At 42.8% G+C, this 233,881-nt stretch overlaps 18 protein-coding genes and 1 long non-coding RNA gene across 35 annotated transcripts; 9 read left to right on the top strand and 10 right to left on the bottom strand.

Annotated features, from left to right (window-relative positions):
- Window positions 1–36,218: 36,218 nt before the first annotated feature.
- LOC108116273 lies at window positions 36,219–55,539 on the bottom strand. The gene is made up of 3 exons (XR_001772827.2): window positions 55,432–55,539; window positions 44,626–44,649; window positions 36,219–36,422 (listed from the first exon to the last, which is right to left on the bottom strand). It is a non-coding gene; the product is annotated as an uncharacterized LOC108116273 (long non-coding RNA).
- Window positions 55,540–80,255: 24,716 nt separating this feature from the next.
- Window positions 80,256–135,412, top strand: LOC108116323 (homeobox protein prospero). Of its 7 annotated transcripts, none has more exons than XM_017228137.2 (8): window positions 80,264–82,014; window positions 92,079–92,127; window positions 122,465–122,509; window positions 123,511–128,025; window positions 128,515–129,410; window positions 130,171–130,325; window positions 134,417–134,561; window positions 134,798–135,412. In XM_017228137.2, exons 4-8 carry the CDS (start codon window positions 124,413–124,415, stop codon window positions 134,975–134,977), a joined length of 4,989 nt encoding a protein of 1,662 aa, XP_017083626.2. In that variant the 5' UTR covers window positions 80,264–82,014; window positions 92,079–92,127; window positions 122,465–122,509; window positions 123,511–124,412; the 3' UTR covers window positions 134,978–135,412. The 7 variants fall into 7 exon arrangements, with proteins under 7 accessions (XP_017083623.2, XP_017083626.2, XP_017083625.2 ...); XM_017228136.2 differs by having other exon boundaries at window positions 128,515–129,469; window positions 130,143–130,325; XM_017228134.2 differs by having other exon boundaries at window positions 80,256–82,014; window positions 123,511–129,410.
- On the bottom strand, window positions 98,782–100,859 carry LOC108116326 (serine/threonine-protein kinase MARK2-like). Of its 2 annotated transcripts, none has more exons than XM_041818725.1 (2): window positions 98,931–100,859; window positions 98,782–98,872 (listed from the first exon to the last, which is right to left on the bottom strand). In XM_041818725.1, exon 1 carries the CDS (start codon window positions 100,857–100,859, stop codon window positions 99,027–99,029), a length of 1,833 nt encoding a protein of 610 aa, XP_041674659.1. In that variant the 3' UTR covers window positions 98,782–98,872; window positions 98,931–99,026. The 2 variants fall into 2 exon arrangements, with proteins under 2 accessions (XP_041674659.1, XP_041674660.1); XM_041818726.1 differs by lacking the exon at window positions 98,782–98,872 and having other exon boundaries at window positions 99,774–99,915; window positions 99,968–100,859.
- LOC108116325 (MAP/microtubule affinity-regulating kinase 4-like) lies at window positions 100,992–105,661 on the bottom strand. Its single transcript, XM_041818724.1, has 2 exons — window positions 105,453–105,661; window positions 100,992–103,636 (listed from the first exon to the last, which is right to left on the bottom strand). The coding sequence occupies exon 2, from the start codon at window positions 103,125–103,127 to the stop codon at window positions 100,992–100,994; it is 2,136 nt and encodes a 711-aa protein (XP_041674658.1). The 5' UTR covers window positions 103,128–103,636; window positions 105,453–105,661.
- Window positions 135,413–151,101: 15,689 nt separating the features above from the next.
- On the top strand, window positions 151,102–151,989 carry LOC108116514 (39S ribosomal protein L40, mitochondrial). The gene is made up of 3 exons (XM_017228450.2): window positions 151,102–151,211; window positions 151,265–151,510; window positions 151,568–151,989. The coding sequence occupies exons 1-3, from the start codon at window positions 151,186–151,188 to the stop codon at window positions 151,884–151,886; spliced, it is 591 nt and encodes a 196-aa protein (XP_017083939.2). The 5' UTR covers window positions 151,102–151,185; the 3' UTR covers window positions 151,887–151,989.
- A 111-nt stretch (window positions 151,990–152,100) lies between these two features.
- Window positions 152,101–153,099, bottom strand: LOC108116515 (prefoldin subunit 3). Its single transcript, XM_017228451.2, has 3 exons — window positions 152,909–153,099; window positions 152,437–152,831; window positions 152,101–152,375 (listed from the first exon to the last, which is right to left on the bottom strand). The coding sequence occupies exons 1-3, from the start codon at window positions 152,993–152,995 to the stop codon at window positions 152,270–152,272; spliced, it is 588 nt and encodes a 195-aa protein (XP_017083940.1). The 5' UTR covers window positions 152,996–153,099; the 3' UTR covers window positions 152,101–152,269.
- A 208-nt stretch (window positions 153,100–153,307) lies between these two features.
- LOC108116430 (ATP-dependent DNA helicase 2 subunit 1) lies at window positions 153,308–155,705 on the top strand. Its single transcript, XM_017228324.2, has 2 exons — window positions 153,308–154,056; window positions 154,308–155,705. Exons 1-2 carry the CDS (start codon window positions 153,384–153,386, stop codon window positions 155,540–155,542), a joined length of 1,908 nt encoding a protein of 635 aa, XP_017083813.2. The 5' UTR covers window positions 153,308–153,383; the 3' UTR covers window positions 155,543–155,705.
- Window positions 155,706–155,860: 155 nt separating this feature from the next.
- LOC108116429 (importin-9) lies at window positions 155,861–159,496 on the top strand. The gene is made up of 6 exons (XM_017228323.2): window positions 155,861–156,139; window positions 156,222–156,866; window positions 156,925–157,343; window positions 157,396–157,947; window positions 158,009–158,797; window positions 158,869–159,496. Exons 1-6 carry the CDS (start codon window positions 156,001–156,003, stop codon window positions 159,379–159,381), a joined length of 3,057 nt encoding a protein of 1,018 aa, XP_017083812.2. The 5' UTR covers window positions 155,861–156,000; the 3' UTR covers window positions 159,382–159,496.
- A 109-nt stretch (window positions 159,497–159,605) lies between these two features.
- On the bottom strand, window positions 159,606–162,546 carry LOC108116431 (sodium-coupled monocarboxylate transporter 1). Its single transcript, XM_041818666.1, has 8 exons — window positions 161,686–162,546; window positions 161,561–161,626; window positions 161,107–161,381; window positions 160,737–160,986; window positions 160,303–160,683; window positions 160,062–160,246; window positions 159,821–160,004; window positions 159,606–159,761 (listed from the first exon to the last, which is right to left on the bottom strand). The coding sequence occupies exons 1-8, from the start codon at window positions 162,043–162,045 to the stop codon at window positions 159,699–159,701; spliced, it is 1,764 nt and encodes a 587-aa protein (XP_041674600.1). The 5' UTR covers window positions 162,046–162,546; the 3' UTR covers window positions 159,606–159,698.
- A 398-nt stretch (window positions 162,547–162,944) lies between these two features.
- Window positions 162,945–165,256, bottom strand: LOC108116277 (neither inactivation nor afterpotential protein G). The gene is made up of 6 exons (XM_017228064.2): window positions 165,228–165,256; window positions 165,041–165,175; window positions 163,674–164,950; window positions 163,403–163,614; window positions 163,299–163,339; window positions 162,945–163,159 (listed from the first exon to the last, which is right to left on the bottom strand). The coding sequence occupies exons 1-6, from the start codon at window positions 165,244–165,246 to the stop codon at window positions 163,050–163,052; spliced, it is 1,794 nt and encodes a 597-aa protein (XP_017083553.1). The 5' UTR covers window positions 165,247–165,256; the 3' UTR covers window positions 162,945–163,049.
- A 436-nt stretch (window positions 165,257–165,692) lies between these two features.
- Window positions 165,693–173,801, top strand: LOC108116441 (zinc finger FYVE domain-containing protein 26 homolog). Of its 2 annotated transcripts, none has more exons than XM_017228350.2 (8): window positions 165,693–166,085; window positions 166,156–167,946; window positions 168,194–169,472; window positions 169,531–171,230; window positions 171,293–171,551; window positions 171,605–172,674; window positions 172,734–172,861; window positions 172,978–173,801. In XM_017228350.2, the coding sequence occupies exons 1-8, from the start codon at window positions 166,020–166,022 to the stop codon at window positions 173,405–173,407; spliced, it is 6,723 nt and encodes a 2,240-aa protein (XP_017083839.2). In that variant the 5' UTR covers window positions 165,693–166,019; the 3' UTR covers window positions 173,408–173,801. The 2 variants fall into 2 exon arrangements, with proteins under 2 accessions (XP_017083839.2, XP_017083838.2); XM_017228349.2 differs by having other exon boundaries at window positions 165,693–166,094; window positions 172,978–173,800.
- A 74-nt stretch (window positions 173,802–173,875) lies between these two features.
- Window positions 173,876–174,596, top strand: LOC108116443 (D-aminoacyl-tRNA deacylase). The gene is made up of 4 exons (XM_017228353.2): window positions 173,876–173,962; window positions 174,019–174,109; window positions 174,173–174,405; window positions 174,460–174,596. Exons 1-4 carry the CDS (start codon window positions 173,920–173,922, stop codon window positions 174,567–174,569), a joined length of 477 nt encoding a protein of 158 aa, XP_017083842.1. The 5' UTR covers window positions 173,876–173,919; the 3' UTR covers window positions 174,570–174,596.
- Window positions 174,595–175,408, bottom strand: LOC108116442 (probable ribosome biogenesis protein RLP24). Its single transcript, XM_017228351.2, has 2 exons — window positions 175,234–175,408; window positions 174,595–175,163 (listed from the first exon to the last, which is right to left on the bottom strand). Exons 1-2 carry the CDS (start codon window positions 175,312–175,314, stop codon window positions 174,669–174,671), a joined length of 576 nt encoding a protein of 191 aa, XP_017083840.1. The 5' UTR covers window positions 175,315–175,408; the 3' UTR covers window positions 174,595–174,668.
- Window positions 175,409–175,794: 386 nt separating this feature from the next.
- LOC108116486 (soluble calcium-activated nucleotidase 1) lies at window positions 175,795–177,439 on the top strand. Its single transcript, XM_017228418.2, has 2 exons — window positions 175,795–176,840; window positions 176,895–177,439. The coding sequence occupies exons 1-2, from the start codon at window positions 175,885–175,887 to the stop codon at window positions 177,190–177,192; spliced, it is 1,254 nt and encodes a 417-aa protein (XP_017083907.1). The 5' UTR covers window positions 175,795–175,884; the 3' UTR covers window positions 177,193–177,439.
- LOC108116484 (exonuclease 3'-5' domain-containing protein 2) lies at window positions 177,373–179,581 on the bottom strand. The gene is made up of 3 exons (XM_017228417.2): window positions 179,328–179,581; window positions 178,149–179,276; window positions 177,373–177,861 (listed from the first exon to the last, which is right to left on the bottom strand). Exons 1-3 carry the CDS (start codon window positions 179,540–179,542, stop codon window positions 177,453–177,455), a joined length of 1,752 nt encoding a protein of 583 aa, XP_017083906.2. The 5' UTR covers window positions 179,543–179,581; the 3' UTR covers window positions 177,373–177,452.
- Window positions 179,582–179,835: 254 nt separating this feature from the next.
- On the top strand, window positions 179,836–181,490 carry LOC108116271 (solute carrier family 35 member G1). Its single transcript, XM_017228060.2, has 2 exons — window positions 179,836–180,049; window positions 180,105–181,490. The coding sequence occupies exon 2, from the start codon at window positions 180,155–180,157 to the stop codon at window positions 181,196–181,198; it is 1,044 nt and encodes a 347-aa protein (XP_017083549.1). The 5' UTR covers window positions 179,836–180,049; window positions 180,105–180,154; the 3' UTR covers window positions 181,199–181,490.
- Window positions 181,491–181,798: 308 nt separating this feature from the next.
- Window positions 181,799–196,396, bottom strand: LOC108116362 (FK506-binding protein 5). Of its 7 annotated transcripts, none has more exons than XM_041818781.1 (9): window positions 195,752–195,822; window positions 191,639–192,911; window positions 185,375–185,498; window positions 185,163–185,252; window positions 184,144–184,894; window positions 182,813–182,920; window positions 182,470–182,732; window positions 182,180–182,402; window positions 181,799–182,111 (listed from the first exon to the last, which is right to left on the bottom strand). In XM_041818781.1, the coding sequence occupies exons 2-9, from the start codon at window positions 192,714–192,716 to the stop codon at window positions 181,911–181,913; spliced, it is 2,838 nt and encodes a 945-aa protein (XP_041674715.1). In that variant the 5' UTR covers window positions 192,717–192,911; window positions 195,752–195,822; the 3' UTR covers window positions 181,799–181,910. The 7 variants fall into 7 exon arrangements, with proteins under 7 accessions (XP_041674715.1, XP_017083675.1, XP_017083677.1 ...); XM_017228186.2 differs by having other exon boundaries at window positions 191,639–193,151; window positions 195,754–195,822; XM_017228188.2 differs by having other exon boundaries at window positions 191,639–192,914; window positions 195,756–195,816.
- Window positions 182,048–211,141, top strand: LOC108116364 (trichoplein keratin filament-binding protein). 2 transcript variants are annotated; one of them, XM_017228194.2, is made up of 2 exons: window positions 182,048–182,138; window positions 209,335–211,141. In XM_017228194.2, exon 2 carries the CDS (start codon window positions 209,363–209,365, stop codon window positions 210,863–210,865), a length of 1,503 nt encoding a protein of 500 aa, XP_017083683.1. In that variant the 5' UTR covers window positions 182,048–182,138; window positions 209,335–209,362; the 3' UTR covers window positions 210,866–211,141. The 2 variants fall into 2 exon arrangements, with proteins under 2 accessions (XP_017083683.1, XP_017083682.1); XM_017228193.2 differs by lacking the exon at window positions 182,048–182,138 and adding an exon at window positions 208,960–209,078.
- On the bottom strand, window positions 197,508–202,795 carry LOC108116365 (peptidoglycan-recognition protein LB). Of its 2 annotated transcripts, none has more exons than XM_017228195.1 (3): window positions 202,286–202,795; window positions 198,019–198,384; window positions 197,508–197,948 (listed from the first exon to the last, which is right to left on the bottom strand). In XM_017228195.1, exons 1-3 carry the CDS (start codon window positions 202,320–202,322, stop codon window positions 197,665–197,667), a joined length of 687 nt encoding a protein of 228 aa, XP_017083684.1. In that variant the 5' UTR covers window positions 202,323–202,795; the 3' UTR covers window positions 197,508–197,664. The 2 variants fall into 2 exon arrangements, with proteins under 2 accessions (XP_017083684.1, XP_017083685.1); XM_017228196.1 differs by lacking the exon at window positions 202,286–202,795 and adding an exon at window positions 198,809–198,911.
- Window positions 211,142–233,881: the final 22,740 nt, after the last annotated feature.

Here is a 233,881-nt window from a genome sequence, read left to right as displayed (position 1 = left end):
AAACTCACACACAGACACACATGTACACGTACACGTACACCCATACATCGACGAGTGGACTTCTATATATGCAAATTTGTGTGTTGTAAAGTTTTCATATAAAATACAAGTAAAAACCGAAAGAGAGAAAATGGATTTGGGGATGCGGCCAAGGATGGGCCAAGGGCCTGTTAAGGACAAACGGGCACAAGAAGGACAACAACACAATCGCACACACACACACACACATACAGAGAGGGCCTACACAAAGGAGGCCCTTGCCAAGAAGGATTGTGCGTGCCAGTTTATCCTGTGAAAGTGTCCTGACCGTGTGTATCCAGGCCGAGTGTCTGAGTGCTTGAAAAGTCAGCAAAAGATACACACAAACACATACAGATCTGGGGAAAAATAAATTCAACAAAAGGCTTTTCCAGAGAAAATGCTGGCCTTTAAGAAGAAGGGGGTTTCGAAAATGGGGGCGAGTCGAGTCGGCTGGCATTGTTTGGATCAAAAAGGCGCCTAAAAATACTCCCACAAGTTCCTATCTCTGGCCAGCTACGACGACCCTCAATTTTGGTTGGCCAACAAAATTTTTTTTTTGTTATGTGTTCATCCTTATCCTTTTCCATGTTGCTGGTCCGCCTACCGCCCACATTTATGTTACCATAATTTGACTTCAAGAAAAAAATCGAGAATGAAGCAAGTTAAACTGCGGACAAGGAAAGATGGGATACTCTTTTTGGTAAAAGAAGGAGTCGGATTGGGAAGGAGTTGAGTTGGGTAGAGGACTACTGATGTTAAATTATGAAAAATTAAAAAATTAAAAATGAAAATGATGTACGTAACGAAATATATTTTAGCATTAGAGGAAACATTATTGTATTTATTCAATTCCTGCCAGGGAACCTGCCTGAGAACCTTAAACGTCTGTATTTTTATAGAAATCTTGTTAGTTTTACAACGATAATAAACTTTTTTAAACTTAATCCATCTGATTTTTGCTTTGAGTAATATTTTACTGAATTTTTTCTGCTCATTCACTTTATTCTGATTCTAATTACCATTTCGAATAACATAAAATATACCATAAAAGTCTTGAAACTTCTAAAATAGGTAAATGTGAATATAATATAGAAAACCTCTAACAGAATTTTGTAAACTATATCTTATAGATACAGCAAATACCTATTAAAATACATAGAATAACGTTGATCGTTGTAGTATATTCTATGAGAAGGGTATGAGAACAAGGACACTCATTAAACCCACACATACAGGACACCCGAGCTGGAAGCAGGGAGCCAACACTTGCTAACCGAATTTCCGGCTGTAGTTTTTCGGCCATGATGGGTTCATTTTTCAGCACCCACACACGCACACCCACACACACACACACATGGCAGGGACATGTGAGGCAACCACTTATGAAGCGAAAGTTGGCATGCGCACATACACATGCATAGACTCTTAAGGGGGGCCATTTATGTGGGTGTGTGCGTGTGGCGTTCTTTTGCGGATTTTGCAGTCAACTTGAAAGCCAACAGGCAAAACTATATGGCTAATGTGTCCATGTGAGTGCGAGGGTGTGCATAATGTGTGATTGTGTGGAAATTTTTGGGCAGTTTCATTTCGTTCATATTTATTAGTTGGCCCAGACACACTCACACACACACACAGCCACAAGGAGACAGGGAAAGAGATAGATATAGAGGAAGAGAGAGTCATCAAAACAGGACAACAAGAAACGGAAACATTTTTTTACTTTGTATTTCGCATTTTGTATTCACCCTCATCAGTGCAAGTTTAAATGATGTTGCCTGTTCTAAGGGAACTATCTCCCAATAACTGTACAGATAAAGAAAATACTGAATTGGTGGAAGATTTATTAAGGAATTTATTACCAAATTACTTTAAAGTTGATTGTTTATAATGAGAAACTAAATTCCTAATTGAAATGGTCGATTTATCTGAGAGGAAACACACTTTTCTTAGCTGCAAATATTTATAAATCTTAAACATTAATGATGTTAATCAATATTGTAAAGTAACAAAAGATTTTGGTATTATTATATTATATTATATTATTTATTACTAAATCGTGATAAGTTAAGTGTTACGTTTTCGTATTTATACTCAGAAACACACAAAAGTTTCTACAATTTAAACGCTTTTCTCTCAGTGCTTGTGAGTGAGACCCATTTCCATCCACAGATACACAAATACTTGGCCATGCTTGGGCCTCAAGGATATTTCCATCCCCCCCTTAATAGTTGGTGTTAGTGCAAGAAAATTGAGGGAGCAAGGCTTGGGCTACAGTAGCCGGGAATGGGTTAAGCCAGAGCTTCTTCTAGCCCATTTCCTGGACAGCCAACAGCAGTTTTGGATCTCAACTATAACTACTGGGCTTCTGGTTTGCTGTCCCCAGCAAATGTAATCAATTTTTATGCCATTATTGATGCTTCGCAAGGCAATTTCATTTGGTGAAAGAGGGCCGAGGAGTTGGTCAGTTTCTATTTACGCCTGAAAATTGATGTGCAAATTAATTGGGAGTTTTTGGCTGATTTACCATGGTGAAGGAAATGGCTTCCGGTTGTGTCTGGCCATGGAGATCGAGTCAGGATTTAAATGGAGGCGTGCCTGGATTGTGGTTGGGTGTTCTGGATCCTATCGTTGGAAGGGAAGAACTTAAAACTAAGTTTAAGCATGAAAATCTGTAAGGAAAGTAGGTTTAAAGTTCTATATAATTTTCAAAATATGAAATCCTAAGAAATAAAAATAAGGAAATATGAAAAAGTTTTAGGATTGGTTAATATCCTTATCTTTGGTTTGCTTTTCCCTTAAAATTCATCCTTCTCACTTGGTTTCTATTTGTACCTTGCGTATGTCTGTGTTCGTGTCCTTTCTCGTCCTCTGGCCAAGCTAAATGTAGAATGTGTTTGTATGGCTGCCACATTTGGCATTAAACATGTGTGTTACCCATTTTTGTATTTTTATCATTAACGATTTTGTATGCCAAAGAAGAATCCTTTTGTTTCCACTTGAACCCTTCAGATATGTGTCTCTGCTTCTGCTTCTGCTTTCTGTTTTCTGTTACTGTATCTGTATCTGTGGGTCCTGCGAGAGTCCCTTGGCAAGTGTATGTGTGTTTTTTTTTCTGGCGAGTGTGTGTCCGTGTGTGACACATTTGTTTCCTTTTATAATTATGTCAGCTGCAAGTATTCCTCCTACAAAAGAGTTTATCAGCGCCATAAAGACACAAGTGCCTAATGGCTCTGTCCCCTCTCGCCGCTGTGAGTGGGGTTTGTGTTTTGCTTCGAGAGCTGAATTTTGCCCTTTTCATCTAATAAAAATATTAATGAAGGAAGGGAAGGATGTGGAAAAGACTTATAAGCTTTAAAAGGAGGTTTGTGAAGACTTTTTCTTTAAAATATTTGAGTAAAAAGTTAAGCAATATAGCTATATATATATAGTTGTTATACTAGTTTCTTTGATATGAAAGTAAGTCATTTTTAACATAACATAACATTTCACTAATAAATTGAAGAGTTTTTAATAAACTTAAATTATATGAAACCTATTGGGGGTTTGAGGTTTGGGGACTTGGGAAGGCATATTTCCCTGCCAAGTTAATTTTCTCTTTGAAGTTCTCTTTTGGATAATTGATTTAATTATTTTCTTGATTGTAGTCCTCTACTGCTCCATATTCCTAATGAATCTTTTAATACGCGCCATAAAAAGTCCGTTATTTTGCCGCCATCTGCAACAATCAACGCATACACACAGTGGAACGAGTATATTAAGGATTCACAGTATTTTCTTATCAGAGGCCTTAATCCCTGCGGGCCTGACATATACACACAAACACACTGACACAACACACACATTCATACTCGCATAAGGATGAATTCCATTAGCATAAAAATGTCATAAATAAGAAGCACGCTTACTCGGTCCGTACTTAAGTTACGGGTTTTTGGGCATTCTCCTCCTACAGAACCGGGGGTTGTTCTCAATTCTCAAATTGCCAAATTCAAAATGGCGCCGCTTTCTTATTAGAATCGAGAAGGGGCGTTGGATTCTGATAGAGCAGCATCTTCTTTGCATTTCGGGGGTGAGTTTTTGCAAAAGGACGATATCCTAAAACCAGTTCTTCACAACCTCATCCCTCGGCCATGCCACGCCTTTTCTTGTGTTCATTTTTAATGGGTATATTGGTGTATGAGTGTGTGTGTGTGGCTGACTGTACCCGTCATTGTTGCTGTTGTTGGCCAAACGTTTCGGAGGCCGCCCAAGATGACGTGCTCTAATTGATGTCGCCACGAAGGGTACAGCAAGCATTTGGCATCCAGGCATTTGAATATTGATTTTTCACCCACCCACCCATTTTCGGGGCCGTGAGGCGGCTGTTCATTAATTAAGCTGACTTTGACGAGGGGAAAGTTTTCCGGACAAGGCTAGAGAGGAGAGCCTGTTGGAATAGTTGCTCCGTCCAAGGCAGATTCGTAATGCGTGCGGTCGAACATCAAAAGTGGAACATGAAAAGCACTCGGCCGTGGAGTATGTGCGCCCAAAACCACCCACCAGTCCCCCATAAGCAGCATGCAAATTGCGTGTGTCCCACCTAATCGTTCCAGTAAGACACTAAGAGAAATGAATACTAAAATATAAGGTTGTATAAGTCATGGATGTATTTAGTGTCAATGTGTCAGCTCAAAAAAAATGAAGAAATATTCATATTTTTATAGCGATTTTAAAACGCAAATCTTCTATGGCGCCCTATATAAGATCAAAGGAAGCTATCGGAGGAGTGTTAAACTCTCACCTCCCCTTCGCTATAAGAAAATCACTATAAAAAGCAACTTTAATAAGATAGTTTGACTATTGCTAGCTAGAATTCCATGATCTGGACTCCTCTATCAAAACTAGAACTAATCATTTCTTAATTTCATAATTTCTTATATTACAAAAGAAGTCCATCTCCTGCTACTTTTTTCACAGAATAAACATAAATTTAATCTCAGTGTCCGCCCATTTTAGCCTGCCACTTAGGCGAAATTGAAGCTGGGGGCAGCTTCTTGATGGTTGCGATAAATCATAAGCAAAGAGTCACAAAAAAGCAGCCGACAAAATGTTATGTACATGAATGTATTTAGAAGCCATGCTAGATGCGACTCCCCATCCTTGGCCACTTCCTGGCCCATTTCTCCCGTATCTCCCACTTCAGCTACCGAAGCTTGGATAAAACTTCTTGGAATTTGCTGCTGCAAATAGTTGGAGTCTCGTCCTGCTGCCTGCCCCGCCCACTCTAACTTCTCCGACTCCGGAATATTTATAAATGAAAATTCCAACAAGAACATTTTCTATTAAATTTTGCCTCTCCCCCTCTGGACGAGAAAGTTTTCTTGCCAAGGCCCTCCGTTTGAGTTTTTGGTTTTGGGATGGGGTTGGAAGCCGAGGCCAAAACTGTTTTCGTTTTATTGCATTACATTATATACGATTCGTATGTATAAAGGAACCTATATATACATATATATTTAGATATATATCTATGTACGAGTATATATAGGTTCTTTTTGCTGAGCAAACTTTTTGCTTTGGCAAAAGTTTCTTGCGAATAGAGCGAGACGGAAAGGACCTATTCAGGATCTCCCATTACTTTTCAGCTGCAAAGTAAAAGTTCTTAGCAGCACCGCCAGCCACTGCTAGCAGTACCCCGTTTTCCCACCCATCCCCATGGCCATTTACCAAATGTGCCAACTACTTTTTCTCAAGTACCACTGCGGGACATTAAATCCTGCTACGTGCCTCGTCCTGGCCACTGCCGGATTGTTGGATTGTTCAACTGTTCGAGGTATTATGCCATGACCGAAAGTTTGAATAGTTCTTGTGCAACACAAAGTGTGGGTGGTGGACTGACTCTATACCTCCTTTTTGCCCAATCCATTTTGGGCTCCAACTATTAGATAAGGTTTGACCCTGCCATTACTCACAGCTTGTCTTGAATCGCTCCACTGCAATGGCTCTGCTCGAAGATGCTCTTTCCCAGACGAAGGTGATTCCACAACTGGACAGCATCCGTTCCCACAGCCGAAAGGAGGCTGTTGAAAAAGAATCGTGAAAACCAGCCTGTCCGGTTGCCGGCGAAAAGAGTTGAAAAGCTGCCCAAAACTGTGTGAGAAAATCTTGGCCAGATTGACCTCTGACCAGCTAGCAGAAGAGGATCGTCAAAGGGGTTGAAAGACAATTTTCGAGATGCTGGATAACCCAAAATATCAAAAAATATGTTTCTGGAATTTGCTTGATTTCAAATGTGGTAATAAGGCGATGGAAGAAAATTGTGTGGAATATTAAAATCCTTTTATTTATGTTTCTTAAAATAAAATTTAACTGAAAACTAAAAACAAAATAAAATAAATTTATTATCTAAGAAATAAAAAGGAGAAAGTTATATAATTAATATAAAATGTTTTTCCTAATGGATTATATCTGTTGCCTTTTCTTTAAATTATTTTAAGTTGTTTTACAAACTCTTAAATCAGATTTCCCAACCCTTAAGTCGACTTGTCGTCTCCCAAGATATCTGATACTCTCCTTCCTCAATTCCAGAATAAGTTATGATATTTGGTTACCATATGCAATATTCAAGGCGCAACCACAATGCCCAGCTTCAAGAGCTTTTTGTTTCGAAAATTTATCAAATTGGGGGTTGGATTCTACGCAAGTTTCAGTTGGGAGTGGGAGTATAAAAGGCTTAAAGGGTGGGTAGGCTGGCAGGCGATAAGTTTTTATGTCTTGAGCTGATGGTGTTGAAAAGTTTTTGTAAAACTAAACACAGAATCTCTAACACATCCTCCTCCTTCCTGGAAAAGGATATGTACATATACATATAGTTTTTGGGGGTTGTTGGTTAGGAATATGGCCGCAGCAACTTTTGTGCGGGCGTGTGTGCAAGTGCGTGTTTTAATGAAAGTGTGTATACACACATACATACACAACATACAAAAACCCATGGAACGTTTTCTTGAAGGAGCCCAGGCTGGCTGTAAAAAGGGTTGGAAGTGTAGATCCTTGCCGGACATTGTCAGGAGGATATGCTGTTGTTGTGCATAAAAGATAATGATGTTGCCTTAAACTTTTGGGAATAAATAATAGTTGTAGTTGCTGGCGTTCTCTTTCCGCTCTCTCCTTTCTAACTCACCCCGCAGGCATAGTGTCCTTGTTTCAGTCTGGCTGTAAGCTAAGGTTATTATCTTTCAAGTTTTCAAGCCCCATGTGGAAGTGCCACAACAGGAGCAACAACCATCGAGCCGTAAAGGGACGGGGACCCAAGGCCTTAAGCTTATAATTAATTGCATGTTTGGTCGAGACGAAATAATCCTTTGTACAGAAATACACCCGACCCTCGAAAACCTCGCCCTCTCACATCTTATGTTTGCCCATGCGTGTTTTTTGACCCAAACCTCCCTCTTTGAGTATAGTTTGAGCAGCGCCCCAAAGTTTGTTACATGCCTTTTGGGAAATTTACAGGCAAATGAATGTTATCATAACTCCCACTGCTAGACCCAAAAAAAAAAAAAAGCCGCCCCATCTCCTACAAGGCCTATCCACCTACCAGTAACCAGTGGCCAGCTTGTTCAACTGTAAAGAACTATGCTATGTACTGGGTCTCAAAAATGCCATCTTTTTTTCGGCTCTCCATATTTCCATTGCCCTGTTGCGGTCGTTTGCCGCCACACGTTGGAAATTTGAAATTTTATTAAAATTGATGAATGAGCCGCTAATTAACGAGAAACGGCCACCCGTCAAACGACGGGGCTAATGCAGCTTTTGTCCCTCTGATTTAACGTGATCCATCTGGGGAGAAGTCGTCCTGGAGTTTATGGATATTAATGATGTGCTTTTGTGCGTGGGATTCGCTGACTAATCAGCCGAGTTAGGCAGATCCTGTCAGTTAGATTGCACGGAAAAAAGTGGTTTTACACTTTGAAAATTAGATTATTTTACTTTATTGTTGAGTTTTAGATGCTCCTTATCAAAACCTAGTTTAAAATTTTGTTGAAATATGATTTGTCGGGCAACAATCGATATACAAACTTTGGTCACTCTTAAGCTACCCTTTTATTGCTTTATGCGATATTTTCTTATGTATTCTTTCTTCTTGTATCTGCTTTTGAAGACGTCACCACATATTGTCGCGCAGCCTTATTAAACATATAAACTTATAAGTTACTCATGTTAAACATACAGCTTCTTATCCGAGTTCCACAATAAATAAAATATCATATAACCAACAGGTTATGGGCCCAGGGCTCGTGTGGATAAAAAACTGTGACATTAATTTAAATTACTGTGTGTGATTGCGAAAAAAAATTAATGAACATGAGTGGACACGGGTTATGTTCCATCGAAAAGTTGGATGAGGAAAATTACGCGGTATGGTCGGTACAGATGAAAAGCATTCTGGTGCAAAGTGATCTGTGGCCAATTGTGTGCGGGAGAACTGTGAAAAATGAAGGGGATAGCCAAGAACAAAACGCATTGTTTGATACACGGGACGAAAAGGCATTAGCAAGCATATTGCTGGGTGTAAAGTCGTCGCAAATTAACTTCATAAAGAATTGCACGTCGTCAAAAGAGGCATGGGAGAAATTAATGAGTGTGTACCAGCCGCGCGGACCAGCTAGAAAAATAGCATTGTTTAAAAGATTGCTGCGAATGAGCTTGCTAGAAAGTACAAGTGTGCAAAGCTATATAAGTGAATTCTCGGACATAGTGGAAAAGTTAAACGAAATAGGAATGAACATAAGTGAAGACATGCTTACAATTTTGTTGCTAACCGGCTTAGGCAAATCATTTGAAAATTTCGTTGTGGCAATCGAGACGCGAGAAATGTTGCCGTCCTTATCTGACTTGAAAATAAAAATTATTGAAGAAGGACAGAGACAACAAGTGAAAAGTGAAGTTGCGGACAGCAGTGTGCAGCAAGCATTTATGTCGCGCGCGAAGAATGTATACCAAAAGGGTAATACAAAAAAGAAAAAGAAGTGCTATAGGTGCGGACGCGAAGGTCATTTTATAGCTCAGTGCAAAGAAGAATTAAAAAATGACAAAGACACAAGCACTGAGAAGAAGAGAGCCCTTGCTATTCTGGCGAATGTGAAGAAAACTGACAATTTGAGCAAATCAATGTGGTGTCTGGACAGTGGCGCGACTGTACACATGTGTTGTGATAAGTCGTGGTTCGTAGAAATGAGAGAGCACAAAGAAAAAATATTTCTTGCTGGCGCCAATTTTGTGTTGGCCGATGGCATTGGCACTGTGTGTGTTAGTGTAAAAAGTTTCACAATAGAACTGAAAAATGTGTTGTATGCAAAAGAGTTACAGACAAACTTTATATCGGTGGCTAAAGCAGTTGAAAATGGATATAAAGTCATTTTTGATAACCACAAAGCAGTGATTAGGGATAAACAAAATGTGGACATATTGAAAGCGTGCAGATATGGTGACTTGTTTATGATTGACATAAAAATGAAGCAGTGTATGTATTCTAATACAAACAGCAGTGCAATGTGGAAATGGCATTATCGTTTTGGCCATATAAATTTGTCAAGCTTAACTAAAATGGCGAGTGGTGGAATGGTGAATGGTTTAAAAACAGTTAATACAAAAATTGACTCAAACAGCAATGCGTGTGAGACTTGCGCCAAAAGTAAAATTAGTGTGAAACCATTTCCAAAGAAATCTGAAAGTCGTTCAGAAGAAGTGTTGAATTTGATTCATTCGGACATATGTGGACCAATGAACAAACCGTCTGTCGGGGTGCGCGTTATTTTGCAACGTTCATTGACGATCACTCGCGTTATACAGCTGTTTATTTTTTAAAATCTCGTGATGAAATACTAAGCGCATTCAAAGACTATGTTGTGTTTGCAGAAAAACAACGCGGAAAGAAAGTAAAAGCAATTCGAAGCGATAACGGGCGCGAGTACGTGAGCCACGCATTTGGACAATTTCTTACTGAAAACGGTATAGTAAGACAGCTGACAGTACCCTATACTCCACAGCAAAATGGAGTTGCCGAAAGAGCAAATCGCACTCTGGTAGAAATGGCCAGGAGTATGTTGATTCATTCAAGCGCAGATGAGAGCCTGTGGGCTGAGGCAGTACAGACTGCAGCATATCTGCGCAATAGGTCAGAAACAAAAGCGTTGTGCAACATGACACCATATGAGGCGTGGGTTGGCAAGAAACCGTATGTGTCGCACCTCAAGGTTTTTGGCTCAAAGGCAATCGTATTGAATAAAGCCCATAAAAAGAAGTTTAGCCAAAAAGGTAATGAATACGTTATGATTGGCTATTCAGCAACGGCAAAAGCATATCGTTTGTTTTGTCCTAAATCAAGGAAAGTTATTGAAAGCAGAGATGTTATTTTCATGGAAAATAATGTAGGTGGATCTCCAAGCGATAAAATGGAAATGGCATTGTTTGATGATTTTGTAGCAGATAATCAGCAGGCACAAGACAACAATGATGAGCAGCTTCAGGCAGAGGATGATTTGGACGTCGGAGAGGATGACTTGGACACAGGAGATGATCAGAACAGTGATGAATACGAGTGTGCTATCAGCGATGAGGCAGAGCAGCCTGCTGTATCTGAAACCCGTGGACCAGGGCGTCCAAGACTCGTTAAAACTGGCAAGCCGGGGCGACCACGTAAGCAATACAACTGTCTGAATATGCTGAAGGCAGAGGATATACACATTCCAGCAAATTTGGGTGAGGTTAATCAGTCAGGAATGAAGCAGGAATGGTCAGCATCGATTCAGAAGGAGATGGATGCGCTAGAGGCCAATAACACGTGGGATCTAGTGGATCTGCCACAAGATAAAAGGGCTATAGGCTGCAAGTGGGTATTTGGCGTAAAGGTTGACAAGGAAGGCTATGTAGAGCGCTTTAAGTCAAGACTAGTTGCCAAAGGATGTGCTCAGCGCTATGGTGTTGACTTCTGGGAAACATTCTCACCTGTGGTCAGATACCCGTCCGTTAGAATGATCATGGCATTGGCGGTTGAGAAGAAGCTGCATTTGCATCAGATGGACGTATCTACTGCTTACTTGAACAGCGAGCTATCGGAGGACGTGTACATGCGGCAACCAGATGGGTTCGTAAGCGAAGAGTTTCCCGAGAAGGTCCTAAAGCTAAAGAAGTCTCTGTACGGGCTTAAACAAAGCGGCAGAGAATGGAATACTAAGCTCGACGCAGTATTGAAAAAACTTGGTTTTACACCGTGTGTCAGCGAGCCGTGCGTATATGTACGCAATGGACAAGGTAGTATAAATATAATAGCAGTTTATGTTGACGATCTTTTACTTGCCAGCTCAAATAAAGATGAACTTTTGGGCATCAAAGCATCAATCGCTAATAAGTTTGATGTTGTGGATGGCGGCCAGCTCAATCACTTTTTGGGCATCGAAGTTGAGCGCGATGGCGAAACTGGCAGCATAGCTATCGGCCATAAGCAGTATGTCGAGCAGATGCTTCATGCCTGGGGCATGTCAACATGCAAACCTGTAGCTACACCACTGGAGGCGGGTCATCAAGTCAAATGTGATGACGCCAAATGCAAGGCCATTGACGAGAAAGGCTATCAATCGTTAATAGGCACCCTGATGTATTTGGCTATAACAACTAGGCCAGACATACTACACTCGGTAGTGAAACTGGCGCAGCGCAACGCCAATCCTCACAAGGAGCATGAAGTTTCGGCAAAGCGCGTGCTGAGATATCTTAAAGGCACGGCTAACATGAAGCTTCACTATCAGGCTACTGGAAAGGAGATACATGGATACGTGGACGCTGACTGGGCTAACGATACTACAGATCGCAAATCGTATAGCGGGTACGTCTTCATTGCTGCTGGCGGGGCAATTTCGTGGGAATCAAAAGCAAAGTTCGGTGGCACTTAGCAGCACCGAAGCCGAGTACATTGCCTTATCCACGGCAGCTAGAGAGGCGATATATCTGAAGAAACTATTGTATGAAATGGGTTTCTTAGAAACCAAGTCCGTTTTGTTGTATTGCGATAATCAAAGCGCACAATGTTTAGCTAAGAATCCGATTTTGCATAAACGTAGTAAACATATTGATATTAAGTTTCATCATGTACGAGAGTTATATACTAAAAATGAAATAGATGTTAAGTATATAAGTACTAATGATATGGTCTCAGATGTGTTAACTAAAAACTTGCAAAAGAACAAACATGTAAAATGTATTAATGAAATGAATTGTTATTAATATGTATAAAGTATATGATTGTTGAGAAGGAGTGTTGAAATATGATTTGTCGGGCAACAATCGATATACAAACTTTGGTCACTCTTAAGCTACCCTTTTATTGCTTTATGCGATATTTTCTTATGTATTCTTTCTTCTTGTATCTGCTTTTGAAGACGTCACCACATATTGTCGCGCAGCCTTATTAAACATATAAACTTATAAGTTACTCATGTTAAACATACAGCTTCTTATCCGAGTTCCACAATAAATAAAATATCATATAACCAACAGTTTTAAACTTATTCTTGATTGTCCACGCCGGCTGAGAGATATCGTATACGTATAGATGGTCAGTCCTCTGGTTGAGCTCACGCCCCTCTTGGCAATTTTTCGGCTCTATCCTATGACAACAAGAAGCTGGAAAGATTGAGAAGGGCAGGCAACCAAATGACAACAATGGCCAAATTTTAATTGAAAACTTTAATTTGGCAACACAACGAAGTTTGCTGGGAAAAGTCGGGGTTACTGAGGGAAAAGAGGGAGGAATTGGAGTCTGGATCTCTGCATCTTGGTTGAGGTTTAGGTTTATTTTGTCGCTGCTGCTTGTCGTTGTCGTTGTCATTGCCCTTGGCTACGTCTTGTGCAAAGGAGTAAAGGAGTAAAGGAGCTAAGCAGCAAAAAGGATCTGAAGCTGGGCAGGAATTTGCCAACAATAAAATGCCAAAATAAAACAAGAAATTCAGCTCGGTGTGCGAGAGTGTATTTACTTATGGCCAGACAGCATCACTCCTCCTGGCTGTGTGTGTGTGTATGTCTGCTGTATGTTGTCCTTCGCACGCCTCGCTCCTTTTGCATCCTTATTCCTTGCTCTTGCTCTTGCTCTTGATTTCTTGTTTCTTCCTTTCATGGCTGCCTCTGCTGCTCTGGCTGCATTGTCCAAATATATGCACATGTCCTTCTGCCTGTCAGCCAGATCCTTTTGCATTTATTTCCTTCGCTATTATTTATTTATAAAGCCAAGGCTTGGAGCTGGTCTGGATCTAACTGCTTCTTGTTGGGCTGCCATGTAGCTGCCATGTTCGGTTCAATTGTTTGCCATTCTTGGCCATTGTCTGGACATCTCCAGTTCCATTTCGGAACCCCATCTCCAGCTCCATCTTATCCTTGTACTCTTTTGTCTGTTCAATTTTGTGTATTCATCTTTTGTCTGGGGAGCACCATTTGAAATTGATTTTTGAATTATTCACAAATTTGTGCCAGCCCTCTCAGAATCGCCTCAATTGGCAGCCTCGCATTAGCCAATAACTTTTCCCTGCTCCTTGTCCACATACTGGCATGTCCTGGCCATAAGTCATCGGATGCTTGCCTCCTTCTTTTCGTTGGCAGCAGCTTGCTGTTGATTGCTCCATCGCCTCCATAGACCGAGCCACAGCCTCATCCTCATCGCCCTTCCTCAGCCACTCTCCTGCCAGTTCATCAACTCAAATTTTATGCATTTTAGATGAGTTTTCCTCACAGTTTGTTTGCAACAACAAGAAAAAACAGCAAGATGGAAAATTTTGTTTTTCGTTGTTATTTTTATGCAACTTGATGAAAATTTTCAACATCAACATCAAGTTTGGGCAAAATGTCAATGGGGTGCCTTGCCTTGGCCAGCTTCTCTACAGTTTCAAACTCAAACCAATCCACCCAAGCCTGGCAGCATTTTGTGGCCAGTTTAGATCAGGAGCGTATCCTTAAAATATTTTGCTTATATTGAAATTATAAAATAAAATAAAGTGTAGTTTCTGTATTCATGAAAAGCAAATGAGGATTTATTTATTAGTTTAAATAGTCATGTAAAATGATGTAAAAAATAGTCTAATTAATACTGATTTTTAATCCCTTTTTTGTAGGCTTCAAAGTCCTATTTTGTCGCCCTAACAATCCGCTCCTTGTCCCCCAGAAAATTCATCAACTTTTCTGCATTTTTACTAATTTCAACAGTTAACTTCCTTTGGTTTTCATAGTTAACTTTTACCAGCATGGAAAAATGTTGTGCCTTGGCCAAAATTTGAGTAGAGAGCCATGGAGATGGAGACCGAAGACGGATGGAAGGGAGATTTGGGAGGACTTGCAGGAGCGTAGCTCAAATTTTCAACTCACAAGTTCAATAAAAGTTTCGACGCTCTCTCGTCCTTGTTGCAATTTTATTTGGCTAGCTAGCTGGATGGTTTGGCGAAAATGCAATTTCCAGGACATGGCTTTTCCGTTTTCAGCCTCCTTGGTGGTACCAAAGCACCTAAGGCAAGAATTTTTTGCCCCCCCAGCAAATTGCATAAAAGTGGAGCATGCCGCTTCGCCTCGAGCGGGCAAAAGCAAAACATAGTCCTGGCCAAAACTCTGTTGCAAAACTTTGCTTTTCTTAATTTATTTTGCTCACGAGTTGGGCGAATTATAATTACCAGGCAACCCACCAAGCAACAACAGCCAAAGGGGTGTTTGGAAAATTGTTAACTGAGAGAAAAAATAAAAACAAAATATTAAAAATTTATTTTTGATGTGTATAAATATAATATTTATTTATTTTATGAAATATTTATTTCAAGAATAATTTTGAAAAAAAAAAAAAATTTCCCAACTTTATTTCCTTATTTTTCTTCTTTTTTTAACTACAAAATCTTTTTCAGTGTGAGGTTAGTCCAGGTTGGAGGGCCGTTTCGGGTTTTGCCAGCTCGATTTATTGGCTTGGTTGGCGCCGAGTTCGATATTAGTGGTCAGGGCTCTCAACAAATTTCGCAGTTAGGCAAACGCCTTCCTGCGGAAGAACGAAAAGGATGAGGCGGTCGCGGAGGGGGAAAAGAAGGGTAACCATAAATATTAAATATGATACTTTATGCACTGGACCTGCTGCTCAGCGGCGGCTGCTGCTACTGCTACTGCTATTGCTGCAACTTATCAAATATTCCTGGCTGGCAATTGGCCATCATCTCCAGTGCTGCCTTGGCCACATCCTTGCAGGATATCCAAAGCGTGGCTGAATGAGCTTCATTTGCTTGCCCAGATACGCGCCGTATTTTGCATAACAAACTTTGACTGGGTCTGCGATGCGGATGGGGATGTGGCGATCCGGAGCGGTGCCCCAAAACTAATTAGTCGCGTCGTCCTAGTGGCATTTCATGTTGTCCTGTAATGACCAAAGGATAGAGGTCCTCGAGCGAAGACACGTGAGTGTTGATACTGTTTTAGGACTTGCTGAAGTCCTTCTACTTCTTTTAATATTAATGGCTAATTGCGAGCAACTTGTCTTTGGCTGCTGCAGAAATTGGATATTTCGAACTTTTTTAAATTATTTCCAAAAAGTAACCTTTAAGTTTTGTAAACAGCCATTCCCTTATTTGTTAATTATTTTCCAACACTTTTTGTAAACCCAAATATTTGTAATATTCCGTTTCAGTCTGTATAGGAAATCCTTGAATTTTCATTTGATTTTCCAGCGGAAGCTGTCTCAGTCCTGGCAGGAAGCTCAGCCATGTCTCTGCTCGTTCCACAGATTTATTCGGGAAAACGGAACTTTGTAGCTCATTAGAATATTTTCTACAAAACTGGCCAGCCCGGCCGAAAAACTTTTCGCAGCTAGAGAAATGGCATCGAAAAGGACAAAAGAGATGGAAAGCAATTGAATGGGTCTAAAGAGGAGGCAATGCATGCATTTATTTATTGCGCAAAATTAAAATGAGAATAAAAAACATTCTTTGTTGGAATTCCATTTAATTGGTCTACGAGTTGTTCCTGTCGAGACTTCGGTACCCAGCATCCATCCCGGTCCTCATTCGGGAAGTTTCCCAGGCTCAGCATCTTGCAACTGGCTAGGGAAACAGGTCCTGCCACTGCCGAATCGAGCTGGACTGGTCCTGATGGTCAGTAACCTTTGGCCCAAGTGCAAGTTCAGTGTCTAACCAACAAAAAAAAAAAGGGTAAAAACCTCCAAAGATGCTGGGCAGATTTCTAAGATTTTCTCATGATTTTCTTCGCCTCAAACTGGTCAGCTGCTGGAGTCGAATGGGTCAAAGGATTGTCGGTGGCGGGTATCTAAGGGTGGTTTTCAACGGGTGGTTTTCCGTAGGTATCATCGCATAAGTGTCTTGTTATCTAAAATCTTGTTATACGAGTATATACAAATATTTTACTTTATAAAATTATTGGACTTAAAATATTTCTTACTTTCTTATTGAACATTTTTAATCTGAAATAAATAAATAAACTTATGCTTGTAATATTTTTTACAATTAAATTGTATTCGTTAAAAATGATGTGACTGGTAGAAGGAAACGTTTAGCCTTACATGGGCAGTGACTTTTTCGCCAAATAAATAATATTTCTAAGTTTCCGTTAACACGGGTAGATGGCTGCATAAATATTACTTATTTGTAAATGAAAGTTGACTTTTTTTGCTGCCAGTATATTTCTTTTAAAAATAGCATAGTAAAAAAACACAATATAGACGCGGTCAGGGGCCGTTTCGAAAGCCTTTCAGGTTTTGATTTCAAATAATTTTAATCAGCATTGATATAGGTAAAAGCGTGGGAGGAGAAATCACACAAAGATCTTTGTAAAGTTTATCTATCTACTGTTTGCGCTGGGAAATCTCTATCCCTATCTCTATCCAATTGCCGTGCTTATATTATTTTTGCGTTTAAAAAATTGTTAAAAATAAATACAAATCTGAAGGTCGCAAAGTGGGTTAATATTGCTAAGGACTATTTCAAAATTGCTTCTTGAGAAAATTTGATTTGAAATATTAAGTACTTTCACAGTAACGTCCTCTATTGTTCAGTTTTCGAAGCTCATTCAAGTTTGGCTTTCAACCGGCATGTGGCGCTCTCTTCGGATAAAAAGTTTTAAAGCGAATTCAAGCTACGAGAATGAATTCAAATGAAAGAGAGCGAATTCAGACGACGAGTGGCATTAATAAAATATCGAAAACTTACCTTTTTGAAAGGTTTAACCTGAAAAATCCGTTAATAATCAATTAAAGGCAATTAGAATAAATTTTATTGTTTGAAAAAATATATTTATTGTTTTTTTATATTTTTAAAAATAAGGTACATTATTTATTTTTAAACAATCTTAGGAATATTTATATTTACTAAGGTTAAATCGATTTAAGCAATAGATTTAATAGATAATTTAACAATTTAAGAAGTAAACAGAATAAATTATATAAATACAAAGTCATCAATTTTTAAGCAAATTCTGAAAAGAATTTTATTAGTATTTCATTATAAAATAAAATAAATAAAATTTAATAAATAAAATCATTAAAGTGATTTATGTTTTAAGGAACCACTTTGTGTTTAATAAAAATGCTAAGCAACAAATAATTAAAACGTCGCAGTGGCTGTTTGACCTGTCCATTTCCTCTCAAATAACCCGACCATTCCACGATTTTCTTCTTTTTTTTGCCTTTACCTAACGAAAATCTTATTGGTGAAGGCGAATCAAGGCGACCTCAAGCCAAATCCTTCGTTTCCACCTCCTTTTTTCGATGGCATTCGTTTAGAGCTTCGCATTCGCCGTCGCGTAGGAGAAGGAGGCAGCGATATAAAATAAATTAAAAGAAAGAGTCAGCAGCAGGACGTAGCACGGAAGAAGAAGAGGAAGAAAGGTCCTGGAGAATCAGGAGGAAGGCCAAAGCAAAGCAAAGCCAAGCAAATGCTTTGCATTTTTAAAATAGAAAAGGGGCGGAGCACATTTAAATGCGGCTTGGATTTTTTTTCTTATTTCTTTATTTTATCCTTCTCTTCTTTGTCCTAGTCGTCCTTTTCACTTGGTTGCTGCTGCTGCTGCTGCCACTTACTCGGCAGTCCAATAAGACGAGGTGAAGTAGCAAGGAGCAAGGAGGCGAGCGGCAGAGACGAAGATACAAAACTAACTGGGAAAATCGCTGGTTGCTGGAGGTGGGCAAGGGAGTCCTGGAAATGGCAGGACGTGCACTTAAAAGTATAAAAGGCAGCAAAAGAAAATTATCAAACGAAAACAAATATTAATGCCGGCCAAGGAGTGGAAGGGATGTGGCAGGGAGACGGCAAATGCAAATGACAGCTGGTGGAATGAGTGAGCGGAGTGAAGAGGTGGAAGGAGTAGAAAAGGACCCAGTGACAAAATGGCACTTTGAGGGCACGTAACGATGGTTGAAAAGGATATGAAAGAATTTTCGCAAACGTAGTTAGTTCGGTTGGGTGGCTTGGGTTGTTCGGGTAGCATGGGCTTGGTTCAACAGCCGCTTGTCTGATTCTCCAAAGGACCAAGCCCCCTGAGGACCTAGGACCAAGGACCAAGGACCAAAGCGCCCGGCACCGGACTGCATTCATTTGTAAATATTGTAGCCTGCAGGATACGTATGCAAATAACATTAAGAGCATCGCATAGAAAAATGTAATTTCACTTGATTTGCTCAAAAATGCAAACAGAGACGAGGAAGCACACTCACACACTCACACACATACAGACACATAGATACGAAGGACACGTACACGTACACACGGGCAGACAGATAACGGGCCATAACATGGTAGAAAGTTAAACGAAGATAAGAGCCAGAAGAAAGGAAGGAAGGAAGGATGCAGCGGCAACAGGAAAAAGTCAGCTCCTGACAGGATATGAAGCGAAGGGCCGAAGGACGAGGGGGCGAAGGCAGTTGTGTTGTGGGCCGCTGGAAGGCATTCGAGGACATCGAGGAAGTAGGCAGTTACTTCGATACGACTGGGGAGGGATGTAAGCCACTCAAAGGTAAAGAAGATATCTGAAATGGTTAAGGTGATTCGAATGATAACAAATTTATGTATTTTCCACTTTTATATATATATTAAATAATATACATTGATTGACATTTATAAAAGTTAATTATGTTTTAATTTAAGGTAGGAAAGGAAGCTAAGGAAAGTAGCTACGGTTCTTAGTTTTCTCAATAGCAGATATTCTTATTGGAATTACTAGAAGAGGGTTTCTTGTTTGCTTGTTCATGAGACACCCTTGTTCAAAACAGCCTACTTTCGAGTTGCCTGAGCCAGTGTCCTTTTGCCTCCTCCCCATTCCCCTTAAAGTCTGGTCTGGTGTCTGGCGAGCCCAGCAACTCAATCGTGGCTGCTGCTATACGGGTATCCTTCTCATCCTCTAGGTCGTCCTCCTTCTGGTTCTCCTGCTCCTTCGCTGCCTGCGTGTCTATGGAAATATCTTATAGCTGACAGCTACGAACACCGTTGGACAACAATCACTTGGTCACTGAAAGAAATCAAGAAATTAGGTTTAATTTGGAAATTTAAAATAGATTTTAAAATGATTTTATTAAAGATCGGAGGGTATATACAAATGATTCTGATTTTGTAAATGATTGATCATAAATCTATCTATCAAGGGAGATCTAAATAGAATTAAAAAAGAAACATAAATTTGACGAAATTCTTTGTTATATCAGTTTTTTTCGGTGTATATACACACACTTACACTTGGGCGAACACACCGACACAGATGCAGACAGACGGTCGGCCTTTGGCTTACATTTTAAGTGTCTGAGGCCTCAATTGCTTTACTGGCTTTTCGACTGCCCAGAGATACGATGGCGGTGATGATGATGATGATGGCGATGATGATGACGACGTCGACGATGATGGTCAAAAGTGTGCGCGGAAGAAGGAGTAAAGGATGGCAGCTATGGGTTATGCAACGAAGGCGTTGAGTCAATGGACTCCAACTCGTTCACGTTACTTGCCTTGGACCGTTGGTTCGGCATCCTTTTGGTCCTTTTGTTGCACATTTTATCTGCGCTTTAACGTTCAATTCAATATAATGACTCCCCTATGCATAAAATGCCCGATGCATGAGGATTTCGGGTTGCAGGCGAACGGAGGTCCTGGCAAAGTGGAACGTCTGTGTGAACGAGCACATACTTTTTATGGCGCCATCGAGTGCAGACAAGAAAGACTAGGGTAAGAGTAAAGGGGGGTTATCCTGGAGCAGTCGACTTAAGGGGAAGATTTTAATTTGCATTCGTTTGCTTTCGTTTGCAGGATGTTGTTGCTGCAGCTCCAGCCTTGCCAGGCCAGCCTGCCTGGCCTGCCTATATTTAATCGTTTTTGCAATTTCTCGTGATTTTCCCCCTTGCAGATTTGTTTGTGGGGTTTGAGGCCATCGTCCTCTCCGAACTTTTGCTTGGGCCCGGGCAAATTGTTAAGTCGCCCATAAATTTGACTTGTTCTTGCAGTTTGGGGCTTTATGGGGCACCCACTGAGGCTATTTGCATAATGGTTTATAGAAAAGACAAAGCCCCGGGCTTGGGGATCTCGGTTCGGGCTCAGGTTCGGGTTCAGCCAAAGGACAAAGGACACGGTGGACAGTGCCATTCCCAGTTTGGGTTGATTTTTCTCGGTTTTGTTGTGGTCTGTATATCGCCCATACTCTCTAGTTTCGTTCTAAAACCGGAAAACGAGTGGCTTTAAGGGCTCTGCTTCTTTTGTCCAGCATCCTTGGCTCGAAGTTAAAACCATCAACCACTTAAAATAAATTAAGGCGACGCCATTTTCCTTTCGCCCCGAGAGCATTCAGCAAACAACCCCAAGCTGAGGACCAACGAGCAAGGACCAGGACTTGCAGGATATACACAGACCTACACTCACACAAAAGCCAGATACAAATGCGGACACATACCCTGCTCTACCCCCAAGATGATGGTCTCCATGCGCCGTGTTGGCCATTACTTTTTCCAGCTTTTTCATTTATTTTTATATTTCTCAGAGTATATGTATGTATAGAAACCCAAGGGATCCTTTTTGCTATTAGTTTAGCAAGAGCTACAGGGTTGCTCGGGTGTGTGTATAAGTGTGTGGGTCCTGTCAAGTACAGTTTCGTATTCTTCTGCTTAAGCATAACGAATGTCCTGGCCAGGGACCATTGCCACTGCTACTCCCACTTCCATTTCCACTTCCATTCCTGCTGCCACTTTTGGCCAACATAGTTGGTCGGACAATTCCCTGGGAGAGAAACGTCCTGGGCAAAAGTAATTTTTTACTGTTAGTTAAATAAATGCGAATGCGAAGCAGCTGCAGCAGCTGGCACCGCAGGACCCAGGACTCCGAGTCCAGGGCCCAGGACGAGGGCGTTAAAAGTTTCCACCATTTACTTGTGCCGCATCCTGTTCCTGGTCCTGCCAGCCTTTCTGTTCTTTTTGCTTTTTTTTTGTTATTTCTCTGCATTTCTTTGGGGACCAGAAACCAGGAGGTAGAGCGTTGCCTTGTCTCGCTGGCTGAAAGACGTGCCAGGACACCATGGCCAGAACCTCGTTGCTCTCTCTCACTCTCTTTCCCACCCATTGGCTCCTGCCAGACTGCCTGGCTGGCAAGATAAAAAATTAGTTTGGCGAACAAGATGAATGCCTTTTGCTGATTAAAATTGCGCAGCAAGCCAACCGAAGGGCGGAGCAGGCAAAAGGAAAACAAGGACAGCCCTTAATGAAATAATATGCGAAGGAAGTTGAAATTATATGCAAGCAAATGCTGGTGTTTATTTAAGATTAAAGTCTTATTTGGGTTTTTTTTAATAATTATGATAGCTAAGCATGGAGAAATATATGTTTTCAAAAGGCTAGAACTTAAAGTAAGACTTGAAGATAGTTATGGCAAAGTTTATTTTAAATTTACTTTAAAGCACACATACTACAAGCAAATTAAGAATTTTGATTATTAACTAATTATATTTATATAAAAAACATTAAGACTGGTTAAAACTTCAACCAAAGAGTAGTCTTAACCTTTGCGCTTCCTCCAGTACATTAGTTCCAGAATGTAATGAATTATGTAGAAGTTCTTGAATTTCCCACACTCTAATATATTATATATCAAATACAAATCCCCAGATAAATCCGATTTACATCAATAACCTGAAAGGAAATAGAAACCGAAAACACATTAGACAGATGCCAACAGCAAATATTTTCCAAACGACAATGAAGCAACAATTAGTGTAATATTCAAATCGTAAATCATAAATGAAGGAAGGGAAGGGCTGGAGAGTGAGCCAAAGGGCTGACCCTGTCTGGTCAATTATTTGGTCAATTGCGAACAATAATTTTCACGCAGGACACCTGATGGCAGCCGCAGTGGGTCACCAGCAGAATATTTGGGTGATGTAGATTGTGGTGGTGGTGGTGCGAATTAGTCGCGTGGCGAGGGCAACAGTTGAACGGTCAATTTTGATTTGCCATAAATAAAGCTTAATTGAATTATTGAACGGAAAGCACAACTGTTGCTTCTGGCCCCCTCGAAACTTCACTGGCCATTTCGGCCGAGTCCGGTCCATTTAAATATGAATTAAACCAATTTCGAGTCGATTAATGTCGACGGCTCTTCGCATACGATTTCGCCTTTCTCTCTCACACTCTCTCTCTTTCTCTCTCTCTCGTGGCGACTGCATTTCTTTTTTCGGCCTGCAATTATATTTATTTTTCGGGTTCCCCAACCTTTCCCTCATTTCAGCTTGTTTCCTCTTTGTATTTTTTTTGTTTTTCAGTTTTTTATTTTTATTTGGTTTTTTATTTTTTGGCTGCCCCGGCACTTTCGATTTCGATGCCGCATCGGCACCCGGCGCCCAGATTCAGTTTCGGATGCGTGTGTGTGCCGGGATCCGGGGATCCGGGACAGTCCGGCTTATTAATGCGTGCATTGATGGAATACGCACACCCATCCAGCTGACCCACACACACGGACACATGCGTAATGCAGGCGGTTCCATTTTTTTTTGTATTTTTTCGTCCTGTTTCCGTTTTTTGTGTGTTTTTTGTTTTTTTTTTTTTTTTGGGGGAAACCCAAATAAAAATTGCATATTATGTAAAGAGCGGCGGATGGCGTTGCTCATGTTGTGGCATTGCTCTTGCTGTTGCTGTTGTTGTTGTTATTATTGCTGCCGGTGGGGCAGCAAAAAAAAGTGTGCAAAAATAATTCTGGGTGAAGGACGAGGACACTGGCCAGAAGCCGGCGGGTGCATCCACCTCCTCCACCGCTGGTTGTATACGGGCCGTATATGGGATGCTCGCTCATTTTTCTCGCTTTTCCTCATTCCCATTGTATATGTTAAGCGATGGTTGGGTGGGTCACTTTCGATGGGTGGTGCACCCGGGGTAATCGGAGTCTGGCATTTCTGCATGCATCATCACAGCTGGCAGACGAGCGGCAGACACCATGCCACCATCCACCTCCTCCTCCTCCTCTTCCCTTGGTGACCAACACCTCCCACTCATTAAGTGCAATAAACTGTGCGAGGAAAAACAGAAATTAACTCCCACGCCCAAAGGACCCAATTGGCATTGCAATTGTTTGGCGAAAATCGCTTAATACAAATTTGGAGGTATCGAGGTATCTGGGATTTGGTTTGGTATTACAGATGTATATTTATAGCAAGTGGAATAATTTAATTAGTTATGCTTTCTTGTGTGTATGCTATCAATGAATCAGTTCATTTAACTTATTATGAACTTAACTTATTATGAAAATATCTTCCAGTAAAACGTCCACCACTCTCATAGCAGAAAATGAGTTTAAACCTCATTTTGAAACAAAATCCAAATGCCAAATTAATTAATTATTTATTTTTAACAAAATTTAAAAATTAAACTAAAGGCATTTGTATTCAATAAACAGGAAACTTAAGTGGAAAATGGAGCAAGGACTATCCATATCCGATTCCTTACTGCCTTCATTTCTCTCTTCGCATTTCCGTTGCATACTTTTCGGCTGGCGGCGAATTTTTTGTTCATTTTTTTGGCCAATTCGCCGGGGCGAAAGTCTGTATCCGTGTGAGTGAACTGCAGCAGTATGCGTTTCAGTGTGTGTCTGTGTGTTAATGCGGCTCATACACGTAATTGGCATTAAATTAAACGCCCAGACCCCACAAACCGCCCACCCATTTTCCGTCTGGTGTGAAAAAAATGAATGACCAGCCGCAGACTGGCATTCGTCTCTCCTCTCCAGGATATTTTTAGTTTATTCTTTTTTCGGCTGGCACACACAGAAACGTACATATATATATATATATATATAGATATGATATATATGTGGAGATATATATGTATGGGAGGCTGTTGCATCTGCTGCTTATGATAATTGCCGGTTGCACTGCGTTTTCTGGCTCTCCGGCACGTGTCTCTTTTGGAAAGGCCACCCATCCCGCCCTCTGGGTTTTCTCTTTTTTCGGCTGTTTGTTTTTCACATATGTGCTGGATTTTTCCTCCTCTGTTTTCAATTTTTTTTTGTTGGTTTTTTTGGCCGTTCATTGACATTGTCAATGTCATTGTTGCCATTTGAGTTGTCGTCGTCGTCGTTGTTTTTCCTCATTTTCTCGTTTCCCCATTTTTTTTCGTTTGTTTTTTAATTTTATTTCTGCTCTCTTTTGCAGCGCATTTATATTTTTTCATTTTTATTTTATTTAATTGCAATTTGTTTTTTGTTGGCGCGTGCCACTTTTACAGCATCGAAATTTAAGTTCTTTTTTTACACTTTTTTTTTTTGACACTTTTATGATGTTTACATTATGACGTCACGGGCGGGACATGCATGTGTGTGTATGTATGTATGGAGTGCCCCAATGTTTTCGTTTTGGCCTTTTTGTTTCGCTACTGATGGCAGGCCGAAAATCAGCTGTTTGTCTGCAGTTTAATTGACGTTTAATCGATGATTACTGCATACTTTTCAGCAGTTGCGTTTTTGGGGGAGTGTTAACTGCTTTTGGAGTGATTTTTTTGGATTGGTTATACAAGAGAGGATGAGTAAGATAAGCAGACTTGAATTTAGTTAAAAGCTTATATTTTTTTATGGTAAATTTGATATTTGCTTTCTTTCATTAGAATGTTTTGGTAATAATGATGTCATTTATCTTGAAACTGGGAGGATAAGAAAAGGAGTAAATAGAAAAGGTTGTTGTTGCTAAAAGTCATATATATGAGGTTAAGTAAAAGAAATCGGCAGATTATAATTAACAACAATTGTCTAACTAACCCTTTCTAAGTTTATAAATAGTTAAAGTATTTTAAGTAAAATTTTGTGAAAATCGAGTTCCCAGAATGTAAAACCACTTTCCAGAAGCTTTACTTTTCATAATAAAATGAAAATTTCTGCAAAACAGAAAATGGCGGTATTGGATTCGGAAATTTTAAACTAAAATGTCAGGTGCATTCACATATTTGACGTTTGAGTGAAAATGGTATAAATTTAAACCGCTGTAGGGATAATGTTCGCAGGCCAAAGGATGCCCCCATCGAACAAAAACAACAAAATTTTCCATCACACTTCAAAAAATGTTGAATTTCATTTTTCATTTTAATGAATTTGTGTTGTTGCCGCACTGATGTTGTTGACGTTGTTGGCGATTGTTGTTGCTGTTTCAGGTTGCCGCTGGGCGGCCACATACGCAAATTACCTTATTTAGTGCACACATCGCCGCATATAATATAATTTACTGTACATAGACCTTTTTTCCACATATATATATATATATAAACTGGCATATCGGCATGTCTGTATATGTGTGTGTGTGTGGCGGGCTTACATTACCGCTTTTCCTGTTGTTGTTGTTGCTGTTGCCGTACATAATTTACTCAACTGGTTTTTGGGTTGGCGCTTTTTTCTCCACTCCGGCTATCTGTCCCAGTCCCAAAGCCATTCCCAGGATCAGGATAGGGACCAGGCCCACTCCCCCAGCTTCCATCTAACCTTTATGGTCCTGGCTATTTGCCAGTTTGTGCCTGTGTGTGTGTATGTGTGTGAATGCGTGCTTTGTGCGTTTGGAGCCATTTTTCAGGATATCTATTGGGAACGAGTGTACCCTACATTTAGAAGATTATGTCATTAAGTTAGGAAGTATTTCCCTAGAATATTTTTAAAATTAAATACTTATAAAAAGCCCTAAGAAGGGCCTAAATAAAAATTAAGCTAGCGATATAAGCGGGTCGTAGTTATATAAGGAATATAGACTGATTTAGCCATTAAAAAGATCTTAATCTTAACTGGAGCAACCCCAATTTCTTAAAATTTTAAGCCTCGGAAACGAACTGCATGCTTATTCGATTAAGCTTTCGCATTTTGTAGGACTTTCTCGATTCGTTTTGGCTGTCAGTTTGAAGTTTTCCCCCAACTTTTTCCCTGTCGGCTTAAACTAAAAATGGTGAAATTTTAAATTAACGAGGCACGCACACAGCTGCAGATGGAGAGAGACCGACACTGACACGACTCGGAGATCTGATGGGTGTATGTGTGTGTAAAATTGTGTAAGGGGTTTTGCGGGCATTTTATGTAATGTCGTCTGTAATTTGACGTTGGCGTACGCAGGCTGCATTTAAAATGAAAATATATATATTGCCACGCACTCTGATAAATGTGCAAAGAGATGGGTAATCCGTGCGTATGCCAAAGCTCCAACTTTTGTGTTTAAGTATCTGATGGATTGGTAAGGGAAGCCTCCACACGAAAATACTATTAATCAAAGGTTTCGAAAAATTGGAATTTTTTGGATGATACTGTTTAGGCTAAAATCCTCAACCAATAAACGGCAGCTGCTTTCGAGGATCTGCGGTTTCTATTATTCAAGGAACAGAAAATAATTGCAGCACGCAGCTGCTTTTTCCTCAAATATAAACCCAACCCTAATGAAAGGGGTGGAATGGGCTGGCGAAGGCCAAAAACGAACCCTTAAGCTAACCAAAAAAAGAGGGTAAGTTGTATGGTCGGCCATTTTGGATTCCCATCGCACGGCATAAAGTTGCAAAAAGTTGAAACCTCAGTTTTTACTTTAAATTCAATTCAATTTCATTTCGCAAAAAAACGCGTTTCAGTCTCTGTTTGCAGATGCAACCGATTAAATTGGCAGAAAAAATGAAAAACATTTGCCGCGCTTTCGGCAGCTGCAAAATATTCGTTAGATACAGATTCAAATGTAGCTAAAGGTGCGCCATCTTTAAGTTATATTTTAGGCAAAGGAATTTGCTTTAAATTTAACATAATTTCATAATGAAAAAATGATAGGCAAATAATATTGATAACAAATTGAAAAGTCTATAGTATCTTTTCGTAGTCTCTCTTAATGGATTTTCCATTTCTCGATTCACTCTCTATTATCTCTTAAGGTGGAGCCGATTACCTGATGAAGCAGCCGCGATAATGATGACAATGTGAGCCGGCACAAACAAGGAAAACTTATTAATGTAATTAATTAAAACAAACAGCTTCAATTGAAACGCGACAGTCCGGATGACGGTACGGGGGCGTGGCTCTGGTAGTGGGCGTCGGAACGGTGGGCGTTGGGCGGTCGGCAATTAAAGGAGTATCTGGCTGCCCTTGTCCTACGTCTGCAGGCGACACACATCAAAAGCAGCGACAAAACACACACACACAAGCATTGATATTCTTACGCTGAAGGGATGTGGGCAGTGTTGACAGGTTTTTTGAAATAAAAAAGGATGGTCTTATCATAAAAAAAAAGAACCCTAATCAAAAAGTACTTTAATGGGTATGATCTACTTATTTTTGTTGTACATTTTTGTTTAGTAGAAAAGATTAATAATAATGGTTTATTATCTTAAAATTAAGGACATATTTTCCCCAATTTGTTCGTATGATAAAGATTACTGCATGTCTTTGTATTTTGCCATTTATGGAAAGTATTTCCAAAAAAAATATTTCTAAAATCTACTCAAGCGAAAAGCAGATAGTAGGCTGTGAATATTTTTTCCATCATTAAAAGACGTATAAAAAAAAGCTGATTTTGACGTGAAAAGTGCTGAAGTGGCAGCACGAGATGTGGGTGAGTGGCTGGCTTGGATGCTTGGTCTTCACACCACGCGTTGGAAATTTAAATCATAAATCATGAGCTTTTCCTCCACGGCATTTTTCATGCTTTTGTTTTCCGACCGCCTGCCCTCCACCGTCGTCCCCCTACTTCGACCACGCTTGATTTTCTCTCAGTGTCCTTTTTTTTGCCTGTTGCTTTCTCGCTCTTTCGTTTGCTGCATTTTGTTTTTCGCATTTTTCTTTCGCCAACGGACTCTGGGGCGCTTTTTAGTACGCATAAAAGAGAAAAAAAGAGCCGCCATTTTGTTTTTTCCACTTATTTTCTCATTTTCACCCGTTTCCAACGTATATAGAAAATAAAATGCCGCAACATACAAAGGCAGTGGCAACAACAAAAGCAAAAACAACAAAAATCGAAATTGCTGCATACAGAAAATGCGATGCTTCCCTTGGCTCATTTATTTTTCAGCCCCCACTTATGGCAAGCCATCCACCCACTGACATCACCCCTTCTGTCCGACCTTAAGCTCTATTTGGGCATTAAGGGTTTTCGCTTGGGTCCTTTGCAAAAGGGTTTTAGCCTCCTGCCAGCTACTTCTTTATCTGTATTTGTGATTTCTCTTTTTTTGGGGGAAAAACGCTCAAAGACCCTAAATTATTCACGCTCCCCAGCCTCCAAATTTTCCCTTTTTCCCGTTTTGGTTGGGGGTTCTGTTCTCTCCTTTTTTTGTTCAAAGGACCCTTCTGACATCGAAAATTTTGTAATTCAAAATTAACATTTAAGGATGACTTGGAGTTGGCCGCCATTCTCCTGGCCATTTCCCTTGATGCTTTCGCTGTCGTACGGCGAAAAGGATGCGAAATGTGTACACAAAATCAACGAAAAAAGAGAAAAAGCAACGTGCAAAATACAAAAAAAGGATACAACGGTACAGTTGCGACAAAAGGCGTTTTTACTTTGCGTTCGCTGCCAATTTACGCATTTTAAGGTTGTTTGCTGAGGCATTTAACATTTTCCCTTGTACTTTGGTTTGAGAAAATGCTAATCCTTGAAAGTCCTTGGTTTATATAGGGAAAGCTAGAAATCGTGTCAAGGAGCTTGCCAAGGTTAAATTGTTGGTCTACTTGAGCTCATTTTAAGCTGGTTACTGAACCCTTTTTTATATCCTTGGGTCATATAAAATGAAACGTGGAAATAATATGACGTTTTTTGGGGCCATTTAATTAAAATGTCCTTATGAGCTTTTTTGAGGTGTAAAAAGGCAGGAAGTAGAGCTAAGAGTATATTTATTAAGAAACAGATAAAAGGGATACCTTTTTAAGATTTCTTCACTCCTCTCCTTTATTTAAATAAAATCCTTTTAGAGTTCATTTCATAGGCACTCATTGAAGTTTAGTAAATTAGACAACACCCAAAACCCCTGACAAATTTAATTTAATCATCACATATTTTGTGAATAAAATGTTAATAGTAAACCCTTGAAATATTTTGTACATATTTTTCCAACCATAATCAAAATTTAGCCGCGAGCAAAAGGGCTTCGCTAATATGGCTTTCAGCTCAATGTTAGCTCTTAGTTTTAACTAAGTGTTAGAATTAAATAAATAAATAAAATAAATAAATAGTAAAATAAAATCAAATATTTTCCCAAATATAGTTGCCAAACGTACTTAATTCCGTAAAATATTTTAGAGTGTGAAAATTGCTTTTCCTTAAAGCATAAAAATAAAGTAAAACATTTAAGTCAAAGTTCTTTTTAACCTCAATTTAAACATATTTTTATTTCAGATTCGATCGTTACCCTTATAATGACTAAAGTGCCAGAAATTCTAACATTTTTAATTTATTTCTTTTTATTTTCGATTAAATATTTTTAAATAAACAATATTCTGTTTTAATTTATTCAATCCTTTTCTTTATTTTCAACTTTCTTTGCCTGTTTCTCTTCATACATTTTCCTTCGTTTTTTCATTTTTCTTCTCTTTTGTTTTTGAGTTGCTTGTGCATCTTTGTCTTCCTTGTGGCCAGGATGCAAACAATTTACGCAATCTGCCATTGCACTTTCTTCACCCCACCACCCACTAAAACGATAACCGAGCGAAAGAGAGACAGAGAGAGCCAGAGAGCAAACCCTGGCCGAAGGATTTCTCTCTCACGGACTGAAGGAGCAAAAGAGTTTGAATAAAATAAAATCAAATAATATGCATGAAGCAAGAAAAGCAAGGCTGCCTTGCCCCCCAAAACCACCCACTGTGCAACACAACCTCCTTCCAACCACCTCTCCCTCCCCCCGGAAGTTTCTTTTCCACACAAACACATGCATACTACACTCACACAAAAAGAAACGGCTTCGTATAGAAAAACGTGGCAAAAAGTCCAAGCCACCCACCTGACGCCCCCAATTTTTGCTTTTTTCGCTGGGGAAATTTTTTGTCTTTTTTTAAGCTCCACCTACTTGCTGCTCTGCCATTGGCTGCTGCTGTGGCAAGCAGAAAAAGCAGTAAAAGCCAGGCAGCAGCCGCAGTTGCAGCAGCACCAGCATCAGCAGAAGCAGCAGCAGCAGCAGCAGCGGCAGCAGAAACAAAAACTGGCTAAAAGGGGGAAAAAAGGCTAACTCGGCACACACAAAAACCCCAAGCACACACACATACACACATACACCTACCTACACATACTCGCACATCCTTTGATTCTGTGTTGTTTGCTTTTTCACATTTTATTTTTAACATTTATATTTTGCGTGCGTGTTTTATGAACAGGCTTCAAAGGAGAACATCGAAGGGGGTGTGGCAGGACACACACATACACATACATAGAGAGATATATACTATAGTTAACAGCATTATGAAAAATGAAAACGTTTTCCCTTAGCAGCGCTTTTCCTTCACCCGACTAGACGCGTCTGTGGTGCGTCTCCTCTATTCTTCCCCAACCCCAAAATGCACCGAAGAAAAATATTAGCAATTAAGAGGTGATATAGAATGATATGTGGGAAATAAGTAATATTAAGTTTTCTTTTAATGATCTTGGAAAACTTTCTCTTTCCCTTAAATTCATGTCTTTTATTTTGTTTGACTAAAAAATCTTTCTAAAACAATATAAAAAATTGAGATTATTAATCTGTAAATTTTGTGAAAAAAACAATATAATTTCTTTAGGAAATCAAAACAACTTTTAAAAACAAAAAACTAGCTCTGTAAACTTGGGTTACAAAATGTTATTTTCCTTTTAAACATAGGAAACAACCTGAACCCTAATCTTATAACTTTAATATTAAAAATGTATTGAGCGAAGTTTAAGTAAGCTTTTCAAAAAATATACAACTTTAAAGGTTATGACCGTTTGATGATTTATTTAACTAAAAATAATCTAAACATATTTCCAGTAAGTTTTAAAAAGTGTGAAAAAACCATAAATCAAATTCAATCTAAATAAATTCCAGAAGTGATGTGCTATTTTTTATTATATAAACATTCATTAAGCTTAATCCTTTAAAACCTTATCAAAGCAATAAATATTTTGATTTCAAATTCGTATAAAAATATTTTTCAATTTTTTAACAAAAATTAATAATAGATTAATTAGTTTTTCTGTGTGTGCCTGGGGTCCTATTCCTTCTGCCATAGCCCAACTTTAGCCGCTTGGTCACGTTGCACTCGCATCCTGGCAGCAACAATGCGACCCTGGCTCCCAGCTCAACGGCAGTGGTTGAGTGTTTAGTAAGTGGTTTAGTAAACACATTTAGTTATTTGCCAAGCGGCGACCCGGCAAACAGAAAAAGGCCGTAAAAAGGAGAGGGGTTCAGATAGACTAACTAACTAACTAAAGCAAGGCCTCCTGCACGCATCGAAGGACATCGAGTGGAGCACTTAATGACACTTAGTGATACTCAATTATCACTGCGGCGGCTCCTTGCCCAATTACTTGACAAGGCCTCCTATCCTTTTGATTCTGGTCGAGAATCTTCCCCTTTCTTTACCCCCATTCTAAGCCAACCAACCACCCAACCATCCGTGTGTAAATGTAATCTGAAAGTTTGGCCAAAACTTCCGCACCGATTCTCTGGATGGTGCAGTTTTGGGCCAACTTTTATTAGCTTTCCCGCTAATTGCTTCTAATTTAATTAAATTTAAAAACTTTTGCGCGCTTTTAGTTGGAAAATATATAGTGTGCATGGGGGATATCTTTTTTATTTTTTGTTTTGAGCGGTGCACCTAGGGGTTGGGGGGTTGCTTTGCAAATGAGTTTGCCCATGTGTGTGTCGCATAATAGTTTAGCTATAAATTTTATGCGTCTGCTTGCATTTTGCAGTAAAATATTTTATAATTAAATATTTGTTTAATTAGTGCGAGTGGCCATCGTCGCAGAGCAGCTCGTTTTGGGGTTTTGCTTTAATTTTTTTTTTTTTCGTATTTTTGGTTTTTTAAGGGTCGGGGGATTATGGTTCTGCGGTTCCCGGAAAACTGTTCATTTAATAAGTGGCCAGCATTACATTATTTTGGCCCTGTCCAACAGGGTTAGTTAGATAAATTTGATTTTGGGAGAGAGCACTACTCCTGGAATGAATTTTAAATTGCATTTTCCCAATTTGACTGGCAGAACTCGAGGAGGAGCTTAGTTGGTTTAATTGAATAAAAGCTGGTTTTATGCTGTGACTTCATTTCTGGCAAGACAAATGCGCCTTGGGGTCATTTTTACTGTGAATCGAAAATCGTCTTAACAGATCAACTTAATTGAAGAGACAGTTGCAAATAAATTGATTGTTTGTTTTCCATTGAGTAATATTAAACTATGTGTCTAGAGACATTTGAAATATTTAACAATGCTTGGCTTTGCTCTTCTGTGGCAAGTTTATCAAAGATGAGACTGGACTTCTTTTATATCATCGCAGAAAGCCTTTTAATAATCTTTAATTAAATTTAAGCAACTCTTTTGTTAAAACATTTTTCATATATTTCATTCTTTGCTCTTTTTCAATATTAATTTATTCTGATTTATGTGAGAAGCTCATTGCCTTTGCTTACATTATTTTTGTCTATTTGTAACTGTCGATGATTTAACTGAAATCACCTTCTTAGCCGAGCTGCCAGGAGATGAGCCTGGTTCTGGGGTAATTAATAAGCGTGAATCCTCCCGACATCGCTTCAGCTTTCAGCCATTTGTCAGGCATTGTCTGACCCCGGTAATATATCAGCCGGAGATGTGAAAAATACGCTAGAAACCATTTTGAAGGCAAAACAAATTGGGGAAAAAACAAAATACCGTTGGAATAAGTAAAATTAATGAGCCAAAATGTAATTTTATAAATTGTAAAATGCTTCCGGCGTATCCTGTCTAAAATGGTAAATACCAAAAAAAAAAAGAAAAGAAAAAAGAACATTCGGCTGTCCAGTGAAAGTGAGGAATTATGAAGGAAGGCGATTTCGGTTGAAGGAGGAGCAAAATGGAGGAACAAGTGGGTAAAGCATTCGGGAAAGCAAGGGTGAAAGTGGATTTACTTTCGTCTACGTGACACGAGTCCTTGCCCCCTTTTGCGGTTGTTGCCAGTTGCCAGTTGCCGGTTGCCGGCGATGATGATGATGATGAGTCCCGTCCAGTCAGGACGACAGAACCGTCTCCCTGTATCCTTTCCATCCTTCTCCTCAAGCAGGAGACACGCATCGCGTGGAACGTCTGCGACCAGATTAACGTTCGAGTAGCGCAAGAGGGCGATGAGGGGAAAGGGTGATCACCCCCATCAGGATTCCCCTTGGGTCCTGGCCACGTCCTTGCTGTCAGTGGCAGCAGGAGTACAGCTCGAACATGGCGGCCATGATTTTCGAAATTAATTCAACTTGATTTTGCTTTCTTCCTTTTTGTTTTGCTCCCTCACTTCGTTGGTCCTTCTGTTTGCAAGGGGTTTTCCTTTTTTTTTTGGGGAGGTGGGGTTGGGTTGAATGGATGTGAGTGGCTGGGTGTTGCGGGCACCGCAGACAAGAAATTAAAATTCATTTCAAAGGCCAAAGGCGGGGAGAAAGGTTTTCACGAATATTCAAGGCGCAAGCCTAAAAGTATGCAAGGGCCATCATGGAGATAACCAACCCTCATAAGGCAAACAACCCTTCTTCAGGGCGGTTTGGTTTTTGTGTTTTTTTATACCTTTTTGTTTTCCACAATGGCATGGCTGCCATGTTTCCTTTTCCTTTTGTTGCAAGCCAAAAAGTTTTCTATTGTTTTTCAACTGTCATGATGAACTTTTGCCTTTGTTGTCGCATACTTTTGGCAACAAATTTCCGTAACCCCGTTAACCCTCTTCACCCCCAAAGAACTGCACACATATTTTATTCTGCTCGACTTAATGCGGGGCTAGGGCCATTGCTTTGTTCTTGTTTCGTGTCTGCCAGCTGTCGTCTTTATGGCACAGATCCATTAATATTCTTTCCCAAATGTGTGCCTCAGGTGCACACATCCTTTGTTCCCAACTTGTTTGTATATTTTTCCTTGTTTCTTGTTTTTTTTGTTAGCCATTGTTTTTGAGACGCTGCCATAGGAACTTGCTCTGACAGCTCTCGGCTACCTGCGAGAATTGAGCCGTAAGCTGTTCAATTGCAGAGTCTAGTCGAGAGAGGAAATCTGTAACAAATCATGGCCACCGCCTTGGCCTAAAGGCATGCCAAGCTCAGCGTCTCATACTCTGATTTTTACACAGAAAAAAAATATTTTCAAATTCTGTCTACTCAATGATCTTATTTAGTCACAGAAGAGGTTTTTATAAAAGCTTCATGTGTAAAGGTCTTTTAGCATATGTCAATTTACAGAGTCTAAACTAGAAACATTTATGAAGATTAAAAAGTGTTCTGTTTATAAAAAGTTTTTTGTATAAAATATTATTTAAATAGTTCCCCCTTTTGCCAATATGATTTCCACTAACAAATCGATTTGGAAAGATTAATGAATCTTCTTTCAGAATTCAAAACTTTTTTCAGTGTTGAATGTTTGTTGTATTCAAAAATTGTTGTGCCGTTTCATTTTATTTGCATGTCTCCCCATTTTATGTGCACAAGTTTTTAACCCTGGCGAGTCATAAAATTAAAACCAACGCCGACTCTTAGGGTGCGACTGGTGGACCTGACTGTTCCGTTCCTGATTCTGTGCCTGCCGGATTGCCTTTGAAAGCGGACCCACCTTACCCTGGCCTCAGGCCATCTTGTGCTTCACCTGTCCAGCCACCCAATCCCAACCACTGGGAGTACATACCACCATCCACCGCCTGGTCTGCAGTAGATTCTGAATGCAAGCCTAACGACCTGGCATTGTCGTTGATAAGGTCCAAAAATGCTTGTCTACCGACTTTTTTTTAAGCCAGGCTCTTTGGTGAGTTTGGTTTCGAAATGGTTAATGTTTATGCAAAGGAAGGCTAGAAAGTTGAGGGTGGGGAGGACATGTTCGCTTGGATTCACTCAGGCAAAAGTGCTTGGAATCCGGTTTAGTGAAGAAATTTTGGGTCTAACGAAGTTTTAAGTAAATATTCGGCTTAGCTTTAGGATAATTCTTATAATTAGTCTACCTTTTTTCGACTTTAAAATCGTTTATTAAATAGCCTAAAAAATTATTGTTTCTGTTCTGTTTTGAAATCTTTCTTCTATAAATTTAAAGAGAAAAACCTTCTGTTGAGAAGGTTTTTCAGCGAAATAGAAACTTGGAACGAGCTGGCCACCATCCTCAAAGGGCAGTCCTACCCTTGAGTCATATTCTAATTTGCATATTCAAGTTGAACGAGTGGCACGGGCTGAAAGCTCGGCACAAAGCTTTCTGATTTGAAATTTTAGAAAGCGTTCCACCTACAACCCTTTTTTTCATGGGAGTTACCAACACTCGACTATAGATGGCGCCTGCAGCGACTTGGAATGTTGAGGGTAAACTTATGATTATGATAATGATTATGTTTTAGGATTTCATTAAGCATTAGCATAAAATATGTATAGATCTTAGTCTTTCCTTCTTACGAATTAAAAGTATTTTTTACAGAAATTCTGGAATTAATATATAGAGTTCGAGTACAACCAACCTGCGTTCCACATTTCCATAAATCGATCCAGTTAGCTGCTTCTGCTGCTGCTCCTTCTCACGAAAGTTCAATTAGCTCAGATATTAAAAAGCGGAAATCAAAATTGGCGGTAAACTCAAAGCATTTTTATTTAATGTACGATTATATTAATAATAATAATAAGCACAAGCATTTCATAAATCAACTAAAAGCCAAACTACATACGACTAGAATTACTAAAGCGTTTTTCTTAAAAACTAGTTCGGTTAGTGGGCATCTAGTTAAGCTCAAGCTAAATGCAATTTGCTGGCCAGGTCCTTGGGGCAATCTGGAAAGATAAAGACAAAGAGAGAGAAAGAGAGTTAGATAGAGTTAGAGAGACAAGGAACAAGTTGTGCATTTTGTTTCTGGAGACACAAAAAAGCCACAGGAGACGACCCGGAATGGACATCTCCGCTTTCCTTTCAGTTCGCTTTACCCAAACGCAAGAGTTTACAACAAATTAAACTTGCTTGTGGGCACTAAAGCAAACGGCAACAACATTGGCAACATGGCAAAGTTTTCACTTCAGCGAAAAGTTTTAATAGAAAATTTTAGTTAATAGTTTTTAACTTTGCCGCTGCGGTGGATTTGATAAGGGACCTCCACCCAGTAGCACACAACACATGTAGAACTTTTTAGGAAACGACCGCAGCAACAAAGGAGGTGGCCCCATGCAATGGTGGTAATGGGTATGGTATGAGTTTTTTTGGGGGTTGGATAATGGGGTATATAGCCAAGCCTTCGCATACTCATTTACCTCCTTCCTCGTCTTCCTGCTGCTTGGATCTGCTGGCCAGCGTCTGTCTAATTAATTAAATTCGCTTTTGCGAGGACATCGCCTCGTCCAGCAAATTCTGTCTAAGCAGCAAGATAAGCAAAAAGTTTCAGTTTCCTTGGGGTAGATGAGTTTGTTGGATGTTAGGGATGTCTTTGTGATATTAGAAATCTTTAGGAGTTACAGCTAATCAATAAATAATGGCATAGATACCATAACTAATAAACTAGCTTCCTTAAAATTTATATTTCATTAATATAAAACTATATTTAATAGGTAATTCATAGTCGAACCCCTTTTGTTAGGTTGCCCGCTTGCTAATTTCCTGTTTGCTGATAAATAATGCGCCACACATATAAGGCAGGACATAGAAAGGAGTTAGAACAGCGCTGCTGTCCATCCCCGCGTTATGTAACTTTAGAGCACCTAAAATATTAAAACACCCCCCATGAAATCCCAATCCCCGGTGGATGTGGGGTTGGGGGTCTTTCCTGAGTGACTGGAGGAGCGGCGGTGCTGTAGATAAGGCGTAGCTGGAGCCCGTTGGCTTAGCCAGGATGCGCAGGACACGTTGGCAAAGAGCTTAAAATGTGGCCCTAAAATAACTTTGACTGACCTCCCACCCACACTCACACACAAACACACATATAGTCACAAACCCTCACGTCCTCTTGCCGCTAGGATTTAGTATGCCACGCCCACTCCACCTTGCCTCCATATAAGCCATTCCTCCCACATTTTAACTGCTTGGGGCATACATCAAAACTTTGGCTTACGCTTAGGATTTATTTATTTTCATATTTACTGAGGGCCAACACGGACGCACACGCGCCGCAAATGAGAGGGGCACGGTGGCCCAGGAGGGAAGTGGCGAGATGGGTTTTGGAGGGGCAGACAAGGATCTCAAGGATTTGCACCTTGTACGGGGCTTTTTACGGCAGTGGGCAGCACATTGAGAAAATATCTTCTGTTATTTAAGAATTTGTTCTCAAAATAACACCCACGGAATAGGTTTACTAAGCTAGTTTCATTTTTGCAATGAAGAGTTATTATTTTCTGTATTAAGATTGGTTTTCATGGACTACTTGGTTATGTTTATCATACAGCTTATGAATACATCCAAGCCTTAAGAAGGCTAATAGAATTTTCAGTATTTCCCAATGACACACGGAAAAGTCTAAAACATTTTGAATTTTACAAAATAAATAATTTTCTTCGGTGCACCAACATCTAATTCGGGTTTGGCTGCCTGGCGCCACTGGCCGTAAAAAGGAAGCTGTACCAAGGGGGCGTGGCAGCTGGACTTTTTGTGTGTTTTAATGGCTACGTGACCAGTTCCCAGGCGGCGTGTCCAGCGTTGCTTGGATCGGCTTACGTGGCGTATGCGCGTTATCAGCAGGAGGACATCTTTCCGTGGAAGACCTCTCTCAGATTTTAACGTATTTCAAAGCTATTAAGAAATGACATTAAAAAACGACCACTGCCCCCGGGTCCAGTCCTAAAACTCTTCACCATCCCACCCGATACCCCCCGCTCGTTGTGTATTTAAATGCGCCATTTGCATATTTATTAGAAGGACTCGTCGTGGGTTTTATTTTGGAATTTTTGGAGGGGTTTATTATTTTTTATTTGTAAGGGAAAACTCTTTTGGTCACTGCATGGCTGGAAATTATTAAAATAAGACAGCGCTACGTAATTATTTTGCACCCTCAACTCATGGCTAGCAATTTGGCATTTATGGAAGGCAAACAAAAGTTAATTTAGACGCTGCTTACATTTTACAAGCAATTTACCCGGGGATTCACTCCCCCAACCTTAGACAGCCATTGATGTCGCCTTTTGACTCAACTCATACCCAGTTTTTTTCGTTTTTTGGCTGGCTTTATACCGCCACCGACTACGAGTACTTTTCATCCTTTTCACAAACAAATTTGCACTTCCACGCATTCATTAATTTGCTTATTAAGAGCCGAAAGGCAGGAGAATGAGTATACCTACAATGTTTCTTCTCCACATGGATTTTACTCCAGTGCCAGAATTTCATATGCCCAATGTGTCCGTTAAGCTCTTGTCCAAATTTAAGCGAAGTGGAGCCAAGCCAACTGAAAACTGAGAACTTATGCCAAGAGCCATAATAAATGCATATGACAGCCTTTCCTTTTGCTGACAAGAAGAACTTTCCCTCGGTTCCCTTTCCAACTTTCCGGACAAGTCGCACTGTATATAATTTTATAGTCGGAACTGCTGTACTTGCGGTGGCTGCAGTTGTGCATGTCAAGTTGGATAAAAAAGATGGGGAAGTTCTCTAAAACAAATTCTCTAGAGAATCATGAAAAATCTCAAGGGGTAAATGGAATGGTATGTCAGCAATCTACCCATATTATAACTTACATGGGGATAAAAATCGTCAGTATTCGAAATATGATTTTAATAAGGCAAGCTTGGTCTTTTAGACTAAGTAACATAAATTGGATATTTTAATATTTTCTTATAGATTTCCTAACACAGAATGTACCATACTTATATGCATGTATCACTAAGTAAATGGAAGCCACCGTTGGGGCAGATAAAACTAAAGCGACGGAGAAACTTACGCAGAGTTAGAGGACTGCCAGAGGGAATGGGTTAGAACGTACTGTAAAAAGAAGAAAGAACGAGGAGGAGATGAAGCAGAGACAAGGCCAGTCGCAGGCATGCAGCAATTACAAAGCCAAGGGTTGTGTCCAGAAATGGGAATGGGGATTGGTCAACGATGGGCAATGGCAATTGGTGAGATGGTGGATGGGGTTGGACACGTAGAAACTTGCAAATATAAAATTGCACAATTTAAAACGCAGACAAAAGACGAAGTGGGCGAAGCGAGAAAGGGGCGTGGCGGGGTGAACGTTGGACGCCGTACGTACGTGCAAGGAACAAGCGGCAAAATGTCCTTGTGCGGCTGGGTGTAATGGTGTCCTGTGCGCCATTTACATTTCACATTTCTAGTTTTCAGTTCAGTTGAGTCATTATTTTATTGCCAAGATACGAGCGGGGACTCTGGCGTCGACTTCAGTCCACTCGAACCACCCAACATCCCCATTCCTTTCATCTGTCACAGCAGGACGAGAAGGACTAGAAGGACCAGAAGGACAGATGAGGCAGGAGCAACGTCTAGTACCAACAACACTTTTGCTTTTGCATTATTCCAAGGGTGAGGGTAAATGGGAGTTGCAACCACGGACGTTGTCTCCGTCTCTCCTGTGGGTGGCTCCTTTCGTTTTCGTCCTTTTTGGACATTGCTACTTGCTATGTGTGTGTGTGTGTGTGTGTGATATTAGATTGTTTCAGCTGAAATGTTATTAGAAAATTTTGAATTCAAATTCAAATGACTTCATACTTCCTGACCATTTCCATTGGCATTTCGTCCTTTCTGCGAAAAGGACGTGCACTTCCTTTGTGCACTTGCATTGGTCTGCGTGTGCGTGTCCCAGGGTGCAAGTGTAAGTGCGTATGTGTCTGTGGCTATGGCTCGGTCTCTTGCATAATAACATGGATGTGTGGACTGTGGATGCCTTCTCGTCCATTAAACGTAAAATGTTTGGAGTGCAATTTGCGCTCGTTACGGCACGTTGGCGCACTTTTTGAATGAGCTTAGGAGAAGGGTTCTGCCTTAAGGGAGGATTATCCATAAGGGTTGATTCTTAAACTATGTAAAGTTCTTGGTTTCCTTAAAGCTTGAAAGAAAATCAAGGGGTTGATGGGATGTATGGGAAGTTTAAGGTAAAGAAAATCAAATTTTATCGAAAAGTCAAGGTATGACTTGGAGATTTGTAATTTTCTTGTTTGTGCTTAGATTTATTTTTCTTTCCAGAAAGAAGTTGAAGTTGTTTTTTTTAAAGTGTTTATGCTTCTTTTCGTTAAACATATTTGTTTATTAAATAAATGCTGTTAACTTTTAGCCATCCTTTCGACCACAACCTCATGCACTTAAGTCCCGAAATTCTTACACGCCAATTAGATTTTCGTTTTCAATCTTAAAGCAATCAATTATTTAATTTCATCAGTTCACATACGAGTATATGAAACTCGGTATATAAGTATGTAAGTCTTCTATCCGACTCTGACCTCGATGCATTATGCCAGTTGGCAAAGAGAAACCCCACGATCTGCAGCCTTAAGTTTGAAAGGGTAAATGCAGGGGGATCTGGTGGAAATTTCAAATATTCCTTGCTACGTTTGCGGCAAAGAAAAGTTTCAATAAAATCCAAGCACACAGGCGGGCTTAGTCCGGATGGCCAACCCTCCAGTTCTAGCCATGGCCAATACACAACACCCACAGTAACCGCAGTCGTAACATGGTGAGGGTAGAGGATGGATAAAGAGTGTAGGGGGGTGGTTGGTCGACCTGCAGCGTTTGCAAACTATCTGAACTGAGTTTGGGTTCTCTGTTGAGGAACTGCGGTAAAGTTGCTAACGTAATCATACAAACCTTGCTCTGGTTAGATGACCATTGTGGCATATAGCCTCTTTCTCTGTCCTTTTGTCCTGCCCTGTCTCTTTCTAGCCAATAGACAAAAGACGACTTTGTCCAGTCGCCAGTCGACAGTCCAGTTCAGCATAAGATGGAGAACATGGTTGGTGGTGGAGGTGGTGATGGTCAGTGCAGCAGAAGGGGTTTTTGCTTTTATATTCAAATAAAATGAAATTACATTGTTTTCAGCTGGCAAACAATTTGAATAGAATTTTAACTTTTTACTATTATTTTATTTCAATGCACACAAAGAGGCACGAGACGGAGGCCAGTAAGGACCATCCAAGGACCACAAGATGTGGCTTGGCATGAGCAAATGCCAGCTGCCTCTCAACGTCCAGGATCACACTTTTTGGCAAATGGCTGCTGAGGCTGTTCGCTTGGGATATTTCTTAATTAGAAAGATTTTGCCAAAGGGTTGTTCAGCAGCAGTGCACCCTCTCATTCCCTCTCTCAGAGCTTTTTCTTTAAACGTCATTAATTTCACTTGGAAAATTTACGTTGCCCCTGGGCAACAGTCTGGCTCCTGACTGCTCTCCTCTTTCCAAAAAAAAAAAACCTTCCATAACTTCTAATTCGACGACCCTTTTTGACATTTTAAAGGGTTCCGGCTTGGGTTCCAGCTGGAAACGTGACATCACTGTCCTTTCAACGTAATTTATCGTTTGGGGATTTGCAAATTTTTAGTTTTATGAAATTGTTCCGGTCAATTAATTGTAGAAATTACGGATGGCTGTTTAAAGCTTTAAGTTGCGAGTTAGAAACAACCAGATACAGATACTTTGCCCCCCTTTGTAATCCATGCCAATCCATCTGCCAGGAAAATGGGCGGTCTGCTGGCTGGCCAACGGTCCCGAATGCATTTTCCCCAAACGAAATTTTCAGGCTTTGAAATTGCAAAATGCAGAAATTTTTGCCATCCTATTTTCAGATGGCGTTGGCTAAAAAATTTGCATTTTTGCCCCAGCGAGCTGGCCCAAATGAATGCACATGCACGCACATAGATGCACTCGGAAAAAATCCACACACACACACACACACACAGAGAGTGATGGAGTTGTGGAGTTTAAGGGGTGGGGAGAGGGCTAAAGAGGGGCACATGTGAATATGCACGCCCAGCTCTTTGCCTTTGTTGCATTTTTGCCTAGATTGCAATTTTTTGCAGCCCAATTGAAACTGCAAAAAGCCCGAAACCCCGATCCCAAAACCAGACGCAGCACTACAAATATTGTACATCAAACGTGCGAGTCCTGCATCCATGGTTGTGTTTTTAGAGTGGACCAATACAGATTTGTATTAGGAAAGTTATATTATAAGGTTTTTAGTTTTTACTTGAGAATAAATCGTTATGAGTTGTTAAGCACCAGCAGTGGGCTAAAACGAAATTCTTTTCTTAATAAGTAAAACAAGTTTTTGATTTAACTAGGAGGAAAAGACTATTACTTGATAGATCAAATATAAGATTAGACTATTACCTAAACCATAGAAATATAGTTCAGGTCCACTCCAACTTCCCAGTTTAAACTTTTTTTTGTTAGTCCCTGAGTCCTGGGCTCCATCAGCCGGACGAGCCAATGCATTTGTCGAGCCCGAGTCCGAGCAGACAGATCCGGAGTCACAGAGCCCGGAGTCGGAGCCGCAGCCACAGCTACAGCCGGAGCCTAAAATGCAGTTTTTGGCATGCAACCGGGTGAACCGGGCAGATGGGGCCAAACGATGGGAACTGCAGAAGGAGTTGTTGAAAAAATTTTGAAATTGCATTTCAGATGAATAGACGGGTGACAAGGTGGGCGGGTTCGGGGGAGGTGAAGGTTTTTTGGGGGTGTGTAGGTGCACTGAGGGGCTGTACCCTACCCACTACTAGTAGGTTCACTTTGGTTCAGGACTCCCGAAAAAGGAATATTGAACAACGGATGCTGTGACGATAGATGGCCCAACTACCCCTGGTTGTGTGAGTGACACGCATGGCTAGCGGAGCATTGCGGGGCAGTCAGTCCCTCCACGAGCTGGATCTCCTGCTTTTTGTCCAGGCAGCCATTTTGATGCAAATGCATCTCGGAGTCATGTTTGTTGCTTTTGCATCTGAACTGGGAAGGGAGCTGAAGGAGGAACACTCCCCCCCAAAAAAAAAAAGAAACAAAAACCTGGAATACATTGGTGATGGGGGAAGCACTGGAGACAAAATGCCATGCAAATGACTGGGCTCAGATTTCTACTAAAAGAATTGAAATTGTTAGTGGCTTGCTATGTGACATCAAATTGAGCAACGGTCTTAAGGATCAATCCACAAAAATATGCAGAAATCAGCAGTATCGTTTGAAAGTTTGGAAAAACAAAATCTGGTCTCAACAGAATCAATTTGCACTTTGAAATTGCAGGAAAATGTTTGTTTTGGCCACAATTAATCCCAATGATGCTGCTTTGGTTTTAGATTTTGGGATTTTAGTGCAGATTTCCTGACTCAAAGAGCTTTTCTTGTTAGGGTTCCAAGAATGTCTTTCTTTCGTTATGCATTTCATTTTAATCAATTAACATTAACATTAAAGACTTAGAATATTGATTGCAAAAAAAAAACCCATTGAAGTTGCTGAAATTTCGTATTGTTTTTTCTTTGTTTTATATTGTTTTATTTTGGTTGGTTGGTTTATTTCGATTGTTCAATTGTTTTGTCATTGCGGTGTTTCCCCATTTCCGCGATTCGTTCTCTGTTTTCCCTTTCTGTTTTCACTTCCTTTTCCCTGGCTGTTTGTTTTGAGTGGAAAAGAGTGGAAAGTAGCCCGGGGGGAGGACTAGGGTCCAATACCCGCACATCCATCCATCCATTTCTATTAGTTATTTGTTTTCCGAACGTTTTTGTAATTATTTGCCCGCCTGCCGCATGCTAAATTGCCTGAGTAAATATTTGACAATTTTGCATTTGGCCAAAGCGAATCGTCAGACCAAATGCAGTGCCTAATGACACTGAATTTGCAGTGGAAAGAGTTGATTTCGACATGTTTACCTTGGCGTTAGTTCGATTAACCACACCCAGGAACAGTTTCGGAGTTTGGTAAGCGTTTAAGGCAGGTCAATCAATGGATAAATCGATATGCGATCATGGAATTGGTGTTGGAGTTGGGAAGGGGGGCAACTTCATCCTTTCTAACCATTTCTCAGTCCTCAGAACTATTTCAATTTGCATTCCAATTAAAATTGAAAACTTACCCAGCGTCGAAGGCTCCGTAATATCTGCAAACAGAGGAGAGAGAAATATTCCATTAAAATAATTGAATAAGTTGCAGCTGCCACATGAGAAGAGTGATAAAATATGGCTTAAGTAAATCCCCACAGTGTGGGTGGGGGGCAGAAGCTAAAACTTTTGCCATGGCTAAAATCCTATTCATAACTTTTGTTTTGTTGCAGTTTTGATTGAGTGAGCATAATGGAAAATTTGCCATGCGAGTTCCTGGCAGTTTCCTCATCCCTTTCCTTTCCCCTTGATATACCCCATCCCAGCCAGCTGTCTCCGCGAAGAGTGCATTCAGTCAGATTAGGTAGCCAGCCTTCCCTTCCAGCCTTGCCCTTAAACAAAAAGATGTTCCAATGGTTCCGATGCCCCCCATCGAGCAATTGCCTCCATCAGAATCCATGGGGTTGCCAAAAAGCATGCGGCGGTTTTTTTTTCAAATTTCTTTTCTTCTTCTGCCCAGCCGTCGACTACATCAAAATGCATTTTGGCCAAAAACGGTTCCGCGACTAGACTTCCCTTTCCTTTTCCTTTTTTGGGACCAGAACCAATCCCAAAACAAAGCATCGAGCAGCACTCGGCAAAAATTGCAAATTTACAATGGGATTCGAGCAAGGGAAATGGCCCCGGTCCATGGTAGTCCATGGATTCGTACATTTCATCTGCTGCATCCCAATCCTCCGGCTCCATTCCTCCCTTTCCGCATAATTTGTATGCGCGAGCCGCATAACTGACTCCCATTCCAAGGATTCTGCTCCCTTGGAGCCTAACACAGAGAAAAAGTTTTAATTGCAAATCTTCTGATGGGAAAATCAGATAGAGAAAGTCTACGATGTAAGTTTGTTTGTTTTTGTGAAATCTAAAGAAATTTGTAGTTACCAGTAAAAACTTTCTTAATGTTTATAAAGTTATTTTTAACTTTTAATTAACTAGTTCTTAGACTTTGAGTTGATATGTGAAGATGAAAAGATGGAAAACCATTTTTGAGTATTAAAAATATAACATATTCTCAAAGGCAAAGCCTTTATAAAGTAGAATAAGGGTGCCTTTTATTAGGACTTTTCTCTAAGATATTCATTCATCCATGTTTTCTAGAACGTTCCACTAAACCAACCAGAATATCATTCCCACAATCTAATTATTAAAGCGATTTTTCCTCAGTGATATCCTAAAATATTCTCCCCCTTCTTGATTGCAACACTTTGGGAATCAGTGCAATGTCCAGGCTGTAGCAACTTTCCTGGCCAAAGTTCCGGCCAAATTACAATGAAGAAAGATTGCATTGCCTGGCGGAGGAGATAGAATCGAAAAAAAAAAAAAAAAAGAGAAGAGAGAAAGGGTCAAGTCTCAAATCCCTCAAGGCAGACGTCTGAGTGGGCACTTTTTGCATATTACGCACTAGACATCGTCACGTTAGCTGCCCCAGCGAAATGTTCATCAAATCAACGTTGCAGCAGCTGCGTCTCGCAGTCTCCACCTCTGATTCTTTACCAACCACCTTGCACCTGACTCCACGTTTCTGACGGGGGAGACATACTTTTGTTGCAACGTTTTATGCATTTTTTCAGCGTCTGCATTGGCAACGTCTGTTGTTTCAGCTCCAAGACAAATGCCACAGTATTAAGGCCTGTGCCATGCCCGCCCCACCCCTCCTTGACCGCCCACTTCCCCGCCAGACGTTAGCGAAAAAAAATGGCCAAGCTTAACAATCCGCGTTTCTGGATTTTCCATTTTTCCACATTTCTCCCAAACTGCCAACGTCGCGTACGTGCCGAAGTCGCCTTGTCCCAATGTCCTGGAACTAGCCCACAAGCCCGGCAAATGCAGCTTTCCTTTTTGCATACGGAACCCAATTCAACTCAGCCCAACTCAACTCAACCAGGAATCCTCAGACCCAATCCCCCAGTGCAATAAATACAAAATGCAGAAATGCCTGGCCGGGCACATCTTCAAGGCGCCCACTCACCCATTTACCCCCCACGCATTTTTTGCACTATATGAATTGCATTGCCAACCCTTGCAACTAGCAACAAGAATTACACTGAGGGGAATATTTGACTATGTTACTGATCGACTTATAACTATCAAAAACAGAGAATATAGAAATGATCAATATAGGTATTCAACATAAATTTATGTTTAGAAACCACTAATCTGTGAAAACTACATAATCTTGATTATGAGTTGGCCTTCGTCAAAGTTCCTTATCTAAGATTTCAATAATATTACAGTAAAAAGAATAATTTTCCCAAGAAAATAAATGCAATTTCTATGACATTTACTTTCTGTGCACCCCCAAATGGCAACGCACCAAAACCTCCACATCTGGGGCAGCTGAGGCGTCTCGACGACGAGTCCGTTGATTTGGCATGGCTGCAACAGCACCGTGGCCATATCCCGTGTCCAATCCAATTCCACTGGCTGGGCCTAACAATGTGCATCCGTTTGGTAGGGGGCTGGGTCCTTGGACTCGTCCTGCTACCACTGATTCGTCGTTGTCCTCCTCATTCGGTTTGCTTTGTTTTGGGTTTGGGCTTGGGGTTTGAGTTTTTTTCGGAGGGGGCGGGGGGGTTTCTGGGAGTGAGTCGCAGCGCGCGAGCGGTGCTTGTTTTGTGCCATTTTTACTGCAGCCTTTGGCTTGCATTTTTTCTTGCTGCCTTCACTTGAACTGAAGTAGAGTTACCCACCCATTGTCCCTTCATCCGGCAGTTGCTGCAGTTTTTGATTTCACTTTTTTTGGGGCCACACCAAACCCAAAACCCAGACCCAACTCCGCCCCTTCTTTTTCCCTTCTTGGAACTGAGCACTGCACTGAGCTTCGATTCAGATTCAGTTGGTACGAAAGGGGGCGTGGTACTTGTCCCGCCCCTTTGGCGTCATGCAACACTTTCGTGGACGTTGAATACTTTTTTCGATGCCGTTCTGCAGCAGTAGGCAAATAGCAACATTTTTTGCTCGCGTCTTTCTATTTTTCAGCTGCAGAGTTTTTCGCATTATTGTGAACCGTGGGGGGAATACACTGAGTGATAAAATTTGGGGGTTTATCTTGTGGGTATTTCATAAATTAATAAGAAATAGTTTAAAATTACAAAGTTGTGATATCAAAACATAAAGTTGTTGAAAATGATCCTTAAAAATTGAAAAATGTTTGTTTTTAACTTCTAAATTACTTAATGGATTTCTTCATGAAATTTATGACTTGAAGGCTTAATATGTTGAAAGTCATTTTTCCAATTTAAGGGTTTTTTATTGTCAGAATTAGTTGGAGTTTAATCGAAATTTAAATAAAGTTCAACTTCTTTTTGTTAGCTCTTTGGATGAACTTGTAAACTTATCTTCAGGTATTCCAAATATTCAAAAAAATCAAAAAAAATATTTAAATATGTTAAGATTTAAAGCTTTGATAGAAGATATTTATAGAGTACAAAATTTGAAATTTAAAAAACGATTAGTTTTATGTTTCCTTTTTTGCGTTTTCCCTATTTAAGAATTCCAATAATTTCCTTATGACCGTTTAATTAATTTCCTTAGTGCCTTTGAAACTCAATTTTCTTGCGATCTAGAGAAGTAAAAGTTATGAAAGTTCAACCGACTCATGGTGAGGGATCTCCATTGTGGAGGGCAGGATTCCTAGCCTGGTGCACTTCCAGGCTTAGTCCAGTCGAACAGGTCCTGATTTTAGCCCCAGTACGGGGCTCAGAGGCAGCAAAAGCAAAACACATTGCTGATTGCATTTGCTTTGTCTGCCCCATGCTGCTGCACTACCCTACTCCTGCAGATTTCCACCCTGGGGCTCTGTGTCCTTTTCCGTGTGTGTGTGTGCAAAACTTTGGTGCCCAACTGCAGTGCCAAAAAGCAAACTTGTTGTTTACGTTTTGTCCCATACCCAAACTCCACACATATTCCCCATCCCCATCCACAGCCTCGCCTGCGCTAGGCTCATGTGCAGTCTTATGATGCTGACAGTTGTCGCCATCGCTGCTGGTCCACAGGATCCTGCCCAGCTATCCTGCAGCCACGTTGCCATTTTGAAATGCAATGCAGGCGGGAGTGGGTGATCCAAAAAAGAAGGGGAGTGTGCCAGTGGGTGGCTTGGGACAGGACATTTCATTTCTGAAGAATTGCTTTGTCGGCCCGGCAACGTCGTCGTCGTCGTCGTCGTCGTAGTCGGTCTCATCCAAAACAACAGCAACAGCAGAAGAAGGATGAGCAGGAGGCAGAAGCCGGGAGCCAGGAGCCAGGAATCCGGAGTAGCAGCTGGAGTGGGTGGTCCAGGACCAATGCATTTGCCTCTGGCCAGGGCGGATCCATGGGAAAAAGGAGAGCCGCACGTTGCACAAATGAAATTTTGCATTTTCAATTTTTTGAAATAGGCTTTTCCTATGCCCCAGACAGAGAGAGCAGGACTTACCCATCACCCTCCCCCTCAACCTGCTGTACTGCGGCAAGGAAAAAACTCCCAATGATAAAGAGAGGTGGTGAAGGGGGGAAACTCCAGCAGCAAAAACCTTCGACTTGTCTCGTTTCGCTTTTGTTGGGCACGGAATTTTATTTCTCGGCATTTGATTTTGTCGCTTTTCGCTGGCCTGCACATCCTGCGCTCCTTTCCCATCCTCTAGAACTGCATTTTTTCCTTGCCAACTGCACTCGTCCAATGCATTTCTCTGTGGCTTTCTTTTCTTTATTTTCCAGAATGGGCTGCATCGTTGGTGCACGGGTTTGGGGCATCTACCCCTGCGCACTTGTTATTCAAAATGGTGGCCATGCATTTTGAGTTTTTTCTTTGCATTGCTTATGTTTCAGTTTTGTTGCCATGGCTGCCATCGGTGTTTGCTCTTTGGGTTTTGCTCTATTTTTGTCCTGTTTTGCTTTCAGCTGCCGGTGCAACGAAGGGTGGGCAAAGAATGCAGTCGTACATATACCAGGCGGGGGGTTTACTATGGTGGTTGGGGTGGTGCATCTGCATCTGCAGTTAGCTGTGTGAATTCTTTCCCTATTTTTGTTTTTGTTTTTTTTTGCGTGAGAGGGAGGATGGTTGCTCTAGGGAAGGCGCCTGCAATCGATAAATTGAAGAAGACTGCTCCCAGCTGAGTGCACCTACAACCAAAGCCCACCCCCACATCCATCAGAGGCACACCACCCCACCCACTACCACCCCCCCCAATGGCATTCGCCTTTATTAGTTTCTGGCTGGAGGACAAAAACTGCATCCGCGGCGAGCTTTGTGAAAAAATGTGAGCCTGCATGTGATCCCGATCCCGGTCGCAGTTCGTTAGCAGAACATCCCGTGGCCCGGATTTGTGCCTGCTCAAAGGACCCTTCTGCATTTCGTGTTCGATTCTGTCTTTTTGATTTCTGATTTGCTTGGAAAATCCATATTGACTTGCCTATAGAAGTCTCTTTCGGCAATTTTATTTTAAGAATTTTTCGTTGATAAATAAGATTTAATTTGAAATAATCTTATCAGTATTAGTTAAAGTTTTTCAATTAAAAATAAAAACAGGAATTAGTTTCTTTCAAGCTTGAATTGGTTTTTAAATAATTTATCAATTTTATTAAAGAGTGAATCTGATATTGTTGTGATGCTTCTGTTATGGACACCTCCTGTCCGGCACAATGGCAATCAATCAGCCGTCGGACAGCGCTTAGATAAATTACAAAACTGGACAGTCTGCAGCAGGACTCTGGCAATTACATGGCCAGCATTATGAGTGTGTTTTTGGGTGGGTGATTGGTCCGGAAAATGCATCAATTAAAATTAAAGCTGCCGCATCAGCAACGTGCCATTGGAAATGTGTAGAATGCAACCCGAACCTGCAGTATCGCCCCCCCAAACTTTGATTAGATAGGAGTGCATTGCTCTTAGTACATAGAGGATGGATGGATGGGAGAATGGCAGGAGGTTTCTATGTGCATGTGGGCCCGCATGCATGCATGCCGTACATGGAACCGGGCTTACGTGGCGTATGAAAATGCATTTTGGCAAAAACATGATTTCTGGCCCCGGCTGTGAGGGAGGACTTTACTATACGCCACTGTAAAACCAAAGGGCAAACATTGCAGCCTTTCCCATCGCCTGGTCGACAATGCAAATAGGAAAGCCGGAAAAACGCAATGCACACACTCACACTCACAGACATACATATGCACGAGCTCCAAAAATAACATTGCACTGGGTGGAGGCCTATAAATTGGCAGCAAAAAAGGATTTGGATGCGTGGGTGTGCTGTGTTTAGGTAGTGACTCCTTCTCGCATCCCACTGCTAGCCGCTCCATTCTCCTAAAACTGGGAGGACAATGGACGCAGACGCAGCGCTGATGACATGCATAAATTGCATATCAAAGGTGCATCAGGAGCAGCATCGAAATCAGCAGGAGCAGGAGCAGGAACAGGAGCATGAGTTGGCCGCCTCCTGAAATCCATAGATTTATGCAGCCTAGTCGAAGCCCCTGCCACACATATAGTTATGATGCATAACCCAGAGCTACTGCCATTGCAGCTGCAGCCTATGCTGGCCTCTGGCCATGGTTGAAATGGTTTTCGTTTGTTTGCCCATTTCGTCCCCAAAAGTTTTTGATGAAAAATGATGCACTTGCCCGACTGCCACTCTGCCACTCCACCATCATCTCTACTCTCCTACTCCAGCCAGCTGCTTTGTTTTTGTTTTGTTTTTGGGGAAAATTTTCAATTTGCCGGCGTCCAGCGGAGCCCAAATTGGAAAAATGCCATGGCCAGGACTAGAGCAGAGCGATAGAGGATACTGAGCCCCAGCAACAGCAAAATGCAACGGCAGTGGCCATGGCAGAGGCAGAGGCGGCTGCAGCCAGAATATTATTAATGAAAATCAATACATAAATTTTCGCCATATTTAGATTGTTTCGGTTATGTGTTTATTTTGTATTATAGTTACGTTTATTATGGTGCCGCGGTTGAGTTGCCAAGGCAAAAACAATGCCGGTCATTTTGACCAACGCTATATGGGTGTTTTGTGCGAGTACGGGCTTGCTTTTAATCTGGCCATGTGAATAGTCTTTAATTTATTTCAAATTAAATTGCACGCTCTTCTGAAATGCATTCAGCTTTGGACTATAGATCATGCTGAGATGAATGAGCTACAGAGAGATGCTGGTTAAAAGTTATTTAAAATGGGGAAAAAGTAGAGAGTGTTTCCAAGCTCAAACGTAAGGCTTGAAAACCAATGAATAAATCAAAAATATTAACTAGAAAATTAAGAGATTTCAGTAAAATATTTATGATATTAAAGAAATACTTCTAATAAAGAAATCTTTCTACTAATATTAGTTGTTATAAATTAATAAGCTTTTAGATCATCAGAAATGATCAATAAATCTCACTTTAGCAAAAATATCCTCATAATACCCAGATAATTCCGATAAACATGAATGCTATTTCCCCGCTTCCTTATTCTTATCGTGTCATACTCCCAACTCCATCACGCATACGCACCATTAACTTCTAAGGACGCCCAACATAAAACCAAGACCAAACACACGCATCCTGGCAAAGTGAAAAAGGAGAGAAGAGCCGTTTAAATTATATCCCTTCGTTTCTGTACTTGTATATGTGAATATGCTATAACAGACACACAACCCATACAGATGCAAATGGACGTGGAAAAATGCGAGGAAAAAGAAGAGCGTTTCTGGCATTTTTGTGTGTGCGGCTAATGTCGAGGACTCGAGTCCGATTCCGATTCCCAGCTTCGTGTTTTGTTTGGTTGGGTATATAGAAAAAAGGAAAACTTCAACTGAATAAGAAGAAGAAGACTCCCAGAAGCAAGGATAAAAGGAATCTTTAAGAAAAGTACATTTCTCAAGATGAAATCTTGCGATCTATTGAAAACTCATTTTTCGGATCAATTTGATGGTTACGAAGCCACCCACTTCCTCAAACAACTCAGCTGCCATCCACTTCGTCCTTCGTCCTGTTGCTGCCACGTTCTCTCTCTCCTTCTCCTTCTCTCTCCTCTGCTGACTTTCGCTCTCTCTCGCTGCGCAACGATGGCTGTTCGGCTCGCTCACCAATACCAATGCGCAGCGTTTTTCTAATGTCTGTTTCTCTTTCTCGCGCATTAGTTTTAGTGTTTTGCCTCTCGCTTTTTTGCTCCTTTTTGCACGATTCCACACATAGATACATAGTGCAAAGCTGCGCATGTAAAGGGCTCTTCAGCCCACCTCCTCTGCCGGCCCCTTTTTTGGTCCTGTACATAAAACATGGGCGTGTTTGTGCGGCTGACGTCGCTGTCGACTTCACTGCCGGCGCACCAAAATTTTGTGTACTTTTTTAGGATACCAAATAGGGATACACGTACCGACACAGACGCAGGTCCTTATATACCAGTGCAAAAAGGGAGTAAAAATGCATTCCGCCTGCACCAACTAAAAATGCGCAAGGCAACAAAAAAGAACAAAGGTGTGGGATGAGTGGGTGTGGGTGTGAATGTAGATGGGTGTAAAACTGCATCATGCTGCCATTTTAGGCAGCCATCATGGAGATGGAGCATGTTGCAGCTTGAAAACTCCTCGGCGCTCTAATGCACCTCTGCCAACGTCGGCGTCGCTGTTGATGCTGGTGCTGCTGCTGCTGTTTCTGCTATTTTTCCATTTTGCCACACCCAGAAAAAGTGCATTTTTCTACGACAGTTTTTGGCATTTTCGCACTGTTTTTATTTGGCTTTTATTTTTGCCGTCCCTGTTTCAGTTTTTGATTTCCCTTCGCTTCGGCTGCCCATGTACAACAAATATTCACTTGCCACTCTTTTTTCTCTATGTATATATATATACACCGGGCATGCATATGCATACATGCAGAAATACAGCTGTGTGTGTGTGTGTGGAACTGCATTCGGTTGGTGCTAAAAGTTGCACTCTATATGCACATTTTGTGTGCGTGGCCAAAGCCAATCGGGTGCCTGCTGCAGTTTTATGCTGCTTACTTTTTCTCAACCTACCTCCCACTCAACCCACCGTTTCCACCTTGGATCTGGACTCCAACTCAAACCCCTTACGTATCCTCAAGCTCAGGCAATAGACTCCCCCGCCCACTTAGACTTTGGCCATTCCTCAAACATCATTTTACTAGCTGAAATATTTGCCAGCTATAATTTTCAATCAACAAACGATGATGGGAATGCATTTTTGAGTAATTGAATGTGGTCGTTAAGACATTTTATCTTATGAAGTTTCTATGGAGGAATTATCTTGAAAGGGGGTTGCAATTAGAAGTTTTTCTGGGTAGTGTTTCGGTTTATATTTGTAAACTTTGTAAGTTTTGTATGATAAGTGTTAGCAACTTAGAGTAGGTTATTATTTAAGTTCTATCTAGACCTCTTTTCCATTAGTTTACTTGGATTTGTTTTCAGTCTTTTGCAAAAGTTTGTAACTGTTATCGATCAAGGGCTAGCTGAACAATTATCACTGACTAAGTCACATAACTATAAATAAGAACCCATTGATAAGTCACTACCAAAGGCATATCCATTCTCATTCATTTGAAAATTTTTATAGTGCTATTTTAAATCCATACAAAAAACACTTACAGCCTGGAAAGTTTAAGTTATTTGAATTTTTAGGCTTCTTTTGAGATGTTGAATATAAAAAATTAAGAAAATAAGTGAACATCTGTTACCACACTCTGTTGACTGTTAAGGCTCAAAGTCCATTGACCAACAGATTGATTCCTTACAACAAATCTTTCATTAAGATTGCATTTTAGAAAAACAAATATCATAAAAATGAAACATCTACAAACAACCGAGATGAAAATAAAACAAAAGTTACGGTTAATGGAAGTCCTCCTTCTTATATCAAACGAAAGTCTAATCCTTTCAGATCAATGGACTTTTAGCCAACCCAACCTTTCATTTTAGAGACCTTTCCGTACCCTTCGACTAGAATCCAAATACAATTGAGGGCAAATGGAGTCAACCGCATTGGAAATAAATCGGATCGACGTCAATTAATAACGAATTAAAACTCCTGCCGGTAATCGACCCCAGGATTCTAATCAAACAAATATAAAGCCACCCGTGCAAAGTCAGACCCACAATGAGGTCTAAAAAAATAAAATTACAAAAATAAAACAGAAAAAAAAAAGAACCGTGGCTGCGCCCACAGAGTAGTCAGCTCAGCTTATTCACATTTATAATATATATATTTTTTCTATATCCTCTCGTCCAAACTGAAACACACACATGTACACATGCAACACACATGTCCTGGTGGGTTTTGCTGATTTTTTCGCGCGACTTTTGTGCGGGGTCGGGATTTGTATTTTTTGCATGCTGCCATTTGTTTGTTTGGGTTGTTAGAAAATATATTTTTTGCGAAATTTACGACACGGCGATGCGGGGAAGAGTGGAGAAATGGGTATATGGGGAGAAAGTGGAGAAAGCGGGTGCCGAAAAGGAGAAGCGGCAAAAAATATGCGATATGTGGACGCGCCAGGAAGGAAAAGGAAAGCGGCAACAATTTTTTCTATGCTGCTGCGTTTCGTGTTTTGTTTTGCTATGTCCTGGTCTGGTTGGGTCTGGTCTGGTCTGGTCTAGCTTGGGTTTTTTTAGGCGAAGGCGAAGGACGTTTGAGTAACCTTGTAACCCTTTTCTCGCTCTCTCTCTCCATTCCCCAATCTCCGTTCGCCTTTCTCCTGCGGTCTCTCGAAAGTGTGTCCTTTAAGCGACTTCCGCTCGCAGTTTTCCCATTAAATTGGATAGTTTTTTCGATTTTGCAAGAGAATCCCCCAAAAATTTTCATTGCAGACTCACCTAAGTTGAGAGTCGACAAAGTCCGGCACTCAGTTCCGTTTCGATCACATCGCGTTCGCAGCTAAATTCCAACTGATCATCAAGAAGGTTGGTTAAAAAGCTTGGACCGAAAAAAATAGAAGATCCTCTTTTAGCAAAAACTCGTTTTGATCATCGGATTTTGGGTGAAAAATAATGCATTTTTCAGCCAGAGTTTTTCTTTTGTTCGACCAACAATTGATGACGGAAGAAGATCTTAGAGTTGTCTTGCAAACTGGTTCTCTGACCATTGAGCAGCGCCTCACCTTTTTCACCCGGTTCACCCTTTCAGCCTTTTCCCAAAACAATTTCGGTTAATAACCTTGACAAGGGTGCCTGCAAGGGGTTGGGGGATGCTTTTTCCCTGGGAACTAAAGAGCCTGTCAAACGGGTTCTTGTCGCCTATGAGAAGCAAAACTCCCCGGCACCAAGGACAACTAAAAATATTTATAGATCCTCAAAAACTACTCTAAACAAATAATATTTGATGATTACTTCGCAATCCTGGTAATTGGGGTGTCTTATTCCGATACGGGATATGGCCACAAAAGTCAGAAGTCAAGGGTTAATTGATCTCCACCCCAAAATAGGATGGGTTATCTGCGTACGGGACGGGCATCATCCCTTAAGTGTGGACAGCACGCGTGCGCCGATCTGGACATTCCAAAATGGGACTCGCACTTGGAGTGGGGTTGAAGACAATAGTGTTAAGGATAGATTTTTCATAAAAGCTTCCCTAATCCTTGTTTTTCAAAATGGTAACCTTCTAATAAAGAGCATAAGGAAGATTAAATGTATTAGATATTCCTCTTTTAGCAACTTTATTCCCTTATGAACAGAGCATTTGTAACTTCATCTTTTGTAGATGCTCCTCTGAGCATTTATTATTTTGTATTTAAGCATTTAGCTAACATAACAGAAGCTGCATTCCCTAATGAAATATTTCCTCGAAATTGCTTCGCCCCAGCTCCAAGGATAAACTTTATCCGCAGGATGGGTGGGTTCCTGAGCGGCTCAACTTACCGCAAGAGGAAAGTTTTAGTTTACGCTTCCAAAAATAATAATTATGAATATGATTCTGGGCTAATATGAGCAAGCAGCATTCCTACCCTGCCAACTTTTCTCTGGCAGAATCCCTACAGCACCGCAAAGATTGAGTTTTCCGACCGACTCCATTTTCATGTGCCCTCCAGCTTGCTGCTCATGTTATTAAAATTCTAAAAATATATATTTTGTGGTTTGGCTTCCACATCCTTTTCGAGTCTCTCTCTCTCTCTCTCGGTCTGCAGTTTTGCAAAAGGTAATTCACTAGAAAATTTGTTTGCAATTAGTGCAATTTAAAATTTTGTATGAACAGGGATTTTAGCTGCGGATGTGGCTGCACTCTCTCAGAGCCCTTGAGTTCTATTTTAAAATTTAAATAATTCGAGGAAATTTCCGTTGGACATCGATCCGGGCGTTGTCAAGGGGTTAATGTTAACACAAAAGCCAAGTTAAACAAAGAACATTAATAAGAAAGGCGTTTGGCCCGCGTCCTTTTTGTTTGGTTTAGCAATTTGATCCGGCAATGAAATGGCAGCCCAGCTCAACGGCGATGCCATTTCAGACCCCCAAGGACCCAACTTCTTAATGTCATTAATTTTTTAAGCTTACTTGGAATGCAAATGCCCTGACCCTGATGGCCGCATAAAAATGGCAGGCCATCAAGGAATCGCCAAACGAATGGTTGGGGAATGAGATGGACTAAAGGTTAGCCAAGTAAAACGGAACAGAAAGGGTTTAATTGTTTTGGGCACCAATGAGAAGGTTGGGCCACTGGGTGGGCAGATTTAGTTTCAAAACACACTTGAGCCTACGCACAGGACAGCGTATAATTAAAGGTCTCCATTCGAAGGGGTCAGAGGTCCTGATGATTTATTGTTTCGAGAGAGACAGAAGTTCCAAGAACCCAACTCCAAACTGTGTTTGCGTTTTAGTCAAATTAGAAAGGGTTCTTAGCTGTCTCCAGCAGCTGGGGAGTCTCCTTTTTTTTTACCAAAGTATGGTACCCGCACCAGCAGCTGCTTAGGTTTTAAATCCCCCTTCGAATCCTGGGCACTTCTACCTTCTCTCAGTCTGTTTGCTGTCACGCTGTCTAGCTATTTATTTATATTTAGTGTTGTGTTTAATTTAGTAATGGATTAGAGAGCCGGCGAAAGGAAGCTGTTCATTACGGCCAGTCACGTAGTGCGACTAAGGTCAGGGGTGTCCGGGATCTCTACAGGATCTGTCTCTTACTCTGGGGACAAAGATTTATGGAGATTGTTTCTTAAAATAATGTTATGCAAATGTGGTATTTATTCTACGGAAAGGGAATGCTGAGTAGTTCTTTGTTTTAACTAGCAATTTTTGATTATTTCCTTTAAGATTCTAACAAATCTTAGGAACTAGTTTAGTAACATATCCTGGCATGTTCTACAAAATTTTATTCAAATTCTCCCTACAATCCGCACTGGCATGCACTCACTCTACCCAAAATGCAATATGCACCCATCGGGTGGGTTTAAGGAAATGGTATCCTCTTTTTTTTTTGGCAGCGAAACCGCTCGAAATACAAACATAAGTTTAATGAAGCAGCACGGCACACAGACCATGGATTGGTTATTATCTTTTAGTTCAGTGCATAACTTTTTCACTCTGCATGTAAATTTTATGCCACAAACCAGAGTTTTGCCAACGTTGCCGCCCCCCTTCACATTCCCACAAATCCCTTTTGCCTGCTGCCCGATTTCACGTATTTCGGCGAAATTATTTTATAATGAATGTTCGTATTTAGCTAAAGTTTTATGAATGGCTTTCATTATGGACGTTGTAGGAGCCAGTTTGGGCCAGCTCTCACATGAAGTGAACCACAAAAATATGAAAACCACATTTATATTGTACATCGGGCAGCTGTTCCAAAAACTTTGTCTGTCTCCCTATGCTGGCTGTTCAGGTTGGTCTTGGTGTTAGTGTTGGCTCCACTCAGATAGTGGTAGTGGTTCGCTTGGTAGTTCGCGGTGGCTGTGGATTGCTGGGTTTTTTGGGTAGAGGGGCTGCTGGTTAGCTGATGGGTTGGTGCATGCACAGCCAGAGGGGCTTTTTGGGCCAAAAACACAGTTGCTACTAGCTACCAGAAGTGGGCGGGCGAAGTGCACTGATTTCGGTTGGCGAACTTTCACAGAGTGGTTTTTCGAAAATGAAATGAAATGGCATGGAATGCGCCACAAAGGATGTCCAAATTGATGAAGAAGAAATTAAAGTTTTCTAATGGAAGGAAATGCCAGCATTTAAAGTACTTATACCCATACTTCCTGCTTTCTTCTCTTACCATCTAAAAAAGTCCCAGTAGTAGAGCCAGTGAAGCAAAAGCGTAACGAAAATTTCAAGTTAAGTAAGGTTGAATGTAAGGGGTGGCAAGTGTGCTGACAACCCTTTCAGAATTCCGACTTGACAATTAAGTAAAATAAATGAGGAGTCTACGGACATCGGAAGCCCGGGCTACGTGACGCAGTCAGCAGAAGATGCCCACAACTTTGACACCCCCGCCACAAGGGCGAGGGAAAATGAGAAATTAGAGGGGAGGAGCGATATCCTGGGTGGTTGCCAGCTAGAATTTGTGGCAGATTGTACCCCAAGGTACAAGGCAAGTGCTGACCTCCTCCTCCCTTCATTCGTATTTTATTTTGCTGCTGCCGTTGGCAGCCATTATGGGTAAACTTATATTTGCACTAGGAGAGAGCACAACAAAGCACAGGACCCCAGTCCTCCATCTGACTATGAAGACCAGGTCTCCCATCCTCTGGCTGATTATCCTTCCGCTGCCGCATGTTTGTGCGCAGTTGCCGAGGTCACTAATGTCGTAAGATGAATCCTTTCGGCAAATGCCTTCAGGGTGCAAAAATAAAACATTCTAACCGTAAGCCCTACGCCCACTCTAAATACATTTTTGTTCACTGTAAAAGAGGTTGAAACATAATTTCTAGTAAAATAAAGGTTTTTTCCTGAGACATAAGTTGGGTTATTTATTCCAAAAATGTAAGACTGAAACTAAAGTAAAAAAGGAAAAAAGTGTTTAATAATCAACAACTTAAAAATGTTTATAACTTCCTAAAACGACAAATGCAAAGAAAGCTTTTTGTTTCACCGAAGTAAAGGTCTTCTAGTAGCACATTTTTTTTCTCTGTGCAAAAGCCAAACCCATTCCTTTCATCTAGCTGCCGCGTTTTAAATGTAGATTAGTTGTTGTTGTGGTGGGTGCTGGCCTCATGACATCCTTGCATCCTGGCAACCCCTCCAACTTGCCGAGGAATATAATGAAAACAGCAACTTTCATAATGAAGGTTGCTGTCCCTTGTCCTTCGTTCTGTGCTCGTCCACATCCACGTCCCGCTCCACACACATTGTCCATTCCCCCATAAGCGAACGGAGCTCAACTCAACCGTTTCTGTCCTGGTCGCTCGTCTCTTTTGAAATTATAATCTGCGCCACGGCGCCATCCAGGTCCATAGCTCCTCCGCCCTGCTCCTTTGCCACGTTGCGTTTATTTAAGGACATTCACTCGTTTTACACGCTTTGCTTAGAGGACTCCAATGCCACCTCTTGATGCCGCTAGTACTTTGTTTTCCCCGGGTTTTTGTAAATAGCTTTCAGTTTTTCGGCTTCTTTCGTTGCTAAAACTCCGCCCCTGCTTTAAATTTATTCAGCAAATGTCCTTAGTCGACTAATTTGCATGCAGAAATCAAATAAGCTGCATGTTCACATAATGAACATACACATATAGAAGTTAGAGTCAGAGTCTGGAGTTAGCAAATGGGCAAGTACTTGGACTACGGACGGCTTTTTCCTAATTACTTTGACGGACAAAAGCAGCTCGAAGTTTGAGCGATGCAAACAATGGCCGGACAAATCAACATAAGCGAGAAAATTGAAAAGTTGACTGCGAATTATTTGCCAAATGGCAAACTGAAACTATTCAATTTCCTGTGCCCGAAACGGGTATTCAATTTGCCCAAGGATCCGGGGAAGTAAGTTTTATTGCCACCCTCATTTTCTGAAAGCCCAGCCCACATTGGTCCTTTCTGGGATGCCTGCGCAAACGGAAGTCACAACTATCCCAAGTCGGCATGCGGGACCGCCTTCTCACATCCTTCCAGTCCCTTGCCCAATCCCAAACCCTTCTCATACCCTCAGAATGTTACGACTTTTTGGCCACACCAAAGACGCCATGTTAGATTGGAGTTAACATCAGAGCTGGAGGACAATGAACGGGCGGTTGGATTCAATTTGCATTTTACTGCTAGTTACAAATATTTGTCTGGATCTCATTGGGGGTTTGGGGAATGAGTTATTGAATTAGTCAAGGGTTTCGTGTGTCTTGGCCAAACCTGCTTGTCCTGAGAGTGAGTTATTAAATTCAATGGAGAGGGACATCCCGTCTGGCTATTTGGAAGGAAGAAGGGTCAAATAGCCTTTAAAGTAAAGTAGGGAGTAGTTTTAGTAAGTAATATTGTAGACAGGATTAGGAGTAGGGCTTCCTTGATCGTTATTTTAAAATAAAACTCTTTTAGTTTAGTTACCACTCCTCTGTGTGATGATCTTTTTCCAACTGAGACTTCCTTATTTCTGGGAAAACGCATCAACTTCATCTTTAACCCGTTCTGGTCTGCTTGGATTAACCCTTTTCTCGGGGTAATGTTTGCACCGCAAATATTGCCTTAGACGGTCGAATGAACTCAAGAAAGGAAAAGCGGAAGGGAAATCCTTTGCCCGCAAGGAGTGAAAGGAGAAAAGCCAGCCAAACCAGACAAACAGTGAGGCGATGGATCAAAAACAGGCTAGTCAACAAAAAAAATAGTGTAAAGGAGAAGCCAAGAAGATGAAGGGTTGCGTCTGGTTTTAGTCTAGTCCTTGGTCCTGTTGATTTTCTGTGCCTTTGCTTAGACATTTTCCAGTTTGCTTTTCCACTTTTTTGAGATTTTCATTTTCGTCGAGACACACTTCCAGCTCGGGACTCTATTAGGTCCCATTTAAGAACATTTGACGCGTGTCTGAATCTTGTTTTTTGTTCTCATTTGAGGTTCTTGAACTGTCTGTAAATATGCTGAAATGGTAATTAGTCCAAGCCAGGCAGTAAATCCATAAATAATCCATAAAAATGATTAATCACTGATCGATTCCGTCTGTGGGTGCAGCTTTTGTCTGCTGTCCATCGGGTGCATCCTGCTGCCCATTACCCAGAAATTTAGCAATTTATGATTATGGACGAGAAATTGCTCTGCCGTCGGCAGCTGCAGCTTTATTTGGCTGCCAGATTTCTATAGCCAGGACATGCGCAGTCCGCCCGAGTCTATCTATGTGTGTGTCTATGTATCTAACAAACTCTACGGCCATCCTGGGCCATGGTTTCCATTTAACCCGCGTCGGCCATGGCGTTCAGTCGCATCGCAGCTGCCCACGCCTACCCGAATGTTATATCATCCCACCCGATTTTAACTTTTTGGGTTGAGTTGGCAGCCCGCTTTTTAGATGGTGTTCTTCCCACCCCTTGGGCATAGCTCTTAAATCCAAATGCCAAACTAGCTTCTCTTCACTTATCCGCTTCCCATTTCTCTTCGCTTCAAGTTCTAGCTTCTAGCCACCCGGCAATAGGGGGCGTCCTTCTAAGGAATTTTAGGATATTCAAATTATCCTTAGATGATTTCTGTGTAATAAATAGGGTTGGTTTTTCAATTGGTCAGCAAAGGGGAAGTTAGTCGAGGTAGTTGTAGTTTCTTTTGGGAAATTATCTTCGGGGAAATTTATAAAATAAATGCCTTTGATGGGAATATTTCTAAAAATGTTTTTTAATTTGAATTTGAATTCAAACTGAATTTAATTAATAAACATTTTTATTGATATTTATAGATTTTGTTTAACTGTACGTTGCACTTTGTAGTATGAGAAAAATAATAAAATTATATTTACACCTCCCTTTATATTTTAAATACATTTTTATTATATTTAAAATTTAAAGATTCTTAAAGTAAATTCTGAGAGTAAATCTTTTGAAAGAGTAAAAAGTATTTGTAAATCTTTCAACGTACATCGATATAGCATAATTCCATTTTATTGATCAATGCATTCAAACCAGTTGCCCTTTCTCTTTGCCATTTCAATTGATTTTCATTGGCAAATTGTTTGCAGTTTTCTCTTTTATTTCCAGTTTTTTTTTTGCTCTGCTTTGCTATTTACCTTGTCATTGTGTTTGTGTTTGACTTTCGACATTTTTTCGATTAGACTCGATGCTCACCTCACCCCCTGGATATATGTTTGTTTTTTGTTATAATTCACATCCCGGTTGTCTGCCACATGTGGCATAATGTGGAGTCGGAGTTTTTGGACAATCGACTGGTTCACCTGGCGATGGATATGGATTTTTGTTTCCTTTTGGTTTTGCTAGTCAATTTGCTGTTGTTTTATGCGATTAATCCGCGACTATGGAAGCCACTTTGGCGCACATAATTGAGGTTACGTTCGGCTGCGCAAATTGCCAACATTAATTGATTCTGGCTGGGGGGTGGAAAGGTCAAAAAAAAGGCCAAAAAGAAATGTAATAATCGGATTTTTCATGTCTGCATTTTGGCACATTTAATGTTTGGAGTGGCCACATTTTTCTGCTCCTGACCTGCTCAACGAGTCCCAAGGATCGACTCCTGCCCCGGCAGCATATCAAAAAAAAAAAAAACCACCAAAAAAAAAAAGGAAAAGTTTGTGGCATGTGCTTGGCTCGTTTTTATTCCCCAACTCCTCGGACACTTACATATTTTTTTAACAACTCAGATTTATGGCTCATCCGCGTAGCCAGTTAATTGGCTCTTTTGATGGCCGATTTGCTCATCTTTCGATCTTACAAGCTGCAATCTTAAATCTCGCGATTTTCGACAACAGTTGACACTTACATAAATTCATGCCGAAGCAAAATGACAATTTTTCTACTGACCACTTTTTATTACCAAGATGATGGTAAATTGGCCAATTAAACTTTTTTCATATTTGTTTCACATTTTGTTTTCTTCCAAGTTTTTATTTAATGACTAATGTGTTTTTGTATTTTATTGTTCTGGCGTGACGATGGGCATTTGATTGTAGGCCAAGAATCAGTGGAAAATTGTCGCTGATCCGGCGACTTTGGTTTTATTTTTTGCCAGCTGCAAGGCGATAGGAAATGTAAGTTAATAGGTAGCTGTAAAAACTGGGAAGTAGGGGTATATGGGAAATTAAACCTAAGGGTGTAGAATTACGAATTATTCTTAAAATAAAACGGATAATGATTCCAATGTTTCATGCTAAAACGACAGAAAACTGAAACGAATAATACTCGTTATAATCGTTAATACTCTTTTATTAAATCTCATATGACAAGCCGTTAGCTTATTTTTCTATCTGCTGGATTGCAGTTATACTAAAATATAATTTCGAGCTGATGCCCAAAATCAGGATAAAGATTTTTAACTAAACCCCAACGATTTTGTATCTGCTTTAAGGCTATAAATTGGTCAAAACAAGACGTATAGCTAAAACAACTACAGTTTTGTGAAGCTAACGACCAGTTCTAAGAACCCTATAACTTAGGGGCTGATTGGGTAAAATCCATTTTTTGCCAATTTTCTCATTTTTGATAAGGGGTACCATCATCAAAATTTTCGAAAAATGGCCGAAAATTAAGTTTTCCAGATTTGAGTGCAAACCGATTGGGAATCATAGCAATCAAATTACAAGCCCAACGAGGTATTACATTCCTGATTTGGACCATTTTTGGCTGTGCTATGGCCAAAAAACTGATTTTTTGGGTCCCAAAGTCAAATATACGTCTTTTAGAGCCCAGATTCTTGCCGTTTCTTAGCTCTAACTTTGTCAAAACAAGACGTACGGCTAAAACATTGACTGTTTTACGCTGCTAACAACCAAAACATTAAACCCCTATACTTGCTTTTAGTGTTATTCTTCTGATTTGTGGCTGCGAGAGCCGATTTAATGGCTAAAAAAGCTGGAAACCCATTTTTAACAGAATTTTGCAATACTATCCTAGGCTCTTTAGCTCTAGCTCGGCCAAAACAAGACCCACAGCTGAAAGAACCACTGTTTTGTGCTGCTAACGACCAAAACTAAGCACCTCTATCACTCGATTTTCGAATTTGGGAAATTCAATTTTCAAAAAATGGTCGAAAATGAAGTTTTCCAGATTTTAATGAAACTCGATTGGGAATCAAAGCAATCAAATTGCAAGCCCTACGAGCTATTACAATCCATATTCTAACCATTTTTGGCTGTGCTATGGCTAAAAAACTGATTTTTTTGCGCCCAACGTCAAGTATACGTCGTTCGACAGCAGAGAGCCAGGTTTTGTTGCCGTTTGTTAGCTCTAATTTTGTCGCACGGCTAAAACAGTGACTTTTTTATGCAGCAAACAACCAAAACTTGAAGCCCTTATACTTGCTTCTATCATTACTGTTCTGATTTTTTGGTGCGAGCTCTGATTTAATGGCTGAAAAATCAGGAAGCCTATTTTTAACAGAAATTTGCAATAGTGTGTTCGGTTTTAAGCTCTAGCTCGGTCAAAACAAGTCGTACAGCAAAAGAACAACTGTTTTGTGCTGCTAACGACCACCACTTACCACCCCTATCATTCGTTTTTCGATTTTAGGAAATTCAATTTTCGGCTACATTGCTCTTGTCAAAATATTTACATAGTTAGGCGAAAAATCAGAATAAAGATTTTAAACCGAATCCTGACGATTTTTTTTTTCGGTTTTTAAGCTTTAAATTGGTCAAAACAAGACATACAGGTAAAAGTATGACTGTTTTGTGAAGCTAATGACCGGTACTAGGATCCACTGCAGATCCACTAGAATTTTGCATTTCATTTTTATTGAGATTTGAACGCAAATTTGTTGTACATCAGATAACAAGTTTAACGATTCGGTATTTTTTGTATTATTTTCCTTTTTTTATTCTGAAAGGCAAATTTTGGTTCAATGGAATCGAATTTGTTGTTTCTATAAGCTGGTCGGCTAATTACAAACAACTTGTTTATTGCCCACAAACAAAAATATCTATGACTCAAACGATAGTCCTAGAAAGGTTTTTGGGAGATGATTATGATATATGATTACTAACGTTAGTCAAAAAAAAAAATGTGTAAGTTGATCTTCTCGTCTAGCTTATCCAAAAAAAAAGAGACAGCTTGCCAACACTGGAGTTGGGTAATAATCCGTGCATCACTCATACGAGACGTTGTCGGTGACTAGGAACCGGTGCAACAACAACGAAACGCACAAATTGCAAGTTGATTTAGCTGCGTTTTTTTTTTATTTGCCTCAAGTGCAGTCGTCTAAAAAGTGCAGAGTCCGTGTGCCTGTCGCATTTGCAGTGGCACTGGCGGTGGCAGTGGCAACGCATCCTTTTCAAAAAAAAGAGTCGGATCCTGATGGCTGATGGTGTTGGTGTGAGCTCGTTTTCAATCAAAATCGCTCAGGCTCTTGACGGCAACAACAACTACAACAACAACGACAACAGCAGGAACAACAACAACAACTGGGGAGCAGGAAAACTTGAGGGGATTGCACTCGGCAGCATTTTGGCAAACTCGCCAAAACTCTCGCGGCGCACATGAGCGCACAAAACAAACAGTGTGCGGTTGTGTGAGTGCGTGTGGCACTTGGCTCTTTATCTTTTTGCCTATAAACGTCGCTGCCCCTGCTCCCCGTTTTTAACAAACTTCCCGCCTTGGGGTACTGAATGCATTTTTGGTCAGCTGCAGCTCGCGACTGGCATTTTTTCTCGCTGCACTTTAAGTGCAGTTTACCTCTTTGGCTGTTTGCTTTTTACCACCCCACAACTGCCCTGCCCCCATGCCACGCCCTTCGCCGCCCCGCCAGACTGTCCAGTGCTCAGTTCACCCACACCCACCGACCCCTTTCTAGCGACTTTGAGTGTATGGCGTTAGAAATTGGGAGAAAAAAGTTTCGCTGTGCAAATGAATTCTTACAAAGGACACGGCCCCAAACTCCCCACAAACACATGCATACTCACACTCGACTGCATTGCCATGGGCGGGGGAACAAATAGGGTGTAGGTGGTGTTAGGGGAGTAAGGATCAGGGGGGTAGGGGCGTCGGCTAACCATTGCCATTGCATTTTTGTGCGTCCCTTGGTTCGCTGACGACCAAGTGGCATGTGGGATTAAACCACTGCGCTTAAGTGCCACTGCATCCCAGCATTTCCCGACTTTCCCGCCTTTCCGGCCTTTCCTCGCCGCATTTCTTTTTCATTTAATTAAAATTATTTGCCTTTGGCCGCGATGGCCACTCGGAACTTAGCTCTTGGGCCGCGATTTTGGCAGAGAGAGAGTCTTTGGCGCGTTAAGTGCGTGCGGCGTCGGCCAATTGTCAATTAGCCAGGATGCAGACAGGATGCCAAATGCAGCGATGCATTCAGGCGGCACTAACCAAAGCCGAACCACGCACAAAAGTATCCGCTGCACAGGGAGAAATAGGAGTCCTCTATACGTTTTTGGAGAAAATTTGATAGTTAGGAAAGGTGTTATGAAACTTATTTGATAAGAAATTAATCTTAAGTTTCCTATCAAGTATTTTTCTTAGTTTATTAAGTGTTATATTATAAAACTCACTACTGGTTAGCTTTTTTCGTTTATATCTTTTATCCTCACCACTGCTTTTCTCGAGAGTCAGAAACCAAGTGTCTTTTCAATTCTTGTTCATCCTCATTCGCTTGTCCGTGAGCGAGATGGACATAAATACAAAACGATCTCTTAAAGCTAACTTACATGATAGAAGGAGATAACAGTATATATGGATAATATTTACAGTTAAGTTGTTTCTTAATTTCTCTTACAGTGGGTCTTATACCTATACCGTATGCTAAAAGTTGTACAATGGGTCTTAATAGTAATTGTCCTACCACATAATTAAAGTAAAATATTATTTGAATCTGAACATAAAAGTCGGTGCATTTGTGTATTTATGTTTTTAGGAAATGTTAGCTATTGATTTTGGTAACTCAAATAGTTTCTTCATTAAAAATATCAATATCTAAAACCGTATGATTTAGAAACAGAGTATTTCTCACTGTGCATGGCAATGTGTTTGAATGCAATTATTTTGCAGCTCACCACCGCTCAAAAAGAGAGGAGCACAAAAGATGCCAAATGGAAAAAATCAAAAGGCTCAAAACAGAAACAATTGCACGAAATGCTTTTTATGTTGCCAATTACAGACAACGCACAGAGTACCAAAATGAAAGCGAACACTCGTGAGCGGAATACCTTTGACCAGAAAAGAGGGCTGAACAAAAAAAACCAAACCGGACCTTCTTGTCGGCAATTACACACACATTGGACGAGTACCGCCTACCGTCTATGCTGAGCTGCCTGGCCTCCTATTAATAATTCCAAGATGCGTAATTATTGATTTTCCATTAACACTTCGAGGCAAGCAAAGCCCTATAGGAAAAAAACCAGAGAAAAAAAGAACAGGGAAAAAGGTTAAGAGTAACGAAGCGAGGCCCACGCATGTGGATGTCCCTCACTTTGAACTTAGGCCGCAGGACCTTTGGATACGGAACCTGTCTGCCGCCGTCTCGCAGCGTGAAAAACTCCATCTCGCCCGTCGTCACCTTTGTGACAATTAGTCGGCGTGTGTGAGGGTGTGTGTATTTATTAATAAATATTTTACACTTCGACGCGTGGGGTTAATTGCAGAGTTGATGCGTATATGTCCGTGTAGGAGGATTCAACGGAGTGAGAGATCCTTTAAGCTGCCCACCGAGATCTGTTTCTATTACATCCCAATATCCATAAGATTCCAACTCATTTTGTAATTAAAAAACTGGCCCTGTGCTTCGGGCTTTGTTATTAAACTTGGCTGCAAATTGAAAGTCAAACTGTTTAAGACAATGTACAAACACACTTTGAGCCGGAGATTGACAAGGGTAGGCTCATGCTGCGCCGGCTACGAATATAGCATCGCAACCCTTGCCCGTTGTCCATCCATCCATCTATCCAACGAATCAACCATCCATCCATCCATCCAGCTGGCCATCTAAACATCCACCGACGTGACGCTAATTTCTTTGATTACATGTGCACTGGAGACGAGTCGATGTGCCAGGAGCTTGAGACTACGGCATCCGGGCATCCTTTGTGCTCTGTCTTACGGCGGAAACGAATCGCCTGCAATGACCAACTGAACTTCAAAACTTTGACTTGACCAGCGGCCGCCAACCCTTCCAATTCCGCTTTCTTTCGCTTGATTATCGAGCCAACTCATCCCAATTTCCCGGATTTTATTCATCCACCTCGTCCGTCGAGGGACTTTAAAATGTGTTAATTTCAAATTATTGCTGGATTGTAAGAACGAGGAGAGTAGCAGACCAAGCCAAGTGGCTGCAAATGAAAATCTTAATTAGGGCTAGCTGACCGGCTGGCCAGCCCATTCAACCTTTGACCCTGGGGGCAGTACCAAGGATGTGTGCTGCATTGGTGATTGAATGTCCGAAAGGCAGATACACAGAAATCATTTATTTTATAACTTAAACGTATAGTAAGAATCTTAGAAGGTTAAATACAGAAATTATTCTTTAAAATATGTAAAAACACTTTAAGGCCATGATTATTAAATCATTTTCTGAATACCAATTAAGTTTGTGATTATCAGAAAATCTCAATATGATTCCTTATTGACCTTTTGCCATCATAATTTCCTTTTATTTTTCCTTTCAAAATCAATCTAACAAGTAGATCCTTTCGTTGAAATGAAGAGTCAATCGAATCTTGACAGCCTTGCACTCGTAGACGCTCTCTTCAAGCTCGTTCAAAAAGTTCTGGTGCATCCGAGTTGCAGGACGTTGCAAATGATTGATGGCTGCTGCTAAGCAGGATGCATTCATATTTTTATATCCACACATCCATTTCGCATTTTGCAAATGCGAAGTCAGTGTAAATAGCTAAGCCGAACAAAAAGACCTCTCGCCAGAAAGGAACTTTTGCCCGTATGCACTTGCGAACTCTGGCCGAGCATAATGCAGGATGAATGCCATGGGATATGGGATATGTGGTGGTGGGGTTGAGCATGGGAATGGTGTGTTTAACTGTAGGAGTGGAGGCCAAAAAGGGTGTCCGGTTCGGGTACAGAGTGGTTCCAGCTACTTTGCGCTCTTTGTGCGACTGCCTCTGGACCGCGCGCGTGGAAATGGGAATTCTTTGGTTTGATTTTTTGTTCGGCTGTTTGTGCCGGACGAGCCCGTCCGTCATCACTAAAAAGTTAATTGCACGAAAAATAAGTTAATACTCGACGCCTGCTCCGTGCCAGTCCACTTCGATGGCCGTTCCAGTCGCTGTTTAATTTAATTAGTCGGCCTCCTTCTGCCCCAAACCCCTTCCCAAAATCATCATGTGTGCCTTGTGCCAGTCCCAATTCGAGTTCCATTGCCCGCTCCTATCAACGACGTGGCTCCTTGTCGTCCTGCAAGAGACTGTGTGTGTGTGTGTGTACAAGTCCTTTCGACTGTTTGTCAATACGATTCCGTGGGCTGGGCGGCCTGCAAGTCAATTAGCAAGTGTTTTAATTGCCTTAAATTTGCATAATTTCTGTCAACAAGACAGCTATACTAAGCCCTTCGGGCCAAGAGTTCTTTAACCTTCTTGTTAATTTAAGTTTAAAGAAGATTAAATGGATGTTCGATAGTTGATTATCTGAGTAAAAGTGTCATTTTCAATATATCCTTTTTAAATATCTGTATAAGGAACAACATTTTAATGTTACTTTCATAATCCCTTTTCTCCGAAAATTAGTCATACTATTTGGTCAGCGACATTATGAGTTTAAGGAAGATTTTGCTTATTAGTTTCAATTAGTTGATTCTGACAATGGGTCGGTCAGTCAAGGGAGCATGACCACGCCTAGATTAATCCCTCATTGAGACCCTGCTACGGGCATTTCAATTAACCCGGGACGCACCTTAAGCGATGGCTAGCAGGACACAAGACACTTTCCATTCCATGAAACGTCCTTCCCATACGATCTGACCCCGTTTCGAGGAACAGAAGACGCACAACTAATTAGACACATGCCAGGACATTAGGCACACATGTGCGGTTGTTGGACTTTACTGGTATCTGTAACTGCTTTCATATCCTTTGTCCCATGTCCTGTATCTGTTACTGTGGCTGACTGAATCCAAACGTTTTGCTTGCTTGACCGTACGCAAATTACTTGTGTCATAAATTCAGCCCACAAGAGCGACAAGAAAAGTCGGGCGGCAACCCGAAATTAAAACCCGAGGCTTATGGCTCGCAAGTGGGTCGAAGAACTGGGGCTTGGCAAAAAGTCGGCAACTCGGAAACTCACGTATTCATACGCTGTTGTTGTCCTTTTACCGCCGCCACACTTTATGGTCACAAAGTTTCGATAACTCAAAGGGAAAAACCGGCGACCTTCATAAAGATCTCAATCTTAACGATGACAATGCGAAAGTTTTCGGGCACAAACTGGTCCCCTCAAGATCCCCCGGAAAACTATCGTTGCTATTCATAGTCTGGCATATCCTTCACTAACTCGCCATTGTCTTCGCGTTAAGTGAGACAAAAGTTGACTTAAAATCCCCCAAAAAACCGATGGGAATAGCAACATGCACACCTTTCCAAACCGGTTGCTTATCGAAGCCCTTTGAATGCCTTTCGGGGGGTTGTGAGATGCAGGACTTTCGATAAGCCTAATATGCGTTTTCCTCGGCTGCTCATTACGTTTACATAACCCAAAGGACACGCAACTACAGTAAGGCATCTATAGGTGGCAGTCAAGTGCATGAGTGTTTCTCTGAAGGGAGTGAAGTGAAGTCATTTTGACAGTATATTCTTGATTCAACTTATGGTTAGTTTACTGTAAGTATTACAATACTAAATTCATAAACACTTTCGGATAGTTTGGATAGTAGAAACCCTCCCTGAGTAGTTGTGTCCACGAAACAAAAGGACGAAGGCCATTCATCCTTCTCGGCCGTTTTCTTAATTTGCCGTACGTGATGGAAAATAGAAGGAAAAGGGTTTTCCCGCCATTGGGGGTCTATTGTTTCCGAGGCGCATTGTTTCTTCAAGATTAACATCACACCGATTTCTTGCTGAGTTATGGCCAAAGTTGCACCAGTTATTCTGCTCTTCGGCCAGTCAATGAACTGACCTTACAACGCTTTTTCGTTAATGGCGAAATCATGAATGAAATTGCGTAAAAGCGGTTGCCAAAAAAAAAAATAACGAACAGAGCACCCCATTGAAAGTGAAAACGTGTGGAAAAATAATAACAATAACGAAAAAAGTTGAAAAAAAGCGCTGCGGAAAAATGAATTATTTTCGCATATTGGGTAATCAATTAAAATTAACCGAAAACAAAATGAAATAAAATAAAATACGCAAACTACTCGTATGTAAAAATATATATATATATATGCGTGTGGGGAGAATGAGGCAGGACATTGTTGCAGAAGGGGAGGTTGAGGGTCAGTATGGGCGGTGGGAGTTCGTTGGCGGCAGACAACCTCTGCCCGTGACCCCATTCCAATGGGGTGCGTGTTCATTAACCGGCTTTCGTATATACTCACACAAACTGGTGTTTACGCATATAAGTATATCCTTCGGGCCAACCCACTCCCACGGCCCACTTAACCCCATACACCAATCCTACAGGTCATCGGACTGACTGCGACAAGGACCTGTACCGGCATTTTTATTTCGTTTTTACCCGATCTCCTCACACCATTACAATTTACCACTGCATGTCATAATAACAACAGCAAGCAGCAAATGGCAACAGCAACAAACAGCTGTAACCCACGGCCGCTCAAGGTCAAACCATAATCGTTGATAATGAAAATTATTTGTTTCGTATTTCGTTTTTTCCCGATTTCGGTTTCGCTCCTCTTTTTTTTTCGGTTTTTTACTCCGATTTTTTGTTTTTATTTGGGGAGTAACCGCGTCCTTGCATCGCATTCGTTTTTGTCACTCGTTTTCTTTAATTTCCATTTAATGCAATTCACCCACCCATTCCCCTTTGGCGAGGCGGGCGCCCATTCATTGTGTAAATTATTGCCGAAAAAAATAAAAAGCCAAAAACAAGGAGTGAAAAAATCTCGCGCGCCCGAAAGTATGCAACATAATTAAAAATCAATGGCATACAAACAGATAAAGGCCAGCGCCTGTTTTTCGGTGGCAGAGACGGGGCGATGGTGGGGGCGTGGCAAACAGCCTGATTTCCACATTAACAGACCACCCGCACTCCTACCACCGCCCCACCACAACGTAGCCTGGCTGCAATTCATTTTTGATCGTTTTTTAATTTATTTTTTATTCGCATAAAAAGCGCAACAAAAAAATTATGAAAAAGCGCGCGAACGTGCAGCACACAGCAGAAATCAACGAGGACGAAATGGGGTGTAAAAAAAAAGAACACTAAAGGCAGCCGAAAAAAGAGAGCACAACAAAAAAAAGCAGGCCAAACAGCGCCGGACAGCAGCAGGAGCAGGACGAGCCCACATGGATGTCCTGCCTGGCTCCCTGTGCACATTTTTGGCGGTGTGGCGGCCAATGAACAGTAAAACTGTTGCTGCGGTGTTGCAACGTCAGCAGAGACCAACGAAAAATAAAAAAAAAAAAGAGTGTTGAAAATATAAAAAGGAACGTAGGAAGGCAAATCGGAGTAGGAGTTTTCCAAATAGAAGGTGACTAGATCTAACACTAGAGCACTATAGAAATACCTTCAATTTTAAAACCTCAAAGTGCTGAAATTCAAGAGAAAAAGTACTAGTATATCCCATTCATATTCAACCCATTAGTTTTGGTATTCTTTTCTGGTCTCATATAATTCCCGTTGAGCTTCTGTTGTCCTTCTCACCTGGGTTCCCTGCCATGCGCTCAGGTGTACGGCGAATTTTCTCGGGAAATCAGCTTAAACACCTCATGGGGCTGAGAGAATCCAACCATGTGTTGCATCCAAGGATCGAAAGGACGCAGCCTTTATCTTTCCTCCTGCAAACTCCACATCTCTCATTCACTTGCATTCATTCTCATTCCGTTTTCGCTTTGTTTTTTGTGTTTTTTCGGCTCTAGTGTCCTGTATGAGCGAGAATTCTTTCACCTCCCATTTGCTTTACCCACAAATTTGTTGGGCCTTTTGTGCCGGCCTGTAAAAATCACGTGAAAATGTTAAAATTGCAAAATAATGCCGGTCAAACTCATTATACACAGATATATATATATTCGTGCCGGCTCTCGATGTATTTTTTTACCCTTTTCCCAATTTCGCGTAAACTCTTTTTTGGTGAATGAGAGTTGCTGCTGGATTTTGAGTGGGAATGCAGAATGCAACAGCTGCAGAGCCCAATACAATGACATTATGGGAAAGATGAAATTAACGCCTGGAAAACCTTCTCTTTACTCGAAATGATTTCAGCCAAAAAAAGCTACAAGTTGGTTTTCTTTGTATGAAAAATAATGTATTTTCTTTTTTTTGACTTAAGCAGATGCCCAGCTGAGAGTTAAAATTTTAAGTACTTGTCTTGATTTTGGCCTTAACTCCAGAAATGCAATCTGCTGCATGTGGCAAAAGCAAGTCGAACTGTTTATGGGGTAGTTAGCCCATCATCAGACTTACTACCCCACCTGTGAAATCAGGAAAATTACGAGCAAAGAATCACCCGGCATTGTTTGTTTGCCATCAATGGAAGTTTTTAATTTGCTGCACAACCCTTGCAACAAACGACTTCGCCTTTGCCTTCGATTTAGATACGTTTTGGACGACTCGAACTGCAGTTTCGGCCTGCATAATATGCACTTTGCAACGTTTTCGAGCCCAAGGGGTTGTTAGCCGACCTGCAAGTTGTCTATTATCCTGCCCTTTTGGACGCACGGTGCTCCGTTGAACGCAATTACCCAAACAAAACACCATCATCATACTGCAACGGTTTCTTCTGCCGACATGTGTGCAATTTCATTCAACTTTGTTTCGGGCTGCGTTATTTTGGCCAAAAGTTTTCCGTAAATTGCATTCCGAAATTGCCTTTAAGATTAAAGTAATGCGAAAGAGTTGGAAATTAGTTTTTCGCCTGGGCGGCGGGAAGGACTCTAGGTGGGCGATGACGCCACTTCTTGACCCCAAAAAGTAAGTCGTACTAGAAAAGGTGCGCCCGGATGACTTAGGAGTTACGAGCTGTGTATCTGTGTGCCCTGCACAGGCGACACTTGTAGCCAAATTGACACTAAAACCTGGACTAACCACCCACTTCGTCACCCAAAGGGCCGGTCCCAAAGGCTTCGAAGACGGCGACGACAACTTTGGCCGCACCTTTACTTACCCACACGTGGGCTGACGGTAAATAGTGATCTCTGTATGTGTGTGTGTGTGTCGGAGCCATGCAAAGTAAATATTTTCATTCGCAAGGATTTCATTATCCTTATCACATGACATGCGGAATTTTTCGCACCACACAAAAAGCGCAATAGCGGCAAAAGATGTTACGGCTTTGTTGGCGACCCGAAGGCGATGGATAAATATAAATGCATGCATGTAGGTTGGGACGCCAGGACGTCGCCTTGCTGGCGTGTAATGTCCTTTAAGTCCTGCTCAGTTCAACTTTAATTACACAACGCCGCCTTCGATGAGGGGTATTTTTTGGGGAGTGCTGAAATTGTGCTAAGTAGAAGTATTTCTAATAAAGTTAAGGTTGATATTGGATTATGATTATATCGTTTAAACATACTCATAAAAAAACTGCTGAAAAAATCTTATTAACTTTTTAAATATAATATATCTTTAAGCTTAAAATTTGTTTGTTAACTCTTAATTAAGTTTCTTGTTTACAGGATATTCCTTCTTCCAAACTTCTCTCTGAATACATTGTTGCTTTTGTTGCCTTGGTGGTTTCATTGTCTCCTGAGATATTCCTTTTATGCTTGTGTGCCTGTGTCTGTTAGTGTGTCTTGTGTGCTCGTGTAAGTGGCACTCCTGTGTGCTTATCCTTAACGGCGGTTGAGCAACTTAACTATTTGCATGTTTGTCCTTCGTTGCTGTCGTCGCTGTGGCCTGTGCCTAGTTTAGAGCCCTCGAAGATGACGTCGTCACGTTTGTCCTGGTTCAGCAAGGACCTAGTTGTTAATTACGCCAGGACAAAGGCGCCACGCGAGCTTAATTGAAATGAAGTTCTACTCCGCTAATGTCTTTATCAAGTCCCTTTGCCAAGAACGGTGAAAAGAAGTAGCCGTCTTTAAACCAGTTAAGTAGAGCAGAGTCAATGCCAATTATTTGTCAATCAGCAGTAAGGGGGAGGGATGTGTGGGGGAGGTGATTTCAACGGAAACGAAGTTCGCTAGCAAATTGCGGCTAAAAGCAACTGCCTCTGTCGCATAGACACTGGCAGCAACAACAAGATCAACAACAACAACAACAATGCCATGGGACAACAAATTGATATATATGGACAAGTCCGCGGATTGACAAAGCAGCTGCAGCGTAAAAACCCATCCATGTTGCCTCTCCCGTTAAAGTCCCCTGCCAGATCCCTCAACCCCTTCTCGTTCCCTTACGAAATGTAGCATTTGAGTCCGATGCTGTTGTCGCGAAAAGTGCATTTTGTTGAACGTTGAACGGGGCGTATGAGCAACGCATCGTAGGGAAAATAGAAGGGGCTTCGGCTAGAAGGGATTCATTTTAAAAGGGGTGTAGAAGGGTTGTGCGAGGGTAGAAAAAAGAGGGGGTCGTAAAGGAAACAGAGCCGCTTCGGCGACTGTCGCAGTTGCATTGAATTTTTGCCATTGCAACGATGGCTGACAGACGCCAGCCGTCAGCCAGTATCACCACCACCCTCTGCCTCCTTTCCACTGACATCTCCCTAAACCAAAAAGCTCCCCTTCTCTAGCCATACACACTGCCGCCCTTTTAGTAGGCGGGGCATTTTTGTATTTTTTGCCTTTTGTTTTTCAAACGCAAGCGCGCATTTTAAATGCAACAACAACGCACAAAGTGCATGCGAGAGAGGGAGAAGGCGAGCGCAAGGGCGAGTGAGAGAGACAGCGGTACAAAAAGGCGAGTGAATCAGTTTTATCCGGGCTTAGTATTTTGTTTTTGCTCCCCCTCGAACCCACAACCCCCTCGATGATGCATTTCTGCCAGTGGAATTGCAGTTAAAAATATTACACATCGAAAGTTCAAAGTTCGGTTGTAGGGCATCCGTTTGCATGTCCTTTGAGCTGGCCCTCGGATCCGCTTGATTAATTAAAAGCAAAATATGTTTATGGCCAGCAACAGTTCCTTGGGGGATAACCGGATGCTGGCCGGGCTTAAAAAAGTGTGTGTGCCAGTATGCGTGAGCGTGTGTGTGTGTGCGAGAGATGAATTATGCAGATCCTTGGGGGTAACTGGTCACCCGATTCTCGTGATTCACACTTCACGAATATATATGAGGCAACTGTACCGCTTGACACTTGGCAGGACCTTCGCCGGACAAAAGGACTAAACCCCAACCGTGTTCGCCTTCCTTTCGCCGACATCGCTGATTGCATTTGCTGCAACATTTTTCGTTTGTTTTTGTTTGCCGCGCTTTCCCGTGGGGGGAAATGGAAGGGGCGGGGAAAGAGCGGCTGGTGCTGCAACTGCTGCACTGCTGCAATATCCTGGCATTCGAATGGACTTTTGTTGTCGTCGTCCAAAATGCAGCTGTCGCGATGCATGACCTCCCTGTTTCCCCTGGTCTCCTTCTGCTCCTTCTCTTCCTCCAGCGGCTGCTTGTTTAGTTTTTCGCGCAATTTTCCGCGCTGCTTTTGTCATTTTCGGGGGTTTTTTCCATCCTGCCCGGACGGCTAGCCATACAGCCTGGTAGCCTGCCAGGCGATATTTTCGTTATATAAAGCCCTGAACACGGAGCCATGCTTTTAGGCAACATCCAGCGCATGCAAATGCAACTGCAACTGCAGCAGCGCTTTGGGGAATATGCAAATCAGCCATCAGCGGCAGCACAACTGCAGCTGCAGCAAACAAAAGGCTCAAACTAGAAATGCTTTATGTGGCCATCCGGTTGGGTGTGGAAGCCACCATTCCATCCCAACCCATCCCATTCCAAACCAAATTCCACATTTCGATAGAAGGCGAGCGCATAATTGATGCATTTCGGGCCGCGACCAGCTTTGCACGGCCATTAATTTGCTATCGAATTGCTCTCAACTAATTGAACAGCAGCATAATGCGAGTTTAATGAAGATCGCCATAGGTTCAGGGGGTAGAAGGGTTGTAACTGATTAGAAACCAGATAATAACCAATTTGTTATACCGATTGTTTGGCTGCCAAGTTTATGTAATCGTAAGCTGGGATGATGAGATGTAACTACATATTTTTCCGTTTTATTTTCCGCCATAAATTGATTTTCAGCTTTGAAATTGGGGATGTACGAGGATCGCGATAGAGATTCGTGTAATTGTTAAAGGAAATGGGTTCAAATTCCATAAACCTGCCCTGAGCAGGTTTCCATTTTATTTACATTCTTATTTGATCCTCTAAGTTTCATTAAATTTGATTTGGATCAACGTTATCATATTAGTATGCAACCAAAGACTTACTAATCAGTAATTAATTGTTACAAAAATTTAACTGCTTTCAAGTTAATGCCCGGAAGGAATGCGGATAATTTTATGCGGCCTGCATATGCAGAACAATATTTCCATACTCGGGTCTGCTCGAATTTTAATGCGATTTCCGAGTATAGTCATCTCATTGGATGCCTTCCCCTGCCTGTTGCGGGACGCGAGCTCATTAATTAATGATGACCGGTCGGGACAGGACACACAACAGGACCAAAGGGATGCGGGGGCCAGACCGCAGCAGGTGGAATTGTGCTCAGGCACCCCCTCACCATGCCACGACCTTTGCATTTTTGCATAACAACTTATGAATCCATAAGCTATCTGGCAATCTCTTTATGGACAGCATTCCCAATTCCTCTCACGGTATCGGACCAAGCCAAACCAAACGAAACCAAACCAAACCAAAACCATAGCGAGCCTGAAGCAAAAGCAGAACGGGCACAGCCCGGCAAAGTCAATAGCCAATGCCATCGATAAAGCCATAAACTGCATATACTGGGTGGGGATTGTGGGTGCCCGGGTGGCAGTGCCTATCCGGCCTAAACTGCGCCACCTCATCCTCGCGTTTCAGGCCATTTCCGGGAATACGCGGCGTATGAGTAACGAGCGCGATGCGTAGGATTAAATGCAGGCTCTGCCTAGTTCCGATCTGTCTCTCCCCGGCTATATATCCCAGATATATATATATATATACACACATATATCTTTGAGCGCATACATAGAGAAATGCAGTAGCTGTCGCTGCATTCGCCCACCAATTTTTCTCCGCTTTTTTGATGCGCTTTCCCCCCATCGACTATCCTCCTTTTTTTCCATTTTCAGGATGTGCATGAGTTAGTGGGAATTTATGTTGGCTCTAGTGTTCTTGTTGCTCTTGTTGTACGCGGATCTTTTTTGGCTAGGTTTGGGTTCGGATGACGCTCTATATTTTTTCCAGCTGCAATTTTCTTTGCTGGATATTTTAATGCCAACTCCGACGATATACCAATACCAATGCCAATAGCCCAACACCCATAAATGGCGGCGAAATAAAATTCTAGTAAAAAAAAAAGTGTTGCAACGCGCAGGGGCAACATAGAAAACTTTTACGTTTCGCTTAGGTTTTTGTTTTATTTGTTGCTTTCAGCTTTCTCTATTTCTTTTTTTTTGCAATTTTTATTTTGTTGCTTTGCCATTGCAAATGAAAACGAAAAAATTGCATTTTTCCCCGCATATGGATGTGTGTGAGAAGCACGAAATCAAAACAAAACATGGCCACATGGCGGGTCCTGTGGGTTTGGGTTTTACTGGAACTGGGGCTGCTTGGTTGGCTGTGGGTGGTGTGGGTGGTGGGCAGAGGCAGGCGCACCAACAATGCCAGGAGCCAGGAGCAACAGCTCCCACACAGCTGCCACACACTCCCTCGCTGTAGATGTATCTGTATCTGCGAAATGGTATGGTCAATCCGGTTGGTAAAGGGGGGTTAGGTTTTAGGTACACTTAGGCCCGAAAGCTGCAGTTTTTCGCCTCCCAGTCAGTACCCATTGCCCACCATGCAGTTACCCATTCCGAAAACCACCTCATCAGTCGCTTGGGGGTTTGGGTGTTGCATACTTTTTGGCGTTGTTTGATTTTTAGGCGCAGCAAAATGCGTTTTGCTCTTGATTGGAAATGTGGAGAGTATGGGTTGGAATACCAATGTGTGTGTGTGTGTGAGTACGAATGTGGTATGTGCATTGTCCATGTCCTTCTCTTGGTGTCTATGTGTTGGTGAGGACGCCGCTGCTGCTGTCGTCGCGCTTTGTTTTGATTTTTCGCGACTGAGCGCGCGTTGCTGTCTGTTTCTCTCTGTGTTTTTGGATTTGTCCAGCATTGCATATGTGCGCCCACTGTTCTAGTGTGTGTTTGTGTTGGAATGGTGCATGTGTGTATGTACATTAGCAGAAGCAGCGCTGACGTCGCAGTCGCAGCAATTTTTTGCGCCAAAGCCAAACCAAAAAGGACGAGGACAATTCGGTTGGCGCTGCTGCCGCTGCCTGCGACGTAGCCGCGGAATTTTTTTGCGCGCGTTTCGCGCCCGGCCAGCGGCCACTTTCATCCGTAGCCACGTATCCACGTATCCAACATCCGCATCATCCTACTCCATCAGGAGCATCAGAAACGGCGGCCGAGGGGCTGGCGTCCCTCATAATCAACGCGCTGCAGCGACGACGCCATCGCCATCGACAGCGGCTCTGTGACTCTGGGGCCCGTCATCGTTAGCAATTTTTGCCAGGACATTGCAACAGAAAACTGCTAAACGCGAAACAAGTTGCGGCGCTTTTTTCTGCTCCTCGGGTTCACGTCTCCCTGTCCTGGCCTGTCCTGAATCGAACTGAGCCCGTTCTGTGCTGCTACCAGGATCAGACAGCAGGCAGTAGGCAGCATTCAGCAGGCAAGGCAGTGCATCAGTAGGCAGTGCAAGGCAGGCAGGCAGGCAGTCGGCAGGCAGGTCGCCACTTCTCGCAGACTTCTTCGCATCTGCATAAATCAATGCCCAGAGGCAGTAGCAGAAGCCGAAGCAGAAGCAGTTTTCCAACCCCAAGAAAAACTCTACAAAAAAAACAGAAGAAAGAAAAAATTGAAAGAAGACAGACATAGAAAAACAGTGAAAGGATATGGGAAAAAAGTGCCAAGTGAATGTGAAAGTGAAAGTGTGTGCAAAATGACTTGAAGTGCAAGACTAGACACCAACCTAACACCACCACCTCCACCTAACCACCCTCCAGCCTGGCCCCCCACTACGTATACGCAATGCGGCCGAGGCACTCATACGCCCCGTTGGCCCTCCAGCCCTTCGTACTAAGACTCGGGCTGGGGCTCGAGCAGAAATCATTGGCCATGCCATCTTGAGTGCATACTAACCCGCCAAAATAAACAGCAAAATATAAAACAAAAAAACCAACCGGCTTGCGCCAAAGACAATGTAAACGCCGGCACTAGAATGTAGCGCAGTTTTTTCCTCATTTCCCAAAACTAACTAACAAAACCAGCCAGCCAACAACAAATAACAAAATAGACAAAGTTACATTTTTACCAATATCGATAATATTAATCACTTGATAATCAGCGCCATACAAACGCAGCATTTCGTTAGTAAAACAACAACAACAAGCAACAACAAACAACAACAACAACAACATCTAGCCACAAGTCAAAGCAAGTCAAAGCCAAATAATCAACCAAAATAAGCAGGCAATACCAGTAAAAGTCCGTAAAGTCAGCAGATAAAAATATATATACACCGGAAAAAAAAGAAGAAGTATAAAGATTGAGTAACTCCAGTTTCAGTTCCGCACCGATTCCGATTTGAGCCAAAATTCAAACGTCTGAATTTGATTTCGATATCGTCTGGCCCGTTCCGTCTTCAAGTCTCGGCCAAAGGTTCGTCATCGTCCCGACACACTCTCAGTTTCTACAAATTCAGACGTAGATCCTTAGTTAATTCACCTTTTGTATTGTGCATTTCGGCCACAACAATTTTGGAAAAGATCCAAGGGAAGTCAAAAAAAAAAGAGAAGAAAGTAAAGAAGGAGCAGAAGAGCAGAAGTCAACACTCGAAATCGAAAACTACGAAATTACCTGAAAAATTTTTAAACAACCAAAAAGTCTATGAATGCAACAAAAATTACACGCTAAATTTTACAAGTGCAAAATTTTCTTATAATAATTTATCAAAAAAAATATAAATAAATTACAAAAAAAATTATATAAAAGAAGAATGCAAAACAAAAAACGGAACTATAGTGACGAATAAAAAATTAATCAAAATTTAGAGAGAACATTAAATGCAAACGGAATATCAAAAATTGTTGTGATGTGATATTTTTTCGATGTACTTTTATTTGAGGGTAAGTAAAGAGTCTTAATTTTATTCAATTAAATCGTTAATTCTATTTAAACATTATTTCCTGGGTGTATTCATATTATTACTATGGTAATATATAGTGTCTCTGATTGATATATTAATTAAGGTTACTATTCTTTAAAGAATGCTTTGATAGGTTCTGTTCTAAAATAAGAAAGTCTTGAATGCTGTTTTCATTCATCTTAAGGAATATGTAAACATCACAGATCTGTACAGATCATAAATCTATCTGACATACAATTTGAGACAGTTGATTTGAGTGTTAGAAGAAAGTAACAAGTAGAGTGCATATTTTCCGAAGAATGTATTAGGACTTGACCAACGCTTAGAGATTGCAATTTCCCCTATAAATAAAGGTCTAGTTACTGATTTAAAGCCCATATCGAAAGTGCTTTTATGAATGATATTTGAAACTTCACATTTTGATAATAATTTTTACTTAAAATCCAAGAAAACTTAAATAAGAAGTTCTAAGTTACCTTTAGTAAGATTTTGAAATGCTTTGAAAGCGTCGTAGATTAAAGTCTCATTAAAATATGTAAAGATATATAAAATCGCAGTACTTTATAATAAATTTAAGAGTAACAAAATCAGTCCTAAAAAATATATCTTAAGCGAAAGAATGTTTCGCATAAAACATTGGCTCTCAATTTTCCTCATTGGAAAGAACTCAAAACTTCCCACATTAATTATTACAACTAATTACTTTCTACAAGAAATTGGTTCCTTAGTTCAGTGGGTCTGAAGATCGCACGGAAGGCATTCTCCCTGCTTGAGCTCGGCTCTAGTTTCGAAGGACTTCGTGTCCTGTCGTCGGATGACGGCGTTCAGCTGCAGCAGCAACATGCAACAGCAACAGCATCGTGTTGCTGGTGTGCGTGCAACTCTCCCCAGCAGCAGCAGCAGCAGGTTTAGTTGTAGTTGTAGACTTTTTGCTTTTCTACATCCTCACACACAAGCACACACACACTCACACTAGGGGCGAAGTTTTGGAGTCATGCACATAATGTAAACAAGGACATGCGCAATGCATTCCCGTTTCCCCAACAGGAGAAGTGCATTGCAGGCAATGCAATTGCCAACTAGAAGATAGCAGCAGCAGCTAAAGGGGCAGTGGGTGGTGTTTTGGGTGGTTGGGTGTCTAGGCGGTGATGGGTGGCTTGGGGGCCGCTTCATTTACCAGCGACTGCACTAGTAAATAGCAGATGGCAGCGAAGTCGGCGCAGGCATCGCTGTCGACGCCAACTTGCCACAGTTTAGATGGGAAAAAAGGAAAACTCCAAAGAGCCAAGAGAGAAAGACTGAGTGAGTGAGTGAGTGAGAGCGAGAGTGGGTAGGAAAGAAAGAGAGGGTGCGAGAGCAAGGGCTGCGCAACGAGAGCTGCGAGTGCAGCCGAAAGGATGCAACGCTGCAAGGCAATTGCACTCCAGGATTCTCACACACACGCACACACGTGAATACAAGCAGCTAGACTGAGGCGGTTGCTTCTTTTTTGGTTGTGTTGTCTCTTTTCGGCTTATTTTTAGAAGTCCTTTGCCTCTCTGCCCCCTCGTCCCCCTTGGCTGCATTTTATTTACTTGACCAGGCCTCGGAAAATTTACATGGCAGCCGAAGAGGGGGCGATTGCAGTAGTATCCACAGCAGTAGCAGCTGTTCCTGGAGCCCCAGCACGTGCAGCAAGCAACTGCCCTTCAGCCACCCTGCCGCCCATCCACCCACCTGACTGCGTGATTTGTGCGTTTGCCAGTAGGATGACGACGACAACGACGGCGACGATGATGATGATGATGATGATGGAAGTCGTAATGATCTGGGGGCCCAAAAAAAGCAGGAGCAGGAGGCGGTGGTGCAGCTGCATTTCTTTGCCAGCATCGCTGTGCGTGGTTGGTCGGCTCGAAAAAGGGTCGTTATGGTGGGATGGGATGGGATGGAATGGGTTGAGGTGGGTGGGTGGCTTAAGTGTGGGAGCGTAGACATTGCGTAGAGTTGGAGCCAAGTTTTTTCTATTTCTTGATGGGCAGCGTTGGCGAACCTACTCACCCTCCTCTCCCATCCCCCACCCTGCCCCCTTTCAGGCCGCGCTTCATTCGCACATCGAGTGGTCAAAGTACATAGAGATGCCATGGGCCCATCAGTGTGTGTGTGTGTGAGTGCTTTTTGCGCGCGCGAACTTTTGCCAAAGGAAAAAAACTTAAACAGTGATGCTTTTACATACGTAGGGTGGCAGGGGCTGGGGGGTTCGCTGCATTTTGCGCGTCTGTAGCTTTTTTTGGCGGTTGTCGATGGGGAAGGAAGGGTTGGTGCACCCTAGGTGGGGAGGCCATGTACGCGTCGTCGTTTTGCCAAAGTCCGTGTCCGTGTCGCGATGACGGAACGCCGAACGAACTGAACGCAACGCAACGCATCGCATCTATCGGCATCGGAAGGCATCGGCCGGGCACCGCAGTTGGCATACGGCTTTTGGACGTCTTTTGAGTAGAACATTGCTTTTTTATATTCTCGGCTCGACGCACCGCACCGAGCAAAAGAAGTAACGCCAACGCCACGTAACGATAGCTGCCGCTCCAGCGAGGAGCCGCAGAGTTGGTCCAAGTCGTCGACGGTTCGGTTCAGTTTCGGACTTGCTTATTTTCTAAAAAATCCAGCAACCAGCATTCAGCACACACACACGCCGGTGAAGTGGAGTGGAGTGAGGCCGCATTATTATATATATATAAAATATATATATTGCATATATATATATATATACGGTATAGAATATAGATATATATATATATATAAATGGGTGCAAAGTGCGCGCGCGTTTGCCGCCCCCAAAGTCAAACGCCCACGCCCCCCATACCGCTAAGGGGCTGAGGCTTCAGTTGCAGTTCGAGTGCCGTCAAATACTATTTATATACAATAAATGAAATAAAATATATACAAATATATATCTATCTAAAAAATATATGCATCCTCCTGCGGGTGTCCTTTCGTGTGCGTTCGTGTGTGTGTGTGTGCGTGCGTGTGTCTGCCTCAGCGGGTGTATATTACAATAACAGCTTCGATTGAAAGCAAACAACGAAATTCTAATGCAATCAACTGATTTTTTTGACATATCCCATTGATTTCTATAACACACCGCTGCTGCCCCCTCAAATAAAGACCAAAATTTAAAAACGCTCGATTAAACCAAAAACATATTGCTGACATCCTGAGCCCAAAGATCCGGAACTCGATCAAAACAGTCCAGTCAACGGCGTCCACTCGTCTGCGTCGTCGTCTGCTGTCATCTGTATCCTGTTATAAAATTCCCTTAAGATGCTTGTCTCCAGAAAACTATATCCTTCGAAAAGCAAGATGCTATCAAATCAATAATATTCAAACGGGAAATCCAAAATAAAAGTCCACTGACTGACCTCTCATGTTTGCACACACTCTGATCCTGGCGCAATCCAAAAGATACTGCGAGGCACTGCAACCGATTGAAAATCCGCCAGAGCTTCATCACGATCCTCTGGAGCGGCTGGGTCAGCTCATTCAGCTGGACCGCTCGCATCGATCCGCGTTTCCGGCGACGGCGACGCAGACAAAAATGCTAGAGTGGCCAACGAACTCCCGAACAAGACTCACCAGGATCCTTGGGATCACACAGGCTGTAGCCGTGGACACGAGAGAGAAACTGAACACCGCCATGGATAAATAACATCAGTAAATTGTCCTGTACGTGATCGAAAATATGCGTATGCCCCATGTTAAAATTCCCAGAAAATGCTCTTGTCCATCATGAAAACATTAGAAAATTCATTCTTTTTTTTTTTTTTTTTATTATAGAATTAGAAGCTGGGAGGTATAAATTGGGGAGTTTCAGGAGAATGAATATAATTATATGTCTTGAGGTATATCATTATTATATTATAAGATGCTGCATAGGTAGGAAAATGAAGATAAATCTGTGACTGCATTTTTTGTTTGCTTGAATAATTACTTTTTGTTATTAAAAATGATTTTTTGAGCAATACCCCTGTTGCCATTTTTCCATGAGTTTTAACCAACATAAAGAAAATTAAACTATTATTGACCTTTATTAAATTTTTGTTTGTTCTTATTCATTTTTAAATAGATTCAAATTAACATATATATGTTATTATTTAGTTTATCATGTCTAACAATTTTTCATCTGCTTTATTTTTAAACAATTAAGTTTTCTTTTGTTCTTCCTATAACTGAAACTACTTGTTAGCTTCATTTGAGTACTTACCAAAGTTAAGCACGTGTTTGCAGGCTAAAAAACAAAGACAAATCAGTGAGAAAATGGGGCAAATCTCCTAGGAACTCGGTTGATTTTAGAGACATAAGCTTAGAGTACTTTCCCCAACGAAAGTACCGACGGCAACTCTGAGTATTTTCTTGTCAGCAATCTCATAGAAGAGGCCATATTTTGGAGTATCTTGTGGAATGCATTTCGAACATTGGGGAATCTTGAGAAGAGGAGAATGTCCTCAGAAAGTCTTAAGCCCCGTTGAGGGATGCTCTTTTTTTGCTGCTCTCCCCCAACACTAACACTTGCCTAACCAGACTCATACACACATATTAATGTACACCTAGTCAGGCTGCCCATACTCCATTTTGTGCAACTTCTGCCCCAACCGGCAGCGACGTCGACGGCGGCAGCGCTGCCAGTTGCCCCTCCATCATATACGAGTATTTGAAATGCGCACTAGCTCTAGCTCAAAGAGCTTATGTGTCTGTGTAAGCTCCCCTCCAATGTTAGCAGAGTGTGGATGTGTGAGTGGGAGAGTATCCTGTTTTGGGTGGATGGGTGTTATAGGAAGTCCTGGCAGCGCTGTCGCTGATTTTATTTGCAAAGCCCCACGCTCTGTATGTGTGCGTGTTTTTGCTGTTGCCTTTGGCTTTGCAATACCTCCCTGCAAAAATATCCTCCTGCTACTGCCGCCACCCTCCAGGATATTCGCGTATTTTTTCGCGGCTGCGGCGGCCAAACATTTTTTGCTGCCAATACACATACCAGCGTACTCACACCCATATACACATACACACATGCTGGTTCGATGGGGCAGCTGGGGCAGAGAGTCGCGGCAACGACAACGACAACGCAACGACACCGTCAGCGGTCGTCCTCGGCCTATTCGCGGCGAAATAATTTTTCGCATTTTTAGTACAAAGCTTCACATCAACGTCGTCGTACAAACAAATTTTTATTTTCGGATTTTTCAATTACGTTTTCATTTATTTTTAAGTATTAAGTTTGCGTGCACTCAAAAACAAAACCAAAAAAAAAAAAATATATTTAAAAAAAAAACACACACTAAATCAGCAACTAAAACTCGAACAAAATCATAAGAAAATTCTTATCCAGAAAAACAGTTGATAGATCGTGTGTCCAAAACATCGAATCAAAAAAGGAACTCATTCAGACCAAACAAAAAATCAATGAATCGAATTATATTTACCGGCTTCTAAAGAACGATTCTCAAGTGTTTTTTCGCCGTCTCTCCAAAAGTCTCGACTAAACTCTCAACCGGCAGGAACTCTCGACGATTCTCAGTTTGTTATTTGTTTCAACTTGTTTGCCCTCCCACAACACAATATCATCAGTCCATTTTAGTTCTTAAAAAAATATCTAACAATAAATATATGTTTAAAAACAAAAAAACGAAAAGTAAAAACCAGAACATTATGAACAAATCGCGAAGAAATTGAAAATAAACAAAAATGAACACTAGATGAAGACAAAGACACAAGTTACAAAATTCAAATGTAAAATCAAAAGTACAAAGCAAAAAGATTGTTGGCAACATTTTTATAAGTATATATACGTATTATTATGATTTGTATATATTTTTTATACGAACTCGAAACTACAGAGTCCAAAACTCAATTTTGATACGCAGAATTGCTCATGTGATGCTCCGAATCCTCCGACGGGTAAGCAAATAGTGTGTGTTCTCTTGAGAAGAAGACGCTGGCAGAGAAGTCTCGAGCGAGAGAGAGAGAGAGCGAGAGGGGTGATAAAAAGAGAGACAGAGAGAGGCTTAGCTCCTTTGAAAAGTGTCTGAACCGGCAAATACGAAGACTGCCAGCCGCAGGCTTCGGGTCTTCGTACCCTTCGTTCCTGATTTTCGGCTACTTCGTGTCCTGCTGCTTTCTAATTGCGTCCTCTCTCTGCCGGCGTCTCTGAATGTGTGCATGTGTGCGTGTGAGTGCATTACATTATCCTGAGGCAGCGGCTACACCTACACCTACGCAGCAGCTTCGGCATCCGACTTCCGATTCCCGAATCCGCTACGATTGCCACTCGGCAAGGTCCTCAGCTTGCTGCGGCCGCTGCCTGCCTGCTTCTTCTCTTCTAGTCCTTCTTAAGCTACGCGCGCGTACGGTTGTACCGCCCGCCCGCCCGGCCGCTCAACGTCGCCTCATACCGCTCGTCCCGCTCGTGGTCGCTCGTTTCGGCAATCGGCTCCTCCTTGAAGCGCTTCTTCGTGCAGGTATGCGTGCGTTTGTGTTTGTGTGTGTGTGTGAGAGCAGGCGCACACTTACTTGCACTTACTGCGTGTAGGAAATTATCTGCTGCCTCTGTCGCTGCCGGCGTCGCCTAATACATATATAAATAATATATATTATTATATGGGATATACATATATTTAAAAGCGACGACGCTCGTTTGTATATAGAAAAGGCAGCTCGTTATCGCAGATGCCAGGATAAGGGATGCCAGGGTGTAGGAGTTGGTGTATAGGGAGGACCTTCTCGCCTGCTTGCAAGAAAGTGTAGCACACTTATGTGGGCAGGCGTTGACTGAGCAGCAGCAGCGGTAGCTGAGACGGAAACGGAAACGGAGACCGAATCCTCGACTTCGACTTCGACTGAGGCAGCGCCTTGGTCTTCTGGCACTTTACTTTCACAGGCTAGAATACAAAATTCAGTACGTTTCCAGTCACGCGCGCTGGCAGAAGTTTTGCTTGCGTATGTCTTCTATCGACGACGCCGACTAACGCCGCCTCGACTTGTGTAAAAAATTCAAATCACTCCAAATAAATTATTCCAAATAAAATAATAATAAAATATTAAAACAAAATATAAAAAAACAACTAAATTGTATAGCGTGCATTAGCTGTGTGTCTGAGTTGAAGCAGCAATTCAAATCAGTTTTAAATAAAATAAAAAAAAAATAATTTCTTTTAATAAAATTAATTAAAATAAATAATGAATATAAATATTAATAAATAAATTCAATCATCAAATAACTTAGAAATAACCATTTAAAGCCTAGTTCAGCCAGCTCAATCGTCTCGCCCATCGAACCCAGTCACAGATCCTCCTCAATTAGTTCAAGTGTCGCTGTCTTGTGGTACGTGCAACTTGCGGCGCCTTTATTCGCTGCCTTCTTTCGCGATTAGCCAACCAAAGGTCCACAAACACACACACACACACACACTCCAATAGAAAACCAACAAAAAAAAATTATAATACAAAAAAGTCATCGAACACTAACACACACGCAAGCTGGCGCCACTTTCTGCTGTTGCTGCGGCATTGGTGGCCACATTGCGCATACGACATGTTAGCCCGCAATTATCCTGCCTGCGCATTGGCAGGCGCCGCGTCTTGGCTTTGATGGGGAAAAATAAAACTTGGCAGGAAATTATCTAAAGCGCCCAAGGCAGCCAGAGCCTCAGATTCGCCGCAGCCCCGCTCAACTTTGTCAGCAACTTTTCACACAGACACAGAGACACAGACCAGCGGCAGCAGCAGGACATACTTATATAGTTGAGATACAGCGGGTCGTGTCTAATTTTATATAAATACTCTCACACACAGACCCCTGGCACACTCGGAGCCGAATATAAAAGCATTGGGGCTTCGTTTCTTGGGAGACATTTGATCGTCTTGGCTTGCAGCGAAAGCAGCGCCGCAGCAGCGGCCAGTTGAAACAGTTGGAGCAGTTGGTTCATCCTTAGTCAGTTGGTCACTCAGCTAGGGAACAACAACAGCGCAGTTACCAGAAATCAGTTATCAGTTACCAGTTAGTCCCATAAGTTCACACTTCCATGATGGTATGTGCCAGGTTAGGGGATGATGAGAGCATCTCAACAACAAAAATGTTTAATGCAATGTTAATTTTAATCAAATAAATTCTTAAAACTGTGACAAAGTGAGCCTTAACTACGACTGTGAAAAAACAACAAGAATTTATCAACTCAGAAAATAAATGTTCTGAATTAAAAAAAGTGCTACAAATAATAACATTAAATATGATAATAAAAATAAATCATCTAAAATGATTTTATAAACTTTTAAAAATTATTTGTTTTGTTATAAAATAAATAATTTGTATATATCTATATTAAGTTTATAAATAACTTATCATTTAATTTTTTATATGCCATAATTGTAAATGTTTTTATTTATTTTAAATGTAACAACTTAACTTTATTTAAAATATTATTAATATATTCTTTTTATTTATTATTATTTTTATTCTTTTTAATATTATCCAAAATTATTTTATATTATAAATCTTATGTTATTTAAGCTATAATAAATACTTTTTTCATCAATAGAAATTCCAAATCAAGCCCAAATAAAATTTAAATTATAAAACACAAAAAAGAGAAGTCTGACAACATAACAAATCGAAAATGTTCGAAATTCTAAATTAAACTTGGAAAACCAAAAGCGCTGCGGCAACAAACCTTTGGAAAACCTTTGCGTAACAAACCGTATAAAATAACTAAATATAATTAACTAAAACCAAATAACCGGAAATGAAACAGTGAAAAGTGTGGCATAATTTTCGGCGTGCCTTGCAATAAAGTGACAAGAATTGTAGAAAGCCGTGCGGCGGTGCCTTAAATAAAAAAAATGATTTCCTTAGCGGCAAAAGAAAAATTCAATTAAAAAAAAGAAAATGTGCCATTTGTGACCCCTGATGACCCCAAGTCCCAAAACTCCGTTGACCGCAGCGCTAGAGTGAATTGTGTTCGCCATCCCAAGTCCCTCTTTAAAAAATCAAAATCTGTGCACAACGACTCGGCCAAAATTCAAGAAAATGAGCTGCCCTCATCCGAATTCCAATTCGCATCACCAGCGACCTGAGCGGTCTGCGGACAATTCCCGCCCGCTTCTGGCAGCAGTACAGTCCAGCTCCTTGAGAGCGACTGTTGCTGCCGCCGCTCCTGCCGCCAGCTGCCAACGCTGAACACACGACCGCTATGAAGCGGAGCGATCCTCTGAAGCGGCTTGATTCGCACTCGCCACTGGCATTGTAACTTAAATTAAGGGTAAAATATCGCAAATGGTATTGGTGCAAAAAAACAAAAGCAACTCAAAGAAAACAAACCAAACAAAACTAGAACATTTACCCCCGAAATGAACATTTCAAAATATAATATTTTGTTTAGAAAATTGTAAAAGTGAAGAATAGATAGCTAAGAGCTGAGATGATATATAGAGAAGCTGCAAGCTTATTTCGTTTTCTAAATTACGTAAATTAAATAATTACTGAAAAATGATAATTTTAGTATTTTAGATTGAGTTGATAATAATTTTGTCAATATGGAAATGATATTAAAAAATTATAATTATATTTATATATTAATTAAGAAATATAGGCAATTACACATTTAAATGAAAAAGCTTGTCTAAAATATAGATTTTTTAATATCAGCAGCCATAGAAATTTTAATTTTATTAGTGACTATTTCGTTAAGTATCCACCAACCCAATAATTACTCTTATTTTACGAACTCCCAAAAACCAATTTTATTTTATTTCCCGCTTGCAGCTTGTGACTTGCAAATCCATCCAATTACTTATAAATATTAACCCTATAAACCCGCCAAATAGCTCGCAATGTACATAATAAAGTTTAGTTAGTTGTTTTGAAAGGCAGAATTTCAGATTTCCTTAAGAATTAGGGCTTGTGAACTCCCCCTTTTTGCAATTCTCCACAACTATTTCAGCTTACCATCTGAACCAAATGACCAAATTACTAATCTCACAATTACGTTGCGCCCTGTGCCATCGTTTGCTTTTTACTTGCAGGTTACACCATATCGAGAAGTTATCCAATGAGAAAGCCGCTTAAATTTTGGTAAGTCCACTTCACTTTATCCTTTAACTTTAAGTCTGCGTCCAGTCTTGGTCTAATGAAACGCCTTTGTGCTCGAGTGGACTTCATTTTTTAATTAGAAAGTCAACACACACACACTCATATATATATCTAGAGAGAGAGAGAAGATGAGATGCAGGGGCAAAGTATCCTTAATCGAAAAGTGCTGCCATATGGAGAGGCGCCTTTGTGAGCTGCAGGACTCATGAAATCCTCGCTTGTTTGCCTTTGTTTATTTGTGTGCTACTTAAGATGAAATGGCAAAGAAAACTGACAGAGAGAGATGGCCGTTGTGGGGCATCTGCATCTGCCCCGTGTCCGTTTCAATTTCTCCTACCAACCCAGCTCTTCACGCAGACATTTTCTTTGACTTTCCACCCGCAGCTGCAGACCTGCTGGGAGGAAATCAAAAAAAAAAAAGGAAAACAAACACAGGCGTCTGGGCTAGAAGAAGATGGTGTGTATAGTGGTAGGTGTAGGGAACAGTGCAGTGCAACAGCGGAAACGGAAATTGCTGAAGTTGCATGTGTGTGTCATACCTCTACCCTGTCTATATATGTGTGTGTGTGTGTAATGAGGCGCCGTGTTATCCTTTTGCTGACAGCAGACGCCGCTAGTTGCTGCGTTGTTGGATTTACAAGCAGGCTGCAATTATTTTCAGCTTAAGCGACAAAATAGAAGGAAGCAAGTCTTAAGCATTTCCCATTTTCCACCCAGACTTGTTATTTCATCCAGCTCGATGCCGTGTAAATGAGTTTTCCTGCTGTTTTTACTTGTTATTGCCAGTTTTGTTTTTTTTTTATCCACTTGGTGGAGGAACTTTAGCCCTACGGCTTGAGTTGCTCATGTGCAGCCACCGCGTAGCCTTCTTCTCCACTCACAGTTTTCTTTCCAGTGCATAAGTAAGTGCACCTAAGGCTACTTATGAAAAATGCTAAATTAAAGTTGACTTTTAGGCGCACAATGGCCATGCAGTCCTCGAGCTCATTCCTTCGCTCTTAAAACCTACCCAAGACCCAGGCAAGTTGCTTGTTTTGTTTAACATTTTGCTACCAAGAAAGTTTCAAATGCGACCCACACACCGAAATGTTTAGCACATTGTACGGAACTCTGGAACTTTGGCCAGCATCCAGGTGGAAATGTCATGTAGAAAGTTTTGGGCCTTCGTAACTTTAGACCTTTTCGCCATGCACGGCCAACTCCTCTGATGGTTGAGCGCCGGAAATCGTTTTAAGAACGGAAGTGAAAATTTCTACCATGCAGCTGAGCGCAACCATCTAAATATACATCTAAATACACATGAGCCCTCGAATAATCTCTTATTGAGTCCGAACAATATAGAAAAAAATTTTTGTATAACGACGACGGGTATACGAAGGGGGCTGGCTAGTATAGTGGCAGACCGAAACGCAAATTCATTCAATTGCGAAAAGAAAATTACCCTAAAACCCGGCACAGAAGCAGAAAGAGACAGAGTCACAGCAGCAACAAGTCGCGATGATTATCTGGAATTAAATAAAGCACACACTCGGGGCATATAGTATATAGAATATAGTATAGCCTGATTCCGAGCAAAATATCTGACTTGCGCGCCGGCCAATGGCAGCGTTCACTTGAGCGCCGGCCAAAGTTGCACGCCTCGCTGAGCAAATGTCGCGGCTCTCATCGAAATGACCCCCACAATCCTCTCGAGTACCCAAAACCCACCCACTGACCACCCATACCCCATACCCCTTCCACCATCCATTGGAAACTACAACAACATTCTGCTCGGTTCCGTTCTATTCCGTTTCAAGCGCTAGAAATTAAGTCAGCAAATGACTTGTAGAATATCAACACATGTCCAGGGTCGGTCTGTCCGCCTTTCTGTTGGTCTATGATACTCTGCTTAATTTAAAGGCCTATAGAATTTTACAAAAAGGTTGGATAAAAATCTAGAATGTTCTCAGCTCCTCGTAAATTTCACCACTAGTCCCCTTTTCGGAGAATATATAAGAGCAGACCATAAATAACAGCTCATATATTAATTGAACAGAACTAAACTATAGATAAGATAAGTTGATAAAAGCAATTAGTGTAGTCTTTATCGGTAGACTGATAGTTGAAAATCGACTAGAAATTATAGGAAATAATGTAGAGTTAGCAATAAGTATCATTGAAATTAATCCTTACTTATTTTGCATTTAAATTTGAACTTCAAAAGAAAATTTGTTCTTATGAATATCATTTTAAGCCTAAAAGTCGAGTAAAAGTATTTGCAGTAAGAGTATTCAACTATCGTTGGAATGGAAACTCTAGATCTTTCTTGTTTTTTGTTCGCCTATTTCGGACATGGACAAACTATTGCGACAGATCAGCGGTCGAGCAGCAGCCAGGCGAGCAACAAGATAATCAAGTGTAATTTATTTCGTATTTGGTGCGCGCCATGCATGAGTACGAGCACCAAGTACTAGCATCTGTGCGATGCCATCTAGTTCTAGTATCTAGTATTTAGTATCTAGAGAGAAGCACACAACACAAATACAAACACCGCACATAGACGAGGAGACACCCATTTGCCATAGACTTATATAAGCTAGCGCAGGCGAATCAAGCCTCAGCCCAACCCCCAAAACTAGACCGGATGCACGAGCACTTGGCGTGAGGCGATCTGAGTCGATTTGGGCTGGTGTCGCGTCTCATATGGCGAAATCATTCAAGCATCCCATCCCGCTGCACTGTTTTCTAGTCGGATCCAGCTTTATTCGGCGCTATCTCGATCGCTCGACTGCATTGCTCTGGTCATGCCAAGGCTCTAAGCTACACTCAGAATATTGGGTATCCTAATGACAAGTATCTATTGATAATAATAAATGCGTTTTAATTGCTTTGTCTAATTATTAAATATATACTTAAAGTGGGGTAAGAGAAATAGGAAACAGATTTTAAAGTAAAAAGCAATTTTACAAGAACTATAAACAAAAATGACTTCCTTTGTTCAAAATTAATAACAATATTGTCAAGTGTAAGCCCAGTCGGAAACTCAATGGTCCCATTCGCATCGACAACCGCTTTCCACTTTCCCACGTGCTCCGATCCACAACAAGTGGTCGAGACACACCCTCTGTCCTCTGTGCTCTGTTCTCCAACTCCATCCCCTGCCCATTTTACTGCCCATACCCATTACCATTTCCCCCTGCCATGCAGCACGCACCAAAGTGGCAGAAAGCAGGAAAGCAGGGTATAGGGAGGGGCAGCACAAATACGTATTAAAACGTTAATAATATGCGAGGGCCAGCAACTCATGACAGCCTCAGCAGCCTCAGCCCGCGAAAGTTGCCGGGTTCCGATGAAAAGCCGCAGACAGAGCAGCAGGCCAGGTAAAGGTGCCTGCCTGTCCAACGCAAATCTTTCAAGAGTAGTTCCGCTTTTTTGTTGTGCCCACAGTCACGGCGACACTTCCGCTGGCTGGGTTGGTATTTAAAAAAGTAGTGTGGGTGAAAGAGTGGAGGTGGAGTTGGCGTTGAAGGTGGGTCTGGGCATGTGTCACCAAGAACTGGGCACCTGAACTGCAGTTTCTACCCTGCCACGCACTGATTTCGGGTCTCTGATTATCTTCATATTGTTTACAATTAAAACAATGATGGCTTTACAAGAGAGGGGAGCCCAAAGGGCGGAGGCGTGAAATGTGCGGCACAGACCAAGTTGAAGCTCCCGACTACCGACTACCAACTACCGACTACCGACTTTTGGTAATTACTTTCGGGCCGGGCGGAAGTGCTCACCATTTTGTTTGTTGTTTCCTCGACTTTATTTCTTACTGCGTATTGGCCAGTAATAATAATGCCCAAAGTTTCTGTGGGCTGGGTCCAAAGTTTCGTTCTGCCAGTTGAGCAGACTGAATATAAGTTTGGATTGGTATGGTATGGATATTTAGTCAGTGGTTAGGGAAAGTGGGTGTATTTCTTTGCGCTTCCGTAAGCAGCGAATCGGTACTTTTTCTATATTCTAAAGCAAGAGTGAGACAGAGAATTGATTTCGCCGCGCTTCGCATTTGTTGACTTGAGTCAGACTACTTGATTTAGTAGGGGAAGAGGAGCCACCTCAATTATTTCTCATAAAAAACGATAGATAGCGTTTCATTGGTTGTCTTCGGGTAGAGACACAATGAAGAACCTCCTCCAGCTAAAGAAAAGTCAGAAAGTTGAGAGTGGGTTGTCTGCGACCACAGAAAGTTTGACCATGCCGAGTTCTAATCAATAAATCACTTCAAGGTTTTCTTAATTAAAAGTTTTCCCTTGCACCCGACCACAAAAAGACTTGTCCCAAAATACCCACTCCCTCCCCTTTTGGTAACGAACATACTTGTAGACTAAACTTTTTACACAATTCATGGGTAAAAAAAAAAGACAAAAATTGATTAACTACCGGGCGACCACAAAAAAAAACAAGGACGAACACAAGCAAAGTTCCTAACCCGTTCCAATAAGAAAAACTTTCGACTTGAGCAAGAAAAGTGCAAGCCAAAGAAGACACACCAATAAGGATCAAGGCAGGGATACAGAACTATGGCATATAAAAACTAGAAACTATTAAGCGCTTAAGTCAGGCGGAAAATGAGACAAAATAGTTGGCCAACTAAACTCAGGCTGAGGCTCAAAGTTGAGGAATAAGCTAGCCATTAATTAAGGGTTGCGGCATAAGAAACACAAAAAATTCTTGGCTAGGGTAGAAACAAAAAGGACATTCGAAAATGGCTAGGACTAATTGGCAAGCGCGAAGAGAACAATGCCAAAGAAAAAACCGAGCAAAAAAAAGATGAAAAGCCTGGGAAAATGTTTCTTAAGCGACCGCAAAAGGCAAACGAAAGGAAAAATTGTGAAAAATCAAAAGAAGCGACGGCCCCACTTGACATTTCAGCAGGTTAAGCCCCTTAGCACAGGACTCTGTTACAGTTTCTTGTGGCATTTCTTGGGCCGTAAAATATTTACCCAGGGTAAACAATACAAACCGCTATTGGGGGAAAGATGGTAAGGGGAAAACCTTTTGTCACTACCAAATCTCGACTGGCCCTGAAAACTTGGCTATTGACATAATTGTGGGTGGCAGTGGCTAAGGATTCAGAGTTCAGGACTCTGAGACCCGGACCCAAGTCACACTCAAGGCGTTGCCGGCAGACACTTGAAGGCGGTGCTGTGCCCCCCCAAAAGAAACGAAGACGAATCCACCCTCAATTAGATGTCAAGAGCCTTGGCTTACACTTGGCCAATTTGCCACCCAACCCACTGGATAAATGGGTTTAACTTGCAGTTACAGTTAAACTTTCATTTACATGCTCGTTACGAATTGTTGCCGCAAATTAGCCAGGTTCTTTGTTCTGCGAGACATTGCTGATTAGTCTTAGATGGCTTTCTTATTGGCACTTCCGGGTGAAACTTTTGCAGCATACTTTCAGGGTGTTTAAATGGGGTTTCAAGGAAGGATCATCGACATGGACTGTTTCTCTGTTTCTGTGGAGTGACTATCTTATCAGATTCAGTTCTTGATAAACCACGACTGTCAACTGTCGCCTGTCTATATCTAATCGATGGCGCGCGCTTTTAGTTAAATTATTGACTCGACCTGTTTGCATAGGCACTTTTATTTGCTTCAAGTACTATTTATCAGCACCATCATCTATATGCATATATCTCCATATCCATATCTATAAATGCGAGTGCGGTTTACCCTTAAAGCAAACAATCGAAGCTCTGCTCCGTTCTAGTCCCATGCAAATAGACCGCGAGTATTTTTGTTTGCATTTCGGTTTGGGCCCAATCTTATCAGTCGCCAGGAGTGAGTAAGAGCCTAATTACTAGGGTGGTCTGAATTTGTGGGAGAACAATTGCGAAGAGTGGGCATATGCACATTAATGCACTAGCTGGCCCGTCTAATTTATGTGCGACCTGTTACTTATTCCCAGTCACCTTCTTCCGTCAGTTAACGAATTAAACGCTCTGCTTCCGCTCCCAATGGGTCCAATCAGTCCTAAACCACCCTTTTATAGCCAGGTAACCCACCCCTTCGACATCCTTTTTCCAACTCGGTTCCCACCAAAAGCAACAAAAAAAAAAAAATAGATATAGTCGTCGGCCCTTCTGCGGAATTTCCCGTTTGTTATTGGTTTCTTTCCGGATATTGTTATGTTCGGCTGTGAACGCCTTTTCCTTCCGCCGCTCGACGCCTTCAAATTACCACCCCCAACCCCTTGAACTAACCTTTGTAGTTGTTGTTGTTCTTGTTGTTGCCTCGAAAAGTGCAAAATGATTGCGGTTTCGTGTTGCTCAGGGGGTATCTCCACCCCCTAAGTATTTTTAGTTTCAAACCCCCTCTCTCCTCCTAATCCCTCGCACCGCTCCATTTAATGTGAAAACGACACGCAAACTAAAATTGTTGCTGCTGCTGTTTTTTATGTTCACCCTTTTAGTGTTCCAGCCAATTGGTTAATGTTTCTTTCTTTCTGGGTGATCGTTTTCATTCATCACAGGTCCATAACATTTCATAATCATTAATTTCTATATAAAAGATATTGAGGAAAAACATATTTTTTACATTTATACTAAAAAAGATTTATTTGATTATTTAAACTAATTATAAAAAATTTATATATTAAAGAGATAAAGCGATCGATTAAATTTATTTAAATTTTTTTTTGACAGTCAAGTTTCAAGATCAGTTCAGAACGATCACCTCAGCTCGTAACACATATCTATTAAATTAACAGCTATTTCAAATACTAAATTTTAAGTCGTTTTCATTAAAAATACTCAAGGTCGATCGTCCGTTCGGGAAGGGTCTACTGTATCACTTGCGGTTGTAAGTTCAGGGTTGGGCTTTTCTTATTTTCTATCCTCGGCACCTGGCTATTTGCCAGTTTTTTTGACATGGCCGTTGATTTCCTTTAGGTCCTGCTGGATATTCCTTCGAGCTAAGCGGGCGGACAACTTGGAGAAGAAGCCAATTCGTGAGTTCATTTTTATGTCATTAGAGGGTATCGGGGAGGTTTTGAAGTGGCTCGCAGCCTTCTCTTGATGGTTCATAAGTCTTCTAGTAGATCCCGGATCTTGGTTTGATGCTTGCGAAACGGTATGCTGTTTCCGGGTTGGGGTGTTGTTGATCCTCTGGGTTAGGGCCAACTTTCGTTGGGCACTCAGTAGTGTTGGTTTCACATCCCCGAATGCACTGGCCCCTGTTTTAGGCAATGGAGTCAGCAGCTGACTTGAGGGCTCATAACGTCCCTGTCCGGTTAAAGGAGCGGTGGTCTTGTGAGTTGTGCGTTTTGTAAATTTGGGTGGTGGTTCCGAGATGGGCGTAAGGATGGCATTTGCCAAACGTGGAGCTATGGGACGACTGGTAGCAGCGGCAGAATGGATGGGAACATTATTGTCTAGATCAAAGGAGACTTGAGTCACAGTAACCTTGTTCGGAGTTGCAGGAACAGGAAGAACCGCAGAAGAAAATGGTGTATCCGGCAAGGAAGCCACAGATTTTGAGCCGGTATTTGATAATCCTAGGAGCATATAGGTGCAATAGATGTCATCGAACTTCTGCTCCTTTAGCGACTGCTCTATATCCCGCCGCTTATGGCCCATACTCTTCAATATATCCAATCGATGGAAATCGTGCAAATCCATGGACTTCTCTTGGAATGGAGTTAACCTATTGTTTTCGTCATGACCCATATTAATCCACCTATCCTCCATGGCTGCCGATAGGGTTAAACGCCTGTCAGGATTCAGAACCAGGAATTTCCTAATCAGGTTCTCGCAATATATTGAGGTGTAGTGGGGAACACGGTATTTACCTTGAAGAACTCGATCGCGCAACTCCTTGAGGGTGCCACCATCGAAAGGTAGATAACCACTAATCAAGGTAAAGAGCACGACTCCCAATGACCAAGAGTCCACCTCTGGCCCGGTGTATTTTTTGCCTCTGAAGAGTTCAGGGGCGGCGTATGGTGGACTTCCGCAGAACGTCTCTAGTTGGGCATCACGATCGAAGGTAGTGCTGAATCCAAAGTCCGCGATTTTAATGTTCATTTTCTGGTCCAGCAATAAGTTCTCCGCCTTGAGATCACGATGTACCACGGACTTTCCATGACAGTACTGAATCGCGGACACCAATTGCCGGAAGAGCACTCTGGCATCTTTCTCGCTCATCTTTCCGTTCTTCACCAGATGATCGAAGAGCTCTCCTCCACTCGCATACTCCATTACCAGGTAGAGTGTCCTTTCCGACTCGATGACTTGGAAGAGTTTTACAATATTTGGATGGTTCAATAGCTTCATGATCTTCACCTCTCGGTAAAGCTTCTCCCGGGCGCTTGTATTCAGTTTAGTCTTGTCGATTACTTTGATGGCTACTTCCTGATCGGTGGGCACATGAATCGCCAGCTTGACTTTGGCAAAGTTACCCTTTCCCACTGTCTTAATGATCTTGTAGACGCCATTCCCATTGCCATCAACGTACGACTGGAACATAAGCGGAGAATTGCCGCTGGCATCTTGGACGCCTGAGTTTGTGGGCGTGGCCGTAGTGGACTTCGCTGGCTGAGCCGTGGTTCTGGTGGCTCCAATGGCGACTGGTTCAGTATCAGAATCGGGATCGTTCTCCTTGTCGGACGTTTTGTCTGAGTTTGCTGCTGTCATTTCTGATGGGGTTATTTTTTGAAAATCCCGACAACACGTTCGCCGCATACTTGTAAGACAAACTGGTTTCTAGGATTTCTGATAGATCGATTGATTATTCGGGCAGGGCCTGTTGTATCACTTGCTGTATCACTAAGTCTTCCTCTCACTCCGTTAAGATCCATTTCGCAGGACAACTGACTATTTGGTGAGATTCTTACGCTGCTCGGTGGCATCCTTCTCGTTCAGGTGGATCACTCTACGACCGAAGCGTGCGGTCAACTTAGAGAAGAAGCCTACACGCGAGGCGGGTTTAGTGTCATCAGCAGATAAGGGTGGCGTTTGGTAGTTGTCCTCCTCCCCGCCAGTACCGCCCCCAGATCCACCACCTCGTTTTCCACTTCGTGCCTGGCCAAAATGAAAAGTGGCCCGCGCAACATTGTGACGCGTAAAGGGTTTGTCGGATGTCTTTTCCACTGCTCCAGCTCCTGGAATTCGTTCCATTAGTCGCCCACCGATGGCCGGCGACTTCGGCACCAGAAGGGGGGTGGCTGCCGGCTCTGCCTTCTCGTAAAGAGTCGTGGGCCTTCTATTGCATCCCTGAGCTTGATTTGGTGTTTGCGAACCGGGGTACTGAAAGCGTGGCGGTGTACTGGCCATCTTCTGGGTCTGAGCCAATTGTCGCTGGGCACTTAGTAGCGTTGGTTTGACATCCATATTGGCACTGCATCTCTTGGTTTGCGGAGTGTGTGGGAGACTGGAGGGCTCGGGGCGTCCTTGGCCGCTTGAATGGTTTGTGACCTTGCGGGCTGGTGTGCGGGCTGGAGTGCGTCGTGTGGGTTTGGCCGGTGGTCCCGAAGGTGGCGTCGAAGTAGGCGTATTCGGGGCATTTGCCAAACGAGGAGCTGCTTGCCGACTTGAAGGGGAGGCGGAGTGTATGGCCGGATTCTTGTCCAGCGCGAGAGTTACTTGGGCTATGGTAACAGTGGGCGTAGTGATAGTAGGAAGTGGGTTACTGACTGGTGGAGTAGTTAAATCTATTGTCGGGACAGCCTCAGTTTTGGCACTGCGGTTTGAGGAGCGCGGCTTGGCCACGCCCAGGAGCATATAGGTGCAATAGATGTCGTCGAACTGCTGTCCTTTTACCGACTGCTCCACATCCCGCCGTTTGTGGCCCATGCTCATTAATAAATCAAACCGAGCCATATCCTGTAGCTCCATAGGCTTCTCCCGAAAAGGTCGCAATCTTTCGCCTTCCTCGTGACCCAGATTTATCCACTTATCCGACATGACAGCCGAAAGCGAAGTGCGCTTGGCGGGATTCAGGACCAAGAATTTCCTCATTAGATTCTCACAGTCCATGGATATGTAGTAGGGCACACGATATTTGCCCCGAAGGACTCGTTCCCGCAACTCCTTTAGGGTGCCTCCATCAAAAGGAAGGGACCCACTGACAAGGGTATAAAGCACCACACCCAGGGACCAGGCGTCCACTTCCGGGCCAGCATACTTTCTGCCCATGAAGAGCTCAGGTGCAGCATAGGGAGGACTTCCACAAAAGGTTTCCAGTTGGGCATTGGGATCGAAGGTATTGCCAAAGCCAAAGTCAGCGATTTTAATGTTCATGTTCTGGTCCAGCAATAAGTTCTCTGCCTTGAGATCACGATGGACTACAAACTTGCTATGGCAGTACTGAATAGCTGATACCAATTGCCGAAAGATCACCCTGGCATCCCGTTCTCGCATCCGTCCGTTCTTGACAAGATGGTCAAAGAGCTCGCCGCGACTGGCGTATTCCATTACCAGGTAGAGCGTCCTTTCCGACTCGATGACTTGGAACAGACGGACGATATTCGGGTGATTCAGTAGCTTCATGATCTTCACCTCTCGGTACAGCTTTTGCCGGGCGCTTGTATTCAGTTGGGTCTTATCGATCACTTTAATGGCCACCTCTCTGCCAGTGGGGACATGAATCGCCAGCTTGACCTTGGCAAAGTTTCCCTTTCCCAGTGTCTTGATGATCTTGTAGACTCCATTCCCATTGCCATTGACATATGACTGAAACTTATGTTCCGAACTGGTACTAAGGCTGGCACCGTCGCCAACATCCTGGCTAGCCGATACAGTAGGTGTGGCTGGTAGGGCGGCAACGACTGAGGCAATAGGCGTAGCTGGTTGGGCGGTGGCGCCTGTGGTGACTATAGTTCCCGTCAAATGGGAATCTGGATCGTTTTCCTTGTCTGACGTTTTGTATACGCTGGCTGCTGTCATTGTGGTTTTTTCATTGTCCTTGGCCAAACTGAAGTCCAGAATTCCTAAGCTGTTGTCCACGGACATTATAATACTGGAAATTTGGTTTTGAATCTGAGTGCCTAGGCGAAAGTTGCTCGTGTTTCGAGGATCTACAAGTGTGCCTAACACGCGTCGTTTGATGAGAATTATCGCCTCCCCTCTGGATGAAATTGCTGGGTTTCGTTAGTCATCAGTCATCGGTGCCGTTGTTTGAACATCTGCTCTATTTCGTCACCCTCCCGACAGCTTGAGCTTTAAGATAAGAACGTGTGTTTGCAACCCTCAGCCACCCCAAATTCCATGCATGGCTGATAAGCGGCTCGTCCTGCTCCTTGTGGCAGGATCACTTTGTCTCGACGCACGACCGCATGAGTCGGTACTTCTTTCAGGAGGCGCTATCACCAACCAACCCCCTGGTTCATGTGGCACGAGCCTTTTGTGATCCTCCGTTGCGATCGTGTGGTGCCCCTGTTGTTCTTGTTTGCGACTAGCGAGGATATACCCCAGCTGGTGGTATTCGGTTTCCTTCGTCACAGAGGAGTAGCAGCTGCCTTCTGTTGGTTAGAGGGAATAATGATTCGATTAGAGGTTGTATTTTGAATAGAAAACTCGCTGTTGATTCTTAATAGAAGGTATACATGTTATTATTAAACCATATAAACAATTAATAGTACTAAAAACAATCGCTCCTGCTATTTACTGAAAACTTGTATCATAAACAAAAAATGGATGACTAAACAATATATCTAAGAATTTGTTATATTTTTTTCCCACATTGTGCTCTTAGAATTATGCATTACTATTTTAAAGAAAAATATAGAATTTTATATGCCTTATCAAGTTAACATTAAGATTACTCATAAGCAGAAAATTCTAAGATGCTTATGTCATATCAAAAACTTTTGTTGACATTCCCTATGTTCGAATATTATTTTATTGCCCTTGCACCACTGTGCACTAAGTAATTTCCTCTCACCCCTAACAACACATTTTCAATTGACCTGAAAAACTAATCTTTCCCTTTGTGATAAAGTATTTTCTTCGGTTCTCTGTTCTTTCTATTTTTAGTTTTTGCATGTCCTGGCGATCTCAATCGCTATATAAACTCACACACACTATTACCTATGAGGGAACTACCCTAATGGGTTTTACCTACCTATGGATGCATTGTGAAACATTAAGTGCTACAAAGGAACGGGTCCTTAATCTGCCTTTTCTTTTGGCCCTCTCGTTCGCTTGCATTTCTCTCTCTTTGGCTTTGGGTTCGTGTAACGAATTCAGGTTTTCTCTGCCTGCTTCTTTGTGTGTGTGTATTAGAGGCCTGTGCCTGTGTGTCCTTGATCCTGCTGACTTGTTTTGCTTGCAACCTTTTCTCGTCATCCCTGCTTTGCCTTTTGTCTGGTCTCCTTTTCCTACGGCTCTTCGCTTCCTTTTTCAGCTCCTTTGCTTGCCTGAGTCTGTGTCTGTGTGTTTCCCTCTCAGTTTTGATAATATGTGTGTGTGTGTATGAGTTTTTGTGAAATTTTGAAATTGCAGCTGCCACTTTTGGGTCTTTGTATTTATTATTTTTGCCTGACCTGATCTTCTTCTTTCTTCCCTCTTTCCTCATCTTTTTTTCGCAATAACAACATCACAGATCTGTGGAAATTCGCCATAAAAGCAATAGCAACAACAAGTTCTTCTCGGCTTGGCTTGATTTCAATTCTGGGAACTTGTGATCTGTGATCTCTTGGTGGGTTTTTAATCGCTCCCCTTGTGCCACCAAGTTCAATGTACCCCACCTAAGAGGTTACCCCCACTTTTCACACAACCCAAGCTCCCTACCTCCCTCTCCACTCTCATGATTTTCCCAAGATACCAACACATGTCAACATGTGCGGGTCGTCTCCCATCTCGTTTTCCCTTTCTCCCCTTTTTGTTTTTCTCTCTGCCCATGGGATCTTCAGCTTGTTTTTTTTTCGGAACGCCTCTCCTTCTGGTTCTTCTATTTTGATTCTGGTTCTCTCTGGCCGTTCTTCTTTTGTTTTTTCCTTCACCCGATTTTTATCCGCGCCTGCACTGAGTCATCGGCGACTTTGGGGAACTTCAACAGGCGCCTCATGTCTGCCGCTTGTTCTTTAATACACTTACTACTCACAAAAGAAGCGATGATGATATACATACAGATGATCCATTAGCTGACCTTAATAAAAACGCCTCTTTTTAATTGAGAACGAAAGAACGCCCCCCTTAAAGACACAACATGCAAGATAAGGCTGTAAGAGTTCCCCAAGGGATCTGATCTACGGCTTATCTACGGCTATGAATATGAAAAAACTTGGATAACTGAAATCCCAACCGCGTGCTTGGTTAATTACACACTTTACTTACGTTTCGGTCCATTGGCGATACCATTCGCCCCCCTTGGCGGCAATCAAAAACGAATTAGTGTTAATCCAGTCCACAAATGTATCTCGTATTCGTATCCGTAGAGCGAGAGCAAACTTTTCAGATACAAGGCGCGTCACGAATTTCCAGTAAAATAAAGAAGTTGTTTATAAGCGTAGTACTGAATTAGTACTGAAACGCATTGAGCGCGATATCTGAAGACAGGTCTTGAGACGGTCTGCTGAGAGAGAGGGAGAGCAACAGAGCCTAAGAGAGTGAGCATGGAAAGAGCGTCTTCTTGCGCTCTTTTCTTGTGATGCTCTTCCTTCTCTCAAACTGCTCTTCTTCCATTACCTGCTCTTCCTCATCGCTTGGTTTGCCCATTTCCCACTCATTCGCTGCGGGCTGCCTTGAAGGTCGTTTCCTTCAGCGGTTTTCTTGAGGTGTGACGTCACGGCTGCGAAGGGGAGGCATTTCGTCTTCGGCCTTTTGAACTTCGGGCTTCTTCGTTTTTGCGGCGAATTTGGTCGTTCTTTGTAGTGGTTTTCGTCTTCGGCTTTGTTGAACTTTCGTGCATTGGTATGGGTTTTCTTTTGATTGTGGTGGTAGTGATAGTAGCTGTTGTTTTTGTACTCTCGAGACATTCCCATTCGTCGTCGTCATCAGCTGAGTTTTCGTCTGTCGAGCGGTCGGTCGTCATCGGTGTGGGAGTAGCCGATGGCCATATCTGTCTGAGCTGTCCGAAATGGTATTGGTGCACCAATAAGAATCGGCCAGTGGTTCCACTTCTTGAACAACAACCCCATCCTCGCATCTCAGCCCGCTCAACCTCCTCCGTTCAACTGCTTTGTTTTGGTAGGGAATGATTAAAAAGTCACCACAACAAATAATAATAATAATAATAAAATGCATTTCTTTTGGCCCGCAAAAATTTCTTTCATTTGGCATCGCTTTGGCCAGCTGAAAGGAAAAATTATAATGACAAAGTAGGCGACAAGAAGGGGGGTTGTTGGGCGGTTGGGAGATGGTCCGCTTGCAGACGTAGACGATGATTATTATAATAACAGTTTTTCTCTGATTTCTCCTCGATTCCCGATTCGTGGTCCCCTCCTTAAAGGCAGGGCTTAATTAAAAAGCTTTTGGCCATCCACTTGGAAAAAATGTCATCCTAACTTCTAGAACTTGGCCATTCAAATTTGCCTTCTTTTAAGGGAAAAAAGATAATACAAAGTGTACTTTTATGTACATTGCACTTAATTTTAAACTACGTATTAAAAATAAACATATTCCTAAGATTTTTTCTCTCAGTGCTCTCTTAGCTTGGCAGTTGAAAATTAACATTATTCTTTTGACTTTGAGATTCGGAAATGAAAGTGTTGGGGAATTTGGGTAGTAAGCATTTGCATTTAGATGAACCAAAGAAGCCAAGACAAGTAGGCCAAAGTGACATGTTAATGAGGAAGCGGGTAATTCAGCATGCAGTCGATAAGACGACGTACTGCCTTTGGCAAAAGTATCTGCCACAAACACGTGGCACGCACAACAGCTGACGCCCCAAAAATAATAGATAGAACATAATGCGACCGACAAATCACAGTTGGCCACCAGCGGACACGCGCCACCTGATCAGGATGCTATATCCCCATCTATAAAGGGAAAGATCTTTCTTCGGCAATATTTGATCGTGCTGAATGCGGAAAAAACAGATTGCAACTGCAGCTGACTTCGATTATGGACAATAGGATCTTCGGCAAACAAAGCAGCCACAGGATATGCGATACAGGCACTTTTGCACATTGCCCCGATGAGTTATGGTCTCCAGATTCAGGGCCAGAAAAAGGCAGCATCTTGACAGACAAATGCGGGTGCATATCGATTACGACTTGGCTTGCCATTGGAACGATGACTCCTTGGGCCGTGATCTGCATTTTTGCGTCCTTCTTGCCGCATCGCGAAAGGTGCAAAATGAAGGCCGAACGTGCCGCAAAATGTGTGCGGCGACTTAGGTCTTTAATTGGGTTTACGTTTCACTGTCGATATTCAATAACAGCTGGCTCTTGGCTAAAATACACAAATTAACCCGTTCAAACAATGCCTTCTTGGAAAGTGTCATATTCAACCTCCGATCAAGGATGCAAACAATGGCCAGCCAAATGAGGGAATCTGGAATCCAAATATATCCCAGACAATAAAAGAAAAATCACAATTTCCAGCTGCCAAATGAGAGGGGGTAAAACCTACGATTTTCATCAAGAAAACGGCTGATTTTCTCACAGTTTTCCGGGGCATTTTCGTCAATCATTTGTCGGCCACTTCAGCCCTTTTGGTTGTTGCAAATCCTTTGCACTTACTTTGCATCGCAGGACTCACTATGCAGTTAGATCGTTCATTCATCCATTCATTCATCCCCGACCCTCAGTCGCTACCTGCCATTGTCAAAGAGTTTTTCCTTTCGATCTGGTCTAGCAGTTTCACTGCTTTCCTCGCTTTTTGTTATATTTTTGCATAGTTTTTCCGGCTTTGTTCCTTCCCGGGAAGACTGCTTAGGGATAAACAATATTAGCTGACTGAAGGATTTGCATTCCGCACGCCATTGTTCTGTCATCGGCCCGAAGAATTGTCAATAATATTTTGCCCATGTGGCAGTTTGCCTCCATCTCTCCTTCAAAATGCGACACTTCTGCCCACATACGGAATAGATAATGATGGAACTAATCCTTTGCCTCTCACCAGAATCTGCGATGGCTTGGCTTGGCTTGGATTGGCCTAATTGAAAAGCGGCGGCAACAACAGGGACAGGCCCAGAAAAGGAGGCTGCCACAGAATGCATTTCGGCGGCGCAATTCAGAAATCTAAAATCTGCATAATGCAAGTGCATCATCTCATCTGTGCTCTGTGTAGGTGCACACAGAGAAATATCTTGAAATTTGTTGAAAATGAGAAAGTTAAAAGGGAATTTAAATTGTTTTTTCTGCCAAGAGCTCTTAAATGTGGATATTATTTAATTTTTAAAATTAATTTCTATAAAAATTAACAGGTTTTCTTAGATTTTTTAAGCACCCAACTAGTCATTAGCATAGTTTTCCTCTCAGTGTAGATGTAGGCTATGTTGGAGGCGCCTGGGGGCAGCTTATTAGCAAAGATTGTCAGTCAGCCGCCAAACAACAACGGCAGCAACAACAGAAATTGATTACCAAATGTGCACGGCTTTCGAGTGGTTTTAGGTTGGCAAGAGGGGATGGGGTGGGGGCTGAAGGCCGGATAGGCAGGCTAATAAGCACAAAAATCCACATAGAGCAGCAATTCCTTTTAATTGAAAATCTCTCTCTCGCGAGCTTCCCATTTCCCAATTTTCCTACTTTTTTTGTTGTTTTCATTTTCGCAATTTCTTTGCGGCTGCAGTGCGTTTAGTTGATAGAGGGGTAGAGTTAGGGGCGTGGCTGCAGCTCCAAATGCATTCGATATTGCATTTTTTTCTCCAGCAACATGCAAGGATAATAAGGACTTTAGCCGGCTTGGGACTTTTCTGTTTCCCATTTGATTTTGTTCTTTTTTTGTTTTTGCTTTTTTTGGACTGATTGACTTGCGAAGCGTTCGCTTAACCATCGCTGCTCCTCCATATCTCAAACCAACATTTGCCGGATCCTGGTTACCCGTTATCCTGGCAAAGTTGATTGCAGCAAGGACTTGCGTCTACATTGCGGCCCGAAAAATTGCATTGGATGCATTTGCTGGGCAAACAAACTGCCGAAACAAGAGTCATGAAAAAAGTTTAAAGCCCCCAAACTCCTGATTCTCCAGCTCCGCGTAAGACTCGCTGCATGTGCAATGCATATTAGCCGAGTTGTGCCCTGAGTCCTGCGTCCTGCCTCCTGAGTCCTCAATCCTGTGCCATCCTCGGCCTGTGCATTGTCCTTTTGGTCGAGCGCCTTTGCCCCCATCCCACGGTGTTGTGTTTTTTTCTGCGGCTGCCTTTTGTTTGATTTGCGAAATTGCAATATGCTGGCTGTCTGGCTCAACTCGTCTCGTCCTGGTCCTGCTTCTGCTCCTGGTCCTTCTGAGACCCCATCCACCTTACCCTTTCCGTGCACGCAGGATAACTGCAGTTAGACTGCAGTGGAAGTGCACCCCGTTCCTGCCAGGACATTCCTATTTCGGGGTTAATTTCTATAAGCTTGGCAACCTCCCTTCTTTATCCTTATTAATTAATTTGAATTATGCCTAATATTTCGGTCAATTGTTTATAAATGCTCTTTAAACGTTTTATTTATCTTACTTTAGGGTTAAGGTATTATCTCTTTTGGTGATATAAAATTATTTTATTCTTATAATCCTTTTTTTTGCTTATTATTTTATTTTGATTTATTAAAAGGAAGTTTTTTCAGACATTTAAGACATTTAAATTCAGTTTAAGTTCAGACATTTAAGTTTTTCCTTTCCAATTTTGGCTGCTTTCTTGCTTGTGGAAAATTCACTTCTTCAAATGACAGATTATCCCCATAAATATTTTAATTTGATTCATTTGCAACCACTCGTAGTTCAACCCCCCAAAGCGCTGCAGCTCCTCCTCTGATCAGGTTGATGTCCGGTCCCCGTTTCAGGCAAAACCTTTTAATTCGAGTGCGTTTTTCATCATCAACAGCGGTGGTCCTGGCTCTCCACTCCACTCCAGTTCAGACCAGTCCCAGTTTTTTCCCCCATTCCCCCTTAGTCAGATTTCCGTTTAGGTCGTGGCGCACTGAAAGTCTTGAGGCTACGCCGGAGACCCTTCAACCGACTGCGCCAAAATGCACTGGACGTTGGTCACGACGCGGAGCAGAAATCAAACAATCAAACAAAATGAAATCGCCGGTCTGCCCCTTTTCGCTCCTCGTCTCTTGTATTTTTCTCCCTTTTTTTTCAGCTGCTGCTGCTCGCGAGTTTTTGTTGGCTTTGTTCTGCTGCTGCTTTTGTGCACACGCCCCCTCAAAGTCCAGTTTTGCAGTCATCAAGTTTTGGCCTCCTCCCGCCCCATTTTTGGGGGGGGTGTGGGTAGGTTGAGGAATATAAAAACCCCTCTGCTGGCGGGCTTCCGGCTGCCCATGCTTCTTTGGCATGTCTTCGCATCCGTTGCATCCGTCCATCTTGCCCGCCGTCGCCCTGCCCTGCCCTGCCCTGCCCTGCTCCACTTCGGTGCAGTGGCTGCCAGACGAAGGAGCCACCCTTCGAGGACTTTTCCAAAACCCACCTCCTTCGCCCCACAGCACCGAAAAACTCCAACTCCCCCCGTCTCTATATATTTTATTTTTAATTAATTAATGCGAATGCAAAGTACAATTTCTACAAGGAAAACTTGTTTTGCAACTCGCTGGCAACCCTTTTGGGTTGAAGGCACCACCACCCAACAGCCCTTAGCCACCCCTTTCATGCCATCATCCAACTCATGCCACCTGACTGTGGCGCCTCCAAATATGCGGCGAAACAGCCGTGTGGCAGGCTGTGAAGAAATGCAGTTAATTTACTCAGAAGTAGCAGGGAATTGCAGTGGGAAAAGCGGCTTCAAGTGGGCGGATGGGTTGAAGAAAATTGCTGCTGCAGAAAGTTGCTGCTGCAGTTTCTTTTGTTTTTGTGTGCACGCCGTAATGTATGCAACATAATTTTTGCGCTCTTAGCTGCCGCTGGATGAATTTTTGTTAGTACTCAAGGGGGAAAAATTCTGGGAAATGGAAGGAAAAGCGAGGAGTTGCCTGGCTGGATATGCAGTCACCTCCTTTCAGGCATAACTGCAATGTGTGTGCGCGTGTATCTGTGTGTATGCAAGTGTGTGTGGGTATTTCTGAGGTAGTTGGCGCAGTTGAAAAACTTTGCTCGGCAAGGTGAGTGGGGTTGGAAAACCCTTACAGCTCTCATTCTGTAGGCCTCCTCAGTTTTTCCAGGGTTCATTTTTTTTTTCATAAATTTTTTTCGGGGGCGCTGGAAAATGTTGCAAAAGTTATTTCTTCACGGGTTTGCCATGGCTCTTAATGAAATATCTGCATGGATGCGAGTGGGTGCAGTTGGCAGCAAAGTGGTCTCCATGGGTTACTTAATAGGCAACTGCCAGCTCACATGGCCAGGCAATAGACTGCATTCGTATATGCACAGCAAAAATATATTCATCTCAAGAGAATTTTAAAGATTTTGGGCAATTTATAAGAGCAATTAAGAAAGCGATTTATTTAACCAATAAGAGTCATCAACTTATTAGGCATAATAATCTAAAGTACTTATGTTAATCGACAATATCGCCTTGATCAATATCTTTCTTTCGGTGTGGGCTTTAAGGGCGAGTCAACTGGGGGAATCGGACTGAAAGAATCCGACAGTTTGGGCGACAGTTCACCGACACGCTGAAAAGCCTCAAAAGGAGTGCGGGCACGTCTTTCAATCTCTGACTTTTGCACCCTCCCACCACCCTATGCAAATAGACAGCCCTCCACCTTGAGCAAAGTAGGATAAAAAGAAAATGCAGCAAAAACGCAGCTGCAGGGCCAAAAAAAAAAAGGGGGGGAAATGGCAGAGTACCGTTGCCGCAGCAGACACATTTTAATGATGCATGCAACAGTAAACTGCAATCAGATATGCGCACATCGTTAGTCTTCAGCATCAGCCGCCGTTTGTTGATTATCTTAGAATGGAGAGCACTGCAAGAAAGATAACCCATACGCCCCGTTGGCCGCACAACCTGTGCACTTTCCGCATTGCATGGAAATTTATTTGCCGAGCAAATAAACTGCAGCCTCCTGTTTGCAAGAAGTCGTTTCACCGGATTCTTAGCCCCCACTTCATCCCTAAGGAAAGGATGTCGGGAGGGAGCAAGCGAGTGAGAAAGAGAAAGAGAGAGAGCTGCAGAGGAAACCCCTAACGGAGGCACTTTTTTATGCAACTTCTTCAGCTCGAGTGGTTTCCCAAGTTGACGTTTCAAATGTCAATTGTGTGCTTAACTGCATTCTTTTGACGTCTCCGTCGTCGTCGTTGGCTTTCCTTATTTGCCTCCGTGTGTGTGTGTGTGCTCCTCGGAGTAGGGCAACCCGTCTCGAATCCAGACCCTGTCCCATTCCCATTCCCCAGTCTTTGTCTAATTTTGGTTTCTTTTTGTTGCAAATTGCGGCCTAAGCGGCAACGGGTGGTTAAGGGAGGTAGCATGGAGGAAAGGTGAGTTAGTGGAGGGCAGGAGGCGGTTCCTGGAGATCGCTTTCGCTGCTAGTTGCCAGATGGCAGGCACTTATAGGGAAGACAAGAAGTCACATAATTAATCGACCATTTTGTACTCTGTTTTTGTTTGCGATGTTATAAATATCATATAAAAAATTATTTATGCAACTCCTAAAACCTAAATCTTAATTAGTTAATTAAGGTTATCCAAACTTGGAAAAGTCCTAAGGTGATCTTGGTCTAATATACCCAACTTGCCCGACCTGGCACGGGGCACACGTAATTTCTTTTCTTTGGCTTTCACTTTGTTTGAGCAATGTTGCAGCGACTTTTGCCAAGTCGCTGGGAAAATATGCCGCATTCACACACACAGGGGCACACGCACACACTCTCAGAGGAACAGTGGCCCAGAGTCAGCGAGTCAGACTGCAATCTTGCCTTCAATTAAGCTTTGACAAGTGCATTGCACACAGGAGCAAGGGGAGCCAGGAGACGAGGAATGGGGAAAGTACTGAAAGACAAGGAGAAGAAGTCACAGGAGCAGCAGCAGAAGCAGAAGCTGCCCTCCACAAAGCGCATAAATATGAATGAAGGCAGGACGTTGGACTCCTTGCCGTAAACTGGCCAAAAAAAGAAAAGAGAAGAAGAAAAACAGGAGGAAGAGCCGGACTGAAACCGGCCAAAGAGCACGGAGTGAAGAACTGGAGAAGGAAACGCAAATAAATGAATTGCACTTTTCCTTTGCTCGAATTTTCTTCTGGCGCCCCGTTTCAATGGGCCGCGACTCAATGGCCGTGGAAAAACTTTGCATATTGTGTTTATTCTATGCCCGCGGAGATAAAGAGCTCCAAGCCAGGTGGAAGTCGCAGTCGGAGGCAGCCTTTAATTAAGCGGGTCCAAGTCGCAGTCCGTTGGCATTATGCCTAGATAATGGCAAGGCCGAGCTGGCAAAAAAAAAATAGAAGGGGGCCACTGAGAGGAGGGGGAAGACAGATATGAAATGCAAATTATGCGGCGAATTGTGTGCTCATTAATTAAAATTGAACCAAACTGGAGGCAAGAACTGAGCCTCCGAGAAAGCTCAGCCATCAAAAGCGCCAGCAGCATCATTAGAGCCCGTCCAGCTTAACCAGCCGAATCCTCAATCCTGAATCCTTCTATCCTCCTGCCCAAAGTTCTCTCACTGTCCACGCCACTGCACTTTGAGGTGAACACTCAAAAGTTTTTTTGCGCCACGGCAAGAGGAGAGTTTGTTAGGAGGGGACTGGCAAAAATATTATACATATACGAGTATTACATCTGGTTTGGGGGTCTGAGTCAAAATGCAAATCTTGCAGATTTTTAATTTCTTTTCAACGAAAATTTTATTTTCTGTTTGCACTTCTTGTTGTTCGCCTAGGACGTTGGCAGGACCAACCCTTTTTTATTTGCCAGCCTGCCAAGGATGCTGATGGCTCGCCCCCTTCGAGATGCCTTGCTGCTTTTAAGCTTTATTATTATGTATTATAGATTCATATTATGCACTTTTTAATTTTTTTTGTCTGCCTTCTCGGGGCTTGAGACTCTCCAGACCGACAGCCCAAAATGAAATGCGTTTTGCCTTGCCGGAAAATGGAATGCTAAACTCTTGAGAAATACAAAATACTCTTTATTTTTATTTAAATATTATTGGAATTTTATCCGAAAAAGAAAGCCTTTAAAATATTCCCGAAAATTAAATTTGTTTCGAATCGTTTTTTTTTAGTTACAATTTAAAAGTTATGTTCATAGAAACATGCAGAGTATTTCCCAGTAGGTATTCAGCAGTTTAGAAGGGTATTCAATAAATGACTTTTGGACTGGGTAATGCTGCTGCAGTCAGGCCTCGAATGTCCTTGGCAGAGCCACCCTTCTGGGCTTAAATAGCGGCAGTGTGGGTTGTCTTCTGGTTGCATTGCCACAAGTTGCTGCTCGAGATGCCCACCCAGCAACAAACCACGGCTCCTTTCGATTCCGCCTCCTTGTTCTTGTGCAATGCCTTTCAAGACTTTTTGCCAGCCTTCCTTGGCAACATTTGGGGGCGGCTTTTGGGGTTGCATCTGTGAGATACATTCGCGTAATGAATTCGGCCCGAGGGTGGCGACAATGAACTTGCCTGCATTTCCAGCCTCTCCACCTTCCACCGAAATGTTAGGGCGTTGACATGTCAAGGAAAAGTATTCCGAAAATTACTTGCAAGGCGCGCCAGCCAAAAAGAAACCCTAAGTTGAAAAATAAAAACAGGACTTGGGCAAGGAAAACTTCACGGTTTGCTTGCCAGGAAGTCAGGCAAACCAGGACCTTGCCAGGGGGAGGAAAAGCGACTATTGTCGGCCAGCTGGGAACCAAACCTGCCGAATCATGTAAAGCTATGCCGGAAAGCGCCTTGAAGCAGAACCAATGCGACCAGAGGTAACAATTTCCATTTCCATTTGCATGCCGATCGCAGATCTCGGATCACGGGACCCGGAGAAAAAGGCGAGGGTGCGCTTTTCACACGGTTCCCAACCGAGTAGGAGGAAAAAGGGCCCAAGGATCGGTCATAATTTTTAATAATTTCCTTTGTTTAAATAGTTTTTCCTTTGGAAATAACAAATTCCCACCGACAATTGAAGTGTTAGATGCAAAGATCCAATTGCCAGCAAGTGGCTGTAGAACAGTACAGATACGCACAAGATAACTTGATTGCACTAATTTGACTGCAACAGAAACAGCAGCAGCAGCAGCAGCAGCAGTAGCAGCAGCACCCGAAGAGCATATTGTTCCCATGGCGGACTAGTTTCATAGTTCCGCATCGGACAATTGCCGGTTCCTTCTTCGAAATGCTGTCCAAGTTGAGACCTCAACTGGTCTGCTGGGGGTTGCTTCAATCAACTTCTGACAAGAAGTGTTAAATCTGCACTCGCTGCAATTGCAGCTGGAGGCCGCTTTATTAGAATATCCGGCAGCTTAGACCGCAGACAGGCTGTCTGCAGCAGCGCCATTATCTGCCCTGGTCCACATTGTCATAATTCATAAATCAACTAATTCTGGAGTCGTTGGGCCAGCACAACTGCACTAACAAATAGATCACCCACCCTCTTTCTCTCCACCAAAAAAAAAAATAAAAATAAACCAAATCTGTGACCAAGACACTAAGACTGAACTCAAAAAGTTCTCAGGCTTGTGCAAAGTCAGGAAGACGAAACAATTAAAGGGTTTCGAGTTGCCTTAATGAACCGCAGCCAAACAAAAGGTCAAAGACAAGACCATCATCAGCGAAAAACAAAGGCCTAGAAGGCCCAAAACCAAAGGCAAACAAAGGTGGGCCCCACACTAAAATGAAAGGGAGAAGACGTCACGGCGGTTGCCTGCACTTCCTGGCAAGGAACAGCAGGCAAATGAGTATATGAAGAAAAAGGAACAGACGAAGACGCAGTTGGGTTTCAATTACCAAGACCCAAGACCGAAGACCCAAGATTTCACCTCGCTCCAAGATGAGTGACCTCCCTTAATTGAGCGTGAAGCGCTGCAATACTTTGACACCTTTATGACATGGACATGGACTTCGACAGCGTCATCAACATTGCATTGACATCGAAATGGATATATGGACAGTAGATACGGACTGTGGACAGTGGCAACCCCCTAAGACAACGGACGGAACCACTGGCCAATGGACGACACTAATGAACATTAATGTTCGTATTGTGTAATGTCGCGACTTTAATGTAAAGTGCAATGAAGCAATGCAAGGCCAGGGGGTAGTGCATCCACCGGATGCACTCATTAAGTGCTGCAGCCTTTGACTTGCAGACCCGAAAGAACTGGACACAAATGCGAGCTGAGTTATGATGCCAGCTGACGAGCTGTCAGAAGAGTCATCCACCGAGGAGGTGGATTGGTTGGGCTGGGCTGCGATTGCCATGGGTTGCCATGGTATGGGGTTACTGACGACTGGCCGGCAAGTGGTTGTTAAGTCTGATTCACGGCTCAGTTCGAAAATCAGAGGGCAGCACGTGTTCCCCTTGCCAGCTCTTACCCTTTGATCTGACCACGGGGCCAAGCGGTTGGGTAGGGGATCCGGCTCCCTACCCTCTATCTTGATTTTCTTTCGCCCAGCGAAAACCATTTTCCACAAATTAAATTCCATTAATGTCGCAGCGGGAGAAGCGTCGTTAGCTCATCCTTTGGCTCTCCTTTCACTCGGTCGCGCTCCTCCAGCGACCCTTCAAAGGTTCTTCAAATGTCAAGCGGAGGCAGGCCAGGATTCTCTAGCAACTAAATTATCATAATGAATCTCGCAACTACTTGAGTTCTGTTTGCCCAACCGGCAACTCAACTCGGTCCGAGAAGGGGTTAAGCGATGGCTCTACTCCTAACGATTTTTTAATTGAAACTGTCACTTGTCGAGGAGCCAAGGATGGCCAGGATAAATCCCAGAGGGGTGGACATCCAACCAAGAACTCTGGCTCCTCTTCAGCTGAAGTAGTTTTTATTGCAATTACGAAGGAATTAAATGGTGCAAGGGAAAGATGAGCCAAAAACCACAAATCGTATCAAAAGTTTTCCAAGAATTTCATCTCCGATGCATAAATCAACAATTGTCTATACCATCCAGACATGCCCATTGTTTGATCAAGAAAATCTTTTCCATTTAATCCAAACACAACGAGCAGACGGAGCAATGGAGGTGAAGGAGGAGCCAACAGCCAGAACAATGGAAATTTAATTTTATGCTTTACAAGATTTTATTGCGACTTTTTGACTCGACGCCTCAGTTCGATTCCCCCAGCACTCCCTCAATCCTTCAGTTTCAGTTCGTTATGAAAACGAATCGCAGTCCGCCTTTATTAGCAGCAAATTTCATTATTCAAGTCAATTTGCCTCGGAGATGCCTCGAAAACTTGCTCGATAGTGACCCCCCACTTGGCTCTTGGGCTCTTTGCATGGGTTCAATTGAATTAAATACAATCAATTTGTTGATACGCAGATGAATTTAAATAAATTTAGCCCGAGTGTGTGTCGGCGAACGAGGCAAACTGGATGACTCAGCCGCTTTGGTGTCCGGAGCCGAGGGAACCGGGTACCGAGTCCCAGGTTAGTCACTACGGCGGGGCAAACGACACCCAAGTGCCGTCCAAGGCTCTGGACATGCAATCAGAGCCACCTTCGCAGCCCCCGCTCCTCGTCGAATCCTTTGGCAAAAAAAAAAAAAAAACTTAACAGGACCACAAGATAAACTAAAAGGTAGTCCCGTGTACAACCTCTAATTATCTCAAGCCATGACATGAAGTCATTTCTCCGGTCGCAGTATATGTACATGTATCCTATTAATGCCAGCGCTCACGCTGAAATTGAAACTTCAAATATTTGTATGCGGCTCAAGGACTCCGGCCCGCAGGACTCCGCCATGTGTGGGTAATTTCCTTAATAACCGCCAGCCTATCGCATTAACATATCTCGCATTTGTCATAAAAATAAGTCAACCACCGGTACCACCCACACCCCCCAAAAATACAGAAAATTCCCCAGCTGGTCTCCGAGGAGGAGGCGTTTTGTTAAGGAACTATCTCTCCCTCCACTTCGCCAGGTGGGTGGAATGCGAAGGAAGGAAGTGTTTATGCCTGCTCATGTGCGTCTCGTAATGACTACCGGCTAAATGGACACATTACGCGCTGGACACACGAAAAATTGAATTATTCAAGCAACTTTGGAGGCGTCGCATTTGGAGCCGAAACGACATTGCGTGTCAAAGTTATTCTCTTACTCCAACCTCTAAACTTCAACCTCTCACCCACTCCTACTTCAACATATTCTGAGGATGAGGGCCAAGAAATACGTTACGAAGCCCAAAAGGCAGCCGGCCCAAATAGGTGGAAAACCTTAAAGTTCCACTGAGTGACTTTTGAGACACCGTTTACGCTCTATGCCCATACAGCACACGCCAGACCCAGGACAACACAGCCCATAGCCCATAGCCCATACCCCCACTCCATGTAGACCCCGAACCCTTAAGGAAAAACTCTGAATGTAACGGCCGACGATCGACGACAGTTGGTTTCCCAGAGCGTCTTTAAGACGTTCGAGGGGATGACTTATTTGGAAAAAAGAACTCCCGACATCTGCCAGCTGCACGGGTCTACCTTTGATTGCAACGTTAATAATGCACCGAAAGGAGGGTTACTGCCACGCACCAAAGCGGATGTTAAGGGGGGGGAAAAATCACTGGGATCGGGACTGTTGAAACTTGAATTGAGGTAACTACGAGTACTAGAACTTTCATCGCTTGACGGGACTGTACACAAATTAGTTGGAAGCGAGTGCAAAAAGCACTTACGATTAAGAGCCCGGAGGAGGAGCATGGGGCAAGTATCATTTGGCTAACGCTTGAAATTGGCTTCGTGACGCTTATCGCGATCAATAAATAATATACGAGCAGCTCTAGACAGAGACGGGTAGCGACAGATAGATACACGAACGACATCGAGGCGGAAAACAAAAAGTATCTGCCAGATACATTTGAGTAATTTGCGTCGTTAGTGCCGGAAAGAGAGGCAAAATAATAATAATAAAAGAAAGTACGCTTGATTACAATGAAAATGTTTTTAATGCCCGAGCTCCTCTTTCCAAGCCCCCTTCCCCCACCCTTTCCTACCTTAAACACCCACACAGAGACAGAGAAAGATATCTGCATAGATAGGCGAAGCAAAAGGACACACGTTAGGCATGCATTTCCCCCTGTTCCTTTTCTTTTTTTTTTTTTTTTTTTTTTTTGATATCAAAAGCGCGATAAGCGCTAGACACGAATGTGGGGAAGTGGCCTGGAGTGGGCAGAGTGGGTGGCAGGTGCAGGTGCAGGCTTGCAGGTTGGACAAAAGCCCAGCGAAGGGCAGAAGGAGGTGGAAAAGCCTCAAAGTCGAACGAGCAACCAGCGACCACTGTCCAAACAAAAGTCAGAAAAATGAGCAGTGGGAGCCGACTTGGCCACATATGGCCATTTTCTGGCTGCCATTGCGTGCCTGGCCCGAATACGCTAGTACACTAGTATCTGTATCAGTATCTGTATCTCGACGCGCTCGTGTCTATATCCGTATATCCGTAGTATCCCAGGCTGTGAATGTACGAGTGTGTATGTGGTATCTAATCAAGCGCTGAAAGACAATAAAAGCCAACAACGCAGCCACGACAAACAGCGACCACAAAATGTGCTTATGTCTGAAAACATCCGCAGGACAAGAACTTTGAGTTCAGTGGAGACCATAAGGATACCCAGGAATTTTTGGGTTCCAATCTGCAGTTCCTTGTAAATCACATTTATAGAAAACTTATATCTTTTAAATTGTTGATTATAAATTAATACAATTTATTGAGCATATCTCAGTATTATTTTTAAATTCATAAATCATAAATCATAATTCTTAAAATTGTAACTTTTGAACATCCTATTTCAAGAACCATAGCATAGTTTAGTTTATAATCATTTCTTTTTGTCAAACCGTCAAAATCTTCAACCAAATCCTCCCTCAAATTGAAAATACCCCTTTCAAAAAAAAAATCAACGAGAAAATTCCAGGCAACCTACTTCTAGCCGACTAAGTGCAGTAGGAAAACCTTGCCGGGCTCCACTCGAAAGTATCGCATGGATGTCGTATCTATGGCCGACCATATGGCGACCAAACGCCGATATCTGTGAGAGTTTTTCCATGTACTAGTATCTGTATCTTATCTGGTAGTCGGGGCATTAGCCAAGGAGCGTGCACCCCATCCTCCAGGTCTGGGCACCGAAATCCAGCAATGGCCATAACAATAACTGAGACTGGGCTCTGACATCATAATAATTCGAGTTTACTGCATTGCAATCCCACCACAGAGAGAGACCTTTTGGCAAGTTCCGAGAAAAGTTTTCACATAAAATCCCTGTTTGAGACAGCGACTGGAGAAGGCAGAGAAGGACATTTTCTTTTAGCACAATTCACTTCACATAGTTGCTGCCAATTCTCGTGGAAACGACTGCCAGCAAACTTTGCGGCAACATAATTTTAATGTGTTTGTGGCAGGATTAGAGCTGGCATGCTGGCGAGCTGCAACTGCATTGGCAATGAATGCCAAAGCAAGTTGAAAGGTGTTTCTGAACTTTATTGATGTCGTCGACTTTGGACGACTTCCGCACCACCCGTTAGGCAAATAGCAATGTGGGATCAGGTAAAAATCGGTTCTTGTTTGGATGGATGTCAAATGCCACCACCAAGCACGCCCCTTGGTTTCGTCTGCCTGGCTTCCTTCTGCGTCTGCCACTACCCCTGCTCCTCTTCCTCGTCCTCCACCTCCAACTCCTTCCTCAAGCGATCGCCAGCTTGTGCGCACGCGCATTGAGGCATAGACAGGGAGTCCAGGTGTGCTCCGATCATCGTTTGCAGCTCGTGGCTGCCAAGTACGTGCCATAACCATCACCCTTAAACTTAAGAAAAAAACTAGGTGCTTTGAAATGTTACTTAAATTCAAAAAATAAATTTGTAGTTTTCTCAAACCTTTCTTACACTTTTACTTTAAATTGAAGAATTTTAAGTTATAGTTTAAACATCATCAAGATCAATTACTATTTTAAGACCTAAGGACCCTTCAAATGAATATATCCTAAATCGAAATATTAATTTGATCCTCAAATTATCCTCAGTGTATCGAATCTCCCCTTGCTTCCAAGCAATCGCTTGCGATCATCAGCTGTTGGCTGCGGCGATCGCTTCCTTCCGCATCCGTATTTGGCATAGGGGCTGCAGATTCGGACCCGGTTTCGCATTGCTCTCCGTGATTTCCCCCACCATTTACTCATTTTCCATTTCCAGCGAATCTCAGCTCGACAGATTGTTGTTTAGTTTGGCAAAATGGATCTTTGAAGGGGAATCATAATGCCTAATTGCCACTAGTTTCATTTTGGGACAATATTTTTTTGTTTTAACGGATTTTAGAGTCACTTGACCGTAACACAATGACACCCCAACCCCGTGGGCCCTTTTATGAGCCAAAGCATATTTTAATGATGACACCCGACCACGACAAGGAGAGGGATATGGAGAAGCTACGTATATATATGCAGAACACATGGCCGTGCCACACTTTGGTCGTTTGTGCGATGAGTACATTACCGTGTGCCGCGATCTGTGAAGGCACATTCCAAAGCACACTTTGAGATACACGTAAATGCCCCTCTACCAAAAAAAAAACCGGCGCCTCCCCTCATTTCCAGCGCATGCAAAGTATCCGAAGCCAGCGTTTTCCATCGGAACATGAACGGAAAATGTGTTAAGGTCGTAATTATCTGCGCTGCCGTTTGTAGGTGGAAGTTCGCCTCAGCTGGCAACTTTCTTTGCTCCTTGTTCTCCTTTCTTCTCCTGGGCCGGGGCCATATGTTGCCCTCTTTGCACTCCTTGCGGGGTTGAAGTTAGAAGGGCCTATTGATAATGGTCCTAGACTAAAACCAACCCAAACCCATATCTCGAGGTGCATTGAACTTGGAAATGCCAACTGTCTATTGCAGCAATCGAAAAGTATCTAAAGAAAGCGTTCCTCAAGAAAAGGTTGTAAACATAATGAGGCAATTAGGTAGTTTTCTTAGACTTAAGCATACGGGCACGTGTGCTAAATCTATCTATCAGGTTGTAAAATAAAGACTAAGGGACTAAGAATTACTATATGTTAGTATGTTGTAATAATTTAAGATATATTTTGTAAATATTTTAAATTGAAATATTTATTATAGTCGTTATCACTTCAGATTCATTCCTACTAACTTTAAAGTGTTTTTTCCGTTTAATTAATGTATCTTATATATTTTTCTATTTCAGGAGGATCTATGATGGACGACAGAGAAAAATAACGCTTTGTTTGTGGTAATTTTTGACAATTTCAATATCTCGATCTGCTGTGCATTGGAATTCCGTTGCCCTTCTCTAGACCAAGCCCAACTTAATAAGTCCTTCATAGGGGTGGCTGTTCCTGATCCTGCTTCTGTCCCCTTACCTCTTCACCCTCTTTACGTTCGTTCTTGTCCCTCCGGGTTGTCCTTGCAAGCTGCAGGCTCGAGAAAGTACAGTTGCCCAAAACAAAAGTAAATAAGGATCGAAGAACGGAGGGGTGGCTTCCATTGACATTGACTTGAGCCTACGGGCTGCATTCCATTGCACTCGCAATTGAAATCGAAGGGCCCGAAAGTCGAAAACCCTCGGCCTGCCAAAGGGGAGGATTCTGTTTGATAGTTCTTGGGAAATGCATATGGCCCCTAGACACTAACGACTCACATATGACCATTTAAGATACACATACTAAGTCTGATCGATAGTCGATGCTTTGACGCATTTGGTGAGTTCCAAAGTCCCCATATTGATTATTTCGAGTGCTTACGCAGTCGACCCATGGCCATATGCAAAGTATCTACGTGTCTGTATCTGTATCTGTGGCAGAGAAAAGTAAGTCAAACTTGTTTATCAGCAAAAACGAAGTGACTTATCTTTATTTTGTACAAAAACAGAAAGGGGCGGGTAAACACACTGACTCACACTCCCAATCAAATTTACACACACACAAGCCGTCGAACAGAGAATATAAGCTCAAGTGGAGAAATTAGATAAAAACCTGTCTCGGGTGGGAGGGTTGTTAGCTTGTGCTGAATTAAGGACACCACCCTGAAACACCCACCCACCCTCTACACAGCCTCATAGGATCTAACAGCCATCCCCTGGACAGCCCCAAACCGAGCACCAATCAAGTGGCCACCCAAACCAGAAGCTTTTGGCCAGCCACTTTTACTTTCCATTTAAACAGTCGCCCACTCTCAGTCGCATATATTTTCCACAGCAGATATTCCAACTTATGCCTCCCATTAATTTTACAGAAAGATTTTTTGAGCGCAAGCAAGGATTATTAAAACGAAAACCAAGCCAAAACACCTAAAAAAGAAACCTAAAACGACAAAAACGAAAAACGAAAGAAAAAATCTTAAAATTCATTCGCAAGTTTTCGGTCAAAGCATCGAAAACACACTTTTGAGAATAAAATCAAAGCGAAACCAACAAACCAAACTGGAAAGGAGCAGAACATACCTAGAGGACGTGAACGGGAGTTAAAAGAAGGGAAATACAAATCAAATCTAAATAAAATTAAATGCAAAGGACATTCGCATGTGTGTGGTGGTGGAAAGAAAATTCAAAACAAAATTCACAATTAGAAAACGCAGGAAAAAACGTAGAAAACGCAGACACAAAATCAAAAGTGCCAGCAGCAACAGCAGCAACCAACTGTCAACAGCGGGAAGAATTTTGAACTGGAACATTTCGACCAAAAAAATAAGTTGGGCGACAGCAAAATTTCAACGTTTGGCGCACTACAACACAGCAGCAAACAGCAGCAAGGACATCGCGGCCAGGCAGCCAGGATTGCAGGAGCGAGCGGTTTTGAAAGCGCAGCACACATCGATAACCCCTTCTTTTTCTCACACGGACTAGGACTCACATACGGACAAGGATACACTTAAGCTTAGAAAGCGGTCCAAAGAAAAGCCACAGCCAGGACTTAAACTTGAAATCACGCATACGCCGCGGCGAATTCTTGCTCTCTCTATCTCTCTCTCTTTGCCAGAAACGAAGGGGAAAATTTAGAGAAAATCCAGCCAATCCCAAGAAGCGGAGAGGGTGAAAGAGGGTTGCTGAGGGGAAGGCAGAGTAAGCGGCAGGGAAAGCATCTGAGAGCTGAGAAACGCGAGGCGAGAGAACTGCTGCTGCTGGTGGGCATCATCTTATGATGTCATCAGAGGAGTACGAGGCGGACTGTTTTGGTTTGTACAGCGATGAGAACAACGTGCTGCTGAAGGCAACCGAGCCGGAGACAATCGCCGTCAAGCAACAGCAACAGCAGCAACATCAGCAACACCAGCAACCACCGCCGAACAGCAACGGTCACACGTCACCAATACCCATACAAATCAACGGCGACGGCATCGCGGCGAATTGCGGCGAGAGTACCAAGACTAATACCATTACAAGCAGCAACAGCGGCAACACCAATACAGACGCAGACAAGGAGCAAGAGAGAGAGAAGGCAAAGGAGAAAGCCAACGAAGAGGAAGCCGAATCCAACGATTCCGACGACGACGTCGTGGTTGTGCTCGAAGGCTGCGAAGGCAACGCCAGCAGCAGCAGCAACAGCAATAGCAGCAACAACAGCAATAGCAGCGGCAGCAACAGCAACGCCAGCAGCAACAACCACAAGGCAACGGCCACGGCGACGACGACGACGACGACGGCGAACGCGAACCATTGTAATCGCAGTGGCGGCAGTCGCAGTCATCGCAGTGCCCGCAGTAGTCGGCAAATCAGTCATTCAACGGCCGTCGGCAAGACAACAACGTGCGCGGCTAAAAAACCAACCTCAACACAAGCGCCCACGCCAATAGCCAAGAACTCGAACTTAAGCTCGAACGTAAACTCGAACGTGAACGTGAATTCAAACGGTAGCGGAAACGGAAACGCGAATAGTAAAGTGAATCGTCGTTCGCGTCAAAGATCCTTGAGCAAAGACATTAACAGTCAGCAACAGAGCATTAATAGCAATAGCAATAGTAGCAACAATAGCTGCAACGGCGGAGCAACGGCAACCGCTGCTGGCTTCATGAGTAGCGCTGCCGCGGCTGCTGCGGGTGCCGCTGGTGGAGGAGCCCTGTTCCAACCACAATCGGTCAGCACGGCCAATAATAATAATTCAAATACACCGGCTGCTGCTGCCACCCACTCGCCCACCAGCAATTCACCAGTTTCGGGCGCCAGTTCGGCCTCGTCCTTGTTGACGGCCGCATTTGGCAACCTGTTTGGTGGCTCCTCGGCCAAGATGCTGAACGAGCTTTTTGGCCGTCAAATGAAGCAGGCCCAGGACGCAACGAGTGGCCTGCCCCAAAGTTTGGACAACGCCATGCTGGCCGCCGCCATGGAGACGGCAACCAGTGCCGAATTACTGATCGGCAGTCTCAATTCCACGTCCAAGTTGCTTCAGCAGCAGCACAATAACAACAGCATTGCTCCCGCGAACAATACACCGTTGAGTAATGGCACAAATGCCTCGATCTCGCCAGGATCGGCCCACAGTTCCAGTCACTCGCATCAGGGCGTCTCACCGAAAGGTAGTCGACGTGTTTCCGCCTGCAGTGATCGATCCTTGGAGGCGGCAGCTGCTGATGTTGCCGGTGGCTCACCACCACGAGCAGCATCGGTAAGTTCGCTGAATGGTGGAGCTAGCAGTGGAGAGCAGCACCAATCGCAACTGCAACACGATCTGGTGGCCCATCACATGCTGCGCAATATTCTGCAGGGCAAGAAGGAGCTGATGCAATTGGATCAAGAACTGCGCACTGCCATGCAGCAGCAGCAACAGCAACTGCAGGAGAAGGAACAGCTCCACTCCAAGCTCAACAATAATAATAACAACAATATTGCTGCCACCACCAACAATAATAACAACACCATGGAGAGCATCAATCTGATCGACGAATCGGAAATGACGGAAATCAAGATTAAGAGTGAGCCCCTGACGGCTCCGCCTCCACAGCAATCACCGCATGGAAGTAGCCATAGCAGCCGGAGTGGGAGTGGAACTGGAAGTCACAGCAGCCTGGCCAGCGATGGTAGTTTGCGACGCAAGTCCTCCGACTCTCTGGATAGCCACGGAGCCCAAGATGATGCGCAGGACGAGGAAGATACCACGGCCAATGGCCAGCGATCCGAGAGCCGTGCTCCGGAGGTACCACAGTTGCCCACCAAAAAAGAAACAGTGGACGACATGCTGGATGAGGTGGAACTATTAGGACTTCATTCCCGTGGATCTGATCTCGATAGCCTTGCCTCGCCAAGCCACTCCGACATGATGCTGCTCGACAACAGCAAGGACGATGTCTTGGATGATGATGACGACGATGATTGCGTGGAGCAGAAAAGAGATTCTAGCAGTGGCAGTCTCAAAAAACCCGGTATGGATTTGAAACGTGCTCGAGTAGAGAACATTGTCTCGGGAATGAGATGTAGTCCATCCTCCGGATTGGTGCAAGCAGGACAACTCCAGGTGAATGGCTGCAAGAAACGCAAGCTCTACCAACCTCAGCAACACGCCATGGAGCGATATGTGGCCGCCGCAGCTGGTCTGAACTTCGGCCTAAATCTGCAGAGCATGATGCTCGACCAGGATGACAGCGAATCCAATGAGCTGGAGTCCCCGCAAATCCAACAAAAGCGTGTTGAGAAAAATGCCCTCAAGTCGCAGCTCAGATCCATGCAGGAGCAGTTGGCAGAGATGCAACAGAAATACGTGCAGCTGTGCTCGCGAATGGAGCAAGAATCCGAGTGCCAAGAACTTGACCAGGAACAGGATGCGGAGCAGGAACAGGAACCCGATAATGGCAGCAGTGATCACATCGAGCTGTCGCCCTCGCCAACTTTAACCGGAGACGGTGATGTGAGCCCTGCCCACAAGGATGAACCAGGACAAGAACGACCTGGTTCCAGTTCCCCCTCACCATCTCCTCTGAAGCCCAAGACAACTCTGGGCGAAAACACTGACTCGGGAGCCAACATGCTGTCCCAAATGATGAGTAAGATGATGTCCGGCAAGTTGCACAATCCACTAGTGGGCGTAGGTCATCCAGCCCTTCCCCAAGGATTCCCACCCCTTCTACAGCATATGGGCGATATGTCGCATGCGGCCGCCATGTACCAACAGTTCTTCTTCGAGCAGGAGGCTCGTATGGCCAAGGAAGCGGCCGAGCAACAACAACAGCAACAGCAGCAGCAACAACAACAGCAGCAGCAGCAACAACAACAAGAACACAGCAGACGCTTCGAGCAGGAACAACAAGAACAACAGCGACGCAAGGAGGAGCAACAACAGCAGATCCAACGTCAACAGCAGCACTTGCAACAGTTGCAGCAACAGCAAATGGAGCAGCAACATGTGGCCACCGCGGCGCCAAGGCCGCAAATGCACCACCCAGCGCCCGCTCGTCTACCCACACGAATGGGCGGGGCAGCTGCCCACACCGCCCTCAAGTCCGAGCTGTCCGAAAAGTTCCAAATGCTGCGCGCGAACAACAATAGCTCAATGATGCGCATGTCGGGCACGGACTTGGAAGGACTAGCCGATGTGCTCAAGTCTGAAATCACCACCTCGCTGTCCGCTCTGGTGGACACCATTGTGACCCGTTTCGTCCACCAAAGGCGGCTGTTCAGCAAACAGGCGGACTCTGTGACTGCAGCGGCCGAACAACTAAACAAGGACCTGCTGCTGGCTTCGCAGATCCTCGACCGGAAGTCACCGCGCACCAAAGTAGCGGATAGGCCCCAGAACGGACCCACGCCCGCAACACAATCAGGTAATAATGGTTCACTACTCCTAGCTAATAGTCAAATGCCCTCCCAAACGCCCGCGAATGGGTCGAGTGCGCAGCAGCAACAGCAGCAGAATGCTCAGCAGCAACATCAGAGCTCGCAACAGCAGCAACAACAGCAGCAAGCGCAGCAACAGAATGTGGCGCAACAACAGCATATGCAGCACCAACAGCAGCAGCAATCGCATCCTTTGTTGCCTCCCAACTGTCAACAGCTGATCTCCGCCCCTCGCCTAAATGGCAGTCAGTTATCCTTCGCCTCGCCCGCCGCTGCTGCAGCCGCTGCAATGGGTCTGCAGATGCATCATGCGGCCGCCGCAGCAGCTATGTCCGCCCAGCAGCAGCAGCAGCAGCAGCAACAGTCGGGGGATCCCGGCGCAAATACTAACCAAAACAACGGGCCAGCCAACCCCACTAACAATAGCTTAAGTACCCTTAATATACCGCCTCCTCACATTCGTCCTTCGCCCACAGCGGCTGCCATGTTCCAGGCGCCCAAAACGCCTCAGGGCATGAATCCAGTGGCCGCCGCCGCGCTCTACAACTCGATGACCGGACCCTTCTGCCTGCCGCCCGATCAGCAGCAGCAACAGACCGCCCAACAGCAACAGTCCGCCCAGCAGCAGCAGCAGCAAAGTTCACAACAGACGCAGCAGCAGCTGGAGCAGAACGAGGCCCTCAGCCTGGTGGTGACTCCAAAGAAGAAGCGCCATAAGGTGACGGACACACGCATCACGCCGCGCACCGTCAGCCGTATCCTGGCCCAGGATGGCGTAGTGCCACCCACTGGAGGACCACCGACTACCCCTCAGCAGCAGCAACAACAGCAGCAGCAGCAACAGCAGCAACAGCAACAACAGCAGCAACAGGCGCCGAATGTCGGCAATAGCAATGCCACGCCCGCCCAGAGTCCAACGAGGAGCAGTGGAGGAGCTGCATACCATCCGCAACCGCCACCACCACCACCACCCATGATGCCCGTGTCCTTGCCCACCTCCGTGGCCATTCCTAATCCCTCGCTGCACGAGTCCAAGGTCTTCTCGCCATACTCGCCGTTCTTCAATCCGCATGCAGCCGCTGGTCAACCAACGGCCGCCCAACTGCATCAGCACCACCAACAGCACCACCCGCACCACCAACCCATGCAGTTGTCCTCGAGTCCGCCGGGCAGCTTGGGCGCTCTGATGGATTCCCGCGACTCACCGCCGCTGCCCCACCCGCCGTCGATGCTTCATCCCGCCCTGCTGGCCGCCGCTCATCACGGCGGATCGCCCGACTACAAGACCTGCCTGCGGGCTGTCATGGACGCCCAGGATCGCCAGTCCGAGTGCAACTCGGCCGACATGCAGTTCGATGGCATGGCTCCTACTATATCCTTTTACAAGCAAATGCAACTAAACACAGAACACCAGGAGTCGCTGATGGCCAAGTGAGTTTCCACCTAGTCCACCGTGTGCAACAGAGAAAGAGAAAGATTAAGAGAAAGATGGGGCTTGGGGGATATAGTATAGTAGTACAGTAGAAAGGAATGGGGCAAGGTACTTAACCCGACCCGGATCTCGCTTACAAAACGAAACCAATCAAGTGTCTTCTTCAGTTTATTTATTTCCCAACTAAATTCTTTTATAAAATGTAATCAAAACCTTATTTATTGCCCCGCCGCACACTTAAACCCCCAAAGACCCTCAAGTCATCATCATCATCGACTTGGCCTGGCTTGAGTTGCATTTCGCAACAGCCACAGAAATGGAAAAAATCAATGACGAGCAGCCAATCGAAAGAGCTGCACTCGTTGGCCTCTTACTATTCCCCCATTCCCATATCCATACCCTTTCCGATTCCGATTCCCATTCCGATTTCCAGCTCAGCTTTTTCAATCAGTGGGTTGAAGGAGGTAAAAGCTTGGGGGCCTGGGCGGTGGCACCCTTAGACATTCATTATTGGCACTCGAAAGTGCAGCCACGTTAGACATTGCCAATCCAATCGAATATCTCTCTCTCGCTCTGCGACACACGAACATGGAAATTTGGAAAGACAATCGACCATCCATCCATCCAACACATATCTCATACATATACCATATATATCTATAACACCACCAGACATTGCGAATCCTTGACTCCTTTGCACTCTTCTACATTGACACCGATGCACCTGCGCAAGGCCAAGCTGATGTTCTTCTGGGTGCGCTATCCCAGCTCCGCGGTGCTCAAGATGTACTTCCCGGACATCAAGTTCAACAAGAACAACACAGCACAATTGGTGAAATGGTTCTCGAACTTCCGGTAAGTTGTACAATTAACAATCATAGACTTAAGCCAATATATATATATATATATAACCATTCAGCAGCATTCATTTTTATGATTTCGTTACGTCGCCTGAGTTTTGAAGGTTTTAAGTTTTTATGAGGATTGGGATGGGGATTTTGGTAACAAATTGATTGGCCAAAAATGAGACTGCCACCTGTCGAAAACCGTCGACTTGCACTCAAGAAGTAGGCGCAGAGACATGCAACACCATACGGCTGTCATTCCGCGACTCCAACTGTCAGTCCGATGAAATTGCGCAAGAAGTTGCCAAAAAGAGCACAAAGACTACGTAAAAACGACAGCTGCCAGATACTCCGGGTATGAGTATGGGTTATTCCGGGGTAAGGAGTGTATCATTCTCAATGGTACAAAACTAAAGTGAAGTGAGGTAGGCCCGCATGCAGTCGCAGTGATTTGCGCGCCAAATCCGGGCCGCATCTGTCCGCCCCGAAAAGAAGAAAAAAAAACGAAAGGCAAAAGAAAACAGAGCGTGGCACAAGGTCTCACCTGGATTTACCTTCCAACCCTCTTTCATCACCGGCTTAGCAGCTGCCCGTCTCCGATTTGTCTAAGACATGCGCAACGTCTTAAGGAATTGTTCGCGAGACACCCTAAGAAATTCCCCTACCTGCGCACAAGCAACACAAAAGACAACAAATCAAGACCCGGCACGCTCGGGGTTTGTTCATCGTAAGTTAGTTTATCGGAATTTCTTGGGGTTGCAATCCCTTTTCGGCATAAACCCTAAACCTACTTTGCATGGGAAACGGGGAGTTGGCATCTTGTCTTTACCATCGACTTCGACTTCTTTGGTGAGAGGTTAAAATGGGTGGGAATATTTTTTGATTTCCTAACTGGTTCTCGATTGTTTGTTTCCGTTTCCTTAGATCTGAGGGGTAGCTTAAAGTAGGATGTAACGATTTCTTTTGCGTTATTTTCTCATGTTGAGTTCTTAAGTTAGATTTCGGTTTGCTTTTGTTCTCTGGGAAATTGCTTTCCCTCTTAAACGTTTTCCCCCTAAATTAACCTAGGAAATGAATATTTGTAACCGCTTTTTGCTCTCTCTTAGCCACTAGTTAATAATATGAGTTTCCCACACTCACAGACACACAGAAAAAAACACAGAACCATCACAGATACTACAGGGGCTGAGTGCTCTAATAACATGTTGCTTAAAGTGGCCACTTAAGAAAAATGCAAGGGGTTAGGCCCCCCATTTAGGACTCCGTTGAAGATAAGTTTCGAGAATCCGGAGGATGAGCGTCACGATGATGAGCTGCCACTTGAGCTGAAGAGTCAAGTGTGAGAATAGCGGAGAGCGAGGCCAAGAAACTTGTGGCGCTGGCATATTAAAAAGTGTTGCCTACTTAAGTGGGCCCCACCCCACAAACACATATACTCCCCTACTCCCCACTTGGAACACACATGTGTGTGTGTGTGTTGGCTAATTAACAAAAGTGCCTTTTGTTCGAGGTCCTCAAGCAGGCCACTTATATAATTGCATTAGCTGCAGTAACTTCTTTTTGTGCTCGCCAAAATGCAAATAATGAAAAGAAAGCGGGAAAGGACATGCATTCACATATACACCCGCACACACAGACACTCAGACTCCTGGCGGGCTAATTAGTTTGTTTGCCAGGATACATTCAGTGGGTTTCTTTGGCCGCTTTTCATGGCGGCAGCTACTTGAGAGTTTCGAGCACAATGGCCAGGGCCCTACTGGCAAAAGGCGCTCAAGGATACTCACACATACACACACCCACTCACTTACATACTCACACACATATGTATATACCGCTGTTCTTTTTCCGTGTTTTGTTTCTCATCGAGCCGCTTTCCTTTTTTTGAGGTTAAGTGTCCTTTTGGCGCTTAGAGCAGCTTCCCAGCTTTCCCTCATTCCATCTGCCCTCTCCTTCGTCGCGTGAAAAGATCTTGCTGACAACAAAAACAACAACATTTTATATAAAAATTCACACACACCCACCCACACATACCACATACAGACAGACACTCAGATACGTTACACTCTCCATTCTGTATATGTATATAGACGTATATGACTTGTACAGATGCTTATATATAGATACAATGCAAAAGTGTTGCCAATTACTTCATTAATGTATGAGGTAGAGATGTCTGCATATGTGTGGGTGAGTATGTGTGAGCTTATTAATAACATTCTACTCGTTCGTATTCGTATTCGTAACCGTAATCCGTGATACGTAATTTATTGCGGAGGAAGTGATGAAGAAGAAGAAGAAGGTGCAGCGAAGAAGGAGACATACGCACACACACACACACACACACAAACACTTACACAGACGAACAATAATGCACACAAAAGCACACTGGCACGCACACATTCAAGGGAAGAGAGAGGTAGAAGGAGAGAGAAATCGGTGTGGGTGAGAGACGATGAATGCACTTGACAAAGCAACGCCTGCCTGCCTTTCAACAAGTGTTTTAGTGGCTCTGACTCTCTCTCGTTCTCTTGGATTATCTCTCTTTACCTCTCTTTCCCTGTGCGTGTGTGTGGGTGAGGCCCAAATAAATAGGCTACGAAATATTATATGCAAACTAATTAGCACTTCCGTCAAGCCCCAACGCCATTTGCATCTGCACATCTGCAGTTCCACTTGCACAGCTTATTATCTAAATTAAGTGGCGCATTTGAAACCGCCAAGCCAAGCTTCCTTTTCCTGCCACATGTGGTTGGTTGCATAAGGATCGCCTCAAGCTCCTTTTCACGCCAGCCACAAAGCTAATTGCAATTCAAACCAAACCAAAACGAAACAAACGGAGCGGGGTTGAGATCCTGGCAATCCCTAATAACTATGGACACCCGGCACAATGAACTGTCACACAAAACTGTCACACAGCGATTCCTTTCTTTCGGCCAGGCCAAGCCATCAGCCTCATTATGAAGCCATCCGAAACCCATCCACCAACCCACCGCTCCCGCTGTTCAAGTGCCACCGCCTCCGGGGAGCCTGTAAAAAGGGGGGCGCGGAAATGGGCTGATGGGTAGAGAGTAGGCAGAAAAGGAAAAGATTTTCTATTTGCGCATTCTGCGCTTATTGTTTGGAAAATCAACACGAGCGCTGTGGCACAACATGAGAAATGCATTTGGCGCTGCTACTGGGAAATCTTGAAATTAGCGCGATTATCGGAGCGTTGTCGAGAAGGAGAGCGGGGGCAAAGGGAATCGAAGAGAAGAGGGGGCATACTCCAAAGGATTCCCAGCAAAAAGACAACAATTAGTGCGCGGCAGACAATGCAGGATCCGTGAGATGAGAAGAGATGAAGAGAGAGGAAGAGAGAGGAAGAGCAGAGGCAGTCAGGCCGGAAGACAAGCAATCACTTACAGTTGCCAAGTAAAGCATATATCCCCCAGTCCTATCCCCCTGCCACATCCTCGTCGTATCCCCCTGCGAATGGCAGCCCACACACAAATCACTTGACTAAACAAGGCGGCGCAGCAGTAGCAGCAGAAGCCCGCTGCACTTGCTAATTAAATCCCCAACCCCCAAGGCAGTCCAGGGATACAAAAAAAAAACCGCAGCTAGAAGATGCCGCCTCGACTTGCAATTGTTATTGCACCACCACGAGCTGCTGCTGCACATTTGAGATTTATTAAAAATTCTTTACACACTCGCACACACATACACACTGAGACACATACACACGTACACGACGCGCCTAAGAGTATGCAGCGAATTATTAATAATGTCATACTCAAACAGCTATCCAATATAATGCATTAAGGGACCCCCTAGGAAAAGTGTGAGAGAGATAGCCTGACTGAGTGAATGAGTGAGTGAGAGAGAGAGAGCGAACGAGCGAAGCATTAGCGATTTCCTTTGAATTTGGTTTACCACTTTACGACGTTCCTCCTTTGATTTCTTTCCCACCTCGTGCCCCGGTTCGAACCTTGATTATTGTTTTATTTGCGTTGCGATTTTGTAAATTTGAATGCTGAACAAAAAATATAAATAGAATAGATTAAAAAAAAAAACAACCAGAATACTGACCAAACCAAACATTCCTCATCTACGCATCTGCAGAGAATTCTACTACATACAAATGGAGAAATATGCACGACAAGCTGTCACCGAAGGCATCAAGACACCCGATGATCTGTTGATTGCTGGAGATAGTGAATTGTATCGCGTGCTCAATTTGCACTACAATCGCAATAACCACATTGAGGTATGCCAATAACCACGCCCACACACCCACTAACACTAACACTAGCCCACTAACACTAACCCGTCAATCGACTCTACATGCACACACACTCTCAGTTTCCAAATAAAGAAAAAATTATAAGAAATCAATAACAGTGTGTGTGGATGCGAGCGTTAGAACCGAAAAACCACTAACCAGATGACCAAGAGAAACCCCTTTGGGAGCCAGTCGCTAATCGAGAACAAATCGGTCCACAGGTACCCCAGAATTTCCGCTTCGTGGTCGAATCGACTCTGCGGGAGTTCTTCCGTGCAATACAGGGTGGCAAAGACACCGAGCAGTCATGGAAGAAGTCCATATACAAGATCATCTCGCGAATGGACGATCCGGTGCCAGAGTACTTCAAGTCGCCCAATTTTTTAGAGCAGCTGGAATAAGTGGAGGAGTTGGCGCTGCCGACGCTGCCGTTGCCGCACCCGCTGGGAATGCCACCGCCCATCAGTCCGGCATCAACTTCCACCAACTGCAGCAACACTACAGCCACCACCTCCAACTCCAGGGCCGGCAGCAGCCATTCGAAGGCGAGGCGCAGGCCAAAGCTAAAAGGCTAAACCTGCGCAGGAAACACGACTGGATATAACCAACTTCCCAGCCAAAAAAAAAAAAAAACAAGAAATACCAAACGAACAAACAATATCCACACACAGAAAAAGAACTTAGATATAGCTGAGAGATTTGCAGAAACACACGAGTCGAAAACGCGTTTAGAAAACACACTGAGCAAAATATTTTTTCAAAAATTTCCAAAACCACAAAACCTACACATATATACACACAGAAAACATTTTACGTGAACCTCAGCAAACAGAAGCGACCAGAATATGAAGAAAGTGGACCAGGGAGATCCTAATCTCCCGGTGCCAATTGATCAAAACCAAAAAAGAACTAAACATAGAGCAGCAAGTCTTAATCTAATAATGTGAAATAGTGCAAATTGAATGAAAACCTGAGCCACACACCTGAAAAACACCCACACACCGAGCGTAATTTACAGGCAGTGTAAACTGTACTCGCCGTTGGTTTGTTAGTTGAAATTTTTTTGAAAATATTTACAGCAGATTACGTATACGTATGAATATTTAAAGAAATAGTTGAACCGTCTAATGATCTACCGAAAGTTGACACACATTCCACACAAAAACCACACGCATTCCATGCACACACACACACACACACTCTCACATCGGTACAAAGTGTGTGTTCATTTGAGAGAGCGAAAGTCGCTTGGCCAAGCAGGAAGTGATTTTTCAAAATCTCTGTTTGGCTGACCGAGTTTCCGGTAAGCAGTTTTCCCCGCCCAGTTGCGCACTGCTTTACAAAAGCAGGTGCAGCTCTGACGGCCGGAAATCGGGAATTAATCTTATAAAAGTTTAAAAGTCACACGAAAGCTAAGGTTGCTATATCCCCTATATTCCTCCTTTAAGCGCTAAGCATATATTCGATGTCTATTAAGAAAAACTAAAAGCAAAAAATCATAAAAAAAAGTTAAGAAATTGCGAAAACTATTTAAATTTTTAATGAGAGAGAGTCAGAGTTATTTGTACGAACAGTGGGCGTTAGGGTAGTTAAATTTATGAATTTATCATTTACAATACGTTATGCGAACCTTCGACCAAAGTTAATTGTTAACATGAATCCCTTGAATACGGTTTATTTTTAATCAATTCTTTTACTTTAGTGCCCCACTTTTGAGCACGCATCTTAATTTTATAGAATAATCGACATATACACTAAAACACAACACCACAAATACACACACACACCCACACACACTAGTCTGTTATTTATGTAAATAATTTATACGTTTAGTTTAAGTTAAAGTTTAGTTTAATTAATTTACTTTACTTGGCCTTGAGTTGCAACAAAACAAAATATACACAAAACACCAAAAAATACCAATTAAAAATATATCGTTTGTTCTTATTCTTGATTTCATATATGTATATATATATATATATATTATTATAATCCTTGATCTCTGGCTGGCTGAGATCGATCATGCACTTCTCACTCATCAGCACAGCAGACAAAGCATGGAAAGTGGGCGGGTTTAGAGGGATATGTTTGCCTGCTCTCCGTCCGGCGAATTCTTTGGGCCAGGGGCGGGCAAACCCTGTTGTTCCTGCAGCTGCAATATCTCATCTCCAATTGCAACTGCAACGCGACAACAGCAACAACATCATCAACTGCATGCAAAACATTTGAATATTTGGCACAGACAAAATCCATATTCCTCGAACGAAACGAACGAAGCGAAATCGAATATTTCGGCCCAACAATTGCTCCGAGGAGCTCCATCAGCCAGCCAGCCAGTTAGTTAGTCAGTCAGTCAGTTACTAAGTTAGTCAGCCCCGCACCCTAGCGCCCTCTGGTGGAAGTTTAGATAAGATGAAATTGGATGGAAACACCGCTATAAGGAGAAGAAGAGATCGCACCCCAGCAAACCTTTCGGCCACACCAATGATCACAAAATTATTGAACAATAGTTGAATTTTAGCTAAAACTAAATTGAAACGAACTAAGCGAGTTTTTTTAGGCTTAACCATGGTTTCCCATGGGGGGAATCTGAGCAAAATTTGATTGCACTTTGGCGTAACTATGAGAAAAATTAGTCGCGTATAAGACGGTGAGTTTCCTAATCCAATAGCGAGAGAAATCGAGTGAAAGAAACTTGAGTTCTTCGAATCGAAATTCAAAGTGAAATTCAAGTTTGGATAATTGAAAATGAAAATAAAATGCATTTGCGAAATTAGTATTTAGGGAATCGTACAAAGCAGTGATGAGGCAGGCAGAGGCATTCGCTAATCGAACTGAAGTTTAAGTTTATCGCATTACCCAGTTGAGTTAACTTACCACTAAGTTTCACCCCCACCTTCACAGTAGACAGAAGTCGAAATTCAAGTCCGATATTAGGACCCCACGAGTGACGCGTTGATTGTTAATGCCTTTACAAAATTTACGAAGGAAGCGGCTTTTGGCAATGAAGTTGAAATTTAAAAATGAAATTTGAAAAGAAATTCGAAAATGAAATTCAAAATGAAAATTATCTAAATACAATTGTAACTGATTTTGTGATAGAAAAAAAAAAAAGTAACTAACAACAAACTAAAAATCGAACTAACTTCATTATTGTTTCGGATAAAACCAATATGGAGGCCTTTGCGTCCAAAGACCTCCATACGAAATTATTGATTGATGTAAAAATAGTTAATTGACAATTGCGAGACGAGCGAAATTGAGAGACGAAAACCATTTAGGCAATTTAAGGCGTATTAACAATAAACGTTTGGCTAACAAAACTTTTAGGCGAAATTTTATCTTTAAGCAAAATTCGAAAATAACGATGAGCAGCCGTATCTAGACCGTCGAAATTCAGGAAGTTAACAGCAATAATTAATGAAAAGAAATACGAAAAATTAAGCACTCAAAACCTTTCTGTTCTATTCAGTTTCAATCAGTTTTAATCAGCGCTTTCTTACTTTACCTCAAGGAAGGCGAATGAACCGATATACTTGCGTACCAACAAATGACACAGGAGCACACTTACACTTGCGTATATTTAATGCAACATACATATTTCATACATTTATACTAACATAAACATACATACTTAAACTTAAGTCAACAAGTCAAGAGGGCGGACCGCAAAGGGTCCGTTCCGAACGATAATTGGTTAATAAAAGCGAAATTAATTGAAAAAACAGAAAAACACTATTGACGGCGCTTGGATTTTTCTTTACCAAAATTTGAAACCCCCACCTTTTGGCCGCTTATAAACCACCCAATTTTTGGTTTGAATATCCCCCAAAAACCAACCAACCGACCTCCGTCAGAAGCATTTTTGGCATTTGTCACCGCAAAATTGGAACTGATTGGCAATCACAACACCACCACCACCATCACACACCACCTCACTCTAACCCCCCAACCATCACAGCCACGAAAACAACCTCAACTGATCGGTGGAGCGCGAGAAGGGTAAGCTAAATTCTCCATAATTCATCTTATTCGAGCTACGCAAACCAAGCGAATGCGACACCTGGCGGACGCGGCTAACAGTTGTGCCAGCCTTCAGCCACGCCCACCAAACTTCGGCCCGCCCTTTTCGAGAAGCCCACGGAAAGCGAGTTTAGTTTCTCCAAAGCAACCTTTCGGTATTGGAAAAATTCCAAAAGAAAAATGATTACAGATCAGCCATAGGCCAAAGAAAGTTCCTTTCTCGTTTTTTGGCCAAGCTGCTGAGGCCGCGGTTCGCCAGGTACAGTTTACACCCAGGAACCTAAGTTAGCCTAAGCATATAGATTAAGTACAGCAGCAGCTAAAGCAGAAGATAACCAGACAGGAATCTACAAAACGACAACGGAAATGGACATCCGGCCAAAAGCAACCAATCAGCGACCCGTGTTACGACCAGCGTTGGTCAGCAGCAAAAAAATATGAATTCACAGCACAGCAAAACGAAACTTAAACCATAAATGAACACTGCACGCAAACCGATAACGATAACGTATCGATCAAATGATCGAGGCAGACGATGGAAGCGAGAACGAGATGGAAGGCGAGATAAGTATATACCTACTACACGTAAACCAATTACCAAATATAAAAGCAGACGCAGCCATATGCAATTTTAACTAGATTTTAAAAGCATTAATACCGCAGAATACCAAGCAAACCAAAAAGAAAAAAAATACCCAAACTTACCGATTACTGATTACTGAACGAAAAAACCAAAACCGATAACAGAAATTGATCAGATTTGTACATAGCGACATTTAAATACAACTACATACACGTAATTAAAATATTACTACAGTCTAAGCATAAGCGACCCCGCCCAACAAAGAAAACCGCCCCCATTCAAAGCCCCTGTCCATTTGCCAGGCAAATATTCACTCACAGCCTTACTGCATTGAAAATGCGCGCATTACGATTTCCGTTTGAAGGAAGGAGGAGGGGATTGAGATAGGACATGTGCCAAACCCAAATCGGTATATATATCAAGCAGATCCCCTTTGGCAAGCCCACACACGCACAAAACACTGAAGCAAATCAGTCAAACTTACACGTAGGGTACATACTCCATGGTAAATCAAAGCAAATCTATTCGTAACTTCAACTTCAAAGTAATCATAAGTTAGTTAAACATCCTTGGTTTGGAAAACATCTGATCACAAGACAGAAACGACGAAGTAAAATATAAAAGAAACACAGAAATTTGCAGTTTTGGTATACATGAAAATGAAAATGAAACGAAAAATCTATTTAAACGATGAAATATTTCCAAAAAAAAAAATAAAACAAAACAATTGCGTTTTTTTAGTAGCAAGCGCGATTCTCAAAATTTCCAAAAACTTTTTGGCCCGAAATCGAAACACCAAGAAACAAAAATCAAACCATTTGGAAGTAAAATTTTTATCACTTATTTGGCGTAGGAAGAATCAGACAGAAGAGAGGAGAGATGAGGAGGTGTATGAAGTTTAAGCCGTGGTGCATACAACTGCATCACATCTTGATTTCAAACAAACTGCAATAGAGCAGCACACAGTGCGTATACTTTCGGCATGCACTGTGCGCCTGCACCAATGGACTTAGTTAAACAATCAAAATTCTTGCAATTTCTTGCAAACCAGCAACCAGTATTACTAATATTTCTCAGTTGATCAATCAGGAATCAATCTTACGCATCCTTATTTGTGAAGTTTATGAAGAAGAGGTTAAAACTTTTGGCTTATGACGTAAACCCAATATTTCGGCCGCAATGAATGTATTGCACCATGGAAATTCCAAATTCAAATTGATATATATACAACAACATCTAAAAAAGCACATGAGAAAGTATAAAAATATAAAGGAAAAGTTGCATAAACCCCCCAAAAAAACCGATAACCAAATAAAAACAACGATAACGATAAACAAATACCTAAGTAACCGATAACAGTGGAGGATGAGGAGCATTTGCAATTTAGTTTTAACAGCCAACAATAGCCAGGGAAACATACACAACTCGTATGTGATATTTTTGAGTTAATCTCTCACAGTTTTCCACAACCACAATAAATATTTTTACTCAAATATACAAAGCGACAAAAGCAAGAAAAAAAACCAAAAAATAAAATATGAACAACAACAAGCCCAATTAGAAGCGACAATACGAACCAACCAACAAAAAAAAAAAACAACAATGATCGGTAATAACAACAGCACAAAGCACTTCCAGCAGCAACTTTTTTTGGGTTGTCTACACATATCAAAGATAAATACGCTATATATACATAGGGATCGATAGGAGAGAGATATTTCTTTGTGTTGAGTCTTTAAGCCATCCTGAGTTCAAATTTTACACTGAATATAACTGAATATTTACCCATGATCGAATACAAATATAAATATATATACATATAAACCAATACCAAAATACTAATCCATAAGTGTTTATAGTTGAATTTTGAACGATGAAAGCGGGAGAATCAGATTTTATGCCACAGTTTCATTTGCAATAGACGAACGTGCCACGCACGAACCGGGATAATTTATAGTACAATACAATGCAACAAAGCAGACAAGCAACAAGTAACAAACAAATAAACAAATAAGCAACAGCAACCAATAACTTTTTATAAAACGATTTATATTTTTATACTCAAACGAAAATCAATCAACAACAACCGCAGCAATAGCCAATTAGCCAAATAAGCCAAAACTTTTAGTTCGTTCACCGAAGATTTTCAGTTAGCAATTAACGACAACAGCAACAATTATGTTTTCATTTACGAATCAGCAATCGAGCCGATCTGAGTGTCCCGGTCCGATCCGGTTCCAGTTGAGATATATCCATAAAACTGACAGAGCCAAGCATACCATATATTAAAATTGCCAATAGAACTACTGCAGTCAATAAACTGACAGTAGAATAAAAATATATAAAGAAGAAGCCCCGAAGAAGATGCCTGCCTGCTGAACCCGAGGGAACCGAGACTAAGAGGAGTAGCCACAATCAAAACTTTAAGCAAACCGTGCTTGGCCTGCTCAGGATTAGGATACACATATATCTCAGCTGGTATCGGGTCAATCAGCCAATCGGGACGAACCACACTCAGATCGACTCACATAGTCAACAAGAATAAGTGATAAAAACCCTTTGTTTCACAATTCTCTTACGAGCCACTCAATCAATCGAGAGCAGGCACTAAATGAGCCACAAATCTTTGCGTGCGTTTAACTGGTGCCATTCCTGGTAATCTACAGAATCGAAAATATCTCTATATATATAGTGATACCCATATATATCTGAGGGGCATGCAACGCGCTGCGAAACGAACTGCAAAACTCCTTTGGTTTACTCTAACACAATAAAGCAAACAGATACAGATACAGATGCACTTGCAGATGCAGCAGCAATAAACAGGTGAAAATTGACAAAATGCAAATCGAGAATGGGGGTCCGACAATAGCCCCCAGACAATAGCCCAGCAATATTATTATTATTTCCCAATCGGCGTCCTTTGTAATTCTTCGAGGATTAAAGGCTCGCCACCAACCGTCGTCAACTGAAGTACAACCAAAACAAAATCGCACCCATTGGCACCACCAAGAAGCAAGCAGCCGCTGCATTAGTTCCCAGAAATATATAAAAACGAAAAAAAATTATATTACCAGAAACGGGGCCAGACGTTTGTCAAAATTCTACACGAAATTTTATGTAAAACAACTGTAGGAGCAAACGAAAAACGCAATTCCAACGAGCCACGAAAATATAAAAGCTAAATAATCGATTTTCAGTTTCAAGTTTTTCCTTCTTGGCCATCGATCCAGGTTTCGATCGATCGCCTATCCTATGATTTAACCAAGATAAAGGCGTGCCACTGGACGTGGCATGTGTACAATATGTAAAGTAATTTAAACGTAAACCATGTAAACGAAGGCGATAAGCGAACAAATGAAACAACAATATTTATACAGAGACTGCAAACAAATGTGATCAGATATTTTATAATGTATAAGTTTACAGAGCAATCGACAGGCTATATCGACTAGCTATAGCCGATGCTACCGATCAAATCAAATCAAAAGCGAAACAACTGCGAGAGCTACAAAACACAGCAACAGCAACCACAGTAGGCGTTAAGGTAACCGTTAGCTAACCGTAACCCTAACCGTAACCGTAACGTAACGTAACGAGAGCCGTAAACGTAAGCAACCGATAAACAAAAGTATTTATAATGATATTTTTTACAATAGCATATACAACTAAATATAGCAAAACGACAAACAAACCGAGCGGGAGCCGCAGCTGAAATGAAAGTAACCTTAACCTATCCCATAACCTTTGACCCAGAATCCCAGTCAAATCCCCTGTATATCCTAGACGAAGCTGCGGCCTCCACGCGCAACAGTTGCCTTTCACAGAAACAATTTACCGTTTAAGTTATCAATAGTGAAATAGACAAGCCAGAACGACGACTACGTCCCCTCGATAAACCCAGAAAAAGGGGGCCGTGGCGTCGCAGTTTTTCCAGCCAGTTTTCAGTTGAGCATCTCTTCAGTTCGTTCGAGTACAACAACAACAAGGAAGAGGTTAGAGCAGAGTTCTTAAGTTCACGGTTCATACAAAGATTATACTTAGTTTTTGGGGAGGAGTAGAAGAGGAAAGATGGAGAAGGAGAGAGAAGGAAACGGAGAAAGTGAAACAGCATCGAAAAGAAAAGTCTTAAGATGGAGTAACCAGTATATATATACACATGCACACATGTATAAAGCAATCTTATATATGTGACAACTTTGATTTGGATTTAGTGAGTCGAGTTCTTAAGTTGATATCAACAAAGTTTGGCAACATTTTCAGCCTGAGTTCAAAGCATTCAAGCGTTATGGAAAAATTGAACAATTCTTGAGTTCAGAACAATAGTGCCGGTAACATTTATACGATAAGTGAAACTATATAAATAGACATATATATAAAATACATACTCTAGACGTCGTAATCCGTATTTCAGCATAGCTAACAAATGTTCTAAATGTACACTGAGTAAAGAAAAAACCCGGAACCCAAGCAACAAACAAAAAAAAGAAAGTAAAGAGGAATCGAGTGAGTAAGAGAGAGGGAAATCATTTGCGCAGCATTTTCCAAGCGGGAAATTGCAGATGGAATATAACCTGGTAATGGTCCAGTGACCTATCCCCCAAAAGACCCCCTGCCCCCCTAGCACACGAACCATACACTCAACCACATTACGATCCACAACCTTATAAATATATATAACTTATTACTTATATAAGGAAATAAACTCAAAGCAAGCAAAACAAAATAATAATAAAATACAAATACAAGATAATGGTAGTTGCTATTTTAAATATGTATTACAAAACCAACAAAAATACAAAAAAAAAAAAAAACAAAACAAAAAACAAAACAAACAAACAAAACTAAACAAACCGAAAATCAGTCGAAATAAAATGATCTTCAGCGCATGCAGCAAAAAAGTCTCTAATAAATGTTAAGCAGGAACCAAAAGCCAACCTAAGCAACAACAGCAGCAGCAGAAACCGATTCAGAAGCAAAAGCAAAAGCAAAAGCAAATCAGTCAGACACACACCTATATATGTATTACCTTAATATATATACGCAGTTTGTTCCAAGCCAAAAACAAATCAGTACGAGAAACTATATGATATTTGTATGCTTTTTTACTCACACCATATAAGCCAAGTGGAAATTGGGACAGATCGAACGGTTGGAGATTCTCCGCCGCCTTTAGGTTTAATTTACGCACTCAGACACGCAGACACAGATACACTCAAAGAAAAAACAAAAACGAAATATAAAACAAAACAGAGATACTATGAAATTGAATGTCAGCATAGGTATAATCGTAACGAGAATCAACTAAAAATTTATACTCATAGTTTAGCAGTCGCCGTAATTGATTTATATTTTGTCAGCCACACGAAGCAGAATCAAACGTACAGACAGACAGAGACGAACTCAACTAAGCTAGATACAAGATACAAAGAATATCCAAAAGATACATTAAATAGAACTCATCAGCAGCCACCTAAGAACATAACAACAACAACTACAGTAACTATAACAACTAAATGCCGTTCAACATCAACATCAACAACAACAACAACAACAATGATAACAACCGAAGAAGATCAGTTCACAGATGCATCAGCTTACTTATAGTTTTTCAGGATATTATGATAAAGATACATACACACCTCTAAGCATACTTATAGCCAAGCCAAGCCCAAACCAAAATATTAAAAAATAATAAACTCCAGACCATAATCAAAAGCAGTACAGGTTCAGATTTCAGAGCAGGATCAGAGGAGGAGCTAAGGAAACATTTCAATCAAGTGGTAGCCTTTCGAAGAACGTTTTAATATTTCGGCTTAGATATATATGTAGACAAAAAATAAATTACTACTTTCGGCTCAAAAGCAACGCGCTGCATTTTGCAAAAGAAAAAAGCAAAATAAGAAAAATCAAAGAAAACTTGCCAAAACTTGGCAAGGTCTAAAAAAGAAAAACTAAAAGAAGTAAACAAACTCTCGGCTAAGACTTTGGCGTGAATTTCGGAAAATAAGGAAAAAGAAAACTCAGACTTTGATAAAGACAAAGATTCAGATTGAGACATTAAAACTAAAAGAAAACCAAATGTGACCAAAGACGCGATGCAAGCGGCCCAGTAAGTAACCAGAAAGTTTCAAAGTTCACAGACCCCAAAAAAAAATCATGTTTAGGTGTAAGTGTAAAATTATATATAAACGTATTTCGGTAATGTTCCTAATAAACATATGACACACATTCGCTCACAGACAGACGACATGTGCGCATATATGCATATGGAAAATAGATATATATGTGCGGAGAAATTGCAGTTTCGGTCACACTCAGTAAAAATTCAGCATTTAGCAGTTTGGCAACTAAAATTAGTGGGGATAAACAAAAAAAATAGGAAACAAAAATTGGTCTGCGAATGCGATTCAAACTGGAGAATCTCGACACTGGGCTGCTTGCAAAACATTAAAATATATAATATATTAAATATGAAATTAGCTTAATAATTTTGCAGGCAGCATTCTTTCTTTCGATTCAATTAGATCATCTTATTTCCCTTTGAGAAGAAGACAACAACAACTGTACTTTTCAATGAGTCACAACGCGTTTAAAAGCCCAAAAAGGATACAAATATCAAGAACAAGAAATCAAGAAAGTACGCTAAAAAATCACGAAATGAACTAAATGAAATGAACAAAATTGAAAACCTCTCGGCCATGTTTGGATAATTCTCTCTCGGTGTAAACATTCAGGACAAATTTACAAAAAACCAAAAAAAAGAAAAACAAAAAAGAAAACTTTAGGATTAAAAAAAAAAAAAGGGAAAATACGAATTCAAAATCCAAAAATTATATGCAAAATTACTGAATTTTGGAACACAAAATTTCGTAACAAAAACTTAAATTGTAAGCGAAAGCAGCAAAAGAAAAGTTGCATTTCGGAAAAGCAGTAGACGAAGCAGGGAAGTAAGCAGTAGAGAATGCAGCCTAAAACCAGAACGGGGAAATGGAAAAACTTTGAAGGAAATTTTGAAAACGTGTTGGAAAAATATCAGAAAAAGTACAAGCTTATTTTAAGCACCTTCGCGCCTTATCTTTAAGAACGTAAATAAATCGATGCAAAATGAGAAAAAAACGTAAACAAAACAAAGCGATAACAAAACACAAACTTAAATTAAAATAAATTTAATACGAAAACATTGTACATTTAGAAAATACGGGCAAAATTGAGAAAAGTTTCGATACATCTCCAGGTAGTTAACCTTATCTAAGCTTAAGTTGGATTCGATCCGATCAAGTTCGGGATACTCGGATACTGCAGAAAGCACTCTTTAGTTTACCCTCAGTTCGGGTTTTGTGAAAAATCAGTCTTAAATTGTAGACACAAGCAAAGAAAGGATAATATGAAACAGCAGTAGAAGTAAAAGCTTAACAAATGAACATGACTAGTCGACAACTAAGGCAGTTCCGCGAAACTGATCCTTAAAATCAGTTCCGTGGTCCTTGCTGACAATTGAAACCGAATAAGCAACAGACAAAATTCAAAAACATTGCAGCAGCACATTTCAAAATTAAAAGAAAATCGAAAAAAAAAAAGTAAACAAAATTAACAAAATTCATAACTGCGGTTCGGAGCATATACAAAAAAGATTGTATGAAAGGTATGTTAAAAATAAAAATCCAAAAAGCTAAAACGAAGATTGAAAGAAAACGTAAACTTTATGTTTCCCAAAAACTCTGTAAATGTTTAGATGTATAAAAGAAAACCAGTCGAGGACTCTACTTAAGTTAGGTTTTGATGGGGCTAAGATCGACTTCAAATTAAGATGTGTATGTAAAAAACAAAAACAAAAAACTAAAATGACTACTATGAAGGTAACGCTATGAATCCTAACCCATTTGCCCAAGGTTTAGTTTTAAAATTTGATATGTATCTATACCTTCTCCACTGTCCACCAGCTAACATGGTAAACCCATTTTATTATTTTTGAGATTTGCTAACGATAGACCTTGAAATTGTCGTTGATTCCTTTAAAAATACCCATTGCGATTTGGTGGACCCGGCCAAGACGTTGGCAGTTCTCAAGCCTCGAAAATAAAACTAAACTGTCCGGTCCAGCGGCCTGGAAATCGGCCCTTTGGCTGGCCGGGCAACTCCAGGACATCCAGAACCGTTTCGCACCATAGACCTCAAGGCAATACAAACAACCAGCGGCGAGAGAGAAGCAAAAAGAAAGCAGAAGACAAGGCAAAGGACAAGTTTCGAACCAAGGATTTCGGTAACATTTCGAACGTAACTTTCGGCAGAGTTTCGAACAACTTTGGATTAGGCTTTTGTTGTTAATTTGTTTTTTTGCGACCACGTCTCCATAGTACTCGAGCAACATGCAATATGCAACAGCAACATGCAACACACAACACAAGCAGAAAGCAGCAAGCGGCAACGTGATACACGAGTTGAGCAAGTGAAAAGCAATTTTTGAAATGGGGCCACAACGTCCGATCTAAAGTGCCTTCAAGTAACAATGAAAACAAAAGAAAACAAAATGGAAAAAAATACCAAAAATAAAAACTGTTAATTTTTTATGTAACTAAAGCAAACGAGGATGAAGAAATTATAAATAAAAATTGTATAAAGAAATTAAACGTGTAAAAAGTATAAACAAATTTAAACAAAAACTAAGCGATAACGATGGTGAACGCGAAAAAGCGGAAACGTGAACGTAAACGAAGAGAAGGGCTCCAAATAGACCGGAAAGCAATCAAAAACCAAAACTGCTTCCAACTTTGGCCTGGTCCCGCTGTCCCTCCAAAGGAATCAACCGTTTTGGATTAACCAAGCAACGGAAAATCGATCGCAAATCTCAAAAGCAAAAGATAACCTATCCAAATCCCCAGTTTCGTATCCTTCCCTAGCAAAAAGTTGTAATTGACTACCTAAGTAAGCGAAAAAAAATATGTATGTATTTAGTTTTAGTATGTAAACGAATGGAAATTCATATAAAACTCAATTTAGACGAACATTATGTATGGGAAAATTATTGATTTAGACTAGCGAAGACAGCTGCAATGGTTTGGATATAGACACCACGAGTATACCCCTTATACCCCATACATACATACGCCTATAGCGCTGAGTTGCTCATCTATCAATGTACTTTAAAACACAAAAGACACAACCCAAACACACACACTGACACTTGCATAAACTATGCTACATTTAATTTAGATTTAGAAAGCGAATAACTAAGTATCCAACTCAAAGTTAAGCGGAAACGGATAAGAGATGAACTAGGAACGGCATACTGATGAGGTGGCAATTAGGTATAGAGCGAACTATATTTAAGGACTCGGAACTAGCGACACTAAAATGAAAGAAAAAAAAAAGGGCGAGTGCACAGCGACACAGGATCGCAGATCGCAGAATAAACTATAAGACTTTCCAGAAACGAATGGGGGAAACCTACCGTTTTCCACTTTTGTGCTTCTTCCTACCCCTAACACACTGCAAAAACATAAACACACACAAGAGATCTTAAGTTGGCAGCATCGTAATCGTTTCTTTAGTCGACGATGGGAAAGAACTAGCAAAAATTAGCAAAATTTAAAATTGATTATGTATCACACAAACACAGACACAGATCACACCTCTCACCAAAACACAGAGACACACCATGTATATAAGTATGTATATTCCTTTGAGCTGAACATTGTATAACCGAACGATTACGATTCCACACACACCCACACACACAAACTAAAACCGAAATGAAAAAAAAAAAACAAGAACACACCGAGGTGTGTAAAAGGGTTCTTTGCTTACAACTTTTCAAACGTATTAAACCATTTCGGCCAACCTTTAGGATTGACAAAAGATCGACTTGAGGAACACAGCCCCGCCCACTCGCCTCCGGAAATAAGTGAGCTGTGGGCGGGAGAATGCATCGTTTCGGTTGATAGATGCAAACGATCGAAATTTATTGGGCCTCAGGGCCAAGTGAAACCAAATCAAGCCATGAAATTGATTTATGTTCAATTAAGCAAACAAAAACAAAATGCAAAAATTGTGAAAAATATAGAAAAATGAATACTTTCAGTTACAATACAACAATAGACCGGAATGATTTCCAAGCAATAGTACAAACAACTTTAGAGATAACTTTTATAATGTAATTGTAAACTAAGTGGTAGAAGGAGAGCTCCGGGAAAAGCGAACAAAAAAGGAGGGGACAAATGCCAAAAATATAAACCAGTAATCCTCGAAAACCCGGAGCAAAAAAAGAATTTGAAGAGATAAAAAAACGCGAATGCATATACGATTTAACCTAATTTTTACTCAGTTAAAATGTTAACACATTTATTTGAAATTTGATTAGTGCGAAGTAAGCGAAATTGAAGGCCAACAGAAGCCGATGACATTTTCGAAATTCCAACTTGACATACAAGCATGTAATGCCGCAGGGGCTTCCCTTCCATTAGAAGCTGGAGGGCAAGATTGAATCAAGTCACTTCACACACAGTTTAAATTAATAAGAATATGTACTAACAATAGGAAACGTCACCCAATTTCCCAATTTTCCCGAATTCCCGAATTAACAACACCCCAAAATGTCCCAAATTTTTCCCAAAAACTCACACATTACTATTTACCACAATATGAAACGAAAGCAAAGAAAAGAAAAGAAAAACCAAAAGTAATGCAAAAGTAAAATCAAGCAAAACAAACAAATATGAATGTAATACGCGGTGGCAACATACAAAGTTGGGAAACGAGAAAATTTCACAATCTACTATGTCGCGTATACACTTACGATAGTACGATATACTAACTTTATATGATTAACTAACTCATTTCGAATGAACCATAGCGATATATGTATAAGCCACGTTTTGGTTTCGGTTTCGATTTCGGTTCCGTTTTATACTTTGGTTTGGTGTACACTTTTGGAAACTTCGGAAACGCATTTCAGGCCAATAAATTAGAAAAGAAAATCTTTTTGGACCAGTTTTGTTCCCGCAAAATCGGAAAAATCGCACAAAATTGTACATTTAGCGCAAACCAAAAAACAAATTTCAATTAAAAGCCCCCGAAAACGGAAAATCGAAATTTGGAACTACATTTAGAGAATGCATTTAGCGCAAAGCAAAAGCAAACGACACCACACCACACAACACCATCACACTACAAAATGAAATGAAAATATGTATGAGGTAAATTCAGTATTTGGGATATAAGCAAATATAATTACATAAAAATTTATATTTATGCAAGCGACAAAATCGAAAGACATCATACTAAAAATGTGTAATGGAAAGGAAATTGTAAAACAAGAGGAAAACACTAAACTACAATATGACATTTTTAATCGAAAAAAAAAAAAAACAAAACTTATTTTATTGAAAAATTATGTAAAATTTACTAAGGAAAAAATACAAAAACACAATAAAACTATATTGTTTATTTTCATCTTTAAAAATAAAGTTTTAAAATCGTATAAAAATAGTAATTGTCTTGCTGATGTTGTTTCTTCTCGGAAAAGCTAATGGTAAGAAACGAAACCGAATGTAAAGATTGACTAAAAGAAGAAAACATGGATTGATCAGATATTAAATCTAAAGAAGGTTTGCCAAATTTGTTCAACGGAACCCTGTTTATATTATCCTTTTCCTAGTAACTGGCTTACAGTTCGTATACGTACGATACGTATGCGTAATTTGTGCCGAAAATTCATGTATATCGGCTTCACCCACCAGATAGCCAGTTACAGCTCCATTTTAAGCGAATACACATTAAGGAAAAGGACCCACCTAGCCAGTTACCACTCCACTCTTACCGGATAACCCTTTATCGATACAAATCCACCAAATTTATCCAGTTACACCACTCTTAGCCGATACATACACCTACTCAATTATAATATTCGGTTATCGAAAAATTACCGTCACTAGTGCATCACCAGCAACAAAAACAGCTGGTCTTACATTACGCAAAGATTTTTTCCAGTTTTGTTTATTAAAAATGTCTTTATTAGGCGCTTTTGCCAGGTGAGTGGACAGCAATAAATCCCATAATTTTGGGCTGATACATTCTGTCACAGATTAGGACTTCAGAGAAGTGGCGGAATAGCCGGTGTCGCCGTTGCACGTTCCCTTCATACGACACACGTTCTCTGCGCCGAGCCTCTTAAAAAAAAGAAGAAATTGGATCCACAGGTCGTCAAACAACGAGAGGATCGCAAGAAAAAAAAGATCGAAAAGCAGATTCGTCGGCTGGAAAAAAATGCGAGGCAGCTGAAGCCTGTGGAGGAACTGGAAGTGCCACTGGAACTCATCGATGAGAAAGAGTAGGGCTTCCATGTGTTTTCCTTAAAAACAGGTTTAAATGCATCCCCATTTTTTAGCAAACGCCAAAGGAAACTTACCCCACTGGGCAGCGCGGAGTTGGAGGAGCGTGCTCTTCTCAAGAAACAGTGGGCGCATTACAAACACGACGAGCGTGTGGCCGACTTCCAAATCATTGACCGGCTGATTCAGTCACAAAACAAGGCACTGGAGGAGCTCCGGCGAGAATCTGAAGAGCTGTACCAGGCTGCCATCGAAATTGATCCCCAATTGCTTCCCGTTTCTGTCAAAGGACCCGTTGCCACTCCACCCATTAAGAACTATGCTAGTCCCGATGGAGATTACCTGCACCAATCAATGAAGTGGGAAGTTAAGTGAAGCGTCCCTAAGTCGAAAGATTTAAAATAAACAGAACCAGTAATCAAATGACTGTTCTTTGAAATATTTGAATACGGCTGACAATAAATTAACTATACATCGATATAGACCGTCAGAAAACTGTTGAGCTACACGTTAACATAGCTGATATTTTGAGTCTCTGAAATTGAAATTATACCCTCTAGAATAGAGCCCTATATTGGAATCGACTTGATGCGTTGTGTAGCGGTTTTATTGTTATCAGTGGAGAACGAGAATAAGGCAGGTGGTAACGCCTGCCGAGCCCTTTCAGTGAACTGTCGAAATAAATAATACGCGAGAGACGTAGCAGTGACTGCTTTTAATGTTGATCTTGGGTTATGATGGGGTTATGGAGCGGCTTCTTACGAGGGGGTGGTGGCGGCATTGGTCTTGGCAGCGGCCTGCCGCTTTTTAACTCCCCAGTTATGTACCCGCGCCATGTTCACCTCAGTGGTTGTGATTTGATCCCTGAAACACAGATTTCAATAAGAAAAATCAATTCATTTGAAAAGTTTTCGTTTCAACTTACCTCAGAAAATCCTGGTCGTGCTCCACGGACTTCAGATTACCCACCGCCGATGTGACGTTCTGCTTGAGCAGAGCCTCCGCCTCATCCAATGGATATTCTAGCATAACGCTGGCACCCAGCCACAGATAGACAGTTTTCGTGGGTGGAACCAAGGTCTTGATAAACACCTGGTCGCTGAGCAGGAACTGAGTCTCGCGTTCCTCGTCCTCCTTTCGCAGCACATTTACCATCTCCAGAGAGCGCTCCAGGTCGGGGATTTGGGACTTCAGCTTACGGCGCCTCGCCTCCAGGTTAAATGCCATAAATCGGTACTTTCCGTGCTGCTCGTCCAACCGCTGGAGCACCTTCTCACAGTTCTCGTTGTCCGGCTGTGCCATGAATGAATCAATCTCCTCCTACAATCGCCACAGGAAAGTAAATTAGCATCCAGTCTCCAGCTGCAGGTGCACGCTTGTAGGTTAGGACCACTCACCAAAAAGACTGCCTCCGGAATGCCGGCGAAGGTTTTCTGGTTTTCCGGTAATTTTGGCATTTCCACCGAGTCCATAATGCCAGTCATCCTGAAGCCTTTATTCCTACCTTCTACAATTGCAATTTAATTTCCAGGAGGTCAGCCTGCCGCTGTAAAAGTCGATGGGATGGAGATGAGTCAAAATTGCGATGGCACCATCGGTAGTGATGGGTAAAAATCTTTTAATATTTAGGGTACTCCCCAGGCTTTAGACTTATGTTAAAATAAATAACTAATAAAATATAATGCTTTATTATAAGTACTTTTGTGACTTTGGCCAAAATAACAATACCAACGGCAAAAAATATAATTATTTAAATAGCAACGTCGCTTCCGATATCCTTAGCGAATATCGATACCGATTTATCCGCTGCGTCGATTAATGCGCCCGCTTGTGAAATAAGCGGAAAACACGTAAAACTAGAATAACCAAATTATGGCTACATGGAATCCAGATAACGATGAGGACCTCTTGACAGGCTCCGAGGATGAGGAGGAAGTGGCTATGAAAAAGGACTATCATGGGCGCGAGGCCATTCTCTTTGTGGTGGATGCAAACCTGCAGACGGCCGGCGTAGAGCGACTGATGGACGCACTAAACATCATTCGGACAGCCTTTATATCCGGAATCCTTGTGAATGACAAAGATCTAATCGGACTTATCTTCGCCAACACTAAGCACAGCCCCTTGCCATTAGAATCCAGCGCCTTGGACAACATCGTGATCCCTGAGAACTGCGCCGTGTTCCTGCCCCTGCGACAGTTGACTAAAGCCATTGTAGAGCACTATCTGGATTTCATGAGCGGGGCGGAGTCTCAGTTCGAAAATGTGTATGGCCTGGCAGAGCCCAATGGCAGCGGGAGATTTGACCTTATGATACGGCTCTGCATCCAGCTATTGGAGAATTGCGGCAAGAAATTGAATAACGCCAAAATCGCCTACTTGACAGATGTTAGTACACCTCATCCAGCGTCTAGCAATTACTTTCAGGCTGCTTTGCAAAAGGCCAGAGATCTGGAGGGCAAGGAGTTTGAGTTTCATGTTATTCCCATGGTAGATGACTTTGACTACGAGCCTTTCTACAAGGAGTTCATCACGCTTTCAAGAGGTAATTGTTTAAATGTCACATATGCGAAGTCTGTTCCCCTCATTGGCATTAAATTTTTGTCTAGGAGGTTTTAAGACTTTGCAGATTAAACATAAGCAATCATTCACCCGCGACCAAGTGAAGTCTATTTGGTTCGTGGTTTTGGATTGGCTTACAAGGCAAAATTATTAAAACAAGAGTAAAGTACAAAATTTATATAAAATAAGTTATCCTTACTTTGATATATTAGTTTACTACATTTTTATTTACAGCCATCGAATTGGATGCCTTTCAAGAACCGGATCCTCAAATGCTGCGAGAAATCCTGGCCGACCGCAAGCTGAAGCAGGACTTCCTTCGGCGCTGCCTTGGACACTTTAGCTTCCAACTGGGCCCCAATCTCTCCATGTCCGTACAATACTATAACTATTTTCAGCGACGCTCGTATCCGCGCAAAGTACAAATCATGCGAAAGGACAGTAGCGTGGTGCGCAGCAAGAGGGTAATTACAGTACAAAAGCGAAAGGACGACGAATCTGAGGATATTGTTCACGAGTACCAGATCAAGTCCACAGACGGTTGGTACCAATGCGACGTGGGTGGGAAGAACCTACGTATCAGCACGGATTTGTTAAACCGGGTGCGCAGCTTGCACAAGCCTAAAATGATGCTGCTGGGCTTCAAGCACCGCTCCTCACTTCCAGAAGTGACCTACAGCAAGCCGTCGAACTTCATGTATCCTGATGATCAGAGCATCATCGGATCAAAACGGCTTTTTCGAGCTTTGTGGGAGCGCTGCCTGGCGCGGGAGAAAATAGTCATTTGTCTGTTTATGTGCAAACGGAAGTCCATGCCTCGTTATGTGGCACTGGTTCCTGTGGAGGCCTCGAATTCAAGGGAGGATAAGACTTACCGTTCTCTGCTCTGCGGTGATGGATTCAAAATCGTATACTTGCCGGAGGCAAAGCATATCAGAAACATAGATATGTATGAGTGGAACGATACTGGAAATTCGGCTAGCGAAGAGGGCGTTGATTTTTTTCAGAAAATCATAAAGAAACTGCGCGTCGACTACCAGCCCAATCTTATCAATGACCCAAATCTGGACGCCCTGCAAGCAAATCTTTTGTCTTTATCCCTGGATTTTACGACGGACAGCAAAGGCATCGATAATTTGCTGGACTGTACACAACAGGACATGCGCATCGAAAAATATCTGCCCGACTACGAAAAGATTTTCGATCCAGAAATGGAGCCGGCCAAGAAACGAGCAGCCAAGTCCACCTCAACGGGAGAAAGTGCCCCAAAAATGGCCAAGATTGATGAGGAGCAAATCAAGAGCTACGAGTTTGTAAAGGACCTAATCAAAGATAAGTGCCTTACCAGGTGCACAGCTGTTCAACTTCAGACTATATTAAAACATCATTTTGACGTCACTATGCCTAAGTCCTCATCCAAGGCAAAGTTGGTAGATCAAATCGAGCAATTGATTGGTTCAACGGCATAGGGTGATGTTATTGTTTTTAGAGTATAATATATAAAGTAGATGTGTTACACATCCTAACGATAAGATTGTTAAATTGTAAGATTTTTTCATTTTTTTATTCCCTCCTGCGACCCTGTAAATTCTGAATTCTTGAAAAGGCAAAAGTAAAAAATATCCAAAAGTAGAGTTAAATAAAATATGTTATTAAATAAAAGATGACTTGGTGGGCGTATCAGTAAATATCGACCTTTAGGTATTTGATTTATGTTTAAGCCCAGTAGGTTAAAAAGAATGTTCAAATTCAAAATAATTCTTTACAAACAAAGGACTATCGATAACAGCAAAATTACAATCGCTTAAAATAATTCAGCGAATTCAGTGTTGGAGAATGCCCAAGGGCTACATGTGATAACCGCGCCGGCTTTCTTTTTGCGAATTTTGACATTGCGAATTACTTTATTGTGAAGCGCTGCCGCAGAATGTCGCTGCAATTCCAAAACGACTGCGGAGATTCCGTCAAGCAAGCAATCATCGAGGAGCTGCAAAACCTTCTCAGCTCAGACACAAGTGTGCTGCAGGAGGCAGAAAAGCGGACAAGGCAGCTGGAGTACACGGAAGGTGATTTGGCGCGCTGCCGTCTTGGCGTAGCTTGGGAGGGGTCTACATGTAGCTCTATCTAACTCATTTCACCCACTCGCAGGATATGGCGTCTACCTTTCTGAAATCATAATGAACCAAGCGCACGAGCTGCCACTCCGCCAGATCGCAATTGTGATGCTCACTCGGTATGTTGAGAACCATTGGTCGGATGACCAGGACATCAGGGGCAAGTCAAACGGCTGCACGGCCAGTGAGCAGGCAAAACGCACAATCCGCAACATCCTGCCCAACGGACTGTACGATCCAAACTCTAAAATCCGTTCATCGGTCGCGCACACCATATCTACCATAGCAGCCACAGATGACCCCAATGGTTGGACGGAGCTGTTCGACATAATTGTTAAATGCTTGGGCGGCAATGAAGACTCTATTCATGGAGCCATGCAAGTCCTGCAGGACTTCACCTACGATGTTAAGCAGATCAAGGAACTTGGCCCGGTGGTCATACCCGAAGTCTATCGCATCTTCGACTCTGAGCAGAATTATTCTATCAAAACTCGAGTATCCGCCATCCGCATCTTGAAGCCATTGTTTGCTTCCATCGCCACACTAATCACCAACAAGGATGAGCAGAGCACCATGATGAGCTCCATCCTGACAAACTTTATGGACAAACTTATGCATTACCTAAGCATGAACAGCGGGGCCGGATCGAGTTTCCTTCTCCGCTCAGAAATCATCAAGGGTTGGTTTCAATTCATTTTTCCTTGTAAAGTCAACTAAACTTGTATTTTTTATTACAGTGTTTACTCATTTGGTCAACGAGATGCCGAAATACATCAACCCCTTCATGGATCGCGTTCTTCCAATTGTTTGGCAGCTGCTCACCCAGATAGCTGAAACGTACGTGAAGGTGTCGGTAAACCAGACTGAGTCAAATCCGCTGGCTAGTGGCGACAGCGAGGAGGATGACGAGCAGACCAATTTTCAAACACTGATCATTCAAATCTTAGAGTTTATTAACTGCATATTGACATGCAACAAATTGCGCGGTAGTATTAAGAATGTGCTGACCGACCTTATCTACATTACAATTGTATACATACAACTGAGTGAGGAGCAGCTAGAGGACTGGCAGGATGATCCAGAAAAGTTCGTGGACGATGAGGAAGACGGCGGCGTGGAGCTCACCGTGCGCATGTGCGGTCGCGACGTTCTTCTGGTAAGTAGGTAACACTTCCATAAAAAGTTATAGCTAATAATTTTGTTTTAAGGCAATAAACGACGAATTCGGGGCCAACGCTATCCAGCCACTGCAGGAGGCTTTGGGCAGGCACTTCAGCGTGGCCGAAGCAGAAAAGGCGGCCAACAATCCAAATTGGTGGAAGATCCAAGAGGCATGCATGGATGCTGTACATGCTTTCCGCGACATTATCCTTGAAGACGACTCTTCGTTTGACCTTCTGAACTATTTGACAATAGTTCGTAACTTGCTTGTTCACCAAGAATCACCACCTCTCGTTGGTCGCGCCCTTTGGACGCTTAGCACCTACTCGAAGTCGGACCTTTACAATCCACAGATGTTGGCCGAGATTCTTGATGTCACTCTGTGCAGCCTGTCGCCAGAAAAATCGCACATCCTCAGGATAAGTGCCGTCCGCACTTTAAACGGGTTCTTACAAGCAAACGAAACTATCGAGGGAGAGAAACGAAATTTGTTGGTGTCCAAGCTGCCCGGGTTTCTGGACGGAATCATGTCTTTGGTTCCGGGCTGCAAGGCCACAGTTTTAGCCCTGTTAATGGAGGCTTTGACCATAATGGTTAAAGTAAGTGATTGGAAAGCATTACTCGCCTTGTGTGTTATATAAATACTTTATTTATTTCAAGTTTGATGCTGAATTCGCATTCGCTAGCCAGGCAAAGATCACTCCCCTGGCCATTGCTGTATTCCTTAAATACACTGAAGATCCGTATGTGCTGGAAACTGTCCAGGATCTTATCAAAGCCCTGTGCCAACGCAAGGAGTGCCTAGGACCGCTGCAGGAAAAGTTTATTCCAACAATTGTGAGCATTCTGAGTCTGACAGGAGATGCATCCACGGAGAAGCAGGACATTGCCTTAGACGTTCTTAACACAATCGTCCGCTATACGGAGCCGCCGCTAAGTAATTCTCTGCTAGAGACAGCCTTTCCCGCCATAATCAACTGCGTACTGCGTACGGACGACCATGCTGTCATGGTATCCGGTGGCGAGTGCCTCCGCAGTTTTATTAATGTCTCCCCGGAACAGATTTGCAGCTATAAGAACGGTGAGGGGATCAACTGTATTATGCAGGTTGTTGCCACTGTCCTGCTGAATCCCATGAACAGCGAATTGACAGCGGCTGGCCAAATTGGACGTCTTGTCATCACTATTATTACCAAGATGGGCAGTATGCTCGGCCAGAATGTGGACATGCTACTGAAGGCTGTGATAAGCAAAATGCAGAACCTCGAGTGCCTGAAAGTGATCATGAACCTCGTTTTAATTTTTGCCCATTTGTTCCTTACACAAATGGACGCCGTGCTCAATTTTCTGTCCACCGTTCCTGGACCCAACGGAGAGCCAGCGATGCAATTTGTACTCACCAATTGGCTATCACGGCAGAACTCTTTTTTCGGAAACTATGAACGAAAGGTAAGTGAATTTAAATTTGGTTTCAAATCACATCTTTGAGATATTAATGCTATATAACCGATTTTCTATAGGTAACCACCATGGCTCTTTGCAAACTTTTTGAATATGGCGTAGCCACCCAGGACAACCGACTCACCACAATAACATTCAAGGAGTTGGTGGACGACCCCACAGATACGCGCAGACGAACTCGGTCTGTGGCAGCTACAACCCAGAAGTGGGTGACCATTCCGGCTCTAGTCAAAATCTTTAAGGTTTTGATTTCTGAGTACCAGCATTTCCAGGAAAGCAAAAACGATGAACCTCTTACGGACAGCGGCGAGGACGACGAGGATGAAGATGCACCCGGAAATGCATCCAAGCCTCGCTACATCTCCGATCTGTTCGAATCGGACGAGGATAATGCTGATGATGAACAGCTTTTGCAGGAGCTGCTTCAGGAGACTAATTACCAGGGCGATATTGGCGACAACCTGCAGAAGTTCCTTACTACTTTCGCGCAGAATGAACACTTTCCCACTTTTTATGAACACCTTACCGAAAACGAGCGCCTCATCCTGCTCAGCAAAGTGCAGCAGAAGTAGCAGGCTGCATATATAGGAACCCTCCTTTTTTATATGTTGTACGTCGAATTGTGTTAATTGTATTTATAAACTGTTGCTTACCCTTGAATTGAATACACATTTATATATTTTCTAAGACTGCTTTGATGTCATATGGATTTGTCTATTAACGAAATATTATGAAAATAAATTTAGGGTTTTTTTGAGATTTTGAACTTAAAAAGATGAACAAATTTTTATAAAAACTCAAAAAATGTAGATGTTTAATGTTTTTAGTTTTACAATTGCTATTACAATCAATTACAATCAAACCTTTACCCAACTTAAGACTAACATGATTATAAGGCCACCTCGTCGTGACGCAGCTTGCGCTCTAAAGGAATGTCGGGCTTGTAGGCATCCTATTGGGAAAAACCAAGATTAAACTGGAATACATGAGTAAAGATCAATTGAACTTACCATAGGGCTTTTCGCAGCCAAAGGCAAAAAACTTTCGTATGCACGGAGTGAGCAGCACTGGATCAACTTTGTTGGGATTATTTTTGCCAAACATCAAGGTACCGACCAGCGCTACAATAATCGTGATGGAGGCTCCAAAGGTTGTGTACCACATATAGGAGATTCTGTATAGCGGAAAGATATCCCTGTGAATTTTAAGAATCATAAATAAGCTGGCTATCAGGTTGAGAAACTACTCATACTCCGCAGATGCCCCCAGGTGAGTTGCGTTGGCCAGACTCGTTGTCACGTTGAAGCTGTAGTTGCATTGCTCCACATTTAGCGGTTTCGTATTATAACTAATGGCTCCAGATGCAATGGCCCACTGTGCATTTAGACTCACCCATGACATGGCTATCACACCCATAATACCACCCAGCAAAGCGCTCTGAAAAGGAATTAATATTCCGTTAATAAACCACCTTTTCATATTCATGAACTCACGTTTCCATTGATCCAGGGCAGGAAAACGCCGATAGTGAAGATGCCAAATAATGGACCGTTTGTAATCGCTTCCAGACTCATGGTCAACTGAAGGACGGTACCCATATGCTCCACAACGTAGACCAGACACACACAGAGGGCTCCTACTCCGACGACCACCAGACGCATAATCCAGTTGATCGCCGAACTGGAGAGTGGGGTCTTTACATAAGGCTTGACAAAATCCTCCAGCACCACGGCGGACATGGAGTTAAGGCAAGTCGAAAGGGAACTCAGAGCAGCGCTAAAAACGCCGGCAATGAAGAGTCCTGTCATACCGGGAAGTTCTCCTAGGGTTTCCATCACAAAGAGCGGGAGGAGTTGGTCTCGAGCTTTCGCCAGCTGAAATGGATGATTGATGCTCAATAGAAGAAATTTAAAGACTGAAAAGTTACCTTTGTGGTAAGGGGATCACAGTTCTGGTAGGTAGCATAGATAAGAAGTCCATTGTATCCACAAAGTGCCATTAAAAGGAGTACGCCTGCGCAGAAAATACAGAGCGCCTTTCGGGCATCACCAAGAGTCGGGAGTGATAAATACCTCTGGATCATGTTTTGGGATACTGCGTTAGTCTGAGTCCAGTAGACAATCCCTCCGAAAAACAGGCACCAGAATGTGTGGCGCACAGTGGGATCGATATTAAGGCTAAACAGAGTGTATAAAAGTAAAAATATATATACATAATATATATGTATTAATTATTAATAATAATAACAAATAATTATTAATTATATGTACATATATGTATAATAGAATCATTCTTACTCCGGCGCTTCCAGTCGATCGCTGTTCCAAGCTCGCTCTAGGACTACTGCAGGTCCTCCAATATCACGGGTGCCTTTAATTGCCACCAAGGAAAGTGCTCCCACCATGGATACAGCCTGCACCACGTCAGTCCATACCACAGCCTTCAAACCGCCCAGACTTGTGTAGAAGACACAGATGATGCAGACGATCGGTGTAATCGTATGGACTCCAATCCCCGTCACCTGGTTGAAGGCCAACGCCGGGACGTAGATAACAATGGGCAGATAGGCCACCTATAAAAATATATAAGATTTATAAAGAGATATTCTCATAACCGTTTCACCCTGGTATATTCGAAAGAACTACCTACTTGAGTTAATGTATAAAGAATAATTTAGATAAACAATTATTTTATCTTTTCAATTTAAGAACAATGGGGCAAGTACATAATTGGAGGTCATCGAATACTTACATTCATAATAGCGAACATAACGGATCCGTAAAGCCGTAACCTCCGATCAAATCGAATCTCCAGATACTTTCAAGAATCCAAAAACAACTTTAGATTTATCAATATGGATGAAGAAATAAACTTACCTCGTAGGTGGATGTTATGTTCAGGTCGTGAAAAACTGGAAGGTAAAAAACACCCATCACCACGCCCATGCCGATGACTCCACAAGCCACATACAGATACTGGACGCCATAGGAGTACACCTCAGTTGGAAGCCCGAGCAAAGTGATCCCGGAGACAAAGCTTGCCACCAATGAGAATGCGATAGGGATGACCAACATTTTTCGTCCGCCCAGCATGTAATCATCTTCGGAAACGGACTTGTTCATAAACCCAAAGTATATGCCAATCCCGATGCAGAGCAGGAACATCGAAACGAAAGCTACATAGTCCGGCCAGGCGAAGTGCTGCAGCTCGCCCAGAATCTCCTCTATGCTCGACATGGTGACTAACTACGGTTGTGGTCGGCGACTAGATGGGATGTGTCTGACTCTCAGGTTTGTCGGTGGCTCACTGAGCCCATGTGCGGCCGAGATTTGGGTGCTTCTGCTTAGGCAGTTGTGATTCAATTCAATTCCGCTCAATTATCAAATGTGGGGTAATTTAGTTTCGGGGGCACGGGGTAGCGACTATCTTTAGTTAAGCCGGCGGGAGAGGGAATTATAACACCTCCGTCTCCAGTTCCGGGAACGTTCCATTGATCATCGCTTCTCTTTGCGAGCACTGACACAATTCCCACTAGGATCGTTTCAGATTCCCCTTGTAAGCAATTATGTCACACAGTACGCAAACTGATCTTTCGAAAATTCGCCAAGAATCCGGCGCCGCGACTTAATCTTCACACCAATCACAGCCAGATCCCGGAGGCTGCACTACGCATCGGCATTTCCTACCGCCGGAGCCAAAATGTGACGCCTAATTGGCACTGTCGGAATTTTCGCTGATGCGGTTTGTAGTTGCACAAGAACTGATTGGGAGCCATGCGCCACCCGACGATTACTACGTATATAGTCATTCACAGAACCCCCTGGCAGAGACCCAGGAGAATTGCAGTGGGGGCGGGATGGAAACAAGCACAAGATCACCGGCAAAACGGTGGGAGATTAGATCACTTTAAAAAATGTTCAAAATGGTATCTAAATTTGTTTAAAAAAAAAGTTTAATAAAAAAAAACAAATATTTAAACTGTAAAGTAAGGAAAATTACTAAAAATATTAGTTAGTTTAAAAAATAAAACCAAGCTTTCTGTAATAATCTTGTTTATGATAGTTTTTATAAATAATTTTAAAAATTTGATAACCAAAATTCTTAAAAGGAGTAAAGTAAAAAATTCAAACAATTAAAAAAAAGTTCTTTTTTAATTTAAAATAGTTTAAAAATATACATTTTTTTCAGTGAGGTTGCCCCTCAACTTGAACGCTTTAGTTACAATCTCAGAGAATTTCATTTATTTCGAATCACCGGCCTGCAGTTCGCTCTTCAGTATCCAAGATGCGGCTCTCAATGCAATGGCCGCGACCACCGAGTTGGGATTCCCCGAGATGGGCCGAGGCAAAACTTGAAATAATAATATAACGATATAATTATTCATTGTTTTGAATTAATGCATAAATGCCTGATTGTTATAAACGCTTGTTATTTTCAGAGAGTTTAAATCTTTGAGTTATACTAAAATTGAAGTTGCAAGTGTTCTTACCGCTGGCATCGACCACACGCACATTGGATACGCCCTGTAATCTGTATACAATATTATTTAATTATAAAAAAACTTATTTAATATACTATAAGAGATCTTTTAACCTCAACTGAGAATCCACAACGCTGTTTAGGGCACACGTGCCTCCAGGATGATGCGATCCCAAGCCAATATGGCGCATTAGGCATTCCAGATAATGATCTGAAGGTCGGTTCTCAAAGAAGTCCCGCTCGAAGGGACCGAAGTTGGAGCACTCCTGCAGGCGAGGCCAATGGATGCGGGGATGCAGTGAAGTAAAGGCAGTAGAGGTGACCAGCTAAAATGTGAAACACAATTCAACACCAATATGGAGGTCATACCATTTATTTTAGTTACCTGTACTGCACTTCGGATGGCAGCAATGGTGCATGCCACATCCTCCACTCTGTCCAGGTAGTTCGGATCTATCTGGGGATTTCTTCTCATATGCCGATTAAGAAGTCTCACGGATCCGCGTGACTTAGGCTGTAGGCAACTGGAAATTACCACCAATCCTTCCTGGGAGGCGTTATAATATCGCGGGAAGAGAGCCCGAAATGCTGGGCCTTTAAAATTGGATATTGACATTAGAGCAGATTCATCGATGGCGCCGGCTCCGAAAAATGTAATGCCAAATGGCGTCGATTCTGATCCTCCATAACTAGCTACATTCCCCAGTACCCCAAAGTTTCCCAAGGGACCGGTTCCAGAGCTAAGAAAGTTGATCAAGGTCATAGGATTTAAGAGTGTGTTTTGGTTAAGTGTTGGACCAGTAACTCCCAATGAAACGAAAAGCGGAAGATTGAAGTGATCGTGCAAGTTTTGCCCCACAAACGGTAAACTATGCTGCACCGGAATCCCCATTTTGTTTAATACAGATGAGTCTCCGATTCCCGACGCCATCAGGAGCTGAGGAGTTTGATAAGCTCCAGCGCAAATGATCAGCTCTCTTCTCACCTCGATGGTGAATTCTTGCTCTCTGTTTTCTTCGTCCTTAATCCCCACAAGAATAGAGGTGGCCTTCATAAATGGCTTGGAAGAAAGTTGAATTCGTTTCACTAGAGCATCGGGCTGCAGACGAAGATTGGATCGATGGAGCACCGGGTTAAGGAACTGCTGCACAACTGAATGGCGTAGGCCATTCTTTATATTATAGGTAGACCGCCGAAAGATCCAATCTTTGTGAGCAAACAGCGCCTGTGCTTCATCTAGTGCTTCAGTTAACTTAGAGTAACGTCGAGGTATTTCAAACATATCCAACGGATTTGGTTTGGCTGCTGCCATAAAGGATCTCATATGAGCCCAACTCCAATCGCTCAGATTGTGGATATCCCGCCAGGAATCAAAGTCTGGCCCATGACCATCAAAGTGCAACATATAATTGAGATTGGCGGAACCACCGAGTCCTTTGCCTCTCGGAAGGCATTGCTTTCTGTCAATAAGCCCTTTGGAGGAGTGTTTCTGCGAAACAGAGACGAACGACCAATCGTTGATGCCTTTCTGCTGGAATGTGGTCAGCAGGGGTATCCGACTAAGTAAACCGAATTGACCACCAGCCTCAATGAGCAAAACACTGCCATTGCTGTGCTTGGCCAGCAGCGAGGTAAGGGTGCTTCCTCCAGTTCCAGCTCCAACTGTATGAAAAAGTGAGTAAGTATTCAATTGAGCACAAAAAGTAATAAAGTTAAAAAAACATAATTATAGTACAAAAATAATTTATTCACCTATCACATAGTCAAAAGCATATTGTCGCTCCTCTGGGGCCAATACATTAGGAATGGAGTTCTTTAGCAGAGTACCTGCCAGGATAACCATGACAGATAGAAATCCTATTATAATCCCACCCAAAACCAGTATCTCTGCAAATACACTCTCTCAAAAACTATTTGTTTATGTTATCTTTGAGCTTACTTTGAAATTTCAGGCTCATGTTGTTCTGTGTGATGACGAAATCTAACTAGTTAGAATGCGAGAACAATTGACTATCGTGGACTTGGTCTAATCCAATTAAAGCCTTTAAGGGGTGGGATTGGGCGCTAAATTTTAAATAAAGTGCGCCACAAATGGTCTAGAGATGAGCTTTTGGCGAACGATAATTATTTGGTGATGAGACGTCTTGGATACTACATTTATTTGAATAAACAGCTTTGTATACAAATGCTAAGAATTAAATATTTAAAAGAATTTTTTGTGAGCTTAGGTCATCTGTTTTTCTTTAAAATCAGTTACGGGGTAGCTATGCCTATTTCAGCTATTCATTTGTCTTTCATTCAATTTTTGTCCATAGATTTTTTAAGCTTTTTCCCGCCAAATTCAGCCAGCTGCAATTCGATTTTCATGTTGATATCGATTTTTATGCATCACTGGCAAGGCAACCGTAAGCCACCTAAATTCTTTGTTATTGCATTCGTCTGCTCAAAAGATCGGAGGAGTCGGATTATTTGATCGACTTCAGGCATTCCGAGATAATATGCGGGCCTCTGTTATCACTAGTCAGTGGAAGTCTGCTAGTCGGGCAACAACGAAAACAAAAGGCGAGCTGTAACAATAGCACAGATCCCGATAATCAGCAGTGGAAGATCACTCTGTAGGCAGCCCCATTTAGAAGTCAAAAGACCGAACAATGAACTAGCATTAGCTTCTATAAAATAACTACACAGCTCAGAAAACGTTGGACTCCCAAGGAGCAACAGGTGCCTCACTATGGGTGACCAACAAGAGAAGAATCTGCTGCAGCTCTTGGAATTACTTCCCAAGGATCAGCGACAGGTCTTTGAGGTTGCTTTAATAAATAAGTGAGACAAGAGGGACTTAACTTTAATACCAACTCTATTTACAGACCTTTATTCAGTGGCTCCATGGCAAGTCTTCGGGAGCTATTCATTCCCACCAGAATGCTCTGCAATTGGTACTCGAGGAGTCACCTTACCCAGCCCTACAACTGCTGCAGATGCTCCACGAGCATTCAAAGTTGCACATTGGTCAAATAATTTCCACCTTACTCCGGCAGCTGCTAGATGACGATGTCTCATCACCGCGTTTCCTTTGTGTGTTGGCTAACTTTCCCGCACGCATTTTAGAGGCGGCAACGCTCCGTCAAAAACTGATGACTCGTTTAGTTGTTGATTCAGTCACTAGCGAGCACATAATGCTGGCCTTATTGGCACGAAGCGAGGGACAACTTTTAGAGGATGTGCTGCAGGAGCAGGAGTTGTCCATGCGGGCGCAATGTAGCAAGACTGCTCCCACCAGACTTTTAATCTTGTGGCTAGCCCATAGCCAAAGAGAGCACTTTGTGGCCAGTGTCTGCCAGAAACTGAAAGACTTTAAGTGTTTCCAGGACCCTAAACTAAGGAACACTTTGCTGATACTGCGACTGGCAAATGAGTTTGCTCTGGGCACTCAGACTTTGGACGAGCTTGGATGCCTGGACAAATTCTTAGACGAATTTGATGTGGGCGCTGTGCCGGAGGAGCTGCGGGACGTGCATCAATTCTTCTTTGCGGACTTTCATCGCCTATCTACTCTGCTCAATTTTCTGCGCCCACGAGAAGTAAGTAAAACCCTGAAAGTGGATTCACTGCTACGGGCTCCTGGTGTCCTATCCCTAATTCACGAAAACGGAATTCGATGTGAACACCAAGAGATGCTGAGCCTACTCGAAGATACCTACAAATGGCAGCAGCAGACTCCAGCGCTAAAGTGTCATCACCAGCAGGAAGTTGAAATTCTCAGTTACTACACTGCCCTCTGCCATGTATTCAATATTGTTCTAGATCAAAGCGAACAGACAACCAAGACCAAGCTAGTGCAGCTATCCGGACAATTAAGGCAATTGCATCAGTTGGGAACATTATGCTCTTTGCTGGAAGACATATTCCTGTTGGTTTTTCTTCGCTGGGAGCAACTGGATCAGAACCAGCAGAAAAAAAGAGAGAATGAGGAGGATGATGAGGAAGACGATGATGAGCAGTATGTCGACGATGACATTGTCTCTCCCCCACGTCCCACAGCTGTCCATAGTCAGCGCGTTCGTTATGGATTTATTTGCCGTTCGCCTTCGCTTCAGGCTCTCTTTACTTTTCTTAAGGCTTTTGTCACCAAGAAGCTGCACTCCCAAGACTACAAGAGCGCCCCGGAACACCAAGAGAGATTCCAGCGCTTAGTGGATGGTATTAGTGAAGCTTTGTGGAAGCTGAGTGTTTTGCAAAAAATAGAGCATTCGTTAATCAAATCGGCTCCTTCAATCAGTTGTCTTCTAGAGCCAGAACAACTGCTCCAGTTGGTCCAACTTCACAACAATTCAAAAGAAAAAGCATCAAGCGACGACGAAAGCCGGGAGCGCAGCAACCACGCCTCCAGTCTCAACCGGAGAAAAGCCCGTAGGCAGCGAAGGGCGGCTAGTTTCAGTGGAGCGGTAGCTGCAAAGACATCGATGGATGGAGGACTTACAGTGGAGCAGTTCCAAGCTCGGGCCCAGTTGCTTAGTGGCAGTAAAAGCAGGAAAAATTCCCGTGTTACTTCTCCATGTGAGAGGTCAATAATTCCGAAAATGCTCAGCACGCCAGAGCAATTGGCCATAATGGCTCTGGCGCTAAAGAATTTTACTGATGTCAAGCAAATCATTCAGGTGAGTTGGTAGAAAACCTGCAATAGCTCTCTTTATTGTTGAGCCTATATCAAGACCTACCTTTGTTATTTGGCATTACGATTAATATAACTTACTTAAAAATCACAGTTAATTTCCATATAATATTGATTCATTATGTGAAATTTTTAATAACAAGTGATTGGTTACCATAGCCGAGTGTGCTCAATGATGAACGTTTCCTAAGAAAACTTTAATCTGTATTATAACTTATGTACTTTATTTTCAGACCTTTCACCTGGAGCAAAGTCAACTCAATCGTGAAATGCATTTCATGGAGCAGCAGCAGCAAGTGAAGCAGAAACTCGCTACCATCTACGCTAATTACCAGGCGTTGGAGGCGCAGCAGGCCCGCTCTGGGGAGACCACCGTTGAACAAATAAAGAGCGTGGCGGCTAAGGGTTTTGAGCTGTCTAAGATTATTAGCGTTGTGGACAACTTTGCGCAGGCGCAACGTTTGCAACAAAGCACCGAGTTAAAAGCCCTCATCCTGCGTCACAGTTCCAATGGACAGCAGGGGTTCTTGCAGCAGTTCGAGGATCGAAATCTGAATGCCCTGATCATATGCGATCTTATAGTTAACTTGGGCTTCAACCGCGAAATCACCAGCAATCTGTTATTGGTCATTCGCCGACAGCAGCAGCAGAAGATGACTAGCGACGAGGCTTCCTCCTCCAATGGTTCCGCTGAAATTGGAGCCATGAATCTCCTGCAGAATCTCTGCGAGTGCATGCGTTTGTTGGAAAAATCTGGTCAACAGTCTGCTCTAAATGAGCTACTGTCTTCAAAGAGTTATCCACTCAGGCCATCAGTTTTGGCCTTGCAGCTTCAACGGGAAGTTGCATTTCAGGCGCTTTATCAAAAAGAACCATCGGACTACTCGCATGGACAGGAGCTTCGCTCCAGCGCCGGACTCTTTCAACAACTCCGATCACGATATAGTTACTATGCCCGTTTCTGCAGTTATGTCCAACAACTGGCCCGACTATTGCAGCTCAGAGATCCTAACCTGGAGTATCACACAACTCATCTTCTTCGCAACGATCCCTACGAAGTAATTGGCGAATTGATTTACGAGTGCGGCATAACACCCTTGGAGATCGAGGCGAGTGTTGCTGCTCTTCATCTTAATCTTGTTCATGTCATTGCGCTCAATATCTGCCCCCAATTGAGCGAGGAACCAACGAAAAGATTACCTCGAGTGGTGGCTCCGCAAAAGCAGGAATCCATTCATAACTATATTACGCAGCACAACCAGCTATTGGCTCAAATATTGCTGGCCATACAGCTGGGGTACCTTCCGGATGGCGAGACCGGATTAAACTTTTCATTTCTGGGGCAAATGATTAATTTACCTGAGATGGAGATCCTGGCATCCATGCACGAAGGCAATAGAGTGCTGGCCGCTTTGAATACCTATAAATTGGATAGAGCCAGTCTCGACCAGATGGTTCCGGACTGGGAACTACAGCTGCAAATTCTTCTTCTTGGCATTGGTGGACAGTCAGGTTAGTAAATACCAAATAATTATTTTGTTCTAGCACCCAAAGCTATCCCCTTTATTAGATTCCCAAAAACAGATAAATAGCAGGATTGACCAACTCATAGCGGATCTGATTGATAAGGATCCACGAAATATACATCTTGTTGTACACATGAGCAATCTCGGACTGCGGGCCAGACTGTTAAAAGAGCACTTCACCCGCATTCCTAGTAGTCAGCAGGCCAAGGAACTGATCGAACGTACTCTTCAGCACCGCCGAGCGGCTAAGGCGATACCATCATCTCTGCGCTCCGATCTGGAACACACGCTGTCAGACATAACAATATACGCTAAGGTGTCGGCTCTTCTTCAATTTGAAAGTTGGCCACAAGCCTATGACTTTGGACGCCAGACACCAAATGTGATCTTCGAGCAGTTGCTACAACGTCGGCGGTATGGGTTGTGCTTAGAGTGGAGTCGCGTAGTTTTCCTAGCTGGATCAGCGGGTCAGCAGCGGGTGTGCTTGCTTACCCTTTTAGATGCACTCTTGGAACTACAGGATGGCGATGAGCTTGATGCGTCTCTATTAGGTATTGTGGAAATGTTTCCAGCCATTTCATTGGTGAATTTCTTGGACACCCACAAGGATAAGTTCAGGTCGCTTCCACTACTCCAGTGGGTTATCGATTACTTAGAAAGTCATGCCCGTGATCCGCGACTGTACAGGAACTATCAGCTTTCATTGGAGTTTTTACGGCAAATGGATAACGATGAGCGGTCTCAATTTTGGAAATTACTTCGGCATCCACTGCTCATTGTAGAGCAATTGGTAATGAATGCCCGTTTTGAACTACTCGGAAAACTGTTAGATGCGGCTCGGTCCAAGTTGCAAAAGGAGAAGCCTCTGGGCCCATGTCCTTATTGCTTTGAAAAAACAGGGCATGTGTATGATGTCCGCACTAGTTCAGGTTCGGAACGTGGAGCCGGAGGAACACCAGCAAAGTTGCGTTTTCAATTGGGTCAAACCACATCGGAAGCTTTTATTCTGTTAAATTTCAACTCTTACCAGCAGGATCACTTTGTGGGGCAGGAGTGTCTGGACCTGCTGCTGCGAATTTATGCCAGCAAAGCTTTGGACTACAATGTGGCAAATGTGAGGGCTACTTCCGAACCGAGTTCCCTGGGCACCGATGTCCAGAACTCACTGGATTCTCTCTGCGGTGCCTTTGTAATGCCAAAACAAGCACCCAACCGGCAGCAGTGGACGCGGGACGAGGAGGCTAGTCACTGCATGTGCTGCCGACGGGCAGCTTTTACCATGTTGATGCGAAGACATCATTGCCGCAGGTGTGGGCGAGTGGTGTGCTACGCCTGCTCCACCCATCGTTTGCGCATACCAGAGCTATACGACGAATTGGAAGTGCGCATCTGCAACGATTGTGCCAGTAGCTCGGCTGCCAAAGATCAAGGAGATGGTGCCTCCAGTGAGCGAAGTGCAACTTCGGTATCAGGATCAAGGTCTTCCGGACAGATTGATTCCTGTAAATGGCGTTTAAGTGGGATCATTACACACGACAAATTGTTGCGCGAAGAGTTCTCCTATGAGCATGCCCCTAGTGTAGCTCTTAGTTTGTCAATTCTTCGCAATCATGTCGAGCAGCGTAGCTGCGTTGATCTCCTATTATTCCACTGTCGCAAGCTGGAGAAGCTGATTGTACCTAATCCGGAGGTGGACTACGGTCTTGTGGCAAAAATGATTAACTGTTTAGCATTCGCCGCAAAGGTTGGTCTTAGCTTTTAAACGTAGGAAATGTAGTCTAATTAAAATATTTCAAATTATTTTAGGTCCGTGGCGCTCCAGGAGAACTTGAAAATATTCGCGAGCACTCTGAGATCATTATGGCGGTTGTGCAGCAGGGCTGTGAGTCGTTAATCCCAACTGGACAACTCAACAACCATAATCTGCGCAAGCTAGCAGACGCATTGGTGGAGACAGAGCATTGGACTTTAGCCCTAGAGGTCCATCTAAAGTGCGGTTTCGCTACAACAGGTGTGATGGCGGCCCATGGGCTAGCTTGTCTCCGGGCCGGCTGCTACGATGCAGGTAATCTTAAGTCGTAATTCCGTAAATACCCTTTATTAATTCAAATATTTCAGCCCGTGAAAAATTTGCACACTGCATGACTCGCCTTTCCAGTGAGCAGCTCAATAGCAGCATCTCCAAGTGCATATTCGGAGCGGCATCAGCGGAAACGGTCCTTCTGCCCAGGAAGAGGCCACAACGAGGTCCGGCCCTTCTTCAAGAAATCCTGCAATTGATAGCTGCAATTCCTCAGACACAACCTCAGCCGGAGACTCTTCACCGGGCATCACTTATGCGTAATTCCAATACCTCGCTGGCCTCGCTTTTCACGCGACGTAGGGAGCCCTATGTCCAACAACGACCGCTTCAGGAACCAGCTCTAAACGTTATAAACGCTCTGGCGGGTCTGAAGAACATAGCCAAGGGGCATTATGGCGGGAAAATTCCAGCTAGCGAGGAAGGTCGCCGGCAGGAACGCGGCTTCGAAGAATCACTTCATTATGTACTCACCTATGGCAGCCACAGTGATATCCTAACCTTCCTGATACGCCGCGAGGAACTGCGAGCAGCCCTCCGCTACTGGCAGCACCAACAGTTGGACGCGGATTTATTTATCCAGCACATATTCCAGCCGCAACTGGCTAATGGAGGTCTAAACGTTCTAATGGATGAATTACAACAGTTGGACGACGCTCAACTTACTGCCTGGCGCCTGCCGCTGCTGCAGACCTGCCGACACTTGGAACAGCACCAGCAACTTAGTTCACTCTACCAATTGCAGCTCCTGCTAAAAGATCCCATTAGGGCTAGCATGACGTGTGTGAAGTTTTACGCCCTTCAGTGCGAGAACTTTCAGAAACTCCATTCCAACGCCCAGCATTTGCTCTCAGCCCACATGCATCTCCAGGGTGAACTGGATCTGTCCGAGTGGGAGCACCTGCAGCGACAACAAGGACGAAGAAACAGCGTGTCCAGTGGAACCAGTGTTCGGGGTGCCTGTTTCGCCATGCAAATGGATGCCAGGGCTCTCAATGGACACATAAATACTATCCGACGACAGTTGGAGGTGGCAAAGTTTTTAGCTAAATGCGAACGAGAGCAGGCGCCAGATGAGCCCCTAAGAACTATACAAACTCTCAAGCAGGTAAAAAAACTAATCGATTATTTTTACTTTTATTTTTACTAAACTTGCTTTTCATAAAGATCCGACTGGAGTCTAGTCGGGGAACATTGCCCACTTTGTTTGAAGGTGCCGCAGATCGCATCCAGTTGTGCATTCTGATCTTAATGTGCGGCAAAAACATAGACGAAGGTTTCGGCCTGGCATACGGGTAAATATAATGATACATTTTAGGGAGAAATAAGATTACAACTAAAGTATTTCAAATAGGATAGGATTAAAATATACTAAATTTACACTTTGCTAACTAAGGTCTCTTATGTTTAGAATTATGCAAGACTATAAGCTGGCTGCAATCAAGGTTTTTGGAGCCACTTCAAAGTATTTGGCCAGGAATCAGCGTCTGCCTGATGTGGAGCGCCTGTTGGACTGCATCGGAAGCAACAATGGCGGGGGCATTTCTGGGGAGTCTGACGAGATTCTCTCAATCGCCATTAATGCCGCTGTGCACAGTAGTGCTCCTGAGACTAAGCAGATGCTTGACAGGTTGATTAAGCGCATTGGCAGCGTGGAGTTACGGGTCTCCTCGTACATATATATTGGACAGCTTAAATCCGCCTATCTACTGGCCATCAAACACGAGCGATTGGCGGACGTCCGGCGAATATTGCGACAGGCGGAACTTACCGGGCAAGTGCACATCAAGAAGCTGTGCGAAATGAAGCTGCAGCTCAGTACCCCGCCAACGCCTTTGTGATATCGTGACCCTCGGGCAATAACATTTTATTAACCTATTAATTTTGGGTTTCACCAGCTGTGACAAATACTTGAGTGATGAATTTAATATGTTTGAGGCCTCAATTCCAAAAGAGCTTTAAATATCTAATTTCTAGTATCTATTCTTCAAGCTCAAAAGTCATTATTTGGGTATTTACCTAGTGAAATCCTATGTTTTTTTGTTTCTGGGGTAGTATAGGAAATTTGTTTTTAGTGTTTAACATTTAGATAAATTTTAATTTTTCCAAAGGGCCAGCAAGTATTTCACCTTCGAGCTCAAAAAGACTCTCCCAACAAGTAACCAAATTATATTATATTATTCATTGTACTGTATTATCTCAATGTTATTTTTATATTAAGTATATTGTTATATGTTTAGTTCCCAAAAAGGCGCAAATGGTTTTAAATTTTTTGGGATGATTGTTAACACTGGTGGTGACGAACTAGTTCGAGATCTGATGTGTTTTGGTAAATATACAGAAATATCAAGCAATGCGGGCGGTTATACAAAGGGTTAAGGCCGCCAAAGTAACGGGTATGTCGGGATCAAATACTTCTCATCCTTTGTGTGGCTTTACATTGCTTCTTTAGTCCTGGATGAGTTGGTGTCTTCCATTGGTCCGGGCCTGTGCGTTCTTGTGGGAATTAAGGCCAGTGATACTGCGAAAGATGTTGAATATCTGTAGGTATTTCCCGTTGAGGTAAAATCCATCGTGATCGTAAAGCAATCTTATAACAATATTAGAGTTCGAAAAATCCTGGCCCTTCGTTTGTTCGAAGAAAATGATAAACGTTGGCAAAAGTCCGTTAAGGAGCTTAACCTGGAGCTGCTCTGCGTTTCTCAGTTCACATTGTATCACCGACTGAAGGGCAACAAGCCTGATTTCTCAGCTGCCATGAAAGGCGAGGAGGCCCAGAAGCTGTATAATCTCTTCCTGGACAGATTGGGTCAATCATACGATACCAGCAAGATTAAAGGTTAGTCTGAGAAACGCATCTCCAAATCTCAATTAACCGCTATTCTCCAAATAGATGGCAAGTTTGGTGCCTACATGCAGGTGCACATAGAAAACGATGGACCCGTTACCATCAATTTGGAGTCTCCGGACCAAAAAGAAACCGACGCAGAAGTAGACAAGTAATGAGCAAATATATAAAGACAATATCTATGTACCACGGGGTTTTTATTTAGTGTATTTTTTAGCAGCAACTTAAACCTAAAAAAATCAGCGTACTCGTCCTTAGGCTTCTAACATCTCCAGATCTTCGATTCCCATTCCCTCCTCGAGCTTCTTCTCAAGCTCGCGCGCATCCACGTAGGTGATCTTCTCTTCGGGCAGATCCTCCTCCATGAGGGCAGCCTCCTCTGCTGCCTCCTTAGCACGTCGCTCCTTGAGGCCAGCGGCCGGGGAACGGATAAGGGACATGTTGCGTTGCACATCCTTGACGTCCATCTGTATTTCGATCTGGCGACCCTTACGCAGGCGTTCCATGACGAAGTGGCTGGTGCGCTTCTCCTTGATTTCTGTCACCCGCTTGATGGCCTCCAGAGCCTTCTGCCAGGTCTCGCGGCTGTATTTGATCGGAACGTTGCGGCGTTTCTCAAACTCGAAGCTGGGATCGATGGCCAGCTCCTTGCCAGCGGCCTTTCGGTGCGCCTTAGTCCATCCAACCTTGCGTGGATTCTTCTTTCGCTTGAAGGCCTTGTGGCACTTGCCCCGACAGAATTTGAAGATCTACGGAGAAATTAAGTAAACCAAAATAAACATCGAACCACATGTAAACATGACAGTCAATCGATCCTACCTTGCAGTCATTTCGCACGAAATTCACCCCGTGGCCTGGGTATATCTTGCTAGAGCAAAAATAACACGTTTCAATGCGCATTTTCGCAAATTACGACGGATAATTTGCGAAAAAAAACAAAGCGCAAGCAGCTAGCACGTGTGCTGCTGAAGAAGAAGAGAGATGAAAATGTATCGATGTCTACCAATATGACCTGGAAGAGACAATTATCGATAACGTAAGCAAGTCAATTGCGATATTTAGTAATTATTAATTATTTTTTAAACAATAAATCCTAAATAACCTTATTTAAATTTTAAACTTTTTTTCATATTTGTTGCTTTATTTTTAACAAATCATAATTCTATACAAATTACCCCCACAGGTGGTTTCTATCTGACTTGCTGATGAAGTCAGGTTTTTAAGATTATACTAGATTTAAGTTTCCCCAAAGCTAATTCAGATTGAGGTTTTCCCAAATGTTTAATATAATATATTAGAAATGATTTTGCCTATCTTTCTGTAACATCATATATATCAGCTGTTGCGCCAGCTGCTCCTCAAGGGTGCTCTGGTCACACCGCCAGCATCCAAACAACAAAACAATCCACTGTATAGACCTAGAAAATCGGACACATCACCGAGAACGAGATCTTGCTGACGTGCGACCAGATGCAGAGCCCCGCCTTCGCGTACCGGGAAGCAGATCACTCGCCGCGCGCCATGTACATGCGCGACTGGCGGTCGGCCTTGCGGACACCCACTTACCGAATTGGGAATCGGACGGTGCGCTTCAATTATCACTTTGCCCTGCTCATCGCCTGTGCACTAGGCTTGGGCCTCCTCTTCTACTTTGCGCGTCAGGGATCGCGTTCTTCGTCCGAAGGCTACTGGCTCCGCCGGAGTTTTACGTCTGTCCGCAGTTTAGACAATGGAGCGGTTACCCATGTCTACAATGCCACATATCCGCTTACGCCGCCGATGGTGCTGCGTGGCGGGGTGATTAACTACCGGATAGCTATGATAGCGGACTTGGACACCAATTCTAAGTTTTCCAAAAGCGACGGAAGCACCACGTGGCGGAGCTACTTGAAGAAGGGCTACCTCACCTATACGATGGCCAGGGCTGAGATCCAGATCAACTGGGACGATGGTGCACCTACTTCACTGGAATCAGCATTTGCCCTTAAAGGACGCGGAATGGAGCTTTCGGAACTGGTCACATTCAACGGACGCCTCCTAAGCTTCGACGATCGGACGGGGTTGATATACGAGATAGTGAATGACAAGCCCATTCCCTGGGTGATCCTACTCGATGGCGACGGTCATAGTGCCAAAGGCTTTAAATCCGAGTGGGCCACAGTGAAGCAGCAAACGCTGTATGTCGGTTCCATGGGCAAGGAATGGACGACAAGTGCAGGCGACTTCGAAAACAACAATCCTATGTACGTTAAGGCAATCAGTCCATCGGGCGAGGTGCGGTCACTGAACTGGGTGGACAACTTCAAGCAGCTACGACTTCAGTCGCAGCAGATATCCTGGCCGGGCTACATGATTCACGAGAGCGGTACGTGGTCTGAAGAACGGCAACGGTGGTTCTTCTTGCCTAGGCGATGCTCTAAAGAGAAGTAAGAACGTCAAGCTTTTTTCAAAAGCTTAAGTTATCACTATATTTTTTGTAGATACAACGAAACCAAGGACGAGTACATGGGCTGCAATGTCTTGGTCTCTGCCGACGAAAGCTTCATTAACATCGAAACCGTACGCCTCGATCCTGAGAGAACAACGCCCACACATGGCTTTTCAAGCTTTAAGTTCCTGCCCGGCACCGATGATACGATAATCGTCGCCCTTAAGTCGGAGGAGTTGAATGGCAAGACGTCCACCTTTATCACAGCATTTGACATTACGGGCAAGACTTTGCTGCCCGAGATGCGGATCGAGACAGATTACAAGTATGAGGGATTCGAGTTTATTTAGTTTGGCATTCCTCGCCACAAACTCCACTCCACAGCGACCCAGGTGCTTCAGTTTTAAGCGTGTACATAATGTATTATTGTCCCATATGGTAAGCTTTATATATATATAGTCAGCTAGGTTAGTCCAGAGATGCTCATCTGCCTCGTGACCCGTGACTCCTTGTCTTGTCTTGTACCATAGCACAAATCAAATTTTAGTTTATTATTGAAATTTAAATATAAAACGTACAAAGCCGGCGGCAAACTCAGATATACCCTGCATCATATGATTTTAACTTTCGCATCCAATCCGGCTACTAGAAGATCTGCTTTATCCACGCGTCCCTCGCTGGCTCGGACCTCCAATCGGTCAGCATTGTGGTTGACGTTCCAGAGTTCGGGAAGGAATTGGGGTTGCATAGTGTGCAGAAAATGCTCTCGCCACAAACGTTCCAGTTCCACAAGACCACCGAATTTTTCGCGATACTGCTGTACCACCCGCTCCCCGTGCTGGCAATAGTCGGAGTTCTCAATGCGGTATTCTACACTAGCTGCCTGACGAAGGAGATCTTCCGTTACCTCAGATTGCTCAGTGTAGTATTCGAGGAGTGTTTTCTGCATTTCCGCTACTTTAGGAGCGGGTATCTTTGCGCCATGGTGGAGTAGGGCCTTTCCTGCAGATTGAACGCGCCTAAAAGTGATAAAAAAAAAATAATATAGTTTATAGTCTAAAACACAAATACCACGACTTCTGCTATTTTGAAAGCCTACGTAGCTTGTATACTTCCTACCAAATATATTGTTCTAGTAATAATGTTTCGGAAGTGAAGACTGATAAACCTTTTCTAGGCAACTAATAGATAAGGTCTTCTACCATTTGGGCATGCTTTGATTTTCACATGCTCAAGAATGTTTGTTAAAGTCTAACAAAAGAGTTAACAAAAAATGAATAGGTGTAAAACCCGATGTAATACTAACTTCAGCTCCGGATCATCGTGGTACTTGACTGATCCATCTTCGCGTTTGAAAGGTGCTTGGCACTGGGTGGCTAGTTTGTTGCGCACTCTTAGATCCGAAATGTTGCTCAACTGGTGGCAGGTGGGACAAAGAAGCAGCACGTCGTGGGAGGTGTGGGACTTCATGACCATCGGAAAATGCTTTCTGTACTCCCTCGGAACTACATTTTTCCGGATGTAGGCATCTCGTTCGCCACACACAACGCACTGGTTTTCCTTAGGTGTTTGGTAGTAGCGACCAACATCGCCCACGGCTCGTCCCGCAGGTTCGAAATTAAGTCGCACGGTAAAGGGTTCCTCACTAATTTGTGTCCCGAGATTTTGATTGATATACCAGGAAGCCTTGCGTCTGTCGATGGTGCAAAGAAGTTCGCCATCGGGCGCTTGGAGCAGGCAGTTGTCGTAAAAGTCTTTGGACCTGGTGGCCATTTGCCGGTAAGGTTGTTTTTTGAGCATCCACTTTTTGCCTTGGGGCTGTGCAGAACCCTTCGAGCGAGTCATTCCACTTCCGGTCGGGTTGAGTGTGAATCCTTTTGTAAAGTCGACGTCCAGGAATGGCTCGAATTTATTTCGCAGACTTGTATCATCCGGTGCGCATCGTTGCCAAAAGTATTTGGGTTCCAGATCCCTGCACAGCTTCCGGTAAATGGCCACGGCCACCAGGGCATCATTGGCAGCATAGTTTAGCTGTTTAGGTTCCAGTTGCTTGGCTTCCCAATTGGAGCAGACTAGGCGCCAGTGTTTGTCCAGCTTATAGTTGAGATGTGTATCGGATAGCTTGCCCAATCCTTCCGGCTTGTGGCCAGCCATAACGCACAGAAACCGAAGATCCAGAGTACTAGCGACGCCCACTCCATAGTCATGCGAAAGCTTCATGGCATCTTCTTGTGGTGCCACGCCCACTTTGATCACGGAATCATCTTCAAGAAGCTCTCTTAGATCTTTAGGTATTTGTTTCATATGACAAAGACGGAATAGGGCACACAATCCCTGATGCGAACTTAGTTGAAGAAGGGCCACTGGCCTCCGACTTCCCCCTACTGTAATCCATTCGCAGTCAAATCCAAGGACTTTAAAATTCTGACAGTGTCTAAAAAACTGGTGGTTAAATATTTATTAACCGATTTCTGGTATGACTCACTTCTTTAGTTCATTCAAAACCCATTGCGTGGCAGGATCCTGAACGGAGTTTATCACTTCTATTTGACGTTGGGGCAGAAGACCGCCGGAAGTCCAGACTCGACGCAGGGGACCCAGCAGCGTCTGTCTGTTCCGCACCAAAACATAGACTAAGCCCACTCCAGCGGCCAAAACCGCCCATTTTCTAGTACTGGCGACTCCAGATTCCTGGCTCATTGTTTTGCTTTCGAATGAAAACAGCTGAATATAGGGGCTGCCAATTTAATTTTTTAAAGCTGATCTAAAAAAGATAGAAACCAGTATTTTGAAATTAAAAAGTTTACGCATTCAAATGAATCAACCAGAAGAGCAGCAGGTTATTTTGGGTTGATAAATTCAAAAGCAAGTATATTAAAGCGTCATAACTAATAAAAGAAGAAGGTATTTTGTGATTTGCAAAAACTTCTTTTCATTTTTTATGTCAGCTTTACACAATGTGGCAGCATGGTAAAGGTTTGCAGGGTGGCAGCTCTAGTCCGTTGGCTTTTATGAAATCCCCTTTTGAGAAAAGATTTAAAATGTTTAATTAAATGTAGACTTGGCGGGTAAACAATGAATAAAACTCAGTGAATCGGGTGGCGGGGAAACGATGTGCAAGTGAAAACTGTGGAAAACGCGGCAGCAGACAGAGACACAGAGCGTACGTAGAGGAAGTCAGAAGATAAAATCGATTTTTCAGTGCAGGTGAGACACCGTTAAACACCCCCAACCCACACACACTCACTCAAATTATTTGCAGGATGCTGAAATTTTGAAGGGAATCTGATATTGTAGAAAAGAAACCCCGAAATGCCGGAGAACCTGGAGCTGCGGCAGTTCCAGGAGGGCGCCCCGCCCCCAGATCCCGCCCCCCGTTGGCTGGAGCGTCTGCAGCGCCGTTTGGGCGCCGATTGCCCTTATTTGGGGATCTTGCTAGCTACACTTTCCTCGTTATTTTTTTCCTTGTGCTCAGTGATTGTCAAGGGACTGGTGGATGTGAATCCTATGGAGCTGGCTTCGTTCCGTTTCGTGGGAGTTTTGCTGCCTGCACTTCCTATCCTCATTTACACCCGACAGCCGGTGTTTCCGGAGGGTAAAAGGGTGATCTTGTTGCTGCGATGCTTCATGGGAACCACGGGTCTGATGCTCAGTTTCTACGCTTTCCGGCACATGCCACTGGCAGATGCAAGTGTCATTATCTTCTCTACACCCGTATTTGTGGCCATCTTCGCGCGGGCCTTCCTCAAGGAACCTTGCACGCTCTTCAATGTCCTTACCATTAACATGACTTTGGTCGGCGTGGTCCTAATCACACGACCACCTTTTGTGTTCGGTAATTCTGGAGACAGTGAGGAAGTATCCGGGAAGACGTACGACATCTGGGGACCCGTTGCTGCCATCTCGTCCACGCTTTTCGGAGCCAATGTGTATATCCTGCTGCGTGCCCTCAAGAATCTACACTTCTCCGTTATCATGACGAATTTTGGAACCATCGCTCTGGTCTACACTCTGATCGTTTGTGGATCCATTGGAGCTGTGTGCTGGCCCAGCTGCGGAAGGGATCGCTGGCTGGTTGTTGTGCTGGGCGTGTTCAGCTTCCTAGGACAGATCCTGCTCACTCTATCCTTGCAGATTGAGCAGGCCGGTCCGGTGGCCATAGCTCGGTGCGCAGACATCGTTTTCGCCTTCATCTGGCAGATGGTCTTCTTCGGGGAGACCCCCACCGCCTACTCTCTTGTGGGGGCCGTCATGGTAATGGGATCAGTTGTCCTGACGGCCCTCAAAAAGTGGGCAGGCACTCTGCCACGCGAGTCCTCGCTGAGGAAGCGCTTCAGGCTAATCCTGCTGGAATAATAAGGTTCCAGATGAATTGAAAAAGTTCGCGGTTTCTCCCCCGTCTTGCCATCGTTCTCACCTACTCATGCCAGCATCAGAAGCAGGCACCAAACCAGTTCATTCATTGTAGACTTAACTTATATCAAGGCTCAGATCGTAGTTTAATCAAAAGAAATAAGAAAGGACGCGTGATAACCACACTTATAAGTAAATACTCGTAGTGCGTGTTTAGTTTAGCCAATTTCGCCGATTTGTTGTTTTGTACATTGTTATACATGCTTAAAATACGATAATAAATACAACTTATGAGAAAACTTATAGAATGGTATTATTTTAATTTAAATTGCGCGCGTGATAGAGAGTAAGAAACTGTTTCCACTGTCATATTTTACATTCTACATGTAACATATTCTTTTATTTTTCACCTATTTTCCCAGACGAAAGGTTGTGAATAAATTAAAAAATGAAATTAAATGAAGACTATATTTTTTATTATAGTATAAGTATTTATTTAAAATGTAAAAATATATATTACAGCAAAGCCCGCTCATATAAAGTTGATTTTCAACAAAGTTATCGATACATCGATTGCAGAATCAAACTTACTCCCGCCTCTAGTTTTTCGTTTGTTTGTTTGTTTATTATTGTTTATGTTTATATTCTCGAAGCACACACACTCGAAAAAACAGAGCAAGGAACGGAAACAGAAACAGACGACAAGCGGCAAGAACTAGAAGCCCAGATCGGCGATAACCGCGTCCAGTTCGTCCTGCAGATTGGTGGCACGCGATCGCACTTGCACAATTTGATCCTGCAAATTGTCTACGTTCGCCTGGAGCAGCACATTGCACTTCTTCATCGCCGCGAACCGGCTTTCGTGCTTCTTCACCCGCGGCTCGACATTAGCCTTCTTCGCGGAGTTAGGCGAGTCCTGCAGGATAAATACCGAAAAGTAAAAGTAAGTCAGTGAAATTATGAATAATTCCTCAGTTATATTACCTCCGGCTCGGACTCGCTTCCCGTTTCCGCTTCACTTTCCTCCGAATCCGATTCCTCGGACTCGTCGTCAGATTCCTCTTCCTCTTCGGTAGCATGCTCCTCTTCGGCCTCCTCCTCGTCCTCGTCCTTCTCCTCGCCGTCCACGTCGTCCTCGTCCAGTTTCATCGAGGCAGCCATCTTCTGCACTTCCTTCTCCAGCTTCTTGAACTTCTTGTTTTCCTCTCTGCAAAAAGAAGAGGATTGCAGTTCAGTATATAAAAATAAAATATATAGGTATATCGTAAACTTACTTGAGGATTACATGATTCTTCTTCATGGCCTGCTTCAGGGCGTCCTTCTCCTTCTTGGCCGCCTCCTCCTTGACCTTAAGTTTAGTAAGCTTGCTGCGCAGGATCTTCAGCTCTTTGCCGGAGCGACGCTCCCTGCGTTCCACCTTCTTCTCCTCAGGTTCGTCGGGATCGCTTTCACTGATCTCGGGTTCCAGTTCTGGTGAGCTGTCTCTTCCGAAGTTAGCATCGCTTGGTCGACGCGATCCATCCAGGGATCCACCGCCCTGAAGTCACATAAGAATAATAAGTTAGGGATACAGAGTTCGAATTAGTGAGCTCATTCTCTGGCGGGCTATGGCTTTACCTGATGCCGTCCTGTATGGTAGCGGTCGTAGTGGAAGCAATCGTCGTAGTCGTCGTCGTCGTAAGCAAAGCAATTACTAATGTGCGGTCTGTTAGTGCTTGGTGTCGCCTTTGCAAGAGAGCGTCAACGGGTTAATCGGTTAGTTGCTGCGGAGTCGGCTGCGGAGTGCAAGAGCAAAGCTTCCACGGGCGGAGGACAAGGGACGGATCGGGATGTGTCCACGACGGGCCATAACTCCGCTTGGGTCTGGGCGGAATCGAAAAGGGGAAATCTCATGCAGCATGCTATTTAAACTGGAAGAGTTCTGCAAACGGGGATCCTTAAATTCTAATAGTTTTTTGCGTTTTTCAAGTTAAATTACTTTAATTATTTATATTTCAAGTCAGTTAATTAAAGAGAACCAAATAGCCATAGATAAGCTGCTAGAACATCCATGACAGGTCATTAAAGTCCAGTAATTACTTGAACAAAAATGATTGAAACTAAACACCCATAACAACTTGGGTTTATAAACTTTTTTGTTTATTTCCTGAAAGTTTATTATTTCAGAAATTGTGTTCAAGGGACCAGAAGGAGGCATAGGTGAGGGTTGAATATGTTAAAGCAGACTCTTAAATTTTCTGCTCCTCAAATGATTTATACATGGCTTCCTACAAATTGAGCTTCGACATAAAATAAATAGCTGCCTTCGAAATAAATAAGAAAATAAGTTCTAGCCAGTTTCATATTTCAATTTTCTGTTTTCATCGTGATTTTATATTTCAACTTGTCTACTTTTTTCTTTCGTTTTTCACTTGACTGCATTCAATTAGAGCTCTAAATATTCTTATTGGTTGCTAATCCTCGTGTGCAGAATAGCATAAAGCATTTTACGCATTTACAAGGGAAGGGTTGAGGGAAAAACAATTAGTGCCCTTGGGTAATCCGTTCCCAGACCCGTTCTCAGATTTGTATCAAGTGTTGTCAGCTGATCTGTCTGTTTCTCTGGCTACAGTGGCTACTAGGGACAACTAACGAGGGGTCTAAAGTGGAGTCTACTATTTGCGGTGACTTCGTTAGATGCTCCCGTCTATCTGCCGCCCTCAGCGGACGCAGCGAGGCGACGCCGGCGACACTAAAATCAAGAAAGAAGGTCTAGCTTCGGGGTCGGATGCTTGGTACATATACCCTTGGAGTTAATTATATACTGTGGGTAATCATATAGGTTAACATCGGTGAAGAATTTGAATTTATATCGTCTTTTACCAAACTGGAATCCTAGTCTCAACTGACAACACTTTAAGCGACATTCCATAATCTAATACCAAAACGTATGCCCTATTTCGACTTACCTGTAGAGCAGCTGCCAGTTTGCGTTCGAGCAACTGTATCTGGCGGCGCTGCTCCTCGATCTCGGTCTTGGCCTCCACCAACAGCTCGCTGGTGCTCTGATAGTTCTGCTCCACCTCCTTGGACACCTTGCGAGCATCCTCCACTTCACGTTTCAGGGAGTTGACGTAGGTCTGTTCGGCGGTAGGGGTGGGATCCATGGTGGCCACAATCACATTTGATCCGTATTCAAGATTCTTTTCGCGTGATTTCTCACGTTCTAGTTCGGTCTCTAGAGTTCGGATCTTGGCCAGTAGCTTCTTGTTTTCGCGCTCCTGGGCCTCTCGGTTGCGCAGTTCCAGTGCCAACATTTGCTTGGTGCTTTGCAGATCATCGCGGATCTTGTCAATGTCGTCCAGTTCGTCGGGACTCTCCTCGTCGATGGACATGGCCGATACAATGCTGGGCCGAGATCCTCCGGCTCCCAGAGCCGTGGCACTGCCTGGCCCGAGAGCATGGCTGCTAGGTGCTTCGCTCAACATATTGACCTTCGACTGGGACTTCTGCAACTGCTCCTCAATGGTCATTTGGCGGCGGAACTTCCGCAATCCATCCAGCACGGGCTTACTGCGATCGTTGGTCTTGGTTGGTTTCAACTTTATGCCGCCCTGGATCTGCTTGAGCAGCTTGTTGTGCGAGTTACCCTTCTCTGTTTCGTAGATGAACTTATCATCCACTTTAGTCATCGACTTGCACGTCAGGATGGGCTGAGATCTGTAGAGGTAGATGGTTTTAATACTCGCTTTGTTTTGGGATTAAAGATTATTTTTTCAATATATTAAGCATCGATTCTACTCTTTTTAAATGAATGAATTGAAATGAAACTTATTACCAACTGACGATAAAGTGGCGTATTACGGGGTAAACTGTTTAAAGATTTCCCAGCTGTGGCCTTAAATTACAGCTGCGTTAATTCTGTTTTCAATTATTGGTAGTGTTGCAAACGGTAATTACTGCGCAGCATGCCAGGGATAGCACTCACCTATCGTTGCAGGCCACATGGCGCAGCTTCTTGCCGCTCTCCACCTCCTTCATCATCTCGGACCAGTCCGGACGCCTTCGGGGTCGTGTCCTGCGAATCGAAGCAAATCGAAATTATGGTCATCCTGAGCATCAAAAGGGAATGCTATCCTGATGTTGGATATTTTGGGTTGCACCGGGGGTCGGGGGTCAGGAGCCAGGTCCACAACTCACCTGAGTTTCTCGAGAGTCTCCTTCTGGTTAGTGGAGAGCACTCTTTTCTCACCGGGTGCAAGGGGCGGGGGTGGCGGTGGCGGGGCCTTGGGCACCAACGAGGGCAACGGCGGCGGGGCGGGAACTGCAACAATAAAACATGGAATGCACCCAAGTGGGTGGCGGTTATTCTCGACCGGATGGTGGGGGCATTCACTGCAAGTGGGGCCGAGGTTTGGTCGTTGGGCATTAGAGCAAATCGCCGGGCGCTGCGTGCACTCGCGGTTATTAAATATAATTTTAATTTAATGAGTTTGCAATTTGTGTCAGTTGTTTGTTGTTCTTTCGGCTCCCGCGGGGTTCTTTATTCCGCCCGCCAGAGGGCTTGCCACCCTAGTATTTAGCAGTGCTGTGCGGGCAAAGTTGTTCCATACATATCAATACAGGGCAGAGGGAATGGATGGGCGGTACACTTAAAGTTCAAATTGGTATTTATTTCATTTTGCGTTGCTTTAAGGATTTTATTAAGGTTCTCCCATGCTCAAGAAGTTACTCTCTACCCATCAAGTTATCACTTTTTAAGTTATATATTTCTGCATACTTTATCTATTCCTTGTCTAATGTTTTATCTACTTTATTCTCTTGAAGGAACAAAACTTAAACTATTTCACAAACAATATGGTTATAAATAACCTTTCTTTTTTTGAAAATGTGGGCTTATTATTTCCTATTTAGCTAACTATCATCTGAATAGAACGCAGAAACAGAAACTATAGTGTGTTTATCTAAAGTTTCCCGTGGTGTAGGGGGCTGTTTGGGGGGTGGTAGCCCAGACACATGGCTGTCTCTGTCGAAAGTTGCAGCAGAGATTGAAAAGTTAGTGCCTGCCTCCGCTTCGGCCTCGTCCTCGCCCTCGTCCTCTTCCACGGCCTCATTCTTGTCCTGAAACCTGGACCTGGCTTTGATGGTGTTTTATTGCCTTAACACCATTCAATTCGGCTCACTGGGGTCGGCGCTTGGTGGTGGTACCAAGGGGGGTGGCACAAAACTTTGATTGCATTTTTTACTTTGTCGGGTTTCGTTCGACTGGCTGCCTCACTCACTAGCTTGGGTTTTAAGTTAGTTTAAACTCTTCTGGCTGTGAACCTTTTCCGCCTTCACTTTATTTCTTATTCGTGTTCGTCTTGGTGTTCTGTTAACGAGGCCAATTAGGATTGGCAGCGTGTCCGGGACCCCTTGCAGCCAGCTGTTTCTAATAAATTTCCGCTTAAATTGTTGGCCTAACAATCTTCCCTTGTCGTGTGGCAGTTCTTCTACTCTGCCGGTTCCTCCCATACTCTCCCACCCCATCGCAGTTCGAGGTCATCTTGCCTCCGTGGCCTCGTAATTAACAATTGGAAAAGTTGGCCAGTTTCAATTTTTTCCCAGACTCACACACAGGCATATATCAAAATGGTTTTCTTTTAGAATTTTTTCTCAAATACTTTGCATTTCTTATGCTTTTTTCTCTTTCGGTTTGTTGTTGAAAAGTGTAAAAGTCAAACAACAAAAAAGAAGAGGAAAACAATGAAGGCACCACCAAGTGATGAAAAGCTGACAAATCTGTTAATTAGCTTTGTTTGAGTGAACCCCGGGCTGACAGGAGGAAGAGGAGAAGGGGGAGGATTGGGTGCTCCTTGGGTGGGAGTATAACCAAGGCCACCCCCAGTCTTTATCCTTTGTCTGAGCTCCAGTTCAGTCTACCTTCTCCCTTTTTTTGGTTTTTCGGTTTCTCGGTTGCGCCTGGCTGGATCTGCACTTAATCTTTAAGTGGTTGGCTGCCTTTTGCGGTGCATTAGTATCTGAAAACACCTCCCGAAATCCCCTTAGCCTGAGTGAAAAAGATGTGGATAACTTGTGAAAGCGGGAGAGGTAATGAAACTAATCCGAACTCGTGTTACTTTGGTGAATAAAATCCGAGCAAACGAGCAAACTTGATTATTGTCTAGCATTGCTTTACCTCCAGCTACTGATCCTGCTTTTGCTCATGAATTTTCCTCCGAAATAATCCCCCCCAGTGTCTGCATGTTAATGAACTGCTTTCGGGGAGCTCTGATTAAAATACGTGGTCAACTTTTGGACAGCCAATTGAGGACGCGTTTAGTGAGTTGCGCTTAATTCGGTTTAGTAATTTATGGACAAAAGCGCTCCCTTTAACCACTAAACCTCATTTCGACCCCCCTGGCAGTTATCCTAAATCAGTGGCAAACAAAAATGGAAGCGAACAAGAAACAAAAGAAAGCAAAACAACATCAGGCGATGGATGAAGTAAGAAGAAGGAAGGGTGCCGGGCAGATAAAAGTCTTCATTCATTCATGTCGACAAAATTATTTCTTATTTAAATAAAAAGCAAGCACTACCAGGACTGACTGAGGTTGGGGCAGCGGAGATTCGGGAGCTCCGAGATGATGCTACCCACTTAATATACCGCAAAGCCCGCACTTACGCCGTCGCAGAATGAATAGCGGGGTATGTAAACATAAATTTTGCGAGCTCACTCTCGGTGGTGTGGCACCCTCCTGCCCATAAAACCCATAGCCCCCCTCCTGATTCCACTCATTGTGTTATCATCAGCAGAATATTCTATGCATGCACAAATGTTGCCGTTGTCATTGAATCAACCCGGAGTATAGAGTGCCTGCCGGGTCTTCAAAAACTGGGAACACCCAGGGAACCTGGAGTGGGAAAAAGCGGGAGCTGTTACTGGTAGTGGGTTGTTGGTACTGTTGGGTACTGTTGGGTACTGGTAACTGAGAGGCGGAGTCCTGGTCATGGAATGCTTGCTGCCTGCCGTCCGATGAGTGACTTCCCAGCTTCCAAGCTCCGCTCATTCATTGTCTGCCGGGGCATGATGAAGCACCGCTCCGCCAGCCCATATATTTCATGACGGAGAGAGTGCTGGTAGGGAGTCGTTCCCCCGATGCTCCTCCGTATGATTAGCGTTTCTGAATTGGCCAGAACGTTGTGCAAAGGGGCTAACAGGGATTACATGGAGCTTTTTGCAACTATTTGGAACCCTATTAGCTCGGAAATTATGCTGTTGTTTCACCCTAAAATTGTAAGCGTTTCTGTGTGAATATACTTTTGAAAGTGAATTTTAATTTCCTTTATGGAAGCTACTATTTTAAGGAGATTTTCTACATTTTCTTTCTTATACATATTTTATGATTTTGGGTCTCCGCTTTAACTTTAAGCAATTTTGTTCTTTGTTATGTTTGACCTTTAAAAGTTGTTTCTTTTATATAAAAATATTTCTGTTGCTTTTTCCTTTCCTAATTAGTTAACATAATATCTTGAAGTTTGCTTGTTTATGAAACATTTTTGAGGTATCCGCTGGACGGTAACCCTCGTTTAATTCCCTTTGTGCCTAAGGTGATGGACATTAAGTCCAATTAGAAAATTCAATTTCAATTTGGATTTATTCTGGCGTCGTTTGGGGGACACTAATCCAATTATTCAGTCATCCATTTCATTGTCGCCCAGTATAATTATGGCCAACAGCTATTGGCCAATATTAGCAAGGGTGTGTGTTTGTGTATGTGTGTGTGTGTGAGCTTTGAACCATTTCCTTTTACGTCATTTTGACCACGCTATTTCTAAATTTGAAAGAGCCTAATCATCTTTTATGCTTCGCTGGGTGGGACACATACACTGAAGGTCCCAAAAAGAAAATCACCCTCACCTATTGAAAGTCGACATTTCTAATGACGGGCAGACCCAAGTTTGCACCACCATACACCCATCCACCCACTATACCATCCATTGCTTGACCCTGGAAAACCACGCAAAGAGAAAAGGAAAAGGAGACCAAACAGGGCGAGGAGTTTCCCACAAAAAAAAGAAGAAAAACAAGGAAAAAATTGGACGCAGCCGTTACATGTCTCGCATCTACACACGCATACATAGAAATGAGGCTCATTTAAATAAAAGAAAATATTTTTTGTCCTGCCGCTCTTTGTCCTTTGAAGACATTCGAGTCTGTTTAAGGGGGGAACTTGCGGCCAGCGCCGTCTTTTATTTCGTTTTGTTTTTTAGTGGCGGATATTTGAATATAAATGGCGCATTTAGTTAGACTCTATCAAGCTCATTCCCATATATCTTTGGCAGCTTTCGAGTCGGCCTCATCCGCCTAATTCCCCTCGACCCTTCAAAGATTCACTTCCAATTCGGGTCCGAGTTGGCCTTTTATCATTCGATAGTTGCGAGTTTTTTTTTTGGAGGAGAACAACTTGAAAGACCAGGAGTCTGGCCGCCCGTGTCCTTGTGCCTTTGGACCCATTCCTCATCTGGCTTTAAAACATTCCATTTTATGTTGTAGTTTTGACAGAATGAGCAATAATCATGAATTTTGTCTTAGACCATAAAATAAAAACTCCACTCCACTCAGGACCCTTCCTCTCAAGACTACCCCGAACACATTAAATAAATGTTTCGACCTCCTTTCCTTGTGTCCTTCTACTGCTGCTCCCTTTTTTTTTGGTTTATTTTTGATAGGGTGACAGCTTTAAAAAGGAAAAGCCTTGCTCTGTTTTATTTTTGGCGGACATCGTTTTTTGGTCATTTTATTTAGTGACCTCTTTGGCCAGTCTCCGCCTCTTCGATCCTTTTGTTTGTCGGTCAAGATTAGGAGGCATTTGTGGTCACGTTATTGCCCACTGATTAGGACGGGGACAAAGGCAAGTTAACTGCCTCACACGTAGCCTTTTCCCCAACCCATTTACCCAGGTCCTAACGAGCTTTTCACTTCATTTTAGTTGCCTGCCCCCAGGGGGAAAACTTGAGGCCCGGCCCATGGGCGGCTTTCTGCAATTCAATTTTGAGGCCAGGTGACAGCATACTTATGCAACGTTTGGTTTCTTTGTTTTTTGAAAAAGCCCTGCCTTGCCTTCTCTTCCCAACCGCTTTACCGCCAATTGAGCCCAGCCTCGCGGCAGGAAAGTCCATTACAAAATTACAAGCTCCTCGAGTTGAGTGTGTGGCAATAAATACGGAATTAGAGAACATTTGCTACGGAATACCTTTGTGTTGTTACGTTGTTATGTTGTTTGCCCTTCCGAACAAGCGGATGGATCCTACCCGGAAAACGAGATGGAAACCCAAATAAAACCCACTCGCAACTGCAGGCAGGCAGGAAAACACTTTGCGCCTCTTTCGGCTCAATGCACAACACTCACTAAAATTTAATAAATAAAAAATGATATTTATATTGCTTTATAGCCTTGTTTTTCCCACTGTTCCCACAGCACCTACGTTGTTCTCTTGTCCCTTGTCTGTGTGCGCTTTGTGGTTTTTGTTTGGGCGAAGCATTTTGATGAAATATTTTTTACACATTCATTTCAAGTACATAAATTCCCATATTTATATATGAATATGTGCCTGCTGCATACAGACACTTGCATTTCATATATTTCCCAGCGTTTTTATAAATGAGAAGACAGCGATGGATGTGAGCGACAGGTAACAGACATTGATGGCATCGTGAAAAGGTTGGTTTCTCGGTGGAAATGAAATCCTATACAGAACACTGATATCTTTGAATATTTCAATGCTTGTCATAATTTTGTATGCTCTTCCCTGCCAAATTAATAGAATTTAAAAAGAAACGTACAACATGTCGTATAAGTAATATAATACTGGTTTACTTTTAAATTTATTTTAGCAACTTGAAGCTAATTGGAATGCTTTCAAATGGTTCTATCAATTTTATTGTTACAACTTTTTAGGACAGTTAAAATTTTCCCTTGGATTTCTAATTTTTTCTCCTTGATATATAACTCATACGCCCCGTCAAACATTTACCATTAAAGGATGTACCAATATAAAAATATTCAGCAAAATTAAATTAACTATGACACATCTAATCTATTGAAAAGTCCTCACGTTCACATCCCCAATGAGATATTTTTTTTTTGCACACATCGCTCATACGCCATGGTGACGCATTATTTGTTTGGTTTCGCTACTCTCCCAGTGGCCTTGCCTTCTGGCCAGGGCCGACGAAAATCGTAAAGGCAGAAAAATGCGAAAAATATAGAATATATATGTATCCCCATAGCTTTCCCCAAACGTAAATCAAACATTTTTGGTTAGGCATTAGACATTTAAAGAAGCAAGGGCGAAAATTTACAGCGCTTGTTGAGTCGATCCATTCGCAGAGGTTAATCGGGTTAATCCAGTCGGGCGTCGGGTTAGGTTCCATCACTGGAGCTGGCACCGGATCGAATTCAATCGGATCGGATAACTTACCGCACTTGATGCTCGGCTCGCGCTTAATGGACGCTTTGCGCAGGGTCTTGGTCGTGAACTCGGGCTTGGGCTCTTCTTTTGGCTCCTTGAGAAGCTCATCGATCTTGGGTACCTTCTTGAGCACAGGCCGGATTTTGGCCAGGTCATCGGTGCTCTTGCTGGGCAGAGGCTTCTCCTCGCGCTTGACATGCCGCAGTTTGGGTTTCTCCAATTTGAAGCGTCGCCGTTTGTCGCGCTCCTCCTCCGTTTCACCCTCCTCGGCGTCGTCGTCGTCCTCGGTGGCCATCTTTTTCAAGGATTTGTCCCGCTTGACCACCACACTGCGTAACTTGGGTTTCTCCATGGTAAAACGTTGGCTCAACTCACTTTCCGTTTCCGGCTTCTTGTTGACGGTGGTGGGGCGCAGTTGGGCCGCCTTCTTCACGTGTTCGGGCACCTTCTCGTCCACGGTGGTGTCCTCTTCTTCCTCGCTCTCCTCTTCCTCGGATTCGCTCTCCTCCTCGCTTTCCTCCTCCTCGGACTCGGTTTCCTCTTCGGTCTCTTCCTCTTCCTCGCTCTCCTCTTCCTCTGAAGAGGATTCGGGTGGTGGTGTCGGCTCCTTTTTCTTTTTGAGTGCTGAGGTGGTGGCCACGGGCTTTTTAGCACCCACAGTGGTCGCCAATTTCTTGACAGGCTCTGGCGCTTTCTTGGTGCTGACAGGTTCCGGAGTCTTCTTGGCTGCCGCCGTGGTTGTAGCCAAAGAAGATTTCTTTACAGGTTCCGTCACCTTTTTGGCTGGCTCGGCTACCTTCTTAGCCGGTTCAGGGGTTGAGGTGGTTTTCTTTGCCGTTGCAGTGGTAGTGGCAGCTGCTTTTGGCTTGGTTGTAGTTGATTTTTCACCATTTTCCTTGGTTGCCGGAGTGGCAGCCGCTGTTGTCGCTGTTTTCTTTGCCCAGGGTGTGGTGCTAGGCTTTGTGGTGCTGGTGGCAGTGGTTCCGCCATCGTCCTTCACCCATGGCGGGCGGAATGTTGTGCGTCCGCCTGGTGCACTGCTTGAATTTGCACTGCTTGTCCCCGAACGGGGCGTCACAAACGGCATTTCGTCGCTACTTGTACTGCTTGCGGTCTTGTGGACTTTTCTCGACTATTTTCTCTGGTGGTTTAATTTTTTTTGTCCGGTGTTATTGCTGTTAAATTCTCCAGGGGCCGATGTCGTCGCCCGTCTATTCGCACACTCTTTTTAAATAATTTGCCGTGAATTCTTTGCTTGTTTTTCCCGTTCCTCTTGGCGTTGCTGCTGATGAAAACACAAAACTTTGCACATTAGCACCGTCGAGGGAAGTTGTCCGAAAAAGTTCTTTCATTCAGATTTTCCGTGTATTTTTTTTCCGTTTATTTTTCTATTTGTTTCGCCTTGATAATTTTTTTTTTTTACGCGTATTTTTCTTCTAATAGATTTTTATGTATTTCTTTTTCTGCGCGAATTTGTTGCTGAGAATTTAATTCGTGGTCCGCTGCCGACGATGAGCAACAGCTGTTTGAGATATTTTCAATCCGATTCAATTCATTTCAATTCGTGTATATTTGGGTATGTTTCATTTTCAATGTTATTTTTAACTGAATGCGCTCATTAGCTTTGCTAGCTGGTTTTGTTGTTGGTGTTTCTACTAAGAGACAGAATGTAGGCCTTTGTGTCATAGTCATGGACAGGGACATCCATGGATACCGATTGGGATATGTAGATACGAGTATATAGGAATATAGAGAGGACACGGAGTGGACGGGCACTGGGAATACGGACAATGCATCAACAAATCCCAACTGAGTGGAATGCTTTTGCAGGCGTTCACAAAAACAGCTACAACTACAGGCAAATGAGTAGGCCGTAGACTATAGCTTTTTCTATTAAGACAAATTACTTAGTAATCAAACAGATTAATCAACATTCTATACTTGAAACTGTCTCAATTTCTAAATAATTTTTATTATATTTTAATTATTCTCTATCTATAAAAATACCAAGAAATCTGTGGTACTGTATCATCAAATTGTAAACGCTTTTCGATTGTTTATTTATAATAAAAGTTTTAATGGATAAATATTTACAAGCGTTTCAATGTATTTCCTTTGCAATGTTGAAAACTTTCGTACAAACATATTGTACCATTTGCTCGGCTATTTGCCATTTTCAAACATTTATTTTCAATGAAAACCAAATTTGATACATTATTAGAAAGAAAGAAAAATATAATATTTTTCTAACATTTTCTTTCGAATTTTTAAAGCTGCAGAGAGTTTAATAATTGAAAACATAAACATAATTTGATTTTGCTTCACAGACGAAGTAAAGAAAAGTTTAATTCAGCCAGTTTCCTCTGTTATTTACTATGTATTTATAATGACCTCATTTCTGGCTAAATGTAAACAACATTTTGCAACTTTTCTTGCTCTAATTGAGGAAAAGCAAAGCCAAAAATGCCTTCTCCAGGCGAGTGCAACTTTCGTTGACCACTACTATTTTGACCGCAATTGTGCTGCGTGAATGTCCAGCTAAACGCCTGGGTATGCGTGTGTGTCCGTCCGTACATATGCACTCCAATAAACACACACAAACAACAACAATAGCAGCAACAACAACCGGAGCGGAATGTACGGGAATAGAGCAACAAAAACAATAACAGAAAACGATTTGCTCTGCCACTGGCTGCGATATGTAAAAGGCGAAAATATTTAATTTTAGGTTCTTTGTGCCGCTGAGAGTGGAAAAAAGTAAAAAGAAAGAAAAAAAAGTCAGAAAAGAATCAGAAAAAAAAGTGAAAGAGACAGGCGGCGAGAGAATCGCCCAAGTGGGAGAGACAAAACGGAACCAAATCGAAAGAATAAAAGGAAACATATCTCTGGCGCTTTCGTCTTTCGCCTTTCCTCTTTTTTTTTGTTCTTTTGCCCAACCATTTTGTTTTGTTTTTATTCAACTGGCTCGTTTCACAAAGTAGACAGCAAAACGTACACAAAACTGGGTGTATGGAAGAGGCGAAAAAAAAGGCCAAAAAGTGGGCGGAAAGGAGGCAGAATGAAATCCGAATTCGTTTCATTCCATTGCCATTCCATGGCCGGTCCAAAATCATCAACCCCCCTCCTTTTCTCTCGTCTCTCATATTCATTTCAATTCCTCCCGTTCGGGGCGATTGCAAATTTTTTGGCCGGAGCGACGAACACTTTCTCGGTCTTTCCTGCATGGGGGCGTTAATTAAACATGACATGCAAATACAAATTATACTTAAAAATACAGGACCACTTCCCTAGGTAAAACTTCACTGAAAAACAGTTTTTGAAATGCAAAAAATTTAGTTTTAAGAAAGGCTTTAAATGAACTACTTAACACCCTCTTACTATGGTATGTTACAGATATTTTATTTATTACTAATTGAGAAGCGCTTAAACCGTTCTATTTGGGAAATATTATTCAGATATAAAATGAATCCCAGAAGTAATATATAGCAATACGATAATTGACTAAATTTTACTCAACATCTTACAACAAAATCTCATATAAAGAAGTTCGACTGTATTCCAAACATTGCAGAGGATCCAAAGAGCGTAAAGCGGAGGCCGAAAGAAAAAAAAATGAAATTTCAATTAAAATTGTTAACGAGACTGGCTAATTTGACTCGAAAGTTGAGAGGAATCGTGTTTGCAATGGCAACTAACAGCTAATGCCCGGACATATTTCAATTTCTAAGATTGCCTGTCAACAAAAGTGTGTTTAAAAATATACAGCCCGTGATATTTTGAGAACAGTCCATTCATAACACTGCTCCAGAGAGATTTATGGGATATATTGGCCAGTGACAAGAGCTGAGCAAAGCGCTTTCGCAAGTTCTGCGCATTTCGCGGCCCAAATGTACACGAATATGTGGCGGTGATATATTTTTGGATATTTCACGGATTTTTCAGATTTTTATTATGTGTATTAATTGGTTTATTCGCTCGTTGCAGTTTGCGTTGCACGTTCGCGTCGTTCTACTATATATATTGAATATATATATTTATATATATATATTTGAACTATATATGTGTGCTGGTTGGGTCAGACACCCGCACACCACCACAACCGCAAACACCAAAAGCACACACACACTGTCACAGAGAATGAATTTTCAGCAGCGAAGGCAGCAGTGCCTATGACGGCGTTTCAAAAACTAAATTCATACATTTTCCAACCGTACGGCTATGCCTGAAAAATTTGAAAATTTTCCCATTCGCTCTCCGAATGAATCTCTCTTGGGAATCCTCTCATTATCTCTTTTTTCTCGTGAGGAGAACCAAGTCAAGTGAAATGAAAATTTTGTTGACCGACAGAGGAATATTTTTAGCATCTTTTTTTTCGGTTTCGGCATTCGGGGTATGGGTGATGTAGCGGATCCGATTGACCTTATGGCAGGTGCAGTTCAATGGAATTATTAATAACCAGCCATGTATATGGCCCACTTCAAGGATACAGCCAGCAGCCGAGTCTGTTATAGCCCCCTAGTTATCCGCTCATTAGGCACCTCTTATCAGACGCCTCACATTCAATGGGGCACAATTACGCAAGTTTCTAAAGCTGCGTGGGCGTCGCAGCTAATTTCAGGAGGGGTAGTGGGTGGTGGGACGTCTTACCCTGTGATAAAAACCACTCGTCTAGAAAGTCCAAACCCATTAGTGCTTCTGTTAGATGTTCTGTTCTGTCCCAATGCGTTACTTCTCTCCGATTCGCTTTCAATATTTACATTGTCTACCAAGTGGTTGCTGCCTCCCTGTTTCACTCAATGGTGGTTGACATTTCGGGGGAGTAGTGCAATCGATCGACAGATAGATCGATCGGCTAGTGCGTGGTTGTATATTTAGTTTATTTGATCACATATCGATTAGACTAGGGCTAGATTAGTTGATAAAGTTGTCAAATGTGCTGATAAACTACTCAGATATGATACAGAAATTATATGATAGCATATTAATTATGGTAATAAAAATTTGATTAAGCTTAATATCAGACTAACTACCTACCGATTAAAAGAGTTTAATATTGTTTATTAATGAGTACGAATTGTTTTTTGTCGGGGTCTGTTAGCTAATTGAATTTCCATATGTCTGGAATCACCATCAATCAAGAGTTTTTTCTGATAAAGGTAACTTTATATCTCCAGTGAATCAATCAAATAACTGCAACAGAGCGAAAACAAATGATTAAAGCGAATGTCACATCCACAAATATTTATTTAACTTGCGTTATCAAAAGCATGTTTTTAAAAAGTTTTTATGAATCCTCGCCTGAAAGCGCACTGCACATTTTTTTGCGTTGTCAGCGCCAGCCGAAAAGTATGCCAAATTAAACAGCAAATACTCCCACGTTCAAGCAACAGTGGACATTTTCGAACCACCAACAAACTCATTGCAATTTTTTGTTAGCTTCCCCTCTAACAGCTTTTCGCAGAAATTAATTATATATTTATTTATTTCATAAAATGTATCGCATATGTTTGGGGACTTAAAAAATCGGCTTAAAGGCGATTGCGCTTTGGTTTGGAATTTCAATATGCGACTTCCCCTGAGGCTTTATTAATTCATCGGTTGCTCCTAAAATGGTTTTTCCGCTTGCATGGATTGAAGCTTATGGCTCCCCATCCACTCCACCAAACACTCCATCGACCCCCATGGCGAGCCAATGTCAAATGGTTGGAAAAACCTTTCGATTTGCGGGGTCGCCGACATTTTCAGCGCCGCGTGTCGACCAAAAACTTCTGCCATCGAAATCGAATTTGACACAAATTAATTGCTATTTGATTTGATAAGTGCGAACGCGGAGCGGGAGTCGATTGTACGGATACAAAGAGCAACTGTGGGGGTTATGTTTAAGTGTTATCATCTAGAAATTGCTTTATTTGTGAAATGTTCGAAGAGACATCTAATGAATACTGAATGAACTCCTTGGCGTTGTGCGGGGAGCCGAGCTCGTTGTGGCTTCTCCTAAACTGCTTTGCGAGGGATGAGTGTCCCAGACCTTTAGCTTAGACCTTGGGCGCAGCTGGTGAGGATTGGGATGGTGTTTGCGGTGCCGCCTTTGGATGGATGTGGGGTTCAACTGGGGTAGAAGTGCTGCTTTCGGTGGCATTGAGGCGGGTAAAGTGCGGCCAGCCGGTGATCTCGGCGAACAGCCTATCCCCAGGACACTCGGTGTCTCGCACTTGTCTATGACCCAGCAACTTGTATGCGGGGTCAATGTAACCCTTGAAAACACCGAAGGCGATAAGGTTCTTGGTCGCATCCAGCATCTGTTTGGGTGGCAGTTCAGCTGAAAATAAAAGAAAAAGTTAAAAATCATTAGTAAAGAGTTTTCTAAAAGCAGAATTCAATGTGCTTACTTCTCCAATCACCGATCAGCACAATTCCCACGCTCTTGTCATTGTACTTTGGAGCATGAGCTCCGATAACATTGAATCCCCTTCCTGTGTAGATCATCCCATCGCCGCCGATTCCGAAACTATAGCCAATATCGTTCCAGCCTCGCTCCAATTGATGAAAATCCTGCATATCGCGCATGCTCTTCATGCAGTCATGTGTTGTATAGCACACCGCTGGCATATAGGAGTGGTGGATGATCACGTATGGGGCAGGACCCTCGAAGCGTTCCACTGACTTAGGAAAGCGTGCGCCCCAGTCTGAGCGGGATATAAGTCGAGCAGTGGCCATACCATCGCCCAGATCTGACTGCATGTGATGGCCATAGCCTGAAATTATAGATATAGGAATCTTAGATTAGTGAGGTTTTCCTTTTCTTAACTTAAATTAATATTTATAGTCCCAATCATTTCACTTATATTTCACAAAAAGGCCATTAAGTCTATCAAGTCAATTAACTTGAGTTTCTAGGAGTGGCAAAGGTACATCCCACATGGAAAATTTGGTTTTTAAATTTCTCTTTGAATGTGAACTGTTTGTTTACATTTATTTCTGTGAATTTCTTGACGTGGCGTAAACAACTTTAATTTGAACTTTTGCCATGAGCTATATCTGGCACAAAAACTCTAGCACTTCGAAGACAGTCAACATTTGTCGGCCTTAATTGAAAAGGGGGCGTGTGTAATGGGAAGGGGGCGTGTGCGGTTTGCGGTGGTGGTGGTGGTGGTGCTGCTGCCGCTACTACTACCGTACATCGTTCACATTCCATTGATAAATGATAGTCGGATTCCCCACGCGGCGTTGCTGTCTGCGGATTTCTACGGCGGTGGCTGCGGTTCCGACGACCCACGATTTTGCACTGACGCTGGTCGACTCCGCAACTCCCCGATTCGACTGAAAATCCCCGTTACGAGCTAACAAAAACAAGTTGCCGATCGGCTCCGATTGGCAATATAACGATCGTCATCAGTTGGCGCTGAGCGAGAATCAAATATGCTAAACTGCTGATGTGATAGGTGATTTTTAATTGATATCCCATTCAAATATATACTCGTATGTTTGTTTAATATTTTAGGGTAAAAAACGAGGGTTATTGATTGGCAGTAGCCTTTGATATTTCAGTGATTATAGCGGATTTCCTTTGGCCACAATTAGCCAACAATCGACGAGTGTATTTTTATTTTTCAAAAATAAATATTTGCTCACAACTTCGTCGTACCAAATATTGTGTATTCTTTTTATATTTTGCGCAATATTTTGCAATGGTAGTGAAAGTAAATATTTGCATTGGCCTGCTGGAAACTGTTCGCTATATTTGTGTGGAAAAAAAACAAATGATTATCTTCAGATACAGATGTATCTATTTCATAGCAGGGCATTCTCGATTCGTGTTGGTTCAGCTATATCACCATGACTCAGCTTAAAGCGCTCAATGCGAAATGTTTAAAAGCCAAATGGCAGAGGAAGCCGACCCGCAACAGGTGTTACGGGTCGGGTAACATCTATCAATGGCGTGAGCGTTTTGGCCGTTGACACTGCGGGCCGGAGAAAAGGCTGAAGCTCAGTTCCGTTTGGCCCTGGTTCCCCTTGGTGAGTCATAAATGCAAATTCAGACTCCAATCCGAAAACTATTTCATTCAAATTTTGCTTTATGTATGCTGCCGGAGTTGGCAAACATGAAAGTCAAAATGGGTAGGAAGTTTACGGGGGTTTTACGGGGTTTGCACTCATCGCCTTGGCATGTTTGCCGGCGTCTGCCAAAACTTCAAGCCACACCCACTGCGGGCAACACGCCCCCAGCATTTATATGCATACGGAAAACTTGGCGTGGGGTGGTTAGTGGGCCGATGGAAAAGCCGGAAAAACGGGCGACGGAAACAGGAGACGCAGCACTTGACTAAGTTAATAGCGGCAGTTTCTAATTAAAATTTACGGAGAGCGAAAGTTGCGTAATCACAGTCCGGGTAAGCATAATAACACTGTTGGTTTAAAAATATGGCAATGCAAAAATTACATTTTTATGATTTTGTGCATTATTTTTAGTAAATGTTTTTATATTTTAGTTGTTTCAAATTTTGATTATTAATGAACACACTGAATGAGATGGACTATACTTGGCATCCGCAACAAAATTAATCGGATTATGAAAAACAGCGTTAGAATCTTTTTATAAAAAGGAAATTATTCTTTTTTGTTTGGTTTTTGTACTAATAAATATGCTCTTATGTACTTAAAGAGCTTTTAACACCATTTTTTTTTTGAGAAAATGAAAGGTTTAAACTATTTTAAGTAAGAACTTTCGTGTCAACTATGATTATCTAAAAACCTATTAGAAGAGTATAGACTGCTGTTAATTTCTCCAAACTTGTTTTTGAGTATCGCGCCCCCAGTTTGGCACCTATTCTGAAGCCTGGATCCTGGATCCTGGACTTCATCAGCGGCACGTGCTTGAATAATAAACAGAGCAGGAACAGGAGCAGGAGGAGGAGCTGTATTGGCATGTGGGTTGTGAGGGGACTTTCAAATCGTTGACTGTTTAATTTATGCCGCTTAGTTTTTAGTGTGTGTGTGTGAAACATGTTAATTACATTTATATTTACAACCGAGCACGAAGAGCTCAAAATCACCCCGCTACCCTAATTGTTACCCTAATTACGCGGCCTAATAAAGTAAACATTAAAACCCGTCGGCCTAATCAATGTTGCAAACTTTGTGGCGCTAGTTTCACGCCCATACCACACACAGGCCTTAAAATTCACACCCATCAAATGGGAAACTATCGCCTCACCTGAGCCTTTGCCTGCACTCCGCAAATTTCGCTACAAAAAGTAATTTCACAGGCAGAGGCGCAAAGTTCTTTGATAATTTTCGATTAATCCCAGGGACGGTTTATCGGGCTCGTTGCTCTGCTGCTGATTAAATTCTCGCATAATTGAAGTATTTAAATTACCAGCGAATAATTAGAGTGGCAGAAATACTCACACACACACTAACAGTGCTGTGTGGAGTGGTCCCTTAGGTAATTGTTTGTTTTTAATCAGGCAAAGCACATAATAGAGACATTTCAATATTATTATGTTGACGATGCCGAAGAGCCCGTCAGTCTGCCATTAAACAAATATCCGTGCAGCCGTACATACATTGTTTCAGGGGAATGTGCGAAATTAAGTCACGCTCGATTACAACAAAAATTAAAAAGCAACAGGCAAAAAACGGCCAATACCCGTACAACGGGAAAACAAAAAAGTACCCGGAGCAAACAAACAGAAAAAAGAACACAATAAAATCTGTAAAAAATAACGAGAAAAAATAATAAAACCAGAAAAGAAAGCGAAGGTTCTACATAAAAAAAACCGAAGACTTAATCCCCTTTAATAAATTCATTTAAATTTAAATTCTGTTATCTACATCCGGAAACTGAAACTATAATATAATTGGGTTCTACACCTGATAATCTGGAAACATTTTTGACCTTTCGGCATTGCTTTTAACCTTAACTAAATGTTTTGATTTGGAAATTAGAAGATTTGAAAGGAAATATTCAACGATCTTTTGGATTTATGAATGTGCATGTTTGAACTCATCTTGTTTTTATAATTTTTTCTATTCCAAAAAAGTTTATTATTATATTATTCTATTCCACAAAAAACACATTGACGTATTCGCATTAACCTTCAAAAAATTAACACATTACGTGCTTATATTTTATTTATGGACATGAACGCTTCGAATATTTGAAATTTCTATAAATTTTAATATAAGAAAAAAGTTAATTGAAATGATTATTCTGCTAAGTTTGCCCTGGCAAACTCAAATGATATTAAGTTTCATTAATATAATTTTATAAGAGAGCGTCTTGAAGCCAGAGAACTTGATAAGCGACTCTCAGTATCGGTTAGGGTGCGAATATAATTATGAATATTAAAATCAAAAACCATTTTAATCGCCCGCTGACTGTCAGGCCGTAAATGACAATTTTGTTAAATGTCAGTAATTAATTGAAACAAAAAATCACATATCTGACAGCGTGCAAATTGTGCATACATTATATACGCTGCATTTCGTTACTGCGAGGTTATCACTGCTCAGGCTGACGTTGATTACAGGTGATGGGCGCTCAGGAATTTAACAAAAACAAAAAAATGCGATAAGACCGGTGGTACTATCTCCCCAATTTATATTCTCAGGGGCAAGTTGATAAGAAAAAGACTCTCAACACCCGGCACTTACCCATCATCGATAGCAGAACTAATCCCAAAGCTGTCATGTTGCTCTTTGCTTGTTGTTTGTTTTATTCTGCTGATGTTGCTGTTGCTGTTGCAATTGTTTGCTAGCCTTCTGCTACTTAGGAACTTGTGTGTGCGCTCGTACAAAATGTGACTTTGATTTAGGAACTTTTGTGTCGATTGTTGCTCGCTTTCAGTTGATTGTTGGTTGGTTGGTTGGTTGTTTGTTTGGTTGTTGGCTTGTTTGTTTGTTTGTTGCTTTGTATGTTGATTTATTGACTGGCTGGCATCTACCGGTTGCCGTGGCAAGAGTTGTGCAAAATTTCGACTGTTTGTGAAGGTCAGACTTTGGTTTGGCAGCGCTAATATAGCGGCCTTATGCTTCGTATCACAACCGCGAATGTTGGCCAGCATAAGGGCGGTCCCGAGTTTATAGAAAAATTCACACACCGAATTCGCACCGCCACTGCTAGCGTCGCTGCTGGCGCTGACGCTGCTCTGTTGTTGGTGTTGCTTCTGCTGCTGCCGTAGAAGCAATGCCAAACAAATGGTTAATCGCATGGAACTTATGGCGCCGATCGCTCTCGCCGCTCGCTCTTTGGTTTTGATTTTGCGACCGCGCTACCGCTCTCGGAGTGAGCTTTCCGCTGCCTCGGTTACCGCCGCTGCTTCAGCTACCGCCGCTGCCGCTGTCGCAGTCGCAGTCAACGTAGTAGCTGAATTTGATAAAGTTGTTATCAGCCACAAAGTTCCGCTAAGGTCAAGCTGTGGTCTTTAGGGAAATTTAATACAGCGATCGAGTCTAGTGATATATATATGTCTATACCCGGTGAATTACCCACGGCTTAGCGAATTCATTGGCCCCATTTAAGCGCATTTCACCTCTTCCGATCGGCGGTACTTTTTCCCATCCGAAGGGTTCTTTTTTGAAGCACCACTGTTACGAGGGCCACCACACGTGTCAGCGTGAATCAACATTCCGCCTTATAGATATGATTGCATTGAGAGAAAAGTGGTATATCAACCAAACCTAATACTATTCTAAAGTAGCTGAAGTCAGTAAACTTACTGGCATTTTGTAATTGATTAGAAAAATAATGAATAAAAACGTTTTTAAGTTTCTCACTCATAATCATATTATTATTACTCATATGTAAATATATTTTATACTCCCCACTTTTCTCTGCGTGCACGTAATGAATATACTTTAGCCTATCACTATGATATGCAATTAGGGTTAATCATCGAAAACGTTGCCTAGGCTATAGGGCAAAATTCACGCCTCGCAATCACAACTTCCGACAGGGGCGAGTGATTAACAATTATAACTGCTTTGGTTTATGACTTTTTAAAGACCGCGATGCGGATCGCTGATCATTGGTGATTGTTGATAGGGGGAGGCACTTCATATAAGTATATTTAAGTAGTTCAATATCGGTCAATCTTGAAGGTTGCCGCTGATAAGGGCTCTCTATCGTGCCCATAAATCAGCCAAGGGGAACTTTGTTGACAATCTACCCGAAAATTAGTTGTACAAACAATTTTCACTGTTTAAGTTCGCAATCATCCAGCTGTGGTCTGATTTTTGCCCTCAACAATGGCAAAGGTTAAGTTTTATATCTCTGTGGTGATTAATTATTGTCACTGACACTTGTCTTTGCTTTAGCGGGAAAGAAAAAATCACTCTTAACCTATGACTCATCCATTGTTTTAAACATCTTGTTTAAAAAATGCTAATATTCCATTTTTAAAGACATAGCTGGGGTTTTACTTCTCCTTGTATTTTGGTTTGATAAATGAATGAGGCATTCCCATAGCTTGAGGTGACAATGTGTTGTCAAATATTTTTGTTTAGATTGGCAATTTCGTAGAGTCATCGAAGAATTTAAGATATATTTATTCACAAAATTAAGTTGTATCAAAGATTGACAGCTCGCTGTTAAGCTTTTCCTTTTGATAACTATTTGTTTATGAAACTGTTAAATGTTAATAGAAAATATGTAAAAAATTTTAGTTTGTATCTCTCTTATTTCTTTATTATTTTCATTGAAAGAACGCGATTCGTCTTTGCTGGTCAACACTTTTGATGTTTCCACATTTTCTTTAAATATTTGTAAATTTTGGAACATTTTATTTGGCATGGCATCTAAGGTTCACATCAAGTAAACTGTTTTTAAGGTTAGGAAAAGCTGTTTTTTTAAAAGTAATTAGTTTTAAATAAGTTCCTCTAAAATAATTAAAACAAATTGCCTGGATTCTGAATTCAATTTTTGCAATTGAATAAATTCCGTGTCGTGTTACTTTTTTTTCTTTTTACTTTATACAGCTATAAATTGCGAGCTTTTATAGCTTATTAAAGCCTTATCTTATAATCAAGTGTGATCTTTTTAAATATTTGTATTCTTTAGATATAAGCTCAGTTTTTCCGGTTTCTATACTGAAAACCGTGACTTTCTCACAGTGACTGCTGTGCCAGCATCTCTGGGCCTCGTCGTTCTCTGTGTCATTTGCTTTCTTTGACCACCGCCACCGGACATACTCTTTTTTAATTTGTATTCGTGTGATTTAATTTTTTATTTTTATTTTTTTTGGACCGGGGATGCCCCTTTGGTGGGATCGATTTGGTTTTGGGGGAAGCCCGCTGCAAATGCGGCGGCGAGTATTAAATTACTTTAGTCGGAGTGCCGAGATCGGATGGATAGACAAATTAACAGCGTTTTATTTTCCGTCGTCGATTTATGGCGAACAACAAGCGCACATTCCATCTTCATTTTGATCTTAATCTGATTTTGTTTTAGTTTTTGTTATTGTAATTTGCGAGAGAGTGTGTGCACACACAGGTTTTTCAGGTCGAAAATTTAGGGGAAGCACCGCCAGATGCGTTCTGGCGCCTCGTTCAAAGGAAGTCCAAATCACCGGACTCATTTTCTCTACGTTTGCTGCTGCTGCTGCTGTGGCTGCTGCTTTATTTTATTTGCTGTTTATACTTGCGGCAAGGTAAACACGCGGACCACACCTTCGACCCCCCTCGAACCCAATATTTATTACACTTCAAAAAGGGGAAATTTCTCAAACGCTCTTGGAAATTGTTGAATTGTTTTTGGCAACAAAATAGTTGCGGCGGTACTTACCACAACTTGTGGCCAGCTGTTGTTGCTCGAACAATTCCGAATCCGTGAGGATTGGCGGGGGATTTGTGAGGGAAATGGAAACGGTTCCAGACGCCTTGTCGCCCATGTTGCGTGCCAATGTCTTTGACGCTAACTGAAATGAAGTCCGTAGCCATCGAGCAGAGAACTTAACTATATCGTTCCGCTGCCAACAGGTGCCTTTGATTAGGTCTTGTAATCTCGAGTTGCTCTTCCTTTTTTTAGTGCGCCTGCCTCGGGTTGGTGCGCCCCTTATAACTTTTAATGGACACATAATCCACTTGGGTCGAATAAAAGAATTTGTACTTCGGCTTTATATCTTTTTGAATGAATAACATTTCCTTAACCCCACTGTGGGGGTAATAAACGTAATGTTTATGATACACACCTGGATACAAGACTAATAATTAAAGATATTTTTACGACTACAGGTGTGCGATGGAGATAAACACTTGGAAAAACATGTTTATGATTTTCTTTTCGTAATAAAACAGTTTGTTTTATAAAACAAATGTACAATTTAAATTCAGAATTTGATATGTGATAAAAATCAGGTAAAGGGACTTATAACTTTTGTAGTTCCCCTAATATTTCTAAAGTTATATCCCCACGTTAGAGCATTACTAGTTCGACTTTCAATACACAATAATGCTGACCATTGTGTTCATAATTTACCATTCGACTGGCTACCCGATAATCGCACATCTTATCAAGGTATTAAGTGCCGCTCACTAACTACGCCTTGGCACGCTCTCCCGATGAAAAATGCCACGAGAGGGGGCAAAAATCACACGCAAAATCACAGGCCTTCTTTAGAGACACCTCCGCCCCTGGGCCGGGGTATTCACCAAGGTAAACATTATCGGGCCAGAAGCTTTACACTTTGGCACATTAGACAAATAAACGGGGTGTCTCTGCGGCTGTGTGTATATTACAATTAACAAAAGTAATTGCAATCGCTTGGGATTCCCCGAGGCCTCAATGAAAACTCTTTGATGGGTAAGCCATGCAAGAGTCTATCTACACGGCAAGTAAAAGACTGTAATTTCAGTATCAGTATCAGTTGGATACTGGCCAATATCGGTTCTCAATATTTCATTTTCACTATCGAAATAATCTCAATCGTTATAAATTGGTCCCAAGCCAAATGAATATCAGGCAATAATGTGAAGTAGTAATTTATTGATAATAAATTTAAGGGCCCGGTTTTTCAGCGTCTGATGAAAGACTGATAGTGGGGGGGTTTTTTAATTTAAAGTTTTATTTTTTAATCAGACATAACTGACCTTATATAATGTTGGTATTCTTAAATGAACCATATGGAGTACTTCAATTGATATCATTTATTCATTTATTGCTCAAAATATTTTATTTTTGGTGTAGAAATATGGCTTTTCGTCTTTAATTAAACATCAAATGTTTAAACATTAATGTATTTAGCTTGAAGTTAATAATTAAAATCAAACAAAGCATTTGAAGAGGAAGCTTGGGTCACTGGAACTAATTGTACTTCAGCTGTGAATTATTAAAAACATTTTGTGTTCCATAGAAAATGAAAACTCAAATCAAGAAGGTTAAGATCTTTTCATTAAACTGATAAAAAATCAATTGAATTTTGTATTTTTCTGTGTGCACATTCATTTAGATATTTGCCAGCGCCACCAATTGAAATCTTTGGCAGGGCAAACAAAATTCATCAGATGTCGCCATATCATTGTCTGTACTGATTAGTTACGCCTTGCTGGTTGCCAGGCAAATTTCCACAGAAATCGGAGGGGAATTCCCTCCAATGGAAGGGGGCAGTAGAAGGATGAGGGGCTGGAGGGTTACTGGTATCCTTGTAGCGGCACGCACATGCCATATATTAGGACGCATAAAATGACAAACGACTCGCGAGGCGCGTAAATTGAAAACTCGCTGAGCCTGTGCGAGATTGCCTGTGGAAATGGATGGAGGCACTGCGTCTGGGGAAGGGGAAAATGGGAATGGCGGGGAATATGGATTTCGGTGACTTTTTGGCTGTTTGTTATTGCTGCCTGAGCTGCCTCACTCTCTTGCTCTTCCTTTCTGGCTGGCTGTCGGCCAAAACTTTGCCAAAGTATTCAAATTAAAATTTCAATTAAGGAAGTGAATTTGTGTGTGCCGAAAGTGTATTAAGTCTATATAGAGCGGTGGCATCTTGGCATTTCACTGCTTCTGTATTCCACGTGTGCCTCGCCTACCACGCCCCCTCATTCGCCCACTTAGTTATCCCGCAAAAGAAGGCTAAAACCGAACAGAACTGAACCAACCTGAACTGAACAGAACAGATCCCACCCAGCTGTGTGAAGCATCCCGCCTACAAACCGAGCCTGGTCGTCGTCGTCGCCTGTTGTTTGATTTATTGCCAAAGTTTGTCGTCTGTCATATGACATAAGGAGTACTTTGTTGGAATATTTTACATTTTACGCGCCCCCCACACTCTGTACAGTCCCCACACACCTTACACTCGCTGACATTTTCCATTGAATTTGGAATGAGAACGCTGAAGAGGCTTTGATCGGGCCTCTGTGGGCATTATTAATAATGCAATCAATTTGTAAACAATTTGGCATATATCAATGCGCTTCGTGCTGCCCATAAATCTTTGGGAAATTAGCTCAGAGAGCCTACCGCCCCCCTGCCACGAACTTTTGCACTTAAAAATATTAAAAGTTAGTGTTTCGCATAAACAAAGTGGAATGGTTTCGTGGCTAAGACGTTCGGAAAGTGGCTATAAATTAATGGAATTTTTCAGTATTCATAGCTTAGGTATTTATGTTAAGTATATCTTCAAAGTGCTTAGCTACAAATCATAAATACTCTATATCTCTAGCTTATGATTTCAATGTTTATATAAGTTTAGTGGGATTTTTGAAAGCTCAGCATTATTAAATTATCCTTTGACAGCCATTTATTGTGGTTGGTTAAATTCAAATTGAGATCAATGTGGGCAAAGTGTCAGCCAGTTTAAAAATTGGTATTTCTCTCGCTATATATATTTCGAGGAACCGCATCCATATATTCCATTGGGATTCACTCCAGTATATTTTTTTGCAAGTGTGGTCATTTGCATGCCAGCCCCCCTGACAGATTGCTGGGCTGCCCTCTTGATGGATTGGCGGCTGGTTCTGGCCTGGAAATGTTTTGGGAGCAGGGTCATGGCAGCAGTGACTGCTAGTTTTGGAGTGTGGACAGGGGGCGGTTCCAACAGATTTTGCCATATTTCTGCGTTTTGGCTGCTCCAGTGGCTGCCATCGCTGGTGCTGCTGCTGCTGCTGCTTTGGCAGTTAGTGACAGCTGCGGTGATGGCTGCAGTTTGGGGGGAAAAAAAAACCCGAAATTGGAGAGCCGGGGAAACCATAACGCTTGTCCGGTTGGCAGCCATGCATTTCCAAGCATCGGGATGAGAACTGGGCCCGGGCCTTTGACTAGCCAAAGAATGGAATTCGTTTGGATGCTGTTTGCCCAAATTTCTGGACAGACATCCAGTACCCATTGGACAGAGTAGGCGACACACATAAAAGACAGTCAACAGAAAAAAAAAACAGAGATATGGCACTCGTACAGTAAACTTTCAGCTTTCAAAACCCCTGTATCTCCGGCTTGGCATATATCTGCTTTAGAGAGGTAAGTTCAGAGTTGGACCTCCTCAAGCTAATTGAATGAAGTTGCCCCACGAATTGTGTGTGTCCAGCTGAGATTCTTTCCTTGCGGAAGAGAAATTGCAAATGGATGTTCCCAATTCCCCTCATCCTTTGTTCCATTCTCCTTGGCTTGCCTTGGCCCCAATTTAAAAGTTTATGAACTTGTCAGCCAACTGGCGCCTCCACTCAGACTCTCACCCAGCTCTTTCCCTTTTTCTCTTTTTGTATTTTTTTGGCAGGAGGAAGGAGGAGGACCAAGGACCAGCGATGTCGGGGCGCCTCAACCAGCAGCACGCGGCGTATGCGCAACGAATGGAGCAAGAGAATAACCGGGTGCAGGCTACACAGGCCGTGAACAGCTACTACAGCCACTGGGGCAAAGTTACATCGCGCTTCGAGAACTGGACAAACAAGGAGTACTATGAGAAGGCCGAACAGAAGCTCCAATCCCATCGAGATCAGCAGGAAAAGGAATTGGCTCTCAGGGAGCGGCAGGCTAAGCTTCGTGAACTTTTTGCCTCTGAATCCGAGGCCTACGATAATGAAATAGAGCGTCGTCGTCGTCCGCGGGAACCTGGCGGTGGAGACCTCCAAATGCTAGGCCGAGTAAACCAATCCCTCAAGGAGCAGGAACAACTCCGTCGCAAACTAGAGATGGAGGCCAAGCTGTACGGTCGCTGGCGGCATGGAGTCGATGATGAAAAGCTGCTTTACCAATCCAAAACGGACAACGAAGTGCTGGCCAAACTCAACTGGCTGGACCGCCAGATCGAGAATCAGCAGCAGCGCGAGGAGCAGGAGGCGCTGGCCGCCGAAAGGCAGCTTCTATTGCAGCAAGAGATCAGCCGGACTGAGCAGGCTCAAAAGGAGCGCCAACAGATACGGGAGCAGCAGTTAAAGGAATTGCGGGCTCTACAGGAATCCCATATGTCGGAACTTCGTTTGCGCCAGCAAGAATCTGACAAGTTGAAGGAGGAAGAGCAGCACTTCCAGCTCTTCTTGGGTGAACTTGACAAGGAGCGGGAACTTCTGGAGGAGAGCAGTGCCCTGGTGCTAAAACAGGCCGACTCTGGGAACGCCTACAACCTGAAAAAGATCAAGGTGTTCATCCGACAACGCAGCGAAGCCAGTCGCAAGCAAATCTCACTGTGCATCAACATGTTGCAACGCATGTCCAAGTACGTGGTCAAAACGGAGGAGCTGAACAGTCTTCTAGAGAAGTACCGTTCGCACCTGGAGAACGAGGAACTATCCTGTGCCCAGATAGAGTCCATGTACGAGTCGGAAGCCAAGTACAACTTGCAGCGTTGTGAGGAGAACTGGCGGGAACAGCACTTGCAGCGCTACGGAGAGCTGAGCAAGTTCATCGACCAAGAGAAGGATTGCTTGGGCGGTCTGCTCCAAGAGAATGTCAGTCAGCAGCAGGCATTGGTGGAACTAAGAAGCCAACATCTGTCCGCTATTGAGCAGGCGAACAAGCAGTTAGAGCAACTTACTCAGGAGCAGTCTGAAATGAGTGTTCCATCGGTTACTAATCTCAAGGAAGTGGAATCCCAAGCTTCCGTTTCAGAGCAGTCGTTTGAAGAGAACCCTATGCCCAAAGTGAGTGACTCCTTCTCTAACCTTAACTTAGACGTGTGGAAGAATCTGCCCCCGGCTCGTGGAGAAGTGGACTTGCAGCGCCTTAACAAATCTCGTTCCCTGAATGTGGTTACCTCACAGACAGCCGCTCCACCGAAGTTCGCACGCAAGCGTGTGGCTTGGACTTAACATTTCAATCGTTTCAGCTTAAATTTCAATGGTATTATTAGACATATTGCTAGTTTAATCTCTGTTTAGCCATAGTTTATCTTTTTGTGTAACTCCCACACACTCAACATACACTCAACACACATCCCATTCCACTTCGAAACACTCCAACCCAATGAATACCACCACTTAACTCAAACGAACACCACTCTGTGCACTTGTAGTTGATAAGGCTGATAGATAGGCGCTTCCCCCCGAGGAGGGGCAATAAATCACTCAATTTGTGGGCCAGCAAAATCTAAAGGCTTTAATTATTGTCAAGTACAAGGCGTGGTCGGGTCAGGAGCGGATCTTCTACCTAGCGGCTGGATATAATATATACCTTAACGACTGTTATGCTTACAGAAATAATAAATCTAGCTGGTAAGTACAAATATTGTGGTCTAAAAAGAATGGGCTTTGGATACCATAAGTCAAAGTTATGGCCAGCTTAATGGAATACATCTATATGGAGTACATGTGATGAGTTTGTCAAGCCAAAGGTGTTTGGTTTTGAAATTGTTCAATTAGGGCAGACACAATTCCCAGGCACCAGATGCGATTAGCATTCAATCGAAATTAATATTTGTAGACTTTGGCAAATCTCTGGACAATTCCCATTGGTGGGGCTCTCGAGCTGCTAGGGACCAATAACGTTACATATACACACTAGCAGGCATTATTTAATGCATGTTATTCATCATCTATTTGAATAGATGGACGCCGCCCTCCCCCGTTTCATCACGCCACTCTCCACCCAATTCCCCATGCCATCAGCCGTAAGCTGCTCCTAATGGCCAAAATGCTCGCAAATGATGATGAATACGTTTCAATTACTCCACTCGAACTCTCCATCATCGAAATCAGAAGCAGAATCAAAACCGGGAGCAGGAATAATATTTTGTGGGCAAAAGCCGGTGGTACGATATCATTTGAGTGCTACCTGAGCAGCAGGTTTTCAAGGTAAGAGCGTTGCCTGTTAGCTGTTAGCTGCCGTCCATTCAGTGAGCATTCATGAAATATTGGGAAATTATTATCTGCAATTACTTTGGGCCAGAGTCGAGCCATTGAAAAACATTGCAGTCGATTTAGTGTTAATAAAAGCAAGGCATAACGAGATATGCATGCGCTCGATAAACCCACGTGCATAAAGAGGTATGCATGTGCATATTCATATATATATATATGTATATATATTTATGTAGCAAAATATAGGAAAATATGCCAAGCGCATCGCAGCGCCTTTGATTAAATTTCTTTGAGTGTTTGGGGCACACAAAATGCAATTTCATTTGCACTAATGGCTGACGTTGCTGCCTCGGCCGACGTCTCTGACGGCCGCACTTCCGCTGCCAGCAACAATGCAGCGGCGCAGCAGAGGAAAAACTGGGCGAAAACTGGGGAAAACTGCAAAGGAGAACGCAAAAAACAACAAAAAGCGAACGCAAAAAAAAAAAAAGATTGTTAAATTGAATTAAAACCAACAGCGCAGCGGGCGATGGGTAGGTAGGGTGGTAGGTAGGTTTTGGCTGCCAGCGGCGGCCAAGCGGAAGGTATATCATGATGCGAAGAATTGCATGCCGCTCCAAAGAGCCTTCGCCTTCGACCCCATCTTCTGGCATCCGTCTTTAATGGTGTTACTGCTACGGTGGCCATTACCAACTCTTTGGGCCATCTGCACAGGGTTTGTTCAAGCAATAAACGGAATTTGAAGGCTTGTTCTGCAGCACCAACTAGCCACCCACCCATCAAGCAGCCCACAAAAGATTACAATGTTTTTCGAGCGAAGAAAGGAAACGGCCAAGTGGAACTATTATTTTTAGGAGAACCCTAAAAAAAGCTTTGTTGTTATAAATTTTAAACAGCTACTTTAAAAGTTATTAAACTTAAAGCTTAAGCTAACGCTAATTATATAGAATTTAATTTGGAAAAAGTACAAGCTGCCACAACGTTTAAATTGTGTAAGCAATACTATTCTTATATAACTCATTTCTGGATCGATAATAAAAACATGTCCCATCGAGATAAATATTTAAAACCCGATAACATAAAATATGTCTTATGCAATTGTAGTCCACACTTAATTCAGGCCAATTAACTTGTATTCAAGCTAATTAAAAAAAAAACGAAATTTAATCGAAATCCTCAATAAAGTACAGAATGCCAGATAGTCCCATTGAAGCTAACAAAAAATGCATTTTATTAAATCTAAAAAAAAGATACTAATTGATGATTAATAATTAAATTCTGAACTTTTTAATAAGTTTCATGTAAATTTAATGCATTTTGCTATTATGCGGCTTATTTCATCCTAACAATTATCATAACATAATAGACACTGCTTGTCCAGCATAAATAAATAAGCCAGAATTCCGACGTTTATTAATTTCATCAGTCGCATTGTCAAACCGTCAGCCATTCATTTGTACTGTCAGTCAGGCTGTCATCTCTACTTTGGTAGATCGCAAATTCGTGCAATCAAGTTATTTGCTTTGGGCTGTCGAGTGTATTTGGACTAGGCAACTAGGTGGCTTTTCAACTGCTATTCCCACCTGAAAATGTGCGTGGAAATTCAAGGGAAATTTCCGCATCAAAGAGTTTGCGTGCGCTGGATTTGTGGCAACGTGTTGCCGTCAACGGATTACGGAATGATTACAACAGGTGCGGATTGACTGGGCAACGTGGCAGCAGCACTACTCACTCCTCACTCACTCACTCACTGACTCACATACCATCTTTCGCTGTTGGGTGGCATAATCTGTCAGCCGACTGTCCCTTAAACAAGATTAACAGAGGATGCGAATACGGATGTGGATGTGGATGAGGATGCTGGGAATGGCAAGGAGCAATTGGGCCGCAAAGAAGCAATAATGCGATGAAGTCGAGGCGTGCTCACGTCTGCCACAGCCGCACAGCCGGAGACACAGGACTCAGAGCCAGAGTCAGAGACATCCACAGACTCAGACGTATGGGGTCTTTTCATCCGGGCGACATTTACGTCAACAATTCAGCAAACAATTGGCAAATGTGGCCATAAAAGCATGACAGTTGTCGCTGCCGTACTCGCTGTCCTTAACACCCAAACGCCCCCTCTTAACCCCCTGCTGCTTTTGCTACTTTGAAATGCACAAAGCGGAAACGGAAGCGGATGCGGAAATACATGTATGTGTGATGTTGCTGTTGGTAGTGTTGCCGTTGCCATTGCCGTTGGTGCTGGTAGTGCTGCTGCAACTTGTTGTAGTTGCTGCCAGTCATTCTGTCTGTGCCTGTCTATTTGTACCACTGTGCGAGTGATGGCTGAGCCAAAAGCCAACATGTCGCCAACAGACTAAGCCCAGCCAGGCCACACATAATGTTGGCTAAGCCTTCAGTCAATTGCATTCAAATAAGCGACCAAAGAGTACTCCCTGTGTGTGTGGTGGAAAAGCCTGTGCGGCCCGGGCTTGGGAAATGGTCGGAAAATGCGCTTTCCTGGCCTCCGTTTACATATGCAGAGCTTTCTGCTTTCAGTTCAGGCAGCTCAGGAACTCAGGAATGTTCAATTTCACCCATGGCCAGCTCGGGCATCGTTTCATGTATCACTTTATGGCCGTGGTTGGGGATTGCGTTTAAAGTTTAAACAACGTTTGTATTATCTGTGCCAGGAGTCGGTTGCCATTGCCGGTTGCCAGTTTCCAGTTGCCATAGCTGGCACTCCTCAATGCCACTCCCGATCCCAACCGCCAACAGTTTGCTTCATTACTCTCCGTCCCAACGTCCCCTTCCCCATCCTTTGCCCAACTCGCAGTTTCACTGTTTTTAAGCATGCAAAAAATGCTGCGTAAATATGCCAACAAAAAATTAAAAAAGAAAAACAACAGCAGCAGCCACAACAATAGCAGCAGCAGCAAAAGCAGCAGCGTTGGTTGTACGTACGAACCGCAGCAGCAAGAACAACATCGACGCTCAAATCGGTGGTGGTTGTTGTTGCTGCTTGCGTGTAACATGCTTGCCATTACACACATCTACATGTGTAATTCAGTTTCAGTTTCATAACTAAAAAACCATAAAACAAAATTGTATACACACCACCCCGCCCAAACTACGACTCCCACAGCTCAGTGAGCCACTGAGTGAGCGATCCCAAAACCAAAGCAATCCCCGCCTCAACAACCCACGCACCCAGCCATAAAACCACCCACTCAGACACACAGCAGAAAACGTTTAGGATGGAGTTATAAATGTTGAAAAGCCAATTTGCAGCTCACTAGTACCAAAATGAGATGCATATGGAAGTTCTAGTTTTGTAGAATTTTTCCTGTTGATCTATAAAACAAATATAAGTTTATAAATCTTTTCAATTTATGTTTTAAACTTTGATTTTCCAATGCATTTATATACCTATTATCACTTATTATAAATGGTTGTCGATAATTATGAAAAATATTATCACAAATCGAATGGATTAAGAATAGTAATATATAGCATAAAACACGGTAATTTTAGAAGTAAATATTTAAAATTTTATTGAATTTTTCAATTTTTCTCTCTGTACTCAAACACCCACAGCAGAACAAACAGTGGATGAAGAGTGGTTTGGCTATGCGGGGATAATCAGAAGCGCCGGCTGTGCGACTACAGTGGAGATTAGCTAAATGAAAAGCCCTCGAAAGGCAGCTCATGCGCGTGCAAAGAGGTCACAAGTTTGTTCTGCGGCCAAACTTCCCCGCAGCCACAAAAGGCCAACGAGAATGCAACACTAACAATGTCAACGTTCAGACTGGGCTATAAGGACTCTCAAATTACCTTCATCGCAGAAATAAAGATCTACTTTAAATTTATATAAATAAATACTCATTTTTCTCAGTGAACTATGAATGAGTTATCCTCTGACAAAGAAGTCATTCGCAGTCGCTTTACTCACACATGATTAGGTATGAAGGGCGATTAAATCATTTGGGAAAACCCCTGGAAACCAAGCGAAATGAAAACGCAACCATCGCTATCTTTATTGAATTGTACTTAAATATTTACCCACAAAAGTATTATCTAACATTTATTTGCTTTCAAAGGTATTTAAATAAATGTACATAGCTATTAAAATGAAGGACCAATAAAATTAACCCCAAAACCTAAAAAACGAATAATCTTTATTGAATTGTACACAACCATTAAACTGGCATTAAGTAATTATCTTGACAATGTATGATGTCACGAATGAACTATGTAAATAAAGTATGTTCGACTATTGTCTATTTACTAATTAAAGAACCATTACTATGTATGATTTGTTTTGTGTAATGAAGCTGAAAATTAAATAATAACTATAGGTTACAACTTGCTTTTGATAATATAAATAAATTGATAAGTTTATTGGGTATTTTTATAATTTCGAATTGATTTCCCAACTGTAACCAAATGCTGAAAATAAATGTAGTCATCCTGATTAAATCCCTGCTCACTGACTGTGATTTGTAAGCAGCGCTCGCCACTCTGCACTAATCTGCGCGCTCATGGCTGAGTTTGCATTTAGGCTGTTTCCACTGTTGCCACACTACATAGCTTTAAAGTTTGTGCAAAAAATTAGAATTCATTTGCAGGGACACAGCACTCGAAATGGCCGGGAAAGTGGTGAGCAAACACACACAGACCAAACAGAGACCATAAAGTACATAAAACTGGCCAGCAACAAATGCGACTGCAAAAATAACAAAGCACACACCCGCACCTATACATACATATATATATATATATATATGTGTATGTAAACCTCTCATTCGGTTATTTCGCATTCAGAAAATGGCACTAATTATACAGTTATACAGTTATATGCGGCTTGAAGCGCTGTTGGGTTGCCACATTTTTGGCCACGCTTCCTGCTTGCCATTATCTGCCACCCGGCATCCTGCTGCCCATGCCATTTATATGCCGTCTATAGTGTGTCGCCAACTCAACCCATTTCATTCTATCTTAACCCAGGCCGGGAACCTCTGGAACCTCACCTGCAACGGTAATTAACGTTCTCGAACGGAACCGACGACTTGAAGCGTTGCCCTGACACAGGTGCCACGCCTCCGTCAGTTCATGCCACGTTGCCCGCCCCTTATGGCTAAGTTGAAGTCGCAGTCCATTGGCACTGGCAGTCCCAGTCGCAGCTGCAACACCTGCAGACAAACGACAGCATTGGAAGGACGCGGTGCACAGGACGTATACGTAACTTTTGTAATTAAAAGCATCGCACTGCAGCAGCAGCGGAACGGCAGAGCCTCGACAGAGCGGCGGCAGAACGACGGCGACAACAATGCACTCATGCAAAAAGCTGCAGCTGCAGCAATGTCGGCGACGGCAAGGGGGAATACGGGGCAGCAACAGCATCAGCTGCCTCTTAGTTACTCCCCAACAAAGGGACAGAGCGGTGGACAGAGACGGAACAGGAGGAGCAGGAGGTGATGCCCCAAAGGTCTCCAGAAGGGACCAAAGCCGAGCACACTCAAACAAAGCTTGGAGGAGCGCACAATAGTTTTTTGGTCCTGGGGTCGCCGTTTGCCAAGTGGGTTGCGGCAGCTCGCACTTAGCACACTCAAAACTAAAACGTTCTTCAAGTGCTAAAAACTCAACAGAGTAGCGAAAATTTCATAGAGTCTGTCAAATGCACTCCTGATTTAATATTGAATCTAAAAAGTGCCTTTTATCTAACATTTTCTTTATATTTAATAAGATTTTTATTGAATTTAAATAAAAATGCTTCAATAGGACCTTTCATTTTATTACTCATGGAAATTTAGTTTCCTCCTTAATGATTGCCTGTTTTCTTCGAGTGCAGGGCGTTTTCTAATAGGTGCTGGGCCGGTGGCAAGCGGGCGAGATGGGTATGGTACTAAATGCGGTTGCGGTTGCCAGTGACTCGCTGTTCTTGGAGGCATCTTAGCGGGCAAAGCCAGGCCACCGTATATGCAGTTGCAGCTGCAGAAAAGGCGAGCCAGGTAGACAAACTGAAAAACAGCAACAGCGAACAGTGGAAGCTGCTGCTATCTCTCATTTGCTAAATCAGAATCCTCGGTCTCGGTGGCCCAATTTCGCAGAGTGCCGCCTGGAGACGCAATAGGCACCTGAATACCTGGCCCATGCGAGATGATCAGCCCCGTTTAGTTCTTACCACTCCATTGCGAGATTCATATCTGGTTCGAAAGTCAGATCTCCATGTGAGACATCCGGCTCAGTAACGCACAAGTTATGGCAGCAGTTAGCCTGAGGTTAACCCTGTGGTCGGATGGGGAACTCTATCATTTAGCCGCATCTCTCGTCATTGTTTTTCATGGCCCAGAATAGTTGTCACTGGGCATGGCTTTAAGCCCAGGCCGGTACAGCACCGGCCTGCGGGTGCGTGGCCCTGCATAAAAAATTGCCAAGTTTAATTGATAAAGTTTCTCTGGTGGTGCCATGACGCCGCATTAAGCCACGTTGGCCTGGCCTGACATGGCCCTTCCGAGGGTTAAGGGAACAGGAAGGACCTCACAGCTGCGTTGGGAAAAAATCTGTTTGTTCAGCTTCAACTTAAAGCGTTTACGTGTGTATCCTGTCGTTTGTCCTTTGGCCTTGCTGCGTACTGATTCCCTTGGCGCTCGTTTGCTCAATCGCAGCCAACTACTTGTCGGGCCCATGTTGGTGTGTTTGCAGACAGAAAAATGACAGCAAATCAGTTACCGATCTTGTTTTGCATATATTTATTTATTAACATAAATCATCTAAGTCTCTCATTTATTATAAAACATTTTTATATGAAATTTCAAGTCGAAAGAGGTTGTACTTGGAAATTTTGAATTTTTAATATTATTATTTAATGCCTGAAAATGATTGTAAATTTCATCTGCTTTGTATATATCATAGCATTCATATATAACTTAAATTATTTAAAAGGAATTAAAAATAACTTGCCATTATCCCTATTATTATTTTCTCTACGTGTCCTTATCCCAGGCTCATGTCCTCGTGTTCCAGCTCGTGTGATTATCTACCCAACCGGACGAGGCAATCAATGCAAAACAAAAAATTTTATTCCATCACTTCATCGGCGACATAAAATTGTATAAGTTTGTCCTGTGCTGCCCTGCGGCTCGCACACGTGGTGTCTTCGTCATCAGGTTGCTCCACGAAACTCCCGGGAGCCTGATGTGGATGCCTCAGCTGGTCACGTCCTGTTTTTGCCCGTCTTTTATTAAAAACGCTATGCAGAGCACATTACAAGTTAATAATTCCCGTGCCGATCTGCCGAGATGTTCGCACACGCATTCATGGCGGAGGGTGAGGGTCATGCGACCAGGCTGGTGGCATATGCCACACATTCGTCGTGGTGCTGAAATATTTTGCCCCTTGGCCAAGCGCAACATGAAACGAATAATTTTTATTATTCCCACTCCCACGGAAGGACAGTTTCCTCGTCCATCAGGCAGCACGGACGGGCTTTCAACCATCCGGAGCCAGTAGCCGTTATTCAGCATTCAGTATCCAAAAATCCAGCCACCAGAAGCCCGCATCCGCATGGATTCCCCACTCGGAACGGACGAATAATGGTGTTTGTGTTCGAAAATACATTTATTTGAGGGCGTTGCCAGGGATTACGAGGGGAGCCGGTAGCAATAGCAGTGGTAGTAGGTGTTGATGTGGATGTGGATATGGGTGTGGGTATTCGTATGCCCTTTGCCTCTGCGGCTGCCGCAGTTGACACAAATTGTCAGTTCATCAACGCCTACCGGGCGTATGCGTGATGTGGCCGTGAAAGACTGAGGAAACGGCAGCAGCCGCTGGCCAACGAGCTTCGTTAGCCAACTGGGCCAACAGGGCGAATGGTGGTTGGTGAACGGTGGTTGCTGTTGGGGCAGTATAAATCCTGCACGTTTAACCATAACCGAATCGAAGCTAAACGAGCACTACACTCGCCCCCTTTTTCGGTCCGGCAGAGTCCATTGTTGTACATATCAGTTTGGTCGTTGCTTTTGTTGGCAATGTCATTGTTATTAACTTTTTATGGCTTATTACATAAGCAGCGCAAATCCGACTGACAACGCATACGTGACAAATCCCTTCGAGGGGAAAGCCTTGTGTATCACTAATTAAATATATAGACCAAATGCTAGCCATAAATAAAACAATAAAAATCCGCCTGATTGCCGTGATAAAAGCTAACACCACGGATGAAACTTAGACGTAAACTGATACCGCCCAAAAAAAAAAGAAGAAAACCCAAAACGTATCTCAACCTTTCGAACCCTTGACCTAAACAAATCCCTTTCAATCGGTCGGCTTCGAATCCAATTCCCTGAACAATTAGTTCCGTCAGGTCCGGAAAAATCCGAAAGGGGATTTTCGCACGCCGAATCAATTGACAAAAGGTATTAAAAGTTTCGCAGCTGAGCGGAAAAAGTTTCTCCATGGGGCACAAAATCACAGCAAATGCTAAACAGCAATTCCCCGACTTTGTGCCCCATTAAATGGCAAACCAATATGGCGCGGAGCCCAGACGAGAGTCTATATCGTAAATTGTGCGAAACGCAAAATGAGATACGTAGTTCGCATACCAAAGGATTTGTAAGTAAAACATTTCTGATTAGCTCCTGCGGATGGGGTCCCTCTCTTTCTCCTCTATTTGCCAGAGAGTGTGTATGTATGTGTGCTTGTGTTCTTGTTTCAGTGCCCACTGGCTATTTCTATTTGATGTCCTGTGCTGACCTCGCTGCGGTTTCTCCAAGGATCTGTCCGTTTCTGGCTTGGTTTTAGTTCGGTTTAGCCGGCACTAGAAGTGCGCAAGCATAATAAAATCAAGATACAGATAGGATTTCAGAGGATGGGGCAGAAGTATATCTATATATATATCCAAGCCCCCAGAACAAACAGGATGGTAAGGATGGGACATGGTGTTCGTTTCTGTCTCTGCCACTAATTGAACTTGTGTGAACGTATTAAGGCTTATGTGCGAATCTTTGTCTGGTTCAGCTGGAATCCTCATCGCAAGCAGCAAAACTCGGAACGCCTGGCAGTGCTTAGGATGAATAAAAATATTGTGTTAACTTTGGAACAACTCTCGGTTGATATAACAGCCTGAGGGTGGGCGTGGCAAGTGCCGAGTGTCGCCCCTCTCTAAGTGTATTTGTTTCATTTGCCCTGAATGCTAATGATGGGAAAATTTGCGAATTTACGCCAGGCGTTGGGGCGATGGGGTGATGGCTTTGGTTTGCTGGTGGATCGAAGTCAGATTCTGAGAACGAGAATGTCACTACTGAGTCCCAGACTGAAATGCTAATGATGTAAAAAGCTTTGGCAAAGCTGAAACAAACGACAGCCGGTTTTCGGCCAGGGCGATGGGGGCAGCAAACGCTGTCTCGAAATGAGGAAACTGACTTAACTTAATTGAAGTTGCTGATGGCTTCCATGGCCCCATCTCTATTCTGCCCCTCCATTACTTCCCCATTTAAGGGCCAGGCCAACTCCGATCGGAAGCTCGCTCGAAGTGATTTCGTAATTAATGAATTAGTGGGGCACTGCGTTAGCGGTTACTCTTGGCCATGGCCAGAACACTTAGCCAGTTCGGAGTTCTTTGAGTTCCGGAGAGTTTCGCACAGTTGCTCCTGGGGTTGAACAAGTTTGCTGAGCTGATTACAAGCGAAACTTCGCTGACTGGCTGGATGGCTGGCTATTCCATAATCTCAGTAAGAGCTCATTGATGAGCTGCCCCTCTCCAGACGCTCGTTGAAAACACTTGCCGTCTGAATTATGATTTCATTAGAATCCATCTTTTTTTCCCCCCCTCAGCCCGCGGCACCTTGCATAATAACTCATTATGGTAGCTGCATTTAGCCGGCTTTAATCGCTTTTATCATCAGCTGCTTGGCTGCATTTTGCTCCGTTTTGTGTCTGAGAATGTGCAGCATTTCCGGCTCGTTAGCTTTACTGTACAATGTAGGTGCACGTGCCATGCGGGCCTGTGTCCGCCTGTGGTCCTGTTCCATATCCTGTTCCTGGTCCTGCCTCCTTATTGCTCCATCTGCTCCGGGTGCTGGCTGCCGCAGACAATGCTCCATTAGCATGCAGCATATTTTAATTAGCCAAATAAATTTACCATCCCTCCTGGCCAAGTTGACTAAAGTTAAAGCTCTCTTTCTGGCCCAGTCTCTCCCTTGGCCAGGATTTATTGGAGCAAAGTAGCTGCATAAACCATGTACATGGCAGGAAGCGATGTGTTCAGACTTGCGTATACCCTAAAATCATAATTTTTAAGACCCTAAGAGGCTTACTTTGACAGCTTATAAAGTTTGCACTCACTAAATCCATTTCACTTAACTTCTTTCTTCACTTTCTGGAATTTATTAATAGATTATTTTCAATACATATTTATAAAGACTTCGGCCAACCTTTAATTGGCATCATGTTTAACCTTATTGTAATAAGTATATCTTTCAACGAAGCCAATCGACCATTTAACTATTTAAATGACTTCATTTTCGATGTAAAGCTGAATGGTTAAATTCATATCGGTAATATATTCTGTTAATGTCCCTGCCAGTTACATGCGTCAATATGAATAGCTTATACCCAAGGAACATGGCTCGTACCGGGTATAAAAAGTATACAAAACACGTCGGACTCCCTGGCGCCTGTTTAATTTCACTTAACGTTTAACCTGCTGCCATTAATCGAGCGCAATTAACGCGCCTTTAATGGCAACTTTGGCCAGCTTCGCAATCAGTTGGCCCATACACACACATATATATGTATACTGGCACACACACCCTCATACATACATGCATATTTAATTAGCAAAGTCAACGCTCAGTACTCAAAGAAGGTTAACTGGCAAAAAGGGACGTGTGGGTTGGTCGGTGAAGGCAGCAGCAATGCGTCGCTTGATAAATAGCCAATAATTCTTACGCAGCCACGGGGCCAGCAATCCTCACTCAGCCGCTCATTTAAGCCACCCACTGAACCATTGAACCACTGGGCCACTGGACCTACCGAAAGCCACCTAACCACCTAACGAACGCTGGCCAAGAGCTCGAGGCTCGTTGAAAACGAAATAAATTGCCGGCATCTAACCTTGAGCGTGTGTTGTGGCTATTATCATTTGTAATTTGCAGCAATTAGTTGGGGCTCAAAAATTCTAAAGCAAACTTTGTCGGAAGCAACAACAAAAAACAACAACAACAGCCGCGAGGGCAGTAATGGGGATGTGGGCGATGGTCGACAGAGCAGTAACTAGGATAGAAGCCAGCGGCCACGTGGTCCTGGCGCCAACCCAAGTCCTGGCAGAAGGCAAAAACAAACAGCGGCAAAAAAAGAATTTATTGAGCCGGGGACCAGCTTACATATTTATAAGGCACATTAAATTAATTTACGCATGTTTGTGCCTCTCCAGGCGGCAGGGGAAATTGGCCAGGTGGTCGGGGCTCTGTCCACTGTTTACAATGACCGACCCCGGGGGGCAGTTCAGTGGCATTGATGAGGTCTAATGCTCCCGGGATAACAGAGGCGGCTCATTGTACGTTCCCATTGAGCCTCACACACTCCGAACACGAAAGTGCAATTGAATGAATAATTACAAAGTTGTAGAGGCCATGAGGACTACTACTACTATCCACTTCTATTACTGCAGCAATATGTAACTAATAAAAATCCTATTCAGTAAACTTATAAAACTTACATTCAAACCGATAGCCCTATCACATTTCCCAGGGAAAATGTTTATTGCTTACGTAGAGGTAGTAATAAAACATCTGTAAATGTAGATTTAAATTGAAATTGCAAAAAATATGAAAATATAACATTGCCAACACATATTTTCTTCTTGAAAGGCAATTGAGTATTAGTTCCATTTAAGGACATCGATGCAATCAGTGATGCCCCCCATCATTCTACGTGCAACTTGGGGGCACTGCAACGCTCCCATTCGTATGTCGCCAACATATCGATTTACCCAATCAGTTGCAGCCATCTTGTATCCTTTTGAAGGAGATTTTTCCAGTCCACTAGGAGCTCTAATCTCTTCGCAGTGTCTTCACTGAGGGAGACTGCACTGTATGCTTGCATATAATCAATATGAGATGATAGCCTCATTCATGCATTCATGGTATTTTGTAACATTTTCCCTTGAGTCCTGCTTTTTCAAGGATATACGTTTTGGGAGTGCCGCTCTTTTGAGTAAACACACAATTTATAACAAACAGCCAGGGCCAACAACAATTAGTTCTATTGATGGAAACGATGCCATAACACATATGTCCCAGCATAAATAATAGATTCCGCACCACATTCACAGCCATATCCATTTGTAGGACCACCATTGAACCACCGAAAGCACAGATGTACACATGCAAAGTTTTTCCTGCCATCCGAATCCATTGTGCCAGCCAGTCGCACAACTCAAGCCGAAGGCAAATGGTGTGCGACTTATGCTGATCCGTATGCCACTTCCACTGCCACTTTTACGGCAAAAGGAGTGCGGGCGGGTCTTGGCCCGGTCCCCTTGTGTTAGATAAATTGCAGTTTAAACCTACTTACATGCATGTGCTGGCCCCACCCAAAAACAGCAGAATGGGAACCCAAAAAACCGAAACTGAGACTGCTTCCACGATTGCCATAAACATTTTGGGCACAGTCAGCAAAAGGAATGTTTCGGGTGGTTCGGGGTATTCCCTGCCACTTTCCAAAAGAATACCACCAAATCGATTTTTAATTGGAAAATTTAGCCAGGAACAAATCTATTTCATTCGGCAGTAAAAAATGATTGAATTTGCTGCCGTTTTAGATTATTAAATCTACTTTTAATTAGTTGAAGTTAGTCAAATGCCATTAAAATGCAGCAAACGTGTTTATATAGTCGATTGGCGTTAATAATTTTTGAAAATGATTATAAATTTTGATTAAACCAATAAACCAGCTTTGGCAAAAATAATTCGTAATTTTAATAAACTAATTATTGATTTATTTGCAAAGTCAATCTTTGGCCAAAAATATATATTATTTTGGCTCAATTTCAAAAGTCGGTAAAGCTAATATTTTTCTAAGCGTAAAGCTGGTTAAATGAAATGGGGTGCAAGCCCTGCCAATGTTGCATGCCACATGTGAATGCATTTCCCCACCTCTGTGCCATTTTTTTTTGACTGCCTGCCAAGCTGAAATTGGAATAGACTCCGGCTTAGTGTGCTGCCATTGTACGAGTAAGCGGCTCAATATATTTTTAATATACTTAGTTGGATGGCGACATTGTGTTCAGCGGAATGGTGAGCCAGCAGAAGGAGGGGGGATACATTGCCCCGTTTGCCAGACAGTCAATTGGAGCTTTGGCGGTAAAAGTTAATACGATTTAACCAGCTCAGAGGCCACAGACAACGAGGAGCAGAAAAATATGTAAAATATGCCCGAACTACGCCACTTTGAGTGGGCCGAAAAATATGTATTAGGCCACTTGGCTGCGGCTGCCACTCGAGGGCGGGGCCCAGATTTGTTGAGCTCATTCGCTTCATGAATAATTTGCGCCACAGTGTCGGCATCCCAAGGGCTTTTATAGCCTGCATCACCCTGCTCATCCACCACCCGACGGGGTAAACAATAAACAAATGGGCAAAAACATATGCAAAGAGTTTCGCCGAGGAGCGAGCGTATTCAAATAGAGTTGACAGACGAGTGACAAGTGCCGCGTGGGTGGAGCATCGATTGCGTCATGGTACATGGGCGGGTTGAGTCCTTGGATCCTAGGGGTCCTTGGGGTCTTCGCAGTTAGCAAGTCATCTAGTCATCTAGCCATCAGGCGCCTCCGAACAGCAAACAAATGGTCTCAGGTCGCAACGCGATAAAAACGTGTGAAAAGGCATTTGGCAAAAGGCCGTATCCTCATCCTCATCCCCAGCCTCTTACTTTTTCTGATCTCTGGACTGACATCCTGCGCTGTCCCGGTCCATCTCACTTCACCTTTTGGCAAATGATAGTTTTTATCGCTCTGGCCCCGGGACTCGAACTCGAGTGTTTTTCGGGGCGATGAGTTATGGTAGCTGCATCAAAAGGCTTTCCACAAAAACAACGACAAGTAGCTGCCGTGAAGGTGTGTACGAGTATGTATGTGGCGTCCACACATGACCATCAGCATCACCATCAGACCCAGCTTCCCCATCAACATCCGTCTTTGGCTGCTCCACACAGCTTTGCCGCTCTTCAAGGGACAAACGTGAGCTCAATCCATCACTTGCCTGTCATTGCCGTCTTGGCCAGCATCCCGGTCTTTGGCTTCCAACATCCCAGTATCTCCGTATCCCAACATCCGCTCCCAGCATCCCAGCATCCATCCTGGCTGCAGATAATGTTTATTGGCCTGCTAGCTGGTTAATTTTAATACCGCACACAGCCTGATTTATGACCCTGTGCCGGACAATTGAAGGTCCTCGACGACGATGGCAATACAATAAACTGCACTTGCCGGCCCGCTCCCGTCGTCTCATTAAGCGGGCTCCCGCGAAGGCAACATAAAAAACTCGTTTACCTGCATTAAGCGAAACACTCAGCAGACGGTTCAGGCATAAAGGAAATGTGACAGCGTCTGTAGGGGTGGGAGGTGGTGGCATTTGGGCAAGGATGAGTAGGTCATTCTGGGGTGGTGGTGCTTGAACGGAATCCCAGGCGGATGCCACAAGTGCCCCACTGCTCGCACGTGAAGAGGAAAAGCTGGCAAAGCTGAAGTCAAGCTTCTGTTCGCCTCCTTTGTGTCCATTTCCATGCCCCCTGCAGCGCAGCCGAAAATGCAAATCAGCTGTAAGGCGTGCCACTGAGGAAGGGGAGCCCCCATTGCCCCAGTGAAACATACCACCTACCACCCTGCCCCACAGCCTCCATGTAATTGCGCGCACTTGGCGGTTAATGGGGGCGACAGGAGCAATCTCAAAAGAAATGTATGAAATTTGTATGGGCCAAGGCAGGCAAAAGTGCAGTTCTCCATCCAATAAAAAGAACAACGTCCGCAGGGATGGAGGTTTATTTACGCTGGTTCCCTCTTAATGTCTTTCCAGTCAGGACAGTCACGATGGTATCTGAGAGTTTTAATTAAGGGATTCGTTAAATATTAGATCGTAATGATATTAGAGAGGTATTTGTAAGTGTTATATAATGTTTTAACGAATACTCATTATCAGCTGTATAACCTAAAGCATTTTATAATGCGTATTATATTAACAAAGTTATTGTTCAAAACACATGTCCTATGAAACAGTCTCCTTAATTAGTTAGCTGAAATATTGCACTCTAGAACAATATTGGAGCATCATTTTGAAAGCAGCAAGGCATCACAATCTGCATGTTTGCATGAATGCCTCGGGGTACGCCTTTCAGTTCAGCACAAATCGATTATCAGTTTTGGCCATTCTTGTCCAAAGAAAAGCTTCCATTTTCACTTCCACCAACTCTTTTCGGTATCCAATTTTCAAAGGTCGGGGAACCTCTAGGAGATGCATTGTTTGCTGTGAATTTCCAGCCCTGGCTTTGTTTTACCAGCCGGTCGACTTAACTCATCTCGAGTCAAGTCATCTCGTCACCTGCTCCGCCCGTTCGTTCACCACGGATGTGCTTGGGAATTATGCGTCAAATGCTCTACTTCAGCTCAGACCTACCTGTCCAATCCCTCTAGCCACCAACACCAACAACTCCTCGACCCCTTTGCCGCTCCTAACATTCTATTGTTATTGTTGCCATTCGGTGCAGGTTAAACGTTGCGTATGCGTGATTTACATGCGCTTTGTTTGGTCTTCCCCTTTTGCTGCGGCTCTTGTTATTGTTATCGTTTTCGCTCGGCCAAAGCCAAAGCCAAAGCCATATCCTTAGCCAGAGTCAGAGAACTGGAGCCTGTCATCTGTGAACGGTAGCAAAAATTAGCAGTAGACAAACACGGTAAACGGCATGACAACAATGCACAGAGCGAAAAAAGGAAGGAAAAGGACTTTTGCTACCCATGACAATTTCAAAAGATCTACCTTAAAATAGAATCCCTTTAGATCATAGGAAAAAAACTTCTTTGAAGCATATTAATATCCAAATTACTTTGAAAAAAAGTTGGCATTAAATCCGCATTGAAGTCAACAAACTTGGTTTCTTATCAATCAAAGAAAAGGAAAGTAAAAGCTAAAAGGAAAACTTTTATATTAAGACTTAAATCGATTTATCTTCTCTTTGACACCAACGCATCTTTCACCTTGTTTGGCTGTCCATGGAAAACGAATGCATCACTCCATCTTGCATTTCTTTAATTTAAATTTCCATTCAATCATTTTCACGTTTCGTGTTTAGCTAAAATACTTTGTATATCAATGTAACATTGCTTTGAGCTGGGTTTTCCTACAAAAACCAACACTCAATTTATTGATTAGTTTGTGTTCTAATTAAATTACCTCTCAAATCTAATTAAATCAGTTTCGACCATTATATCCGTATATTTATGGTTTTCCAGAAATGTTTCACACATTTTGTGTGGTTCAGCTGCGGTGGGATTACAATTACCCTTATCTTCTATTCTTGCAATTAATTAAAAACTGGAATTTTTCTTTCTGTGCATGCATTTTCATGTGCTGTGTGTGTGTGTGTGTGTGAGTGTGCGTCTCACATTAGCCAATTATGTAGACGACGCATTACCCGTGGCCAAAAGCAAGCAGTCAAGGCAACAGGAGCAGTCAACCAGCCAAGCGACTGACTGCGACTGGGCTGAGCCGCTTTATGCCTTTTGTTCCCGTGTATCAACTCGGCAATTTGTAAGCAATTTACGTGGCTCGAGCTAATTAACTCGCCATATTTTCTATGCCTACAAAGTTTCAATGAGCCTCAGCTAAGCCAGCTACACCAAAAGCCATCACCATCGAAGGGCAGACAACATCTTTGCCTGTTTTTGGGTGACCCACTGACTCGGTGACTGGGTGACAGAGTTCCATATTAACCCAGTGACTTGTCCAAAAGAGAGAGCAAGAGTAAAGAGACTACGCTAAGAGAGAGTCCTTTCTCTCGCCTGAGAGAGAAAGTTACCGAAGGAGTGAAGCCAGCAACATTTAACCAAGTTGGCAACATGTTGCTGGCACTTTCAATTATCTATGCGATAGAAAATTAAAATAATGAACAGTGGCTCACACATACTCATCCACACACAGCTCACTGCACATGTGTTCGCCATTCAAATAGGTTAGGAAAATATGTAAATGCTCTTAGAATATCGTATATGGAAAATATATATATATGTGTATGGAATATACGAGCATCCGACCACCTATAGATGGATGCGAGTGGCAAGTGGTGGGCGAGGAAATTGCGGCATTTACGTGGCGGGCCAAGGACTCGTCGCTGTCTCTGCTTTTCCGCTTTTCTTCTTGTCTCCTCTCGTTTTTTGAAGTTTTTGCCTTATGGCTCATCGAGCACTCCCCCCCACTCTACTAACCATTTCCCATCGCCCAACGTACTCATTTCAAGTCACACCCTCGGCAAGGACACCCAAAATAAACATAATCTGAGCCGGGGTGTGTGCATGGAAATGCTAAAAGCGTCTGCCGGCAACAAGACCAAGAACAACGTGGCACATTATTTAATCAAGCGGAGAAATTGAATAGGCCCTTAAAAACTTTTACCCGAGGCACTTAACCCCCAGTGAAAATAGGAATTGACGACATCGCCAGCCAACTTGTAGAATTCCATCCCGACAGCCCGACCAAAAAAAAAAAAGAAAAAAACCAAAAAGGGGATATCCATCGAGGTCCAAGTCGCACCCGAAAGATCCCAAATCCCCAGTCAGACGAGCAGAAAAATGAGCTGATAAGGGAATTTCATGCAAAATTGGTAAGCCAACAACCTGATTACTTAATTGCCAGTTTTGCGGCTCGACTTCTACACTGTCTGGGAGTCATAAATTTTACAGCTCAAAGATGTCGCTGCAAATGGAGCATGAAGTGTTTGGGTGAGTTGTGACCTGATAGTCGGCAACGGAGATTTGTGGCACGAAGATGATGGGTGAAGTGCGTCAAGTCATTTGACATGGGTCGAAGCCTCGTCGAAACAGACATCAAGAAACCAAAACACGTAAGTAGTGTTAAACTGATGCCAAATGCAAAAAGGGAAAATCTCCCAAGAGTTCTCTTGGTAATTACATTAAATTGACAGATTAGTTAATAATCACTGGGTTACATAAAATTTCCTTTACTCCTTTAACCCATTGCAATTAAGGTCTTGGGGCACTTAAATTTGATCTGCAACATCGACTTTGGCCCCAGCCATTTGGGCAATTGAATTGGATTCTCTTTTTCGGGATTGCCATTGCCTCGAGTGAGGTCGGTTATGGATAGGTTGGCCTGGCTGCAAACTTAATTTTAATTCTCACGCTTTTCCCAGCTGCCATTACTTCGATGCCCCTTGTCAAAGGGGCGGAGTTCTGGCTTTGGGGAATGGGTTGTGCTGTGTTCGGTACTGGGATGTAGGGGCATCCAGGGGGAGTGCGAGATGGGGAGGTCCTGGCCCTTGGCTGACCATTTCCACGGCTTCCGTTCGACTCGGTCGCTCACTCGAACTGCTATTTGATTTCAGCATTGATTTATGAGCGTGTCCGGTTCACGTAGACCCTGCCGTCGTACATAGCCTGTGAATTCGAATTCCCCTGCCCAAGTCCGCATCCGCATCCACTTCCGCATCCGCAGTCATGTTCATGTTGCCCTGCCTTTGGCAGATTTGCTTTCGCAGTACGCTCAGTTGAGCCAGCGACTGGCAGCTGATTGCCCAAAGTCAGTAAATTAAAGTTCATTCAGCAGCTCAAAAAGGTTCAATGCGGATCGATTCGGTTCCTGGCTCTGACGCTGGCGCACATTTGTAATTTATTCGCTGGCAAAAACCACAAAAGCAAAATAGATATTTATTAACATATAAATTATGCATGTGATTGGCCTCAACGGGCGGCTTGATACGGTTAGCACCGATGTGATGCGATGTGATGGGTTAGGGGTTGGAGTTGAGGAGCCTGGACAGGCAGGTTCGATGATTAATCGACTGTTCGGTTTTTGCGGCCTTTTAAAGCGAACTGCTAATTTCCAATTTTAAACTTTCCATCAAAAGTCTCTCCATCTACTTACGTGATTCCATCCCCAACCTACTTTCATGAAATTCCCTTTTTACGCCCTTAAACAGTTCCATCGCCGCGCAGATAAAGTAAAAGGCGAGGATAGTTCTGCCTGTCACATAAATCGGATCAATAAATGATGATATTATGCTACCGCAGGGACACATTCAGCTGCCACAGTGGCACAGAGACATTTACACAGAGAGAAAATACCAAAGATTAGTTAATAATAATGCGGACTTAAGTGAAACTTTAAATTCATTGAAAGCATTTTTTGTCACAAAATATTTTAATTTATTTTGAAAGCAAGTTTAAATCTCTTTCTTTAATTTTATGGGTTTTTAATTAATAATCAAATCTAATTGTCAAGATATTTAAAATCATTAAGTGAGTACTTAAAGTTCCTAACAACCTAAGGGATTTTGATTAAGAACTATTTATTCGGCACATTGAATGGCTTCTTTTATATACAAAACATAAATTAAGCCAACAAAAAGCTTTACATCGTGATTGTTAATAATTAAAAGCAATCAATTTTGATAAAATAATTTAATTGTGAATATTTTTGGACACTTTTCAACCCAAAAGCCTCAAAGGCAGTATGTGTTTTTGTCGTGTGCTGGAGATCCCGAGACTGCTGCCAAGTCGTAGGTGGCAACACATTAAGATAAAGTGACAACGCCTCCATGGAGCATAGTGGACGTCGAGGATGCGCGCCCCTGCGGATGCAGAAAAGGGGTAGCTGAATGCTGAAAGCTGAAAGAGGGGCGTGATAGAGGTGGCTGATGGGGCATGGCTGATGGGGGTGTGCTGCTGTTCTGAAGGACAAACAGAAATCAGGCGGCAAACATCAAGAGAGCGGCAGTGGCTTGGGTACACAAATGAATTGTATACATGTCCCGTTTTGCGATGGCGTCTGAAATGGTGTGTGTGCGTGTGTGTGTGTGTGTGAAGCGGATAAGCTTTTATTTTCGCATGGCATTTTATGCGCATCACGCATACGCACTGTTACACACAGGCGAACAAACTGAGATGGCAGTAGATAGCAGATAGCATAGATGTGTGCTCCGTACACAGCGACATGCACAAACAATCGCTCGCTTTGCATCAAAAGGACGATGGGGGAGGGGCAGGACGCGACCGTATCCTGGGGGCGGGGGCAAAGGGTTTTGGCTATAATGACATTTAGCTTTTGAAACAATGTAAACAGCAGCAGCAGAAGCAGCGGCAGCAGCGAAGACAACGTCGAAGTTCAAAGTTGGCTCATGCTGTAGGCCGCCAAAAGTTGCCCCTAAGTACCAAGGCACACACACTTGGTCGAAATGGAGGCGGAGAAGTTTGAGGAGGTGGAGCCGACTAAGGACTCATCCATGACAAAGGACCCTGAGTTGTGTGCCCTGGAATTTTGCATGAGCTCCAGCCACCGCAAATAGTGAAGGGATCTGTACGCACCCGCAACCTGCCAGCCAGGTAAACTGTCAAGTTAAGCCCAGTGAGAAGCCATAAATTGCCTCCGGAGGAGGAGGAGGTGGTGTTGGAACTAGTGAAACCGACAAGACGCTGACATTAACTAGGCCAGATATTGAGACAGCTCCGAAACGGATATGAGCTCCCCTCTCTCCCAAAAAACAGGACCATTCCTCACGCAATCGGACAACAACCTGGTTAAGAGGAGGCCTCTCGTCTCTCAGATCGGGTCAAGTTCCATTGCTGGCTTTGATTAAGTGCGGCGATAACAAGGAGAAATCGTTATCCGGGGATAAAGTGGGGCACACGGGGCACTGAGCCAGAGTTATTGTTGGGCAAATTGATGCTTTCACGTGCAGATGGATGGCCGCCGCTAGAGGCCTTTATGTATATATAGCCAACGGTGCTCTTTGTTTGCCGTCGAGTATTCAAATGACATATTATATAACATTGTGAAAACATTTACGCTCGCTTGTAAATATTTCAATTTATTTAATGCCACCCCGGACCGAGTGGTTATCTTTTATGTGCATCTAGCTGGCCTGCACTCCGCTCTACGCACTCCGCATGGCGGCATAAAGAAGGCATAAAGAATGGGCTGCCATAATCATATGCCAATAAAAAGTCGGTTACCAGGGACTCAGTTTCGGTCTTAGCCCAGTTTTAGGGTTTTTAGGACCAGGTTGGGGATTGGGGACACGTTATCATTATGCGCTACATCGCTTACACATGTGGCCAAGCAATGTGTAAGAGACGGAGATGGGGGCAAGGGCAGGACCAGGAGCAAGAGCAGGAGCAATGGCAATGCCAAAGGCTGGGGCTTTATAATACATTCAATTCATGGCCAGAACAAATGATGTGGAAATGTAAAATAGATGCCCGTCCACGCAAGATGCCGCACAAACACACTCACGGCCAGACAAACTGGCGCAGCATGTGGCAGCCACTGCACGGAAGAAAAAACAATAAACTTTTTAATACCGAATATAAATATTTATACTGAAAATGAACCATTCTGAGGTGCAGTTTTGCAATTTGCGAAATATAAATTCAGAAATGGTTTATTGGAAATAAAATCATAGTCAAATTTTTCCTTTTTTTTCTCATTTGAGTTTTGTTGAATAAATTTAGAGCTTTTATTCCTAGTTTTATTACTTAACATTTTATATTGGACAAGCTTAAACTGTAAGAACGAACTTTTTGCAGTGGCTTCCAACTTCACACACACATACCCAAAAGTCCGAAATCTTCTGTGCTAACCCAAAGATATAGAGTCTTTAAACGTTTTGTTAACCAAATCTTTATTGTAATCATTTTTTCTATGTGTCTGTGTGTGTGTGTGGTATAGGAAAAGAACAAGAGCCATCCAACATAATGGTGGGATAATCGCCACCGACACATGCACACTTGAAATGTCAGTGGATTGCCAATTGCCCAAACCC

This window comes from Drosophila eugracilis, unplaced genomic scaffold (assembly GCF_018153835.1).
Source record: "Drosophila eugracilis isolate 14026-0451.02 unplaced genomic scaffold, ASM1815383v1 contig_367, whole genome shotgun sequence".
Classification (NCBI taxonomy): Eukaryota; Metazoa; Arthropoda; class Insecta; order Diptera; family Drosophilidae; genus Drosophila; species Drosophila eugracilis.
Note: the sequence above shows the minus strand (reverse complement) of the source record. Positions and strands in the feature narration are given on the sequence as shown.

Coding starts and splice junctions, on each gene's coding strand:
- LOC108116325 (XM_041818724.1), bottom strand. CDS start 103,127: ATGTCCGTGGACAACAGCTTAGGAATTCTGGACTTCAGTTTGGCCAAG.
- LOC108116430 (XM_017228324.2), top strand. CDS start 153,384: ATGGCTACATGGAATCCAGATAACGATGAGGACCTCTTGACAGGCTCC. Junction 154,057..154,307: donor GTTCATCACGCTTTCAAGAG/GTAATTGTTTAA, acceptor TTTTATTTACAG/CCATCGAATTGGATGCCTTT.
- LOC108116431 (XM_041818666.1), bottom strand. CDS start 162,045: ATGTCGAGCATAGAGGAGATTCTGGGCGAGCTGCAGCACTTCGCCTGG. Junction 161,627..161,685: donor ACATAACATCCACCTACGAG/GTAAGTTTATTT, acceptor GATTCTTGAAAG/TATCTGGAGATTCGATTTGA. Junction 160,005..160,061: donor CACCTGGGGGCATCTGCGGA/GTATGAGTAGTT, acceptor TAAAATTCACAG/GGATATCTTTCCGCTATACA.
- LOC108116326 (XM_041818725.1), bottom strand. CDS start 100,859: ATGCGGCGAACGTGTTGTCGGGATTTTCAAAAAATAACCCCATCAGAA.
- LOC108116441 (XM_017228349.2), top strand. CDS start 166,020: ATGGGTGACCAACAAGAGAAGAATCTGCTGCAGCTCTTGGAATTACTT. Junction 166,095..166,155: donor ATCAGCGACAGGTCTTTGAG/GTTGCTTTAATA, acceptor CTCTATTTACAG/ACCTTTATTCAGTGGCTCCA. Junction 171,231..171,292: donor GTTTAGCATTCGCCGCAAAG/GTTGGTCTTAGC, acceptor AAATTATTTTAG/GTCCGTGGCGCTCCAGGAGA.
- LOC108116429 (XM_017228323.2), top strand. CDS start 156,001: ATGTCGCTGCAATTCCAAAACGACTGCGGAGATTCCGTCAAGCAAGCA. Junction 157,344..157,395: donor GCGGTCGCGACGTTCTTCTG/GTAAGTAGGTAA, acceptor TTTTGTTTTAAG/GCAATAAACGACGAATTCGG. Junction 158,798..158,868: donor TCGGAAACTATGAACGAAAG/GTAAGTGAATTT, acceptor GATTTTCTATAG/GTAACCACCATGGCTCTTTG.
- LOC108116442 (XM_017228351.2), bottom strand. CDS start 175,314: ATGCGCATTGAAACGTGTTATTTTTGCTCTAGCAAGATATACCCAGGC. Junction 175,164..175,233: donor TCGTGCGAAATGACTGCAAG/GTAGGATCGATT, acceptor ATTTCTCCGTAG/ATCTTCAAATTCTGTCGGGG.
- LOC108116486 (XM_017228418.2), top strand. CDS start 175,885: ATGCAGAGCCCCGCCTTCGCGTACCGGGAAGCAGATCACTCGCCGCGC. Junction 176,841..176,894: donor AGGCGATGCTCTAAAGAGAA/GTAAGAACGTCA, acceptor TATTTTTTGTAG/ATACAACGAAACCAAGGACG.
- LOC108116362 (XM_041818781.1), bottom strand. CDS start 192,716: ATGCCGTTTGTGACGCCCCGTTCGGGGACAAGCAGTGCAAATTCAAGC. Junction 185,253..185,374: donor GAGACTCTCGAGAAACTCAG/GTGAGTTGTGGA, acceptor TTCGATTCGCAG/GACACGACCCCGAAGGCGTC. Junction 182,733..182,812: donor ACCATACAGGACGGCATCAG/GTAAAGCCATAG, acceptor ATGTGACTTCAG/GGCGGTGGATCCCTGGATGG.
- LOC108116271 (XM_017228060.2), top strand. CDS start 180,155: ATGCCGGAGAACCTGGAGCTGCGGCAGTTCCAGGAGGGCGCCCCGCCC.
- LOC108116443 (XM_017228353.2), top strand. CDS start 173,920: ATGCGGGCGGTTATACAAAGGGTTAAGGCCGCCAAAGTAACGG. Junction 174,110..174,172: donor GCGAAAGATGTTGAATATCT/GTAGGTATTTCC, acceptor TAACAATATTAG/AGTTCGAAAAATCCTGGCCC. Junction 174,406..174,459: donor CGATACCAGCAAGATTAAAG/GTTAGTCTGAGA, acceptor TTCTCCAAATAG/ATGGCAAGTTTGGTGCCTAC.
- LOC108116484 (XM_017228417.2), bottom strand. CDS start 179,542: ATGAGCCAGGAATCTGGAGTCGCCAGTACTAGAAAATGGGCGGTTTTG. Junction 179,277..179,327: donor GTTTTGAATGAACTAAAGAA/GTGAGTCATACC, acceptor CCAGTTTTTTAG/ACACTGTCAGAATTTTAAAG. Junction 177,862..178,148: donor CACGATGATCCGGAGCTGAA/GTTAGTATTACA, acceptor TATCACTTTTAG/GCGCGTTCAATCTGCAGGAA.
- LOC108116515 (XM_017228451.2), bottom strand. CDS start 152,995: ATGACTGGCATTATGGACTCGGTGGAAATGCCAAAATTACCGGAAAAC. Junction 152,832..152,908: donor TTCCGGAGGCAGTCTTTTTG/GTGAGTGGTCCT, acceptor TGGCGATTGTAG/GAGGAGATTGATTCATTCAT. Junction 152,376..152,436: donor CACGACCAGGATTTTCTGAG/GTAAGTTGAAAC, acceptor TCTGTGTTTCAG/GGATCAAATCACAACCACTG.
- LOC108116365 (XM_017228195.1), bottom strand. CDS start 202,322: ATGACAGCTTTGGGATTAGTTCTGCTATCGATGATGG. Junction 198,385..202,285: donor AGTTCTGCTATCGATGATGG/GTAAGTGCCGGG, acceptor CTATAATTTCAG/GCTATGGCCATCACATGCAG. Junction 197,949..198,018: donor GCTGATCGGTGATTGGAGAA/GTAAGCACATTG, acceptor TTTTATTTTCAG/CTGAACTGCCACCCAAACAG.
- LOC108116364 (XM_017228194.2), top strand. CDS start 209,363: ATGTCGGGGCGCCTCAACCAGCAGCACGCGGCGTATGCGCAACGAATG.
- LOC108116514 (XM_017228450.2), top strand. CDS start 151,186: ATGTCTTTATTAGGCGCTTTTGCCAG. Junction 151,212..151,264: donor TTATTAGGCGCTTTTGCCAG/GTGAGTGGACAG, acceptor ATTCTGTCACAG/ATTAGGACTTCAGAGAAGTG. Junction 151,511..151,567: donor GAACTCATCGATGAGAAAGA/GTAGGGCTTCCA, acceptor CCCATTTTTTAG/CAAACGCCAAAGGAAACTTA.
- LOC108116277 (XM_017228064.2), bottom strand. Junction 163,340..163,402: donor GTTGTGGATTCTCAGTTGAG/GTTAAAAGATCT, acceptor TATTGTATACAG/ATTACAGGGCGTATCCAATG. Junction 163,160..163,298: donor GCGTGTGGTCGATGCCAGCG/GTAAGAACACTT, acceptor TATTATTTCAAG/TTTTGCCTCGGCCCATCTCG.
- LOC108116323 (XM_017228130.2), top strand. CDS start 124,413: ATGATGTCATCAGAGGAGTACGAGGCGGACTGTTTTGGTTTGTACAGC. Junction 129,470..130,142: donor CAGGAGTCGCTGATGGCCAA/GTGAGTTTCCAC, acceptor TAACACCACCAG/ACATTGCGAATCCTTGACTC. Junction 134,562..134,797: donor ATCGCAATAACCACATTGAG/GTATGCCAATAA, acceptor ATCGGTCCACAG/GTACCCCAGAATTTCCGCTT.